Below are 272,308 nucleotides of genomic sequence, written 5' to 3'. Positions count from 1 at the left end.
ATTTTGATATTTCCACTGTAAGAAAGTGGTTGTTTGCGATGGTTTGACTTGAAGAACATCTTGAACTTCAAAGACAAAGCTGACGGTTTGCTAAAAATTGTATATGAAGACATAGAACTCTTCGAGCCAAAACCTTCACAAAAGTTACTGATGGTTTGATAAAATAGTCTGTAAATAATATTAATATTTAATTATATATACACACACATAAATTGAAATCTAATATAAATATGATATATATACTGAAATAAATTGCGGCACAGAGAAGCGGGAGTGACAATCTGGAGGAGCAGCGGCGCGGCGGTGGGAGGAAGAATGACGGCCGGGAGTGAAAATGGAGGTTGAAAATACAATGGAAATGAAATGAACATGCTCATCGATATTTAAATCAAAAGTTGTGAGAGAGTTTTGTTAAAAAATGTTGTTAATTCTGCGATTTTTATGATAAACTTTCGTTGTTCTTATAAACCTTATCTAAATAGATCGGTTATATTCTATGATGATCTGGATGATGTAGATACCGATGGTATTTATATAATAAATCGTCGGTAATTGGCTTAGCTACAATTTTTAGTGAACTTTCTCTATATTTTGTGATGGTTTTAAAAATCGACAAAAAATTTAGAGTTGGTTTTCTAAAAACCGAAATTCAAAGACGGTTTTTAAAAATGTAGTAGAAGTGTATTGGCAAAAGTTGTATTAAAGGTGGTATTATTCTAAATGTCACTAAATGTAGAAAATCATCACAAAATTTAGAGACAGTTTTCTAAAAACCGTCGACGAAGTGTGCCGGGAAAATTCACGTTAAAGGTAATGACGGTCTTCTTCTAACTGTTTCTAAATTTTGCGATGATTTTTACAAATAATCTGTAAAGCTTCCACAATTTTAATTATTTTTTATTCATAATATAATTACTGATTCGTATTTTTTCTATGTTTGAAGTAACATGGTAATTAGTTTAGTATGTATGTATGTGGGAATTTATAATTTTCAAATAAATTATGCATATAAAATAAAATCAGTCGTGTCCACTGCAAACTTGATTCATAATTGAATCATGTAAACATAAAAATAAAAGATTGTTCGGAAATTTTCCACATATTTTATTTTGAGCATCGTGGAGTTTTAAGTAAATCAATAAAATAACAATTTCATTGTGTTGAGTTAATTGTGTATATGTGAGAGAAATATTTGGCTGAGTGATCTCATTGACGACTCACATAATACGTCAAATTGTTGATGTTATACTATAAGATCGGGTTGGTTTGGTGATCAGTAAAAATAAAGACAACAAATCATGATTATTAAGACTTATATCCGTCACAGGTAACTTTCCACATAAATGAAATGATAAAATTGATATGTAATGTGATATGAAACAACATCAATAATACTACGCGCCTCTCCCTGGACTTATCGATCTTATATTCTGACTCATTATCATTCTACTTCTTATATCATCATTCATCCACCAGTCATGTAGCATGAAATTTTGCGTAACCACAAATATAAGAAAATAAAGTTAATATCTATCAATGAATATAACATTTGATCTAACGATTATATCTTGATTCTAACATATCAAAACATCGATTTATTGAAATACCTAAAATTATAATATAGAGAGTGGCCATATTTAATAACCAAGATGTTAAACCAAATAATTAAGTGATCGTTACGAAGACACTAGAAGTAGGCTTAGAAAGATGTGTGAGTAAATTAGATTTAAGGGGAAAAAACGATATAAAATTATCTTTATTTTGACACAAAAACAATAAGAAAAATAAATTTAAAACAAACGCATATATAGAATTATAGAAATGATATAAAATAATCTTTATTTTTTTATTTTTTTATAAGTATACTAATACATTATAGAAATTATATAAAACTACTTTTAGAAAGAAAAAAACAAACCAAAACTACTTAAGATGCTAAAAATATCATTTTCGAATTAATTATATATTTACAATTTACAGTAACAATAATTTATAAGTATTTTTATGTGCAAACTGTAGTTCAAAACAAAACGATGGTATTAATTTATAAATAACAGTATCTATTAAATACAAAAAAAATTAAATTAAATAGATATGCATACAAATATTTATATTGGAAGTAGAAGCAAAATATTATTTTCCATTTCATTTAAAATTTTCTCTCCGTGTAGAAATAAAAACAAGAAAATTAATATATGAAAACTGTTGTGAAAAAGTAAAAATTTACGGTAAAAAGTAAAAATCTCAAACTCTTTGTGTTGTGAAAAAGTAAAAATTTACGGTAAAAAGTAAAAATCTCAAACTCTCAAAATTATCAAACTACACACTTTATAATATTTTTCTCTCAACTCAATTGTTATTTCATTCACAAATGAGTGCTCTATTTATAGAGTTTCATATACAAATATTCCAAAATAAATTACCTCATTACATACATCATCACACACTAATTTTCAATATTCAACACATAATTTTACCTAATTTTCAACATTCAACACATAATTTTACCTAATTTTCAACATTCAACATTCAACATACATATTTTAATATTATATTTTCAACACTCCCCCTTGTGATGATGATCATAATGATTGTCTTCATTACGTGTTTTTATACTGCCTCGTTAAAAACCTTACTTGGAAAAACCCATTGGGATAAAAACCATAGTAAGGGAAAAAGAGTGCAGTCACGTAAACTCCCCCTGATGTTGACATGAACAGTTCTTCACAAATTTCGTAGATTGCGCATCCCAATATTATATATGTGCTTTCTGAATATTGACGTAGGAAGTGCCTTTGTGAAGAGATCTGATGAGTTTTCACTTGATCGAATGTGACGAACATCAATACATTTATTCTTCTCAAGCTCCTTGGTGAATGCGAAGAACTTAGGAGGAATATGTTTAGTTCTGTCGCTTTTTATGTATCCTTCTTTCATTTGAGCAACACATGCAGCATTATCTTCATATAGTATCACAGGTTTCTCGTCGAATGATAATCCGCATGAGATTTGAATATGTTGGGTCATTGATTTTAACCACACACATTCACGGCTTGCTTCATGTAGTGCAATAATCTAGGCATGATTTGATGAAGTTGTTACTAGTGTTTGTTTCTGCGAACGCCAAGAAATTGCAGTGCCTCCACGAGTAAATACATATCCAGTTTGAGAACGTGCCTTGTGTGGATCAGATAAGTATCCAGCATCAGCATAACCAATTATACTTGGATTAGCATCTTTTGAATACAAAAGTCCCAAGTCTGTCGTTCCTCGTAGATAACGGAATATATGTTTAATTCCGTTCCAGTGTCTCTTTGTTGGATATGTGCTAAATCTTTCCAACAGATTCACGGCAAAAGATATATCAGGCCTTGTACAATTTGTAAGGTACATAAGGGCACCGATGGCACTTAGATATGGTACTTCTGGACCAAGAATATCTTCATCATCTTCACATGGACGGAATGGATCCTTTTCTATGTTTAATGATCTAACAACCATTGGAGTACTTAAAGGATTTGATTTATCCATATTAAAACGTTTAAGGATCTTTTCTGTATAATTTGTCTGGTGAACAAACATTCCACATTCTTTTTGTTCAATTTGCAAACCCAGACAATACTTGGTTTTTCCAAGATCCTTCATTTCAAATTCTTCCTTCAAGTATGACACAACTTCTTGAATTTCCTTACTCGTTCCAGTGATGTTTAAATCGTCAACATATACAGCAATAATTACGCATCCGGATGTTGTTTTCTTAATGAAAACACAAGGGCATATTGAATTATTTACATATCCCTTCTTCATCAAGTGATCACTTAGCCGATTATACCACATTCGGCCGGATTGCTTTAACCCATATAATGATCTTTGTAATTTCACAGAATAACATTCTCTGGGTTTTGAACTTTGTGCTTCAGGCATCTTAAATCCTTCAGGGATTTTCATATATATATTACTATCAAGTGATCCATATAAGTAAGCTGTAACAACATCCTTAAGACGCATTTCTAAATTTTCAGATACCGCCAAACTAATCAAATACCGAAACGTAATTGCATCCATCACAGGAGAATACGTTTCTTCATAATCAATTCCAGGCCTTTGAGAAAAACCTTGTGCAACAAGTCGAGCTTTATATCTTACTATTTCATTTTTCTCATTTCGCTTTCGAATAAAAACCCATTTGTATCCAACAGGTTTTACACCTTCAGGTGTAAGGACTATAGGTCCAAAAACATTACGTTTATTTAGCGAATCTAATTCAACCTGGATGGCATCTTTCCATTTTATCCAATCCTGCCGATTTTTACATTCACCAAAAGATTTTGGTTCATGATCTTCGTTATCATTTATGATGTCGATTGCCACATTATAAGAAAATATATCATCAATTTCATCTATATCTTTTCGGTTCCATATTTTTCCAGTATTAATGTAATTGATAGAGATTTCATGATTCTCGTCAGTTTGTGGTTCTGACAGAACATTTTCATCATCATGTGTTTCTTCAGGAACACCATTCTCTATTTTGTGATCATCATGTGTTTCTTCAGAAACATCATTCTTTATTTTGTGATCATCGTGTTTCTCTATGAATTTTCTTTTTCGAGGATTTTTATCCTTGGAACCGACTGGCCTTCCACGCTTCAGGCGTTTAATGACATCATGAGTATCTTCCATTTGTTTCTTTGGAATTTCAATTCGAGCAGGGGCATTTGCAGCATGTATATATGATTTAGTTACCCCTTTTGTGTCTGCAAATGCATCTGGTATTTGATTTGCTATTCTTTGCAAGTGCACAATCTGCTGTACATCTTTTTCACATTGTTTTGTTCTTGGATCCATATGTAACAATGATGATACATACCACGTAATTTCCTTTTCGGTATATTTCTGTTCTCCCCCTAACATTGGGAAGATTTCCTCATTAAAATGACAATCAGCAAAACGTGCTGTGAACACGTCTCCTGTCTGAGGTTCAAGATATCGAATGATTGATGGACTATCATAACCGATATAAATTCCAACCTTTCTTTGAGGTCCCATTTTCTTTCGTTGCGGTGGTGCAATAGGCACATACACCATACATCCAAAAATTCTCAGATGAGAAATGTCTGGTTCTTTACCAAATGCAAGCTGTATTGGGGAGTATTTATGATATGCACTTGGTCTGATGCGAATTAATGCAGCGGCATGTAAAATTGCATGTCCCCATATAGAAATAGGGAGTTTTGTTTTCATAATCATTGGTCTAGCAATCATTTGCAGACGTTTAATCAATGATTCAGCCAATCCATTCTGTGTATGTACATGAGCAACAGGATGCTCAACAATGATTCCCATAGACATACAATAATCATTGAAAGTTTGGGAAGTAAATTCACCAGCATTATCAAGTCTAATTTTCTTGATTGTATAATCGGGAAATTGATTTCTCAATTTTATTATTTGAGCAAGTAATCTTGCAAATGCAACATTTCGAGTTGATAATAAACATACATGTGACCATCTGCTGGAGGCATCAATCAATACCATAAAGTATCTGAATGGTCCACATGGTGGATGGATTGGTCCACAAATATCACCCTGAATACGTTCAAGAAACATTGGTGATTCAGTTTGGATTTTGCCTGGTGATGGTCTTATAATAAGTTTTCCGAGAGAACAAGCTTTACATTGAAACTTATTATTCTGAAAGATCTTCTGGTCTTTCAACGGATGACCATGTGTATTTTCTATAATTCTTCGCATCATTGTTGAACCAGGATGTCCCAATCGATCATGCCAATTGGTTAATATCGAAGAATTATCAACTACCATGTTTGATTCAATGGGACTTATATGTGTATAATGCAATCCAGTAGGGAGCATTGGTAATTTTTCAATCACATATTTCTTTCCTGATTTATATGTGATAAGACACATATATTTCTCATTCCCTTCATTCATTGTTTGAGTATCATACCCATGGGAATATATATCATTAAAACTCAACAAATTTCTTTTCGATTGTGGTGAATATAAAGCATCATTGATCAAAAATTTTGTACCATTAGGTAACAAAAATTGTGCTTTACCACATCCTTTAATCAAGTCTACAGGACCTGATATTGTATTCACCGTTGTTTTTGTTGGTTTTAGTTCCAAGAAATATCTTTTATCTCGGAGGATAGTGTGCGTTGTACCACTATCGGGTATGCAAACTTCAGTTTTGCTCATTGCATTTTCCATATTTGAACTTCAAAAAAAATATGCAATGAAATAAATTACGGGCAATATATATTTAAATATAACACATATCATAATTATACAATAAAACATTATTTTATGAATACATGAAAAACAAATTATTGTACATTTATATTCTACCACTATATTGTTCATTTTCAGAAAAATCATTGAGAAAATCTGCAGCATCAAAATTGTTCATTTCTATCCCACCAACATGTTGATCATTTCCAGAGAAATCATTCATAAAATCACCATCATCAAGATGAGTTGAATCACTCAAACGGTCACTGCGTTCAGTGAAGTTGGTCTCCTTTTCTTTCCCCTTTAATGATTCTTTATAAAGTTTACAAAGGTGCTCAGGGGCTCGACAAACTTTGGACCAATGTCCTGGAGTACCACATCTGTAACAAGAACTTTCATATCTTTTTGAGTGATTTTCATTAACACTTGTATTCTCATGATGCCTTTTCTGTGGATGGTTTGGGACGCTCTTTTGAGATGAGTTATAAAATAACTATCTCTATTATTTTCAAAACCACGGCCTCGACCACGACCACGGCCAAATCCACGTCCACGTCCACGTCCACGACCTCGACCTCGACCTCGACCAAAATCTTGTCTTTGAATTTGATTTTGGTTCCGAGGTTTAAATTCATTTTTATTTACAGCATTTACTTCGGGAAATGCTGTTGATCCAGTGGGTCGGGACTGATGATTTTTCAGTAGAAGCTCGTTGTTCTTTTCCGCCACAAGAAGACAGGCGATGAGTTCAGAATATCTGGCAAATCCACGTACTCTATATTGTTGCTGTAGAGTAATATTTGATGCATGAAATGTGAAAAATGTTTTTTCAAGCATCTCAGATTCAGTAATCTCATGGCCACAAAATTTCAATTGCGAGATTATTCTATACATCGCCGAATTGTAATCACTGACTTTTTTAAAGTCTTGGAATCTTAATGTATTCCATTCATCCCGGGCGGTCGGAAGTATAACTTCTCTTATATGTTCAAATATTTCTTTTAATCCCTTCCACAAAGCCATGTGATTTTTTTCAGTCAGATATTCACATTTCAATCCATCGTCGAGATGTCGACGTAAAAATATTATGGCTCTTGCCTTTTCTTGTGACGTGCATATGCCATTTTCTTTAATGGTCTCGCTTAGACCCAATGACTCAAGATGCATTTCTACATCTAGAGTCCATGGCATATAATTTTTCCCAGTAATGTCAAGAGCGATGAATTCGAGCTTTGTCAAGTTTGCCATGGTGGTACTAAAAATCACGATGCATTTTATTAGTTAATGAATATTGCAATACAAAGTAATGGATAAACAACAAGTACAAGTATTCGTAAAAATAAAGAAAACACACGAGGAGGATATTCTCCGATAAATACAAGACTCGTGAGTATGATAACTAAAATAATTAAAAATAACCTTGCGAAAGCCATCTTCTTTTTTCTCCGAAAATTTGATGAAGAATAATTTTTAGAGAAGAGGAGAAAGTTGAGGTGATTGAATGAGTTTGAGAGATCATATTTATAGGGCAAAAACTAGCCGTTTTGTTACCGTTTATGATCGTTGGTGAATAAAAGAATAAATGTATGTATTTGTATAATTTTATGGTAATAATATGGTATATATAATATTAGACATGTTTAAATAATTATATATATATCATATCATAATATTATAACGACTGTCATAATTTATTTTGTTTAAAAACCTTATAGGCTTTTATACTTGTCATATCCCTTGCCGGGAGTGTGGGATGTCGTCTTAACATCCTCCCAGGATTTATAACAAGTTTATGAAAAATTTATTTTATTATTTCTAATAATAACATTATATTGTATATTAAATAAATACACAATAAATAAATAACAGTAAAATAAATATAATTACTTTTGTTACCTTTTTCTTCTGTTTGGAGCTTGGAAAAGTATGTAGGACTTTTAGAGCTTCGTGCTGATAACGTGTTGTGAAAAAGTAAAAATTTACGGTAAAAAGTAAAAATCTCAAACTCTTTGTGTTGTGAAAAAATAAAAATTTACGGTAAAAAGTAAAAATCTCAAACTCTCAAAATTATCAAACTACACACTTTATAATATTTTTCTCTCAACTCAATTGTTATTTCATTCACAAATGAGTGCTCTATTTATAGAGTTTCATATACAAATATTCCAAAATAAATTACCTCATTACATACATCATCACACACTAATTTTCAATATTCAACACCTAATTTTACCTAATTTTCAACATTCAACATTCAACATACATATTTTAATATTATATTTTCAACAAAAACAAGAATAAAAAAACAACCCATGTCATGTAGGCAGAGTTGATTGGAAAAAGTTTTTGGTGCCAAATAGGGGTATCTGTGACACCCTGACCCGTAACGATAAAAATACAGCGGAATTTAAAATTTTCTTTCAAATGGAAGGAGTTTCAAAATACATTTCATAAAATGTTTACAAAATAAATACATGATCATTCAAATGATATACAAAATGCAAAACAATCATTCCTATGATCATGTCCCAAATGATAACAAAAACATCATCCTTCCAATCTTCGTATGCATATGACCTCTGACCACAGTCAACGTCCTGGTCCGTCGCTCTTATCTGCATCACATGAAAATAACTGAAATGAGAATAAATCTCAGCAAGTGGAACTCTACATAGCAATGATACATAGTATACTCTGTAAAACATGACTTGAAATCATAAATACTATCAACTCTGAAACATGAATACTGTAGCAATAACTGTAGCAATAACATAGCAATAGATAGCAATACGATGGTATTTCTCTTTTCTCTGGTTGGATTGATATCAATAGTATCTCTGACTGTGGTTGCAAATATCCCATCGATATAAATCGATAACTGTGAGGGATAAAAGCCTATGGTTGTTGATCAACTAATTGCATGCAATGCTCTGACTATGATTCAATCAATCCAATAAAAACATTTGAATTCTCAATAGCATTTAAACAATCACTTTGGAAACTATATCTTTTCTCTTGTATTCCCTTTTTCAATAAATGAGACATACAATGCCTCCAATAGATAATCAATGGAATCAATACATAACAATGGATCAATTGAAGGGAATAACACTTTGAAACCTTTGAAATACAATACATATAACATCATGTGAGCACAAGAGATGAAATTCCACTTACAACCAATAGAACACCTCCAAACTATACTCTTGGTACACCACCTACAACAATAATCCATAAATAATACCAAAATCAACTCTATATCCAAAAATACAAGTCAAATAATCCATTAAACCAACCAATACATCAACCTATAGCATCTCATTACCAAAAACCATGATAGAACTCAACCAAAAACTTACCTAAGCTTCCTCTCACCACGTAAAAGCTCGATCTCAACTCAGAAATCCAACTAGATCCAAGAATCAAAGGTAGGAAATGAATGAAATGGTAGAAAACCCTAAGAAAATGAGAGGAAATCGAGAATGGAGGAAAAGGAAAGGTAGAAATGAAGCCAACCACTCCAAAAAGCAACTAAATATCTCGCCCATACCTCCACCGCGGGTGCGCTGCCACAAGCACCGCGGGTGCGCTAAGCTCACGGCAATCCAAACAATTCCCTGAACTCGATGACCGCGGGTGCGGTCCTGCAATTACCGCGGGTGCGGTCTCACCGCGGGTGCGGTGCTTGCACTGCCGCAGGTGCGGTGATGCCACGGCCTCCCAAATCCAAAATCATGAACAGTACACCGCGGGGGCACTCCTCTAAGAGCGCGGGTGCACTCTTGCTACGGCAATGAACAAAACCAACGCAACTAAAATCGATCCGAAACTCTGAAACAATCAACCAACAACAACTAACACCTCAAGAACAATAATAACCAATAATACTATGGCCCAAAACACAACTCTAAACATCTAATCATAAAACCCAAATAACATACGAAACTTAAATCGTACCGTACACCGGGCTCGGCTATTACAATCTCCCCTCCTTAGAGGAATTTCGTCCGCGAAATTGAAGTCACTGCACGAACAACTCAGGATAGTTCTCTCTCATCTCATCCTCTGGTTCCCACGTAGCCTCTTCGATCAAATGGTTCCTCCAAAGGACTTTAACAATGCCGATCTCTTTGTTCCTCAAAACTCTAACTGTGCGATCCAGAATCTGAATCGGAATCTCTTGGTACGTCAAACTCGGCGTCAAGTCCAATTGTTCATGGTGAAGAACATGGGAAGGATTCGCAACATACTTCCTGAGCATCGATACGTGAAACACATTGTGAACTCTGTCAAGATCAGGCGGTAGGGCTAATCTGTAGGCTCGATCACCAACTCTGTCCAAAATCTCAAATGGACCAATAAACCTCGGACTCAACTTGCCCTTCTTGCCAAATCTCATCACACTCTTGAGAGGTGCAATCTTCAGAAACACGTGATCGCCAACCTCGAACTGCAAAGGCCTACGACGAACATCTGCAAAGCTTTTCTGTCTCGATTGCGCAGTCTTCACCCTCTCTCTGATCACAGCAACAACATCGGCCGTCTGCTGGACCAACTCTGGTCCCAACATCTTCCTCTCACCAACCTCATACAAGGGCGATCTGCACTTCCTGCCATAAAGTGCCTCATACGGTGCCATGCCAATCGTCGCCTGGTAGCTATTGTTGTACGTGAACTCCACAAGTGGCAATTTAGAATCCCAGCTACCAGAATAATCAATAGTACAAGCTCTGAGCATATCCTCAAGAATCTGAATGACTCTCTCTGACTGATCGTCGCTCTGAAGGTGATAAGCTGTACTGAACGCTAACCGTGATCCCATAGCTCTGTGCAGACTCTTCCAAAACTCTGAAGTAAACCTAGGGTCACGATCAGACACAATCGACACAGGCACACCATGAAGTCTAACAATCTCTGCTATGTAATCCTTAGCATACTGATTCATAGAGTACGTCGTCTTGACTGGAAGTAAGTGCGCTGACTTGGTCAACCGATCAACAATAACCCAAATGGAATTATAACCTTTCTGCACTCTGGGAAGACCAGTCACGAAGTCCATCGTAATGTGCTCCCACTTCCACTGAGGAATCGGCAAATATAGCAATGTCCCAGCAGGTCTCTGATGCTCAATCTTCACCTGCTGACAAGTAAGGCACTGAGAAATAAACAAAGCAATATCTTTCTTCATACCTGGCCACCAGTAGAGTCGACGAAGATCCTGATACACCTTCGTACTGCCTGGATGAATCGAATATGGCGCGGTATGAGCCTCTGTCAGAATGTCTCGTCGAATATCATCGCCAATAGGAACACAAATACGGCCTCTGAAAGTCACCAAACCATCACCATTCGAACCAAACTCTGAGTTACCCCTCTCTACAGCTCTAGCTCTCAACTCTGACAACTGCAAATCAGTCGCCTGCTCTCTACTGATCCTGTCCGTCAAAGTAGTCCGAATGACCAACGCTGAAAGGCGAGCAATGGTTCCCGGAACTACCAAAGAAATATCCTCTCGCTGCAAATCCATCAACAATGGCCTCTGAATCAAAGAACTCAAAGAAGCACTCGATTTGCGACTCAACGCATCTGCCACAACGTTCGCCTTCCCTGGGTGGTAACTGATAGTCACATCATAATCTTTGACAAGCTCTAACCACCTCCTCTGACGCATATTGAGCTATTTCTGAGAGAACAGATACTTCAAACTCTTGTGGTCTGTGAAGATCTCACACTTTTCGCCATACAAGTAATGTCTCCAAATCTTCAGGGCGAAAACCACAGCTGCTAGCTCTAAATCGTGCGTCGGATAATTCTTCTCATAGTCTTTCAACTGGCGAGAAGCATAGGCAATAATCTTACCTCGCTGCATCAGCACTGCACCAAGGCCTCTCTTCGACGCATCGGTATAGACAACAAAATCCTCAGAACCACTGGGCAATGAAAGAACAGGAGCTGTCGTCAATCTATCCTTCAGCTCTTGGAATGCACTCTGGCAATCGATGGACCACTCGAACTTCAGAGTCTTCCTCGTCAGATTGGACAATGGCAGGGCAATCTTGGAAAAATCTGAAATGAAACGACGATAATAACCCGCCAAACCAAGGAAACTGCGTACCTCTGAAACAGTAGTAGGAATAGGCCAATTCTGAATCGCCTCTATCTTCAATGGATCAACAACAATGCCATCCCTCGAAACAACATGGCCTAGGAAAGAAATCTGATCCAGCCAAAACTCACACTTCTTCAGCTTGGCAAACAACCTCTTCTCTCGCAACAACTGAAGAACCACTCTGAGATGCTCTGCATGAAGCTCTCTGGTCTTGGAATAGATCATGATATCGTCGATGAAGACAATGACAAAGCTATCCAGATAAGGCTTGAACACACGGTTCATCAGATCCATGAAAACCGAAGGGGCATTGGTCAGACCAAAAGACATCACGAGAAACTCATAGTGACCGTACCTGGTCCGGAACGCTGTCTTAGGGATATCAGACTCCCTAACCTTCAACTGATAGTAGCCAGACCGAAGATCAATCTTCGAAAAGACAGTGGCACCATGGAGCTGGTCAAATAGGTCGTCAATCCGTGGCAACGGATACTTGTTCTTGACAGTCACTTTGTTGAGCTCTCTGTAGTCGATACACAGACGCAAAGAACCATCCTTCTTCTTGACAAAAAGGACCGGAGCTCCCCAAGGCGAAGAACTCGGTCGAATGAAACCCTTGTCCACTAGATCCTGCAATTGCGCCTTCAACTCCTTCATCTCGGTAGGGGCCATCCTGTACGGAGCCTTAGAAATAGGAACCGTACTTGGAGCTAAATCGATCGAAAACTCAACATCCCTATCCGGCGGCAAACCCGGAACATCATCCTCTAACACATCAGCAAACTCTCTCACAACATCAATATCATCAATATTCAACTTAATCAGTCTATCCACATCCACAATAGAAGCCATAAACACATCACAACCTCTACACATCAACTTCTCAGCCTCAAGACAAGAAATAAAAGGAAGGACCAGCGAAGTACCTGTGCTGGCGAGAACTCCTCCCTGGCCATCATCTGCAAAAGTCACCTTCTTAGCAACACAATCGATAACTGCACGGTAAGTCGAAAGCCAATCCATGCCAAGAATAACATCAAAGGCAACCATAGGGATAACAATCAAATCAGCGAAGACAACTCGTTCCTCAATACGAACAGGGCACGCAAACACAATAGATGTCGGGCACAACACGTCCCCCGAAGGCAAATCAACACTAAGCTGGAGGGAAAGAACAGAAGGAACTATACCCAAAGATCTCAAAAACAATTCAGACATAAAAGAATGAGTAGCACCAGTATCTATCAAAGTCGTAGCTACTCTGCCTGAAATCAAAATAGTACTAGAGATCAATGAAGAATCATGATTAATACATTCCTTGGTCATCGTAAAGATACGACCCTGCACCTTCCCTTGGCTAGCTCCTCGTGGACAATCTCTGGCAACGTGGCCTGCCGTGCCACAACGATAGCAAGAATGAGTGCCAAATCTGCACTCTCCTCGATGATGCTTGCCACAATTAGGACACAGTGGCTTCTCGGGATCAACTGGAACTGACGGTGGTCTAGGACTCGGCTCCATCTTACCCTTGCCCTTGAAACGATCCCTGCCCCTCTGATTCGAGGCTTGGCCTCTCTGAGCAACAGCTTGGTGCCTCTCCTGCCTCTCTCTAGTGATGTCCTTCTCGTCTTGCTCGGCCAACAAAGCTTTGGACACGATCTCCTTGAAAGTCACGGCCTTGGACATGTTGATATCACGACGAATCTCAGCTCTAAGGCCTCGAATGAAATGAGCGCCTTTGTCTTTGTCATTGGAAGCAATGTAAGGAGCAAACAAGCAACCCTCCTCAAACTTGAGAATATACTGACCGACATCCAAGCTCCCCTGTCGAAGCTCCAAGAACTCCGTAACCTTCCTCGTTCGAAGTGCGTCGGGAAAATACTTGTCATAGAACAAGTCTGTGAACTCTGACCACTTCAATGTCGCAACATCAACTCCAACTTTCGTCGCATTCCACCAAATGCGGGCAGCCTTAACCAACATGAAAACGGCACAGCTGATCCTGTCTTTGTCCTCGTACTGGAGGTGATCGAAGATCGCCTCTAAAGCCTTGACCCACTCGACAGAAACTAAAGGATCGGTGCTACCTGCGAATTCCGGTGGATCCATTCTCTTGAAAGCAGAAAAGACGGCATCAGTGCCAACAGCCTGAGCAACTGGAACTCTACCTTGGCCTCTACCCTGTCCTGTTCCTTGCAATCGAAGCAGCTGCTGAATCTGCTCACTATGGACCTTGGCCTGCTCCTTAAGCAACTTTCCGAATTCATCGACAACTCTAGAGGAAGAACTATCCTCACCCTCTACTGCTTTCCTCTTAGGTGGCATACTCTACAAATGCTCACAAGACACCAATCAATAGATAACAATGAATAAAGAGATGCAAAGAAAACATACCCGGACAGTTGAAAGTAGACGAAGTCATATGCATTGGTCCGAAGAAGACCGCTCTGATACCACTAAATGTGACACCCTGACCCGTAACGATAAAAATACAGCGGAATTTAAAATTTTCTTTCAAATGGAAGGAGTTTCAAAATACATTTCATAAAATGTTTACAAAATAAATACATGATCATTCAAATGATATACAAAATGCAAAACAATCATTCCTATGATCATGTCCCAAATGATAACAAAAACATCATCCTTCCAATCTTCGTATGCATATGACCTCTGACCACAGTCAACGTCCTGGTCCGTCGCTCTTATCTGCATCACATGAAAATAACTGAAATGAGAATAAATCTCAGCAAGTGGAACTCTACATAGCAATGATACATAGTATACTCTGTAAAACATGACTTGAAATCATAAATACCATCAACTCTGAAACATGAATACTGTAGCAATAACTGTAGCAATAACATAGCAATAGATAGCAATACGATGGTATTTCTCTTTTCTCTGGTTGGATTGATATCAATAGTATCTCTGACTGTGGTTGCAAATATCCCATCGATATAAATCGATAACTGTGAGGGATAAAAGCCTATGGTTGTTGATCAATTAATTGCATGCAATGCTCTGACTATGATTCAATCAATCCAATAAAAACATTTGAATTCTCAATAGCATTTAAACAATCACTTTGGAAACTATATCTTTTCTCTTGTATTCCCTTTTTCAATAAATGAGACATACAATGCCTCCAATAGATAATCAATGGAATCAATACATAACAATGGATCAATTGAAGGGAATAACACTTTGAAACCTTTGAAATACAATACATATAACATCATGTGAGCACAAGGGATGAAATTCCACTTACAACCAATAGAACACCTCCAAACTATACTCTTGGTACACCACCTACAACAATAATCCATAAATAATACCAAAATCAACTCTATATCCAAAAATACAAGTCAAATAATCCATTAAACCAACCAATACATCAACCTATAGCATCTCATTACCAAAAACCATGATAGAACTCAACCAAAAACTTACCTAAGCTTCCTCTCACCACGTAAAAGCTCGATCTCAACTCGGAAATCCAACTAGATCCAAGAATCAAAGGTAGGAAATGAATGAAATGGTAGAAAACCCTAAGAAAATGAGAGGAAATTGAGAATGGAGGAAAAGGAAAGGTAGAAATGAAGCCAACCACTCCAAAAAGCAACTAAATATCTCGCCCATACCTCCACCGCGGGTGCGCTGCCACAAGCACCGCGGGTGCGCTAAGCTCACGGCAATCCAAACAATTCCCTGAACTCGATGACCGCGGGTGCGGTCCTGCAATTACCGCGGGTGCGGTCTCACCGCGGGTGCGGTGCTTGCACTGCCGCGGGTGCGGTGATGCCACGGCCTCCCAAATCCAAAATCATGAACAGTACACCGCGGGGGCACTCCTCTAAGAGCGCGGGTGCACTCTTGCTACGGCAATGAACAAAACCAACGCAACTAAAATCGATCCGAAACTCTGAAACAATCAACCAACAACAACTAACACCTCAAGAACAATAATAACCAATAATACTATGGCCCAAAACACAACTGTAAACATCTAATCATAAAACCCAAATAACATACGAAACTTAAATCGTACCGTACACCGGGCTCGGCTATTACAGTATCAATTCGGGTGGATTGGGTCGGATTGTGTAATAGTGATGTTCAAAAATTGCTCAACCCAAACCCAACTCGAAAACTCTCAACACGAACCCGAACCCGAACCCGAATCAATCCGATCAATCCTATTCACCCGATTTTGATTTTTTTAAAAGAAAATTAAATAAAATTCCAATAATAATAATAATAATATTTTAATTTAAACACATAATAACAAAATCTCTTTCATATACATAATTTAAATTTGAAAGTCTAATTGTAGAAAAGTAAAGTATATTTATTAAATCAAATAACAATTGTTTAAAAAATAAAAAAAAATTGTTCAAAATAAATATTAAATTATGAAAATTTATGATATAAATATACAATAAATTTTTTTGTTACATACAATATATAAAAATGTAGGCAATATTTATTAATTATAAATTTTTAAGGTCAACCCGAACCCGACCCAACCCGATCATTTTTTTCTGGTCATCTATTGGGTCCAACCCGATCTAACCTTAACCCGAAACCCAAGACTCAAACCTGATTTTTTTTCTGGTTGAACCGTGTCGGGTTAATGAGTCATGTTTGATTTTGACACCCCTAATGTCAAGTGAGTCTAATACATTGGGCAGGCTATTTCTATATCAAAGTTGGGTTCGGTTGGATTCCGCGGTTTTTTTTTTTTAACGAACAATGTATTTTGCAATACCGATGATCAAAATCTCAAATATATAAAAATATTGATCAAATATAATTTGTGATAAAATGATAAATATTATATCTATTGTTGTTATCAGAAAATTTTAATATAGAGTTATCCGTGTATAATTAAGTTTTTATGTACAATACCTTATGATATCAATTAATTTTTAAAAAAACATTAAAGAGATTATATTAAAATTAAGAATTTACAAAAAAGATTATTAATAATATATATTTATTAATTATCTAAGTTTCATGATACGTTTATCAATTTGATCTAAAAATTCACTACATTAGTTTGAGCTGTTTCAACACTATCATATAAAGTTATTCGCTGATCGATAATAATTTCATAGTTAGTTAATTCAATCATGAAACTTCATGCCTATCAAGAAACCTCAAATCAATCCTAACATATTGTTTATTTTAAATAATTCTCAATTTTATTATTGTAAAATATGAGATGAAAATTAAAAATAATAGAAGTATTTTATGTAAAAAAAAAAAAGAAAGAAAAAAGAAGCTTCATCGTCCACTCAAAATCAACTAGTTTGAGGTCTCTCGTGTATGATGTGATGTTGACTAAGGGTATGTATAGTGACACTTGTAATCAAATGCATTGACTAGGAACAAAATACGTAGCCATTTTTGACAATATCAACAGTCTCTCTGTCGTGCCATTTGAAATTGAAGCGACGTTTCCTTCAATTTAAATATGGCAAAACTTGATACCACTAAATGAGTCTCTCACATGCAAAAATTTCAACTCTAAAAATAGGTAAGTCCATTTGTTGCAAACCACCATTAGGCGGGACGGGGTGGGCTGTCCGCCATTTTGGCTGGCTTCTAAATGGTCAACCCAGTCCAATCCATCTTGTTATTTTTTTAAGAAAAAATTATACACATCATCACAGTAAATATAGAAGAAATATATATTTCAGTCAGATAGTTTCATAAAATACTTAAAAACATTGAAATAAGAACTTAAGAAAGCATACAAGTAAAGTGCTTAAACCAAACATTAAGAAATTTAAAAAATACTATAAAGTCAATCCTCATTAAATTCTATTCAATCTTGATCTTCTACATTAGCATAGAGATTCGGATTTTACCAGAGTGAGTGATGGAGGTGAGATGCATAAAAAAATAAGTAAGAAATAAGATAAGAGAGTCATAGAGGCGCATGTGACTTATTCCGATTTTCATATAAACCTTAAAAATATAAAACTCTACCATAATTTGGCGGGCCAAGACAGGGCAACCCAAACGGGCTGGCCCGTCTTTAAACAGTCTACTATTTTATCAACTCAACCCGCTCAATTTTTATAACGGGACGGGCCGACTCGATGAGCCTGACCTAATTTGACAAGTCTATCTAAAAATGGTATATAAGTTGAAACTGCTAAAATTATTTGTTGGATAATCAACTCAATTTATTTATTTTTTTACGACGTGGAAACTCACAATCGCTATCACTGGGTTGCACGCTGCCTGAATTCCCAAGATTATTAACTATAATTGCTTCGTTATTTTGTAAAAAAATCACATTTTCTTACTAACAAATTACAATTTAATCACAAATATTTCCAATATAATTGTTGATAATTTTAAATAAAAAAATCAACTTAACTAAAAAATTATCGCCCAAAAAAAAAAATCTGGGCACTGAACATGTGTAGCTAGTACAAATAAAATGTTTGCTTAGAGAAATTTGAAAGCAAGCAAAGAAATACTTTCAAGTCCAATTTAGACCATCTCTAACCCAAAATTCTATTTTAAAGCAACTCTACTTTAAAATAGTATAATTTTTGCACCAAATATAATATTCATCTCTAACTCATCTACTTCAAATCTTAGTCTAAAATAGAATATTCTCGAAATATGTTTATAAATTTATATAATTAAATATTTTAATTTTTATGATTAAATATCTAATTATTAAAATAATAGAATAATTATTATTTAAATATATATAAATATTAAATTAATATAATAATAATATCATATTATTATATAAATAATATTTATAATTTTTAATATAAATTTTTATAATTTAAAAACAAAAAATAAAAAAAAAAAATTAACTTTCCCTGCGCCAATTCCGTGCCATATTTGGCGCAGAGAGAATGAGAGTTGCTCTATTCTGGAAATAGCGCAGCTCCCATTGGAGAAGGCCTCTGCGCCATATTTTTCGGTTTTATCCGTAATTTGAACACTCCTAGAAAATACCCTTAGTCAACTAACATTTCCCAATCAGGATGGAACAACTCGATATAAAGTCAAATTTGAAGTGAAATATAACAATTAGGATTGCAATTGACCCAATTAGCACAAAATAATCAAGCACAATTATGTGTGTATAAGTCGAGACAATGTACTTAAAAAAATCGTAAAAATTTGAAATGATTCTACGAGGGGAAAAAAAATCGTCGGAAATAATATAATTTATTTTAAATAAAAATACATGCTTACAAGAATAATAAAAAGTACATTATTTTAAATACAAAATTGGATAAAATTCTATATTCATTTTTTTAAAAAACATTTGCAAAAAAAGCAAAAAATACGAAATAAGCAACAAAAAAAAAAAAAAAACAAAACAAACTAGAAACAATAATCACCAAACTCTTCGAAATTACAAACCAAGTTCACCGTGACCACGCAGATTTTCAAACTCAAAAACATGTTTGAAAATGATGAGGAAATATCTCCTTTGGCACTATATAGCTTGGGATGTCTTGAATAATAATAATTTTTATACCGGGAGGATGATTGTTATAATTGAGTATTAAACTTGAACTTTTGTATGTGAAATCCTATGGATGAGTCCACTATCTTTGGCCAATCCCTAATCCAAATGGAAGACAATCTCATAAGCCTATCAAAGGCCTATGTATTCTCTATAAATATCAAGTTTGAGTGTTCAGTTAATTCATTCAATATATTGTTTTCAGCAACACCCTTAGCTGTCCCCCCATATATCCTCAGTCACTGACTTGAGCGTCGGAGGGGCTACGCCAGGACACTCTCATGCCCCCTTCTAACGGTCTTCTTCGTGATTTCAGACTCATGATAATTTCAAAACCCTGCGTTTGTACAAGCGACACTTATCGGAATCGGACTCTAAATTTCCCGTGAGTATCCGTATGATTGTTACAATTTATGAGTTTTAAACTTGAAATTTCGTTTCAAACTCAATATCTTGATGAAAGACGAGCAACAAGTCATCGACAATATTCATTGAATCTATGTCGTATTGTTTTAAAAAATTAGTTAAAATTATAATTACACACTGCGATTTCACACACACATAAAATATATAGCGTCTCATGGTATACATGACAAGTGTGGTTCATGTAAAACATTAGAGAATGAAGGAATTTTTTAAAATTTTAAGACTAAAGTTATTAATTTTTAAAATTGAAATGGCATGATAAAATCTTAAATGTAAAAAAAAAATGGTATATATAATTAGATGGAGTTACATGGTGTTTTGGGATTATAACAAAACTTCACCGTCAAACCAAAACTAGTTAGTAAATATGTATTTAAATGTGAAGTCTTTCCATTTTTTTTTAAAAATAAATTCAGATTTAAATCTAACGTCTTTTAAAAATATAAGTTACATTTAAATGTCTGTATTTATTATATCATTTAATTTAATTTTAGTTATGATTTTGAATTTTGTGTGATAAGATCGGTTGAGAGATAATAATTGAACTACATTAGCTTGGTTTTTTAAATATTGAATATTGATAAATTAAATCGATTTTAGTTATCAAACAAAGTGAAAGACACTCAAAATAATCTTTCATAAAAAACGTTTAAATAATTTGGTAAATCATTTGATAGATATACTCTGGCGTGTTTAAAAATATTTTTAGTTAAAATGAAGATCCGATACCCGATCCGAATAGAAGAGGGCATGGAGGGATTTTTAGACCCGATTAAATAATTGGGTAATCGAGTATAGGGATTTTCGGGTTTGGGTATGGAGGCGAGTTTGATATAATCCGACCCACACCCGACCCGAATACCCGTTTAAATTAAATATAAATATATATGTGTGTGTGTATATATATATGTATATATAGTAATTATATTTATTTATATTAAAGATTCATATTCTCAAATTCAACTAAATCATACATATATAGTAATTATATGTATTTATATTAAAGATTCATCTTCTCAAATTCAAGTAAATCGATACCTTTTCTTTTCTCTTCTCTTTCGCTTCACTTTTACGTTTCAAGGTTTTACCGCTCTTTTATTTTTCATTCAATTTTTCATCGTCTCCATTGGTAAGTTTATTCCATGTTTGACTTCAAAAATTGAAAAATATTTTATTTTTGTTGAATTGTGTACTTTTATTCAATTAATATAAACTATTTTTAATATTTTGTTATTTTTTCTATAAAGTTTATTTTACAAATTTTTATCATTAATAATTTTACATATTGTTCATTTAAATAATTTTTTAAATATTCATAACTTAATCGAAACAATTTAAATTTGAAAAAATCAATTGTATATGATAATAAGGTATTTGGGTAGGGTATGAGTATCCGATAATCCAATGAGTATGTGGATGTTGATGAAATTCAATATCCGATAGGTATGAGGATGTGTATGGGGATTAATTTAATAAATGGGTATGAGCATGGGTGTATGAAATCCGATCCATACCTTACTCATTGCTATCCCTAACCATGATAAGGAAATGACGGAGAAAAATGAGTTCTGTTTTCGATTTGTGTGGCCATTTTACACTAAATCTCTTGTGCCATGATAAGGAAATGACGGAGAAAAATGAGTTCGGCACTATGTGAAGCGCGCGTGCACATGAAGTCTGTGGGCATTGTTAACTAAACAAGGCGTCGAATTATTTGTGGGAACGCGAGTTGTGCTGCTTTTTTTTTTTGGGTTCACATTTGAATAAATAAATTATAAATTGTATTTCCCTTAATAAATACAATATAATTTTATGTTCGCAAATAATAGAAAATGCACAATTTTTAAAAGAGAGATTGACATTAAGCCATCAAGATCCAAGTTTAAGATAAGTTCTCGGGTTTGAAATTCGATCGTAACATATGTAAACTAAAAAAAAAGAGTGAGTCTCACGGATCTTAATCTGTGAGACGGATCAATCCTACCTATATTTACAATAAAAAATAATACTCTTAGGCCCCGTTTGGTGTGTAGGATTAAGGTTGGATAAATTACTAATACTTTGTTTGGTTTCCTTTTTAAATTCGGGATTGATTGTTTAATGGACACCTTTCACTATTCCCGAAGGAGAATGAATCCAGCCATAAAAGAAGGATACCAATTATCCTACTACACCATAAACGTGTAATGACCTAAATACCCCCCATTTTACCAATCAAATTTGCAGATTTCTCTTCTTCACGTCATTCTCGTATCTTCTCCCGAGGACTCTGTCGGTTCACCAAAGATGAAGAACATCGTGTTCGAAACGGGAGTACAGAAACCTAAATTATGTTACAGATCTGAAGAAATTTGAGGCTTCATCGAAGGTAAGCTTCATGTTGGATCTGTTAAATGACGCCTTTGACAATTTTTTCGTATCCTTTTTTTTTTTCGTGTTTTTGCTTTCTGGTAAGAATTTGTTGTACCAAAGATTAATGTTATGTTTTGGGGTTTATGGGTTGTGAGCAACCTCTGTTTATGCGTGAGCAATTTGCAGATTTGTCATTGGAATTTTCTGAGCAATACATGTTTTGTCGTTGCCATTCTGTCTTCGGTCGTTGTTTTGAAATAATTTTTTTTGGTAACATGCTGAACAGTTGTTTAAATGTAATGATTTAGTACAACATTTTCTGTTGATTAACAATATTTGTCCGATTGGTTTACGTATGCATTCGGTTGATCTAACCTTTTTTCGTATTTGGTAAGTAAGTGTGCGAAATGGACCGTAGACGTTATAAGATTAGAATTTTCCTGCTGCTACACCAACTGATGATCCGTACAATTTTTATGGTGTGTCTTTTAACACGACATCGCACGAGATTACTCGCCGAACGACGTCGTGAAGAACGTAGAACTGCAGCTTCGTACAACATGACTGGAAGATTGAATGCTCAAATTAACCATTTAAGAAGAATTATTGATACCGGAGATGTTCAATGTGTGGTTAATTTGAGGATGAACAGAAATTCTTTTGCACAACTTTGTTACTTGTTAACTCATGTCGGCGGGCTGGATCATTCTAGATATGTTAGGATTGAAGAAAAGGTGGCTATGTTTTTGTCCATTTTGGCTCATCATAAGAAAAACCGAGTGATTGGTCATGATTATGTACGAAGTGGTCAAACAATCAGCACACATTTTCATGAAGTCTTGGGGTCAGTACTGAAGCTACATACTATACTGCTTGTGAAGCCTTCTCCTGTCGATGAAACTTGTAGCGACGAGACGTGGAAATGGTTCAAGGTAAGATGAACATTTGTTGAATAATGATTATTATAAATTGTTTTTATAATGTTATACGTAAAATACCTTGTAGTAGACATCAGGTTACATATTTTTCATGATTCTTTAACTTATTTTGCAGGGTTGTCTTGGTGCTTTGGATGGTACATATGTAAATGTGAATGTGCCTATTTCAGAGAAGGGAAAGTACAGAACAAGAAAAGGAACCATAGCAGTGAATGTTTTGGGAGTGTGCAACCGAGATATGAACTTCATTTATGCACTTTCTGGGTGGGAAGGATCGGCAGCGGATGCTCGAGTTCTTCGTGATGCATTATCACGTGATGACGGACTTAAAGTTGAAAGAGGTTAAAATATTGTTTCATACAATCATATTACCTTTCGTTCACCATTCTCTTTTATAGGTTACCTTTCGCATACTTTTTTAAAATTCAAATTTATTAACGAACCGTATGACTTCGATGGTAGGTGGTTACTATTTGTGCGACAATGGATATGCGAATGTCCAGGGATTCTTGACTCCATACCGAAGAGTACCATACCATAGGGATGCTTGGGGCAATCGCACAACTGCTCCACAAAATTATAAAGAACTGTTCAATTGGAGGCACAGCAAAGCTAGGAATGTGATAGAAAGAGCTTTCGGATTGCTTAAGAAAAGATGGGCTATTTTGCGAAGTCCTTCTTTCTACCCACTAAAAACTCAAAACAGAATCATAATGGCTTGCATTTTGTTACACAACTTCATCCGATCTCAAATGCCGGATAATCTTGTCGATGAGATTGAAGAGGAGACATTAAGCCCAACGCCATTAACTGAGAATTATTTCATTGAGGATTTTAATTCCTCCGATGTATGGGATATGTGGAGAGATAACTTTGCAATGTCGATGTACCACAACTAAGACAAATGTTTTATGTCATTGTATTAGGATTGCAAAATTCATTCTGTTTGGTATTTACCTAGTACTTATCTATGTCATGGTCCTTGTTTTTTACAAATATGTATTGGATTGCGTGTGGTATTTTCAAATACATTCCCAAATTCGTTGTACGTTATTTCAATAGGGCATTGGCCTAACTCATTCTAACTTCTGACATTGTTTTGTAACAGGTTAATATTGCAAACACATTCGAATGAATGGATAGCACTAGTGTGAATTCGAAAGGTAAAAAAGCAGATAAGTTGCGCCGTACGTGGACAGCCCCTGAGGAAGAGGTTTTAATTGTGGCATTGAAAGATATAATAAGCAAAGGATATAAAACTGAGAACGGCTTCCGTAATGGCTATTTACCTTTATTGGAATCTGCAATTCAAAATGCTTTCAAAGACTCAGATTTACGTGGTCATCCCCATATAACTTCGAAAATACATGTCTGGAAGAAACATTATGGTTGTTTGACAACAATGCTAGCAAAAAGTGGGATTGGTTGGAATGACACAGAAAACATGATAGACGCTACGAACGAGGCATGGGATGCGATACTCAAGGTTATCAATTTTAGTTAAATTTCGAAGTTTGTTATATTCAATGTATTCCTCGTTAAAACGAAGATTTTTCAGGTCGACAATACTGCTCGAGTCATGCGTTACAAGCGGTGGCCACACTATAAAGATTGGTGCGAAATCTTTGGCTACGATAGGGCAACAGGTGATCGAGTGGAGACCTTTTCAGCGGTTGTTCATGATGTCTTGAATATGACCGAGAATGAACCCATTGACATGGAATTTGGGTTGGATGACTTTTACCGCCCTGTGGAAGGAGATGGTGAATCAATATCTGTAGCTCAGACTGTCCATTCAAACCCAAAAGGAGTCGCAAAGTTGAGGTCAAAGAAACGCAAGCAATTAGACGAGGTTGACAACCAAATTGTTGCTGCAATCAATAATTTAGCTGACATCACAAGGGAGACAATTTCAAACCTCATAAAAGAAATGTCATCTGACTCGAAAATGGATGATGCTATGGATCATGTGTTGGACACCTTAGGAAACATTCCGGGAATAACTTCAGACGAGATAGTGCGTGTGGCGGAGCTGCTGGTGGATAACCCGAACAAACTAGCTTTGTTCTTGCGGCTAAACCAAGAAGGGAAGATCAGTTTAATTAAACGGCTACTACACCCATAAGCTAACATTATATGTTGTACATGAACTTGATGGTTTTGTTGTTTTGGTAATGGACCGAAGTATTGTGTGTGTGGATGTTACCACTTTCGTATGATTATGTACTAGGTATAATATTTTGGCACAATATTGTAGTACCTGTGTTATGTTGTATGAATTTCTGCGGGTGTACGTACATTTCCTGGTTTTATGTACCATCAATGGTGTTTCGGTTGGCAATTGTTCCGGTGTTTATGTATGTAAATTTGCTGCTGCTATTTGTCTCCTCTACTTCGTTTGCTCATATAGGAATTTGCTGCTGCTATTTGGTATCACACTCGTGGTTTGAGGCAGAAAATGTAAGAGCTTTGACTGCCATTTTTGTTCAACGGTTACATTGTCACACTTTGAGGGTGTTCGGAAGGTTTGCTGAAAAATTGGCCGAGAGGGGCTTCACAGTGGGTCGTGTCATAACACTTCACCTGTATCTTACATGTTTGTGTCTTTATTTTACAGCATTTGACGTGTTTTTCGGGTTATTTAGTACGCATCTTTCACACCTACTTAATTAAGAAGAGATATATGAATCTTAATTGGGGCCAATGGTGAAATAATTTTTATGTCCATATTCATTCCAGTTACTTTGCATGGTTTGAACATTATACATTTTACCAAATTGACAAGCGAAGCAACAAATTGTAATTCTAAACAAAGTGGACGTAAAATTATAAAACAAGCACCAAAACATGTCTTCTTCGGTCAAATTAATATAGGACAACACTATAAGAAAGAAACAAACTTAAATGGTAGGAAGCAACGTAAGAATAGATTGGAGTTGTAAGATTTAGTCACAAATAGTCAATTTGTCATTACTGAGACAACCACATTTACAATGGCATCCTTCTCCACGTGATGCTTTAACATCCAAAAACAAAAGTTGACACAAACACAACGACATACGTCTCGCAAAGCAAACACCACATGCGATCCTACGTTTCAGACAAAATATGGATGCATCAAACACAACTTGCACGACGTTTCATGTCGAGGGCCCTGAGTCATCCGAGCTGCTGATTAACACATATCCATCTGTTTGACGTTGCCATACGGTTTTCTTGGAAGGACGACCAGTTGGATGCTCGTTGGAACGTTTGTTGCATGACTTGTAAGGTAGCATGTTCGTATTGTAGTAGTCATCCGCTGACTTCTTGCAGGGAAGTTTGTTGTTAGTGCTTACTTTTGGTAGATTCGGAAGCTTGATTGAAACCGGCTGGACTTCCTTGCGCACAGCAGTATTTGCACCTTCTTCATTCACGTCTTCATCATCTGAGATGATAATCACATCCACTTTGTACTTGCTAGTTACACTCACTTCCGAAGACGATTTGTAGGTGACAGACATTGTGGGTTTGCTCTGTAGAATGGCCAAAAGTTTAGAAAAAAAAACGAGCATATATTTGTGGTGTGGACCATGAATGGTGCTTATTTAAGTACCACAACCACATTAACCATTGTTTACCAACCAAAGAGTGAATGCTTGTCAAATCCTACCGTATGTCAACATCGACTGTCATAATTATTTTGGGTACTCATCAGGTGTAAACAGGTGTATGTGCAATTATTATGTGCAGCTAGACGCCTCATAAGTAAGGGGTTTGTGGTGCTCAAGTGTAAACAGTCATAATATGTGAAACAACTCATAAATAATAAATGCCAAATCTGAATAAATCTGAGTACATGGCGAGCATGTACACCATGTGGCAATAAAAGAAGTAATATGTCAAATTGAGTAACAGTCAAATCAGAATTACAAGAACTTTACTTACCCGTCAACATTCGTAAGGTTCACTGCTTTAATTTGTATGTTTCAATGCTCTAATGACTTCGGTTGTATAGATGATTGAGCTAATACAGTTGATCATCTTGCCGAACAAAAAACTCAAGAGTAGATAAAAATGAGACAATTGTTCATAACTAACTCAGAATACTGTACAAAGGCAAATAAATAACTACACATAAAACGTGTTCATACACCTTTTACACAACACATATGGGTCATAAGTCAAAAGTTATGGAAGTACATGTCATAAAATTGGAGAGAACAATTTGAAGAGAACAATACATACAACAAAATGCAATGTATCAGAATCTGCACAGAAGGATAATAATGACAAGGATAAGAAGGCATAACAACGCACACATGAACCCAAAGCAACAACAAACATGATCACGTGAATAAGGTGTGCTCTTGAATCCATGATTCGGTAACTCATATCTTGTACTTGACATCCCACGTTCCCTTTCATAATATTGGTTCCTGGCATGTGGCTGAGCTTCCTTCGACCCACGAGCGTATGGCCCGGAGGATGAGTTCATTGACTCCTTGTTACCAAACATTGGTGTACTAGTATGACATGAATGATCTTCAAAATTAGTTGAGTGGTTTTCAGATTTATACGACTGTTCGTCGCTGGGTGTTACATTTCTTCCATGGTACTCAAGGTACCAATAAAAACTTTTACGATGTCGCAGACCCGCTGGACATATATAGTAATAGTGTCCAGGACGAGTCGCGTAATCCCCAGCTTTACGTAGTATCATTTCCCCGTTTCCACAATCGCACTGTGGTGCTATCTTCATTTCCATGATACCTAAAAATGAGTACCTAATTTTGTAAAGCCTCGTACAAAGATTCATAAAAACGAATTATGTTGGATTAGGTATTCAAGTATAAAGTTTATGTACACCTATGTTGTCAACGATGTTTGAACAAATTAATGGATTTCAGAACATAGTACGTCAAATTTCGGCGTCAAAACACTGGAGTTTATGTATTTTCGTAATAGCATTCAGACCCTTACAACTTCGATGAGTGGAAAATGACACAGACAAGAACCAGACAGGATACGAAACTAATGTTAAGAAGCACAAAAACATGTAAAATAACTAACAACTACTTCGAAAATTACTTGAAATTAATTTTTTTCACACAGCTCTGTTGCCCTCCTCCTCTGGATCGAACGATTTCTGTACAATAATATCGAATCTCACCTGTAAAAAAAGAAATTTTTACTCACAAAAACATGCTCAAGGTGTTTGTTGCCTACTCGCTTCGGATCGTTCACAGATCTGGCTTCAGCTTCCAATCTTCAACTCCGAAGAAAAGTGAGGGTTTACTTGGGTGTGCGCTTTCTCGTGTAAGAGCCTGTTTATGTGGGGAAGCGAATAATAAGCGAAATAAATTAAATATTAAAAGTGAAGGGTATTTTGGTCCTCAAAGCATTAATCAGTATTTTATCCATCTCACAAATTTGACACCACACATGATATTATATATCTACCAAATAATATATCCTATCATATCAACCATTTATCAATCAAATTATTAATCATTCTATTATCACATCCTACACACCAAGCGGACCCTTAGAATACAAAATAATAATTTTTTATCGATAACCCAAATAAGAGATCCGTCTCACAAATACGACCCGTGAGACCGTCTCACACAAGTTTTTGCCAAAAAATAAACGCACAATTTTTAAAAGAGAGATTGAAATCAAGGTATCAAGATCCAAGTTTAAGATAAGTTATCGGGTTTGAAATTCAATCGTAACATATGTAAATTTAAAAAAATATCCAAGCCAAAGATGATTATTTATTTATTTATTTAGTTTGAATGTTGTAATAAATCAAATTTATTTATTTATTTGTTTTTGTCTTTTGAAAATGGTGACGTAGACAATTTGTGTGTGTTAGTTATGCCTCCCTTTGCCAACTTTATTCCATTATTTCCATTGATTATATCAATATATTATGGACCGGTGAATTCGCAGTTTTAATAGTTTCATTTTTACGTCCTATTTTCGATAATCGGGGACCATAAATTCTCTAAAGATTCGCATTTACCGGAACAGACCGCTTTCAAACCCGTCGAAGGTACGGAATGCGCTTAATTTGAGTGATTTTTGCTGGATGATTTTGCTTGGAACTTCAGATCTTCTTGTTATGAGTCCATGCTGTTTTATTCGGTTCATGTTTCGTGCAAAATGACTGGGAATCTTTTTTGGAAACGTGGATTTTCTGTTTTTGAAATCTGGAATCGGATTGAAGGATGTTCATTTGTTATTAGTTTTTTGGATTGTTCTATGATTTGTGGAGAGGTTGGAATTTGATTTTTTTTTTTGTGGTTTTAAATTGTTGGTGAGCAGGCGTAAAAATGGGGAGTTTGCTTGCGATTTGGCAGCATCCAGACGATTTATATCCGTTGGTGAAGCTGAAGTTGGCGGCGAGGAATGCGGAGAGGCAGATTCCGTCGGAGCCACACTGGGGATTTTGCTACTCTATGCTTCACAAAGTTTCGAGAAGTTTTGCTCTTGTTATTCAGCAGCTCGATACCGATCTTCGTGATGCAGTAAGTTTATTTGATTTATCTTTTCCCGGGTTGTTATTTTGGTACAAAATTTGCCAGCTGTTGATATCTTTGTAGATTTTTTTGTTGAGAAGGCTTCGAGTAAGTTTTTAGTCTGATCATTCTATATTTGTGTGAATGCGTTGAATACAATTTTTCCAAAAGTTCGATTTTATAATAGCCCGTCTAACAATAATGCAAGCCGAAACCCGTAAAAATATGAATGAAATTAATATCTAAGGTGGATACTGATGTTTGGGGGATTGTGGGTAATAAAGATTCAAAATTATTGTCAAAACCAACTTAATCAAAATTAAGTCATCATTTTTTAAATCTAACTTGTGATGTCTTCATTAGAAACAACATTTTCCAAAAGCTTGCGCCCATGGGTGGTAGCATGGCAAAAGATTTTTCTATAATAGGCTGTCACTAAACTATGAGGAGAAGCTAATACCAGGTAGAAGCATCTAAAGATTTGATTTCTTGATTCCTAACACTAAGGAGCAAGTTGGTAACAAAAGTAATAACTAGATTAAATGAAGTGTGATCAGAATGAATGGGCTGGTATTTTTTTTTTGTATTTTGTTTTTGTTCACTAGTTATTTTTATAAGTCAATTGGCTCATCAAGCAAATTATATGGAATTTTGCAGATATGCATCTTCTATTTGGTTCTCCGAGCTCTTGATACTGTCGGTAAGATTTCCTGTTGGCACCACATTTTTTTTCAGTTTTCATGCTAATGCTGGTAGAACAGATTACATTTTAAATTAGCGTTATCTGGAATTACATGAATATCAATACTGGAAGTGATTAATCCTGTTTAGGGTTCCATAGTACTAAATTTTTAAATTTGTCTAGCTGATGATAGGATTGAGGCATGAAGGTATTTTACTAAGATACCATGCCTATAATCTTGTTGACCTACCGTGTGTATGCTTCCGTTAATTTAATGAATTTTCACATCTTTAGATGCCTAGATGTAGCGAAAGTGTAAAATAAAATGGATTAACTTGTATATTCACACAGAATAGCTAGGAAAATCTCAGAAATATAGTAAAACATTAGGATAATCCCACCGATTTACACAGAATAGACATGAAAATCTTGAAAATATAGTAAAACACTCAAAATAATTGTATTCCTCCATCAACTTCCCTCTTGTTAATGAAACTGTGTCATATTTATAGACGGATTTACAATAATTAATTTCCGGAAATATTTTGAAAATGGAAAGTGTAATTATCGCAATGAAAAGAATTATCAGTCCATTAAAATTATATTAGAATCGAATTCTGACTGTTCTTAGCTTATTTATGGAGTGTTTGCAATAGATCATTTTAAAGAAGTGATTAAATTTATAGATTATGAAGAAGTGTAAAAAAATCAAATGAGTAGTGTTTGAAAACAAAAATAAAAAGCTAAAAATGAGATTGGTAATATTTGATAAATAACTGATTTTAGTACTAACTAATTAATGGAATCACTTTATAAAATCAGAATCACCACCCCACAGCTTTTAGACTTCAATTAAATTAATTAGAAGCTAACGCAGAATCTAAGTTTAAGAAACACACAAAAGTGATTTTTAAGCCAGAATTCAATAATTATTTTTTTGAATGACTGCAAACACTCCCTTATAACCTAAACAAAATTTTACCAGAAAAGGAAAAACACCCAAAATCCTGCCAATTTGGATACCTGCCTTAGGGTGATTCCAATATGCCAAAAAGGAGTTTTGCATCGCATCACTGGACAACTTTTTCATGAACGTAAGCCTGAGATGGTCCAATTTTCAGACATTTGAGCCTCCTTAATTTTACATTGTTTAACCCTGTCTTGAGTAGGAGCCAATCCTCGATTCTCAGAATGCAGAAACTGTACCTTTACATGAAAAAGGGAAAAAAAATCATTTAGTCTCTTTGAAGTCATTACCCTTGGGGACAAATTAATCCAGGAACTAATAATCTGGTGTTGATTATAAAATATTTCATTTTAAATTTTTAGATTTCCAAATAACCATTTTAATGATTATTTCGATTGATATGACAGAGGATGATACAAGCATAGCAACAGAGGTTAAAGTACCGATTTTGATTGCTTTTCACCGTCACATATATGACCGTGATTGGCATTTTTCATGTGAGTTTTCAAGGTTCTGCTATTTGATCTTGTTCACATAATTTATATCAAGAGCTCTCATTTCATTCTTTTAGGACAGTGTTGGGATCATTTTAGTTTGTATCCGCTCCTTGTTATTAATATGAATATGCTATAGTTTAGGTCTGACAAGGCTTCACCTCTTGTTGGTCACTTTGACAAACTTTGTTATAATCCATGACCCTCAATTCATCTGTTATATATCCTCATCCGAGCATGTCATGAAGGAAATAAAAACTTGATATGCTGACATCCACTATCCTTTTATAGTAGACCAAATGCTGTTAAAAGAATGAGCATGTGGTCTGAATATAGTTGTTACAGCACCTGCTGAGGCATTTTGGTCATAATACTTGACACTGTAAACTAATGTAGGCTCTGAGTTTTTCTAGGGACACATTACCTGCTTTGATTGGTAAACAGGACACCTAAATCTGTTGTTTACCTTATATTATTTTCTGTTATCACTACGTTAAAGTCGAAGGAGATACCATCATTCTTGTACCAATCTCCCACTTTATGACTACAATAGTTCTGTCTTTTATTTTAATCTTCATAAAAATGAGTCATATAGAATCCTTTATCAAACATCAAGTGTCCTAGTCACGACAAACTAGTAAAAGAGATGATCAAAATTAACGGGGCAGGAGTAAGCAGTATTTTTTCTAGCTGCTGCTATTGTAGTACGAAGCACAAGACAGGTAAAAAAAATATTTTAAGAGTAGGTCTCTTGTGAGACGGTCTCACGAATCTTTATCTGTGAGATGAGTCAACCCTATCGATATTCACAATAAAAAATAATACTCTTAACATAAAAGTAATAGTTTTTGATGGAAGACCCAAATAGGAGATCTGTCTCACAAAATACGACCCATGAGATCGTCTCACACAAGTTTTTATCTTATATTAATTCCCACATTTTTCAACTTACTCATGCAGGGGTTGGTTACTCTTTAAATGATGTCGGGTCTCATTTGTTTGATAGACACTTCTATTTCCGCTGACTGCTGTTCTCACTTTCATTATTTCGAACATGAGGGAAATCCTGATGAAATTTTATCTGTTATCTAAACTCCACTGAATTCAGCAAATTTCTAAGCCATCCTTGTTATGTCCTTGCAGGTGGGACTAAGGACTACAAGGTTCTCATGGATGAGTTCCGTCATCTGTCGACGGCTTTTTTGGAGCTTGGAAGCAGGTAAACCTTTTTACTGACAATCATTGCTCATGTAGTAGTATATCTATGTTTTCTTGCGATGTGTGTAGAATTTATTTGACATTTGATGGATTGAGCTGGGGAACTAGATTAATGTTAATACTATATGCCTTTGTCTGAACAATATTTCTACTAGTGGACGAGATTGTGTAAGGCATTACACTTCAATTAGATTGTGGAGGGAGAACCTGGAAGCAAAATAATTAAAATTAGCCAGGAAATTGGAATCTGTGCACCAGTTTGACCGAATGTAGAGATTGGAATTAATCTGAATTCTGCTGGTGATGATAGATAATTTTCAATTCCACAATCTCCTCATAAAATCATGCTTTATTTCTTCTGTGACGATACACTCCTGATTACTGATGCTTGGCACAACTAGTTCAACGTGTAAAATGAAACTCTTTGTGAATGAAAAGTTTTGTTCTCTTTTGCAGTTATCAAGATGCTATTGAGGATATTACCATGAGAATGGGCGCAGGAATGGCAAAATTTATATGCAAGGAGGTAGCTAGCTATTCACACTCGTGTTGGTTGTATTAATGCTTTGGAAGTTCGGATCACTTGTTGTTTGGCTTCTTCAATAGAATCTAGAATATACTAATATAATATTTGATTGCTTCTGAACTCGATAACATTTTCAAATCTGTTACCTACGAGGAAAAAGGTGATGTCGTGGAATCTAGAATGTCATTTATCAGCTTTGCTAGCTCATGTGATCGACATTGTTTTCAAAACTATTATTCATCAGGAACGTAGTGATGTCAGCTTATGGATTCTATATCTCTTAGCAACAGTATTATCTACTTATTGCTTTTTGTATTTCATTAGTTTATGACCAAGTCAATCATTTTAATATGCCATTGATGAATTAAGAAATAAAAAATATTGTGGAGTCCTATGCGTGGAACGGCAAGCATCAAATTGCATTCATAACCATTTTTTACTCTTCCCAGGTAGAAACAATAGATGATTATAATGAATATTGTCACTACGTGGCTGGACTTGTCGGATTAGGATTGTCAAAGCTTTTCCATGCGTCGGGAAAAGAAGATCTTGCTTCAGCTGCTCTCTCGAATTCGATGGGTTTGTTTCTTCAGGTACTGTTAGCAAAATCAATGTTTTACTTTTTCTCTCCCATTTGAAACTCATGATACTTGCCTTGTTTCTTTGCGGTAAGTATAGAAAACAAATATTATCAGGGATTATCTGGAGGATATCAATGAGATTCCCAAATCAAGAATGTTTTGGCCTCGCCAAATTTGGAATAAATATGTTGACAAACTCGAGGTACTTTTTTTCCTTTGCTTCATGCCTTCATCTCAATACTATACTTCCTTTCAGAAGTTAAGTTGTTTCACAGTTGTGGATTTAGTTGTAACTCAATAAAATAAAATCCAGTATTTGCTGTTGGGATTTCCTGCAGGACTTAAAATATGAAGACAATTCAGTTAAGGCAGTGCAGTGCCTGAATGACATGGTCACAAATGCTTTATCGCATGCTGAAGACTGCCTGAAATACATGTCTGCTTTGCGGGATCCAGCAATCTTTCGATTTTGTGCAATTCCACAGGTATACATGTTATTGCATCATTTTAAATATCTTCTCAATTAAACCACGGTTATGTTGTCTAGAACATTAAAAAATATAACTTCCTACGAATGACTTGCATGGTTAATGTCATCACCACATCCATGAGTGGTTCTGGCTTGCATTCAAATTTCTATTGTAAAGAATCAGAAGGTACATTTGATTTGGCTTTATTAATATCCACAGATAATGGCAATAGGTACTCTAGCTTTGTGCTACAACAACATTCAAGTATTCAGAGGTGTTGTGAAAATGAGACGAGGTAAGATAAATTCTCTCAATTAGATCTTTTTTCACGACAACATGTTTTGTGTTTATTTCTTGTTTCCTTTCATGTCTGCGTAATGCACTCGTGAGATTGAGAAACCGAATTTGCTGAAGCGGAGGGTGATATATAATAGGCAAAGTGGAAAAATCAATAATTGGGCCATGAAAGATTTACATCAATCTATACCTGAAAGTGCTTTGTGTTGGCCTGCTGTTAATCTGTCATACTAATGATTGGTCTCTTTACTGCTTCTGAATTTTCTTTTCACTGTTCTTAACCTTGAAAAGAGCTCACAAGCTGAAAAGCTCCCTAAATTTTTGAACAAATTATTATTAACCAGCCACACAGAATTTAACTGAAGTGCAACATGTGAATTTATGCCATATCAAAATGTGGCTGATTCTGACAAAATAACTTGAACCAAAGTTCGGGTTGCATTTAGCTTTACTTTATATTTCTGCCAGACTTCTTGAAATTACGTGCTGTTTTCATGTTAATTCTGTTTTAAACCAACAAAAGATACTATGTTTTTTTTTCCTTCTTGTTCTTGCCCTAGGTCTTACTGCCAAAGTTATTGACCGAACTAAGGCCATGCCAGATGTGTATGGAGCCTTTTATGATTTCTCTCGTATGCTAAAATTCAAGGTATGAAACTTCATCTATACGAGTATAAAACTCCCAATTGGAGGGAGGTATGCAAAAGGTTTCACAAGAATTCAAGCATAATGTTACTCTAAACGGGCATCAATCAATTTACCTACAAATATTTCTGCATAAAATTGAGTAGATGAAGGTTTTGAAACATTCAAAATTTCATTACCAAGTTCTGTTCAGATTTTTATGTTCATGGTCAATCTGTCATATGCTATATCATTTCCCTTCATACATTAAAAACGGGCTGTTTTCTGAAATTTCTAGATTGATGACAATGATCCTAATGCTAGAAAGACAAAAGACAACTTAGAAGTGATCTTGAAGATTTGCAGGGACTCGGGAACCATAAACGAAAGGTTGTTTTGCTTTTTCAGTTCTTTTGTTCCAGAATTTTATTGTTGACTTCAAACAACGCTTCTTGTTTTTGCACCAGGAAATCTTACGTGATCCAGAGCAAGCCCCAATATAATACTGCTACGGTTAGCATCAAATTCCATTTTCTTCACATTCGGTCGAAACAGATGTCTGCCCATCATATATATAATTTTCTAATTATGACTGTTTCTTGCAGTTTGTTATCATCTTTATCATAATTGCCATTCTCGTATCATACTTATCTGCTACTCGAGCTACTACCGTCTGTAAGTGTTTCCATCCTAGATATAGTAGTTTTTAGTCGTTGCATTAGAAATTGGTTTCCAATTCACATCGCGCTCTTCATAAAATGCAGGAACCTCTTGTTATAAGTAAGTTGTAGAATGAAACTTATCTTTTGTCCTGAAGACCAGGATGCTATTTGAAGTTCATCACTTGTGCTATTGATGAACCAATTGTACCTGCTGTTATTTGTATCTTACTCGAATAACTTAGCGATCGAGTCGCATAAGTTTTGTGCTGTGTAATGCTTTCTGGTAAGCCAAGAAAGCTGCTAAATATGTTTGCTGTAAATCCCTATGGTGAGTATTAGTGTTTGGTATTTGTCATATCAAGCAATTTTCATGTCCATGTATTATTATGTGATTTTTTAGGATAATGATCGAATGAATTGTTAAATGCAATGAATTTAGCTTTAAAATTTGAAAAATCTGAAATAATCTTCTAAAAAGCTTGCTAAAGACGATTAATCTAACTTAAGCTTTAATATGCTCAAGCCAGATTATGCAGCCTCTTTCTAGAAAACTAGATTTTCAATATACTAATATTAGTTATTATAATTTTAATATTTTTATGTTATTTAGAATTTGAAAATTTATTCATGGATTATATCATTTTATTTACTTTTAGACTTAAAATAATCAAAATAACAATAAAAACTGAAAACTTTTTTTTTATCATTAACTTCGTCTTAATCTTGCTTAAATTGTTTGAAGGACGACCTTCACGTTTCGACGCATGCATTCTTTTTTTAGAACCGTATTGAAACTAAACGAAGCTCTCCAAATATTTATAGTAAACCTTTTCTTAAATATGGATGTTAAATAATAAAATAAATTAGTAATTTAATTATGAATAAAAAGATAAACCATGACGTCAATAAAGAGTGTCAAGTTTGATAAGAAAAAAAAACTAGTGTCTTTTGGTACGTAATGCATGTATATATATTAAATTCTTTTGATGTTAAATAATTATTTTGTGAAAATCTAGATATTATATTGAGATTTAAAATTTTGACAATAGTTTTTGTAATAATTTTTTTATTTTATATACAATACGGTTATTTAAAAATTCAAATGTATAAAAAATTTGTCATTTGAGAAGATATAATATTATAAAAAATATACAATGATCCTAAAGTTAGATACTTCAAGCACCTCAACCTTAATAATATAATATAGACTCTACTATATAAACACATCAAAACGTTCCTTGACTTCTCGAAATACATATTATGATGAATCATTCATTACTCACTAATAAATTATTGTAGATAGTATAATTCCCCAGAATTGATCCTTTTATTTCTTTTGTGAAAAATGTAAGTGGGTAATTACTTTGTCCAATAAAAAAATGATGAAAAAGATATGCGCACGCGCGCACGCACACACACACACATATATAAAAAGATATGCGCACGCGCGCGCGCACACACACACACACACACACACACATATATATATATATATATATATGTATATATATATATATATATATATGTATATATATATATATATATATATATATATATATATATATATATATATACCTTCCATTTTTTCCACTTTGATCACCACCAAGTCATCCCATAATACAATTATGGACATCTTAAAAGGGATAGAACATATGAATTTTTGTGAAAATGATAATCGCATGAAAATTATCATTTTCACTACAAACTAACATCGGATTTATCTATATTTTTCCAGAGTAAATAAATCTTCTTCTTACATTCTTATATACGATCCAAAATCCAAATCATTTTCTATTCATCATGTAATGTTTTTTTTCCTCAATAAGTCTCATGTGAAATGGTTTCATGAATCTATATTCGTGAGACTGGTCGATTAAGTTAATATTTATTCATCGATTAAGTTAATATTTAGTTGATTAATAATATATGAAAATAACATAAACAAAGCAACTGAAAAAAAATATCACTAGATCTTCATGGAAAGTAACACTTGGCTATTCTTTCACTTTAGATGAAACAGTGGAAGTCGATCGACTTCTCTTTCACAAGGCATTAAATATCCCCCCCAAAAAAAAAAGTAAAGAAGAAAGTGACTCATGCACTTAGTGAAAATGACGTCACCATCTCCACTCCAACTGAAAATCCCATTTCCAAGTATTCCATGAAAAACATGAAGTGGCTAACGTTAGGCAGTCTTCTCACTTGTCAGTAATATAATGGCCAACCCACTCTTGGTGATGTCCCAACACTATCTGTTTGGTTTCCAAGCATTAACTTTCACCACATATGCTAGATATACATACATACATATACATACATAATGACGGACTTAGTCGTCCGTGTGGATTTTGACCTAATTGTAACACGATTAGAAGTTGATACCTATCTGATTTGTTATTTGATATAGTTGAGTCTCGAACTTATGGACAACCTTAGACACACCAAAAACATCAAACATTGAATTTCTCAATATCTCTCATATTCTTGACAAATGAGTTCTTGTGTTGTGGAATTATAATGAGTGTTTTAGTAATACTCACAAGTATGTTTCGTTCGAGATCGAGATATCATTGGAATATCAATCAGGGTTCGGTCACATAAGATTTATTCGTGATTATATATAAAGTTTTAATTTTCTTTAAAAAAAATAGAAGTGACCGGTTTACTCAACTTCATGCACTTTTTTTTTCTTTTTTCTTTGTTGAAGTGACCTCATATTTATTGACAAACATTAATTTTATTCTCCATGATACCTAAGATATGATTGGTGAAAAAATTTTGTGGGTTTTGAACATGGAATCTGTCAAATAAATGTACATATATAAGTTGTAGGATATAATTCATCGAGAGTGATATCTAACAATTTTGAAAATCTGGATTCATCAGTTCTTCAGACGATTACAGATATGAATTGGTTGCTCTAACATAGGCCATCATGTAGATTTTCTTGCATGACAATGTTGTAATTCGAGGTCGAAGATTGAGAATTTCCTTGGTTGCTTATGTCTAGGTTCTCATTTTGTTGAAAATTCTCACCATGAGCTTCTCTCGGGCATTCTTGAAACGTTTCCTCCAATGTCGCAATCTTTTCTTCTAGAGGGCCAAGTTCTAGAGTGGTCTGCTGCTCAAGCAGCTCAACCATGCGATGACACCCTGAAAAACAAACTTTCTCAGTTTCAATCCAAATTCGAATCGGAAACTTCCATGCCCTTGTGGCTCTTGTTAAGCATATCCATCCTAAATGGAGTCCTGATGCAATTAATTGATCTTCCCTCATCACAACAGGAAAAGGAAATAGAATTAAAGCAAGAATCACTACTTTGATTGTTATGTAGAGGCCATATGATGATTTAATGGTCAAATTGTCATATACTTGTTTATCTTGTGCATTTTCTTACACGAAAAGATCAGTGATTTAGGCCTTTTAGACTGAGTTTTTTGTATGAAATATATCAAATATGTTTTTTTTTCTAGTTCTTTCTTTACTAATTCTTGAATGAACTTATGTGATTTTTGCCATTTTTCTGCGCATGTATATAGCCTTGTCAACTGACGAATATGGCCAGCCAGCGGTTGCAGAAGGATCTCCATACAAACAAGCTGGCCCCTTCGATTAGGGTGGTGGTCTTATCGATCCTATTGATCATCCCGGTCTAATATATGACACAGACATGGATGATCACACTCGGTTCCTATGTGCCATGGGCTATAATATAATGCCTCATCAATCACCTTACTCACCAGAACAAAAACTGATTACCCGAAAACGACGAACTTCCTGACAGACTTTAATCTGCCTTCTATCACCATTCCTGAGTTGAAAAGGGGTGTCACTGAATCCAGAACCATGGCGAATGTCTGCCGGTCTTCAGTTTACTTTGCTAGGATTAAGGCTAGCTCCTCCTGGTATACATGTTAAAGTGGAACCCGGGATTCTTGCTTTTAGTTCAACAAAGAAGAAGATAAAGTTTAAGGTGACATTTTGGTGTAATTTGAGAGTTCCGGGAGCCGACTCGTTTGGAAGTTTGGTTTGGGATGATGGATCCGATCATGTTAGGATTCCCTTCATTGTTTCTATCTGTTCTTGAAGAATGTTAATTTATGTTATTTTGCCAACTCAAATATATGTCCAATAAAATTCTATTGAAAATATATCAATTTTTTTCCCAAAATGCTCATTTATATAAATCAAACTCTTTAGTGAATACTTCTTAGTTATAAAAATAGATGACGTAGGAGTTGTTAATATCCGAATAACCATAAATAAATTTGTGTCTATTTATTTATTACATTTAATTATTCCTACTGTTTTTAAAATATATTGTTGAAGTATTTTATGTGTCAAATACCCAAAATATTGCATATTAAATTTTGATAAAATACTTCAACCAAAAACGTTTTTACACATTCAACTTCCAATCTTTTAAATAATTTTCAAAATGTTTAATCGATTTTTGCGATAGATTATTTTGAGCATCTCCCGTTTGGTTTGAAAATCAAAATCGATTTAATTTTTCGATATTCAATATTTCAAGAACCGAACTATTATAGCTCAACGATTATCTTCCGATCGATCCTATCAAAATTATTTTTATTAAGAAACATACAAATTCCAGTCCAAAATAAGACCTGGGCTACAACTCCTTGAATCAGTGAGGGGATAGGTAAAAAAAAATTCACAAGATTTGAGGTATATTAATTATAGTTTTGAAGTGTGAATAATACATTATTCTTATTTTTAAGTTTCTTTAAATTTACAAACGATTAAGTTTATTCTATCGACACCAAATAAACAAACAAATCCAATGATTAATATTATATATTGTATATCTCAAGCGCAAATTAATGCTCAAATCTCTGAAAATATCTACTTAATAAATTAAAACTTTAACAAATAATTTTATAAATTATTTTTGAATTATTGGCTTTCAGATTAAATCATTTCATCAATAAAAAAATTTATTTTTGAATATTTCTTCCAAGCACACCCTTTGTTTTTTTGCTATCAATCAAAAATAATTTAAAAATAAAATAAAATTCCCGTACGTTATTATCTTCCAAAAAAAGAAGAAGAAGAAGATCCATTATTGCAATCAATCATACGTTTTGCTATTTAAATTAGACCTCCAAATTATCGCATCCGTACAAGCACAAGACCACATTCATTGTACAGTTTTTAAAATTTTACTTCCATTTTCTATATTTTTCCATATACATTACATAATTAAATCCAATAAATAATATATATATATATATATATATATATATATATATATATATATATATATATTCGGGTGATGTAATTTTTATTATGAAATTATTGAATAATTTTAAATAATAATATAAATATATATATATACATATTGTTCGTTTTCATGTTAATTTTTCGGTTTATTCTAAGGCTCCACTTTCTTTTTATCGAATCTTTGGATGGTTAATGTAATTCGTATGATTTATGAAATTCATTTTAATTTTTCTTTTATGAAAGTAACTTACGTAATTAGAGTAGGTTTTTTGTAAGACGATTTTACGTATCTTATAAGAGTTTTTGCGACGTATTTAATGAATATGTCTATATTAATAGAAGAACATAGAGAATAATATTATATATAAAATGTTATATTTTTATTTAAGATGGATAGAATGATAATATATATATATATATATATATATATATAAATATAAAGAATAACGTAGAAATAAAGGTTGGTAATTGATAATTAAGACAAGAAACGCGGTTAAGGCAATTGTACGTTTACCAGTCAATCAATCTCGGAGAAACATTCTCAAAACATCTGTCCATTCTAGCCAGCCAATTAAAAATCTCGTGAATACACACTGTGCGAGCGTAACACCACCCCCCCCCCCCCCCCCCCTCCCCACCTTAAATTCACTCACTTATTGTACAATTAAATACCATTTCCCTCTGTTCTTCTTCATATTCCTTCCCTTTTTGTTCGTTTAATTCACTGGAAGAATCTTTTCTTGATTTATAGTTTTGCTTGCTGGTTGATTTTGTTTCTGGGTTTCTAATTTTAGCATGGAGTGCATTGAAGCAAGAGCTTTGAAATCGAGTTTCTTCTCTCAAATGGGTGTGAAGACCACCAGTTCCCTGCAGGTCGATGATGTGTGGGGTTTGGCTGCTATCAGCAGCGTTGCGTCCGATGATTTCCCCGTTGAAGACCTCCTTAACCTTGATTTCTCCGAGAAAGAGCTGCAGGAGGGATGTTTTTTAATGCGAGATGATGAGGAAAAAACCTCGCAGGAGACGAATTCGAATGATTTTTCCTCCATTTTTTCTGGTGCTGACGAATTTGATAGCTTCTCCGCTGGAGAAATCTCTGTTCCGGTAATCATTCAAGCTTCCCCATGCACCTATATATATATATATATTATATATATATTGAAGGGAAAAAAAGATTTTTTTTTTAAAATCTTATGTTTGTTGCAGGTTGAGGATTTGGAGAACCTGGAGTGGTTGTCGCAATTTGTGGATGATTCCGCAACTGGGCTCTCACTGATATGTCCCGACGAGAGTTTCATGGCGAAAACCGGCGCAGCCAGCGCGGCAAACCGGGTGGAGAAGCTGAGCAAACCGGTTCAGAAAACCAGGAACCCGTGTTTTCCCGACGAAGGTGTCTAGAAAGCCGAGGAGCAAACGGTCCAAGGAAAACGGGCGGCCCTGGTCCTTGGCCTCGCCGGCGCTTAGCTCCGACGAGTCTTCTTCGGTATCGTCCTGCTCTTCCGGTTCAACAACCGTGTCTCCTTTTGTATTCACGAACCCGGTTCAGGACATGGAATTGTTGTCCTCCGTGGAAAAACCTCCGGTGAAGAAGAAGATGAAACAGGAAACTGCCGGGGGTTTTGTTTCCGGCCGGCGGTGTACACACTGCCTGGTGCAGAAGACCCCTCAGTGGCGAGCCGGACCGTTGGGCCCGAAAACGCTGTGCAATGCTTGTGGTGTCCGGTTCAAGTCTGGCAGGCTTTTTCCAGAGTACAGGCCCGCTTGTAGCCCGACTTTCTCGCAGGAAATTCACTCCAACAGTCACCGGAAAGTTTTGGAAATGCGGCGGAAAAGGGACGTGCTTGCGGCGGTGGAACTTGAGTTGACAGGGACTGTTTGACTTGGCAAATTTTGTTCTAATTTTGAACCGGTTTCGGGTAAACCGGCGGTGGTCCAAACGCGCAATTTTGGTGGTGGAAAGAAGGTAGGCTTAGGATTGAATTATTTAGGGGGGATTTATGATTTTAGGTTTTTATTTAATTTTAGATATATATATTTTTTTGCATTTATTTGCAGTTTTAAATATAATTAAATAATTAACGTTTAAAAAAGGTAATAATTAATTAATTATTTACTATTAAAAACTCACAAGGGGAGGAAGATTAGGGTTAGCTTGTAATTTTTTAATTTGAATAACAAATTTACTTTCTTAAAATTTAAAATTTAATCGTTATGGATAACAAATATTTTCTTACACTATTTTTCATTTCAGAACAAAAAAAATAAAATAAAATTGAATTTAAATTACTATAAAATATAAGAGTTGACAATTTTTTCATTCACAATTAACTCATACACATTAAGTATGTCATTTAAGTAGAGAGAAAAAAATATACTTCTTGTTTTATTCAAGAGGAAGTCTTCGCATATCTATATTGTTAAATGAGTCGATCCAATAAATATTAATATTTTAGCATAAAGAAGTAATATTTTCATAGAACAGATTGGCTCGGATATAAGATTTATCCTATAAAATTGAAATATGAAACAATCTCATTGATTATTATTTAATAAAAATTATCTTAAAATATACTTTGGCAGATTATTAATCCACATATATAATTATTGCTCCAACATCATCACTTCCTCACTTTTAAAAAAAACATAATCATTTTCTCAATTATTTATAAAATATCAGCATAATTTTCTATAATTATCTATATTTCTAATTTACAAAATAGAAAATAAAGAATATAAATTTTAATTGTAATCAATAATTAATTTTTGACAAATTTATTAGATCGTAAAATCTACGCCGCTAATGGTGGTATATTGACTATTTTATTTTATTTTATTTTTTTCTTTCACTTTGAAAAATCCTTTGTTGAAGATTAACACAAAGGACACTTGGCCCATCTTGCCATTAGCTGGTGGATTGGAGCCCACTATTGTTGAGATTTGAATTGAGTGGTCTTCTCCACTTGTAAAATTTCCATGTTAAATCTAAAATATCAAAACATATGTCTATGCAATTTTATCTGTTTATTCTGACTTGAACATCGGAGAAGTTCGGCGAAGTTCGTCAACTTTCCAACACCTCACGTAGGTCCATGGTATTTTAAAATATAACGACGATATTTTTTATTATATTTCGATTCGATACATTTTAACTCTTTTTCAGTGGGTGATGACTCGGAACAACTAACCATTTCTCCCATGGAATGGAATGACATTTCAAGATTCAATAATTTAAGAATGGGATGCAGTGAATACTTTAGAATAATGGTCACTCTTATGTATTTGAAATATACATCAATAAAAATAAATTGTTGGCATTTAAGATATAGGGTAGGGTAGGGTAGGGTGGGCTGGGGGGGGTTCAACTGTTTGTGGCAAATTGAATTAACTAGATGCAAGTGTCCCTGCTACTCAAATTAAAAATTAGATCAATTATTGGTGGTACGTAAAGTTGAAATGAGGTGTGGCATGTGGGAGTGGATGGGAATAGTTGAATAGGTGAAAATCGATATATAATTTTGTTACGATGTTCATTAATCGTGTTTGTTTATATGTTTATAGGTGATGTTATACTCATTTATTTGATATACAATTTCGATATATTTTATCACATCCGATAGGTGAATGCACATAAATAGAGTAGGTATCTTGTCGAGACCGAATCTTTATCTATGAGGCGGGTTAAAAGATGACAGAAAGAGATTAGTTATGTTGTGTGTATTTTTGGTGTTAAAAAAAGATTAAAAAAAAGTGAGTTCTATATATGCATCATATCATGAAGACAATACTCACATGGGTAGGATGAAATAAACCACCTTCGGAGAAACTAAAGTAAATCTTTTCATGTGAGGAGCAAATTGTTCGTGGAATTTGCAAATTGCTCTATCATGTCAAAACGGATTGGAAAAATCTCAACCCACCATGAATGGCAGGTAACTGACGGACCAACTCAACCGACCCCAACCTGCCCTACTAAATCATAACCCAAATGAGCTAACCCGTTTTGACCCGCCTTCAAATGAGTTACTAAAATCTTAACTCAACCCACTGTCTTAAAAAGCGAGTTGAGTTGGTCCAACAGGTCCAACCCAAATCAATATATCATATCTCAATAGTCACATTACACATATTTTGAGAAGTAATACTTTTGCAGACAAGATGGTATGTGAAACTCGTCACATAGAACTCCTGAGGCTTTAATGTACCTAAGTAGATCTTAAGTTGTGTCAAACCAGACAGGACTTATTTAACTAGCTGGAGATGTAAAAGAAGAGAGAATATGTTTGCAAGGAACGAGAGAAAATAATTATTGGTTTTATTTTATGAAAATGAAAAGGGGGCCTTACGTTTAGCAAAATGACATGCACTGTCATAATTTCTTTCCGTGGAACTATCATGTTACTGTAATCCACATTTCCACTTGCCCACATGCAAGCTCGATTAGTCGAACGCAATTTCTGATGGTAAAAAGTATGTGCTCCATGCAAGCAAAGTGATTTCGAGAGCATGCAAGGAAAAAAACCTGACAAGTTCAGTGGAGCATGATTGCATGTAAAAAAAACAGTCATGAATTGCAAAATGTTTCCAGTTACAAAAGGCCTACGGTGGCTATGGCAAAGATAAATTATAATAAATAAACTATACAAAAATCATAACAAGTACCATAGGCTTTGGATGCTTAAGTCAGACGTGAAGATAATCGCAATGGGCTCCCTTCCTACATCGCCCATACGCGTTGTATGGACACAAGACATCTCGCTTGTTAAAGTGTTGATTACCTCCCCGTCCTCCACCAAACGTTGGCTGCCTGTTCCAAGGCCTACTACCACCACCAAAAACAGAATCTCGACCCTGACCATTCATTTGGCCTGAAAACTGCCCTTCATTGTGATTTTGTTCGCCACCCCATGCACCATGGTTCCCTTGTGGCACACCCCATCCTTGGTTTGAAGTTCCTTGAGCTGAAACTTCCACAGGAGGCCGAGATCCAGATGGGCCCCACCTGTTCCCAGAAACGGGCCTTTCAACCGGTGGACCACCCCAACCTTGGGTTGGAGTCCAACCCGAATTTACATTTCCGGGCATGGGACCCTGAGTGTTAGCTCCTGCATTTGTGGTGGGAGCAACCCAACTGGAATTTGCATTCCCTCTGGGTGGCGCTTGCACAGGATGTCCCCTGTTTGTGTTTGTATTTCCGGCTGAAGGATTCCCCAATCCCATGTTCGGGTTGGCCTGCTGCATGCCCCAGCCAGTGTTAAGTATTTCAGGTCTCACCCCCGAGGGAGCATTGTTCTCTGCCGGCGCAATTCCCCAACTTGCATTTGGTGTAGCATGAGGGTATATATTTGGTTGACTACCCTGATTAGGTCTCCAAAATTCAGATTGAGGCCCAGCGGTAGTGTTTTGGTTAACTAAACTCGGAGTAGAATTCTGAACTGGTGCAGTCCAACCATATTCGTGGGGCTGCCCAGACTGTGCAGTGCTACTCCAACCCTGAGTTTCAGCTAGAGGACTCTGACTAGAAACCTGCTGAACTGACTGGACCATGATGGGAGGATGTAGATTCATCTGTACAGCATGTGGTTCACTTGAAATGGTTGGCTGAAGATGCAGAGAATCTGCTGAGTCCACCAGTATTCCTTGTTGAGGCATAGGCAGGGTTGGGTTAAAATTAGAGCTACACTTAACAGCGGAATGATGCTCCATATCTCGTAAAATTGCAGTAGGAGATGTAACTACTCCCTTGACACCAGGGGATTGAATTGCTCCAGAGGGAAGATCACCTTCTCCTTCGGTCCAACTTGCATTACCCAGTGCAGACCTAGGAATTGGAATGTTTGTAACAGCATTCCCAGTCCGTTTTTCAGTAGAAAATTTAGCAATAGATCTGGAATTTTGATCGACAGTGGGCATCACCTGGCCATGGTTTAAGGAAGTTGTGTGGAGGGTGTCAATTGGGGGAATCGTATGGTCAACAGCTGGCAACTCTGCTTGAAATTTACCAGCCAATGCATTAGATATAAGTATCGAGTGATCTTGCTCCTCTGTGGTTCTCCAGATCCTTAAATCAGATGGGAAGTAACCAGCGTTGTTCCATTTTCGCAATCGTGCCATAGAAAAAGGTCCTTGAACTTTTCCTGAAGGATCCTGATAATGCCAAATCTTTTTTCTGTCGTTAACCTTGATATTGATTTCTGCTACCCCAGCTGGGAGAGATGCTTGAGATGTTAATGATGAAACACCAGAAAGCGAATCAGCTTCAGACGCACCATTCATCGTCCTATCAGCAGACACGGAATTAGCAGAACTGACCTTCTCTAAATTGTTGGATTTCTGTGGCTCTCGGTCAGTTTCTGAATTAATACAATTTTCATTTACCATCTCACCAACACAGGTAGCATTGGCAGAAAAATCATTACCAGACACGCTTCTACTCAATTCAGCAGACATGGAATTAGCAGAACTGAGCTTCTCTAAATGGTTAGATTTCAGTGGCTCTCTGTCAGTTTCTAAATTACGACAATTTTCATTTACCATCTCACCGCCACAGGGAGCATTGGCAGAAAAATCATTGCCAGACACGCTTCTACTCAATTCAGCAGACATGGGATTAGCAGAACCGAGCTTCTCTAAATTGTCAGATTTCTGATGACAATTTTCATTTACCATCTCACAACCACAGGGAGCATTGGCAGAAAAATCATTACCACACACGCTTCTTCTCAATTCAGAAGACATGGGATTAGCAGAACTGAGCTTCTCTAAATTGTTGGCTTTATGTGGCTCTCGGTCAGTTTCTGAATTACGACAATTTTCATTTACCATCTCACCACCACAGGGAGCATTGGCAGAAAAATCATTACCAGACACACTTCTACTCAATTCCAATTTTTTGGGGGCAATTTTTACTGGCGAACCCCAAGAATCATTTACAGGATCATCGCCTTCAGGAGAGATCAGGTCTTTCACTCTCCTGCCAACAGAAGAACCTCTAGATCTCCAGAAATCATCTGTACAAAACAAATAATTGTACGCGTATTAGACCACGGATATATTATATACTATAGACATCACCATGTATACAAAATGATAATGAAGAAAACCTTGTCTACTATCTTCAATTTCATGATTGCTGTCGTCAGATTCATAACTCGGATCCATCTTTGGATCAGAATGTATTTCTGGAATTTCCTTGAGTCTGCGGTCACGGTCTTCAGGGGTCTTCAAAATCTGTAACTTCTCCACACACTCTTTGAGCGTGAAAGTTGGTCAAGGATAGCATCTCATTTACACAAGTGACATAGGTAGTTATGAAATCCACATGCTTAGGACTAAATGATCAAACCACATATATAACCACAAATACTGGGATAGAATGATTCTTTTAAAATGATTTCATGAATCAGAGAACATATGCCTCACATTTTGATGAACTTTAATGTTGTATATATTGATCAATTCAGCAGAAAAAATAGTAACATTTAGTACAAGTGTACAATAAATTTCAGACGTAACAAAAGGCAAGAATAAAGAAAGACCAATCTATTATACAGATGGGGTACACAAAAATTGCACGGTGTGATCAGATACACTTTATTCGTTAAGTGATTCACAATGTGGACATATTTGTTGCATATGTCAATTCAACCACAACTCCACAAGAAATTTTTAACAATTCTGCAGGCCAGTGATTTCAAAAATTGCATGGTGTGATCAGATACACTTTATACGTTAAGTGATTCACAATGTGGAAATATTTGTTGCATATGTCAATTCAACCACATTTCCACAAGAAATATTTTAACAATTCTGCAGGCCAGTGATTTAACACTACAGTCTACATGTAACAAAAAATTAGCAAAAAATATAGTTGATCAAATCAAAAAAAAAGAAAAAACAGGATATTCCTTTTGATGTCCTAAATCACTTGCTCGATCACGAAGATGACTAAGCCGCACAATCTCTGATTCGAGCCACTGCATGTAACAAGTGGAAAGGACAAAGAAAACTCCAATGAATCAAAATAAAAATGAGTCTGTTAGCCACATTTTTTAACAGTTGTCAGTCGCATTGGTTAAGCCTTGAGAAAAACAAAATCTTACGCATAAAACATCTACAAAGTTTCAAAATATGGCCGACATGATGGAATAGCAGCACTGAGCAGCCTCATTCATGGTAGAGGGGTCAAAACTCAAAACTGTGCTCTTTCTCTCCAATTTTGCTAACTATATATTCGTTTGACTACTCATAGGCAAGTTATCCACATCTTAAGTTGAATATAGCATATAATCTTAGGCGATACATATTACAAAGTTCTGGTGGTGTCTGGAAACTATATAATGGTAAATGTTCTCTAAAATAAATTAGATTCACTTCCAACAAACCACACTCCTTAGAGCATGGAAATGCCCACATGATATCAAGTAACTAGCAAAGATCAATCGTAGGTCACCCGCACCATTATTCATTCCAAAAAGAAGCTTAAAATAACACATAACATTCATTCAAGCTTTAATAAGTGGAATATACTTTTAATGATTGCAGTGAACAATAAACATACATCATTAACTTTAACCGCCTGGATTTCCATTGTCTTGTCAAGAATCTCACCCTACAAAAAGACATTTCTTTATTTAAAACAATGTCCTTTTGCTAGCCTAAAATTGCAAAAGATAAAAAACAAAAGCCAGATGTAGGTGTATAATTACCACAGTCAGCCGACTGATAAGTCCACACTTGATACTCTGACGTAGACGCTTGCATTCCTCCTGAAAAAGTAGGATAAAAATATAATGAATACTGGTTCTAAAAACTGCATTAATTTCAGGCATTTTGAAACATACGTGTAATCTTCCAATGTGTCTTAATTTAATATAAAGCCTAATAATATCTAGCAGTTAGGCACTGCATATAAGATGCGCATTCCAATGTATCGACCAAGAATTTTGTTAAATCTTGAAGTGTGTAGACCCAAAAAGCAATATTGACATCGAAAGCAAGCCATTCAAGAAAAACAAAGCTAACTTTGTCTCCTAAGCCATATAAGATGCCTGGCATCCAGCTGATGTAGGAAATTTCCTGTAAAAGAAAGACACTACCCAATCACCTCAGTGAACTCTTGATTTGAGATTGTATCAACAGATATGACTTCAATCTTGTCTAGGTTTAATATCTCAACCAGAGTGTCAGTAGTCCTTTTGCCAATTTTATATGGCTCCTCTGCCTTGCTCGTGCCTGCATACAAATACCAAGAAAAACAAATTTTTATTTCTTTATTTTATTTCGTTCATTAAGTGGTTCAGTGGAGGAAGGGCGGGAAGGTCTCCAGGGGTGATCATGACAAAACAGAAGGAAAAAGCTCATTGAGTGAGATTGGTTATACAATTTAAAAAAGATCTTATTTCAATTACCGAAAGAAACTTCTTACCAACAACTTGCACCAGTCTATACATGTCCTGCTTTTGAATACTACCAGAAATTCGTATTCTCACAAACACCCCTATTACTTTATCATGAAAAGTTTGATCATCTTCAAGGAGATCTTCCATCAACTTTCTATGCAGGTATATCAAGCTAATGTTGTGAATGTCAATTGCTGCATAATCATTGAGATTAGACTGAGGCCCCCAAATGCCTTTTTTGCGTATTTTTCTTCTCCCATCTTTCCCACCCTTGGTCAGGTGGTCAGCATTGCCATCAGCATCTAGCTGGTTATTTTCAATGTAAATAGCACTTTCTTGAACATCTTCATTTTGCTCATCTCTGATAAGAAAATGAGAGTCAAGAAGTTTTAACATTTCAAAATGCCCAACTCGAGGTTTCCCAAATATTATTTCAAGTCTTGCATCACATACAATTTGACTCTTCCGACGTGGATCACGAAGTTTGTTTCTTTTAATATACTCAAGCAAAAGATCTTGCACATCAAACTGAGAGAGTTTAGATATGTCACCATTTTTCATGTGAGAAACAAATTCAAGTAGCTCCTTGGAAGCCCACTCAGAGCTTCCAGCTGATGAAAGAACTTTGTCTCCAGTAACATCACCTGCACTCACCAATTCCTTCTCTTTGGTGAGCGACTTTGGTTTCTTCTCCAACTTTCTTCTTTTAGCTTTGATTGCATTTAAGTTCTCAATAGAAATGTCTGAACCAGACCCTTCGTCATTCTCGTCAGCTTGTGCTTCAGATGATCCTTGTTTACTTAGACTAGAAAACGCGTTTGATCCTTTCCACGGATTTTTAGCCTCTGCCACTTCTACTGATGAAAGTGACAGCTTAGATTTTAATTGGATATAGTAATGCTTGAAAAGATACTCCCATCCACCCCTGTCGTCGAAATCTATTTGGTTTTGAATCTGTCAAGAAGGGTCATAGCAACGCGATAAGAATATAATCCAACAACATATTACAAAGTTCAAAGCAAGCCATTACCATCACATGACTAACTTTTTAAAATCAGAAGAAGAAAATCTTCCAGATACCAAATTGGCATCACATGTAACACTCACACATTCACAATTGATTGAGTAGAAAGAGAAAAATATTATTCACACACTCGTAAGTGTAACCCATCTCATACTTGCATGTATGACTATGATATAAAATTACCAAATGCTTCTAGCCAAACGAGCAGGAAAAAAATATAACTGAAAGCTAAGTAACTTCAGAAATCTTACAAAGTAAAATTCAAAGCCAAAAGGAAAAAAAACACGTGTCAAATAAATGTGCAGTTTGTCCAGAACTTGCAATTCAATCCACACTTAGAATTTGTATAATTTGATAAACCTTTAACAGAACTTTGAATGGTATAGATAGGCTGCAAATAAATACCAAAAATGAACGACCAATGGTTTAGAAAATTTGTGACTTATAAAGGCTAATATGTCGATCGTGAGTCAATGCATCATTGAAATAAAACCATGAGAAGAAATAGAAAGGGTGAAGAGAGAACAAAGAAGCACATACGTCCGTCTTTCCCTGTTCATGATTTTCAATTAGCATCACAGTTCTCTTGCAGATCTCACAAAAGCCTTTATTTCCTCGAACACATGAGATAATCACATCTTTACTGCATCTCTTGCACAAGGAGAATGTACATGTGTAACACATAAAAACAGCATTCTTCTCACAAATGCTACACATATGCCAACCTTGGAACAAGTAAAAAAAATAAAGCAGTTATATAAGAGGGGGAAATAATATTAGACATAATTGACGTTAGAACCAGCTAAGGAACAGTATTAACTGTAGCGTCATCGCACCTTCTAACGTACTTAATTTACTTGTTCACCTGATTAGCATTTGGTTTTTGTGAAACTCATGTTTTTTAACGTATTTAATTTACGCAGTAAATTTCCTTATTGTTTAGATCAAATGCAGATGTATTAGAAATATTTGATGCTGGCATAAAACTTAGATTTAAATCTTTAATGCATGATCTACTAATTGTTCATGTATTCAAGCCACAATTCTCAAATAGTTAACACCATATATCTCCACTCTCATGGCCGCTCTTAACCACCATGTTAAACACCATCCAGCTAGTAGTGTGAAAATAACACCACCACTACCACCACTAACGATCCAAGTAAATAAAACAGAGTTTGAGTTATTATTTGCATATCGTGAATATGCTGTGTGTCCCGGTTGTATGGGTGATTGCAAATTTGACATGGGATGCACACAAAAGAAATGTAGAGAGAGATTTCACTTGTGTGGATCTAAAAAGAAAGACAAATGAAAGAACTATAAATATTACTCTTTCAGGGTACAAGGATTGGTGTCTGTTGAGAAAAAAAGAAAAACCATCAGCATTATAACTCTTAGTCAAATTTAACATATGATAGTCCGGATCAAAATTGAACTTCTCGTATTTATTCAATCTGTGTAGTGAAACATCTAAAGCCAAGAATCCGCTTCAATATTATATCTCCATTTCATCTGGAATTCATCGCCAATTCCCATTATGTAAACTAAAAAAATTGGTTATTAGACGTATGTCCATTCAGAGCAGCTGAGAACAGGTTAAAATGGAAAAATTAACAGCCCATGCTTACATGGAAACTCGTTATTTGTGAGAATCAAAATCAAAATCAAAATCATAATCATTTACATCAATAACATCATTAATGTGGATTTAACAGCATGGCTGATTACGCAATAATCAGGTGAAATGGTCTAAAGCATCCATCAACAGGTACAGTAACTTATGAATGTGTTTTGTATCGATATGAAGAAATTCATACCACAGTTCCACCGACCCTTAGCCCTGAAAAATGCCTCGTCTCGATTAACACAGGATGGATGATAGGCCTTTGGGCAACCTCTGGGAATTAAAGGAAGAAACTTCATCGGTTAGCAGCATGAAAACATATGAAACCGAGCATATTCTGAAAATAAAGAACACACACTATCTTGTTCCTAGTTAAGTTTGAAAAGATCACATCCCAACTCTCAGAAACTTACCTACGGCCACATAGCACCAGCTCCCCGCTATCAAAGCAAATGAAGCAAACATCCTCCCCTACCTTCTTCCTAGACGAAGCTTTTGTTGCGACCTTAGAAATTGATGAACTCCTTAAAAACTTCCCTCTCTTCCGCTTCCCTTCAGATGCTATCCTTGATTCAGCCACTTCTGTTTCAGTCTCTATTTCAGTTGCCTCCTCGTCCATGATTTTTTCATCTTCCTTATCTTGTACAGCAGCAGGTGAATCATCCATTTCCTGATCAGGATCAGTCACAACTGTTATTGTGTTATCGCTACGAATTTTATCAGTCACCGCCAAGCTTGTTGTCCAAGTTTCCACTTCAGCACCCTCCAATTGAGCCTCCATGGACACGTCGTTCCAGAACACATCTGATTCCACTCTCTCATCTATTTCCATTCCATTATTTCCTGAAGGAAACTCCTCAACCGCAACAGCCACGTCCCTGTTTTCTGCAGCAATGACAGACTCAACTAGCTTGAAATCCTTTACACTATCCACACAAATGCAATTTTCCTCCACCATCTTCGTTTCAGACATTAATTTTTCCTCAGCAGATACTTCTTCATTACCCGCAAGCTTATCTGTCAGATCAGCACCAATGGATTCAAGAACCTGCTCATCTTCACGGAAATTAACCAAACTCGTGCCCACTTCAGTTATTAGCTCCAACTCTACATTAACATCAGTGATGGATCTCTCCTTAGTTATAAAGAGGTCGACTTTTTCCTCTTTAACGCCAGAGGATTTCTCAGCTATCCCAGCTTCTAAATAGTTTTCAATAAAGTCAACCTTATCCTCGCGATCCTCGCCACCCACCACCACCACCTCTAAATCATTTTCGAAATCCCCACACTGAGCAAAATCAACCTGAGCTCCCACTTCCTCAACCTTCTCTTCCTCGCTGATCACACTCTCCATCACCAACTCGGCTCTATTATTAAGAAACTCCATTCCCTCACTAGCTTCCAGAAATTCATCACCTCTAACGTATTCGGGCGACCCAGAAAATGCCGGTGCTTCATCTTCGTCAGCGACCACCGCCTCGACCTCGGAATTAGCTATGGTCATAAATTCTTCCTCTGTTGCCATTCCAAGATTTGGTTCCACCGAAATTTCATCCTCTCTTGCATCAACTTTCGGCTCAGAAAACAACACCGAATTCCCTGCATCAGACACCGCCGATGCCACCTTGGAATCATCCAATAGCCCAGATCCTTCATCGAGTTTTCTTTTCAGTTGAGGGTCCTCAACATCAGAAATCATCACTTCTCCGCCACCTTCCTCCGTCAACTCTTCCACCGGCACAACCGACATCACCACCCGGGACTCTGCAGCGACATTATCCTCCAAACCAGCCTTTCCTCCAACTTCATCAGCCACCGCCTCTGACGAGAACATCTCATTCCATTCACCCGATTCCAGTAGAAACTCGCATTCCTCAGCCATATTTGCATCACCGGTTTCTAAAGTTTCCCTTTCCAAATCCGATTCAGGAGTTTTTTGCAAGTTCGAAAAAGCGTCCTCATCGTCCTCCATGGGAATCCAGCCCTCTCTTTCCCTCACAGAACCCTATGCGAGAAATCTTTGATGGGGTTTCTGGAGACACTGTAGAACAAGGAATCTATCGTCATATTAAACATTGAGAAGCTTACTTTGTTTTTTATGCGAAACGGGCTTCCAACTGGTTGGCCCAATATAAACGGGCCTACAAATTAGGGTAGATATTTTCATTGGCCCAACTTGTGTTGATTAAAATCTCAAATCAGAAGTCCCGAGTGTATATTTTTTTTACTTCTTTTTGTTTAAAATTACAAGTTTACATTTATATCTTTACAATATTTATCATATTACATTTGTATTAATACGAATTTTGCCATTTTTTATATTTATATTTTTATTTTTATTAATCTTATATATTTTTTCAAGCATTCATGTTATAAAAATTAAATTAATTTTGATAAAATATTCATGATTTAATAATAATAATTATATAAACACATTATTGATGGTGTGAGTATCAAATTTTAGATAATTAAAATATATTTATTTTATATAGTTTTTTAATATTTATTTTATATAGTTTAAGGATATGATTGTCATTTAACTAAAACTTAAGTTTGAATAATCATTCTCCAAACACTCAAACTTTATTTTATATTGACTTTAGACTTCTATTTCTGAACTCTCTCTACTTTAACTTCTTACCAATTTGAAAATAATATGTAGAATAATCATTTTAAAATAAGCAAAAACTCTCCAAACCACTCCGCAAAATAATATTAATAAATTTGTCCAATTAGGTTATAAATATAATTATTTCATGAAGATGCGGCCATAAATATTTAATTTATAATCAAATCAACAAGAATTCTCACGGGAGTGATCATAAACTTATAATAGATAATCGCTCCTCTCAAATAAAATTTATATTTTGTATTTGTTATTTAATTATACCCGACATCGCTTCACTTACCAATTGATGATTTTGAATAGCTTTATCAAGATCTAAGCAAATTGCGCCAGGCTCCTAGTTCTGCAAATTGTGCTTTTCAATTTTTGATACCCATGAGAACCCGGTCATGGATGACCTGATACATGAATTGGATAGCCCAAATCATAGTCAATATGCATAGTATTTTCCTCAGCAGCCGGGCATGGAGGTGTTCGGGACATTCTCTTCCCGGGCAATCAAGAGTCTGGGCTCTCATGCAAGTTCTCGAGAACTCACCACACTCGAGTGTATTGATATGTGCAATCTTATATGTCAGAACAACATGTTTTTGACGTGTTATATAAGTCATCAGAAAGTATGTGCAGCCGACTTGCCATACTTAGCTGGTAGGCATGGAAAACAAGGTACCTATCACATTTCCTCCTATAAATAACATGTACATTTCTCATTTACAGATTCTAAAAAAGTTGAACTCAAGCACTCACATATATCGCTTGTATTCTTCGTCTTCAACCTGATGACTTAAGCATCGGAGTGGACACGTCGGACATCCTTCTGGCGCCCATTCACGAGTTTTTTTCTTGTTTGCAGGTCTCGACTGAAGCCATTATCCTTACTCATATTCCTTAAACACAAAATTATCTTCATTATCCGGTGGATTGCCCACTTATGTCTTATCCGATTCACCCGGAGATCATCAATTTTAATTTACCAACTACTTGCTTCATGTGTTTAATTTGAGTTGCAGACCCTATTCTGGAAATGAAGATACCCACGTTAATATCAGGTCTTACTCCAACATTGAATAGATCGTCAGACAAAAATATTTGTCTATCAGTAATGGAAATTGCATTAGTAAAAATATATGCCAAAACATCCCATGATTGAATTTCAACTAATGAGTTGAGATAAGATATACCATATGTATATGATATTTTTTGAAATCAAGTAACAAGGTTGTGAAAACAGAAACGTTTTATAACTCACATCAAATAGTGCTAGAATTATTCAAACCTTTTCAGTTTTCAATCACTTGTGCAAATAAAATAAAATAGAAAAAATATGCCATCCACGTGGCGACCAGTGATTGGTCCATTAAGGACGACCTCAAAGAAGACATCTTTTGGCACATACACCCTCTTTACATAGCAGAGTGTGTGTGTGTGTGTGTGTGTGGCAAAGAGAGAGAGTGAAAGTGGGATAAGATTTTAAATAAACGTTCGCCTTAGCTTCTTATAAGAATGAAATAGTGACACAAAAACTTAACCAAAAATACACTCATTCACACACCAAAAAAAAAAAAAAAAATACACATAGCAATGGCCTCTGCATCATTCCTAAAGTCATCTCCAATCTTGGATAAGTCTGAATTTGTTAAGGGCCGCCCTCTTCTCCGGCAGTCGTCGTCCTCGGCGGTTCGGTTGTGCCACACAAGAGTCGCCGCCGCGTCACCTCTCGCAATTCGAGCTTCTTCCTATGCTGATGAGCTTGTCAAGACCGCAGTACGTTTTAAATTTCAAATTTTTTGAACTTTGGGATAAAGCGTGGCTTGGAACAAGGTGTATTTGGAAATGCTAGTGAATGTCGATGAATATGCTATTGTTAACATGTATCAAATAGTTATATTTAATGTAACTTCTTAAGAGAAGAAAAACCAACTATACAATGCAAGTTAGATAAATGAAATATAATCTCAATATCTCAGTGATAATGTTGTTTATGGGTATGGATTTTAACCAATGGGTAATTTGACAATGTCCTAAAACCATGTTGGTGTAGAAAACTATTGCATCACCAGGGCGTGGAATCCTAGCCATGGACGAGTCAAATGCCACATGCGGTAAGCGTTTGGCGTCAATCGGGCTCGAGAACACCGAGGCTAACCGCCAAGCCTACCGCACCCTCCTTGTCTCCGCCCCTGGCCTAGGCCAATACATCTCCGGTGCCATCCTCTTCGAGGAGACTCTATACCAATCCACAGTCGAGGGCAAGAAAATGGTCGACGTTCTTGTCGAGCAGAACATTGTCCCTGGGATCAAAGTCGACAAGGTAACTAATAAAACTCGTGAATCCATGCGAATTAATCGATTCTTGAATATTGATAATAGCTAAAACACGCGAAGCTATGAAGTTTTGATGACTAACAATATTAAGGCATGTAAAATTTTACCTGTTCCTGGTTGGTAGTTTAATTCTAAACAAAAATTAGATCTTATACGATGTAATATATAGTTTATGGATGTTAGTATAAGTGATTCTTGAAAGTTGATGGAAAATGGATTGGAATGAGGCAGGGTTTGGTACCGCTAGCTGGTTCAAATGACGAGTCATGGTGCCAAGGTCTTGATGGCCTTGCTTCTCGCACTGCTGCTTACTATCAGCAGGGCGCTCGTTTTGCCAAATGGTGAGTACTAGTATCATATGAATTAGAATGAATCACTTTTGTGTTTATGATGTAAAACATATCGTTTTTGCTGTTTCTTGAATCAGGCGTACTGTTGTGAGCATTCCCAATGGTCCATCTGCCTTGGCTGTGAAGGAGGCTGCCTGGGGCCTGGCACGTTATGCTGCTATTTCTCAGGTATCATATTGTATGGTTTGGTTCATCTTGAATCAGAGAAGTAATCTCAAATACGTAGTGGATTTTAAAACTAAAATTCATGGAAAGTAGCTTATATCTCACCATGTTTGTTGTGGACGGATCACATGTCTTGTCCTGTGTTAGGCTGCATCTGCAGACTTTTGTCAATACATAAACCGTCAGTGTCTGATCCACCAATCAAAATTACTTACCTCAGTTAGTACCCACTAAATATTTAAGGGTATCTATTACCATCAAACAACAATCATAACAGTGTAAAGAATAATTTAATTAGCATGAAAATCGAGACAAACTCGTCGAAGCTGTTACCAGAAACACAAGCCGGAAAATGGCACTTTGCACATGAGAAGAGCTGCGGCTTTGAGATAATTCTAGAGCTATAATATTTTACATGAAAATTTTGTGATGAAAACCGATGCTTATTTAATTTCGATGGTTGAACTCGTTAGGACTCAGGATTGGTCCCAATAGTGGAGCCAGAAATCTTGCTAGATGGAGAGCATGGAATTGAGAGGACTTTTGAGGTTGCACTTAAAGTTTGGGCAGAGGTGTTTTTCTACTTAGCAGAGAACAATGTTTTGTTTGAGGGAATCCTCCTTAAACCAAGCATGGTGACTCCTGGTGCTGAATGCAAAGTCAAGGCCACACCTGAGAAAGTTGCAGACTACACTCTTAAGCTCCTCCGCAAGAGAATCCCCCCTTCCGTCCCTGGAATCATGGCAAGTATTCAAGCTCATATCAATTATTGTATATGTTTTACATGGTATAATGCATTGATTCCCTTTTCATTTGGTTGTCCTTCAACGCCCCTTCTTTTTTAAAGATTTGAGTTTGGTGTCACTAAAATAGCTAGACATTGTTTAATGACAGACACTCGATTCTACACTGTTGTAAGGGTTTTAACTAGATTGCATCAACTTAAAGATATGGTCTTTGAGAGTATCAAGCTAATGTGTTTTTTTGTCTTGATATCTTGGGCAGTTTTTGTCAGGCGGGCAATCTGAGGTAGAAGCAACCTTGAACTTGAATGCAATGAACCAAGCTCCGAACCCATGGCATGTATCATTCTCTTACGCCAGGGCCCTCCAAAACACATGCCTCAAGACATGGAGAGGACTCCCAGAGAATGTGAAGGCAGCTCAGGATGTTCTGCTCGTGAGAGCCAAGGCTAACTCTTTGGCTCAGCTCGGAAAATACACCGGGGAGGGTGAATCGGAGGAAGCCAAGCAAGGAATGTTTGTCAAGGGGTATAGCTACTAAGCACACTGCACTGTCAAAGAAAATGGTCTATAGATTAATGGGGAAAATGTTATTGTTTAGTTCATTATAAAATTATGCTCTTGAGAACTAGTTAGCTTCCTGGATTAAAAGGATGGTGAAATTTTATTTTTTTGGGGTCAAAACTGTGGTCTGGATATTTTTGAAAGTGTTGAGTATTTGTACTTTGAAGAATTGGTATCCTTTCAAAGTGATGGAAAGCATACAACATGTTCAGTTATCGGTTGGAACTTTTGCATCTTAATCGATTATGAGAAATTTAATTTCAGGATTCTATCATTCAAACAAATCAATTTATGCACCTGTATCGTTCAGATTCTTGATTTCAGTTGACTTTTAGGTATGAATGAGAACGAGTCAATAAAATGTGGCATAGTCTTTAAGAATTGAAATACTTTGGGATGCAATATTGTATTTATTTACAATATTATTTTTCACTTAGGACCCGATATCAATATTGACCATTAGGGCCAATAGTTGAGTTGAGTGTTCAAATATTTATTCGATACACAAATGATACCACATCTGATTTTTCATGTTGTTGCATAGCTCCATATGTAAAATCAAATGTGGCTTAGTGTATGTCAACAGTCAATTGGCCTAAAAGTAGGACCGAACTAACTGTGTTTAAAATAGACTATAGACTTTTCCACTTCTTCAAACAGCAAATCAATATCCAGCAATTTGTCATAGAAAAGCCCAAATATAAAATCAAAAGAGAGTAACTCTACGAAAATAAGAGAATTTATCCGAGAAGCTTTATTGGTATCTGTAATGTTTCTGATGTCTTATAAGTAACAGCAGATAAAAATGGCACAAACTTCTTCACTAGTAACTGCAGAATGCTAGGAGTTGCAGAAAATGCACTTCACATTGTTTCCCAGTGTATGTAGCTGACTGCAGTTTTCAACGTGTTTAACCATGAAAAATGGACATGTGGACCATTTTTTTAATTCTGATGCTAATTCCACCTCAAGCAGAGTGCGTCAAACTGTACATAGATGCAAGAAAAGGGGAAAAGATATGAAAAATTTAACTGGACAAAACAAGTATAAATCAAGTGTCGTTTTAGCAACAGCAGTTTACATTAGACATGCAGATCGTGTTTCGATAGTCGATATTTTTTCACAACAAGAACTCGAATGACCAATCTCGCAAAAGTTACAAAGCATCACAGTATGACTGATATATATTGACTTGCATTCAGTATACCTTCATTATTCTCGGGATCCCTATTGAATGCTCCATCTACAATATTTTCTGGTTCATGGTGATTGTTAAACAAATTATTCATTTGTTCCTGAGAAATAAATCGAAAAGGAAGATAATTTACATATTAATTCACTACACTTTAGAGTCATTAAACCATGCTGCTTGAATTATAGTTTCTGAGAAACAATAAAAGTTCTGGTTAAAAATCAAAACCTGGTTAGTTGAAGCTCTTCCGTGCACCCTTTGAGGCCAGGCATTGAGATCAATAAATCTGTTCTCCATTTTTCCATTACAATCAATGTAGTTAACCATTATAGGATTAGGAGAAACGTGGGTAGTCTCTTTCTTAGCTTGAACAGAATTTACTCTAACCGATCCCGGCCCGTCTAAACTTTCTGGCTTATCCCCCGGAAACTGCAAAGAGCATAGACGTAGAAGCAAATGTAATTAGTCATTACTCATGTTCGACTGCCACAAAAATGAGAAAAAAATCCTCTAGGTGAATTGCATTTGACCCCATGTGATATTCTAAATTAGCTAAAAAAAACCTAAGCTCGAGTTGTCGAGAGGGCGAGAGACGCAAAAAAATGTAGAAACAGAAATATCATTCAAGCACAGAAAATTTTCTGAAACATATTAAAATCAGAACTTATACGTTTTTTTCCAGAGTTTTTGCTATTTTGAATATCATAGAGGGGCCAGATGCATTTTACCCAGGGTCCTCAACCACAGCCACAAACCTCAGCTCTCTGTCTCAGGAGGAGATATCTTTCATGGGTTCTTTTACCACCGACATGGACAATCATATCACATTGCAGACAAAGGGAACTTCCATCGACCTCACAATAGAAAAAAGCTACATACAGAGGCTCAGGCAGTACTCTTCAAAACAGGATGCCACCTATAAAAAATGAAGGTGAAAGAGAAAGATATGAACCGGCATACCAGGTGCATTTTCACATATGTCACAACGTGGGACTTCACTGGGCTCAGCAAGACCAACTCGTACATGTCTACTTGCAAGCTTGTTACACATATGGACCTGCCAGACAACGTTAGTACAATAGATTCGGGCCATTTTTATCTTCACTTGAGTTTTTACTTTTTATTAACACTGGAAAGTACTTAGACAGTAGATCCAATGAGCAAATTCATAATATGAACTAACATAGATCAAGGAACACAAGAAAGAAGAAAATACAATCTTTTCCCCCATATTGTCACTGATGATCTTTTGCTACGAGTAGATTGGACTATTGAGAGCCTAAGCTTAAACAAGCACTTTATTCCACTCTAGAGCCAAGGCCATCATGAGAAGTAACTAAAGAAACCAATACCATCGTCCAATATTAAAATTAGAAATGATCACATAACTCAAAATTTGTAATGAAACAAAAGCATGCAGTATAGCTTTTGACATTTCATGAATCAAAACAAGATTTAAAGATAGAATGATACACAAACACGTATCAAGCAATTCCATAAAGAAGTATCATAATCTCACCACAGATAAAAACATAATAGCATAAAATTTCAGTCTCATCAAAGTTTTAAATATTCAAATTTTAGAAGCATCACGAAAGTATTTCAGAAACAGCTGCAAATCTCCCAATTTTCGATCTTCAAATCAAAGAAACAACAAAAAACAGTTCACCGGCGAAATAAATAGAACAGGCGCAATACCTTATCGTCACAAGAACGACAAAGTGCCGCTTCATCCGCCGAACAGAATAGAATCGCCGCCGCACTCTCACACACGTCGCACAGTGTTCTCATTTCCAATACACGCACCTCTTCTTCTCTATTGCTTTAAAAACTTTTCAACAGTCTTTCAGTTTACAGCACTCCGCTACACATGAAATGCATACAGAGAGTATATAGATACGCAAAGCCATTAATCAAAGATACAAGCAAATTCAAGCAGAAAAACACGCAGTACAATTGATTGTGCACGAAGAATAATACTTACGATAAATATATACGTAAGCAGAGTTACTCCGTCCGTGCTTTTATAAGATGCGGCGGGCGACGCACGGCTGTGGGGTGCGTCGGAGATCGAATGAAAACGGAGTTGGGGGCTATTATATGCTAGCATGCTGGTGCACAGTAACATGATTGTGTGACTCGAAGCGTGTGAAATTTGGAGCAGTGTTCCTAAACTGCCCCTCGCCCCTAGTTTTTTTTTTTTTTATATATTTATTTTTAAATCTAGTGCTCTTCCCTTGTACATGGTTAAGGGATCACCGGTTCTGGTAACGGATCCATTCTGCCGGAACCGAACCTGTTCAAAATCGGTTCCGATTCCAAGATAATAACTTTGGAATCAATCGAATCTACTACTGGGTCGAAGCGGTTTCGGGCTTGTGTTGATGACCAAATTGAAGCAACACTGTAAAAATTACTTTTAGATATTAGAAAAAACATTCTTTTTATTTTGTATGTATTTTGAGTTGAGAAAATATGTAATGCAAAAAGATAAATATAAAATATAATATTGAAGTCTACATTAAACAGTTAAACTTCATCACAATTTAATAAATTATATTTGGAAAACTTTGGATCTTCCTCAAAACTCGAGCTTGCAAATGTGTTTATCGCCCTCGCGGTTCTATTCTTTTTTTTTTTTCTGTCGCAAACTAATTTTTAAAACATGACAATAGTTCTTTGTTCATCAATGATTCTGTAATATGTTGAAAATGCTGATTCGGAAGCACCACTTGAACATTGAACTGCTAGGATATCTGTTGTATTGCCCCTAAGACTGGTTAAAATTGCAAATTTACTATCCATTATTCTAAAACATCGAAATTTTATGGAGTTTGAAAATATTAGTTCAAATAAATATGTATCTCATTGGACTATATTGTTGTAACCGATTCTTCTTTTAATTTTTGTTGTTTCAAATTTTGGAAGAAGTTAATTGCTCTCATTCGGCTTTTTCTCCGACTCTAACTCCGCCTTCGGTTGGTTACTCGCTCCACCATGTTTCTTAGAGTATAAATCAAATTATTCTTGAAAAGAAAGCATGATTGACTTATTTTGATTGCCAACATTCTTCTTAAGAAAGTTAGCATAATATTCAAAAAAAATTCTAAGCCACATTGATTTTGACTAAGGTTAAGCAAGGTTACTAAGCCCTGAACAATCACGATAGTCTCCCAATATTTTAAAATTTTATTTTTTATACTTGAAACAAAATCACCTGTAACAACATGGTACGATATTTAATAAATTTACAAACATACTGAAAAACATAGGTAGAAACATGGTTGCAGTATTGTAGTTAATTGACATAAAATTTTCCAGTTGTCTCTTTAAAATAATTCAACAAAGAAACATAGTTACTCAAAGTATCTCAATCAAAGTTGGTCAGTATTGAAGTTATGTCGCAACATCGTTGTCATGTGGATTGCGGTGTAAGTAATTCATTAAAACGTAACAAAGTACTAAGCAAGTGATACATCGAATTCCATCGAGTATCAATGGAAAGAGGAAATTTATTACATCTAATTATGTTAGCAATTACCGGTGCTTTCCAATCACGACCATATCATTTTTCACGTAATAATATACCACATACTTTAAGTTTTTCTATCGTAGTCCATGTATTCATCAAATGTACATTTAACACATAAACTGATAATATGACATGTAGGTCGAACATGAAGAAAATTACCTTCTAAAATTGGCCTTAATAATCTTTAAAATATTTAATCTTAACATTATCGGTACTCGCATTATCCATTGTGATTGACATTATTTTTCTTTGTATGTCATAAAATTTTGCAACATTTAAAACATATTTAGCTATAATATATATATATAAATAAAATTAAACTTTTTTTTTGCATAGTCCAACTTCTATCAATTCAATGACATGTAACAACAAGATAATATTTCATTTTTATATCAGTCAAAATATCATTCGGTTTTTCCTCCGACTTCGACTCTGACTCCGATTGGTTACTCGCTCCACCATGTTTCTTAGAGTGTAAATCGAATTATTCTTGAAAAGAAATCATGATTGACTTCTTTTAATTGTCAACATTCTTCTTAAGAAAGTTAGCATAATATTCAAAAAAACATTCTAAGCCACATTAACCTTGACTATGGTCAAGCAAGGTGATTAAGCCATGAACAATCTCGATAGTGTCCCAATATTTTAAAATTTTATTTTTTATAGTTGAAACAAAATCACCTGTAACAACATGGTACAATATTCAATAAATGTAAAAACATATCGAAAAACATAGGTAGAAACATGGTTGCAGTAGGGTAGTTAATGACATAAAAATTTTCAGTTCTCTTTAAAAAAATTCAACAAAGAAACATAGTTATTCAAAATATCTCAATCAAAGTCAGTCAATATTGAAGTTATGTCGCAACATCGTTGTCATGCGGTGTAAGTAATTCTTTAAAACGAAGCAAAGTACTAAGCAAGTGATACATCGAATTCCATCGAGTATAATTCGATGTATCAACAGAAAGAGGAAATTTCTTTCATCTAACTATGTAAGCAATTACTAGTGCTTTCCAATCACGACCATATCATCTTTCACGTAATAATATACAACATACTTTAAGTTTTTTATCGCAGTGTCCATACGTTCATCAAAGGTAGATTTAACACATAAACTGATAACATGACTTGTATATCTAACATGAAGAAAATTAGCTTCTAAAATTGGTCTTAATAATCTTTAAGATATTTAATCTTAACATTATCGTCACTCACATTATCCAAAGTGATTGACATTATTTTTCTTTGTATGTCAAAACTTTTGCAACATTTAAAACATATCTAGCTATAATATATATCATGTGTGCGACGATTCTAATTTATCTAAAGATTAAATTACTTTTTTGCAATCCAAACTGGTTCCGTTATATCGCATCCGAACTGGAATCAGAATTTTAAAAACCGGTTCACTCCATTTACAAAAACATTCGGGGTGATTCTGGAACTAATACGGGCGAACTGGTTTTGGTTCCAGGCTTAACGAGTCGGTTCTGATCCCGATCCGGGTCGAATCGACCTGTTAAGTATGCCTACCTTGCCTCATGCTTTAGGACCTTACCATCTTGTTATTGGACCTATAATTTTTTTTAAAAACATTAGTCTTCGACGCATACGTATTACATGTGTAACGTAATATATGAAGCATATCGATCGATGTGCAGTGTAATATATGAGTGAAACGATGACATATCTGATCTCCACCGATGTTTCATCTACTAAAAACATTATAACATACTCTCCATACATACACATTATAAAAAATTTATCGACAAACTAATCTACTAACAACATTAGTAAATAAATTTTGACATAATTTTGAGTATTATTTTTCCTAAGCTCGTTTTCACGTCCAGAAACAAATATAACATAAATTTTGAGACAAAAGGGTTTATAAGTACATTAATCCAATAATCTACGACAACAAAAAACATCAATAGCAACATCAACAATGACAGAAAGGCGTATATATCGATCTTATTGTTATTATGCATTGATCTAAATGTTACTTGAAATGCATGAGCAAATCTAGATTGCTTGAGATTATCTGCCATATAATAAGTTTATTTGTCAATTAAATTTTTATTTTCTATAAATAAGTTTGATTAAAACAAAATTCAAAATTTCAAATATTGACAATATAAAGATTTGTAAGTTTTTTTTGTTATTCTGTTCTTGTCATACAAGGTATCTAGTCTCAACTCTATAAATATCAGGCATTCTTCATTGTTACAGACATTCACATACTTCTATCACTAGCATTACTATAATCACATAGTAAATTCTCATTATTCTCTGGCATATTAAATAACTATAGATTTTTATATATAATTGTTTGCACAATATTTGGTGTTGCGGGCGTGCCAGGTGCGAAGTGCACCAATTTGCGTAAAAACAACGAAAATCTAACTTCTAAAAACTTGACGATTATGGATACTAAATTCGACCGTCGGTTCTAATCTCCTAAAATGACTACGACGCCAAAATAAAGAAAACTACTGGAATTTGGGGAATAAACTCCTGACATCATTTATATTTTCAACAAACAGTAGGAATTTACAAAATATGGAAATATAACACAAATAAATGCTGAAATCTAGAACTAGAAGACGCTAGAAATGTACTGGAAATACTTGAAAACTAGTGCAATGAAAGATTGAATTTTGCATAGAGTATTTGCAGATTTTTGTCTGTAGAGTTGAGTTTTTTTTGTGTAGTCGTTCTCAGTGTTTGCCGATCCCTTCTTTTTCTTCGCTTTGAAAGGTAGTTTCTTCCACTCCCCCATGAGCCCATGATTTTTCCCACTACCTTCGCACGATTTCCATTTCTTTCCTCCCACGTTGTACTCGGTTTAATTCGATAAGAATTGAATTGATCTGTTATGGGCTTTTATAATTTAATTGGGCTTAACATTAAATTGGGCTTTCATAATTAATTATTTTTAGCCCAAACAATTGCCCCCCGCAAGCATTGGCCCGTGGGCCAAAATGCTTGTATGTAGCCCAATTCCAACTTGTTTGTCGGAGCGGCCCGTAAACATTTTCTCTTGTCATGGGCTTGTGATTTTGGATTGGGCCCAATTCACACTTGGGTTTTTAACAGCAGACTCCTTTTCAAATTCAAAATCTGTAATCCGCTTTCTTCACTTCTTCCTTCTCGCTGCCCTCATCCGATTACTCCCCGCTGCCACTGTGGAAGCCCGTCGCTCCGCCAATCCTACACCTCAACCGTGGCGGCTCTCAAGCTCTTTCCAGCCGTTCTTTGCTGTCGATTGTTCTCTACTGCTGCCCACAGTCGTTTTATGGCTCACGATCCACCTCCGGCGAATCCTTCCGCATCCATCGCTGCGGGCGCCATTTCTGCTCCGGCCACTGTTTCTGTCTCGTTGCCCATTGCGTTCGCCGGCTCCGCCACTGGTCTTAATCCCTTCCTCGCCATCTCTGGGTCGTCGATTTCCCATTCGGTAGCCAAGTCAACTAATACTTAATTTGATCATCATCACGTCTTAATGGTGTTTGTGAATTTGCCCAAATGAAAACCACAAGCATTTCCTTGTATTGCATGTCTGCTTCTTTAGTTTCCATTCCTTCTTGGATTTGGGATTCATTCAACTCCTTACTCTTTCTTGGGCATCAACTCCCCACTCTCATTTTCTTTTTTTAATAGTGTTGGCATGTTTACTCATAACAGGTATCACTGGATTGAGATTGGCCATGGGTTGGCCTCAGCTCCCTGGTGCATTTGACACTTAAGCATTTGTGTCATTTGAGGTTTCTTGACACAGGTATTTCTCGACTATTATGTGCTCTTATATGCTCTTATGTGTTGCATCCACTCAAGATGATTCCCTCGCTCCTAACATTATGCATTGCACTTCAGTCGGATCCCTTTCCCGCATACACGTATATGCATTTGCACTTCAGTTGGACCCCTTTCCCGCATACACGTATTTGCACTTCAGTTGGACCCCTTTCCCGCATACACGTTTACTTACTGTTCTTGCATGCGGTGGCTCCGCTTCTTATCTGTTGATTGTTGGTTTGGTGTTGTGGTCATTGGGTGTTGGATGTGGAATGAGGATGGGTTTAATGTAATGTTGTGTATCGGATGTTGGGAAGGAGTTTATATTCGTTCTTAATTCCCTCAATCCAATTCATTCCAACAGTTTCAATCAAAATCATAAGTTCGCTTAAGACTCCCCACTCGAGGGTATCCTCCTCTTTGATTTTCTATCAAAACACAATGAATCCAATATGATAAAAGTGGCCTCCTGGACAACTTAATGATCATCTTTATTTATGAACCATAACAAATATTTACACTAGTGGCCCTAAGGCCTACTTCAAACAAAACCCCACAACATGAAGCTAAAAATATGCAAAAATGGCTGATTAGCCTATTTTTCTTCCAAAATCAATTTCTGGGTCTTCTTGGGGTTTGCATATCACCTTTGTTCTCTTCAGTTCTTCTTTTATTACTCGTCGTCTGCCCAGTAAGCTCAACTCCCCGCTGGCTGTGTGCCTTTCCTCCCACATTCTAAGTGGCCTCAAGGCCTACTTCATGAATCTGTCACTGCACATGCAAACAATCAATTTATAATGATAGAACGGTCTATTCCACCATGATTTTTGGTACCATAAAAGAAAAATTGGAAATAAGTGGCCATAAGGCCGACTCCCTAGTGAAATAATGGACCTTCAACATAAAGAATGGAAGTGGCTTACTGTCCCACTCTCCCCGATCGATTTTATTGTTGAATCTTAAACAAAATATATTTATTTAAGTGGCCCTAAGGCCTACATCACATGACACCTTGAAATCAGGAACTTAATATATACACAAGTGGCCCCGAAGGCCAACTCCCCACTGAAAAATGCCAACTCCCCACTGAAGATTAGCCTTTGAGATTGCTTTACTCGCAAGCTCTTCCTACTTCTTCCCTCATACTCGGAAAATAGGGCTTGAGATACTTGCCGTTTATGCATCTTTTGTGTGGATGGCCATCTATGCTTGATAGCCAATATGCATTTCCGTCTAACACCTTATGTACCTTGAATGGTCCCTCCCAGTTGGGAGACCATTTGCCCAGCTCCCTATCCTTTGTTCCTAGTGGTAGTATGGTCTTCCACACTATTTCTCCTTCATGGAAACTTTTCTTGTTAACTCTTTTGTTGTAGAGTCTTGCCACTTTCTGTTTCTGTAACAGCAAAGCATTGTACGCTTGGATTCTCAACTCATCTAGTTCTTCTAGTTCCATGATCATTGCTTCATTATAATGCTCAAGGGAAAGTTCATTTTGCTTTGCCACTCGCATTGATGGCACCATAATCTCCAATGGGAGCACTGCATCATGGCCAAAGGTAAGGGAAAAAGGGCTCACTCCAGTGGCAGTCCTCTTGGATGTCCTGTATGCCCACAAAGTTTCTGATAATAGCCTTGGCCAATCCCTAGGATTCTCTTCCATCATCTTTTGTAGAATCTTTATCAACACTTTATTTGACGCTTCGGCTTGCCCGTTGGACTGTGGGTAATGAGGGGATGAGTTTATCAATTTAATTCCATAGTCTTCTGCAAACTCCCTCATATCTGAGCCTGTGAACATAGTTCCCTGATCTGTGGTCAATGACTCTGGAATTCCAAATCTATGAATAATATTCTCTTTCACAAAGTTAATAACATCCCCTTGCTCCGCTTTCTTCAAGGGCACTGCTTCTACCCATTTGGTGAAAAAATCTGTAGCCACAAGGATGAACGAGTGGCCTTTAGATGATGAAGGGTAGATTTTCCCTATTAAGTCCATGGCCCAGCCTTTGAATGGCCATGGTTTGACAACGCTGTGAAGTTCATCCGCTGGAATTCTTTGGATGTTCCCGTGTCTCTGACATGGCTGGCATCCCTTAGCATATTTGATGCAATCTTTCAGGATGGATGGCCAATAGTAGCCATACCTCCTTATCAACCATCTCATCTTTATTCCAGATTGATGCGCTCCACACACTCCCTCATGAACTTGCTTCATGATCTCCAAAGCCTCTGGGAAGCCTATGCATCTGAGAAGCAGACCATCTAGCCCTTTCCTGTACAAATCACCCTCCACTAAAACGTAATTAAGAGCTCTCATTTTTAAACCACGTGGAATATCTCTCCCGGTTGATTCTAGCACCTGTTTTATGTCATCCCTCCAGTCACCAGCTAAGTTTATATCCAAGTTGAGCGTATCTACCTGAATCCCTCTTTGCTGAATTGAAGGGTGGTTTCTCTTTTGAATCAACACCAGCCTGTGTGTAAGTTCCGGAGACATCTTCAATCCCGAAGCAACCTGTGCCAACTCGTCTGCCTCCCAATTTTCTTGTCTTGGGACGTGTACTAATGACACTTCCTCGAAATCATCTAGCAGTTGGGATGCAGCGGTATAGTAAGGAGCTAAGGACAAACTTGTGCATTTGAACTCCCCTGACAGCTGTTTGAGTACCAGCTGAGAATCCCCTGATATCAATAACTCTCTTGCACCTAAGTCTTTCAGAATTTCCAATCCAATGACCAGCGCTTCGTATTCCGCTTGATTGTTGGTGCATGGGAAATTCAAATTAAAGGATAGAGCGGTTTTCACACCTCTTGGGGAGGTGATCACAATACCAGCTCCAGCTGCTGTTTCTGTACTTGATCCATCGAACTTCAACTCCCAGGGTTGAACTCCCACTCCACAAACTGGAAATCCAACCTGTTCTCCAATAAACTCATCAAGTGAAGGGTGATCAGCTAAAAAATCGGCGATAGCTTGGCCTTTTACTGATTTTTGGGGATAATATGTCAATGTAAACTCGGCCAATGCTAAAGACCATTTGCCAATTCTCCCAGAGAGGATGGGTCTATTAAGCATGTATTTAATCAAATCGGTTTTAGCCACCACAAACACTCTTGATTGAATTAAATAATGTCTTAACTTAGTACATGCATAATACAGTGTTAAGCATAGCTTTTCAATCACAGAGTATTTCACCTCTACTGGAGTAAGGAATCTACTCAAATAATAGATGGCTTGTTCATTTCTTTCATGATTATTTTGAACTAATAGGCATCCAATTGACTCATGAGCAGCAGAGATGTATAATTTAAGGGGCATTCCATACCTGGGAGGCATCAGAACAGGTGGGTTAGATAGATAACTCTTGATCACATCAAAAGCTTTCTGATGCGACTCCTCCCATTTGAACTCCCCGCTGTCTTTGAGCTTCAACAGCTGTGAAAACTCCTTTGTCTTCCCTGCAAGGTTAGAGATAAAACGCCTCAGGTAATTCACTTGCCCAAGGAAGCGTTGCAACTCTTTCTTGTTTCTAGGCGGATTTGCTTCCATAATGGCTTTGGCTTTGTTTTTATCCACTTCAACTCCCCTCTGGTGCACAAGAAATCCCAGAAAGTTTCCTGCCTTCACGCCAAATGCACATTTCAATGGATTTAACTTCAAATCATATTGCCTCATTCTTTGGAAACTCTTCCTCAAGTGCTCAATGTGATCAGTAGCTTGTTTAGACTTTACCACGATATCATCTATATATACTTCAATATGATGTCCTATCATGTCATGAAAGATGGAGTTCATGGCTCTTTGATACGTGGCTCCTGCGTTCTTTAGCCCGAATGGCATAACAAGTCATTCAAACGTACCAACAGCTCCCGGGCATCTGAATGCAGTTTTGTGAGTGTCACTGTCTGCTATTTTGATCTGGTTGTAGCCAGAGAATCCATCCATGAAAGATAACATCTCATGTCTAGCCACTGAATCAATCAACATATCAGGTATCGACATTACATACACATCCTTGGGAGTTGCACAGTTCAAGTCTCGGAAGTCGATGCATATTCTGACCTTGCCATTCTTTTTCATTACTGGCACAATGTTTGAAAGCCATTCGGTATATCGGATTGGCTTTATAAACTTGGCCTTTAACAACTTCTCCACTTCCTCTTTTACTTTCAATTCAACTTCTTTTGACATGCGACGAGATGGCTGTTGAAATGGTTTGAAACCTTCTTTGAGTGGAAGTCGGTGTTCGACCAATTTTCGGTCCAACCCTGGCATGTCATCATAACACCATGCAAAACAATCTTTGTATTCCTTCAACATGCTTATCAAGTCTTGCTTCAACTGCTCTTCCAGTAGCTTACTCACATATACCACTTTTGGATTCTCAAGCTCCCCCAAGTTAATCTCTTCCAATGGGTCTTGAACTTCGTGTTGGCCATCTTCCATTTGAGATGGCGCCATCAACAACTCATCGACTTGAAGCTCATCATCTTCGTATTCTTCTTCTTGGACAACTTCAGTTCCATAAGTGTCCCATGCTTCCTCTTCCCTTAGTTTGTCCAGTACTCGCTGCACATGTGCCTTCCATATAGAGGTTGCAGCTACCTCCTTTTCTTTTTGATTCGAATCAATCATCAATCTCCTCAATCAGTGGCTGAATTATCGGCCTCGACGGCACGATAACAGTAGGTTTGAGGATTCTTTCCAACACCGAGCTTGGAGTTGGTGTTTGCATGTACAGTGGATTTTCTTTCTTGCTATTGCTACGGATTTTGATGGGCCCAAAATCCCCATTGTAATATCTGGCTTCTACTGCACTTGCACTTGTTTGGAACGGTTGTCCATCCGCTTCTACGACCTCCACGTCATCCCCCTTCCAAAATAACAACAGTTGGTGCATTGAGGATGGTATGCACTGGTTTGCATGGATCCAATCTCTGCCTAACAACGCTTGGAAGTTGGCGGAGGAGTTTACCACGAAGAATGCACATAAAGATGACATACTCCCCACAGTAACATCAGCGGGGAATACCCCAATGGTCTTGGTAGTTTCCCCTGTAAATGCAGCAACCGAAACTTCTGAAGGAATCAAGTCTTCCTCATTTTTGCCCAGACTTTTCAACATTCTTACTGGGAGAACGTTTACCGCTGAGCCATTGTCAATCAACACTCTAGACACTGGCTTTCCATTCAAGTGGGCTTTGATGTACAACGGCCTTATGTGCTTGGTCATGGCCGGTGTAGGCTTTTCAAGTATCACCTGCTGAGGCTTGTTTCGGTGACCCTCCTTGATAATCACTTTTGAACTCCCTTCAGGGAGTTTACTTGCCTGATCTTCTTTTTGCGACGATTCATGGGGTATCAACTCCCCGTTCCCTTCTTCTACCATTTTAAATCTCTCGGGTAGTATCACCACTCCAGTGGCACAATCCACAGTGATGTGAAATTCCCCAACGCGAAAATTAATTGATTTCCTCGCTTGATCATCCTCTTCGCTTAATAAATCATCATCGTCTTCAACAAACTTGTCCTCAGTAGCCGATCTTCCAAACTTTGATTTACTCCCCACTGGCTCATTGGAGACTGGAACATCAATTTTGGATTCATTCCTCAGCTTAGCGGACTCCTCTCTTCTTGCAATAGCTCTTTCTCTCAACAGTCGTCTCTTTTGTGTCCTAGTCGGTGGCCTAGGGAACTTTTTGTGTTGGGCCACTCTCCAAGACTCACTGAACTCCCCTCTGGCTGGAAGGACGTATCTCGGCTTTACTCCACTGTTCTCAATCATTTTTCCTTTTGTGATTTCGTATGAACGCCGTTCTCTGCCTTGATCAGCTGATAATTTTCTAGTTTCCACCATTCGTGACTCAAATGCATATGCATTTCCCCTGTCTGAATACCTTTGACGATGATTGCAAGATGACTCCCCTCTAAACCATTGTTTCTCCACCACTGGTCTTTCAGGGAAATGTTGATTCCTCGGCCTAAAGGCCGCGGATTCACCAACATTTCTGGGGAAACGTGGTTGAATTGTGCGCATTCGATCGGCACTATGCCTTCCAGATGCTTCAAACATTTGACCCTTTGGAATCCAGTATTTCTTGATTACTCGGTCTTTCACTGCAAAGGATCGGCTTCTTTTCTCATTGAGAAGATCCCTCAAATCTGTCACATTCACGTTAACCAAAGCTACCGGGGGGAAAGGATCATCATCCACCGCCATAGACTCTTGTTTGTTGGGGAATTTCACAACTCCCTTGTTAATCCTATCTTGCAAAATGTTCTTGAACGCCCAACAAGATTTGGTGGCATGATTATAGGAGTTGTGGTATTTACAATACTCTCGTCCCTTCAGCTCTTCTGTAGGTGGCATCTTGTGATCAGGCGGGAACGTGATGAACTTTTCTTTCACCAAGAAGTCGAAAACTTCTTCGGTCTTTGATACATCGAATGTATACTGCATGTCTTTGGGGAGTTGGGAGTTGTTCTTCTCTGTTGGCTTCTTTTTTAGCAGCGGAACTGTGCAAGACCCGGCCGATTGCATCTCTGCCAATGCCACCTCTTCCACCTCCTGATAATAAGACCCCATAGTAGTTTTCTTCTTGTACGACTCTCCCGCAAGAGTTCTTCGTATTCAGCCACTTTGGCGGCTAGCTCGAAGAAATCCCTGAACTCCATTCCCTGGAATTTCTTCCTTAGTTCAAAATCCAGCCCTTTTTGTGCCATTTTCACGAACTCTGTCTCCGGTAAGAACACCTTGCATCTATTCTTCATCTTTTTGAATCTGTCGATAAAATATTCCACAGACTCTCCTTTCTTTTGAGTGACTCTCGATAAGTCGGCAATGCACACTTCTGGTTCTGTTCTGTAGAATTGAATGTGAAATTGTCTTTCCATTTCTTGCCAACTCATCACGGAATTTCTGGGGAGTGAGGCATACCAAGCGAATGCGGTTCCAGTGAGGGAATTTGGGAATAGCCGCAACTTTAGATTGTTGAAGTTCTCCAAGTTGGCTAACTCCCCGCATTGAATGGTGAATCTGGCTATGTGTTCCATGCTGGACTGGCCATCTTCCCCGGAGAACAAACTGAAATCATGAACTCTATAACCCCTTGGGTACGGGTTATTCACGTCAATGTAGTCTGGATAGGGTTTGTGGAACTCTGGGCGGCCAATTTGTTTCAAGGCCGGCCCATATAACTCTTGAACAGCTTCTCTCACCATTTCTGGATCAATCCCGTGCATGTTCCGAGCGGGGAGTTGGTGATGGTAGTAATTTGCCCCCCGAGCTTGGAACCCTGCATTTAAACCAAAATTACCTCCTGGTACGCCCCCATCCACTCCTTGATGATCCATGTGGGACATGTCATCATAAGCTCCCGGTTGGTACAGAGGATTGGTCACACTGTACACTTGAGTAATTGGTTGTTTCGAGCTCCCCACTCCGTGAGTACGTGGATATGGCTGTGATCTTCCACCTAAAGTTTCTTCTCTCTTGTGAGGTGGTGTGTACCTTCTCTCTGGATGATTTGGGAGAGTGAACTCCGGGCGGCGAGGATCGCCAGCCCTTGAGTTTCCAACTCCCTGGTCGAATTCCTGGACTTGGTTGCTTCTTTGGCCAGTCTCTTTGACAGTGGTATTTTGCTCCCCTCGGGTAGACTGGTTCGGTTTACTCAGTAGAGTCTTTAAACAATCAGACATGGCTTTAGATAATGCCACTGAGATCTCTTCAATCTTTATGGCGGTCAACTCTTCCACCACTTTGTCTGAAACTTGATCATATGTAATAGGAATCTGCAGCAGATCTACTTCTTCAGCCTGTGGTTCGACAGTAGGTTGCTCTGGCTGTGGAACCTGAGACGTTCCCTCTTGATTAGCCAGAGACTCCCCGCTCTCCTGACTGACGTTTTCTTTTCTTCTTGGCGGCATAGTGCGGTCCCACCGGGCGTGCCAAAAATATGTTTGCACAATATTTGGTGTTGCGGGCGTGCCAGGTGCGAAGTGCACCAATTTGCGTAAAAACAACGAAAATCTAACTTCTAAAAACTTGACGATTATGGATACTAAATTCGACCGTCGGTTCTAATCTCCTAAAATGACTACGACGCCAAAATAAAGAAAACTACTGGAATTTGGGGAATAAACTCCTGACATCATTTATATTTTCAACAAACAGTAGGAATTTACAAAATATGGAAATATAACACAAATAAATGCTGAAATCTAGAACTAGAAGACGCTAGAAATGTACTGGAAATACTTGAAAACTAGTGCAATGAAAGATTGAATTTTGCAGAGAGTATTTGCAGATTTTTGTCTGTAGAGTTGAGTTTTTTTTGTGTAGTCGTTCTCAGTGTTTGCCGATCCCTTCTTTTTCTTCGCTTTGAAAGGTAGTTTCTTCCACTCCCCCATGAGCCCATGATTTTTCCCACTACCTTCGCACGATTTCCATTTCTTTCCTCCCACGTTGTACTCGGTTTAATTCGATAAGAATTGAATTGATCTGTTATGGGCTTTTATAATTTAATTGGGCTTAACATTAAATTGGACTTTCATAATTAATTATTTTTAGCCCAAACAATAATATCATAATTTTCAATTTTTTAGAAGAGTGTCGACGTAAATTTTTGATATATTGATTGTGCATAATTTTTTTATTATTATTATCTTACTTAGAACTTTAAAATAAATATTTTAACCATATTTTCAAAAATAATTAAATTTTTAATCAAAATGTATTTATATAATAAATGAAAAAAATATGAATTTTGAAAAATATTTATTTATACTTTAAAATTTTGAATTATAAAATAATATATGATTTTTAATTTTTTTTTTCTTTTCTATTAGTAACAGTTTCACTCCGCTAAGATAAAGAAGTCAATTTAATTTCAAACAAAATATTATTATCTTCATTTGATTATTATCTCAAATAACATAAACTTTTTTATATAATAATATTTTAAATATGTTCATTTTATTATCAATAATTTTAAATAATTATTCAAACGATAATATCTATTAATTTTAATTATGAATTGCATAAAATAACACTACGTACGTTGCACAAATAAAATACGAATTAAATTAAAAAAAAAAAAGTTGTTTGTTTGACTTCTTACGACATACTTTACAAAAAAATTGATCGCCGAAATTTGTTTTATATATTTTATTTAATATATATATATATATATATATATATATATATATATATATATATATATATATATATATATATATATATATATATTTGATTAAACATTTGAAAGGGAAAAATATCATCTCATCGTTTATCCGATCTTTATATTCTGTGTAATTCAGTATTACTTTTAATTTTTTTACTATGTTTATAAAATATAATATAATATGACAAAAATGCTACGTGTTGATCGACCAAATTACTGATCTACCCCTCAAATTCATATTTATGCATTCAGCAACAAAAGTCGCCTACAAACGAGTTCATTATATAAGATGAACATATAAGTTAATCGGATTATGACATTTGAAAGAGAACACACCAGTCGATTATTCCTCTTTATATCAAACAAATAATTCGAAATTTGTTCCAATATTTTTAAGAGTATGTCTCTTGTGAGATGATCTCACGAATTTTTATCTGTGGGACGGTCAATCTTACCGATATTCACAATAAGAAAATAGTATTCTTAACATAAAAAATAATATTTTTTCATGGATGACCCAAATAAAAGACCAGTCTCACAAAAGTTTTTACTTTTGATCATATTCTAATTTTACTACAAGAAAATGTATCCTTTAGTCATTTATATAATTTTTGAAAAAAAAAAAACTAGTCTCAACCATCAAATAGTTCTATCTTGATTTATACGATTATCGTATGTGTCACGATTGCTAGTATATAGTCAGAGCGGGAGCAACAAGAGTTTGAGCGATGGATAAAAGAGCAGTTTAAAGTTGACAAAAACTTGTGTGAGACGGTCTCACGAGTCATATTTTGTGAGATAGATATCTTATTTTTTGTCATCCATGAAAAATTATTACTTTTTATGTTAAGAATATTACTTTTTATTGTGAATATTTATAGAGATGATCCATCTCACAAATAAAAATTCGTGAAACTGTCCAAAAAAAATACTCTTCAAATGTTTGGGAAAATTAGAAAGATAGGTTGGGTATATAAAACAGACAACAGCTGGATGTGTATAATATAATAGCCCAAATCTATTAATACAACAAAAACATGATTTTTTTATAGAGATTATTGACAGCCACATATTTGAAAAGCTACTGGTGTAGCATGAAAGCAACCCTCCAACCATTTTCGTCCACAAACTTTATTTTATTTCATCTCCACCAATTTTTTTTTTTAAATCTCGATGGGTCTTCGCTTTTGTCCTTTCGACCAAACATTAAACAAACAAAATTTTCATGGATTTTAGATGCCTCTCTAGTACGAGTGAAGTAGCTGGTCTAGTCACATATATTACAAGAATCTTGAGTTTGATTCGAATGTATATAATTTCGTTTAAATTCGAAAATTTTCGCGATGATCGAGAAGTGGATCATATTTTTTTCTAAAGTTATCACATAAAATCTTCTCTTATTGTGTTCATGTCAGTCTTGTTTCACAAAAACTTATATGAGATGGTCTAACATGATATTCCATTTAAGTCACATTTGAAAAAATACCGAAAATATTATTTTTTATTAAAAATATGGACATAATTGACATTTCTCACAGATAAATATTTGTCAAACCATCTCATAATAATTATATTTTTCTTATTTTATCTTATTTGGATGGCTAGAAATAAGATTCTTCTTTGTATGTTTTGAAAGGGAACTGCTATATCTAGATCATAACTTTTTTTTTTATCCACAATAAATCCATAAAAAATTATTACATGTGAGTGTTATTTTGCTAAGACCCTAGCGTAGCGTATAAAACAGGGCCTTCGAGTATTGAATCATGTTAGGTTGAATTATTGAAGCCCGATATTGCACATAATTTGATAAATGCTATTTGCTATGGTCTCCCATCAAGCTTAAAATGGTATCATTGTGGATCTAAGATTACAAAATAATATAAGGAATTAAGATTACGCTTAGATAGAAGAATTTCAGATGTATTTTTTATTTAGAAAAATAAGATCATAAACTTCAAATTAATCATTTATATATTTATATATTATTTCTTTTTACTTGAGATGAATTTCAAATTCACTCTGTAATAATTTTATTTAAAATTCAGTTATACTTTATATATTATTTCCAAGATTCTCCATTGAGAGAGGTACTAACTATAGCAAAGTGTTTAGAATCAGGAGGAGAGGACACACAACCTTGTGTCCCTAGAATCCAACGCTCTCCAAAAGTTGGTATTTTTGAGCCATCTCTCACTTTCCAACACAACCCTTTTTCCAGAAATGGCCAAATGTAAGAAGGATTACTTCCAAGGGAAGCATTCATAATATCTTACTGACGAAAATACATTGCATTCAAGACTCGTGCAACCAAAGAACTTGGCTCAGTAATAACGCACCAAACCTGCTTAGCCATCAACGCTCTATCGAATGTCTCAAGATGGCGAAAACCCAACCCGCCCTCACACTTTGGCTTGCAAAGATCTCTCCATGTTTTCCAGTGAAGGCACCTCCTCCCTTCCTCCTTACCCCACCAGAAGTCAGCACATTCTCACTCAATCTCCTCGCATATAGATTTTGGAATTCGAAAACATGACATAGCATATGCGGGAATGGCCTGAATGACATATTTAATCAGAGTTTTATTGCCTCCCACATTTAAAAAAAAACTTATTACCCCATTCTTGAATTCTATTCACAACCCTTTCAACCAAATAACGAAATTGTAGCTTTTTGCTTCTACATGTGGCGACAGGAAGGCCTAAATGCACATCATGTCCCTGCACCACTGGAATAGCCAGAGTAGATATTATTTGATCACACACCTGTTCATTAGTGTTAGGACTGAACGACAAGGAGGATTTCTCAAAATTGATAAATTTTCCCGAGGCCCTTTCCTATAACTCAAGATAATTACAAACCACCATGCAATCCTCCAATGCCGCCATGACGAATATAACACTGTTATCAGCAAAAAACAAGTGGGAGATAGACGGGAAGATGGAACAATCTGCACCCCAAATAAGAGCCGACGATTTTATAGAGACAGGAGAACCGAGGACAGGCCATGTGCACATAAGACAAAAATGTAAGGAGATAGCGGCTCTCCTTGTCTCAACCCTCTGCTAGGAGAAATATTCCCAACTAGCTCTCCATTCAAAGGGAAAGAGTATCTAACAGAGATCACACACCGCATAATCTTCTCATCTCAAGCTGGAGCGAATCCCAGCCAAATCATCATTTCTTCAAGAAATCACCATTCAACTCGGTCATAAGATTTGCTCATGTCAAGCTTTAACGCTGCATACACTTTCTGTCCCTTTTTTCGGTTTGTGATCCAGTGCAATATCTCATAACTCAGGATGATATTATCAAAGATGAGTCGTCCCAGTATGAACGAACTTTGGAACTCATTCACGGTCTGTTGAAGAATATGATTGAGTATGTTCATCAGTGCTCTGACAATAATTTTGTAACAGACATTACAAAGACTGATAGACGTGAAATCTTTCAAAATCATAGGATTTTATATTTTCGGAATAAGGGCAACAACAGTAGCATTCCACTCATCAATGCAACCCCTTTTGTTTAGAACACTAAGAACAGCTACTGTTTCACATCCCAAAATTTCTGAAAGAAGAAGACCTGCATCCTATCTAGGCCCGAGACTTTGTCTGGGTGAATGTCAAAATGCACCTTCCGGACTTCAAGAGCTAAGAAAGGCCCAAATAAAGTCGAATTAAGATGTCCATCGATTTTTGGCATCACACAATCTAGGAACAGCATCCATGCATCCGCTGAGGGATTATTTGTCGAGAATAGATTCCGAAAATATGGATCAATAATTTTGGCTATACCACTTTGCTCAATGCAATGGTCACCATGCGATGAAACCAAGCCCTTAATGTGGTTCGTTGCTCGGCGGTTCGAGGCTCGGGCATGAAAGAACTTGGAATTGCGATTTCCATGTGCTAGTCAATTAACTCGACTTCGCTATCGCAAATATACCTCTTCTTTATATGCGAGATGATCGACCTCGTTCTCAAAGACCACATAGCTACCTAAATGTCATACCGATGCGCAAGCCGAGAAGCAGTCAGCCTGATCAAATAGTTGAAAAATAACCCGAAGTTTCATGTGCAGTTTTCTCCTATCTAGTAAAAGATGCTCGTTCTGTCTCATCATTCCCGAGTGTCATTTCTAATTTGATTCTTTAAAGTTTCTTCTTTATATTCTTTTTAACATAGAATGCTTGGTTGCTAGAGTTCATGTTCCCGATTCCAAGTAAGTAATGTCTCCTCTCTTTCTAATCACAACTGTAGAAAGGATCGTTCATGTATATTATCTTCATTTACATTTGTTTTATAAATTAGTGCTCTTTTTTCGTTATTGGGCTGTATTTTTTTTGCATAAATGGTTGAAAACTCATGGCCTGAAGTTGAATTCTGTATAGTTTCTAAACCTATTTTCCGTTCCCAAAATAGTATAAACAATATTGTCACTTCTTTTTGTCTTTGGGTTAGTTAGTGCATGCTACATTGAAATTGTTTGTCTTTCACATTTTTATGAAAATTGACATATACGTTAATTGATCCAAAAACTAATATTTAACTACATCTTTACGATAGTCATACACATAAATTTCAACTCAAATATTGATAATAATTACCAAGAAAAATCTTATGTTATTTGACAAAGACAGTAACAAAAATATTTTACCAGGAATTAATATCAAAGATAACTTCTACTCTCCCAGACCATTTCTAAAAAGTTGTCCTAAAAAATGTCATGGCCAATCTTTTACCTTAGCCATTTGTTCATATTCACCGTTTTCCAAATGTTTCCTCAAATTCAAATCATTTAATCAAAATGCAACGTGAGGGTGTTATCGAGATAATTGAAATCATGGATTTATACTTAATATCTACCAAATCAAATTCATTCATCTAAATCAATTCATTTCATTGATATGCCCCCAAGAATTTTACAACTCAGCTTTCAGCAATCACCTCAACTCCGAAACACATCGAAATGGTACCAGTCGTACTTAATAATAGAAGGATTTGGCAGAAATATGTAAAATTGTCATGCCAGAATTGAAAAAAAAGGCTCATATATAGAGTTTATAGGAGAGCTGCAAGCAAATAGCTAATTTTTGACACATTTTCTCAGGTCATTCGTGAGAGCAGGTTTAAGGAATGATATCAGAAATCGAGAAGCTTCATCAGCCTAATCTTGCTTCTCTCCGTAGCACCTAAAAAGGAAGAAAAACGAAGAATTTGAGAAAAGTTTAAAGAAGCTAAGGTGCAACTGGCAATGAATTATGTATGTGCACAAATATGAAAGTAAAGTGGTTACTAGTATCGGGCCATCTACCATATGCAAGCATATGATTTTTTCTCGTTCTTCAGATAAAAATCGAAACAGAGAACTTTTAGTTAGATAGAATCTTTACTGTAGAAAATAATTGTTCATTTTCAATTTTTTATCAATATCCAACTAATGAACAAAAGCACAACTTTAAGATTGGTTCAGCTGGAGTCGTGGACGAAAATATTCTAACCAGTAAAGTTTGTTGAAACACCAAAGGTAGAACGATGGATGCATAACCACTACAATGATACACTACATGAATACAAGATTGTGCAGTCAAAAATACCTCTTCGGCAAATTTAATCAAAATGGTTGTTCTATGCCGTTGTTGACCATCTACAGGTACGAAATGAGCAGTGACTACAGCTGGAAAACCTGCATTGTCGAGTACTCCCTTCAAGATGGAAAATGCAAGCTATTAGAGCTTCTGCCCTAAAAAATCCAAACTTAATTAATCAATGCAGTAAGTACCCTCACTATCCCAGCAACAAAGGCACCACAGTTAAACGCTCCCATATCTTTGGGTATTGAAATAAATCTACATCATAAATATTATGTCAGCGAGAAATGTAAACGATTATAAAAACTAAGATGATAAGAAAATGAAGCTAAACACAAACAAATATAACCTGTTAACAAGAAGTTCCTTCTCACTTATCATGTACTCATCTTCATGCTCCGTGCCTTTTTCCAAAGAATCGGCCACCTGATACTCAGGTAAATAAAAACAGATATTCACGAGATGAGTAGTTCTTATTGTTAAACTCTGGATTATAATTGCCACGGGTAGAGAATGAGGAGAACAAATTCAATGTTTAGTTTTTATAGATAAAATTTTAACGGCGTGGCTTGAACCTTAGAATCAAATTATAGGATTGGCCCCAAATCTAATTATTTGTTAAATTTTATGGTGTTCATCCACAAGATATGCAGGACTATAGTAACACTAAAGGAAGAGTAATATGTGTGCACCAGAGAGAGGTATAATTAGAAGAGAATAAATTGTAACCTTTCCAAACAAGACCTTCCACACTGTACTGTGTATGAAGGACAAGATACCCAATAGTCGTGTTTCCCTTCTGTTAGCCTACAGAGACACAAAAATATCACACAATTGTACCCAAAAATATAAATTCATATCAATGATCTAGAAGGCACAGCAAAGATTGGATGTGGTGCGAATCATTTAATGTTGTCATTTCAAATATAAACCTTTCATGGGCAAATGAATGCTCATTTTCAAGCTAATGAAAAAATTGGACAACCTGCAGGATGCAATTTTATCACAAATAAATCAAATCAAACTTAAAAATCGCATATCCTAAACGCTTCATCAAAATTATTCTTCCTCGAGATTGGACTTTAAAAACTGTGTGGTGGCACGAAAAGGATGCAGAAGAAGAACAAAATTATTTGCAAATATTTTCCACACATATCAAACAAAAAATGCCATAACAGCAAGTCCTGTATAGTGCACAAGCTGAATATATTGACAAATTCAAAATCTCCAAGAAAACAGCTTATTCCAATTTAAAACAAAAATCACACATACATCTGCCTGAGCGCCTTCTAATTCAGGTTTTTTCATTTACAAAATCCTGCAGCTGCAATTGTCTTAAGTAGAAGAAGGGTTACATATGAAGAGCCAATATGCAGACATGGACCAGGAATATCTCAAGAATAGCACTATACGGGTTATGTGCATACAAAGGCAACCTATCTTTCCAGAACGGAATTGTAACAAATCAGAGGTTGTGATAAAGTTCACCACCTTCTCCCTGTGACAGAAAAGTTCCAGGACCCTGGTTCCAACAGCATAGCCAGCATCCTCTAACCTGATACAGGAGACACATCAATAATACCGTCAACCATAAACAGATAACATAATAAACATTAAAGAAAATATTCCAAATTAAACTTTCAACAAAAAGGATCACCACCTTAAGCCATTAACCATCAAAAGATAATGTCAATTGACCAATTCCAATGCTAAATTATAATTCCTCATTCATGAACCCTAAGAAGCACTCACAGCAAGCGCCAAGAGGCAAGGGGCAACCGTAAAGCTAACACCCTGGTGCAATTTTAAGGCACGAGAAGCGAGCTTTAAACATGGGGAATGCAATGCAATGTAATGTGAAATGTTATGGAGTTTTTATCCGTGTTTGGTTGTATAGTTGAATAATAATAAATATTTTTATATTATTATCGTTCAATAGTAGATAAAATATATCTTATGCTATTTAAATGATGCTTTAGTAACTTTTACTTTGATAAAGTATAGTTTTTCCTTGAGACATACAATAACTCTAATAGGTCAAAGATTATTTCTTATTTTTGGCATTGTAAACACTCTCCATACTTCAATGATAAACATAGCAATGTCCAAGTAAATATTTCACTTAAGTTTGAACTATACAAAGATAGCGTAAACCAAAATCTATACAATATATTGACCAGAAGTCACCTTCGTTCCAATTCTGCTATGTTGTCTACTTGAGTCTGATTGTACTGAACAAGCTCCGAAAACAAGAATGCAAATGCACTCAGACTAACCTGCAAAAGAATCCTCTAGTCATTATTATTATCATCAACATTGATGCAATCAGATAATTAGACCCATTGTCGGCAACATAACCACATGAATCTCATTCATTGTCAGCAAAGTCGCCACTTAAATCTAATCTCGAATCGGTGCAGTTTCATCAAATTAGCTGTAAAACCATCTCACTATAATCCAAACTACAACAAAATGAATGGGCTCTAGAAATGTAACCCTTCAATCCTCATTCCCAAAAAAAAATGCAAGTGTGTTAAAATGGGTGCATCGATTTTTCCTAAGAAACTTTAAGAAAAGACCCTTTATCACAATATCCACACTTAACTGAATAAGATGGTCATCGGGAAGTAAACAAAAAGAAGATCTGAATAATTTTTAAAAAGAAAAACCTCTTGTTTGCCTTTGCTGAGTGGTCGATCGAGTACGTTGGAATATTGCTTCATTTTCCCAGTTCCTATCATCTCCCTGACTATGTATGCAGATTATGGTACACAGTACCGGGAATTTTAGTAATCCCGATTCTGGGCTTCGGCTTGCGGTCGGAATCGAGTAACTTCTGTTCCTGAAGCGTACGGCTTAATAAATAAAAGCGGCCGGATCAGCCGATCGGGACCCCGGCTCCTGAAATTATAACTAAGTTGTGCATCGATATCGATACCGTGTTATGTGTTTGTATAATATTTTTTATAATTTATTTGATTTATATTTAAATGAGGATTAATATATAATTATAAAAAATAATGAGGAACTATACTATAATTTTAATATATATATTAAAAAATAAATTGAAAAATAAAAATAAAAAATGATCTCAGTGAAAATTTAACTTATAATCTAAATCTCAAGAAATAATGATTCTATCCGCTAAAATACATATAAATTACATTAAAACTTTAACATTTTATTAATATATATACTTATTAAAACAACTATGACACCAAAATTAGTTATTCTAAGTATCTCAAATTAATATAATAGTATAAATAAGTATTTTTATTTTAAAAAAAAAAAACTTAATGGGCCGAGGTTGCTCATGGGCTTGTCAAAACCGGTTAATAGGAAGACAGTTTATGGATCGGCCTGATTGGTCTATTCAATTTGACGAGTGAGAAAATTATCACTTCCACTCATCGGTTTTATATGATTACAAATTACAAACAATTAAAAAATACAATTGCACGTAACTAAAATTTAAATCACAGTTAAAAACACAAATAATATAAAAAATAAAAATAAAAATAATTAAAGAATTATATATGTATAAAAAAATGGAGGAATACGTAGACAAAAAACCAAGAGATGTGCTGAAATCACTTGCAGCACGTACGTCAGACGTTTGGTCTTCTGTTAGCTAAATTCAACTATGGTGTCCCGGGTACTTGTATTAAGGATATCGTTTCTTTATTCAATCTATTTACTCTTAGAGACGGAACGAGCTAGAAAAATAAAGTCAGGGAGTCGAAAAAATATATTAAAGATTCAGGGTGGTGCGTGAAAATTGTAAAGGAAGAAAGTGAAGTAAAATAATTATATCCAACACTCTACTTATATAAAAATAAAAAATCGAGGGCACGACTACACCGACCACCTCCTTGGCTCCTTCTCTGCTCACTCTTGGTGCCGAAATCAATTAGCAGGTCTCTTGTGACGCGGTCTCACGAATCTTTATCTGTTAAACTGGTCAACCCTACTAGGGGCGGAGCTACAAGTAAAGCCCGAGTGGTCCGATTTTTTTTAAACAAATTTATATGTAAATTTTGTATAAATTTTGGAATAATATGATATTAACCCGGGAATGTTAAACCACTAACTGCCATTGGTGGGAAAAGGAGAAAAATGTTGAATTGAATTGGAAAAAACACTGTGTACAAGTTCAAGCTCCTATATAGAAGCTGGAATAAGCGTGTCAAATCCCTAAGCTAAAATGCGACTTTCATAAACCGATACATGGACCTACTATACAGGCCCATTACATTGGGCCAACACTATCATACTAATAATACTAACACGCCCCCTTCAAGCTTGGAACAGATTCTGGACAACAAGCTTGGACAATAGAAAATGATGTTGATCAGTGCCCAATCCTTTGGTGAAGAGGTCAGCAAGTTGATTCGAGGAGGAGATATATGCAGTCTCAAAATGACCAGCTTTGATCTTGTCTCGGATAAGGTGTCAATCAATGTCGATGTGTTTCGTTCGTTCATGAAACATAGGATTTGCAGCGATGTGTAAGGCGGCATGATTATCACAATATAACTTGGTAGGCGCTACAAACAACACTCCCATATCAGATAACAATCCCTGTATCCAAACTATCTCACATGAAGTGGCTGCCATGGCACGATATTCTGCCTCGGCTGAAGAGCGTGAGACGGTGCCTTGTTTCTTTGTACGCCACGATACCAGTGAATCACCCAGTTTAATGCAGAAGCCTGTGAGAGATCGACATGTCATAGGGCAGGAAGCCCAATCCGAATCACAATAAGCAGACAAATGTAGAGCATTCTGAGCAGAAAGAAACACGCCCATGCCAGGAGAGCCCTTGAGGTACTTGACAACCCGCATGGCGGAATGCATATGAGAGTGTTTAGGAGAATGCATAAATTGACTCAAACGTTGCACGGCATAGCATATATCGGGTCTAGTGATGGTGAGATATATCAAGCGTCCAACCAATCGTTTATAGGAGTCTGGATGTAGTAGCCCGAATTCCAAATTGGGTAATTAACGGAGTAATGGTGATTAAGAAGGTTTAAGGTGTAATTTTGGCTATGGTCATGATCGGACGGACCGAAGAGGGTTCGGAAGCACCGAAGAGTTCGGACGATCCGAAGTGTAGTTCGGTGAATCCGATCATAGGTGTCAAGTGTTGATCGACACGTCATTTTCCATGCATGTTCGGACGGTCCGAAGTGTATGATCGGAGGATCCGATCATGAGCTGTCAAGAGCCAATGGACACGTAGCGTTCGGACGTTCCGAAGTGTTGTTCGGAGGATCCGAACATGGCCTATAAATAGTGCTCGGATTTCCTCATTTTGACTTGCCAATTTCTTGAGTTTTCTCTCATTTTGGAGAGTTTGGAAGGTTTCTAGGGTTAGTTGTTGGTCGAGCGATAGCCAAGAGCTGCCAGGAGTAGTAGCGTAGCGGCGCCTGAGTTTCAAGGCAATCGACATCAAAGGGCTGTCGACGGACGAAGGTAAACCCTAAACCTTTGGTAGTACTAGGGAGTACTGGTTTTGCTAGTCGAGCATGGTAGTATTGATTGAGTATGCTTTTGATGCGTAGGCTTGTGCTAAACCTGATTAGCGGTGTTGCGTAAGGCTAGGATTGCTGTGATAGAGGTACGAAAGTACTATCCGAGATATCCTGGTTGAGTATACATTCATATATGTGTTGCATGAGTATTTGCTGCATTGTTATATGTCATATGATGCATGCTATTATGTCACGAGTTATGATGCATATTGCATATCATGTTGAGCCGTATCTCCTTCGAGATAGCCTTTACTGTTGAGCTGTATCTCTTTCGAGATAAGCTATATCTTGGGGCCGCTCAGCCCTGTCTTGTGGACGCATGGACACCGAGAGTACACAGTGGCCGACGGGTCGGGAGGGCTTCGGTGGTCCGGGACATTTTAGGTCCACGTCTGTCTTGTAGTGGATGCAGTGACCCAGAGGTTGGACCGCGCGGCACTATCCACTTGGCGCCTCTAGACTGAGCATTTTGAGATCCTTTGTGATTCCTGTTTCTTGACTACCCTGGTATCATATCATAGCATGTGCATTTCATATAGGTTTGTATACTCATACTTTTGTACTGGGCGTTCTTATCGCTCACGTCCTCGGTTTTATTTATTCTTGGACACCCCATTCCCACGGGGCAGGCCTCAGGTTGGATGGCTCAGGAGGAGCAGGAGGAGGACGTTGAGTAGCTGGTTGGTTTAGTTTTCAGTGTTTTCCATTTGATTCGATATGGTTGTACTGGATATTTCATTTTGAGTTAGTCTAGACTTCGATTTCGATTGGGTTGTATAACTATTGTTGTTGGCCATATTTCCGCTGTTATCTCTGATTATAATTAATTAAGTTAGTTGCATGCTTAGTTCTTGACTAGTAGGTGATTCTGGAACGGGTCACTACATTTATGGTATCAGAGCATGCGTATGATTTTGGGATATAGATTCTGTTTTGGGATTTCCGTTGACCATTTTACCATTTTCCCTATTCTATCTTGTAGCGATGGCTGACCATTTTGATGACGGGAGTAGTCAGGGGAGTGTAGGTCGATGGGGTGACCAGGACGATCATAGACGTCATCGTGAGCATCGTCATCGTCGGGATGGTCCTAGGCGTTTCGATATGCATCGTTTCATGCAGATGGGGCCTAAGCCTTTAGTTGGCGGTGAGACTCCCGATGATGCGGAGGATTGGTTAGAGCGCATGGAGAGTTGTTTCCGCGCATTCCAGTGCACCGATGAGCAGAAGATGGAGACCCTTAGTTTTCTTCTCGAGGGCCGTGCTCGCAGGTGGTGGCGATCGACTTCTGCGCCGATAGTTCAGTCGCAGGGTAGAGCGACTTGGGTCGATTTCCGTGCAGCGTTCATGCAGCTGTACTTTCCTCCAGCCCTTCGCCAGGCCAAGACGATTGAGCTCCTGAACCTTAAGCAGGGGAGTATGTCTGTTGATGAGTATCAGCAGAAATTCTTTGAGTTGTTACCCTTCGCTCCTCATATCAGTGGCAGTTCTGAGGCCAAGTATGATCATTTCCTCCAGGGCCTTAATCAGGAGATCTTTGATCGAGTCACTGTCTGTGATAATCCTACTTCTTATGATGGGTTAGTGAACCGGTGTCGCCAGGCAGAGATCAGTCTCCAGCGTGGTAGGGCTATTCTTTCTTCTTCTAGACCTCCGAGTACTTTGAGGCCTCGATCTCAGTCATTCAAGAAATCTGGTTCATCTTCTTCTGGATCTGGATCTCGATCTAGTGGTGTTTTCCGCTTTGGTAAGAAGAAGGAGTCTTGTGCGCATTGTGGGAAGAACCATCCATCGGAGCAATGCCGAGTAGCCGCAGGAGCTTGTTATCAGTGCGGAGAGATGGGGCATATTAAGAAGAATTGTCCTCAGTTGCGAGGTGGAGCAGGATCCGGTTCTGGATCTCAGACGACTGTTCAGCAGAGGAGGCAGGGTCAGGCAGTGGGTAGTTCGAATCTTCGACCTCGTGCCCAAGGTCAGGTTTTTGCGCTGAACCAGGATCAGGCTGCAGATGAAACGGAGAGAGTCATAGCAGGTACTTTTCATTTATGCGGTATTCCTGCTTTTGTTCTTATTGATACAGGAGCCTCTCATTCCTTCATTTCTGCACGATTTGTTAAGCGTCATAGGTTACCCTATGTTTCTCTAGACGTCATTCTTTCTGTTTCTACTCCGATGGGTCATTCGGTGTTAGCGAAGCGTCTAGTGATGGGTTGTCCCTTAGATTTTGAGGGTAACGAGTTGACTGCGAATCTTATGATCCTAGAGATGGAAGATTTTGATTGTATCTTGGGTATAGACTTATTGACTACCTACCGAGCTACTGTGGATTGTTACCAGAAGCTTGTTCAGTTTCGTACGACTGAAAGCTCTAGTTGGTTTTTCTATGGTGAGGGAGCGCGACCTCCGATGCCAGTGGTATCTGCTCTGAAAGCCTGTCGTGCTTTAGAGTCGGGCGGGGAAGGCTACCTCATCTATGCGATTGATTCATCCACAGGTAGTGTTGGTCTAGAGGATATTCCAGTGGTTTGTGAATTTCCTGATGTTTTCCCAGATGAGATTCCTGGTTTTCCTCCGGTTAGAGAGGTGGAATTTGGCATAGATTTAATGCCAGGGACTGCACCGATTTCTCGTGCCCCCTATCGTCTTGCTCCGTCAGAGATGAGAGAGCTGAAGCAGCAATTGCAGGATCTTCTTGATAAGGGTTATATTCGCCCGAGTGTTTCGCCTTGGGGAGCTCCAGTCTTGTTTGTCAAGAAGAAGGATGGATCGATGCGGTTGTGCATTGATTATCGCCAGCTGAATCGGGTGACGATCAAAAACAAGTACCCTTTACCCCGTATTGATGACTTGTTCGATCAGCTTCAGGGTACTTCTGTTTACTCCAAGATCGACTTGCGATCGGGTTATCATCAGATGAGAGTCAGAGATGATGATATTTCCAAGACTGCATTTCGTACTCGTTATGGGCATTACGAGTTTCTAGTTATGCCATTCGGATTGACGAATGCGCCAGCGGTGTTCATGGATCTGATGAACCGAGTCTTCCGAGATTTTCTGGATCAGTTTGTGGTGGTTTTCATTGACGATATCTTGATCTATTCCCACAGTGTGGAAGAGCATGCCCAACACTTGAGGATTGTGTTGCAGATTCTTCGCGAGAAGCAATTGTATGCTAAGCTGAGTAAGTGCGAGTTCTGGATTGATCATGTGGTATTCCTTGGTCATGTGATTTCCAAGGAAGGAGTTTCTGTGGATCCCAGCAAGATTGAAGCAGTGCTGAATTGGTCACGTCCGACGACGGTGGCTGAGATCCGTAGTTTTCTAGGTCTGGCAGGGTATTATCGTCGCTTCATCGTGAATTTCTCTCAGATAGCCAGACCATTGACGCAACTTACTCGGAAGGATGTTCCATTTGAGTGGTCATCCGAGTGCGAAGATAGTTTCAGAGAGCTTCGTCGACTTCTGACTTCCGCACCTGTTTTGGCGTTACCGTCAGGATCTGATGGTTTCAGTGTTTACACCGATGCCTCCACTCAAGGCTTAGGGTGTGTGTTGACGCAAAACGGTCATGTGATTGCTTATGCTTCCAGACAGCTGAAATCTCACGAGGAGAAGTATCCCACTCATGATCTGGAATTGGCATCTATTGTGTTTGCGCTGAAGATTTGGCGTCATTATTTGTACGGTGTTCAGTTTGAAATCTTTACTGATCATAAGAGTCTGAAATATCTGTTCACTCAGGCTGAGTTGAACATGAGGCAACGTCGTTGGATGGATTTGCTGAAGGATTATGATTGCGAGATCAAGTACCATCCAGGTTCTGCGAATCTCACAGCTGATGCGCTTAGTCGCAAGGTGAGAGCCTCTGCACTTCAGACTTGTGCTATGACTAGTGCCATCCAGGATAGTTGCTCGTTGGGGTTTAACTTCAAGCATCGGAAAGGTATGGAGAGCATTCGTGTTGCTACCATTTTATCTGAGCCCAATTTGTTCACTCGGATTCGAGAAGCTCAGATGTCTGATCTCAAGACTCAGAGATTAGCTCGGTTAGTTGGTGGTGATAGTAATTTCCATTATCAGTCCGATGGTCTTCTGTGCTTATCTAATCGGGTTGTAGTACCAGAGGATGACACTTTGAGGGACGAGATATTGTCTCAGGCGCATCGAAGCAAGTTAAGTGTTCATCCAGGAAGCAACAAGATGTATAGAGACTTGAGGCTGCGGTTTTGGTGGAAAGGGATGAAGCGCAGCGTGTATCAGTTTGTCTCCAAGTGTCTAGTTTGCCAGCAGGTTAAGGCAGAGCACCGTCGACCGGGAGGATTGTTGTTGAACTTACCTATTCCAGAATGGAAGTGGGAGCATATTACGATGGATTTCATTACTCACTTGCCATTATCTTCGAGGAACAGCGATGCTATCTGGGTAGTGGTGGATCGACTCACCAAGTCTGCTCATTTTCTGCCGTATAATCGTGATTTCACTTTCGATCGTATGGCTCGATTGTACATTCAGGAGATTGTACGTTTGCATGGAGTGCCTGTCAGTATTGTTAGTGACAGAGATCCTCGTTTTACCTCACGGTTTTGGGGTAGTTTCCAGTCAGCTTTGGGTACTACACTGAGTCTGAGTACTGCTTATCATCCGGAGACTGACGGTCAATCAGAGAGGACTATCCGTACGCTTGAGGATATGTTGCGAGCCTGTGTTATGGATTTCGGACCCGCTTGGCAGGATCATTTGCCTTTGATTGAGTTCGCGTACAACAACAGCTATCATCGTAGTATTGGTATGGCACCATTTGAGGCGTTGTACGGGCGACGTTGTCGTACTCCATTATTCTGGGATGAAGTCGGGGAACGACAGGTAGAGGGACCGGAGTTAGTCCAGCAGGCTATAGATAAGGTTGCAGTAATCAAGAAGCGGATTAAGACTGCTCAGGATCGACAGGCTAGTTATGCGAACACAAAGCGTCGACCTCTTCATTTTCAACCAGGTGAGAAGGTGTTTCTCCGAGTTTCGCCTTTTCGCAGGATTTTGAGATTTGGTCTCAAGGGTAAGCTGTCTCCGAGATTTATTGGTCCATTCGAGATACTGGAATGTGTGGGAGATTTAGCTTACAGACTTGCGTTGCCGCCGTACCTATCAAGTATTCATGATGTGTTCCACGTATCCTTGTTGAGACGTTATGTAGCAGATGAGTTGCACATCTTACATCCATCTGAAGTTCAACTTGATACGGATTTGTCTTACGTGGAGCGACCAGTTCAGATTCTAGATCGCAAAGATAAGGTGTTGCGGAATAAGATCATTCCTCTTGTCTTAGTGCAGTGGCAGCGTCGAGGCACTGAAGAAGCCACTTGGGAGTTAGAGAGTCGTATGCGTTCGGAGCATCCAGAGCTCTTTTGAGTTGTGCTTTGTATAAGTTTGTGTTTTCAGTTGTAATCATAGTATCAGTTGTATTCAACAACAATTGAGATGTATTAATGATGTTGTTATTTCGTTTTGTTCATTCTCTAAGCCTGATTTCGAGGACGAAATCTTTTAAGGGGGGGAGAATGTAGTAGCCCGAATTCCAAATTGGGTAATTAACGGAGTAATGGTGATTAAGAAGGTTTAAGGTGTAATTTTGGCTATGGTCATGATCGGACGGACCGAAGAGGGTTCGGAAGCACCGAAGAGTTCGGACGATCCGAAGTGTAGTTCGGTGAATCCGATCATAGGTGTCAAGTGTTGATCGACACGTCATTTTCCATGCATGTTCGGACGGTCCGAAGTGTATGATCGGAGGATCCGATCATGAGCTGTCAAGAGCCAATGGACACGTAGCGTTCGGACGTTCCGAAGTGTTGTTCGGAGGATCCGAACATGGCCTATAAATAGTGCTCGGATTTCCTCATTTTGACTTGCCAATTTCTTGAGTTTTCTCTCATTTTGGAGAGTTTGGAAGGTTTCTAGGGTTAGTTGTTGGTCGAGCGATAGCCAAGAGCTGCCAGGAGTAGTAGCGTAGCGGCGCCTGAGTTTCAAGGCAATCGACATCAAAGGGCTGTCGACGGACGAAGGTAAACCCTAAACCTTTGGTAGTACTAGGGAGTACTGGTTTTGCTAGTCGAGCATGGTAGTATTGATTGAGTATGCTTTTGATGCGTAGGCTTGTGCTAAACCTGATTAGCGGTGTTGCGTAAGGCTAGGATTGCTGTGATAGAGGTACGAAAGTACTATCCGAGATATCCTGGTTGAGTATACATTCATATATGTGTTGCATGAGTATTTGCTGCATTGTTATATGTCATATGATGCATGCTATTATGTCACGAGTTATGATGCATATTGCATATCATGTTGAGCCGTATCTCCTTCGAGATAGCCTTTACTGTTGAGCTGTATCTCTTTCGAGATAAGCTATATCTTGGGGCCGCTCAGCCCTGTCTTGTGGACGCATGGACACCGAGAGTACACAGTGGCCGACGGGTCGGGAGGGCTTCGGTGGTCCGGGACATTTTAGGTCCACGTCTGTCTTGTAGTGGATGCAGTGACCCAGAGGTTGGACCGCGCGGCACTATCCACTTGGCGCCTCTAGACTGAGCATTTTGAGATCCTTTGTGATTCCTGTTTCTTGACTACCCTGGTATCATATCATAGCATGTGCATTTCATATAGGTTTGTATACTCATACTTTTGTACTGGGCGTTCTTATCGCTCACGTCCTCGGTTTTATTTATTCTTGGACACCCCATTCCCACGGGGCAGGCCTCAGGTTGGATGGCTCAGGAGGAGCAGGAGGAGGACGTTGAGTAGCTGGTTGGTTTAGTTTTCAGTGTTTTCCATTTGATTCGATATGGTTGTACTGGATATTTCATTTTGAGTTAGTCTAGACTTCGATTTCGATTGGGTTGTATAACTATTGTTGTTGGCCATATTTCCGCTGTTATCTCTGATTATAATTAATTAAGTTAGTTGCATGCTTAGTTCTTGACTAGTAGGTGATTCTGGAACGGGTCACTACACTGGATCAGCTAGCAAAGTATCCGATGCACAGGCTGATGAAAGGGGAAGCAAGAGATCAAATTCATGGGAAGTGAGCTTTTGATGTTGCTCGGTTGGGGTGTCAAATGGCTTGGCTCCCAGAATCCCTGCATCAGCAATAAGATCCAACGCATATTTTCGTTGATTTAAAAGGATACCACTGGTGGAACGGGTTATCTCAATCCCCAAGAAATACTTTAAAAGACCAAGATCACGAAGTTCAAGTTTTGAGTGTAGGAACTTCTTCAAGGTAGCAATGGCATCCAGATTATTACAGGTAATCATAATATCGTCAACATAGACCACTAAAAGAGTAGTGGTATGAGCATCATGATGAATGAATAAAGAATGATCATGATGAGATTGTGAGAAGCCTGCTTCAATCATCACAACAACAAATTTTTGATTCCATTGTCTGGAAGCCTGTTTGAGTCCATACAATGATTTGCGGAGGCGAAGCACTTTATTCTGCCCCTGGATGTGATAACCGAGAGGCAAACGCATAAATATCTCCTCATCTAAGTCTCCTTGAAGAAAAGCATTGGCAACATCCAATTGAAACAAACTCCAACCCCGAATAGCGGCTATGCTGAAGAAACAACGTATGGTGGTGATCTTTGCTGTAGGAGAGAATGTGTCATGAAAATCAACCCCAGCTTGTTGTGTATAGCCCTTAGCGACTAACCGTGCTTTGAATTTATCAACAATTCCATTGGGCAAAAATTTCAGTTTATACACCCATCGACAGCCTATTGGCTTTGCATAAAGGGGCATGTCAACAGTATCCCATGTATGGTTAGAATCCAAAGCTGCTAGTTTGAGATCCATTGAACGCTTCCACCTAGGATCCGTGATTGCCTCATGGTAAAAACGTGGTTCGGTGGTAGAGGAAATAGCAGTTAAAAAACTTTGATGGGAAGGAGAAAAGGTTGAGTAATTGATATGATTCGAAATGGGATATCGGCAATGTGCAATGGAGGAATGAGGTAAAGTGGGACAAGAAAAATCCTTAGTCCAAGTGGCTGGTTTGGCAACTCGAGATGATCTTCGCAAAGGAATGGGAGGTGTGGAAACTGGAATTAATGGTAATTCATCAGTGTTGTTTACTGTAATAGATGAAATGTCATGATCAGCTGACAAGTCACGATCTTCCAGTGGGGAAGAATCAAATAATGAGTTGGATTTAGGAAAAATAGGGCTGGTCTGAGACTTAGCAGCAAATGGAAAGTGGGATTCGTGGAAAACAACATCTCTTGAAACAAAGAAACGTTTGGTATCAAGGTCCATTACTTTGTAACCCTTTTGAAGAACGGAGTATCCCAAAAACACACAAGTGTTGGCTCTAGGAGAGAATTTGTGAGAGACATGCAAGGAAGTAGCATAACATAGGCAACCAAAAACTTTCAAATGATCATAGGATGGTGTCTTGGCAAAGATGACTTCAAAAGGCATTTTGTTATCAAGAAGGGGACTGGGAGTTCGATTTATAAGGTATACGGAGATAAGAACACAATCTCCCCAAAATTGGAGAGGGACGGAAGATTGGAAGTGCAAGGCTCGGGCCAAATCTAGGATGTGGCGATGTTTCCTTTCAACCACTCCATTTTGCTGAGGAGTATATGGACAGGAACTCTGATGTAAGATCCCAAGAGACAACAACAATGAGCTACACTCAAGTTTAAAAAAATCAGATGCATTATCAGTTCGAACGGTTTTGACCTTCGAAGAAAATTGAGTTGCAACCATGACAAAAAACTGATTTAGAATTCGAAGAATGTCCAATTTGGAATGCATAAGATATGTCCATATCCCTCTAGAAAAATCATCTATAATTGTCAAGAAGTATTTCTCTCCATTATAGGTTGGTGTTCGAAAAGACCCCCAAATGTCCATATGTACCAGTTCAAACAAAAAAGAAGTTTTGGACAAACTCACTTTAGGGAAACTCAACCTTGTTTGTTTGGATTTAGGACAAATTTCACAATGAGATATATCAATGTTCTTTGACAAAAAAAGTAATAAATGCATTCTAGAGAGGGACATGTGCCCTAGTCTTTGATGCCAAAAATCATGAGGGACAGTTGTATAAGAAACGAAGGTGTTACATTGAGGTATACTAGAGAGTGTATGGTGTACAACTTGGGCTTCAAAAGAATGGGAGTGTGCTGTTGACAAATGATAAAGTCCCTGTCGTGCCTTACCAATCCAAATTATCTTCCCACTTTTGCGGTCCTGAAATGTACAACAATGAGGATAGAATGTGACACAAAAGTTATGAGATTTAGTGAATTTGGAAACAGACAAGAGGTTGAAATGAAAGTTGGGAACATATAGCACATCGTGAAGAAGTATGTCTTTTAGAACAGCTACTGATCTTTTATCACTAACTAAGAATTGAGTACCATTTGGAAACCTCACGGAACTAGGGGAAGAACACAAAGAAGTAGTGCCACGCAGCAATGAAAAATTACCAGTCATATGCTCATTGGCCCCGGTATCAATGATCCAATCTGATTGAGCATTTTCATGGAACTGTCCTGCCATGTTCACTACATTGGTGTCTGTCCCCTGCATAGGCTTAGTAGCTGCATTAGTACTTGATGAAAGTAAGGTAGTACCTTCCAGTAATTGCAATATTTCCGCATATTGAGCCGGAGTGAAGCTTGATCCTCCCCTTGCAGCAATCTTTGGTGATGATTCAGTAGCATCTCCAGTAACATTGTGAGCCACTGTCCTGAGCTTGGGCTTTTCATATTCCCGACCAAATCGTGTGGGATTTCCTCTGCTCTGCTGTGGTTCATGCAGCTTGTGACCCGGAGGATAACCGATCAATTTAAAACAATGGGCCTTGATATGGCCATTCCAACCACAATGATCATAGGTAAGCACATACTTTCTTAGCTCATCAGTTCGTCCTTGTCTCGCGTAAAAAACAGAAGCTGGTTGTTCAACCGAGGACAACATGCGATCAGATTCCTCTTGAGACAGTAATGAAAATGCTTGGCTAACTGTTGGTAGAGGCATCATCATCAGAATTTGGCTTCGAATATACTTATAGCTATCATTAAGTCTCATCAGAAACTGTAATAAACAATGTTGTTGGTCATGCTCAACATACTTTCGAGCCGCAGCACACTCACACGATGGCAGGATGACTAATGAACTATATTCATCCCACAACTGCTTCAGTCGACAAAAATATACTGAAATTGTGTCGTTTCCTTGAGTCAATCTCCCAATTTCTTTGTGAATAGAAAAGATTCTCGAGCCATTCACCTTATCAAATTGATCTTTCAAATCCTTCCATACCACGGATGCATCACTAGAATATACAATCCCACCAAAAATGTTTTTTGAAACGGAATTCATAATCCAAGACAAAACGAGTGCATTACATCTCTCCCACTGATTCGAAGTAATGCTTCCTGTAGCTGGTCGCGCACACGTCCCATCGATGAATGCTGTCTTATTTTTAGCACGAAGGGCGATCAACATAGCGCGACTCCAAATGCTATAATTCTCAGCTCCTGTCAATTGTTTACTAACAATAGTCATACCTGGAGCATCAGACGGGTGTAAGAACAAGGGATCATTGAAATTAGTGTTGTTTGCCATGGATCTACCGACGTGAAGATGAGAATAAATGAAATCTCAGTATAAATTGAAATGGTCAACGATCTCAATCGATAGAGCTCAATACCAGCTGCGATGCTCAATACCAGCTGCGATGTACCTCGTTCAGCGACTGGAGAGAAAAACGCAATTCCACTGGCTCTGATACCATGTTAAACCACTAACTGTCATTGGTGGGAAAAAGGAGAAAAGTGTTGAATTGAATTGAAAAAAACATTGGGTACAAGTTCAAGCTCCTATATAGAAGCTGGAATAAGCGTGTCAAATCCCTAAGATAAAATGCGACTTTCATAAACCGATACATGGACCTACTATATAGGCCCATTACATTGGGCCAACACTATCATACTAATAATACTAACAGGGCAGATCAATTTAAATATTAGAAGATTCTAGAATTTAAAATTCTAACCCGGACAGAGCCATATTTCTGGCTCCACCACTGAACCCTACCGATATTCACAATAAAAAAATACTTTTTCATGGATAACTCAAATAAGAGACCTGTATCATAAAATACGACCCGTGAGATCGTCTCACACAAGTTTTTTCCGAAATCAATAACCTCGACCATCCAATTTATTTAACATTAATTGGCTCTAGAAATTATTACTCGAGTTCGGTGGCTGAAATAATTCAACATATTATAGTACGGATACATTTATTTTCCATATATGTAGGCAATTGACTAAAAGACTAGAGCCAACACACCCATGCAATCGGAGGATCAACACACATATCAATTAGATCTATATATTTATGAGAGATTTACTTAAATAGACTTTACACAATTGCTATAAGCAATGTTAGTCTTCATTTAAATTAATTTACCAAAATAATTTTTTTATCATATCAAATTACAAAGATATCTCCTATCTTTTAAATCTTATTTACTATCTATTCATCTCAAACTCTTTATTTTATTATCTAATCAATTTCGTGCGTATAGAGGCGACCGTGAAATACATCAATCCTATTTTTTTTAAACAAATATGAATTTTTTTTTCCACTTAACTTTTACGTAAAAAAATTGATTTTATATTGATATTACTGTGTGAGTAGGTATATGGATTATGACAAAATCAGTTTGTTATTAATTTTGTTTATGTCACATCATAGAATATATTGCCTAGAATTGATTTCTGTAATTTTGATTTTAATTTTTTTTTTAATATTTGACTTGATTATTTTCATGAGCAACAATCGTAATTAAAATATTATAACTTTGGTGTTTTCGTATGCACTAATTCAAATTAACCATTCATAATTTTATTAAAATATGTTTATTGATATAAGTAAGTAGTATTAAAAAAAATATCTTATAAATTAAATAAAACAGAACAAATGTTAAATAAACTCTTTAAAAAAATAGATAATTAAATAAATGAATCAAAAAAATGAAACATGTGTGGTCATAGAAAAATGGTATTTTAGGATTTTTAAATTATATAAGACATAATGCAAATTATGTAATAAAGAAGGTCATTTTTAAAATTATGACTATGAAATAGACTAAAGTAATCAATTTCCCTATATTTATTTAAAAATAAATATAACGTTCAAATTTTTAATTAAAAATAAACAAATTTTTTTATTAGGTCGATATCAAAGTATTGAGTTTGAGAGATGACTCATATTCAACGTCAAGATAAATCTATCGAATGAGACTCTGCGAGACGGATCGACTCGAATTACAATGAAAAATAATATTTTTGACATAAAAAATAATATTTTTCGTGAGTTATGTCGACTCGGAGATCTGTATCACAAAATTGACTTGCGAGACGTTCTTTCGAGAGTTTTTATGATCAGGGGTGGAGCTACATGCCGGATGGTCCATTTTTTTTAAAAAAATGTATATGTAAATTTGGTATAATTTTGAAATAATATGATATTGACCCAGGTAGTTCAATTTAAAATATTAAAACATTCTAGAGTTTAAAATTTCAGCTCGGGCAGAACCATATTTTTGGTTCCGCCAATGTCTATGATAACGATGATAGCTATATATATAGAGGTGAGCAAGATTTCGGTTAAACCGAATTAATCGACCGAACCGAGTCAATTCGGAAATTCGGTTCGGTTATTTCGAAAATTCGATTTTCAAATTAAAAAAATTCGGTTATATCGGTTAACTCGGTTCGGTTACGGTTTTCAAAATTTTGAAATCGGTTAACCGAATTAACCGATATAATAAATATTATTATTTAATAAATTTTTTATTTATCAATTTTTATAAATATTTTAATTTTTAATTTTAAAATCGATATAATATGTATTAATTGTGTTCAAATAAAACTTATACATTTGTGATGTGTGTGATATTATGTTTTTATGCATTTGTGTAAATTGTAAGTGTTAAAAAAATTACATATATAATTAAAATTAAATCACAATTTTTTTAAACTAATCGATTAATTCGGTCACCGACCGAATTAACCGATTTTAATTCGGTTCGGTTTTCATCGGTTATGAAAATTAATTCGGTCGGTTCGGTTATGGCTGATTCGATTCGGTTATGACTGATTCGATTCGGTCAGTAACCGAATTAACCGAATGTTTACCCCAATATATATACCCTACATAATAATTAACGCTATATTATAATTTATTTTTCCTTATTTGTCTTTTAAAAATACTTTTTTTATCGTGTAGGTCGCCGTTGTCGATTTAAATAAATAATTAAAAATAATTATAATAAACCAAACGAAGGGCAAAATATGAGCATCAAATTTGGTGCAATACTGAATCTTCAAAATAGGACGGCGCCAAATTGAATACGCTATCCAAACACAAGCATAAGTAAAAGCCAATCGAGGTTCACGAGCGCAGACAGAGCTATATTGCGCCACAGGCACACTGCAGACCAACCCGATAATTCAGCACATTTTTAGCATTCTCGTTTCTCACTAACGTGCGCAGGCACACTGCAGACCAACCCGATAATTCAGCACATTTTTAGCATTCTCGTTTCTCACTAACGTGCGCGCTGAGCCAACTGCATCCTCCTCACCATGGCGATCTCTATGCAGTTCTCTCGTATCTCCTCTCGTGCCGACCTAATCTCGCCGGATACCAGGATATTACGGCAAAGTAAGCCGGCATTCGTCCGGTGCACAGCTGCCGGGGAAGCTGCTCCGTCGTCTTCCGCCTCGGTGGAATCGGAGTTTGATGCGAAGGTTTTCCGCCACAACTTGACTAGGAGCAAGAATTACAATCGCAAGGGTTTTGGGCATAAAGAGGAGACTCTCGAGCGAATGGGTCAAGAATATACCAGTATGTAGCGTTGAAATTTCCTTTGTTTTGCGTTAATGATGCTCTTACTGTTTCTGATGAAAGATGGCAGGAATTGTTTTTTTTTTTTTAATTTATTAATTTTCTGATTCGCTTCAGCTCCATTGGTTAATTTACCTAGATTTCGAACTTATTCCTGCTTTTGGAGTATTTCAGGCGACACCATAAAAAAATTGAGGGAGAATGGGTACCAGTACACCTGGGGGAATGTTACCGTGAAGCTTGCAGAAGCCTATGGATTTTGCTGGGGAGTTGAGCGAGCTGTACAGATTGCGTACGAAGCTAGAAAGCAGTTCCCCGACGAGAAGATCTGGATCACTAACGAAATTATTCACAACCCCACTGTTAATCAGGTTTCTTTTTCTTGAATTCTTAATTGCAGAATGGATTTTGGTACAAAATTTTGTGTCATTTGATATGGATGAATGATTGAAAGGAAATATTCCCAAATTTGTACTTCTTAAGACCAACTTTTATGAATCACTATTTCCCCCCTCGATTTCTAGGAAAAAGCAATCAATTACTGGTTATGATTTTTTCCTTCGAGATTGCTTAATGGCAAATTGGCAATCACGTTTAACCAACAAAGTAAATGTCGAGGAATATTTTTGGGTGCTTGAATCGTTCAAGATTATTGTTTGTGTTTGATGGGTTGTAATATGTGACATTGGTCTTAAAATATTAAGGGTATGCTCTACTTTTTTTTTTCAAATGTTAAATCATCTGTAGAAAGAAATAAAACTCAGTAACTGTCAAAGAGAAAAATTATAATTGCTGGATCACATCTCCTATACTCTGGTTTTTTGAAATTTGTTGCTTGCATGGTACCAAAATAGAAATATGGATTCAAAATCCTTGTTACGCAAATTCCATGTATTTCATTAAGTTAGTCTGAGCTTAGCTAGCTTATGTTGCCTAGTGCTCGGCCGAGTAACACGGGTGTCCTTAAATTTAAATCCAGATTCCAGAATATATTCCCTGATTCTTGGCTTACACATGAGTTGCATTATTTTTGGGTCACCTCCTATGAACTAATTTGTTTTTGGAAAATTGATTTATAATAATCAGTAATTGACTATTTGACTTTCTATCACCAGAAACTTGAAGAGATGGAGGTGAAAAATATTCCTGTCAACAATGGAAAGAAACAATTCGACGTTGTTCACAAGGAGGATGTTGTTGTTCTTCCTGCTTTTGGAGCTGCTGTAGATGAGATGATGGTTTTGAGTGAAAAAAATGTGCAAATAGTGGATACCACTTGCCCATGGGTGTCAAAGGTATTTTTTTACTATAATATATTTTTTTCAATTTATTATCTTTTTATATGTTCTATCCGAAACGAACTCTGTATCTCACTCCCTAGTTCTAAATTTTTGTTTTTTATAGGTTTGGACTTCGGTCGAAAAGCACAAGAAGGGAGAGTATACATCAATTATCCACGGTAAATACTCTCACGAAGAGACTATTGCAACTGCTTCTTTTGCTGGAAAGTATGTCATTGTAAAGAATATGGCAGAGGTAAACTTAATTTTAACTATATTGTTTTTTGATCGACCACTGATGTTGTTTTAAATAAAGAAAAAGATTGGTGTAGAAGTAGTTTACACGTGGTTTTGACATTAGAAATTCTGTAATGATCACAGGCAACGTATGTATGTGATTATATTTTGAACGGTGAGCTTGATGGATCCTCCTCATCCAAGGATGCATTTCTTGAGGTAAGCTCAGCATCTTATGCTCCTGAAGTCGAACTTTATTTTCAATATTCAGATTTGAAGCGATTGTTTCCTTTGCAGAAATTTAAATATGCTGTGTCCAAGGGTTTTGATCCAGACATAGACCTCGTAAAAGTTGGTGTTGCTAATCAAACAACGATGTTGAAGGGTGAAACAGAGGAGATTGGTTAGTTACAAACCAGTGTCATAGTTTCTCAAACACATCTGTATTATGCGGCATGTGAATTGATGTTTGTCCTTTATCCTACAGGAAAGTTAGCCGAGAGAACAGTGATGCGCAAGTTTGGAGTGGAAAATCTGAACGACCATTTCATAAGTTTCAATACTATTTGTGATGCAACTCAAGTAAATTCTTTATCTCCCTTTTCTAAATATATCATATCTACTTTTTGTCCTTGATATGATTTTGAAGAACATGAATTTTTGTATCTAGCGACTCTGTTTTGGTGACTTGATTTATGAATGTGTGTGTGTATTTCGTACAAGACACGGTACAAAATGCTTGCTATTGTCCTTAACCATTCAGTTCAGTATATCTTGTCTCACATTTAACCGTTGTTTTAATTAGGAGCGGCAAGATGCGATGTTCAAACTGGTTGATGAGCAGTTGGATCTTATTCTAGTCGTCGGTGGTTGGAACTCTAGCAACACTTCGCATCTACAAGAAATTGCAGAGGAACGTGGAATCCCGTCTTACTGGGTTGACAGCGAGAAAAGGATAGGTCCCGGAAACAAAATAAGTTACAAGTTAAATGTATACTTCTACAAACCATTCTATCTTGTTATCATATATTTGGTGCACAGACATTCTTTGATGTTTTATGTTCGAATTTAGTGAGAGAAATAACTTAAGGTTTATTCAAAGCCTAAACCCATGACAAAATGTACAAAGGGTTAAATTTTTTATCGATGTGCCTTAATTTAGATCACAATCATCACCTATTTATGTAGGTGAAAATGTTGACAGACTATATTCGTTTATTTCTAACTTTTTAAGGTGCATTTGACAGCATGGTGAGTTGGTCGAGAAAGAGAACTGGCTACCAGATGGTCCTATCACAATAGGCGTTACCTCTGGTGCATCGACACCCGATAAGGTAACCTAAGTCTGCTTAACTATCGAGGGAAATTTGAAAGATTGTGGGCTGCAGCTGATCTATTTTCCGTGGGCATTATTTTTGTCTAGGCTGTTGAAGATGTTCTGGCCAAAATTTTTGAGATAAAGCGTGAGGAATTGCTGCAATTAGCATAGACCGTGCTATAACCAGTATTGTGTTGGAAATCCACCCGAAACGGCTTATATTTTGGCTAGCAGAGGCATGGAGGAATGAGTTATTGTCCAACTTTTTGTAATGGTATGAAAACAATTATATTTATGTGTATATATGTGTATGTGTAGTTATATTCGCTGACATAGAAAACATAAAAACATTTACGAGACGGTTTCATAAGTCGATTTTGCGAGACATATTTCAGACTTGGTCTAACTTAAAAAAATATATTATTTTTACGTCAAAACATATTACTTTTCATTGTAAATATGAATTGGATCGACCCGTATCACGAATATAGATTTGTGAGACCGTCTTATGACAAAAATAAAAGAATTATACTATCCTATGAAATTTGTAAATGTGAAGAAAAAAAAAATTGGTAAAATTCAGTCTAAATTACAACTCTCGTCAATATAATGTTTCTATTACAATTCTTTGATTGTAATATGTTACTATTTTTAAGTTTAAGCACAGAATCATGCTTTGTCCCTACCTAATTTAAGTTTTTTTACTTTTTTTTATTTAGTTTTTTGTTTTTTTTTTTCACTTCTATAATGATGATAAGAAGTATTCCGTCGAGTGTTGTGTATTTGTAAACTAAATATATTTATACAGACGAAAACTCATATGACATGATATTATCTCACAGTTCAATTTTGAGAGACAAATCTTTGACTCAATTTAACTCATGAAAAATATTATTCACGTGAGTGTTTATCTGCATAACATCAGCTCTCCAATTATAGAATCTTTTTCCCTTAAATGATGATCTATCGTTAGATACAAATAATTTTATCTTTTTAGCTTGTGAATTTTTTTTTAGACATCTGCTTATGAAAATTTTCGAGTCAAATAAAACAGGTTCAAAATATAATATAAATTATTAAAGTCATGAAGAAGATACAGGTTGCCAAAATTGAAGGCCAAGTTTGGCATTGTTCCAAAATTAATTATTACTGCTGTTTTTTGGAGATTGGACAACCCGGCAAGAAATTTTGATTAATTAATTTGTTCTTTTGATGTTTAAGTAATAAACTTAATTAATTATGAAACGTAGTTAAGTAGCCGACTCTTGTATTCCATTCTGGACTTAGAATTTGGGCAAAACAAAAATATTCTTATATATATATATATAAAACTAAATATTCTACTATTGATGATATTCATTTTCAACAAAGATTGGGTGTCATGTGAGACTGTTTCACGGATCTTAATCTATGAGACAGGTCAACATTATTCATATTCACAATAAAAAGTAATACTCTTAACATAAAAAGTAATACTTTTTTATGGATGACCCAAATAAGAGATCCGTCTCACAAATACGATCCGTGATACAATCTCACACAAGTTTTTGCCTTCGACAAATCTATTGTAAGATTATCTTATCGATTTTACGAGACATATCTGATATCCGATATATGAAAAATTATTATTATTTATATAAAAAATATTATTTTTCATTCTAAATATATAAGTAACTAGTCAACGTGTTTAATGAATAATAGTTATTTTGCACACACGATACGTGCGTGTACAATCTTTTTTATCATTATCGATGAGCTAAAGTGAAATTTGACTAATTATAGATAGACTAATTTGATATTTGAATTGTTGAAATAAAAAAAAAGTGTGTTGAAATTTAAAACAAAATACAAAAATAAAAGTGTAATATTAGTATCATATAAGGGTAAAATTGGAAGACAAAATCGATATCTTTCTTAAGTGATTACTATCATGTCACCTTAATAAAATAGAATAAATAGATACGCGAGACTTTGAATTTGTGATTTACTATATAAGGGTATCGCTATAATCTTAATAAATAATTTCGTATGCAAGGTGGTTATGGGCCGATTAATATACCTCCAATTCTTAATGGACTCATTTGAGAAATCGGATTGGGCCATTGATTACATTTGGAAATTACCTCGACGAAGAAAGACGGATGCGTCGAAGCCTGAGAAACACGACGTCGTTCCGGCCACTGTTTCCCCCTCCTCGACCGCTATTACTGGCCAGCTGCGCCATTCCATGTATCTTCTTAAGAATTGTTTCAAATAAATATTTGTTCTTAACTGAGTATTCTTGTTGTCTTTGAATAAAAAATTGAAGTTTAGGGACCATAGATTCGCTGACGAACAGAGCATTACGAGTGGTTCAAAGACTATTCTCATTTCCGGGATCTTATTCTTCGAGAAATCGAGCCCAATGCTTCGGTGAATCTCTCGTTTTTTTTTTTTTAATATCACTAGCTTATTTCTGGAAAAAGAAACGATTTAATGTTTGATTAAATAGATACTGGAGGTTGGTTGTGGGCATTCTCAGCTGTGTGAAGAATTGTACAGAGATGGAATTACTGAGCTGACCTGCATTGATTCGTCTCCAGTTGCTGAGGAGAAGATGAAGCAACGATTATCTTCAAAGGGCTTTAAAGGTGTGCTGATTTCTTGATTTTGGATTCATTTCTTAAATATTTTCAACTAAGTAGAGGGTATAGAGCTTAAACCAATTCTTGATTTTGTGTTCTGATCATGTTTTATTGTTTATGATGAGTTTATTTTTTTTTTTTGTATATCAATCTGGGCCATCACAAGAATTTAGTTCCTAATCGCTGATTCGATTTAATTATCAAGTTGTAGCATTTTGGTTTGTGGTGTTGTGATCAGAAATTGAAGTACTGGAAGCTGACATGTTAGAGCTTTCCATTTGAATATGAATGTTTTGATGTGGTTATAGAGAAGGGAACCATGGTAAGGTTGCATTATTAGACATCTTTATTCTAAATAAGAACATCCTTTCTTTCTCAGACTGGTTTGGTTGGGAAGAGATGACGTATCAAGCAAGTTGCACTATGTGGAACTAGACCGTGAACACGATACGTTTTTTCAGGATTCTATCGATAAAAGCATCTGCGTCCTTCTTTTCTTATCAACAGTTCATTCTACGCTATAAAGACGATTATAAGGGAGGGGTAGTTTGGTTCATGAGATGTATGTGATAAGCGAAACATGTAGAATCAAACTGTAAAATATCTTATTTTATCAGCTTTAGATCATCTCATTCATATGCCTAGCCTCTAAATATTTTATTTTTAGGGGAGTTTTTATGAGTGTGTTTTTTATATCTTATTTTTAATTTTTTTTTCTGAACCTGTATTAATTTTAATTTTTGGTTGCATAGGATGTATTGTTTGTTGATTCGGGTGATCCATTGAACCCAGAACCTCTAACAAAAGAAGTAATGACAATGCTCCAAGGTGTTCATCGAGTTCTGAAACCCAACGGCATTTTCATTTCCATCACATTTGGCCAGGTAGAAATTAAGTAAATAACTCAAGACTCCCGCTATTTCCCAACATTACAATTATTCGAATGACACTTTTATTCTTTGTTTTTAGCCTCACGTCAGGCGTCCTTTCTTTAATGCTCCCACATTTACGTGGTTTTCTGGTGAGAGGAAGAATTGAAAGTCATCTGTGATGCAAACGTACCTTATCATTATTCTGTCCAATGACCCAGCAGTTACAGACATTCCATTTACACTCAAATTCTATACAGTTGTCAAAGCTAAAATTCAGAAACATGACCTTCAGTGCCAACAGTTGACTGCATGCCAGCTGGCGCCGCAGCTTCCACCAAGCACATTCCACGTTCTCCGTCGGTGTCATCACAGTTGGACCGTTCGATCTGCGGGAAGCTCGCTCCCTTCTGATCGTACGGTAGATAAGGAGTATGCATATGCGGAAACGCCGCAGAGATACCATGGATCACGATCCTGCTATTGTGCATCAGATCAATCGTTTTAATCTTCACGTAGTTGATCCTCATCGGCGCCAGGGAACCACCTCCGCCGGCGGTGGTTACCACCAGGTTGTTTCCAACGTCCATAGTCGGCAATACCGTGGTTGTAGGCAAGCTCACCAGCTCCGCCCCAGTCAGTCGTCTGTTTGGAACCACATGATACCTGAAGTTATACAAATAGGAGGTTCCTTCGCCGGAGAAGATGGAGACATCGTCGAGTGCAAAAATCGTAATCGATTTCAACTCCGAGAGGTGCACAAACTTCACACGTATTGCGAGGGAGGCGATGCTGTATCCTGTGGCTCGAAGGCGGAGGATAGCGTCCTTCAACATCAGGCGCATGATAGAGAGCGACGGAGACGGAACGATCCGTGATGAGAGAGACTGAGTAGGGAAGGACAGTGACGACATGCGCTCGACGTCGCACGAGACAGGAGAGAGATGCGAGACAAATCCCTGGAGACCATGAATGACAACCAGACCATTATTGAAGAGATCAGGATGCGAGATCTCCACTCCGTTCACGAAAACCTTATCCTTGTCATTGTTCGTGACGGTGAGGCAACGGTTGGGGGCTAGGGTTTCTATTTTGGTGCCGAATATTAGTGTTTGCAGGAAATGCAATGGATAGAGACCTGGGAGAGAGAGCTCCTGCAGTAGTAGAGGAAGCGAGCACGAAGGACATGTGAGTAGCGAGGCTGCGGAGGGAGCGAACACGGTTATCGGAGTTGTGGTGGAGAGGTTAGCGGCGACGGCTGCAGTGGATAACTCCTGGAATCCGAGAGTAGACAGAATGGTGGAGATGAGAGCTGGATTGAATGGGTGGGAGTTCGGCTGGAACGCTGCGGATGACGGAGGGGGTGAAGGGGAGGTGCTGCTGCCGTTGGTTTCCGTTGCGGCGGCGGCGTCGGCGGCGGAGATGATCAGAAGCAGGAGAAGGAATCGCAGATCCATTGAATCTGTGGAGTGTGAAAGTGAGAGTAAACGATCGAGTGATCGGGTTTTTATTAACCAACTTTAATGGCGGGAGAATGATTCGGTTAGTCAGCGAATTGACGAATTTGTCCTTCCGGTTTCTGTTAATTTTCTCAGCCGCGCCATTGCCCTTGGTAACCGTTTGTTGTTAGCTAGTCTTCTCCAGAACTATTGGGCTTTGAAGTTTTGGTCCAATAAATATGGGCTTTATATTATATTCCGGACCAGAGGTTTGTTTGTTTATTGGGCCTTCGTATGCAAACAAAGGCATTGGAAAGTTCGTAGCAATGTCTTCTTATGGGATTATTTATTATTTATTTATTAAAATTACATTTAACAATAAATTAATTATTATTATTAATCTAATTTAATATTCAAACATTTGTTCTTTAATCTTGTCTAGGGCGTACGAATATTCTAATTAGCTGATTTTTCTTACTTAAAAAAGATTTGATGTGGTAATTAGTAATTACTTAATTTTTTGTGGAGTAAAACTCTCGTGAAACGGTCTCACTAATCTTTATCTGTGAGACGTGTCAATCCTAAAAATATTCACAATAAAAAGTAATACTCTCAGTATAAAAATTAATACTTTTTCATGGATTATCAAAATAAGATATCCGTCTCACAAAATCCGACCCGTGAGACCGTCTTACACAAGTTTTTACTTTTTTTGTGATGAAATCATAATTTTATATAAATAAATTTGAATACATTTATATATTATTAACTTCAACGTGTATTTGACCTATAGCTTTCCAATGATTATTTTAAGATTGTGCAATAATCAGTACAACATTAAATGAAATCTGCGAGACAATAATCAAACAATGATATATTTCAAGAATCTATAAAAATAACATAAACTAAATCTTCTGCACACCGATTTCAACGACTTGGAGTTTGAAAAATATATATAAATAATCGATGCAGTCAGTGCATTCTTCTTCTGTCTGTGTATTAAAATTAGCATGTCTGTAAGAGATTCTTTGGAAAACTGATGATTGACTTGCAAGAAAATTGCAGCTAAACAAATGGAGATAATTGGAAACAACACCATAAAATAACAGTTGATTTTGGACCAATCCAGCAAAGACAAAAATTGCACCAATTTCTTAAAGATGGACAGACTTCAAGATCTATAAGTCAACAATGTTATGGATTTTAGAGACTGAAATATATGTTTTTATAATATTTGCTTGATTAATAATTTTTTTTACATATTTATTTATTTGTATTGCGTGTGGAGCTGGAAGTTTGTGCTAAGGTCAAACTAAAAGTTCGGAAAATTTTAAGAAATGAAAATGAAATAGTATTTTTATGGATATATCGCATAAATAAAGTAAAAACTGAAAGGGAATTATCTATGCTCTATTTCTAGGAAAAACATTGATTTGTCCTTCCTCTATATTCGATGTTTACAATTGTTGTTTGTTATCTTACAAGAATTGAGTTTAATTTAGTCCTATTTTTTAAAAAATTTTAATAATTTGTTTCGCAATTTTAGTCATTTTTAAAGAAAGTGTTGCGTGCTATTCGATGTATCAACGTCGTATAAAAAAATAAAATTATAAAAAAATGGTAATTATAATTATAACAAAATAAAATTGAAATTTTATAATATAGATTATGAAACAAAAGTAATTTTAAATATAAATAATAAGACTCAATTTAACATTTTTCTTGCTTTAACAATAAAACCCGAAGGATTGTACAACCGAACCGAAATAACTTATTTGAAAATATCATCACTAATTCTGTACATGATAATATATTTTTTCCACTAAGCAAATGACCCCAATATGAAAAGGTGAATTCTCTTTGTCAAAGACCAGGATTTTAGCTGCCATTTGCATTCTTTTTTGTTTTTGTGACTCAAGAGAACTGACCAGACCATGCAAAACAATGCCAAAAATCACCATATTTCTCGAAGCTTTCCTTTATACTTTTTGTTTTGATATTTAAACTTTTTTTTCACTTCTTTTGAGGTCAAAAAGCTTATCTCATGTAAAAGCTAAATTGGGTCACCTGACGATCATCTCCCTTTAATTTTTAAATTTTATTGACTAAGAATCCAAAAACAATTATATATTTATTTCATTTTTCTCCCTGATATTTGCTCTTTCCCATTCTATTTTTTTTAAAAAAAATTTGTCTCCCAACCTCCATTTTCTGGCTCTGTCTGACCCGTGATAATGTCAAATTAATCTAAAATCCCGAAGGGATGGTTTTACAACCGACCGAAATAAATGATCCTGATAATACCATCACTAATTTTGTACATTATCATATCTTTTGTCCACCAAGCAAATGACACCAATATGAAAAAGTGAATTCTTTGTCAAAGTCCAAGATTTGTGAGTTGTGATTTGCATCCTTTTTTGTTTTGTTGTTGTGACTCAAGAGAACTGACTAGTCCATGCAAAACAATACCAAAAAATCATCATATTTCTCCAAGCTTTTCTTTATACCTTTTATTTTGATATTTAATTTTTTTTTTTCACTTCTTTTGATGTCCAAGAGCTTTATCTTATGTAAAAGCCTCTTCCTCTACTTTTTAGCTTTTCTCTTATCTAATGTGATTCAATGCATATCCTCGAATTGTTTATTCGTGAGGAAGAACTGTTAATCCTAACACATTATACAAACAGTGACGGAGCCAGAAAAATTAGGTCAACCACCTATCGTCTCTCCTCATTTTTTAATTTTATTGACTAGGAGCCTAAAAATAATTTTTTTTTCAACTTTCCTCCCTAATATTTGCTCTTCCGGTCTTCCCCCAACTATTTTTTTTTTAAAAAAAAATTTGGGTCTTCCAACCTCCATTTTCTGGTTATGTCTTACCCATGTTAATATCAAATTAATTTAAATTTTTAAAATTAATATATACAAAATTTAGAGCCACCCGCGCACATATATAGCTCCGCCTTTGCATCCAAACATACAGAGACAAATTTGTATATGCTACACATAATGAAAATCGTGAGTATGAGAATATCAGTCTTAACATTGCATATTGTCGGTTTATTTCATCCTACTCATGTGGGCATTGTCTCCGTGATAGGATGAATGGTCAAGATTTGCCCATGTATATATAGGACCCACTTTTTTTGAAATTGTATGTGTGACAAGATCTTACCCATTGAAATGAAGTGAATATAATACTCACATAGGTAGGATCTCGTTAACCCATATTGTCTCCTATGTAATGGTCTATATTTCGATACTTTTGAAATTATATTATATAGTTGAAGCATTAAATGTAGGAGCCATATAACTTTGATAATGCTTCCAAATGATTTACTTCTTTTAATGCAACACACGCAGGCCATGCAAAAGGTTGCGAAGGTGGGCTGCCTTATACAATGACAATTAAGTGACAAGTCGAGTAAAACCAAGAACAAATCGAAATACCAAATAAATATTAAAATCCAAGAAAGGGATTAATTTTCCTTTTATTTTTTTTAAACATGCTAGGAATGTAAAAATCGGTGTTCTAAAAAGCTCGCTTAAGCATACTTAAGTTTGAAACTCGACAAAAACGTCCCAGAGAAAAACGGAAAAAATCGGTCAAACTGTAGTTTGACCGAATTAAACGTAAGTGAGGAGGTATTTAATTAAGTGTGTCTAAGCATAATTAATCGCATCTATTTATTTTAAAAATTTTATCTTGAAGGTATGTCTTTTTATTTTAAAATAATAAATTAGGTTTATAATTTAGATGTTTATTTTTAAATTTTAATTATGATTAAGAATGTGTGATAATGATTTGACAAATATTCAACATTTTTTAATGCGGTCTAGTTGCAAAAACAAATAAAGATTGTAATTTTAATATTTTTATGCTTTTATAAATATGAGAATTAATGTATAAGACTTAAATTTATTATATTTATGTATTATTTTATTTATTTATTGGTTTGAGATAATTATAATTATATAAAGATAAAAAACGTTTTTTCAAACATATGCTAATCTCGTTTAAATTTGAAAAGCTTATAACTCGACGTCGTCCAGAACCGCTTAAAAACAATACATCCATTGGGTTGGGTTTACTGGTACGATCATTGCATTGCCACTCCAATGTCATGATCCACGACATAAGTTTCTGGATTTGATTCGAGAGATGATCAGATTTAAGAACCTAATTTTGTCATCGCAACACATCAGCTTTGACTTACGTTTTCAAGATTTTCTTTGAATAGAATATGTGTGATTGAGCAGTCTCTCTCTCTCTCTGTGTTCCTGCATCAAACCCTTTTGCTGAGGTCTCTTGTTTTCACAAAATTTATGTTTCTTGGAGCTTTCTTACATCGTATATCGTTTCCGTTTAAGCACTTGTCACTCTCTGTCGGAATATCTGCTTCCTGCATTTAATGCTGTATCGGCAGTAGTCTGAATTTGGTTCCACTCTGGAGGATTTTATACTTCAAATAATCTGCATTTAATGCTTCGATGAATCTAAATCAGATTGAAATTAAATGCAGGTTGAATTTGGTAGGTTTTATGTTCTGAGAGGTATTATTGATTTTTTCCCTTTTCTTTTTCTTACGCATTCTTGTTTCCATTAGCTGCTTGTTCTTGTTATGAAGGTAGGTAAAAAGTTTTATTAATGGGATTGTTTTCTAAAATGGGAAAGTGGGTCGAAGTATTTATAATCAAGAATGTAATTTCGGAGACTATTAAGGCGTGAAATTTGAGATTTTGTTTTTTGTATTTAGGACCACTTTTGGCAAATCTGTTGATATTGCATATAGATAAATAAGAGCAAGACTTCCACATCTTTGCAAGGTTTAATACTTCGATTATGGGAAATCTGAAGAACTTTGAACACAAGAAGAGGCAGTTGTCTCCAGGGGAGACCCAAAATCTGCTGATAGAAGAGGTAAATTTCCATCGGCGGATCATGTTTGTTTGCTATTTTCCCCTTTGATCTTTCAAGCCATTTCGACATGAATGATTTATGTTTTGAGAAAAAACAATGTTGAAATGAAATCTAAATTAAAGTGCCCACGAGAAATCAACTTATTAAGCCACGGAAAAAAAATGAAAAAACGTGAGTTTTGACATCTGTTTTGGTTTTTTTGGGGGGGTAGATTTTACAACTTCAGAAACAATTAGAAAGCCAAACTGCGGTTCGATCTGCACTTGAGAAGGCTATGAATTGCCAGCCTCTGTTAGATGATCCTGCATATAAATCACTTTCCCAGGTTCTGTTCTTGTTTTTTTACCATTGAAGATGATTATGTTTTCTATCAAATCCTCAAAAGATCCCATCGTTTTTAATGTCCAGCCAGCTGAGAATCTCATTAAAGAAATCGCCCTTTTGGAAATGGAAGTGGTGTACTTGGAGAAGTATCTTCTAGCTATGTATAGGCGAAATTTCGCCAAAAGGCTATCTTCCTTACCTACGGTGGACGAACATCAGAAAGCTGATTCAAGAACAGTTGGTTCTTTGGTTCTTGAAGTGCCAAGAACTAATTTAGGATCGGCGAGTGAAGATTCATTCATAAAATGCAGCAAATCTGTGAAAGACGGCAATCGAGGAGGCCATTTACGTTGGAAATGTGATGATATTTGGGGAGCAGAGAGTCTTGTTGATAGTGGCATTGACAGAAGCCATTCTTCATTGTCTCAGTATTCAGCTTCTTCCTTTAGAACCTCACCTCCATTCGAAGCTGTTGCCGAAGCTGTTGACTCTTATCATTCCTTGCCTCTGTCGATGCTAGAGGTAATTAATCTTTGATTCTTAGGAAAAATTGGTTATGATCTTACTTATTCTTAGTGCTCACTTAGGCAATATTTCTAAGCAAATTTTGATTCATATGGGCATGAATACAATGTTCTTGTGTCATTACACCAGCGGGCACGAGACTCCACTTCCAATGCTAATTTGGCAGAGTTTCTTGGCTCAAGGCTTCCCAATCGTGTTCGCGAAACGCCCAACTGGATTTCCGAGGAGATGATCAAGTGCATCTCAACAATATACTGTCACCTTTCTGATCCTCCTTTGTTCAGTCACGGTTCAAATTCCAGCCCACATACATCGCCACTGAGTAAATTTTCTTCACAAGGACAACATGAGTTGAGCAGCTTATCTTGTGAAGAAAATTCATCTTCTAGTTCGTGGATGAACAATCCTTTCCATGTTGAAACTTCCAAAGATTTTAGCGGATCTTTCCGCTCCGTAATCGAGGTACACGGCGTTGTTCAAGAGCCCCAGAGGCTAAATGATCAGGTGGAAGTCTTGCTGCAAAAATTTAGGTACCTCAAATCCTTTAGCTTTTGATTCCTTTTTTGGAGTCGCAAGCAGTCAATGTTGGCTATTGAATATTTGCATGAGTTGTACTGATAGGCGACAACCATTCAATCTTACACAATCCTTGTTTTACTTCTTAATGTTTTTAGTTTTTTACTACTCTTTTCAGGTTTCTCATTTCTAGGTTGGCGACAGTCGATCCCGGAAAACTAAAACATGAAGAGAAATTAGCGTTCTGGATCAACGTTCACAACGCCTTAGTAATGCATGTAAGGATTTAATAACCGAAGGGCTGACTGAAAATTCAATCGAGTGGACAAATGTTCTTATTTGTTCTTGCTTATAATATTGTCCTGATACCATTAAGTTTCAGTTGTTTTAGATATTACAATGTCTGAATCTTGGGCAACCCATGTAAAATGATGCAGGCATTCTTGGTTCATGGGATTCCAAGAGGAAATCAAAAGAGGACCTCTGTAGCTCTCAAGGTAGTGAATTCTATTGTCACATTCCTTAATCTCCAATTCTTTGATTTTTATTTTATTTTTTGAAAGGTTTTATAAATATTCTGATTGATTCAGGCTGCGTATAACATAGGAGGCCACACCATTAGCGTCGACACTATTCAAAGCTCGATACTGGGATGTCGTTTGCCGCGTCCTCCTTCTCAGGTATTATTTGATTTTGTATGCAAAAAATGATCAAACTAGCGCCGAACTTTGAGCATGTCAAAATTTTTTGTTCCATACAGACCGAGTCGTCATCGAGCTTCAAAATATTTATTAATATTTTGCCAAACATTCAACTTCATGGCCTAATGGAACTCGATCCCTTTCTTACAGTGGCTTCACTCATGGTTCTTCCCCAAGACAAAGTTTAAATCTGGAGAAACTCGAAAATCGTTCGCAATAAAGCATCCAGAGCCTCTGTTACATTTTGCGCTTTCCTCAGGATGCCAATCGGATCCATTGGTAAGCTGCCAATTTACTTTCACTTCATTAAGTTTAATAATTTCTGTGTTTTGGGAATACATTAATTCGGTCTATAACTTCCTCCAGGTTCGTTTATATAGGCCAAAGAATATTTTCCAGGACCTAGAAATAGCGAAAGAAGAGTACATTCAAATGAACATCAGGATACATAAAGATCAAAGACTGCACATACCGAAAAACGTGGAGTTTTTTGTAAAGGAAATGGGGTTATCTCCATCTGGGGTGACAGAGATGCTCGAGCTTTCGATGCCGGATTCTTTGAGAAAGAATTTTCAGCAAGGAAAATACTGCAAAAAGATCGATTGGATTCCTCTCAACTTCGCCTTCCGTTTCCTGATATCAAACGAGTTAGTCAAGTGAGATATGTTCGGATACTTGCTAAGAGCTATTAGGGAAGTGATTGTTTTGTGTGAAAATTATAGAACTGCATGAATGACATGTTTGAATGATGGATGAATCATGAGTCATAGCCGAGTGCCTCGGAATCCGAAAAATCGCAGTTCAAGAACATCTAAGATTGGTGCATGAAGACGTTAGCTGTGTCACCACGGATTTGTGGGATGAATATCATCTGAGGTGTTTTCATTTCATGGCTTTAGAGTGATTCATCCGTCATTCCCAAAATGGTTCACATTTCTTGTTCCTTCTCCATGAATTATCAAGACTTTGATTTAACTTAGTTGACAAAAATTCCCGAACCAAAATTCGTCTCTATGAAGTAAAACTCAATACACGAAGAAATTTTCAAATTATAGTACATGAAAAACAAATAAACTTTTTATTTTCTTCTAATGTTTATATATAAAAAATTTGCATGATAAATATAAGATAAATATAAGCGAATGATATTAAATTTATGGTCATTTAACTTACATATTTTTCATTTTTTGTCGTACTCTCAATCCATCCTTCTAATGAATTTTTTTTTCTTCAATTTATTACTTTTTCATTGAAATGATGATATGACGTTATACAAGGAGTAGCATGTCACCAAAAATTATTGACCTGTTGTTGCTAGACTTGGCTTAGCCGATGCCACGTTAACCCTTTGAAAAATTGCCAAAAATTGAAAACAAATGTGAATTAGCGAACTAAATTATAAATCGATCGATAACAAAAATATATATAAATCACATAATAAAAATATAATTTTCAATATTTTATCGTAAATTGTCTACGACGGATAAAAAAAAATGGCCCACTAATTATTGGATCACACTACTTATTGAGGCTTCTCGGAGTACTCCTGAGTCCTGGAAATAAAAATATGTTCCAAAGCTTCTTCAAAAATAAAATATGGGCCTGATTAAATTTTTTTACCTTTTTTTCTTCTTCTTTTTTTAGTGAATAATCCCGTGAAAAGTTTATAAAATCTTGGTTTGGGCAAAAAATGACCATCATATTTTTAAAACAACTGGAATGGGAGCAAAAGTGACACCAAAGTACGGCCAATTAACTCAATAAATAATCAAAACTCAGAACTCAACAATCTTACCGATATTCACGGTAAAAAATAATACACTTAGCATAATGTGGGGACCCGGGCTCTAACTCAGTTTTTTTCGGGATTAATCGGATCATTGTTAAAAAAATTACGGGTCAAAATTTTGCTTTTTAACATTAAGTCTAATGCATATAAACAAGCATAGGATCTTTATTTATTCTACAACATACAAACATGTTGTGTTCTAGTCCATTCATCCAACTAGTGTTTAATACAAAGTATAGTCTACAAATAGTACAAGTCTAGTACAAGAAACCACTAGTCATCTGTTGCGCCCGAAGTCACCACACTATCTCGATCTCATCTCTGTCGTGACCCAGATCATGCCCCACCTGTTGTTATGCACACATACAGACATAACAACAGCCGGAAACTCCGGTGAGAATAAATCCCAGTATAAACATGTATACATGCATATAAACAATTTAAATCATGAAACATACTATCATGCAATTCAATCAAATCATGTCTTGATTCGACTCAACTCTAACTCTAGGGATCCCGGTGTGAATAAGACGTCAATGGCTGTCACCTACCCTCCCAATCGGGGTGACTGTACGTCTTATTCCTAGACTTCGGCCTGATCTGTATCAACATCTACAATAGGAGAATGATCTTCACCTAAGATGCGATATCACCGAACGTCTAGAAGTCTGACTGTTCTGTCAAGACTCTCCTATCTTAAATGCAATGAATAACGATCTGTAAACAAAGTATAATCATCTTAAGAGATTTGAATACAAGTCTATAAACAAATCATAATCATATTACAAGATAAACAATAAATCTAGTATGTGATTTTGGTTGGGAAACTCAAATTTGAGTCATGTCTCCCCAAACAAAACATGCATTATACATTTGTCTTCCTGGTCTGACGAAGAAGAAGTTTGGTATTCCAATCTGTCCATACCCAGTCTGGCAATAACAATCATATGAATACAATATCAGTATCTGACACTCAATTCAAAACCTGTTATGATCAGTACCCAAACCAAAATTACAATTTGATTAATATCAACGACATAATAGTACAATCTCAATCAATACTGAATCTGATCAATATAAATCAACTGATGTTTCAACGGTATCACAATACAGTCTCTATGATATCAATTTTGTACAATTTCTGTCATATCGCTTCAGAAATTCATAACAATTGTATAAACAGTCCGTTCTTCAATCTGACTTCAAATATATACTGTTTAGTATATCCAGATCACATAATAATAATCAACCCCCAATTCATAGTCAACATGTATACGAATCAATAATCAATCTTGATACGATTCGACGACCTATCGGCGTTATTTCTCGATACTGGTCAATTCAAACAATAATACTCAACAACAATAAATCATAATCCTCAACAACCTCAAATTACAAGGATCACAATCTGTATAATTCAACTCAAACATGCTGGAAGTTCATAATAATCGCATAATGTGTCCATTTCTCGATCCGGTTGCAAATAAACGTTGCTTATAATCACAAGAACATATAATCTCAATCATATCCAATTTCCTCCAACATCTAGTCTTCAAAACATACTGAAATATGAGGATACTTACATCCTTTCGAAGCTCTTGTAAAGAGGATCAAGAATCTATGCTCTGTTCAAGAATCGGTCGGTTGGATCTCATGAAACCAACAATTCAAGTTAGGAAGAACTTGGGGAAATTCTTAAGCTTTTGCTGGTTCTTTTCTCGAAATCTCCAGCCAAAATGAAGACTCAACACCTAAAATTGCATGCAAGGGACACATGGTTCATTTTTCCATTCTGCACGTTGCACCGCGGGTGCGTTATACTGGAGACCGCGGGTGCGCTAAGCTCACGGCCTACGTTCCAAAATTCCAGAACAGCGACCGCGGGTGCGGTATCATTTTTACCGCGGGTGCGGTATACCACCGCGGGTGCGGTTTCGTTACCGTAAAAACATCCCACCCTACTGCCACTCCACCGCGGGTGCGGTATATTTCTTGGCGCGGGTGCGGTGTCACCTTTTCAAAATATTCAATTTTGCAACATCGTTTCTCCCCGTCTGTTCTTGCGTTCCTTGTTATTAATATAATTCAATTCAAAAGTATCAAACTCAAATCTCGGGCCTTACACATAAAAAGTAATATTTTTTCATGGATGACCCAAATAAGTTACCCGTCTCAACAAATACAACTCGTGAGACATTCTCACACAAATTTTTGCCATCAAGATACTCATTCAAACTCTACCCAAAAATCAAAACATAACACTACACCCAAACTCGACTTACATAAACTACCCAAACCCTAAACCCGAAAACACAACCAGAGCTCTACCAAACAATCGACCTAAATGTTAAAAACTCTATTCAAATGTTAAAAATTCAACCTACATAAAAATTTATTTATTTTTATATATATAAATATTCAATGAAATATGTCAAGAGAACTGCGATGTTATTTTTTTATTTTATTTTGAGAAAAATGTCAAAGCCAATATATTATCCTTAAATTACTTCCTTTGAACAAAAAAAAAAAAAAATAACACTCTATACCAAGTTACACACTTACACTCCTAACTAATCCTTTATATTTTTTTATTAACCCTTAGCCAAAGAACAAAGTTTTTATTTTAAAAAGATTGGTATTTTTAAAATATATTTTTTTATAGATATTTTATATTCTAATAGAATGATATTTTTTAAAATATTATTATTATTATATAAATAATTAGGTATATTCGTTTTTCAAATCGGTTTCTCTCTTTATATTCGAATAGAGTGATATTTTTTAAAATATTATTATTATTATTATTAATTATGGCAAAAATTTGTGTGAGACGGTCTCACGAGTCAAATTTTGTGAGACGGATCTTTATTTGGGTAATCCATGAAATAGTATTGCTTTTTATGCTAAAAGTACTACTTTTTATGGTGAATATGGGTAGAGTTGACCCGTCTCACATATTGAGATCCGTGAGACGGTCTCACATGAGACCTACTCTATTATTATTATTATTATTATTATTATTATTATATAAATAGTTAGGTATGTTCGTTTTTCCAATTGGTTTCTCTCTTTACTGGCTCACTGTTGCCAGGTGTACTTTTGTTTGATTTGACATTCTAAAATCCATAAAACTTGAGCAACCGACCGTCCCGTTTAGCCATGTGAATATTAAATGGGCTGGGGCTCACAATATTACAACGTCGATTGTATCTTTACCCTACCAAGGTCTAGGACCGCACTTTTTACCAGGTCAAGGAGGTTATCATTTTAAGATTTTGTTTTTGAAAACGTCTAATCTATGTATACAATTTTGATATCCTGCACACCTACCGTGCACAATTTTGTGAGCACCGATGAGGTGTCACTCACCTATTGAATGCACAATTTTTTTATATTTCATCACATCCAATAGATGAGTGACACTTCATCGGTGCTCACAAAAGTGTGCACGGTAAGTATGCAGGATATCAAAACTGTCTATATATATATATATATTGAGTTGATAATCTATTAAAATAATTTTTTGCCTAATATTAAATAAAAAAAGAGTAATTTGAATTTTTTTATTTATAATTGATCAAACTCGACTTTTTCTTCAAGTTCCATTTGAACAATTTAAACAATATATTTATGTATTATATATTGTATTTATTATTAATTAACTGAATTTTAGCATTATTTATAACAACAAGAGAACCGATTTTAAAATTTTCGGTTCAGACCCCATCAAATACAGATACAACCAAGGCCTAATATGCAAATTTGAAGGCCCGACTATTTAATTAATTTACATTTTTTTTAAAAAAAAAGAAACAATATTATCATTAACTGTGCAACAAGTCACGAGTTACAATATATTTGAGGAAAAGCTCGAGAGCCACGGTATTCGCGTCAAGCTTGCAATGATGGATGATACTTTGGGATATAGGTTCAACCCACTCTCGACAGCCGCCTAATATCCAGGTTGCATTGGAGGTCATCTCATCCACTTAGATCCATCATGTCATTTAGGGACTCACTTTGGGCTCAATTTACCCTTATTCGTTGGGAGATCATCCTGGAGATCAATTCAACGACCTCTCATACATCCATAATTTTATCGATGAGCAAGGCATTGCCGACCTCCCAGCGAGGTCTTATCCGACTTCCAATATATATTATCACACTGATTGAGAAAGTCTTAGCCAACCTCCCGAGCCGAACTCCTATAAAATGCTTGGATTGGCTCACTACACGTCACACGAGCTCATGCCTAAAATGAGCTCCTACTCAGATACATCGATATGTAATCCATATTAATAAGGTTCATAGAGATTAATCTAATCTTATCTAGGATTATGAGAAACCGGAGTCCGGTAAGGGAATGATTCCAAAAGATTTAAAATCTTTCAAAGACTAGAGTTTTAGTCGTCAAAAAAACTCTACTAACATAGTAACTCTTCTTCTGTAAATATCATGTTAAGATGATTGTATATACATCGGGAAATTGGCCTTCAGTCCCTAGCCGTCGTTTTTTTTTGTGTTCAGTCCCTAGGTACTTTTTTAGTACCACATTTCCACATGAAGTGTACCACATTTTCACATGAAGTGTACCACATTTTGTATGACATAGTATTACAATTTTGTGGGTAGGGAGTGAACCCAAAGATATATTATGATTGGGGATTTTCACCAACTTCCCCTATATACATCCATATATTCACTCATATTTAGCACATACAATACTCTTTATATTTTTATATCACACAATATTCTTTATATTTTTATATCATTACTTGAGCGTCGCATGGCTACGCTAGAACAATTTTTTGGCCATTTTCTAACGTTTCTGTTCATGTTTTCAATTCCTACAGTTCGACCCGAGCCTCCAAAACGAGATCCTATCTCTCGACGGGTCACTCACCAACTAGATCTGATCTCCCATCAAGTATCACAATTTTCACCAACATCAATAGAAATAGATGTGAGCAACATCACACAATAACAACAACATTTTTCTCCATAGAGAAGGGAGTTGGATTCTTGATCGCGTTAACCGCCTCTAGTGCGTATGTTACTACAATCCAATTCCTCAGACCAAGATTTATATCGCTTGCACGGTCCGAGAAACACTTTGCATTGGCAAGTAAAATGAGAGTCCCTGCCCAAGAGTCCTAAAGATCCCTGCTTAATTATGGGGTGTTACACTTCTTTGGGTTTTCACCGGGCACTAAAATTAATTAATTTTTCCCCTCGTCCTACTACAATGTATTCATAATTTGAAATAAATATTTCAGATCAGGTAAAAACTTGTGTGAGACGGATATTTTATTTGGGTCATCCATGAAAAAATATTACTTTTTATGCTAAGAGTATTATTTTTTATTGTGAATATCGATAGGGTTACCCGTCTTGCAGATAAAAATTCGTGAAACCGTCTCACAAAAAACTCACCTTTTAGATTATTAGTCATACTTGATCATAGATCACATAATTTCATTTAAAAAAAGATGGTTTCCCAATAGTCAACGAACCATAATGGGCTCAAAAAATTTCAGATATCTCCAAAAATGATTGTCCATGTCCCAACCCAGTAATAGAAGTTCCACAGCTATGCAAATTGTTATGTGGCAGAACCATTTAATTTGCAATTATTGGTACCTTTAAAATTGAACACTTGTATTGCACAAAATGGCGACACTTGCACGGTTTGGTATTAAACTAAAGCAACGGCTCGAATCTATAAACCGTTGACAAATTGAAAGTGACAAATTTCTCAAATTTAATTTTAAAATAATTAGTGTACTAAAATGTGATTGACCTAGATGATTTTTTAATTAAATATCTAATTTTTTTCTGTTGATCTTCGTGTTTCTCTAATAATTTAGCTATATTGTATTCAACCTAAAAATTAATGGTTTGTCTTCGACTCTTCATCTTTATTCGATACAAATTCATTTAAAAATATGTCAAACAATATTTTTCATAAAGTATAAAAAAATTTATACATTACATTACACGGCTGTCTAGAAAGATCTAAAAATTGAGGTGGTGGGCGACCGCCCAGCACCTAGACAATTTTTGGGGACGCTTTTTAGAATATTGATTATAATATAAGAAGCTGATAATTTACAAATAATTCTAATTATAAATTTTCATCGAAATTAACGACTAGATACATGGATTTAGTTATTAATCATGTTTCAGGAACTATTAATTACATGGGTTCTTTATTGATGCTTACATAATAGATACAAACAAAACATAATAATATTCTGATAAGGGATTTTCAATTTATTAGATCCATTATTCAAAAAATTTCAAATAAAAACTTGTAAAAAAGAAGAAGAAGCTTTGTTTCATTTATTTAAGAATAATAAGATCCTTGAGCCCATCAATCATATCAATTTTTGTGTCTACGCAACTCGTACATACATTATCATGTTAAGAAAAATACCATATAATAGGATATTGTATTCGAATTTTAAGGCAAAAACTTGTATGAGACGGTATCACGGGTCGTATTTTGTGAGACGGATCTCTTATTTGGGTTATCCATGAAAAAGTATTACTTTTTATGCTAAGAATAATACTTTTTATTGTGAATATGAGTAAAGTTGACCTGTCTCACAAATAAAGATTCGTGAGATCGTCTCACAAGCAACCTACTCGAATTTTAATTCGCTTTTCCAGTGCTACATTATCTTATAAAATAAATTAATCTCCACAATCAATTTTATAATATGGCTTATTATTTATCACCATTCATTCTTAAATCTGGCAGCAACGTGCTTAATCCATCGATTAATGAATCATGATAAACTAATAAATCGTATACATATATATATACACACACGTTTGTTAATCATTTTATATGATTATGTTCATACAAAAAAAACTCATATGAGATCGTTTTACAGTTAAATTTTGGGAGATATCTAAACCATGACAAAATATTATTTTTTTAATTATCGTTCATAAGACAAAAAATTGTGTAAGACTGATCACAAGAGTCGTATTTTGTGATACATATCTCTTATTTGAGTCATCAATTAAAAAGTATTACTTTTTATGCAAAGAGTGTTATTTTTTATTATGAATATCGGTAAGGTTAATCCGTCTCATAGATAAAGATTCGTGAGACCGTCTCACAAGAGACCTACTCCGTTCATAATTAGTAGCTAAATATAATGTTTAGTGATTACTTAAGTTGGTTATCAGCTTGGGTACGTAGCTATTATAGCATTAATTATTATTGTATTATCGTGTCAAAAGCCTTCGCTAACACGTTAGCTTCAACCTTTTGCAGCCACTATTAGGTGCAATGCATTTAGGAATTCTAGTATTTGATAACTTAATATTGAACACGTATGACATTTATTTCATACCTCGTAACTATAATCATTAATACCTTTTGAAAAATAAACCCAACAAATGTAAAAGGTTTGTTTGCATTCACAAGAGACCTTCTAAAAAAATATATATTGAGATCTTAGAAATCTAATCCGACCCGACTCGACTCGACTCGGGGTACATATGAACTCATCTATAAAAATAAGGTTCCGAAGAACAATGAGGTCAAGCCCAAAACGTCCAACACTATGCTCGGAAGTCGAACCATCCTTTACTCAGTAATCGATTCTCTGAAGGATATTGATCGAGTGGATGAACTCAGTGGTTACTGACTCAAGATTAAATAAATATGAAGATGAATAATTTTTTTTCTGAATAGAACTTTTAAATAAATCTGATATCTTGAGAAACTTATCATACCATAGTCATTTATCATACAAGGTATTTGGACTCAAATCTATAAATATAAAGTTGTGTCTAAAATTTTATTCGTTCACTCATTTCTTACACAAATGATACTATTTTCGCGTACTTTAACTGACTTCAGTATCAGAAGAGCTGTGCCAGAAACACTTCAGACACCCTCTAACATTTGTACGTCCGTGTAGATTCAACTCGGTTTGCAGCCGATCAGCGAGGCTATTATTGGCTCACTACATATCAGACAACAACAATTGATTATTTTAACTTATTATGTCGAACCCTAGCAAGTTATTTTTATGTCAAACAGTATTACTTCTGCAGTCACTATTAAGTGCAAATTAAGCATTTAGGACTTCTGGTATTTGATAACTTAATTTTGAACACGTATTACATTTATTTCATACCTCCTAACTATATGTAGTTATTAATATCTTTTGGAAAAAAAAAACCCAACAAATGTGAAAAGGCTTGTTTGCATTTATTCATTTTATTGAAAATGAATTCTGATAAATTAGCAATAACATATTATATGAAATTTATGTGTTTGTCACAAGTTATTTGATATAATCAAGGATGAAACAATGGCTAATTTTAAAATTTTACACTTTCGAATTTCAAAAAATATCATACTCATCGTCTCGAAATGAATTTTCAAGCTGCTCATGCAATTCAAATAATAATTCTTTTACTATAGTGTCCAGCAAAAACATCTCTTTGTAAATCATTCGGTTGCGTACTCGATAAATTATCGAGTTAATGTAGTAGCCTCAACCCCATATTAGTCATGAAAACCGAACTCAGGCAAGCCTTGTAGGACAGGGTCATCCGATAAAATTTTGATACAAAAATCGAACATATGATTATTGATCAAATATTCATCTATTCTTTCCACGGTACAACCCCGTGGACATTAGTTCGTGGACATTAGTTACGAAATCTCTGAATGACTAAGTAGCTAGTGTCATGGTATATTTTTTAAATATAAACAACATAATCTAGTTTTCAAGTTTTCTGTTTAATTTATACTGGGATATTTCCAAATTTTATTGCATATTAATATAGGGATACAAATAATCAAGCTTATAATTAATTTATATAATAACAATAAATTAATATGAACAATAAATTAATATGATAATTTATTTTTTTAATATATATATATATATTATTTATTTGTTTATTTATAAATAGGCCACATTTTAACTACTTTTTGGGACACGTAGAAAGCCAATGCGCACAATCAGGTATTTCTACTTAGTCAATGATAATTAAATGCTGCCCAATAAGACGACAAAATATCACTAAAATTGCCGATACCTGACAAATTTGGCCTCATTTTCAGAATACAAAATCCAAATATTAATATATAATAATGTAAAAAATACATAGCATAATGACAATTTGACAGTTGGATGTTATTTATAAAGTACGGGACAAGTTTTTCGATAGAATAATGATATATCAATCCATTATGCGGTCCGAATTCTAAGTCGATGGACCCTTTGAAAGTCAATAGATATGTTTTAGATTTCAAAATCCAACTTATTAGAATATCCACATAAATTGTTAGTTTGATAGTTTTATAAATTAATTTTATAAGATATATATTTTATTCGATTCAAAAAATAATTTTTTTTTATTATTTTTTAAAAATATTGCATTACATGATAGATCTAGGAAGACGAATCGACGTATCTCATGAATATAAACTTATGAAACGGTCGATCTAACAGTATAGGTATGATTGGTCATGCAATAATTATAAGATGACTGCAAATTTTTTAAATTATTATTGTATATTTGTCATTTATAATATACTAATAATTTTCTATGTAAGAATCATTCATTCATTTATATATAGAGTGGGTCTCATGTCAGACCGTCTTACAGATCTTAATCTGTGAGACGGATCAACCCTACCCATATTCACAATAAAAAGTAATACTCTTAGCATAAAAAGTAATACTTTTTCATAGATGACCCAAATAAGAGATCCGTCTCACAAATATGATCCGTGATACCGTCTCACACAAGTTTTTGTCGTATATATAATACAAGTCTTCGAACATCAAAGTACAAATCATAGTCTCGTAAAAAAAAAGTACAAATCATAGTGTGTTATACATAATTAGATTTTTAATTTTTATTACCATTCGTGTTATATATTTTTCATTTATCTCATCAACAAATCGAACGGTATCTTATATTATAGATATCTGGAATTGCAGTCTTTGTTGTTATTAGTGCTAGACTTTACAAATATATTAAGACAAAAACTTGTGTGAGACAGTCTTACGAGTCGTATTTGTGATACCAGTGTTTTTATAACCGGACCGTTAATCGAACCGGTCAAGCCTTAAAAAATGGTTCAACCGGTTCAACCGGTTCGACCGGAAAGGTCGAACCGGATCAATAAAATTAATATTTTATTTATTTTATATAATAAATAAAATAGTAAAATATTGATTATTTATATTTTTATAGTTTTTATTTAATTTTTAAGATGAAAATTACAACAAATATCAAAATAAACATCACTTTTCAAATTCAAAAATCCAAATTACACATAACATGTAACCAAATAGTGATGATCAAGTTTAAGTGCCCAAGTAAACATCAAGATTAATTATAAAAAAAAGTAGTAAACATCAAGTTTCTTATTAAAAAAAGTAACCAAATAGTGATGACCAAGTTTAAATGTCCAAGTAAACATCAAGATTAATTATAAAAAAAGTAGTAAACATCAAGGTTCTTATAAAAAAAAAAAGTGTCTAGTTGCAAAAACCGTCGCTATTTAGCGACGGTTTGAAAAAACCGTCGCTACAGAGCGACGGTTATTCTTAACCGTCGCTATATAGCGACGGATTTTGAAATAACCGTCGCCGATCTCTGGGCAATTTTTTTTATAATTTCACAGACCCGGCCGGTTCCTGAAGACCGGCCGGTTTCCGGTTTTCCCGGTTGAACCGGGTTTTAACCGGTTTTTTCCGGTTAAACCTGTTTTCCGGGTTTTTATTTATGTCCGGACCGGTCTGGAGACCGGTTCGCGGTTGAACCGGTCCAACCGGCCGGTCCGGTCCGGTTTTGAAAACATTGTGTGATACATGTCTCTTATTTGGGTCATCTATGAAACAATATTATTTTTTATTTTCAAAATATTACTTTTTATCCAATCTCACAAATTAAGATCCATGAGACGGTCTCATATGAGATCCACTCATATATTAAAGTGTCCATAGCTGATAGTAGCGTTTTGTTTTAATTTTGTAAAATTGTATCATATATATCTGATTTTTAAAAATTAATTTTTTAAAAAACCCCATTATTTAGGTAATAGATGTAATTTTCAAAATTTGCATTAGCTTAGAGACTTGCATATACGGAACCACGCTTACCGTGGGACCATGTTGGGTGGGGCATTTCCTCGCGGCTTAGCCTAATTTGGGTTGTCGTATTCTTATGAAATGATTGAGTCCTGATTATATAATTTGTAGGAAAAAGAAAATGAAAAAGTTTTGATAGATTGTGTCTCTTTTTAAATTCGTTATAATTATGATTATATGTGGAATGACCTAATAAGTTAATTCAAATAATCAAATAAATTTGAAATTCATGACTTCAAATATCTCGATATTAACATACCAATATAACTTTTTGTGAACTTCCGAAACCAAATCAACAGACAATGACCGGGATTTTGATAATTATACCTATTAATAAATGTTCAAATTTAATTTAAGTTACATGTAATTCATTGTATAGAGTCTATATGTTTCTTAGGCATTAAATTATATATTTAATTCTTGCTGGGTCGTTTTTTATTCCTTTCTTTTTATATTTATTTTTTAATTTATATATCAAAATTATACTGTAGTCTCTCCCTATTTCTTAGAATTATATTTTGATCCTCATTTAAATAAAAATCAAATGAATTATAAAAATATTATACAAGCAAAGAACACGTGTGTCGGTGTACTATTGTATATACATGTGTTTGTTCAGGGATCCAGCTAGCTGTGAGTTTACAACTTCACGTGATTCAGAACAACATTTGTCCTTATTTGAGCTTACTATAGCCTCATTCTTTTCATCAACCTCATTATCAAGAAGTCAGAACTCAAGTCTGATTGCACCCATCAGATTATGATAAGAGCGTCTACTAGCATCGTCTCATGATTTATTAGGTATTAGTGATAGTGTCTGCAAGAACCTTAAGTTATTGTTAGCGTACAATACAGTCTCTTTAACTCATATATCATGATTGAATATGCAACCATTGGTATATCGAGATTTGCAAATGAATTTGATAACGATTTGTTGTATTTTTGAGTAATAATGATGACATGATATGTATAACTGATGAAACCTTTTTCCAAAACGCATGTCTTACTATGACCTGAGATTCTTTACACTATTAAATCATCAGATCACATAAGGTATCTTCACCCGTGACACAGCGGTGAATCTCGACTACAATACAATGAGTCTTACGTATTTCTAAAATACGCCAAATCACTCCACCTGAATACCTCCAATGGAGTCGATGAACGAACCAAATTGCATGCTCCTACGTAGAGCTTCCATGTTATCATGGGTCAAATGACTAATGATGTACAACCATAACCGCGAATTTTTTCACTCGATAAATGACAATAACTTGGAAAGTCTATGAGAAGATTGTTCAGTGCATCATCAAATGATCACCCATCTGCATGAATGGACATCTCCATACTCTTACCAATCAAACACCATGTTTACATCATAGATGTTATTTTCAAGCTCGATCGATCTTTATCCTTATTTTAGGCAGCTGAATCGATTGATAACCAATTTATAATATACAGTACACTTCCTGATGAGTTTTATGATTTTATGATGATAGACAGACTCATGATAACTATAGTTTATTCAAGGATTTTATCTATATATTATAAAGTAAATCTCATAATTTGATAGAATCTTAAAATATTATTAAACTAAATATTATTTTTATATAAAAATTAATAAAGATCAAGTCATGATTTTTTTTTTCACGTGTAATGCAATATTATTTCTAGAAGAGATTTAATAAAAAATTAATATTTCATTTTACGCGACATTGTCATGACGTGTTGATCAGGAAACAGAAGTCAAAGGTTGAGCGGTCAATTAACATTCAGATCCCAACATTTGAATAATTTTATATGGTCTAATTCACGCCACACGAAAACAAAAGGCATGCGCAGCTTTAATCAATAATGTATATATAGACACACTATATATATATATATATATATATATTTATATATATATATATATATATATTGTATTTAGCCTAATTAAATTAGAATGCTGATTTTGAGGGGAGAAATTTTTTTAATAATATGTTATTGTGTTAAATATGCATGTGTGATAATAATATTGAGATGAACAATTTTTTTGGAAGTTTCCGTGGGACAACTTGCTGACGTTACGTCACATGATTTGGTTGGCTAGGTGAGTCGTAAAAGAGCGACGCTACATCTTAACGAGTAGTATTGTCTCTGTTAGGAACATGGCCAATGGTGATAAATAATAAAACTGATCTCTAAGAGATATGAGACAACAACAACAGATAAACACGCATCTCTCTTGTCTCATGAGTCTAACAATACGATGTATTAGCATCTAAGTAGACCACTCTACGTTTCGACAAGTATAAGGAAATAAAGTTGTCATTTGTATTAATATTTATAATTTTAAGTCTAATGATAAACGTTTCATCATAACATATGTGATAAAAAAAAGTCATATTATTAACATTATAAAGATTAACATATATATTTCTTCGAAAAGCCTATGCTGATATTGTGTAAAGATGCAAGCTAGTCGTGTGATAAATGGCTTTGGTAGAATTGAGTTTTAAAAAAAAAATTATAAAAAATTAATATATCAATCAATGTACTAAATATTCATGACACTGCTTCAATTAAACAACGAATTTATATGAACAAATAATTCAGATCATTCCAAAAGCTGCAATCGGTAGATGCGATCTTACCTATGTGAGCACTACCCTCACTTTATTTCAACTGATAAGATCTTATCACACATATAATTTCAAAAAAAAAATGGGTCCTATATATAACTCAATCTACACAATTACACGGAAATTCTTCCATATTTTTCACATTACGAAAACAACCCTCCGTACGACGAAAAAGTCGCATGGAATGTGAAAACTATTTGCAACCAACCTTGTATGAAATTGGAGAAGAGAGACATCATAGGAAATAATTTCAATTTTAATCACGTATTTTTCCGATTTTCTTCGTAATTTTGGTCCCATGAGTTCAGACGTGATAAACATCAATTTTACGTGAGTATTACATCAACGTCACGTAAAAAAATTTATTAAATTATATAAAAAAAAATCAAATCAAGATATAAAAAACTAAATTCTTATTTGAGCATAGAAAATTCCTTCCATGGTTTTCGTTTTTCACATGAACCCATTGAATATCCGTAAGCTTTACGTAATAATCAACACGTGTCCCTGTACCCTATCCTTATTTTCAACAACATTAGCCTCCACCTCTCATTATATATACTCCTAATCTATTTCCACCTTAAACAATTCAATCAAAATTTCATATTCAAACCAATATTGTTGATTTTTCTTCATCAAAAAACAAAGATTATTGTAAACTGTCACGCCATTGTATATTAATTTTCAGTATTATGTGATATGGCGATCAATGATATCAATGGAGCTGAGACCTCTGCTTGTCAGAAAAGCGATCTCCGGCGAGGAAAGCTCGGAGCCATCATGTCTTCTGATCCATTTTTCGCTCAAGATAATGAGTTTAATATCCATTCGTCACGCCGGAGTAGTAACGTCTCCTCTTCAAGCCCGCCTTCCGACTCAACCATGTATTTTTCCGAGCGAAATAGCGTTGATTCGTCTCCGTGGAGCCAACCTTCGCCTTATGTGAAATCTCCATGGATCCTGTACCAGTTTTCTGGAGACGAAGAGAAAAATGAGGTGGATGCTCAAAAGTCGGGCTCGTATGTACTTGTAGGAAGCCTTTCCCGTGAAGAAGGTCATATTTATTCCCTGGCAGCTTCGGGGGATTTGCTGTACACGGGATCAGAAAGCAAGAACGTGAGGGTATGGAAAGATTGTCAAGATTTTTCCGGGTTTAAATCCAGCAGTGGTTTGGTGAAAGCCATTGTTGTATATGGAGATAGGATTTATACAGGGCATCAAGATGGGAAAATCAGGGTTTGGAGATTTTCTGGGGATAAAAGAAGCACGCATAAGCGCGTTGGGAATTTGCCGACGACCCGAGATTTGCTGAGGAAATCGATAAATCCGAGAAACTATGTTGAAGTGAGGAGGAATCGTACAGTTCCATGGATAAAACATTACGACGCGGTTTCTTGCATGAGCGTCGATACCGATCAGGGGCTGTTGTATTCAGGTTCGTGGGATAGAACTTTCAAGGTGTGGAGAATCTCGGATTCTAAGTGTTTGGAATCTGTACGCGCGCATGACGATGCTGTCAATTCGGTGGAGGTTGGGTTTTGCGGCTTGTTCTTTACCGGTTCCGCCGACGGTACGGTGAAGGCATGGAGGAGAGAGCTGGTGGGAAAGTACACGGAGCATGTCCTGGTGGAGACGTTGCTGAACGAAGACCACGCGGTGACGTCGCTGGCGGTGAACCGTGCCGCCGGGGCTCTGTACGCCGGGTCTTCCGACGGTCTGGTGAGATTTTGGGAGCGGGGGAAGCACTTCATGTCGTTCAGCGGCGTTTTGAGGGGACACAAGATGGCGGTTCTGTGTCTGGCTGCGATGGGGAATTTGGTACTAAGTGGATCGGCGGATAGCAATATATGCGTGTGGCGGAGGGATGTTGGTGGAGTTCACACATGCATGGCCGTGTTGACGGGGCATGGCGGGCCTGTGAAGTGCCTCGCCGTGAAGAATGACACGGCGGAGACCGCTGAAGAGGATGACGGCAAGTCGTGGGTTGTGTACAGTGGGAGCTTAGACAAGAGTGTGAAGGTTTGGAGAGTTACCGAACATGCCTCGGTTAGCTTGACGGAAAGGCAAGAAGAATAAGGGAAGCGAGTCTAACCAACGCGCCACCTTCAAAGGCGGTGCTGGAGATATATTTTGAGTGGAAGGCAAGGCATGGAAGATGGGGTGGCGGCGGAGATTTGAGCACGCGGGTTCACAACTAATACGAATTCGGGAGTTAATGACCGTCCGTCCAATTGAGAGTTTCGAAATATTTGAATGGTACTTGAAAATCTTGAGATTCAAATAAAAATTAGGAAGCTGTTGTTAAAAAAAGTCAATATTTTTAAAGCATGTTAAATTAATTTGTAATTATAATTTTGAAAATTTAGGAGAAGAATTATATAATATAGTTTTAATTAATTACAATCGTTATTTAATGTGAATATTTCAACAAGCATAGAAGTGGGTCGGTTTGATTGGTCGGTGGTATCGAATTTGTCATTTTATTATTTCTATATGTATTTAATGTTGCCATAATTTCCACTATATAATATATGAATGATAGATTTATTTGAGAGAATGTATGAGTTGATGGAACATGTTAGCACTTGACTAATGACCATTATACACTAAAGATTAACGATGACAAGTTTCATCGTCATGAAAAAATTATAATAATTTACAGTTCGAGTAATTAGTAACATGAAATAATCTATGACCAACAACATTGACAAAAGTAAAAGTACACTATGAAACTCGTTATTTAAAATAGTATCATTTTTGCTCGATATAATTGCTTCCACTTAATTTTTTTTTTTACGGTAATAACTCGTAATTTTATTGATTAAAATCATTTATTACAAGCCTAACCAACCATGATGATAATTCACCGTTCACCCAAACAAAAGATGAGAGGTAAGAAAAAGCAAAACGAGCAATATTGTGAGCAACTTTATTCGCCGAGCTATGAACATGAATAAGCTCAGTGATCATAGGTTTCGTCATATGTTTCTTAATGTCTGCTGCACAAAGTCCAGTTCAAAATTTTATTCTACTTCAAAATGTGGATGCACTTTGATGCATTAAATAAAACCATATCAAATAATATATCATGGGATATAATTGATATATCTAATCTCTTAATCATGGTTTATCTAAAATACCAAATATATATATATAAAAGATTATGTAAATATCTAATAAATAGAGTTAATGATTTTTGACAAATTGCTTTGGACAATAATCTACTATTCTACTATTTGGCAAAAACTTGTGTGAGACGGTCTCACGGGTCGTATTTATGAGACGGATCTCTTATTTGGGTCACCTATGAAAAAGTATTACTTTTTATGCTAAGAGTATTACTTTTTATTGTAAATATGGGTAGGGTTGACCCGTCTCACAGATTGAGATCCGTGAGACGGTCTCACATGAGACCTACTCCTACTATTTATATTATAAATATATGATTTTCATTTGTGAGTTTACTTTTTACTCTTTCATTTGTTTTACAATTTGTCTGTCATATTCATGAAGTTCAAAATCATTTTCTATGTTAGTTTAATATGATCGTTAATAGTGTACCTAACTCAATCAAGATAATTATTATTTTTATTTTACTTTTACATTTAATTAAATTACTTAATTTTATATATTTCCATCAAATTCATGGAAAATCCATATCATAATGTTATACATTTTAAAAAAGAGTGAGTCTTATGTGAAACCGTCTCACGGATCATAATCTGTGAGACGGGTCAACACTATCCATATTCACAATAAAAAGTAATACTTTTAGCATAAAAAATAATACTTTTTCATGGGTGACCCAAATAAGATATCCGTCTCATAAATACGACCCATGAGACCGTCTCACACAAGTTTTTGCCTTTAAAAAATTGTTAATATTAATAACATCTATTTTACTATTATAAATATATGACTTTTATTTGTAAATCTAATAAATAGAGTAATCAATTCGTTGGTGCAATACAATTTAATTACTAATAGTAATAGTATAAAATAATATATTATGATATATTATTTTTGATATATCTAAAACATAAAATACATAATAGATCACAATAATTAATATCCAATAAACAAAGTTAAGGAGTTTTTACAAATTGCATTTGATCATGATATATATTGCACCCAATTAAAGCTCTAATTTAATAGTTTTTCATTTTATGCATATAAAATTCCATAACAAGAATATTAATTTTCCTTTATTTACTTTTTTCTCAATTTATAATCATTAAAATGTTTTTCTAAACATCCTAACCTTTAAATGTAGAGCACAAATAATTATTACAACACGTGATAGATAATATATTCAATTTTAATTTTTATAATAGTTTTTCCAATATAAAATAGTGTAATTAACACGAGCCAATTGGATTTCTAGTTTACAAGCCTAGACAGTGCAAAAAAATAATTCCAAAATTGAAAAACCCAAAATAGATGGGCCTCAACCTCATTCTTCTTTTTCTTTCAAACCACCCTAGCTAGTTCTTTTCCCCCCTCTGTTCTCGGTTCTCTGCGCCATAGCGCACCGGTCACCAGCCGCTGCCCTGCCGCTTAAGCCGCCGGAGAGTTCATCACGGTGGTATGTACACTGTCAGTCTGTCTCTATTTTCAAATATACACACATTAGTTACTCTTTTTTATGCTCTTAATAAAACTCATTACTTATTAGGGCACAAAATTATAAAGTATCCACTTTGAGATTTCGTGAGAATGGTGGATCCACGGCTGCCAGAGGATGTATTAATCGAAATTTTGATACGTCTCCCGGTGAAATCTATAGTAAAACTCAGGTGCGTTTCAAGAACATGGCGTGATTTGATTAGAAGTCCTATTTTCATCAACAGATACCAAAACCGTGAGAGAAAACAGAGTGTGTTGCTTGTGAAACGCTATACGAAACGACAAACTGAAGACGAGGCGATACTCTCTTTTCACAATCCAGATTTCCCCGAATTATTGGTATCACCCTATCTATCCATTCCCGTTTTGAATGATCTAGACTTCCCTACACGCATTTGTTCCAATTTCCGAGGATATTTCCATGTCCCAATATACGGTCCTTGCAATGGGCTCGTTTGCATCCCAGTTGACAATATCATTTTCTTATGCAATCCGGCATTGCGAGAATTCAAGCCGCTTCCCCCTCCGAGCATTCCCTGTCCGAAGGGTTATGAAATATGGGCTTTTGAATTTGGATTTGGGTTTGACCCAAACACTGGCGCTTACAAGGTAATTCAAATTTCGCGAATCGGTGCAGACAACTACGAAGATTTCTATCTCAATCGGGATCATTACGAGAGGTTAGATTTATACGATTCAGCCTCCAATTCATGGAAGCATATAGATGAAAAACTGCCTAAGATTACTTGTATGACTTCTTTTCAAACTTTCTTTGGTGGGGCTTTTCACTGGTACGCATCGAAAGATATTAATGATTATCCATACATTCTTTGCTTTGACATAAGAACGGAGGCTTTTCAATTGTTAGACTTTCCTGATGATTTCCCCAAAGCAGAAGGCCTCTCGAGCCTGACGGTGTTAAATGAGAATCTGGCAATGATTGGATTTCCACGATGGAGAGGAGAACCCGAACCAAGTCAGATAATAGAGATTTGGGTGATGAAGCAATACGGGGTGAAAGAATCATGGACGAAGCAGTTTGTGATCGGCCCTTACATGGTTTTTTGCCCTTTATTGCTTTTGAATGATGAGTGGTTGCTGGTTGAATCCGACAACGGCCAATTGGGCCTTTGTGCACTTCATGAAAACAAGTTCAAGGGATTGCCATTCTACGGATTTCATTTGTCCTTAAGTGCTGTGGTTTATGAGGAGAGTCTGATTAGTTTAAATGACATCATATCAAGTGATTGTGAAAACGAGTAAGATTTATTATATTTTAGGATCTTCAACATGTATTTTTTTTTTGTATTATCGTTTGTGAATGAATGTGTGAACTCGCAGTCCTTGCTGCTAAATCTTATGTGACAATTTTTTTAGAAGACTAGAAGATGGCTTCCAGTGTCTTGTCATGTTTATGTTGTTAAAATCTAATGCACTGTTTATATTTTGTATTTTTGTGCCTGATTTCGAAAAATAAAATTTTTCCACAAATCATTAATTTTATAGTGGTTATTGTTGAAAAATAAGAGTTGAAATATACGAATGTTGGAAAATAGGAGTTGAAATATACGAATGTTGGAAATAAGAGTTGTAAATATTGAAAATTAATGTGTTATGATGTATGTAATGATGTATTTATTTTTGGATTATTTTCAAATACATTCTATAAATAGGTTTCTCAATTTGTGAAGAGAAACACAATTGAGTGGAGAGAATTTTATAAAGGATGTAGAATAATATATTTTGTGATTTGAGATTTTTATTTTTTATCGTAAATTTTTACTTTTAACACGTTATCATCACGATACTCAAAGGCTTGGTTCTCCGTATTTTTTCAAGCTCAAAAACACAAGGAAAAGGTAACAATATTCAAAAGTAAGAACATATATTTTACTGTTTATTTATTTTTATTGTGTATATATTTAATATATAATATCATATTATTTTTATATAAAAGGAGTATATGACACCTCATCAACTGTAATGTACCGTATTTTTGAACATACTTAAAATTTGCGGAAAAATAAAAATTTTCTTAAATAAGTAATCATCTTTCGAAATGCAATACAAATAAAATGTTTGACAAAATAATTGGAATGTAACGAGCTTGCAAAATTACTTACTTTAAGCAACATGAAATAATTTCCTTAAAAATTTAAAAATCAGAGTAAATGAAATAACATGCATAAAAATCCTTGAAAACTAAGTTGTCCTCGGGTTAGTCCATCGCACAGTTCGAGCCAGCTCACTGATCCCCGCCTCTTGTCTCCTCAAATTCGTCATCACCTGCATTGATCGAGTCTAGTGAGTCTAAATACTCAACATGTATAAACTGAGAATAGAAAGTAATACATAATAAAGCCACATGCGTTTTAAAGTAGCACATACATAATTAAAACTTTAAACATAATTACAAAAACATAGACGTGTCATCGATTCATGTACTCATATGATAATGTTTTATTGTACAATTATGATATATGTTATATTTTTCAATAAATTTATTGTCAGTAATTTTTTCATTGCATATTTTTTTTTGAAGTTCAAATATGAAAAAAAGATATGAAAAAAGCTAAACAACGAACTAATCTCATGGAAGTTTGCATACCTGATAGTGGTACAATGCACACTATTCTTCGAGATAAAAGATATTTTTTGAAATTAAAACCAACAAAAACGATGATGAATACAATATAAGGTTGTGTAGACTTGATAAAAGGTTGTGGTAAACATGGGCATATCTAGGATTTTGGCATTGGGGGGGCCACCTTTGCGACGGTTTTCTCTAAAACCGTCGCAATATGGCGACGGTTACAATAAACCGTCGCGGAATTTGCGACGGTTTTTGTAAAACTGTCGCTAAACCGCGACAGTTTCTATATAACCGTCGTTAAAATTTTTTTTTTAAATATTTGGGGGGGCCGTGGCCGCCATATAGCGACGGTTGTTGATAAAACCGTCGCGCATTTTGCGACGGTTTCCGTCACAACCGTCGCTAAAAAAATTTTTTTAAATTTTTTTGGGGGGGGCCGTGGCCCCCGTTCGCCCTACACTAAATCCGCCCCTGGTGGTAAATCACATTTTTTTGTTACCTAATGGTACAAAATTTCTGATAGATGATGCTTTGTATTCACCATAATCGAAAAGAAATTTGTTGAGTTTTAACACCCATTATACACTAAAGATTAACGGTTGTAAGTTTAATCGTCACTAAAAACTATAATAATTTACTGTTCGAGTCTTTTGTAAAATTTGAGACAAATGTTAGATAAGATAATGTCGTGTAATCAGTTAATGTCTTTTCCTTTGCTACATTATCTATTAGATAATATAAATAATTTTTTTTGCAATTTTGTAAAAATAAACTCATAATCATATTTTTTTTTAAGTATTTACAAACAATACTATTTATATACGTGGGATATGTAATTGTAAATACTATTTATATACGTGGGATATGTAACAAAATAGGACATCAAATGCAACACTCGTTAATTCGATAAGTATATAAATAAAATATGTGAAATATATCAGAATCTTTACTTTTCAGTTTTCATAGTTCAGAATTTCAAGTCAGATATTTGGACTATTGACTTGGAATTGGGCAGGTCAAGTCCAAAAAATATATAATATATTTCAATATAAAACATCATTATAATAATTAACCAGACAAGACCAAAATATATTAACTTGTCAATTACGCGATAACTAGTGCCGGTAAAAAAAAAACAATTAAAAAAATCATTCTTTTTCTTCTATAAATAATAATATTATAAAAATACAAAAAAATTTCATGAAATTGTCCATGTCAGTGAAATCTTCGACCCAACTCAACTAATAAAAATCATTACTTTTTATCCAAAAAATATTATTTTTCATAATAGATATAGATCAAATTGATCTATTTCACAAATGTAAAACTATAAGATCGTTTGACAAAAAAACAAACTCTTAACATTTCGTTTATCATTTAACAAAGTTCTTTAAAAAGGTTGAGAAAAAGTGGACAATAATCTTTTAAAAACAAAAGACTACCCCTTGGATAAGCCATATGAAGCAAGAACATGAACTGCTTCATTAGTTGATCTTCGACAATAATTAATGGATTAAAATTGATGATATCAAAATTTTATTTTGGATTCAGTTTGGGGAGCGGGTTTTCAAATCTTTCCAGTTTTTTGGGATCGGGTCGGTGCTAAGGGGTCTGCACAGACAAAAATAAGGTTATGGTGCAGGGATGTTTTCTTCGTGAGTCCTTCGACGCTTAAGTCAGTGTCTTGATTATGAACGGAAAGAGCAAAGTACAATATATTAGTGTTGAGTGAGCGAAAGAGTGTGAATAGTGTAAAACCATGACCAATGCCTAGTATTTATAAAACTAGAAGATGCTAGCCACCTTGTTGAACTATGATTCTTGTTAGGATATAATCCTACCTGAGATAGAAAACATTAGATGGCAAGACTGTCTAACCATGGAGGCTAGGACTCTTAATGGTGACTAGGACCCTCGCCCTATCTTCATGAGATTCAATCATGTCACATATTTATCGTGGTTTTTATCTATTGACGAAGATGTCTTCATATTACCTAACTACTCTTAGGCTTAGATTTCTCAGCCACACCAATGGGCTTGGACCATTAGAGAATGGTCTGTGGGCTCGATCTTGCAAGAATTTTCATGAGTTTACCTCATTTGATATGTTCTCGAGCTTGGTCTTTTTTGGAAGAGACTATGGTAGATTCGATTTGAGAGGACTTAAACTTATATCCTTCAAAATGTGACACTTTTAGGGGCATCAATAAGCCATATGAAACAAGAACATTGACTGCTTCATTAGTTTATCTTCGAGAATAATTAATGGATCGAAATATTACATGCATTAGTTTCCAGTATGTGACATTTGGCCCCATGTAATGTGAAGCCAATAAAATTCCTTTCCTAATAATCAATAATTCTGCCATATGAGCTGTGAGGACAGGTTCCATGTTAAGTGCATTCTGACATTATTTATATTTTTAATAAACGGTAGGAATTTATAAGACACAAAAATATAATAAAGAAAGATACTGAAATCTGAAAAAGAAAGACTTGAACTACAGAAATTTTGAATGAAAAATATGAAAAAAATACTTGAACCATGACTAAGATTTCTGCAGGGAGTAACCAGAATTTGCGTGGAATGTGTGTTGTCTGTGTTCAACCGATGAATTCCTTTTTCCTAACATAACTGAACTTTTAAATTTTAAATATCAAATATTTGATAATATATAATATTTAAACAAAAATACCCTAAATACATGGAAATGTTCTTTTATGGTTATTCTTGGTTGTAAAAAAGTTCTAAAATTTATATATTTACTAAATTTTGTATGTTTATGTGTTTTTTTAATCTGTCAATTTGACTTTTTATAACTAAAATTATTGTAAAAGTTTTCATGCTTAATCTCTTGCTAAATTTACTTGTAAAGTTTAAAGTTTGACCTTGATATTTTGTTAGGTATCACACTTTTTTAAAATCTTGAGAAATATTAATGTCCGTGCTGAATTAAAAGCTATAGGAACTGATAGAATCTATTATTAAAACTTAATGTAAATAATGTGTTAAATACATGACACTAAAGTGTAATATGTTTTAGCATGTATATAGCTTATTTGAATTTCGGACATATCAATTAAGAAATTAAACAATTAATAACGTCAAATGATACCTTCTTCTCATCCAAAATTAAATTATTCATTTGCTATATTACAAAAGTCAAGATATTATTTATCTTTATTATAAGCATAATTTTTATTTAGCATAGGGTAGTCAACTTGCCCAGATTGTACCTCATGTATAGGGATGTAAATGAATCAAACCGTTTGCGAGCTATTCGAAGCTCGCCTCGATAAAAAGTTCGTTTGAGTTCGTTTGTTAATCATATCAAGCCAAACTCAAACTCGATCTCAAGCTCGGAAATTTAATCAAACCAAGCTCAAGCCTAAGGATATTCGGCTCGTGAGCTCGCAAACATGTTTTATAATAGGTTCGCAAATATGTTTGATTATAGGCTCGTGAGCTCGAGCTCAAGCTCGGCTTGTTTAGGTGGCTCGTAAGCTCAAGCTCGAGCTTGACTCGTTTAGGTGGCTCGTAAGCTCGAATTTGGCTCATTTGTTGAGTTGACAAATAAAAATATTAGTACTAATGTCAATTGAAGGAATTGAATACAAAACATAGTGGAAAAAAAAGATAATTTACTCCATATAGTCACACTTACATTTTTTATCTTACTTGCATATCATTATACTAAAATGTTCTTTAAAACATAGTAAATTAACAGAAATACATCAACTTATTCTTTTTTCCCCAAAAAATTCACATCACCAAGTCCTATACACGTTGAGTAATTTTACCAATTATTATCCTAGAATATTATATTAAATAGAATATAATGAATTTATATTAATTAAAAAATAAAATTTATTTGGAACACATCGAATGAAGTATTAAAGGAGTGAAATTATTGCAATGTTATTTATATGGTGATATCAGTGTATGACGAATATTTGTTATCTGGATACTGGATATATTATTTTGGGATGTTCAATAATATAATGAGTTTATATTTTTTTTAGTTTTTATTTTTATCGTTTTTTATTTATAAATGAATTTATATTTTTATGTCTGATTTAAAATAAATTTATAGATAGATTTAATTTTTAACAAGATCAAACTCGAGCTCAATTCTAAGCTTTGCGAGCTCGAAAATGAGCTGATCTCAAGCCAGGCTTGTTAAACATGATAAACGAGCTATTAATGAATCAAGCTCAAGCTTGGTTTGATTAACATGATAAACGAGCTTTTAACAAGCCGAACTCAAGCCAGGCTTGTTAAACATGATAAACGAGCTATTAATGAATCAAGATCAAGCCCGACTTGATAAATATGATAAACGAGCTTTTAACGAGCCGAGCTCGAGCTTTTTTCGAGCTTAGTACCTTCAATAAAAACCGAGCTTGAATCTTATAATAGAAGCTCGAATCGAGCTCGAGCTCGAACTCGAGCATCAAACTATCTTAAACGAACCAAGCTCAAGCCTGATACTGTTTTGTTTGGTTTGAATCGTTTACATCCCTACTCATGTGGATATGTAGGAAGTGTTCAGATTTTGTGAGTCTATCTACGATTACCTATATTTTATCACACGACTCTGTCTAGCCTTTGGTAATCTCACTACCAAGTCCAAGACAATGGAAATATATTCTCATTTTCGTTATGGGATACTTCAATACAGTCCAAATAATGAACATGGTGGCTATCCCAACAAGATTATGAATCTGGTAAGGGTCTGATATCACTTAAATGTCACGTCTCAGGGTCGAGATGAGTCATAGTAATCAAAATTATCAGTCTATTTCATAATTGCCTTTACAATGATACATAAATTAAATAAAAACTAGTGCGGAAGTGGATTACAATCAAAATAAAACAAATTAAAATATAACTTCGGTAGTTATCACCATCCCCAATATATCCCTTGTTTAATATATTTTGAGAAATATTCAGTAAATGAGGGTCGATTGATCATAATCAATAACAAATATACATATACTTATACGATTCGAAAAATAACACGTCAAAATCAAAACTGAACAAAACAAATTACACTGAAAATCATATTATTTTTCATGATTTACTGATCAGTCCCTAATTTTTAATCTTCTAAAGGACAAGACCATGTTATCGATTATTATATCCTACCGCATCAGGGTCATAACAAATCAAATATCAAAGGACGAAAATTATTTTACCATTTCAAAAATTGGTCAACGTCCACAATCACTTAAATTCTCAGCTAGCAAGCTTAAATTCTCAGCTATCAGGTCTTTTCAGGTCTTGTGTTCAAATCATCTTGCCTGTGCCTTCTCAGTTAAGCCTGTTGCACATGTTTCCAAAGTGTAATTTATCTGATCAACGTGTTTTACAGACTACTACATTGACTTGTGGATTTACCATAACGACAAAAAAATAGTGGTTGTAATTCTCTTGATTGAAAAAACATAAAAGAGTTATATTAATTTTTTTATCATATCAGGTTTGATTTTAATTTATAATAATTGAATTTAGCAAAATCATGATGTTATCATTGCCAAACGATCTCTACACTCGACATAATGGATTGCTTATTTTATGTATATAACGAATAATTATAATTTTTTTAAAAAAATTGATAATTCATAAAAGAATGACAATTCTCAAGCAGCTTAGGCCATCTCCAACCCATATCCTCTATTTTTCATCCTCTATCCTCTAAAATAGAGATTCACGATCTCTATTTTCAAAAACCTTCTCCAACCCATATCCTCTAAATATTACCAAATACTCTATTTCTTTAATTTATTTCATTTTCAACCCATTTCCTTTAAATATTAAAAATTACTCTATTTTTTTAATTTATTTCATTTTCAACCCATATCTTTTAAATCTTACCAAATATTTCATTCGACTCGTTTATTATTTAACTAAACTTAATTAATTCGCTAAATATAACACAACTACATGTGTATTCGACTCGTTTATTTAGAACAATACATTTATTTTGTCATCAAATTGCAAACAAAGGACAACATTCATCAAACAGACATAAAATATAAATCAAGACAAACATAAACGACACAATATTTAAAGAACAACACACAAATTGACCATTAAAAATACTAATATTCCGAATTACTGTACTCCTCCCACAAATGGTCAATAAGAGCATCTCGGAGTGCATAGTGAGCCGATTTATCTTTTATTTTACGATGGACGTGCAAGAAACTCTTGAAATCGGACATGCTCATCACGTGCCATTTCAACATCTGGGATGGGTGCCTCGCGATAATCTGTGACTGGCACATTCAATTCTCTTTCGTCTTCAATAATCATATTATGCATTATAATGCATGCTGTCATGATATCATGCAGCACTTGTTTGCTCCAAACTCGTGCAGGTCCAGTGATTATCGCCCACTTTGATTGCAATACTCCAAATGCTCGTTCAACATCTTTTCTACAACTTTCTTATCGTGCTGCAAAATATTTCTTCTTTGGACCTTGTGGATTGTGGATTGTTTGCACTAGAGTAGCCCACTTTGGATATATACCATCTGCTAGGTAGTATCCCATGGTATATTCTTTTCCTTGTATGACATAGTTAGCAGGGGGAGCTACACCATTGGCCAAATTAACAAAAAGATGAGATTTTGATAACACATTAATGTCATTATTTGAACCTGGCAAACCAAAGTATGCATGCCATATCCACAACTCGTAATCTGCTACGGCCTCCAAAATGATGGTTGGTTTTCCGCTACGACCAGCATATTGTCCAGCCCAACCTGTTGGACAGTTTTTCCATTTCCAATGCATACAATCTAGGCTTCCTAGCATCCCCGGGAATCCACGTTGTTTTCCAATAAGGAGAATCCTTTCAATGTCCTCAGCATTTGGAGACCGAAGATACCAGTCACCAAAAACCTCCACCACAGCCCGACAAAATCTTTTTAAACTTTCAATCGCAGTAGACTCCCCGATTTTAATATACTCATCCGTTGAATCTGCCGCTATACCATATGCTAAGATACGCATTGCAGCTGTTATCTTCTGGTATGGGGACAACCCGGGCCTCCCCAATGCATCTACTTTCTGTACGAAGTAATTGTCATGTTGTTGAACTGATTCCATAATTCGCAAGAATAATCGACGAGACATTCGAAAACGTCTCTTGAACATTGATTCATTGTACATTGAAGACTCAGAAAAATAGTCATTGTACAAGCGTTGTTCGGCAGCTAATCTGTCTCGATTAATCACAACATGGCCAGTGATCGAGCCTCGACGTTGCAAATTATCACTTTCTTCGAAGTAATTGGAGACAACGGTAGCACTGTTTATGAGTTGGCTTAAAATCATTTGTTGTTCGTCAATGCGATTCAACTCATTTTGTATGTTGGCACTAGGTTGATCTTCGTCGTCAGATGACGACGAGGACGCATAGAAAGAAAAACTTGAAGGACCTCCTTCATGAAAATTCATTTTTGAGCAAGTTGTGTAAATTATCAAGAAGTCACTGGTCTTTAAATAAGTGGTGACACTTATTAGTTTAGTTATGTTAGATATTTTAATTTAATTTTAATATTATATAGAGTAAAAGCCAACTCATTTTTTTTGTCACGGATTGTGTATTTCAATAAAGCCAACTGAGATGCATTTCAAATAAAGGCAATGTGATGGGTTGTCTAGTGGTGTCTAATCAGAATCAGAGCCATGTGATGGGTTGTCTAGTTGCTATCATCTAATAAAGAAACTGAGATGCATTTCAAATAAAGCCAACGGGTTGTGCATTTCAAATCAAAGCCATGTGATGGGTTGTCTAGTTGCTGTCATCTAATAAAAAAACTCTATAGTATGTCCGAGATGCATTGTACATTTAAAATAAAGTTCTTTCAATACACACCTTTAGATCAGATTTAATTTTATTTGAGACCGTTGATCCAGATTTTTTATCAAAATGTTTTGGCTATAAATTGAAGCATCATATGAAGCCTTGAGACAACTCATACAAATTGAATAATTATTTACAATCAAATGACTTCATCTAAACGTGGTGCTGCCTTCTCAATCGAGGAGGACAAACTACTCGTGATGGCTTATCTTGATGTCTCCCAAAATCCAATAATTGGTATAAACCAATCACGCGATAGGTTATGGTCACGAGTGGCAGCTACATACAACGAACAACTCGCTGGTAACTCAACAGAGCCTCGAACTACTAAGGCCCTCCAATGTCGCTGGTTCAACATAAACAAGATTGTCCAAAACTTTAGTTCATGTGTTAGCCAGGTGGAACTTAGTCGTCCAAGTGGTGCTTCTGAGAAAGATATTGTGAGTAATTAATTTTTTTTTTCATATTTATGTGAAACTATATTTTTTTACTTTATGTGACTAAGATACAATTCATACCGTATTATAGTTGGATCAAGCAAAAGCCTTATTTAAGCAATCAGCTAGGTCGACTTGGCGGTTGGATCATGTATGGTCTTTGCTTAAGGACCAAGAGAAGTTTAGGTCATCAAACGCTATTTTACCGAATTTCATACCAAACCGCAGGAATATCGACTCATCCCAATCTGACTATTCTCCCAACATAGAATCACCAACACCCGATTCTGGAGGGCTATCTGAGTTTGCTATAAACCTGGATGAAGATAATCCATCAGGAGGGAGTTCTCAGCGTCCAATTGGCATAAAAAAGGCCAAAGCCAAAAGAAAAGCCACTGAAGAACACTTGAAGGACATTTCTACCATGGCCAAATGTACTGAGAAAATGGTGGCTGTTATGTAGAATGCTGAGGTACATCGACAACAACTCATTGCTGTTGAGAAACAAAGGAATGCGATAATGGCTTTTAAAGAAGAAAACAAAATACTAAGGATGAACCCTATGTGCGTTGATGAATCAGTCCGTGCATACTTGATCAAAGAACAACAAAAATTTGGCAAAAAAGAATGGAGACGGGGGATGGCTCCGACGGAACTTCTACACCATTTGGACAGTTCTTCGGAGGAACTTCACCATCCGGGTCCGACCTTCCACCATACTAGTGTTCTCTCATGATTGCAATGAAATAAGAATGTGTTTATCTTTATTGTTGTGTGTGTTTTTATTTTTATTTTTGGTGATATGTTTATCTTTATTGCTGTGTGTGTTTCTTTATTGTCTACTTTATTAGGCCATCCACAATAATAAAGATATTTCGTACACATATTTGTGGACCCCTAATCCACATCATCAATCAAATATTTCTCTATTCAAATATCTCATATTTCACAATAAAATATCTCACACCAACCAAATATTTATGGGTCCTACTATTACTTTAATTAATATTTTATTTTCATTTAAATAAAATTATTTTACCACTTTAATTATTTTTATCTATTATTTAGTATTATATTTTTTTATTAAAATGTAAAATTAAAAAGTTTAATAATTATGTATAATTAAATAAATATTAAATAAAAATGAAAAAAAAATAAAAAAAAATACCCTACTCGACCCAAGCTATCTTGGGTCGAGCAAACTGAGCAAACTCTTCACTTTGCTTGGGTCTCGCCTGGGTCGTGCTTGGGTCGTGCTCAACCAAAAAAAAAAAAACACTACACTCGACCCATCTCGACCCACCACGACCCAAAAAATAAAATTTAAAAAAAATAGCAATATCCGGTTACAAATTTGTAACTGGATATTGTCGTGGCACATCATGATGTGCAGTGGTGAATATTTAGATGCAAAGGATATTTGAATGACGTGGATTGAATTAAAAAATTGGCCAAAAAATTTGATAAAACTACAAAGGTTATATTGCAATTTTCATTATGGCAATTTTGTAATTAAGCAATCCTCCATTTGCCTCCTCTATTTGAACAAGTTATACTCCATTTTTAGAGGATTACTATTCCTTCCTCTAAAATGGAGTAGAGGAATGAAGATGTGTTGGAGGAGAATTGATGCTCTATAATGAAGGAATACTCCATTTTGGAGTTGGGTTGGAGATGCTCTTACAAAGTCAACTCAGTCAAGAATTTATTGTTCGTAATTTCCACGTCTTTTATAAAATGATATTGATTTTTTTTAAGGGGGAATTGGTGGTCAGTCCCCAATTGAAACTAATTTTAAGCCTAGCTCCCTGGAGAGAGAAAAGACTTTTATATACCAAATTTACCCTTTTATTCTATATGAATTTTTGATTGATTAATTGATTCCCACGCCTCCCAAAATGGTATCAGAGCCTAAGGTTGATTTATTTCAAAGACAAATTTTATTATTACTAGTGACTAATTGTATGAGAAGGAGAATTTTGAAAAAATTATGAATCCGAACTACGGTTCGAGAAAAATAATTTACAAGGGATATTCCAATATTTTGGAATATAAACAAGATTATCTAACTATTGTTAGATATCAGAAACAGAAAGGGAAGCTACTGCACCCTCAGGTAAAAGCTCAGGTAAACTTATGATTCAAAATAATAAGTTTCTGGAGATAGTTCCAGACTCCTCTAAGCTCTCTTCAGATCTTAGAGAAATTCAGAAGACAGTACAAAATTATGGCAATATGCTATATTTTGTACCACAACGAGTTGAGAAAATCCTTGAAACCCAGGAAGAAATTCTTGGAATATTAAAGGATATTCAAACAAGAATTCAGAAACTGGAACAACAACCCAGTTCTGGTAGACGAACTTCAGGAGGTTGGTTACCACCATCCTTTGGTACTGAACCTTTGTTACATCAACAAGGGAAGGCCAGAGTGGTGTTAAAACCTTTGACTGAAGAAGAAAAGATGATCAATCTAATCAAGTCTGTCTCAGAAAAGAAATTTATCTGATGACAACTTTAGAAAGGATTGGTTTAGAGGATCTACAAGAGCTTGCGGAATCTTTCGCAAATCTCAAAGTAGTAGATCTAAAGATGAACACAGCAGTAGGTGAAACACCACCTGCTATAACCTGGTCATCGACACAAGAACCACCAAGGGAAAGTGTGGGATCTCAGAATGTAAACATGAGAGAATCTCAATCTGATTTCCATACTGGTGGAGGATCACACCCAGCAGGGACAAGGGCAAGGAGAAATCAAATTCCTTTGCACCAAACACCCTATGGAAAAACTGTTTTGGATCATATACATCCTTATGGGGATCAAAAACAGAGAAGATCTCATAGATGATTGGACATCTGCTATGAGAATTGCAGCAGGAACACTCGATCTTAATAAAGAAGGATTCATTAAACTGTTGGAAATGAGTCTGATGAGATCAGTGAAAATTGCTTGGGAAATGACTTCATTAGACATGAAGGAGTCAGTCCTAGCTGGAGAATCTCTTAGTGAGATCGCTGGAAAAATGGCTACCCTATTTAAAGCACATTTTATAGGGGTAGACTATTTCAATAGTCAAGATACAGAGAAGAAGAAGAAATACACTCAAGCTCTGTATAGTCTTGAACTACATGATATATGTTTAGTAGATGAATACATTATGTTATTCACTAAATATAGATGGAGTTCAGGAGTCGAAGAAGATATAGCTATGCAACTTTTCTTCGCAAAAATGCCAAGCCCTTGGAGAGAAATGCTCATAAGGGATAGGGATGGCAATGGGCCGGGGCGGGGGCGGGTTTGCCATTCCCATCCCCATCCCCGAATGCCATCCCCACCCCCATCCCCGCCCCCATCCCCGTTTTTTCGGGTTCGGGGAATCCCCAAACCCGAAACTTCGGGGATCAACTTACCATCCCCGTCCCCATCCCCATTTCAAAAATAATAATATGGTAAGACGATGACGGATTCAGATATTTTCTCAAACCAAAACTTATTATTATATATTATTATTTGATATAATTTTAATATTAATATTAATATCAATATCAACAATAATAATATTATTAATATTTTAAAAATTATATTATTAATACTAATAATACTATTATTTTATTATTGATAATATATTTTCGGGGCGGGTTCGGAGATTTCGGGGATGGGGATAGTAATCCCATACCCGCCCCGAACTACATCGGGGATTTAAAAAAATCCCCGAACCCGAACCCAAACCCGAAAAAATCGAGGATCCCTATCCCCGTTTCGGGTTTTCCCCGTGGGGCCCCAAACCCGCGGGGGAAATTGCCATCCCTAATAAGGGAATACGTACCTGGTAATCCAGATACGTTGGCAAGAAGAGCCTCTTTCCTTAAAGGAAAATTGGCAGAATGGTGCCATATGGCAGCATTACAAAAGAATTACAAACGCTTAAGGGGTATCAACAAAATAAATCCTTTGTGTTGTAAAGAAAATGATCTTCCAACAATTATTGGAAGTAAACCACAGAAGCATAAAAGGAAAAGTTTTAGAACTCATCCTTATGCACGAAGTGGAAGAAGTTCTTGGAAACCAAGAACTATATGGTCTAGACAGAAAGCCAGATCTTATAAAGCTGGACAAAGAAGCGGACCATCAAGGAGTAGGATATCATCCCAAGCATCGAATACATCTCGAAGCACAGGAAGAACACCTACGAAGAAAACTTTCAGAAGAGCTCATACTCGAGCCAATGAAAGTTTCAAGGATTGCAATTGCTGGACATGTGGAGCAAGAGGTCATATCTCGACCAACTGTCCAGAAAATGAAAAAAGAGGTATTAAACGCTTCGATCCTACCCCGAATATTGAAGAAGCAGTTTACTACCAAGATCTTATTCAAGTATACCGATTTGAGGACATCGCCTCAGATGAAAGTATATATGAAGAAGAAGAAGTCTTAAGTCAGGAAGAATCTGATGGAACAGAATCGGAATCTGACTGAAGACGAGGTGTTTCGACACGAAACACATGAAGATCTGTCTGGGTTTTTCAGCCAGACAACAATATCTCATAACATAGTTCAAAGAATCATGAGAGAAAATCCAAGTCTACAGAGATATCAAGGTTTCTCTGCAGGGCAGGTAGAGAAGTTCTTAGGAAGTCTTGGCCTAAGAAACAGAAAGCATCATCTAATCTATAAAGTGTCTAGAAGGGAAATGACAATCACAATGGAACTTACAGGAAATAGAATGGAGATGCAGTTAATTCCTTCCGAAGAAATCAAGGAGGAATTACAAAAACTCAAGATAGAAGTAGCAATGACTATGTCCTGGATTCATATCGGAGCAATCCAAATTATGATAAAGGCTACTTTCAAAGAAGGGATAGATTCACCTATTGATATTGCTATTTGCGATAAAAGAATGGGGAATCTACAAGATTCAGTACTGGGAACAATATCAGGAAATCTCTGTGCAGGAAAGATTGTAGGAGTAATCTATCCAAGGATAGCCTACAACCTGGCAGATCGAGATTTTAGCCGAGCCTTGACATTGCATCAAAACTTCAAGGAAAAAAGGCTGATGAAAGAAGGTAATAGGCCATATTCTATTACCTATCAAATTTCATATGCTCTATCTAATACACATCATTCTGAATTGTTTATTAGAAATGAGTTTATGGAGATTCCTGAGATATTCGGAAAAGTTGCTCAGGCAATTTATCCAGAAAGAGTCGAGTTTCCCTTAATACAGGAAACAGATATCCAGATCCAAGACAAACCGATTCTACAAGGAAATCAAAGTCTTAGATTGGAATCAAGAAGACTATCTTTTCAAGGAGATAGAATTACAAGCTATAGATGGGATAAAAAGCCTATCCTAGAAACCCAACAGGAGTTGAAAAGTTTTTCTACAATATGAAAGCTTAGATGCCCAGAAGGGTGGAAGGAGGTAGAAATAGTATTTGACATTACAAAGCAAAGGAATCAATTTCCTTGTAATTCAATATACTATTTGGAACAACCTACGATAGGAACTTACCAAGGACTGATTAATATCGGAGAATTGGAAGTCCATATTCAAGGAATTCCAGGAAAAGAATCAGATCGACTGATTCTTGGACTAGAGTTTCTCGAGGAACACAAACCTTGGAAACGTCTAGAGTATGGAATGGAGTTTATGGCAGAGGATAAAATGTGGAAAATCCAATGACCACAAGTCCATTCTCCATATACATTCCAGTAGGAATGTTGTATGAACAATATAAGGCAGAATACTTTGCTGCATATATTGATTCAGGTGCTGGAATATGTACAGCAAAACGAGGAGTTTTTCCAAATAATTTGGAAGAAGAGTTATCCAAGATTGCTGGAAGAGATTTTTCCAGAAGAATCTTAATCTTATGTAAAGGGATTAAGATGACTGAAATTATGATTGGAGGTGCTGGACAAACACCTTGGTACAAGGTAAAGACACCACCAATTTATTTTCATGATACATGAGCTGACATATTATTAGGAAATAATTTCCTACAAATGTTCAAGTCCTATACACAAGAAAATGAGACTAGAAGATTAGTGTTCACAACACCATGTGCTCACAAAATCATAGTCCAGAGACTTCGAGAGGCATTTTACAGAAAATTACCGATCCAGTTTCGCAGCAAGCGTGGTGATTCAGGAAAACTTCTGAACCCAAAAATGAAGGATTCAAGACGGTTTGGAGAAACAATGCTCCAGTTGAGAGCAGATAAAGAACTCCAACCAGAAGATATAGAATGCCTTAAGATAACTCTACATACAAATGAAGTAGAGTTCGAATCTAAGGTATCATTGGAAGATGTCAAGAAGAGGATCAAAGAAAATTACAATGAAGATCCCTTGGCATGGTGGGACAGAAATCAACTCAAGGCTTGCCTTAAGATCAAAGAAGGCAAAGAGTATGAATTTGTCCGTTGTAAACCTATCCCAATGAACATCATTGATCAAAGGGATATGCAGATTATAATCAAGGAACATTTGGACCTTGGTTTAATCAAAGCAGGTATGTCACCATATAGCAGTCCAGGTTTTCTGGTAAGAAATCATGGTGAGATTAAACGAGGAAAACCCAGATTGGTTATTAATTACCTAGAAATTAATAAAATTCTGGAGTTTGATGGGTATTTTATACCTAGTAGAGAACACTTGATAAGTTGCATTCGCAATGCCAAGATATTCTCTAAATTCGATTGCAAGTCCGGATTCTATCAGATTCGGATGCAGGAAAAAAACAAGAAATTCACAGCTTTCTCTACACCTCAAGGACATTATATCTGGGAGATATTACCAATGGGATTGGCTAATTCACCACATATATTTCAAAGGAAAATGGATAATCTTTTCAAAGATTATTTTAAGTTTATGTTTGTTTGTATTGATGATGTTTTAATAGCATCCAAAGATATGAATGAACATGTCAAGCATTTGGAGATATTCTCCAATATTTGCAAGAAAGAAAGACTGGTTTTATCTGAAAAGAAAGCAGTCATTGCTACAAGAAAGATTGAATTCCTTGGAATTGAAATCGATGAGTCAGGAATAATTCTGCAAGACCACATAGTCGAAAAAGTGCGGAATTTTCCAGAAAGTCTCAAAGACAAGAAACAACTTCAAAGTTTTTTGGGAGTTGTTAATTTTGCTGGGATGTTTATCAAAAACCTAGTAAAACACAGGAAAGTGTTCAGTCCATTGTTGAAAAAAGAGGCTAAATTTATATGGACAGACAAATACACAAAAGGACTTATCCATTTAAAGGAGGTTTGCAAAAATCTTCCGAAAATGGCTATTCCTCAAGATGAAGATGATCTGGTATTGTATACCGATACTAGTGATCATTGGTGGGCAGCAGTTCTTACTAAGCTCACACCAGAAGGAGAACAACCATGCAGATATTGTAGTGAGTTATTCTCAGATGCAGAAGCCATAAGATGACATATCAACGAAAAGGAATTTTATGCAGTAAAGAGGGCTTTTGAAAAATGGCCATTATTTCTACTTGCAAAGAAATTCACTTTGAAAGTTGATAACACACAAGTTAAAGCTTTTTTAAGGAATAGAATTGAGTCTAAACCTGAGAAGGCTAGATTATTACGATGGCAAGCACTATGTCAAAATTATATTTTTGATATTGTGATAATTAAATCTCATGAAAATATTCTTGCAGATAACAAGAGATGGACAGCATTGACATAGATGCTATTATCAAGATGCAGAGGCATTTGAGGGAACACCTTGAAATGCTTCAAACCGAGTTTAACAAGTTGGCCGTTAACGCAGGAATTGCGGGAAGGCTACAACAAGCTAATAAGAGAATTGTCTCTGATCGAATTACAAGATGTTTACAGGCATATACTCAGTTATGGTCTGTAATGCAAAGGCCTATCCTCCAAGGCATTGAGAAGCCATTGGTTTCCCAAATGGAGAGTTTTCGAGTACAGGACTCTATACCTGTAGCGGAGGATTCAAATACCCCTTGCACAAGTGTTAAGTCGGGATCATCACGAGATGAGTCGGCTGAAACAAAAATTGAGACTCCTGATCCTTATCTTGAGTCATCAAGTCAACCCTTCACCTCGGGGATTGAAGAGGGAGAGATCAACATTAGGCCTCGTATTGACAAAGGCAAATCTAAGGTTGGTACTAACGAATCAACAATTTCTCTATTTCAGGTCTACCAACAGAACTGGGAGAAATTAAAAACAAGAATTGGCATTAACCCAGCTACAAATAGGGTTGATGTTTCAGGAAAATATCCAAGGGTATGGATGAAACAAAATTCATATCCAAAGGAGGTCAAAGCATGGTATGAATTCGGGGCTCTTGCCTCAGTTTATACTACATCACCCAGCTTTCCGGAAATATAATGTTTACCAAAGTGGATCCAGAAAGCTGTTCACGAAACTTGGGCGAATAATGATTATTTGTCCAGAGGAGATGTTTTGGAGCTATACTTCTTTAGTGCAGCACCAGAACCTGCAGGAAAAGGCTCCCATGAAGCCTTTCATTTCATTAAGTTAAGGAGGCCGGATACAAATGTTCAAAAATTTATCAAGGACCCTCCAACAGAAGAAACACCCCTGGTTGCTTCAATTTCTGAAGATGATATGTCTACCAGAAGAGCTTGGGATTTATGGGTCTGTCTCACTGAGATGGACAAAGTAAAGTTTCCGTTCAAATTCTATAATCATTCAGTGAACGGATCATTCCTGTTAAATACCATGACAGGAAAAACAACAAGTTTTGCAGAAGATTTATTCGAGAAAAAGAGAAATATTTTGTGGAACAGCAAGCTGCCGGTAAGTAAAGAAACTCGTCGGAAATTCTGTAATATGGAACATGTAGGAAGATGGTCTGAAAACATCTGTCCAGAATGCCAAAACCAGAAGGAACCAGAATTCGGTAAAGGATTCAAGCCGAGATCTGATCGGAAACACTTTACCGATAGAAGTACTAGTGGAGATGGACTACATTCACGTTTTCCTCGAGGAAACCGAAAGCCAAAGATTCCTCGACAAAGTTAAAGGGAACATGTGAGCATCCAACTAAGAAAAGCAGGACCACCATGTGAAAATTCATGTGAGTGGAAAAACAAGGACCACCAATAATAAGTGGTAGGTGACTCGTTAACCACTAATAATAAAGTGGAAAAGACAAGAGAACATTGGATACCAAAACTAAAAGGAATCCAATAAAGAAAAACAGGACAACTGGACCCAAATTACAAATATAAATAAAGGACGAATTGGAACCAGTTAAAAAACCAGAATCAAAACTTGAAAATGTATCGTGCATATTTGAAAGTTTTGAAAAGGAGATTAACACACAAGAGGAAACAAGCTGAAGCTCTGAAATCTATAATTCAAATGAACCAAGAAGATGGAAAAGAGATCTCAGCTGATATTTTCCAAACTCATCGCCAATGGTATCTTCAAGAGATAAAAGAAGATGAGAAACTGATGTCTAGATTAATAATCTAGAAAAAGACAAGTCATGAAGGGACCACTCAACCACTATATGGTCCCCAAGCAAGCTGTAAAGGCTAATGAAGATTTGAAGTTTGAGTTTCAAATCCGAAGGAGCCTTCTATAAATAAGGATGCAGAAGGAAGATGAAGGCATCCTCTTCATTTTTCTTCAAACCATTTGTAATATTTTCAAGTTTATGTGTGTAGTAGTTTCAGCTACTATTAGTAGCTAAACAAGTTTCTCCTCCTCTACAGGAGGTTACTATGTATTAATAAATGTTCTGTGTTTGAATAAAGAGATCTTTTGCTCTTAGCCCCTCTCATGTATTATTTTCAAAATTTTATTTTATACTGTACACCTTAAGGTAGGAAACGAATTAAGGTTGTGCCAAGTGCTGCTGAAAGAATCTGCGTCAGTAACCATCGGTTGCGATCGCGTGGTTAGGCTGTGAGGAGCAGTCTGTAAAATACGGTGGATATAACCCGGTGGTACTCCGGTCAAAAAGGTATAAGATTTAATTTAATTTACGGAAGCATGATGGACCATTATTTTAAAAGAAAAATCAATTCTTCAAAAATATAGTTGAGGGGTAATTTGGGGAATTGAAACATAGGAGGTAGTTGAAGGAAAGAAAAGGGTCAAACGGGTACTGAAAGAAAATTCTCCCTTTTTTTAACTATTAAGACCATAAACTGAATGTCGCCTCTTTCTCATTAGGCAAAAACTTGTGTGAGACGGTCTCACGGGTCGTATTTGTGATACAGATCTCTTATTTGGGAATATGAGTATGGTTGACCCGTCTCACAAATTATGATCCGTGAGACGGTCTCACATGAAATTCACTCTTCCCATTATTAGTGCAGTCTTTCTTCTTCCAATGGCAAAATAGTGCAGCTCCACTCCTCTGCGTCAAATTAGGGGAGAACTCTGCCCCAATTTGACGTAGAGGTTTGTTTCTTTTTTTTTTATTTGCATTTATTATAAATATTTGTATTAAAAATTATAAATATTATAGTATAATATTTATTTTATTATTTTAATAATTAGATATTTAATCATATAAATTTAAAAATAATAATTGTTGATTTTTAAAATATTTATTTATTATTTTAATTATTAATAATTAAAGAATAATTTGATTTAATGATTTATAATTAATATAATTTTAATACAAATTCAAAAAATTTAATATAACAATATAATTCATAAATAAATTTTAAAAAATAACTGAAATACAAATAAAACTTGAAACACATAATTCAAATATAAATGTAAATACAAATACTTGACGTAAATGAGTTGGAGATAAAAAAATATTTCGAGAATATTTTTTTTGGTGTAGGATTTGAAATAAATAACTTGAGATGAATGTTGTCATTGGGTAGAAATCGCACTATTTTAATATAAAATTTATATCAAAATAAATTTTTTGGACGGAGATGGCATTTCACGTCAAATTTGTATCAGGCGCGTTGATCAAGACTAACAGTGGAGTCTTTGAGAATTTGATCAAAGAAAGAATTGGTCGTTCAAGTCTTCAGCGGTGAATCCCGAAGGTGTAAAAAGTCTCCTTCTTGTTATCAGACCACCTGTATTTCCAAGAACTTCAACACCATCTTAATAACAGTATTCGAGATTTTGTTTTCAGCTATCCATTTCATGAAAAGTGATTTAACGATAAATAGTTCGTTTTTATTTTCATTGTTTGTACCCATTATACGTAAAAAGGGGTTTCTTTAAATGGCCCAGGTGTTGAAACCCATGATTTGTTTCTTGATTTGAGGTCAAGAATATAAGGAATAAACAATTTTGAAGATTAGGGATAATTTTAGTTAAGATCATGACGAGTGTTTTAAGGAGAATTTTGCCCGGTTCATCAACAACAAAAAGTGAGGATCATGATGATGAGTATAGTGTGGAATACTCCTTTGCCATGGAGTACACTGGTCCTCCAATCAGCCATGAAATTCCCCGCGTAGTTCCAGTCGACATTCATCAGATTCCGACTGCTTCCGTGGCTGCTAAGGCTGTGATATTTAGTAATTTGTCCTTACCAGTAATTCAACCAATAGTTAGAAGTGGGAAGAAATCATCACATGACTTGAAATCAGGTCTTGAAGTTGGAACCAATGGCTCGGTGTTAGTTACTAGTGAAATCTTGAGTCCTGATGAAGTTTATACGAGAAAATCGGAGGATGGTTCTTGCAGAGAAGATGCGTTAGGTGTTAGTCCACCCACACCTGATGTTTTGTATAGAGATCCTAGTGCAAGTACTTCGGGTACCACGGGATTTTTGGATGGCCATGATGATTCGAATATGTTTTCGGGAGATTCTGATGTTGAAGACTTCTATGATGATAGTTGGGCCAGTATATCACATGAGAATTGTTTGCACCCTACCATTCCTGATTCAAGGAGATTGACATCGAAGTCGCAAGAACTTTCATCAGAAGCTGAATCTTGTGAAGGCGAGGAAGATTGTGTGGATGAAACCACTGGACAAGGGAATAGGACAACGGTAGTCACTTTTCGTGATTTATCATCAAGTGATGTTGCAACTGAAGAGAGCGATCATGATGAATTCGTAAAGTTCCCAGAGAAGCCAGTTATTTCAGATGATGGGCCGAAAGGGTTGTGTCATCGGTGTCATAAAAGGAACCGTTTTGCAGAGAAAGAAGTTTGCATCGTTTGTGGCTCGAAGTATTGTAGCAAGTGTGTGATTAGAGCAATGGGATCTATGCCTGAGGGAAGAAAATGTGTATCTTGTATCGGTTATCGTATCGATGAGTCAAAACGCAATTCACTCGGGAAATGCTCGAGAATGCTGAAAAGCATTCTAACAAATGATGCTCTTAAGCAAATTATGAGTTCTGAGAAAGCATGTGAGGTGAATCAGCTTCCATCACATCTTATTTGTGTAAATGAAAAACATCTATCTATGGAAGAGTTGGTTCTGTTGCAGAACTGCCCGAATCCTCCAAAGAATCTTAGACCAGGAAAATATTGGTATGATAGAGTGTCTGGATTCTGGGGAAGGGTGAGTACTAATCTTCATAGACAAGATTCTGATACTTATATCCCGTTTTTAGTGTAAGTACTTAAAGTTTTGTTTCAATCAAAAAGGAAGGAGAGCAACCATGCCAGATTATCAGCGCCGAACTGGAGGTTGGTTATCAAATTAGGAGAACTGCTAGCGACGGGAATACAAACGTGCTGATAAATAATAGAGAGGTCACAAAAGCAGAGATCTGGATGTTGAAGGTTGCTCTGCTTAAAATTCCTGTTTATATACTTGTATGCATGAATATAAGGAAGAAAACTAAAATTCTCGAATGTTTGCAGGCCGCTGGAATCAGATGTGACATGAACACTAACTTTTGGGTTGCACCAGATGGGTTGTGTCAGCTCGAAGGCATGAACAATGTGGTGGGAAATTTGTGGAAGAAGGTAAACTGTAATATTTGGTCGTAAATTCTCTGTCTGTTTATTTTACTCTCCATCTTAGCCCCTTGCTAATTAATATGTTGCGAAATTTTCTTGTTCAGAGAAGAGTTAAGATCGTATGTTCGGCTCTCTCTTTGCCATTTCCTTCGGATTCTTCAAAACCTGGTGGTAGTGGTGGTGTAACCAAAGAAACAGATAAAGTGAACTCAAAGAACTTGGAACCCAAAATGATGAATAAACTTCTACTTGTTGGTTGTGATCAATCAGGAGCGAGTACCATATTCAAACAAGTATGTATCTGTTTCTTGAGTTTAGACTTTATTGTTTAAAACAAGTGTGTGTATGTTTCTTGACTTTAGACTTTATCGTTCTATGAGAGGTGAAACGATTATTACTGGTCATCTCGATTTTGTTTAGCATTCTGTTCAATTCATTATTCTTTAACTAATAATGAACAACAAATGATTGAGCATGCTTGCTTATTTGTTTCTCCAGGCGAAAATTGTGTATAAAGTGCATTTCTCAGAAGATGAGAGGAAAGATATGAAGTTTGTGATCCAGAGAAACTTGTACCATTATTTAGCTATTCTGCTCGAGGGCAATGAAACTTTTGAAGAAGAATATTCAATCCAAGCAAAGAAACAACGTGCTAGTGATCCTGGTCCTTCGGGTATGTGAAAATATACTTCCTTCATGCATTCTCATTGTACATTTATTTAATAAATTGTTGGATGCCTGTAGTAGTCACTGTTGTCCTGTATGGCTGCTTGTATGACACATTAATTGATACGCAGTACGATTTAAAATATCTTATTTGCATCGTTACCATTGACTATAACTTTCTTTTTTTGAAATAACAGTAAGTATTTCTTTCTAAGCTTGGTATAACTTAAAAAGATTGAAACATGGATGGTTGTATTTGGCTTCAGTTTCTGAAAATAATTTATCTGTGACAGAGATCTCAGACAAGGTTGTTGGAAAAAACATTTATTCACTTAGTCCGAAACTGAAGGGGTTTGCAAGTTGGCTGCTCAAAGTTGTGATGGCGGGCAACTTGGAGGTCATATTCCCAGCTGCTACTCGAGAGTATTCTCCCTTAGTTGCAGAGTTGTGGAAGGATAAAGCATTTCAAGCAACTTATAGGCGAAAAAATGAACTTCATATGCTGCCCACAGTGGCTAATTATTTCTTAGATCGGGTAAATATAACTGCTTGAACTTTTGCTACGAGGTGGTGTCATTTGCATATATTCAATTCTTGAGAATAGTTTTTCTTTTCCTTCAAAAAAGGCTGTGGAATTTTCACGAGTTGACTACGAGCCTTCCGAAATGGATATGTTGCACGCGGAAGGCATCACTGCTTCTAATGGGGTCGTGTCCATGGAATTTTCATTTCCAAAGTCGTCCCAAGACGAGTACATGGAAACTTTAGATCAGAACGATCCCTGCACGAGGTCAGTTCTCTAATCTTGGACCGTTAGTTCTCCTTTAAACTATGGTTTCTGATAAAATGTTAGAAGTTTGGTCTTACACTTGATATGACAACCAACATTGTATTTTTTTTAGAATGTTTAAAAGATTTAAATTATACAGTTATTGACAATTATAGTTTTTCATACAACAACAAACACTCAGATTATAAAGAACTTCCACATATAACTAAATGTTCGTGTTGTTGTTCATCTTTTATTCGTGCAGCTACCAACTAATTCGAGTTCATGCAAGTAACCTCGGGGAAAACTGCAAATGGCTAGAGATGTTTGAAGACATAGACCTTGTAATCTACTGTGTTTCCTTGACAGACTACGCTGAATATTCTGAAGACATGAGTGGCACTCGCAAAAACAAGATGTTGGTGACCAAGAACCACTTTGAGACCATTGTCACTCACCCTACACATGCTGACAAAAATTTTCTTCTCATTCTCACTAAATTCGATCTCTTAGAGGAAAAGATGGAACAGGTTCCTCTGACAAACTGTGAATGGTTTCAAGATTTTAACCCCGTTATCAGTCTTCATCCTCACAGCCTCACCAGCAACAACAATCCGCCATTGCCTCAACGGGCTTTCCATTACACAGCCATGAAGTTCAAAAGGCTGTTCAATTCTCTAACAGGGAAAAAGCTGTTTGTTTCAAGGGTGACAGGAGTAGAGCCTCAGAGTGTTGATAAAGCTCTTAGGTATAGTAAGGAGATTTTGAAGTGGCGAGATGAGATTAATAATATCGCTGGCAGTGGCAGCGAATTGTCCTCAGAGAGCGTGGAACCTAGCTCATCTATGTAGATATCCTTGCTTGTACAACTAGAGTGAATAAAATCTGTCGAAAGTCGCATATTGAAGCTCATGCAATGGCTTCTGTAAAATATTACACATGGAGTTAAAATGGCATCTTTGAGGAGTTGCATCCTTCTGTTTAAATTATTACTTTTCGTTTAATTTACTGATAAATTATACTTGTAGAATTTGCTTTTATCCATCCATTCATTCAAATAACTGCAGAATAATAAGATGGCATTTATTCAAAAACATGGAAAAATGCTTAATTTACATCCCCGTTTTACTTCATCATATGAAAACTTAACTTCGCCTTAAAGTCACGCACTACAAGCATACTGACTATGACAAAGATACCAAATTTCCTCGTTCAAGCACTAAAGCTGTCGACAAGCATAGAGACCGAATCCTCCGAGCAATTCCAGGCCGGCAACTTCTTCACTTGTAGGGCTTGAGCCAAGATGTTTAGCCAAGATGCCGAGCTGCCGTGAGCTACCGCTGGCTCAGGGGCAGCCTCATGGCTAGTTGGAGCCGAGCTACTCGAGGAATCGAGTTGACTCTTGTTCCTCAGCTTTGCTAGCTCACTAGTCCACATATCCACTATCCCAGACATTGGAGTTATCTATCAAATTTTCGATTTCCACTTGAGTATTTGTATTCTTGATGATACTTTGTTTTTGAGATACACATTTATATATTGGAAAGATTTTGATGAAAGTTTGATTGTGGATAAGCTTTGGGTGTGCAGTTGTTTGATTTGAGAGTTGGATAGATTTCTTGAAATATCTGTGGGCGGGTTTAACTTTCTGTTAGAACATGGTTACCAAAATAGTGTGATTTAGTATATTAATATTCTATTATGACCGTCTCTTATAAGTTTTTGTCTTTTATATTTATGTGCAATATTAATATTGGCAAAAACTTATGTGAGACGGTGTCACGGGTCGTATTTTGTGATACATATCTTTTATTTGGGTCATCCATGAAAAGTATTACTTTTTATGCTAAGATTATTATTTTTTATTGTATATCGGTAAGGTTGATCTGTCTCATAATAAAAATTCGTGAGGTCATCTCACAAGAGATCTAACACCACTCACAGATAAAGATTTGTAAGATCGTCACACAAAAGACCTATTTATTGATATTATATATATTTTGAAAGGAATATTAATATTATATTAATGATTAAATATTGTAGGCGTTGGTTTGAGAAACCTTGTTCCATCCAACCTCGGCCTTTCGCAGGTGGTATAAATCCTGGCCACCTGTGTTATATGCCGATGTTTCGGGAACACGCGCTATATGCATTTGTCATATTTTTGTGTTATATGGTAAATATTTGTTTATACAAGTAACTACATATTTAAAAACTAAATATTTTTTTATTTAGTTTTTAGTGTTTACAATTTTTGTTAACCAAGTTATTTTGTAAATTTGTGTATGTATTTATTTTATTTATTTTTCAAAAGGTGACGAGTTTTTTGATTTGAGGAAGTGTTATGTGTTTTTTGGGATAAAGTTTACAATATTTATTTTGGACAAAAACTTGTGTGAGACGGTCTCACGGATCGTATTTATGAGACAGATATCTTAGTTGGGTCACCCATGAAAAAGTATTACTTTTTATGCTAAGAATATTACTTTTTATTGTGAATATGGTTAGTGTTGACCCGTCTCACAGATTATGATCCGTGAGACGGTCTCACATGAGACCCACTCTTTATTTTGTGGTTTATTGTGGTTTATTGTTTTATTTATTTATTTTAAAGTTTATTTAAAAATAAGAATAATAAAATATAAGCTTTGGAAAATATTAAGTTAATCAAATCATATTTAAAAAATTAATTAGTTTAATTCTTTTGTGTTTTGGTTACATTTTTGGTATGTTTTGTTAATAATTAATGTGTCATAATCAACCGAAATCGAGTTAATATATAAGGCTTCTATGGCCATTTTCCAATAGTACAGGGGGGTAACTGCGATTTCTTCAATCTCCCTGCTCTTATCTGCTCATCTTCCTCCCGCGCGATTCCAAGCGATGTTCGTACGAAGGTGTGGGGATTCGAGGGACATGGAATGGAACAAGGAGCTTCGGGAATCTACTCAAATCACAAGGTGGAGTTATGAATCGGGGAGGAAGATTTCCAGGACTCCGAGAAAAGAATCGATCCGGTAGCTCGAAATTCTGCGAGTATCAAGATCACCGAGTGGGATTAACTTGAGGTACTTTACTTGAGATGCCTATCTCTTGATTTTAATGGAGTCCGACCCATGGTTTAGTTCTTTTTTGTGGGACAATTGCCCCCTACTTGTTCCACCCCTAGTTAATATATGGCAATTTTGATCTGGATATGAGAAGAAATCGCAAAATGAATCGAAGCTGAGGATTGAAAGGATTATTCCTTTCTAACATTGACGATAAATTAAATGATAAATTAAAATCAAACAGCTAATGACGCATGGAAATTGAAGCTATGACTTCTCTTGTTATTCATGAGTTGATTGGTTAGATATTAATGTTAGCACCAACAACTGCTGAAATATTTTCAAGTATATGTTTTTTACCAACATATTCCGAGTAATTTTTTTGCCAGGGATGCAAGCTCCAACCTTTCAGAGGTTTAATTTGAGTACTATGGACAGTTTTGTCAAATCTGAGGTATTGCGGTATCTATAGAAGGTAATATTCCCAGAAATCTTATAACTTCCTGCCAATGTGTTTATAAATATGAGTCGATTTACTGTGCTAATGGATGTTTTTATTCTTCTCATCAACGTTTCCATGATATTGTGTCAATTATGTGCTGCTGATGTTGTATTATTTACTTTAATATTATAATGACGGCTTTTCGACTCATTTGTGCTAGACTTGAGCCTCAAGAAGCTGGTTCTGATACAATGATTCAATTTCCTCTTAGTTATGCCATCTTGCTATCTTCTTTTGTTGCTTAGTGGTCCATTGTAATATCTGTTTCTCTTATTTTTGCCCCCATTAATGGTGCAAGTGTCGGCGTCTCTTTTATTTTACTCAAGGACATTTACATGTATGATGATCTCATTTTCTATAAATGCATGGGTAGAGTCGTTATTCATCGTATGGAAAGATCATTTTTAATCTTTATAGTGTGTGGAAACACATACACCATGCACCGAATAACTGATCAGACATCAGCTAGACAGCTACTGTAGATTCTTTTTAGTCTCATGTTCATGTATTTATGTTCGCTATCAGAACTCAGTGAAGATTATCCTAAACCTTTGAGAAACTTCAATGGGAACTTTTCTTGGACACCTCGTGCCAGGTCTGGCCCTCATCTTCCTTGGTTGGTGGCATATGATCAACACTGTTCACCTATACTATCTTAAAGGCTCAACCAAGTTTATGCGACGGTTTTGGTACCCATTGAAGAGTCCTTGGCATAAACTAGAACGCATTGAACTGATTATTGTCATGTCATTTTCTATCCTTGCAATTCTGATCCAGGTTTTTGACCTCCAAAGCCTATGCTTCTCTTTCAAGCTTGACAATATTGAGCACTCTACCACGTTCCTCCTTTTGCTGATATTCGAAGGTTTCACTCTTATTAGCGAAATGAATGGTCTATCTGAAATCATGTTGGGCGTCTCAGGAATCCTTGTTGCATCTGTTTTCGGAATGGAGCTTTTCCTACTTCATTTCCACTCGACTGATTATATTGGACTCGAAGGCCATTACCACTGGCTAATGCAGCTCATAGTTTGCGTATCTTTCTTTGCATCTCTATCTGCTACTACTTTCCCAACCAGCTTTCCCATGGCATTGATTCTTTCGGTATCAGTAGTATTCCAAGGATGCTGGTTTATAAACATGGGATTCATGTTATGGGTTCCTAAGTTTATCTCTCGAGGATGCTCCATGGAGCCATTGGATCCTGTCAATGGCATCATTCGTGGAGCAGTTGTGTGTGAAACCAACATGGCTGATTCGAGGGCCAGGGCATTGGCGAACTTGCAATTTTGTTGGATATTTGCTGCTATCTTGATCTTCAAGGCATGTATCTGCATTTATTTTGGTAGGCAGTGTAAACCCGCGGGTAGGCAGGGACTCGAATATGAGCAACTTTCTAGTGGAGCTGCACATGAGCATCTTGCTACTTTTGGATTTAAACAGGTCCAATTGCAAAACATCACTTGTCCTGGAGTAAGTCTGCAGTCCAATCACAGATATGATATCCGTGTCGAACCATACCCATATTTCTTCTACCGAGTTTCAATTTCATAAATTTGGTCTTGAGAAGTTCTGCACTAAGCGGAATTAATCTTGAATTTTGTCTGTTCTTCTAAAGATTTTGGCTTTTGACGCAGGAAAGAGGCACTTTCTGAGTTGGTTGAAGTGCGATTCGAAGTGGAGGCCAATTTTCTGAGTGGGCATGTAATAAAACATTGTAGGAAAGTAAATGTACGAGGATATATATAAACATACAATTCCAAAAAGGAGTTGCAACTCATGCCGAAATTGCACAAGTTTCGTGCTTTGAATTTACTTTTTGTAATTTTATGTTATATCCTCATCTATTTATAATAAAAGGGATCTTGAGTGCATTTAAACTAGTGGTACAATCAAATTAAATGTCATTTATATCTTTATGTTCGGGATCCAGTATTTGAATTTTATAAAATCTATTAGAAACTGATCAAAAAATAAACTGCATTGGGTTCGAGTTTCAATTTTAATAGTTTAATCATATTCGAGCTTGAGACCGAGCTTCATAAAACAAAAAATCGAATCTCAGTTAACTCGGACTTAATTTTATTTTACGTGATCAATATTTGGGAAGAATGAAGCCTCACCCAGCATAATTGACAAGAAACCCCATTGCTCCTCTCCGACAATAATTATTCAAACAAACATGTTGCCGAATTGAATCCTCACTCGCAAGGGGTTGGTTTTAGTTGAAATGGACAAACCAATCAGGGACTTATTTTTGGCATGGTGATTATAAAGATGGTTTGACTTACTGTGACCAAGAAACGGGGAGAGCCAGTGTTGAATTCATCTGTGTTGCCTGTTATCCTTCCAGGAATTTGTGGGACTGGAAGTATGACAGAATCGCACTTGCTGCTGAAGAAAACAAGACGCGTGATCTGCATAAAATGAATGTGCTGGAAAGGCCTAGAGTTATTTTCAACGACGAGACTCAGAAGTATGTAATGTGGATGCATATAGATGATTACTCGGTTTGGTGTGGCCGTAAGCGATTTCCCATCCGGTCCTTTTAGGTATCTTGCAAGCAAGAGGCTTAATGGATTTGATAGTCAGGATTTGACAGTTTTTGAAGATGATAATGGGATGGCATATCTGATCTATTCTTCAGTCAAGAACAAGGAGATTCACATCAGCCCTTTGAATCAAGATTTTCTTGATGTTACCAATGAGACGACGTCGGATTTTACAGGGAAGCTCCGCCTGTATTTATGCATCAAGGTGTCTATTACATGATTACATCAGGAGCAGGTGGAGGAGCACCTAATGAGGCACTGGTGTATGAGGCTTTATCGATTTTGGGGCCTTGGGAAAGTTTAGGGAACCCTTGCAGGTACAACCAAAGTTTTCCGAGTTGCAGCATTCTTTTGTCGAAGTACATTCGTGCTCCCCATGCCTGGCTCGGATTCTTAAAATTCAGTTATATTTACAGTATCTCGAACTTCTTAAAACTAGTTTGTTAAGCACAAGCATGCCCACTAGGTGTCAAGGGAAGATCCAAGAATTCGGAGGGAGACAGGATTGATTGAGATGACTAAATATATCTGGGGGACGATGTAACTTTCAATAAGAAAAATTTACACCAAACATTTAATAATTTATGCGATTAAAAGAGAAATGATCCAAGTATGGAACACATTCACCGCTTCATTTATGTAGTAAAATGAATTCAATATTCGATTCCACAAAGAAAGATAATTTCCCTTTTGGATTAAGAAACAATACTTAAACCACCCCAAGAAACCAAACTTCTCATTCTTCCTCCACGAGTGCTTCAATTCGAAGAAGCACGAATCCAACAGCAACCCCGATAAGAACCAATGCATTCATAATGGCAGCAATCCTGAAAATCTCTTCCGCAGCATTGCAGGTGGAAGTTAAAGCACCACCACCCCTGCCTCGCGAGGATTTCTTCTTCAAGGAACTAACAATCTTCGCAAAAGACTGTTCAGTGCCAATTGGTAGGCCTAATGAAGCCACATTGTTATGTGCCTTCAGCCCACCAAACGAGTTCAATCCATTGATAAACTTGACTCTTGTTCTCCTCTGGGCTGATGCGGCCGGGAACGTCACCGGAGATATTGTAGCCGATATCGTTGCCATTTGTCAAGAACACAACCTACACAGAGAAAACGATGCAAGAATCATGTTATTTAAGCAGTGTACCTTCAAGTTATATGATGCCCACTAAGATATTGGTAGAAAGAATTTATTTTACCTGTTTCTGTTGGATTTCTTGATCTAAGATTCTTGATGAAATAGAGGGATTGAACGAGTGGAGTTTGTGTGGGGGAGAATTGGAAATTTAAAGTATTTGGATAAGGTTACAGTTAATATGGTTGGCTGACATGAAGATGAGATGAGGTTTATTTTCGTGAGTGAATTCTAGCTTTTAATAGTAGCCAGAAAAAAGATTGGAGTAATAATAGAAAATTGCATTTTGAGAAACAGTATATTCGATTATTTTATTTATATACAATATGATTTATTTAATCACACTTGGACTTAGATTATATAATATATATACCTCGGTTGTGTTATAATAAATGAATTTTAATCAGAATCAGAATCGGAATAAGAAATGAATCAATGGTTATTTTTTATATTTTGAGAAACCGTATGTTAAAAAATTACAATTTTAATTATTTATAATAATCTATTTTTTTTTTCATTTTAATAGTATGTATATTGTAAGTAATAACTTTTTTTTTATAATTTAATTTAGATTGTGAAAACTAAAATATGAATTTATATCGTATCCACCATTTTGCGTATCAACCGTATGTTAAAAAATACAAGTTATATATTAAATCAGCATATCAACTATTTTGATTTTAAATATATTACATATGCATCGCCACACAATAATCAAATTAAAACCATATAAAAAATACCATAAGATATAAGAACGGTAGATTTAATTCGTAAAAGCTATCCAAAATTTGCTCTCAAACCCATCACGATGCCACATTAACCTTTTGCAGCATAAACTAACTAAATCAATTAAATAATTTCTAAATTTTACCAAAAGAATGTTACTGCTGACAAGTAAATTATACACAAAAATGAAAAGAACTATATTTTGGCTTTCCCCGAGAGATGTTCAAGATGCAGTCATTAGAACCCCTCCTTTGGGGGTACACGTGACCAAATGTCCGTCTTGAATGCAAATTTACATGATCCAAAAATAATATACAGATGGGTGTATATCAACAGAAGTGTTGGGAGGAAACCATGAATCCGTGCTTCTATTTCTTCTGAGAATTTAGATCTTTACCAACCTATAGATCGGAAGTCGAGATGGAACCAACTTGACGCTGTGAGAAGAGATGATGTAAAATTCAATACTACTCAGGCTGAACTCGCATCTTTTCGTGTATGTCCGTTACAATATCACGCAGTTCGGGGAAAACAGAGATGAGAACAAGTTCCAGTATTCCATATCCAAGTTGCTTTAAACAGACTGTAGACTGCAGTAAATAAAAGGAAAAAGAAAGCTTTCTTAGATCATCACAAAGGGCAAATGAAAGAAATTACAGTCGGGTTCTGGGAAAATGTTTTCAGCAATGACACGATGTCTCAAGGTTTAGGCTGTAGTAAAGTTTTAAGTGTGGAGCGGAGGGAGAGAGGGAAGGGTAGCTGCTTTTTGTTACCTGAAGAAAGTAGTATACGTCCCTTGCACTACGTCTATACTGCTTATGCCCGATCAAGCTGACCAGAGTGGTCGGAGCGCCATCTGCCATGAGGGAGACAATTAAATTTTGGTATTGATGAGAAGAAGAACCACCAATCAAGGCTATCAAACTAGAAGGAGCAACATAAGGTTCCCCTCTGATCCTCTGTTTCTTTACCAATATGAAAAAAAATATGTAGCAATTAGATAGCAATACTCACCAAATATCATTTTTTTCAAATCACTAGCCCTTCGAGCAGCTTCAAGCTGTTCCTCAAAAGACCCTGGTTGAGCGACCCTTCTACCACTTTGTTTTCTAGTATTTTGCCAATATCCCTGGTTAGTTTGACTATCATTTCGAAGATTTTGAGCTCGCAGTCTCAAAAAGAAAGTTCCATTGGGCCAGAGAACCTATTCAGAAGATAATAGTCAGGAAAAGGAAGGACAACACCACCAAAGAAGTCAATATACGCAAGAGATTCTCAGATGTCCCAAAGAATAATAAATGTTAAGTTACAGAGGAAGAGAATCTTTGCTGGCCTACATACCAACCATAGTTTTAAAAATCGAATCATTCATAGCAGATCAAATTATCAGGCAATAAATACAGAAAATAAAATATCAAAACACTTAATTATATCAGGAAAAAAAAATATTGAAAATAAAACATCAAAACACTTAATTATGTCATTAAAACGCATCTTTACTAGGTTATCAACCCTCCATGACATTAATGGCAGTGAGATCAAAACCTACAAACAAAATCACAGTACAGGTTTGAGTGAAAAATCCCCCCTCAGAGTAAACATTATCAGCCAGATGCCTATTTTGCCGCCAAAACAAAAGGCATGGATCTAGATAAATGGGACTGACTTTGTTGGGTGTTTCTACTTTACAAGGTAGATGATCCTACTATTGAGGAGAACAGATGTATTGGCGGAAGAATGGTCGAAGATCCTACTATCGAAGACGAACAAATGTATTGGTGGAAGAGCAGAACAAGAACCAAACTCAACTCTTAGCCTTGAGGATGATGCTAATCTTAAGGAAGGGGGTATTGTTACAGGCCTGGGTAATCGAAGGATCAAGAAATAGGGAGAGGAAGAGATGGTCAGGTACGTGGGGAAAAATAGAACGTGGGAAAATCTGCGGAGAAACGCATTTTTCATGACAACTGTTCTGTTGCTTTTTGGCTAGCTTTGAGCAAGAAAGCAAGCAGGAATACTGATATCCCACCTTCATTACTGTTTCATATAGAGTATTCCTTTCAAGAATTGAATATATCATCAACTTACTCTTAGATTCAGGTTTATTTGTGTTTGCGTGTGTTTAAGCATGGTGGTTGCAACAAAGTAGCAGTCGAACAATCTTCAGGTTAATATACTACTCCCTGACCATCGGTCCTATATATTTAGGATTATTTGTGCTTTCACACCAACTAAGAAAATTATTGAAAAAACAAGTTTTACGGGGAAATTCTCGTTTTAACCTTGTTTAATGAGTGCTTTAATATGATACAAAAACTTATTGGAAATAACAAATGTATTTAATGAACAATGGTAGATTAGTAAAAAATAGATAAAATAATACTGAATATAGATATTTAACTAAATATTTGAGACGGATGAAAAAGAAAATGTAGCCTTGCAACGGAGGGACTATTAGATAAGAAGACTCATAACTCACATTGTGAACCCATCGAATTCCTTGAGCAATAACTTCCTCTCTGCGGAGCCACTGTATTTGCCTTAAGAGCCAGTCATCAATGGCATCCTCCATGAATAACTGCAATATTTGCTTGGATATCCAAAAAACCTGTCTCCTACAATTATAAAATAAAAAAGTATGTGGTCAAGGTATGATCAGCATATCAAGGTATGCTCTTTACTGTAAAATCTCAAGTAAATTAACAATTTTGTCAGTTACAAGAAAAATATCTTCAGACAGAGAGAAATCAACAAGGAACAGTATCACTTTGTTTGAAATGATGGAAGAATGCCCCAACTGCAAGAGAGAATATTGACTAATTTGCTTTTAAACTATATATTTGAAATATTCACGAGGTTTGGAGAATTCAAGAAATTTGGCTCAGCGAATGCGTCACTATCAAGTAAGGCTGAAGAGGCACAGTGATCAGTCTATCCCCACCATTCAAACTTGATGGGCTTCCAGTTCTTCAGAAGCTCACTTTTTCTAGACTATATTTCATTAACAAAATTCATTTCTGGGCAAGAAATTTGAATACTTTGCAGAAGGAGGACAAATCATCTACTGATCCATTAAGCTTGGTTAAACTCTCTGATGCATTAAGGTCAACCATCTGCTTAAACAAATATAAGTCCATCCATTTCATCAGTTCGAAACCTCATCTAACTGGATATAAAGTTGGCGATGAAAAACAACAAGGAGAGTTAAATAGAGTGAAAATGTCTATGATCATGTTATTAAAACAAGTTGGTTAAGTTACAAGTAAAATCCCGAAAGAAAATGAATAAAAAGAAAAGGGGTGAAATAAGTTTAGTGGGTAATTGAGAAAGCTTTCATCTGTCAATAAAAAGGACAGACAACATTCAAGAGCTGCATCGCAGTGGAAGGCCAAAGGCTTATTATATACATAATTTTTTTCATCAAGCGTAATACCTGCAAAGTATTCATGTGAACAAATGATAACACAAATACCATAGTATGAGAAAAGTAATTTCGCATTTAATTGGAAGACGCAAAGCAAGTTCATGATTTAAAAGTATGAACATGATCACCTTAGCCAGCCTCTTCTCTTGAGCTGAAATATGTTATCGACTAAATTCAGAACTGGCACACTTAAATTTGGTGGTGTCCACTGCAATACAAATATAGCTTCAATCAGAGAATTCATAAGAACATGTACTAAAAATGTGTGTGGAGAAATACAAAGAGGCAATAGGTGCCAATAAAACAGCGGAAGCAAAAATTCAAACAGGTGAGTTTCAGCCAAATGAACTAGTGATAAAAGGATGATAAGTGCCAAGGATTGATGAACCAAGAGGAATAAGAGGGAAGAAAAGTAGACTTCTAAACACTCAATACCTCAGGATGCACTGTTGTTGGATCATCCAGGGGAAAAGACATTAAGGCTGAACTTGATTCCTGAAATTTGCTCTCACAGCTTGTTGCAGGTGTCATCTTTCGACCATGGATTTCCTCAAAATTCAATAAACTGACCTCTTCACCGCATTTAACAACCCTTGGTGGAAAACCCTGTGAATTAAATTCATTGTCTGCATGCCACCCATTAGATTGGGCGGTAGATTCTAATTCCCGCTGTCCCTGGTTTGCATTATAACCATCCTCATTATCAGAAAAACTGTTAATAGATTCAGAGGTACTTTCCCTCATAGCCAATTTATTTAAATCATCAGTATTCCAGGACAAGTTTCTGCTTGTAACAGAAGAAGATGGTTCATGAAAAGAGGAAGGTGAGCCAACAACTTTCCTCATCAGGCCATCAGAAACCCCTTTGAATTGGCGTACAATATCATCCACAGCATCATCCACATTAACTGTTTTTGACAAGGGATATTTCATATTGATAAGTCCTTTCCAGATAAATCAAGCTATTTTAAAAATAGAAGGGTCATAAGAAAGAGCTTAGGCTCTCTAGAAAATATTAGAGCCTGATTGTTTTAAATCACCAGATAACCTTCTACTATATAATTTTTTTTAAGGGTGGTGAAATTTAAATCCACGGTGACACCTGAATTACAACTTCCAGGACCAAAACTCTGCAGATTAAGAAGTATATGGGCCAATAGTTAATAAGGCAGGAGGATTTGTGACACTTGAACCTTCCACCCATCTTCAAAATCTCCTGTTTATTCACCAAGAATAAAGCCAACATAAAGGTTGGCCAGCAATCACAAAAAAAAGGTAACAAAATGTACAACAAGACTCAAGAAAGAAGGCCTACGAAGGAAAAAAGATTGTGAATCATAAATCAAACTTGGAATCTACATAGAAAGGAAATAATATAAAAATGTTATTAATTTTCTAACTGGTTTCATATAACCAGGCTTTCGTAGTAATATGCAATTGAGGAATATATTGTAATCAAACATCTAGGTTGCTGATGGTCATGACTCTAGCATCAATAACAAAGTTGAAGTGTCATATCAAGACAAACAAACCAAGGTACCACACATCTGCATGTTGAAGTGATTCAAACGAACAAAAGTAGAAAAAAAATGACAATCGAGAAGAGAAGATGCATACCTGCAAGAGTCCTCATTGTAGAAGATGATTTTCCAAATGGATAATTCTTCAGAGACAAAAGGAACCACAAATTAATCAAGACAAAAAGGTACATATTTACTTAACAAAAAGCAAATGCACACCTTAGAGGAAGCGCTTAAAAAATCCCACACTTCATGTTGCTCGGCAACATTGGCAATTGACAGGAGATCCTGGTAAAGAGTTAAGAATTAAAACAGTGACAAACATGAACTAATAGAAAAAGGCACCCAACAAAGTGTTGGGGCAATCATACTTGAAGATACTTGTCAAGCTGAATGCAGCGCTGATGAACAAAAGAATCCTCCGTGCTTGAAGAAAATATCCTTTTGGGAGGTAAATGCAACGTATAATTAGGAATGTCCTTAAGATGTCTGTGCAATCTTTCAAAATTCCGATATCTGCAAACAGCAACACAAAATAAGTATCAAGTGAACAATTATATAAAGAATCGAGTAATCCAGATCTAATAAGAAACTCTCCTCAGTGGAATGATAGAAGATCAACAAGTTGAAAAGTATTTCGGGTAAACAATATCTTTTATTCAACTGGATGAACAACCTTCTTTTCACAAACCAAGTATTGTTGTCAGCATCAGTTACAGCAATTGAGTAAACTGCGAAGGATGTTGAGCCAAGATTCTCAAAGTATGCTCCAACAACCTGCAGAATAGAATTAAGGTTTGTTGATCAACTTAAGGCACTATAAATCATCAGATGACACTAATCAAAGGTATCCATAAATTGTAAGACTTCAAACTGGAGCTTCATTTGAAGTAGCTCATAGTGCATATGCAGGCAAACAAAAAAAGCCATCCACATTATGCATCTTGTCAGTAAAATTCTAGTAAATTATTCAAACATGTTTACACGTGAGAGATAAAAGAAATAGTAAAACCCAGTTTTCTTACTCGACATTTTAGCCTGGGAACACGCAGCCCTTCACTACGAATTACGACATCTGAAATACTCATCCTGTTGTGTATACTAAGCTTCTTAGCATCTGCACTGTAGTATTCTGAAATGACGGATGCAGTACCTACACTAGTAAGTGTATCTTCAAGTCTAGGATGAATGTGTAAATCAGAAGTGCTGTTTGATCTTTTAAGTTTATTTATATTTTCATGGGAAGCGACAACAGCAGCAGTTTCTTCGAGCTCCTCAATGGTAGATCCTTCCTTTATAAAAACTTCCTGATCAAGATCTTTTGAACTGCCAAAGGCAGCAATGCTAGAATTGGTAGGTTGATTATCATGTTGAGGCCTGGTAGGTAGTTTCCCATAAGTCTTATCTTCTTCTTCGATTGATGTTTTGGGCTTCTGTACTGGTATGTGCACAGACAATTGTTTTTGTGGCACTATCATGCTTAATGAGCCAGTAACTTTAGAAGCCTGAGGTTGTGGAGCAGCCTTTTTTTGGAGTTTCTTTTTATAGTTTCTTCCAATGGCCCACATGTTTTCAAGATTTTCAGGCATAAGGACATCTGTTCTTCTCCGGTTTGCTGCATCAAATGCTTTTGCCCATTCAGCAGGCCGTGGATGTAAAGGCTTATCCTGAATGTTATCAGCGAAGATATTTCCTGAGGTAATGGATTTTAGCGCCTTCTTATTATCAAATCGAGACAAAGACAAATCAGTTCCTTCAATGCCAGAAGGAACACTTCTTTTCACATCGGATTCACTGCTTTGGCAATGTTCTCTGGCAACAACTTGATCGCAGTTATGACTCTCAACCTTAGATGATTGATCAGCAACAATATCCTCATCATTATAGGCAAGTATAATATACTCAAACAACTCATTAATATACCTGGATAAAAGATTAGGAATAATAAGATTCCATAATGGTGATGCTCCAGCGACAACAATATGAAATGCCATATAAAATGATTAATTAGAGAAGAAGATTTCCGTAAGCATTCACAAAAAACTTCGATGCACACCATCACAATAAGTAAATTATTAAAAACAGAGTGTCTGTGACTAAAATAAGACATAAATTAGGAGTAAAAGAATTTTTAATCATGAAACCCCCTCTTATGGTACATATTACACGAGGAAGCAAGATCAAACTTGTTATGATGTCCAACCAAACCCCACATTTTCTTGAATTTCCTTGAATAAGCATTCAAGGCCATCAAATTGGTCAATAATTAGTCTTGCCACCAGATACTTAGGTAACGATTGATTAACAAGAACATATGCAACATCAAGTGTCCATCTGATCCCGCATATTGCAAACCATGATCCAACAAAAAAAAATGGAAAAAGGAACTTCTTAAAGAGAATAAAATAACTAGTTTAGAATTAAAAAAGCAAAATTACTGGCATCTCACCCGGGGCTTGCAAAATCCATGATAGGTTGTACAACCAAACAAGTCAAAAGCTCACGAGCAATGCACCGAACTAAAGGACACTGTGCTTCCCTTGGTCTTAGCACAACAGCTAAAAGGCCTCCCACGAGTCGCTGAAGAACCTATATATAAATAGAAGCAATAAATCTCATGAACATCAATCCGAAGAAGAAAAAAAGAGATTAAACAAACAATTTGTTTCTGAATCAGAACACTTCTACACCTTGTACTCACACTCTGGAGATACCAAAGCAGGATGAAGTTCCTTAGATGAGAGAAGATGGTGTTTCAACCTCTCATCCCGTTCTTCAGAGGACAATGTTCCCATAACATCCACACCAATACAAGCTTGGTTTCTTCTAAAAATATCGAGGTGATCTCCAACCAGATCTACCACATCCCTGTGAGAAAGGAGAAACAAGGTTCAATTGCTAGAACGCGTTTGCAATAGTACAAAAACACAGTAAAATATACCTCGTTAACAGGTCAACAAGGTTTACTTCTTTGATTCTTCCAGATATTTCACCAATAACATCCATTATTATCTCACGGATAAGCTCTGGTGCTTCTTTGTCAGGTGTAATATCAGAATACCACAAATCTATCACAAAATCACGCAAAATTTGGTTGATAAAATCTTCAATAGCAGCCTCTACAACAGGAGAATCTATTTTTCTCTTCCATTTTTGAGTAGGGCGGAGGGTACTTAGGCGGGAATCATTCACAGACAGCTGCTTTTTTTCTAAGTGCAATAAATAGGACAATGGTCTTGTGTTGTGAACCTTCCATCGGAATTCCACCTCATTAAGTAATAATCGTAATCCAGAAACCAAGAGTACGGCTATTGGAATATTCATCAACATCGATTTGCTAGTATCTGCAATAAAAAGCATAAAATTTAGCATACTGACTGGTATTAGAGAAAAAAAACAAATCGAAAAATAGAAGACTTGCAGAAAGAAATTCCACGGGAAACAAATATTTTTTAAAAAACTTTGCAAAGCTGAAATCTAGTCCCTAAAATAACTGTGGTTCAGTTAGATTAAAAGTAGCAGTCCCATTTGCTTTGATCTAACTATTTCAGCTAAATTAGCATAAACACACTGCGATCAACAAGCCTTCCTAATAAGGCAAGGTACCACAAAACCAAAACCTTCCAATAAGGCGCTGTGCCATAGCTGAATCAGTAGAAAGGGACTGGTGTGATGGACTAATTACACTCATCTTTTGTCACATAACAAAAAATGCAGTATAACCACCAGTAGCACGACACAGTTTAGGTACATATAGAATGCTAAAGATTATACCCATGGTAATCCTCCCTTCACTTCACCTCTCTAGCGTCTGGTATAGCCGAATTTACAGTACCTTCAAACAGTTTCTTCAACGTACCATAGCACCACAAACAATCCATTCTTTTTTATTTTTCTTTTGAGTTATAATCCCCTAATTCTGTGCACATGCATAATCCTAGGATCAGCATTATACCACATAAAGCAAGACTAAAGTTAAAACCCAAAATAGAAGTACAAAGTAAATCTCATTCTTTAAACAATAGATTATCTTCATACTCAATTAAGAAACTAAAACAAGAAACAGAAAAGGGAAATTGAGAGTTACGTGTCAAGAAGTAAGTTACTCCAAATATACAGAGAATCCACCACACAGCTCGAAGCTTAGCTTCTTCGATCAGATCCTGTACACTCTCCATTGCCTTCTTCATCATTAACGAATACCTCGTCGAAAATTTCTTAGAACTAAAAAACCTGATCAAATATAGGAGAATTGACAATTCGTAAAAGGAATCAAATTCAACCTTCACCACTACAAAATCAAATCTGATTGAAAACACAAATAAAATCTAAACAGAATCGGCGCTCTTCCGTTGGATTTGGATAAAAAATCAACTCTTTCAACAAAAAAAAATATTCACAAAATTCTGATCGTGTCTCAGTTCGAATTTCTGGGTTTTTTGGGTGAATAAAGCGCTGCAATTTTCCTGAGGAGGCATAACTTAAAGCGTTGGAGTTCATACGTCACCATTATCTCCGGACAAAATTACCCCCAGACGGTTTTTTTTTTAAATAAATAATAAATTTCATTTACTTATAAAATAGCAGCAAACACAAAAAATATATTATATTTTTGAGTATTTTTTATATATAAAAAATATGTAAAAAGATTTAAAAGAATGTGTTAAATAAAAGTGTTCTAATATCGGAAAAAATGATTGTAATTTCAGATATTAAAAAAAATCTCATTCTTATTCAAATTAAATTTGTTCTAATCTTATAATAAAAGTATAAATGGACAAATCACTCTCGACACCAAAAATTACTATAAAATGCCATAAATTTAAAAATATTTAAATTATCGTATATAAAAATTATCATATATATCCACAAACAAAAAATCTAGTCTACAGATCTCCAACTGAGCTCGATTCATAAAAAAATAAGGTAAAAATTTATGTGAAACGGTCTCACAGGTCTTATTTTGTGAGACGTATATCTTATTTGTGTCATCCATAAAAAAATATTACTTTTTATGCTGAGAGTATTATTTTTTATTGTGAATATCGGTAGGATTGATATGTCTAAAAAGATTCGTGAAACTGTCTCACAAGAGACTACTCAATATATATATATATATATATATATATATATATATATATATAATTTTGATATCCTGCATATCTATCGTGCACACCTTTATGAGCATTTTATTTAAGACGCTGAAGTGTTGCTATGATATGGAATTGTACGTTATGAACTATAACGTGCTTTCGGTATTTGTTTTTTCCGGCTTGAGAAGGAAATATTTATCCATGCATAATTTAGTAAAATAGTCATTAATTATAAATAATATACATGTAAGTTCAAGTATATTGCACAGTAGCTCTTTCCTAGCAAATCATTGGCATATATTCATATTTTTGTTTTGTTTTTTAGATTGATGTGAAATATTTTATTCCCATATTTTCTCATAACCAATGCCCCAAAAGTAATCTCAGAACCTCTATTCTTAGTGTTCTTCTCATAATCCATTCAGAAAAACATGGAGAAATATAAGCAAATCCTACTAAATTCAGCCCACAGAATTTCATACATACCTCCAAAATCCTGAGGTGAAAATGCTCCAAAAAATATGCTTCACCAGCCTCATGCATCATCCCTCGCACCTTCCATATATTCATCCTTGTTTCTTCTTGTTTACGTCTTTACGGTTAGCGGCCTTGGGCTAGTCCTAGGGGGTAGGCAATGGAGAACCCTCGGAAAACAATGGCTTTCGGCTGCTTTCTCTATGTCTTTTCTCTTGTCTCCTCTTCGTTCTCTTATGCATTGACAGATATTGAAACAGCACATATTGCTCGTCGCCAGCTTTTACATATGGCGAAAGGGGACGATCTTCTTCTTGCGTATGAATTTCCTGTTGATACAGGCGCCACCTTCCCTAACTCTAGGCTAAAAAGGGCTTATGTAGCCCTTCAGGAATGGAAGAAGGCCATCTATTCTGACCCATTCAACTTTACGTGTAATTGGGAGGGAGCGGATGTGTGTGCATACAAGGGTGTCTTTTGTGAGCAGGCGTTGGACGACTCTAACGACACTGTGGTTGCTGGGGTCGACTTGAACCATGCAGATATCGCAGGGCATCTTCCTGAAGCTCTTGGGTACTTATCAGATATTAGTCTTCTGCATATAAACTCAAACCGGTTCTGTGGGATCGTGCCGCCGGCAATCAAGCAGATGAAGCTTCTCCACGAGCTCGATTTGAGCAATAATAGGTTTGTGGGACCTTTTCCGGATGTTGTATTGGAACTTCCCAACCTCAAGTACCTTGATCTAAGGTTCAATGATTTTGAAGGGGAATTGCCAAAAGAATTATTCGATAAGGACCTCGATGCCATTTTCTTGAACAACAACCGGTTTCGTTCCAACATCCCCGAGAATCTAGGCAACTCCCCTGCTTCTGTGGTGGTGATCTCCAATAACAAGTTGAAGGGATGTATCCCACAAAGCATTGGAAACATGGCAGGCATGTTGGACGAGTTCATCGCATCAAAAAATGATCTGTCTGGATGTTTGCCGGAAGAAATCACCCTTTTGAACACAACCACAGTTTTTGACATTAGTGGTAACAAGTTTGTGGGCGACCTTCCGCAAGGCATGGAATACATGCAAGGCCTCGAAATTTTGGACATTGAAAAGAACTCGCTTAGGGGTAGGGTGCCTGAAAGTATCTGCACCTTGCCAAGTTTGAAGAATTTTACATTCTCTTCGAACTACTTTGATACAAAGGATCCACAATGCTATCCAAATGTCATACCCGAGCTTGTGGTGAATGGGAAAAAAAATTGTTTTGCTGGAGAACTGCAACAAAGATCAGAATATGATTGCTACAAAGCTTTGAAAGAAGAGGTGGACTGCAGCTCTACAGGATGCAGGCCTTCTAATGATGGTCAAGGGGCAAAGCCGAAGATCCCGAAAAATCATGGCCCTTCAAAATCAAGCCCCGAGAAGGGAACTCCTACGAAGGCCAAGGAAAATCCACCAACGGCGAAGCCTGGTTCCAACCCATCTGTACCAAAATCACAGCCAACAAGTCCTAAACCAATCCCACCAACATCCACGCCGAAGTCTTCTCCACAAAAGGCTTTTCAGTCACCACCGATTCCACATAGTCATAAACCATGGCACTCAAGCCCACCAAAGGCTTCGATTCCACCTCCCACAATGAGACCACCTAAGGTTAATGTTCAACCTCCCACTCCGAAGCATACGCAAATTCCAATTGCTCCTAAACCAGACAAACCGATTCCACATACAATAGGTGGATCCTACACATCACCCCCACCACCTATCTTCTCACCTCCACCGCCTGTTCAATCACCACCTCCACCACCAGTCTTCTCACCCCCACCGCCTGCTCCATCACCTCCTCCACCACTTGTCTTCTCATCCCCAACACCTCCGGTTTTCTCACATCCGGCAGCCCATGTGAACTCGTCACCGCCTCCTGTTTTCTCCCCTCCACCTCCAGTACACTCATCACCACCACCACTTCCAGTCGTCTCCCCTCCACCTCCAGTACACTCACCACCACCTCCACCTCCGGTTGTCTCTCCTCCACCTCCCGTGTATTCACCACCACCTCCACCTCCACCTCCGCCTGTCTCTCCTCCACCTCCTGTGTACTCACCACCACCACCACCTCCGGTTGTTTCTCCTCCACCTCCAGCGTACTCGCCACCGCCTCCTGTTTTCTCGCATCCACCTCCAGTACACTCACCACCCCCACCACCTCCGGTTGTCTCTCCTCCACCTCCCGTGTATTCACCACCACCTCCACCTCCGGCTGTCTCTCCTCCACCTCCTGTGTACTCACCACCACCACCACCACCTCCAGTTGTTTCTCCTCCACCTCCAATGTACTCACCACCGCCACCGCCTGTTCACTCCCCACCCCCACCCCCTCTTTTCTCTCCACCACCACCTGTCCATTCACCACCTCCACCAGTTTTCTCTCCCCCACCTCCTCTCCAATCACCACCACCACCACCTCCACCTCCACCATTGCTCTCTCCACCCCCACCGCCTGTCAACCCACCACCACCGCCACCAGCGCCTCAACCATCACCACCTCCTCCAGTTTTCAAACCAATTATCCTCCCACCACACTTGGGGGCAAGCTATGCATCCCCACCACCACCAGTCATCCAAGGATATTAAGGAGTAGTATATATACATCAATCATGTTTGATCCACACACATCAACAATCCAAAAACATCTTTTCAAACTATCACTTTGTAAGATTTGTTTTGCAGTTTTTTCAATTGCAAATCAGTTGGATCATTCTTATGTAGCAATAATTTACATGCACCTAGTTCAATAATTCGCCATTCATCAGTAATTTGCATTGCAGTTTGTTAAATTGCCTAGTTATCATGGAACTCGTTAGAATTTGTACATCAACTAGCTTTTTCTTGCAGACAAAAAAAATCTTGTAATAAAAATAGTAATCTTAAAGTTCAAATATCGTTTTCCTATGTTTTTTTCGCCAACAAAATGTCGAACATTCATAGTATTTTATAAGAATGAACTCCCAATTAATTTTTTGCGTTTAATTCGAAATAATTTTTACATGTCTATTTGATTGAGATTTAACTGAGAAAGAGACATTGAATTTGTTTTTGCAAGTAAACCGACATTTTTTGAAACATGGGAGAACAATTTTATTTGAAATAAATTTAGTTAAGCCACAAGAATGAAAGTAAATTTTCTTAAAACGAAACAAAATTAACAATTGTATTAAAAAATTTGGTAAATAACTCATATTGTAATTTATGTTGGACATAATAAAGTAGAATATTCAAATTGTTGTTAGAAAATTATAAGAGGAATTTTCTAAAATGGCTTTCCAAAATAATAATGATTCTTTTTAAATTTATTTTTAAAAGTAGGTTAAGTTCCAAGAATACCCTGTAAAATAATTTTTCTTTTAATTTAGCTTTCCTTTGAACCCACTTTCCAAGTGAACGCAAAAAAATAAATATATTGCAAGTGTACTAGTTCATTATTAAAATTTTAATTTTATCTAGAAAGTAATTTTCCGTCAAAATTAATAACCAAATAAAAGATAAGTTGGTAGCTTATTTTTTCAGGAGAAAGAAATAATGAAATAAGAACAAATCTCATTTTGCAACAAGGGATAGTTAGTGGCTTAGTGCAGAGTCAAACTTCCTTGTTCTTTCTCTTTTATTTTTAAATTTTTATACAGAAAATAAATAATAATAATAATATTTAATCAAAAAACAATAAAAACCTGAGTTAAAATAAATAATAAAAATAATGATTAAAAATAAGAATACTAGCGATAGCTCTCGTTGTTGTTATTATCACTATAATGATTTTATTATTTTAAATTTTTTTATATTAAATTGACCAAATATTACATTAATTCATACTAAACAGACATTATTTATTATTATTACAGACATAACTAAATATTTATCAAAATAAAATCAAATTGCAAAAATAATCTAATGAAAAATATTTATAATTTTAATAATTATACTAAATTTGCTTTTTTTATATATATATATTTAAGATTGTTAAAACAAACTTGCACGTCAATACCAAAATTAAAATATATAGATTTTAGAGAAATGATGAAATGAAGAACACCAAACTGTATTATAAAATTTTAAGAAAGGCTATTTTTTAAAATAGAAGTTTTTACTGGGTCGGTACAACTAAACTCTCCACATAAATTAATGGCATTTTTGGAATTTTAAACTTTAAAAACTAAAATTCCATATCACATAATATTTAGAGTAGAAGGCTATTTTTAAAAATATATATTATAATATGGGTAATTTCCTTACATCAAACATTGTCTGTTTTCATATAGATAGAATAATAATAGATTATACATGAAATTTGAATTTTTTCAAAGGTACAGCGCCTACTCGCTCCACCTTGGGTGTGCTCATCCAAGAAACCTGCCAAAACCAAGATAAATAATGACTTTTTAACATTTTTGATGGATCACTTTCAGCTGACCAATACTCTAAAATCTTTAAAGCTTCATCTATTGTAGCGGATTTGGATCCCCTGTTGATCATCTTGTATAAAAAATGTATATCACACGATGTTATATTTTACCAACCAACTAAATCGTGAAAAATTGAATAAAACAGAAATTATTCTGAGCAAACATCGAATTGTCCACAGTGTATAGTCAAAATGGCACAAACTAAACAACATTCAAAATCGGTTATTTCGGTAAATAATCAAATTAACTGATTTTTTTCTGTTTATTTTGCTCCTATTGTATTTTGGCCATGTTGGGTTTACAGGAAGTTTGGATCCCACATGGAAAAAAGGATATGAGCCCTCGGACATTCTTTGTAAGAGGAGTGTTCTTAGGTAGCTCATGGGGTGGTGAGAGTTCATGGATTTTAGGTAGGGATGACAACTTTTTCCATGGATTTGGAGCTTCGCGGGGAAAACATGATACATGGATGGGGATCTCCGATTTTTTCGGGTTTGGTTCGGGTTTGGAGATTTTTTTAAATCCCAAATGTAATTCGGGACGGATATATGATTACTATCTTCATCTCCGAACCCGTCCCGAAAATAATATCAATAATAAAATAATAATATTATTTAGTATTAATAATATAATAATATATTATTTTTTAAAATATTAATAATAATATTATTAATATTGATATTAATATTATTATTAATATTATCATTAATAATTAATAGATAATAATAAGTTTTAGTTTGAAAAAATTTCCGTATTCGTCATCATCTTACCATGTTATTATTTTTGAAACGGGGATGTGGCGGGGATGAGAAGTTGATCTCCGAAGTTTCGGGTTTGGGGATTCCTCGAACTCGAAAAAACGGAGATCGGGACGAATATGAGAGTGGTGATGGAATTCGAGGACATGGATGGGGATGGCAAACTCGCCCCCGCCCCGTCCCACTGTCATCCCTAATTTTAGGGCATGCAATGTCTAGTTTTAGTAAAATTGTACATATATTTTTTATCTGACTACGGTCGGTTTGCCCTTGTCTTCTGCTAACCTACATGGGGAGATTTTATGCTACACCGGGAGCCCTGATGTATTTGTACGAGATGTCCGGACGAATATCTAACTTGAAATAAAAAAAGAAAATGATGGCCTCACATGCATGTTTTCAATTGAGATGTTCACCCGAACATCTTGTACATAAAATACATCAAGAGCTTTTCTTCCGATGTGATGGACTAGATCAAAAACTCAATAATTGTAGGCTTTGGTAGAGACTAGAGAGTCATACCTGATTATATTTCTTCCTAAATTTGGAAAGAGATGTCGGCCAAAGTCCCAACACAAGAGGCAGAACATCCCACTCCAACCTGTAAAACGTTGCGTCCGAAGGATCACAAGAAAGAACCTCCAGATAAGCAGATGAAATCTCACATGACATCAATTCCCCATCACATTTCAAGAAAATCATATCAGAATTCAAAGGATGGAAGGCCACCAAATGGAAGTACTTATCCGTGTTTGGTGATGCCAGAGATCGATTCAAATATTCATCACCCGACCACAGGTCACCATATAGGATACTATGCTTTAATGTCCAATCTCCACCATCGAAATCCATCAACATCCATACTCTTACAATGGGATTCTCTTCCAAAGGACCATAGCTACTCACCTCATAGTAATGTAGGTTACCGCAAGAAACTCCGAGCCTTCCCATTTTGTTATTCGGCAAGTCAATAACACGGCACCTACCACCATCATTTTTCGGATCAAATGCGAGCAAACCAACATCCACCATCCACATTATCATTCCGCGGCAAACCATAGTTGCCTTTGCCCTGAATAATCCGAAGGGACGAGTATTCAACACTTCTTTGATGCACCATTTACCCTTTGCTGAATGAAAAACGAGGAAACTAAGTAAAGGAGTAGACCAGCGTGGAATAATCTGCACAACCCAAAAAGTACCATCCTCTTCCACCATGAAGCCAGCTGCTGGACATCTTATTCTATATCCTTTGACTCGTGGGAGAGTGAGCCATTCGAAGGTCAATGGGTTGCAAAGACAGTAAGTATTCTCTTTAGATGAGTTACTCGACCCAGAAAACAGCAGCAAATCGCGATCAGATCCTATCAATTGCAAAGGAAATGTTTCTCTCTGTCTTTGTTGTAGCTTAGTTTTGAAAATGTTGACAGCGAAATTCATCGAATTAGATCCAAAGTAAGGGCAGTAAGGGCCTATTTCACAAGGTCGCTCTGGTTTTAGAACAGAACTGATGTAGAATAGGGCCAACGGTTGGGGAATAGATGGTTTCCGAGAGGCATAGGAGCGAGCGAACATAGGATCAGAGATGAGGGAGAGCCAATTCTTGGAAACACATTTTGATACGAAAACCGAATCCAAAGGTAGTCTCTGAATGATATCAATCAAGAGGAAGTCAGGCAAATTATCAATTGAGTTCACAAATTTCGGCCTTTTATCTTCCTCCATCATGCTTTCTATCGGCACTGTAAAGAATTCAATTCATCAAGGATTTGTCCTTTATCAAAATGGCATAATCTTTCACAGGGACCACCAAGATCAAAAAGCCATCAACTAACCAGAGCAGAGAACTTAAAAATTTTCCTATAAATAAATTACCTAGTATAATCAAACTTAATGCACCTACATGAATGATTTCTACTGGATTTTCTAACTGAATATCTTACCCCACACACACATTCGCTTACCGGAATTGTGGGAAACGGCAGAAGTCCTGCAGGCCCAGGAAGGAGTCAGACACACAAGAATAGCGCGAAAAACGTCTGCCATATTACCGGTCGAGGTGGCCAGAGCAGAGGCGGAGCTCAACTTCCAGCAGCCACCGAAACGCGGTTCTTCCGTTCTTGATTTCATTTCGTAGGAATCTAAAATAAAAACATGAATGGAGGGCAACCAGTGCCAAGTTTTTAACACTTCTCATCGACGCAAATTCCAAGTTTCTTTCTCTTTTGTTGTTCAAATCTTAGGTACCAACGTTGGCCATTTTTAACTTTTCTGGTGCTAAATTTTTTTGCATTAATTCATTGACTTGAAATATTGTGAAAATGATATACTAGGTAAAAAAACAAAAACAAAAGGCCAAAAACTTTTGCATTGTTCCTATGTTGTTATCTTGTCCCATCCATCCTTCTCGTTTTGAGTACACGAGAGTGTGCATACTACACGATTGAATCCTGAAGTTCAGATATTCCATTTAAGATGAAATCTTGCACAAGCCCGGAATGGACAATGAGAATCTAGTTATTTTCCAAAATCCCCATTTTCATCTATTTCCAGAAAACGAAATTCAAGATTCTCCCGCAACCGTGATGACTGATAAACATCGGAGCACAAACATATTTGCCTTGCAATCCAAATGTCACTTCACTTCACTACCATAAGGTAGTATCCTAATACTAAATCCAATTATAGAAAACTAATCTATATTATCATAAATCTCAGAATAAATAATTTAAACAACCAACACAGAGTTTATAATTTGTACTAAATATATACGGAAGAATGATATTTTTTTCTTTCCTTTTCCTTTTTTCAAAATCAACAATCCACATAAAATGATAAAATAAAACCACCAAATAAACTAATATTTACCCGAAAGGAATAAAAACATGCATAAAATAAATAATATTTTTTAACATATTAGTTTGCAAAATAATCGAATTTTCTTCCTTTTAAAGTGGGACGTACCTGGCCAACAAAGTACAGTTCAAAGAGACTGCTTTACGCTTTTGGACAGAGGAAGGGAGAAATTTACGATAAGTTTTCATATTTCCTTTGGTAATCTATCTAATTATAATTTTTAAAGAAAAGCAATATTTAATCAACACATTACATAGACCATGACAGTTTTTTTAGGGTGTTTAGGAAAGTAGTAAGGATAATTAATAAGAACTTTATTTTCAAACATGAAAAAATTCTGATACAACTCAGGTTTTATTTCCCCCCTTAAATTAGATGTTTATGTGTCCAAATCTATATTAATTTATTTTGAAGAACATGCGTACAACATAACTCTTGAAAACTAAGTCTTTAGCCTGTCAATTACACGAGTTTTGTTAGTTCTCAGGATTTTTTTCCCAAGAATACTAGAGGGAAGACGAGGAGCAATGTTCACATTGTAGACGAGACCAGTTCTGCGACAGAAATAGCTCTTGACCTTTGTAAATTAGAACGGCCTTCATACCAGCTGCAGCATGAGCAATCCATGAGCAACCCATGGAGCCGTTGCCCTATAAGCTCGATTTTCCGGTTAATTTCATACCTCTCCTACCCGCCACACCTTCGTCCACAGAGAATGGTACCAGATATATCAGATAAAAAAATTTTATCATGTGGGTTGCTTTGCTCATGAAAAGCAATACATTCAACTTTATCCATCTTCTTGAATTCCAGGGACACGTCCAACCTTGCTACTATGAGTTACTTCTTTAGACTTGGACATTAGCATTACACTTCATGTCTAAAAGGCGAAGTTTCGTCTAAGTTGGTGCTTATGTCCTGCATTCAAAATTTCAAATAACAAACCGGTTCTGACACCTGATGCAACAGGCACAATTATTTGATGAGGTGTTCAACCCGTTGACTCACTGAGTCATAATTCATCATATATTCTGATGAATCTAGACCTCCGATGATGCCAACTTGGTACCAGGCAAGTCTACAACTCCATTTTCACTGATATCAGCTGATCTTTCAGTGAAAGTAGTATTTGAATTAACTGCCTCGGACAAAAGTGTGGAGCTTTTTTCTGTCTCACCTCCAACACCCGCTACAGTAGAAAAAATTTCTGCACCTTTACCACTTTTAGATCCAATGATCTGAAGTTCTGCATGTGAATCTAAAGGATTGACCATGAGTGAAGGGTCATTACGAGGTTGTGGCTCTACATCAACCATACTTGCATTATGGTTTTTCTCAAAATTTTCTTGGCCACCCGGACTCTTGAATTCAATATCAGTAGAAGAGAGTTTCTCGGTTGTGTCTGCGCCAGTATCTGCCTGGAGTTCTCCATTCTCAACGATTGAGAAGGGAGCAGACGATGCGCTTCTATCTCCAGAGGAAAGCTGAGGTGCCAAAGTACGCATGGATGATGAATCAACTGCCACCTCATCACCAAAAATCCCAAATTGAGCCCCGGTATCATTGTCATTTTCAGTGATCATCAGATGATTTGGATTATCATCTAAATCCATTGCTTCACTGCTTGTATGTTGGGGTTTCACAGTTGAACCATTTTCAATCTGAGATGAATCTACAGTATGTCCTTTGTCCCGGCTGCTCTCTGGGCGAATTTGTGCGTTCAGCTGCATCCGTACGGATATTGCTAATGAAACAGCATGGTCACGAACCAAAGAATCAAAAGGTGGACAGTGAAGTATATTAATCAAGGCCTGGCTGTACTTGTACATACTCATAGATGGAGTGGTGGAACCCATGGCACGACATAATTTCATTGTTTTGAAAATATGCTCGCATAAGTTTCCCATTTTTGCCCAACTACAATCACAGATTGCATACTCTGAACCAGGGTTCAACACTCTATGAACTGTATCTTGATCATCAACAACTTTAGCACATTTACCTTCCATGACTATATGAGCATCTGGAATACTTAATGATTTCCTCCAAGCTGTTGGAGCACTCATCCATTCATCCTTCCAATATCTTGCAAAATCCTCCTTCCCTGAATACTCATCGAGCCAGAAGTAAGAATGGACTTTAGTGTCAAGCTTATTTACAAGCCAATCAGCACGTTCGTATACACTTTGTTCTTTCTCATTTAATAACCTAAGCTTCAACTGGTTGTGATAGAACTCCATTGCTGCACAGGTCTCTTGGCTTGCGAGAGGAAGAGCTTTAAGTGCACGTGCCCAAATACCTGATCAGAAGAGTCCTATCATATCAAGCAAAATTAAGATAATTTTCTATTCTGGAAAAGAAATACACATTTAACAAGGGAAACCCTCCAAAAGCACGCTTCAACAAAGGGTAGACAGTAGTCCATTTGTTTAGTTACTGAACATGCGCGGGACTTGGACATCATGTGTTATTTCACCAATTCTATTAAAGCAAATTACCTAGCCTTGGATACCAAATTGCCTTGAAATAGTCCATAAACTCTGCGGCATCAACAAAATCTTCCATGAAAGCTTCGAAAACATTAGCAGTGCCGGTCCCTTTGCAGATTTCATTAACTGCCTGTCCAAGCTCTTTTGCTATTTCAGCGCGCATCTCCATCTTTAAGCATCTCTTCACCAAATTTTTATGCCATGCATGACGAACATGCCAAAAGCATATAAATATTGAGCATTGAAACACTTCCCTATAGCCACACAGAAAGAATATCCCTCACTATCAAGCAACCACAAGGAATCAAATTAACAAAAAGAAGAGACATTGAATGTATCTTTAATTGATACAATCCTAACAAAGGGTACACGATTGGTTAAACTGAAACAGTCTACAACCACTCTTATCCTTAATGAAACAAAAACTAAGATGCAAGAGACGTTTGCAGCCCTCCATTATCTTGTTTGTTACCCCAAAATTAGCTAATTCATTTGGATAATTAAGCGAGAAAAAAACCAACAAAATTCGAACATTGGTTGGAAATAATATTCAATCATTAATTGATTTATGCAGGCAAGACAAAGGTGTTCAATATGGAGTAACTGTGAGATAATAACTATTGTTCAACAAATATTCAGTTTCTCAAGTAAACTCAATATTTCACAATTACTATGAAGTTGGAATCATCTGGTCAGATCATGTTTTGAATCTTCTGAGTTCTGATGTATTCTATGAACGTGCAGATACCATAAGCAATACAATGCAACAGTTTGAAATTTGAATCAATCAAGATCGCTGTTGTAGCAACAGCGAAAACTGACTTAAAACGTGAATGCAATCAAGACAAACCTGATAGCTACGATATCAGCCGAAGGATCATCCACAATGAAACCAGCCAACTTCCACGTGGGATCTTTTGCATGAACTCGGTTGCATAGGGCCCGCATCCATCTATATGTATCACTGCTTGAAAATCTAGGAGCAATAATCCAAGCAACTGGTATAGCCTTGTTGTCTGAGTTGAACACCACAAGACTTTGAATAGGATACTGGACACATTTGGATTACAAAACAAAGTAAGCCATACTAAATTCAGTGTGCAAGACAAGAGGACCGCTCAATTGAAAATGATAAACATAACAGACCTTCAGCTTATTCCAACCAAAATTTGAATGTGAAGCCAATAGGCGGCAACTTCCAAAATGAATCATTTGTTGCAATTGCCACTCTGTTTGAATCCCCAGGACCAAAGGATCTGAATCAGAGAAATCTTGATAAAAGAAAACATTACTTTGGTGGCTCTCAACCCACATGCTAGTGCTGACAGTGTCGTCTTCGTCAAGTTCATAAGTGGATCTCCGGATACTCCTCTCTTGTCGGCGAACATAGCGATGGGTCAAAAGGTCATCTCTATTACAAGGACCTCCTTGTTTCTCAACTGATTCATTGTGTCTCTGCATTATGGTTTCAACCGAGACCCCAACATGAAGAAGGGACAAGACACGGAGGCGGAGTTCATCTGATATGTATGGAGCATACATAGCACGAGTCCCAACAGCCTTTTTATCCTGTGGACCATGGCATGGCGATCCTTTTTTATCCACATGCTTATCTTGATTGTATATAATAAGTGCCACTGAAGGCTCTGCAATTAAGCGTTTCACAATAAAATGGCATGTGCAACCCCTCTTTGTATTTGGCCGACCAGCTGATTTGTTCTTTGAAACATAAGTGGTCCTACTAGGCCGTACAATACCACCTTTTCTATGATCATCTGGACCAAAGGAGCACCAGTACCTAGAATGTTGATATGATCAATTTACAGGGGTGCTCAAAAGGATGCAAAAAAAAAATATATTTGAGGCGCAGTTACACTAACAAGGAAACTGATCCAAACATACAAAATATACTCAAGAATTCCATCAACTTTAGGCTTGTAAGACATCTGCGGAGTTCGCCGCCTTCTTGCTTCGACATGGAATCTTGTTGGGCACTCTTTATTGTTTGATTCCCCCCTAACAAAATCATCCACTCTGGAGAAAGGGATCAGAGCAAGTCTATCTATATTATCACGCCAACCTTCCACCTTGGACCACACAACATCATCCGAAGAAAACTCCAAGGTTGGAGGGTTCTGTACAGGAAGGGAGAGAATCTCATCCCATCTAGCCATCTGCAATATAGGAAGCACAAAGAGACTGGTTTCACACAGTTATCACGCCGCGTATCAAAAAATTTAGCCCAAATTCCATGGAGATACAAGTGACTTTCAAGAAGTATGCATACATAAAGCACCTAACATATAAAACCTTTAACCTTAACCTAAAAAATATATTTATTAAATAATACGGAGATTACGAAACACGCTAAACAAAAAAAGCCAGCGGTAAACTCAAACTCTAGTCTCTAGCACATGTAATCTAATCAATTACTCGAGGTATCATGCTCAAATTAAAATTACTGACACTGGGGCATTTAACTAAGATGACCCCGTGTTTTATTCATTGAATGAAACATAATATACAAAAAAAATTCCTAGCATCCTAACATCCTAAGCCTGAAGCCTTTACTAACCGTCGGTTGCTTAATTGGTGGCCCTTCTCTGGACTAGTGAAAGCGTACGAATAAAAATACAATCAGCAAGCAAACGAACATAATTAACCCAGCCTCAACATATTTCGGCCATGTAACCAAAATATACTGCAGCATGAAAAATCCAGGCCACCACAACTAAATTTCATGCCTACGGCCGATTAAAAAATTTTAAATCATTAGAACATACAACTAATCCAAATTCACAACAAATACACAACATTTAGTCTTGAAATCCAGATAAAATAAAAGACAAAGCAGAATGATGATCAAAATGAACTGATGTGACAGAAAAATTGAATTTTTACTAACCTGGAACTAAACAGCTACATTTCATCACACATATCTACTAGAGAAAGAAATTGAAGAGGAAAAAGAAAACAAAAATGCAAAGGGAGAGTCAAATTTTACGTACCTCCTTGAAACCTAAATGAATTTGAGAAGTTAAATGTGGAGTAGCGTGAAAAAACCCTGATTCTAATCAAGATTCCGAGCGGTCTAATGTATAGTTAGCGAGCTTATCATGCAACGGCCCTGTTTTAGTGCATTCAACGGAAAGCCCGATACTGATAGTGGGCCTTAGATAACAAAGCCCGATAAAGATTTTTTCTTTTCAGCCTGTCGCACTATTTTTTTTATTTAATTTTAAATGTGTATACAAAATATTTTAAATAAAGAAGAAAATTTAAAAAAAAAACAAATTCAGTTCTTTTACATAATTGGTTGATTTTTGGATATACTTTTAAGCCATATGAATCCCTGAAAAAATCGGAATTTTATCTTTTTTATTTTTATTTTTCTTGTAATTCACACTTTAGTTTTTTTAGAAAAGTATTTATAATTATTCTAAAGTATGATGTGGGTTGTAAATGAACCAAATCAAGGTAATGAGTAGGTCTCTTGTGAGACGGTCTCACAAATCTTTATCTCTGAAATTTACAATAAAAACTAATATTTTTAGCATAAAAAGTAATATTTTTTTATGGATGAACCAACTATGACTCGTGAGACAGTCTCACATAAGTTTTTGCCCGAGACAAATATGAAAAAAGTTTTGATGCTCGAATTATTTGAGTGGTGATTATCCGTGTCACTCCCAAATTATTTTAATTCAAATCAAATAAACAAATATGTAGTAGCATGAGTAGATATCTTGAGTATATCTTTTGTTAGACGATCTCACAAATCTTTATCTGTGAGACGGGTCAACCCTACCGATATTCACAATAAAAAGTAATATCCTTAGCATAAAAAGCAATATTTTTTCATGGATGACCCAGATAAGATATATGTCTCACAAAATACGACATGTGAGATCGTCTCACACAAGTTTTTGTCAGATATCATTTCCACACGGAGGTGTGAATTTAATTTTGCAGAAAATAAAATAAAAAATTCAAATTAAATACTGAAACAAATAAATGTAATTCTACCAAAAACTAATCATCGTGCAATGAAATCAAACTAATTAAATAAAAAAAAAAAGATTAACATTGGTTTCGGTCGATTTCGTTGTTGAAATTTATTGACTTGATCATCGAAGCAAAAATATCAATTTATATTCAAATATTCACAATTAGAAATTCAATTCCTATCATGATGATAAATATCTAATTCAATGGTAACATTAAAAACTAGCTAGTAAGAATAATGAAGCTAAATAATATAAACACAAGATATTGCATTTAATCTAGTAAATTATTTTTCCTAAAAAATTAACAAATTCAAAAGCAAAAAAATTATTAATTGCAGTTGTTTTACAAAGTAAACGGGTCAAACAATTATTGATATCTAATTCAGAAGTAGATTATACAAATAAAAACTAGTTGATCAATCTAGTAATCAAACAAACAAATCAATTATCATGAAATTTTCAAAAAATTGACACTCAAATATAAATCAACCAAAATTAAACGTGATCCTCAAATCCTACGAATTAATAAAATTATGAATATGTTTATTGTGAGAGATTCTCACGGATCTATATCTGAGATATGAGTCGACTCATAAAAATAATAATTTTCATGATTCAGTTTAATTAAGAGATGTCTCACGAAATTGACACATGAAATCATCTTATAAAATTTTTTTTTTAATGAAATTATAAGGTATCGTCTTCTTCGAATAAAAATCAGGTCCAAAGTAGGTGGAATCCTTGTGGAGTTTCTTTCCTTAGCGGAGTCTTACTTTTCAGACTATTCAGTTTTCAATTACTTCTTTGTAATATTGCACGCCAGTGCCGTAACGATAAAAATTTGTGTGAGACGATTTCACGAGTCGTATTTTTTGAGACGAATATCTTATTTGGATCATCCATAAAAAAATATTACTTTTTATACTAAGAATATTACTTTTTATTGTGAATATCGGTAGGATTGACCTGTCTCAAAGATAAATATTCATAAGACCGTCTCACAAGAGACCTACTCATCACTAACATATCACCAAATACATGATTTTTTTTTTTCCTTTCTTAAAATATTAAATTAATTGTCATAAGATACCAATATCCAAATTCATCTTTACTTTCAATACCTATGTCAGCATAAATTTGCAAAAGTGATTTTTATTCAACCAATCACTATATACCCACCATCTTTTATAGAAGCTCAAGACCCAATTGTAATGTAAAAACCGACCAACTAAGTGGGTCTTTCTGCGGAAAATTGTAAGCAATAATCAACGAAAATAGAATATCAATTGCCCTCTTAATGTTTATTAATTTTGGGTTTACCATTTCGATTTCGCCAATGATTTGGATTTAAGTCAAGTTTCATTTGGTTTCTTCATCAAATGTGTTCTTATGTAGATGCTTTCTTTCTTGATTTATTGACCTTTGAAATTGGGGGATTTTGATAATTTTTTGAGTATGATTGTAAAAAAAGTGAGTTTTTTTTTTTTTTTTTTTTTGTCTTATAACTCAAAATCTTATTTTTGGGTTCTGTTTTTGCTTAAGTTTGTGGAGAAATCTTTAAACCCGATGAAGAATGTTGAAAATACTAGATTGAACAATGTTTTGTCATATTATCTTTTGACACAAAAATTCATGTGAGACGGCCTCACGGGTCAAGTTTGTGAGACAGATATTCTGTTTGGGTCACTCATAAAAAAATATTATTTTTTTTATTGTAAACATGAGCATGGTTAATCAGTCTCACGAATAAATATATGCGAGATCGTCTTAGAGACCTACTTATCTTCTCTTTTGATGTTTCTGAAAGAAAAAATATTATGATATTTGTAATGTTCAAAACATATTTATTTAATGCATGTTTATCTTATAACTCGAATTCGGCTTAAAAAGGATTCGAACACGTTCGAGTTCGACAGTTCAAGATCTGGTATATTTATAAAATGTTCAACCACTATAGAACAAATTTTAATTAAATCAAAGTAATCAACCAATCTGATTTAATCATACTAGAGCGTCCTAAGCTTATAAGCCGTCAAAAATTTGGTTTAATAGAAAATAGATAAGAATATTCTTCTTCCATGCATGTCTCAATTTTATTTTGAGTTAATATTAAAATGGTAGCAAATGACACAATGAACAAGAGTAGATCTCTTGTGAGACGGTCAGAGACGGATTTATTCTAGGGCTGTACTGGGCTGTAGCCCAGCCCAATTTTTTTTTAGCGACGGTTTTTCAGCAACCATCGCTAATATTTGCGACGGTTTTAGCTAAAACCGTCGCCGATGTGGATCGACCACGGTTTTAATTCAAACAGTCGCTATTAGCGACTGTTTTTTGAAAAACCGTGGCTAATAGCGACGGTTGTTTCAAAAACCGTCGTACATCAATGTCTTAGTCCAATCAAGTCCCGTCCATTTACAAGGATGAGACTAAATTCATCCCATATCCTCTGATCCGCCCCACCTCAATTCTACAAAATTTCTCTCCCAAGTCCCAAGCCCTTTAGCGACAGAATAGAATTGCGGACTCCCGAAGAAATCGAATTGCTCATCGGCAAGGCAACAATCCAGGTAAGAATCGGCTATACATTTTTTAGTTTGTTTTTTATAGCTTCTCTGTGCGTGATTTGTGGTTTCTTGATTGTTTGTTGTTGAGTTGTTGATTGACTATTACTTGTTTATTTGTTTAATAATTATTTTATTCTTGTTTAGAATTATAACTTGAACTATTTCAAAATGGAACATCAATAGAACATCATTACCACTTTGATGTTTTTAATGCAGCAATAGATTTCATTTTGATGGAGTTAAATACTCGGTTCAATGAGTCATCGGTGGAACTTCTTTCTCTTAGTACAGCTTTAGATCCTAAAAATTCATTTGACTCATTTAGCATTGATGATATTTGCAAGCTTGCGAAGAAGTTTTATCCTGGAGATTTCACAGCTCAAGAAATTGTTGCTTTGGAGTATGAATTGATACATTATAAACTTGATGTGATGCAGAATTTAAAGGTTTCTACACTTGTTGAGTTGTGTCAGCAATTGACCGAGAGTGGACGGTCAAGTGTTTATGTTATGTTGACTAGATTGATTTATCTTGTTTTGACATTACCTGTGTCTACTGCCACTACTGAGCGGGCTTTTTCAGCAATTAAGCATGTGAAGACGGCGCTTCGCAATAAAATGGAGGATGACTTTCTTGCCGATTGTTTGACACTCTATATTGAACGAGATTTAGCTAAACATATTGATGTAAAATCTATTATTGATAATTTTATGTTTTAAATTCTCGTAGGGCACAACTTCGTTGAACGATATAATGTAATTTTTTTTAATAATATATAACTTATCATATTGAGTTCAAGCCCCCCCAACTTTTATTCCTGGATCCGTCTCTGAAGACGGTCTCACGAATTTTTTCCTGTGAGACGGGTCAACTATACCGATATTCACAATAAAAATTAATACTCTTAGCATAAAAAATAATATTTTTTCATGGATGACTCAAATAAGTGATCCGTCTCATAAAATATGACTCGTAGACCGTCTCACACAAGTTTTTTGCTAATGAACAAATAAATCTAGTTAATTATCGTGCAATGGCATTTTTTTGTCATAGCATACATGTCCGATAGTAAGAAAAGATACTTTACCATTGAACATATAAAAAGACAACTCGGATGATTAAGAATTTGATTATAAATTAATTACAAAAATAATTATTTCAAATTACAAAAATAATTTATGTCATTCGTGACATAATTATTTTTGTAATTTTCGATAAGTTATTATATATAAATTTTAAATTTTTATTTAATACTTGAGGTGAGAAACACGATGGCGGAACCAAAAAAGTTGCGTATGGAATAACGTGGGTATGGGAAATCACAAACTTTTGGTTAGAAAAAACAAAATGTTGCATTATATATACACTAAATCAGCAAATTGAAACAACAAACTCTTGATATAATTCACAAGCCATTTCCAGGACTTTGATCCATGGGAGAAGTCGATCCTGATTTCATCCAATCCCTGGAACACAGGCCTAAACCACGCACCATCGAGCCCGAAAACATCCCACTGATCGATCTCTCTCCGCTAAAATCTTCGTACGACGTCAATGATTTAGCCAGTTTGGCATCAGAAATAGGCGATGCATGTGAGAAGTGGGGTTTTTTCCAAGTGATCAACCATGGGGTGCCTTTGAAATGCCGCGAAAAGATTGAATCCGCGTCGAGGAAGTTTTTCGCCCTTCCGAGGGAGGAGAAGAGAAAAGTGAGCAGAGATGAGGTGAACCCTTTTGGATACTACGATACCGAGCACACCAAGAATGTAAGAGATTGGAAAGAAGTAATGGATATCACGGTGCAGACTCCGACGACTATTCCGGTTTCTCATGAACCTGATGACAGGAGGCTCATAGAGTTGATCAATCAGTGGCCTAAAGATCCCCCGGAGTTGAGGTAAGTGGCTATGTTAACATTAACAAAAGTAATTATTAAATGTGAAGAAAAGAGATATCAAGTAAATTTATTCAGCTAAAAGAGAAAGATAATGACCATTGGATCTGTAATTTGGGAAATACCAGATCTCAAAAGAGAAAGAAAGAGAGCTAGATTATAGTTGTTATAGTCATGTGAGTTGATATATTTTGGATTTAGTAGTATATTCAGTTGAATTTGGTCTTCATAAATTAAATTTTAACTTTTTATGTGTCACAAATTCAAATTAACATAGACAAATATTACGAAAAACATCGTCGTCCTCGTATAATAATAATAATAATATCGACGACGAGTTTTTTTGGTCATATATACCTTGGAAAAATTATATCAAAGTTAGCCTTTATATATCAATTAGCTCACCAAAACAATTTATTTTAAGTTTTTTAACTCATTCATGACAAGTTTAAATATATAGCTTGATACTTCACAAAGGATAGAACAAAAACATTTATCTTATTGGTATATATTATAGACAGAATATTTATATATTTTCCAGGGAGGCATGTGAAGAACATGCAAAAGAAATGGAAAAACTAGCTTTCAAGTTGCTGGAACTCATAGCCTTGAGCTTAGGCTTGAAAAGAGATCGGCTACACGGATTTTTCGAGGACCAGACCAGCCGGATAAGACTCAACTACTATCCACCCTGCCCGGTTCCACACCTGACTCTTGGCGTAGGACGACACAAAGATGCTGGTGTCTTGACTGTTCTTGCTCAAGACGATGTTGGCGGGCTCGAAGTGAAGCGAAAATCCGATGGAGAATGGATTTTTGTTAAGCCTATTCAGAATGCATATATCATCAATGTCGGCGACATAATCCAGGTGAAATCGATGCAACATGAATCTAGATAACAAAAGAAATTCCAATTTTGTTGCTCTATATATATTTCTTGTTGACGAACTCCGTGGCGAATATTTTTACAGGTTTGGAGCAATGAGAAGTATGAGAGCGTAGAACATAGAGCAATGGTGAATTCTGAGAAGGCAAGGTTCTCAATTCCCTTCTTTTTTAACCCTGCGCATTATACTTGGGTTGAGCCTCTCCAGGAGCTTATACACGACCAAAATCAGCCCAAATACAAAGGATACAACTGGGGCAAATTTCTTACCACAAGAAACCTCGGTAATTTCAAGAAGCTTGCTGTTGAAAACATTCAGATAGCACATTTCAAGACCCAAAATTGAAGGAAATATATATATATATATATATATATATATATATATATATATATACACTAGAAAGTGGCACGCTGCGTTGTCTTTTGTATATATTATCTCTTTTTTTTTTTTTTATCTTTGTTGGTAAGAATATATGCTGGATCGCGTACTTCTTCTCTCTTTTCTATTATATAATAATATATAATTATCCCCTTGTTCACTACATTTCTCGTACTTTTCGCAGCTTTTCTTTTGTTGTTTTTTTCCTCAATTGTTCAGCTGGTTTTTGGACTACGTCGAATTTGAACAAGGACTTGTAGTCATCTTTTTTCAGATCAATTAACGGATCATTACTTTGTGTAATAGGTGCAAATTCCTTCACAGGAAAAAGAAATAATATTTTTTGATACAGCGAAGATGACTTATTAAGATGGAGCATAACACATGATATATATATCATCCTATCATTTTTTCCATAGGCGACTGCAATTCAAAGTTGGGGAAAAAAATCAACACCACATAAAAAAATATTAGAGTGACAAATCATATTAACGATATTTTACAACGAATAGAAATGACAAAAATGTAAAGCAACATCCCTGAAGAAAAGCAAAAGCAAAGAATTTCACCAGCAACAACACGAGAAAAAGAAGAAACATTTGTATCACGTCAATGACTACATCACCAGAGGCAAGATCTCTGCAATTTTTAGGGATATGTTCATGCCAACAACTATCGTCGTAGGGGTAAAACAACGGATAGTGCAACCGATCATAGAATCCAAATAATGTTCTTTATTTGATGCATCAACCCATCTCCATGCATAATGATATCTCGTTCATAAGAAATATTAACAATATCAGTACCTTCTAGCCAAATTGTTGGAACATTTCATGTTCTCAATCTTGATTTTGATGTTAACAAAACTTGTTATTATGTTTCTGACAATTTACGTGAGCGCGCAGAACTGAAACTGATCAGGCGTAAGTGCGCAAAGTTGAAATTGATCAGAATTAAAACTGATCTGAGCTAAACTGAATCGGAACTGATCCAAACAGGAACTAATCCAAGAAAAGCTGAAGAGTTCAAGACGCAAACTGAAAGTGCCAACAGCTTGCAAAACTGAACCAGTTCTACTGATATGCAAAGACCAGTTCAACTAATTGTTCAGCTGACAGGTGGTTCACCAGAAGACCTTCAGAAGTCCGGCCAGCTGATGAAGAGTTCAATTGATGAAGAGTCTAGCTGACCAGTTCAGCTGAAACAGTGAAATCAGTTCAACTGACGAGCCAACTGATTTCACCAGTCCAGTCGAAGACCAGTTGAGCAGACCAGAACTGAACTAGTTGATCATCTGACCAGTTAAGAGCACCAATTCGACATCAACCAGTTCGAACTTATCCACATCATCAGTTTACGGGCCAAATGACATCAGTTCAAAAACAGTGCAAAAGATCTGTAACAGTCATATATTTGAGTCCAACAACTATATCAGTTTCGAGGCCTATAAATACAAGATCTTGGAGATCAGTCGAGGGATTTTTCAAGAGGTTAAAAATAGCTTTGGCAGGAGATTCAAAGCATGGGCAGTTAGCATGAAGAAACCAGCTAGTTGAGAGCACAAGTCCTTGTGTAAGAACACATTTGAGATGTACACTGTAAATGATAGATTTCTCATACACAATCACTCACACATATATGAGAGTTAAGCTGTAATAGATCAGATGAATGATGTCTTAACACACAGACGTAAAACAATATGTTTGTAGTCTTTGCATAAGAAACATTAAAAAATATACTGATTGTGAGATGCTGCCTGCAATCTTGAGTGCTAGAAGTTCTAGTTGGGTGCTTCCCTTCAGGATCGGATTTGTACAAGGAGTTGTATGAATCAAAGTCTTCTAGTGATATCCTTCCCAAGGAGAAGTAGGAGGACGTAGGAGCATTTGAAGTTTTCGAACATTCAGAAACAAATTTTTATCTATTTATTTATTGCATTTACTTCTCATCTTATTGTTTTAAAGATGCAATGTTGAAGTATTTATGTGTTCTTCATATATCAAAATATTCCTTACCAAAGGTTTGATAAAATGCTTCAACCAAAATGTTTTTCACTCTTTCAACTTGCATATATTTTAAATTGATTTACAAAATACTTAATCGGTTTCTACGAAAGATTATTTCGAGTATTTTTCGTCTGGTTTAAACCAAACTCGATTTAATTCATCAGTGTTCAATATTTCAAAAACCAAGCTATTGTAGCTCAACCGATTCCCCCCAAACTGATCCTAACACAAATAGCTGCAACCTTATCTGTATATGGATAATTATCACACCTATAATTAACATGTTCATTATTACAATATGCAACCTTAGGCCTTTAATCAGTAGGATATTGATAATTATAACACATGATATAATCAACAAGTTCATTCCAGTTTGTGATCTTTTTCTAGCCTTTAATGTATCCATGAAAAACAACATGCATGACACCATCATCGACATCTGAATCATCAATTATAGACATTCTTTAAAACCGTCACAATTTTTTAAATAGTGTTGTAATTAACGATGGTTTTTTACAACACTATTTAAAAAATTGCGACGGTTTTAATAAAATCGTCGCTAAATATATCGACATGGATACAATTTAATCAAAATCATCGTTAAATATAGCAACAATTTAACCAAACCGTTGTTATTTGTCCAAAAAACACGCTAATCCACAACGATTTTCTAAAACCATTGTCGTTTGTCCAAAAAACACGCTAATAGACAACGGTTTACATGACCCCCAAAAAAACGCTCAACCGTCGCAAATTGTCTATAAATATTCGCGTTTTCGGTCCATTTTCCTTCACACATCTTTACAACACTTAAAATTTTTCTCTCTTAGACGATTTTAGTTTCGATTTAGGTAAGTTTTTTCGCTTAAATTCTTGGTAAATTTTTAAGTGTTAGTTAAGATCATAAATATTGTTAGCTAAGTCAGATTGTAAGGCTTTTTTGTAGATTTATTAAATTATAAAAGTAATTTTTTTTATTTTACTAAAAATATTAGCGACGGATTATGTCTAAAACCGTCGCTAATAAACGACGATTTTTCTCTAAAACGTCGCTAATTAGCGACGAAGTTATAAAAACCTGTCGTTACTTTTCCACAAATCGTCGCTAATTTTAGCGACGGTATATTTTAAACTGTCGCTAATGAGCGACGACTTATTCACCACCCGTCACTAATTTTAGCGACGGTATATCATAAATCGTCGCTAATTAGAGCTACGACATCAGTTTAAATCCGTTGTCGTTGAACGCACTCAACAACACTGTCAGTTACAACAGTTTTTTGGCGGCAATGACAACTGATAATATCCATTGTCGTTTTGCGTTTTTGTTGTAGTGGACACCATCGAATATCTGAGCTCTGCGCTTGGCGTTCAGTGGTGTGGGTAAGGATGGTTCTTTCCTTCCAAATCTCCGAAGCACACATGGACATCTTCTCAAACTCGCTTCTATGTAGCTCATTCATCAGCTAGTGGCAAAAATCCCATGACTCCTGATTCTGAATTCAGTTAATGAGGTGATCTCTGTTTGCTTCCATCTACCTCTCCTGAATGTGCAAGTAAAGAGTGCATGACCCGTGGTATCCTCCCCGCAATTGCATAAGGGACAATGACTAGATACCAGGTATTCCATCAACTTTATGCTTCTAAGACAGCTATGGAGTATGTCAACTTTAGACTTCTAAGACATCTATGGATATCCTATGTGATCTGATGAGTTAATAGTACAATGAATCTCTAGCCAGAGTAAGACACGTGCATTATGAAAATGTGTTTTCCTAATTACATATATCATGCACTATTATTTCTCAAAGATACATCATATCATTATCGAATTCATTTGCAACTCTAGATGTACCAATGATTGCAGATTTAATTTAGATATATGAGTTAAATGGACCGTATATTACGCTAACCAAATCTTACTGGTTCTTTTAGGCACTTTCAGTGGTACCTAGGAGATAATGGGGCGATGCTATTATATGCTCCTATCATGATCCGACGATACAATCAGACTCAAGTTTTGACGTTCTTGATTAAGGGGTTGATGAAAAAAATGAGGCTAATTACTGTAAGCCCGAATAAAAATAAATGTTTTTTCTAAATCACAGGAAGTTGTGAACCCATCGCTAGCTGTATCCCTGAACTAACGAAGAACACACAAGTATTTGATTCTTTGCTATCGTTGAGATAGTTAAATTAAAGGAGTTGAATTTGGCGAATTTAGTTTGTGTGAGGATTTAATTGGATATGAGTGAGAATCTCAAATATGATATGTTTATGACCCTTATATGGTGTGATTATATGATTAAAAATTAGGGACCGCTATCAGTAAATTATGAAAAGTACAGGAATCTGAGTGCCTAGGTCAAGATATGCTAATGTTCATGATGATGGTTTGTTTGTACAATATATGTTATGCATGTTATGTCATGTTCGAAAATCATGTGTATTTGTTATGTATATGCTCGAACGGTCTTCGCTTACTGAGTGACGACCATATCACTTATCTCTTACTCTACACTATCCAAATAAGTTAGAATAGGAAATCAAGGAAGAAGATCAAGATCAGTTTTGGGCTGGTGAATTCGGTTTTTAATTCAAGTTGTAAACGTTTTCGTAGATTTTTATCGTTTTTAGAGTTTATATTGTAAAGACGATTATATTCTATGGTATTTATGAAATAAAATGGTTTAGTTTATAAACGAGGCTTATTGTTTGGCGACTATGTGATTGTTGAACAATGTCGGTGTCGACTAACCCGATCTCGAGGGCGTGACACTCAAAACTGAGACGAAATCATCTGCTACATTTGGTGCTCCAACCCGTGCTACACTTTGCTCAATCAAGTCTCGTTTGCACATATAATTAAAAAGTAAATACACTAAACACCATACATGAAGAAAATAGAATAAATCACTGACAAAAAATTTCGATTCATCTTTTTTTTAATAATTAAAGCAATATCGATATATTGTTTTAATCATTTAAAGTTCTTGAGATACAATTTATTGTCGATTTCTTTTTTTAAAAAATAGATCAATCGAATGTTCATCAATGATTAATTGTATTTTTTTTCATACATGATTTTTAGTGATTTTAATTTTTAATAATTTGTGCAAACGTGGCTAGTTTGAGCAAAGTCTAATACAGTTTAAAGCACCAAGTGTAGCAAATACTTTCGTCCCACAACCAATTAAAGCTATAATTTAATAGTTTTTCATATTATACATATAAAATTCCATAATATGAATATTTTTTTTTTACTTTATTTACTTTTTTCTCAATTTAGTATCATTAAAAAGTTTTTCTAAACATCCTAACCTTTAAATGCAGAGTCCGTATAATTATGATAACACATGATAATATATTCAATTTTATTTTTTGTAACAAAATTTTCAACATAAAATAGTGCAATTAAAACTTACTCTATTTTTGATTAGTTTTTTTTCCCCATAATTTATGTACTTTTTAGTAATTCTACAATCATTTTTCATGAACTTAATCAAAATTTGATAGATAAAAAGATATTAAATAAATTTGTAAATTGGAAACTTTTTTCGGGCTTTTTGTACAGATATTTGATTTGGTTGATAATTAATATATTTGCTATGGTAAAAAAAACTTATTTTGCGACTTATAAGTTAAGTTAAATGTATATACTAAAAATAAAGAAAAAAAGACTTCAATGTAATTTAATTTGAGACTAAACCGGAAAATATCCCAAACAAATGGAATTAAACCGAAAATTTTACTAGTAGATCACGTGTCTTAATTTTGGATCTTTATTCCACAATATAACCAATTTAATAGCATAGATTTAGAGTTTTCGATTAGGGTTGAGCTCGTCCCGCCAAATAATTTAAGTGGATTGGATTGAGATTTTGCAACTCATTCAAAAATGGGCTTAAACTGACCGGTCTATGCAGGCAGGGGCGAAGGTAGAGCCTTTTGTACTCGGGCTTTAACTCGGGTGGTCCAAATTTTTTTAAAAAAATATATGTATATTTGTGTATAATTTTGAATAAATTTGATATTAGCTTGGGTAGATCAATTTAAAATATTAAAAGATGTTAGAGTTTAAAATTCTAGTTCGAGTAACGCCATATTCCTGGCTCCGTCACAGTATGCATGTTCCGGGGCTAGGAAGGGCGGGACGCGGTTGACTCGGGTTGGCCGTGGGTTGAGAAGCAAAAAAGAATTCCAAAATGGAAAAATCCAAAATAGATGGCCTTGACCTAATTCTTCTTCTTTCAAACAGCTAGTTCTTTTTTCTCCCCTCTTCTCTCGGTTCTCAGCGCCGTCACGCACTAGTCACTCGCCGCCGCCCCCACAGCCCACCACTCCGCCCCTGCCGCTTAACCTATCGGAGAGTTCATCACGGCGGTATGTCTCTATTTTCAAATCAACACGCGTTGTGTGCCTTTTTCTTCCATATTCTACAAACATTTTTTAGGGATATTTTGCTAAAATCAGGTTAGAAATTGAAATAAACGTATCTAACCATGAATTTCGGATTGTCATGGAAATGCGTATATGAAATGTTGATTTTATTTAACATTTTTAATGAAAAACGTACATTGGTGTGACTTTGATTTTCAAAACTTTGAAGGATACTGAAACAAGAAGAGATGAAGAAATAGTGCTTCCATTTCGAGATTGCGTGAGAATGGCTGATCCACAGCTACCGGAGGATGTACTCATTGAAATTTTGATACGTCTCCCGGTGAAATTTATAGTAAAACTCAGGTGCGTTTCAAGAACATGGCGTGATTTGATTGGGAGTCCTATATTCATCCACAGATACCAAAACCGCGAGAGAAAACAGAGTGTGTTGCTTGTGAAACGCTATTTGATGCAGAACAATGGACTCGAACCGATGATCTCTTTTCACCATCCAGATTTCCCCGAATTATTGGTATCCCCCAATCTATCCCTTCCAGTTTTGCCTGATCTAGACTTCCGTTTCCCTCCTCGCATTTATTCAGATGTCCAAATGTATGGTCCTTGCAATGGGCTTGTTTGCATCCCATTCGTTGATATCATTTTCTTATGCAATCCGGCATTGCGAGAATTCAAGCCGCTTCCCCCTCTAAACATTCCCTGTCCAAAGGGTTATGGTGTCTTTCCTTATGAATTTGGATTTGGGTTTGACCCAAACACTGGCGCTTACAAGGTAATCCAGATTTCTCAAATCGCTTCAGATAACTGGGACGATTTTGTACGCAAACAAGATCATTACAGCAGGATTGATTTATACAATTCAGCCTCCAATTCATGGAAGCGTATTGATGCAAAACTGCCTGAGATGGTTTATGCGCGTTCTTTTCAAATTTTCTTTAGTGGGGTTCTTCACTGGTTTGCGTGGATAGATAGTTCAGAAAACCATCCATGCATTCTTTGCTTTGACATAAGAACGGAGGCTTTTCTGCTGTTAGCGTTTCCTGCAGATTTCCCCAAATCAGAAGACGACATCTCCAGCCTGATGGTGTTAAATGAGAGTTTGGCAATGGTTCGATATCCACAGTGGAGCGAAGAATCCGGACCGACAGAGATAGAGATTTGGGTGATGAAGCAATACGGGGAGAAAGATTCATGGACGAAGCAGTTTGTGATCGGCCCTTACATGGTTGTTTGCCCTTTATTGTTTTTGAATGATGAGTGGTTGCTGGTTGAATCCGAAAACGGCCAATTGGCTGTTTGTGCACTTGAAGGAAACCAGTTCGTGGGATTACAATTCTACGGAATTGGTTTTAAGTGGAGTGCTGTGGTTTATGAGGAGAGTTTGATAAGTTTAAATCACATAATATCAGGTGATCCTGAAAAGGAGTAAAGATTATTATATTTTAGGATCTTCAACATGCGTTGTGTTCTTATCATCTTGTTATTGTCTGTCAATGAATGTGTGAACTCGCGGCCGTTATTTTTGGTTGGTTAATTCATGTGACGTTTCTTTAGAAGACTAGATTATGGTTTGTTGTGTCTTGAGAAAAAGATTTATTAAAATCTATTCAAGTGTTTATAATTTCATATTTTGAAAAATAATTGTTACTTAAGTTAATTGTCATTATAAACCTTAATATTTTATTTAATTGTTACAAGATTTTGCTATTTTTAGACTTCAAGGAATTATTACTAGTTTAGTTTACATGATGATGATGATGATGATGAAGCAAAATATATAGATTTTTCGTTGAATGCCGGCTTATTTGTAATATATTTTTTACCATAATATTTTTAGTTCATAATATTTTATAGTGGAATGAGAGGTACACTCCAAATGTTGTTAATCACCATCCGTCCTATTGTTTTAATATATAAAGTGGCCGTAATATCTTTTATTACTCTTTTTAACCTTTTGAATTATAAAATTCATATTCTTTTTGTTTATAATATTCTTTTTCCAACATAATTTTTCATTTTATGCATATAAAATTCCAAAACATGAATATTCTTATTCCTTTATTTACTATTTTCTCGATTTAGTATTATTAAAAAGTTTTTCTAAACATCCTAACCTTTAAATGCAGAGTACGTGTAATTTTTATACAACATGATGATATATTAAATTTTATTTGTTTATAATATTCTTTTTCCAATATAAATTAATGCAATTAAAACTTGGAAAAATTAGAGATAAATCCCCAAACTCAAACTTAAATTTATCTTAACTCTTTACACCTAAAAAACTTTGCCCAAAATTCCTAAAAAGATAAAAGTGACAAAAAAGCCTTTATATTTGTTAATTTTAATGATTGATTTTACGGGTTTATTTTAAAAGTAATTTAAATTTTAAAATTTATTTCAAAAATAAATTAAAAAAATAACTCAATTCGTGCTTAGCAGCATCCGTGCTCTGCAAGAGCGGACGGTGTTTGCGACGGAATTTAGCGACGGCATATATAACAAATCGTCGCTAAAATTGAATTAGCGACCGTTTTCATATACCGTCGCTAAAATTGGATCAGCGACGGTTTTATTGGCGACGGTTTTTCCGTCGCTATGCCAAAATTTTGCTATTTTCATTGCACGCTAATAATAGCATATACATGTACGCCGTGGATAATCTTGAACTTTCAACGGCTTTCATCTTTGCAGCATGCAATGTGCGCTGCGAAAAACCATTTTTGTTGTAGTGAAGATATTGAAAAAAAAACAGACAAAAATTCATCACGAAATAAGTTTTTTCAGGAACCTCTACTATTCAAACCTGGTTTTTTCAGTGAGTCAGAGATGACTGACTTTGATTTGTTTGGCCAGCAGGATTTTCGACGATTTTCGACCAAGACGGAGTCTGAAAATCTTGTTGACTTAAAAATTATAGTCTATTGTTTTAATATATAAAGTGGCCGTAATATCTTTTATTACTCTTTTTAATTTTATGCATATAAAATTCCAAAACATGAATATTCTTTTTCCTTTATTTACTATTTTCTCGATTTAGAATTATTAAAAAGTTTTTGTAAACATCCTAATCTTTAAATGCAGAGTACGTGTAATTTTTATACGAAATGATAATATATTAAATTTTATTTGTTTATAATATTCTTTTTCCAACATAAATTAATGCAATTAAAACTTGGGAAAATTAGAGATAAATCTACAAACTCAAACTTAAATTTATTTTAACTCTTTACACCTAAAAAATGTAACCTCCCGAAAAATTTAAAAGTCCACGTGAGCCACATACATACAAATTATTAAATTTCTTTGGTATTTTATTAAATTCTTTTAAAGCATAAAAATGCATAATTATTTTATAAATTATGTGTTTAATTATTTTTATGCATTTTATACATAATTCATGCATGATAGAATTTATTTCACGAAACTTTAAAGGTTTATGCATTAAAGATTTTTAAGTTTCATTTCGCGCTTGAACGAGGATCGGAGACCGGAGAATTTTCAGGGAAATTATTTTTATTACATGATTTGTTTTTAAATATTAATTTAAGATGTTTTAAAGGTATTTTTCAAGAATTGAGATTTATTGGGTATTTTTAACCGCAAGATTTTAATTTTTATCGGTACGTAAATTTTATCGAATCGAGAGACTTTTTGAGGGTTCGGCTAATATTTTCAAAAGCTTTCCAACACGAGTGTGTTAGGATGTAATGAACTTATTTTTTTTAGCTTATTGGACTTAAAACTCTTATATATATTTTTTTAGAAATTAAAGCCGCTAGCTAAATTATTTTATACCATTACTTCCTTGACCAAACCTTAACCCCACCACTAGGGGTGGGCATAAAATCCGAAAAACCGAAAAAACCGACCGAACCGAATAATTCGGTTTAAATGGTTCGGTTTTATCGGTTTTTCGGTCGGTTATGGTTTTAAAATTTATGAAATTCGGTTTTTCGGTTCGGTTTTCGGTTTTCATCCCCGAAAAAACCGAAAAACCGAACCGGCCATATTATTGTTAAGTATAAGGTTTTTATGTATAATGGGTCATATTATTGTCTAGTATAAGACTTTTTATGTATAATGGGCCTATTAAGATTTAAGAACTTAGTATCATTAGCTCTCAATTTTCAATCCGATTGTTTTTTCTTCTTTCTCACCACTCACCAGTCGATGTTTTCTTTTCTTTTCTGTATATATTTCTTTAATTTTTTATATAAAAAATTAAGTCCCACAAATTAAATGTTTGAAAAATACTATGATTTATATTTTAAAGACATAAAGTGACGTATAATTTTATTTCGTAACAAATTTTAGCTAACCGTATATAACTGGCCGTGTAAACCGAACCGAAATACAAAAAAACCGAACCGAACCGTAATAAAATGGTTCGGTTTTGGACTAGAGATATTCAAAACCGAAAACCGAAAAACCGAACCATTGTAGAGTAAAATCGGACCGAACCGGCCGTTGCCCACCCCTACCCACCACCTTCACACCAACCGACACCCCTCACTTTCAGAATTGTGCCTTCTCGGTTATATTAATACACCAGCTGTGAGACCTTAGTTTACACTTGTTATTGCAAAGAACAACATCCGAGGCTTTTCCGATTGCTCTTCTCTTCAACATTCTCGCATAAAAGATCAACAGGCATGCTTTGTAACACCTTTGCTGCATCATTCATGCAATATATATCTGATGTGTGTGAATTATTCATGAATTATTCTCGATATAACCGAAAGCATGGAGGATCTTCATTTTTGTTCATGGCATGCATTTCTTTCAATATTGATCACGTTTTTTTTTATTCTGAAATTTTGAGTGCAAGGGGCTGCTGGGAGGTGTTTTTAGGAGTCTGTTATTGGTGTCATGTGGTGTTTATGGGAGAAATCCCAACCGTGGTTGCTGGGAGAGCAAGGGCCGAGAGGTAAAGGATTTTGGCTCGGTGGGGCTGTGACTCGCATGGGGTGAGAAGGGTGGTGCAAGGGCTGAAACAGGGCTTGGACCAGACCCAGGTGGGTCTGAGTCACGACTCAAGGAGGCCCAACAGCTGCTGGAATCACCTGAAGCGCTGCTGCAGGCAATCGAGAAGGGTAGCTCGGGTTGGGCGCTGGTGAGTGTTAGCGATTGTGGTTATCGTGTAGGCTTGTATGGGAGGTTAACCGTGGGTTCAGCACGTCCAGGGGGAGCCTAGGGTGGTCCAGGTGTGTTCGGGTAGGGACTGGTTCCATTGGACAGACTTGGAGCGAAATTAAGGGAAGTGGATGAACTAGAGTTTAAACTTGTGCATGATCTAAGAATCTAGCAGCTTTATGCGTCGTTTAGTCTTGGTTAAGAGTTCATTAAGGTCTTAATGGTGACCTTTAATGGCTGAACATGTGAGGATAGGAGTGGACCGAAACATTTAAGAGGTGGGAGAGGTGTTTGGTAAATAAGTGAATTTTTAGGAAGATGAGGGTGCTAGAGTGCAAATAAGGAAGGGGCCAAACTTTAGGTGAGTTTCTGAAATTTTCAGCCGAGGGATTGGGGGCCTCAAGTTAATGTTTTAGAATCATTACAGTGTTTTTAAGGTATAGTAAAAAGTTGGAAAGTATTCGGTTAAGTTTCGAGTCGATTTGGGTTAAAACCGGGACTCCGGTACAAGTTTTAAAATAATTCGGTTAAGTTACGAAATGAGCTCGAGTTTACGTCTAGGAATACTTTTAAATATGTTTTGGGACAATTTTAGGAGTTTGGTAAGTTTTGGATCAAAATAATGAGTTTTGGAATTTTTCGGGATTTAATCGCCGCACGAAACGCTAATTAAAGAATTAATTGAAACGCCTAGATTTAAGTTTAATAAAATTATGGGAAATTATATTTAAGCTCAAATAATTATTAGAAGTCTAAGTTTTTTTTAATTTGGGAATTTTATGCTAAGGTTTGGTTTAATTCGGGAATTAAAATGCATTAATATGTTGTATTTAGAGATTAATGTAAAAGTCATCGATTTAAGCCAAATATAAATATGAGAAAATTCATGTAGGCTTAAATAATTATTTGGGACATTTTAGAATCAATGGAATTAATAAAATGTCAAAACGTGAAATTTTACGTCTAGGGGCAAAACGGTCATTTTGGGTTTTTCAGGGGCAAAATGGACATTTTGCACCCCGGGTGATATTTTGGTCCTAGCAGCGCCCTGAGCACAAATCATAATATTTTTAAATGTTCATGCATCACGTTTACGCTTTTTACGCTATTATAATAATTATGGTGCATTCTTGGTTTAAAAGAATTAAGAGAGAAAAAGTAAAAAAATGAAGAGCACTCCGTCTCCGCCGCGCCGCATCGTTATTTCGTTTGTTTTCTGTCAAAACAAACCAAGACATGTATATACTTTTTCTAAACCTCAATCAAGTCATATAGGTATTTTTAAATATCGCAAGTACATGATTTTAATTGTTCATATTTAATTATGTTGGTTAATTATATTACGTGCATAGAAAATATTTATTTTTGAGATTTATGCGATATGGCTTGTGGTTCATTCACTATGTGGGAGGGTTATTTTATACGGTCGCCAGTGACCGATCAGTTCAGTATGGTACCACCCGGTCGCCAGTGATCGGACAGCTCAGTTCAGTTTCAGCCTCCCCGATAGCCAGTTACCGATCAGTTTCAGCTTAGTGCAGTGGCCACAGGCGTAAAACATAATCTCAACAGAAAATTTTACCAGTTATTTCAGTACAGGGCTCCAAGGAGCAAATGTTTTTACTGTGATTATCAGTTCAGTTATGCACGTATTATAATTGCTCAGTACAGATTATTTTCAGCATCAGTACAGATTATTTTCAGCATGAGTACAGATTATTTTCAGCATCAGTACAGATTACTTTCAGCACGCCTCATGACATGATATTTTATCCCATGCATATTTTACTTCAGATTTTACTCGTTACCTGCGATATATGCATGCTGAGTCTTTAGGCTCACTAGACTTGATTGTTGTAGGTACTTATGAGGTCAGGGCCGAGGACGTGGACCAGTGAGTCAGCTTGGGCCGGCAGTAGTGGCACCCGAGGACCTCAGTGCAGCAGTGTTTATTTTATTCCGCAACCAAATATTTATCAGTCATTGGACATTTTTAAATTGTTATTGTGGGAAAACAATTATTTTATTCCGCTGCTTTTATTTTAAACATTGAATTTTATTCACCAATGATTTTATGAATGAGGCCATTTAAGTTCTTTTAAAAAAAAGAAAATTTTAAATTTTCCACAAATTTTCAAAGCGAGGATTTTCGGGCCTTCACAAAAAACTTTGTCCAAACTCCTTAAAAAGATAAAAGTGACAAAAAGGCCCTTATATTTGTTAATTTTAATGATTGATTTTACTTGACCTTAAAATAGTATCAGAGACATGTAAAATTTATTTCAAACATTCAAATTTATTATTACGGTGTTATGAAATGTTTGAGGAAGAGAATATTTTCAAATAACATGAATTCAAAATCAGGTTCGAGATTAATTATTTACAAGATTTATTCCAGAACTCTGGAATAATTGAAACAAGAAGCTCTAACCAAGGTTAGATATCTAGGAGAAAGTGGAACTTATCAGAATTCTAGGTAAACATATGATTCAAAATAATAGATTCCTAGAAATAGTACCAGATTCTTCTAAACTCTCCGGAAATCTTAGAGAAATATAGAAGACAATTCAAAATTATGGCAATATGATGTATTATGTACCGAAAATGTGGAGAAATCCTTGAAAACCAGGAAGAAATTCTTGGAATATTAAAGGATTTTCAAACAAGAATTCAAAACCTAGAACATAGACCAAATTCTAGTAAAAAGACTTCAGAATGAAGGTTACCACTACTCTTTGATACCGAACCCTTATTACATCAAAGAGGGAAGGCCAAAGTGATACAATAACCTTTAGCTGAATAAGAAAAGATGATCAATCTAATTAAAACAGTCTCTGAAATGAAATTAATTTGATGACAAATTTAGAAAAAATTGCTCTCGAGGATCTCCAAGGCCTTGCAGAATCTTTTACAAATCTCAAGGTTGTTGATCTAAAGATGAACACAACTGGGGATGAACAACCCACCATAACCTGGTCATCGTCTCAGGAACCACCGAGATAAAGTGTGGGATCTCAGAATATAAATATGAGATAATCCCAACCAGACTTTCATACTGGCAGAGATTATTCTTAACCTAGATGTATTAGACTTCAAAAACAGAGAAGATATCATAGATTATTATACATCTGCTATGAGAATTACAACAGACACACTTGATTTCAATAGAGAAAGATTCATTAAATTATTAGAAATGAGTCTTATGAGATCAGTTAAAATTGCTTGGGACATGATTTCGGTACAAACCAAAGAATCAGTTCTAGCTGGAGAATCTCTCAGCGAGATAGCCGGAATAATGGTTATAAGGGTAAACTATTTTAATAGTCAAGATACAAATAAGAAAAAGAAATACGCTCAAGCTATGTATAGTCTTGAATTACATGATATATATTTTGTAGTAGCCCGAATTCCAAATTGGGTAATTACGGAGTAATGGTGATTAAGAAGGTTTAATGTGTAATTTTGACCGAGTCATGATCGGACGGACCGAAGATGGTTCGGAAGCACCGAAGAGTTCGGAAGGTCCGAAGTGGGTTCGGTGGATCCGATCATGAGGTGTCAAGAGCAGCTGGACACGTGCATGTTCGGACGGTCCGAAGTGTATGATCGGAGGATCCGATCATGAGCTGTCAAGAGCTGATGGACACGTAGGAGTTCGGACGTTCCGAAGAGGGTTCGGTGGATCCGAACATGGCCTATAAATAGTGCTCGGATTTCCTCATTTTGACTTGCCAATTTCTTGAGTTTTCTCTCATTTTGGAGAGTTTGGAAGGTTTCTAGGGTTAGTTGTTGGTCGAGCGATAGCCAAGAGCTGCCAGGAGTAGTAGCGTAGCGGCGCCTGAGTTTCAAGGCAATCGACATCAAAGGGCTGTCGACGGACGAAGGTAAACCCTAAACCTTTGGTAGTACTAGGGAGTACTGGTTTTGCTAGTTGAGCATGGTAGTATTGATTGAGTATGCTTTTGATGCGTAGGCTTGTGCTAGACTTGATTAGCGGTGTTGCGTAAGGCTAGGCTTGCTGTGATAGAGGTACGAAAGTACTATCCGAGATATCCTGGTTGAGTATACATTCATATATGTGTTGCATGAGTATTTGCTGCATTGTTATATGTCATATGCTGCATGTTATTATGTCACGAGTTATGATGCATATTGCATATCACGTTGAGCCGTATCTTCTTTGAGATAGCCTTTACTGTTGAGCTGTATCTCTTTCGAGATAAGCTATATCTTGGGGCCGCTCAGCCCTGTCTTGTGGACGCATGGACACCGAGAGTACACAGTGGCCGACGGGTCGGGAGGGCTTCGGTGGTCCGGGACATTTCAGGTCCACGTCTGTCTTGTAGTGGATGCAGTGACCCAGAGGTTGGACCGCGCGGCACTATCCACTTGGCGCCTCTAGACTGAGCATTTTGAGATCCTTTGTGATTCCTGTTTCTTGACTACCTGGTATCATATCATAGCATGTGCATTTCATATAGGTTTGTATACTCATACTTTTGTACTGGGCGTTCTTATCGCTCACGTCCTCGGTTTTGTTTATTCTTGGACACCCCATTCCCACGGGGCAGGCCTCAGGTTGGGCAGCTCAGGAGGAGCAGGAGGAGGACGTTGAGTAGCTGGTTGGTTTAGTTTTCAGTACTTTTCTATTCGATATGGTTGTACCGTTTATTTCAGTTTAAGTTGAGTTGTTCTAGACTTCGATTGGGTTGTATAACTATCATTTGTTGATTTATTTCCGCTGTTATCTCTGATTGTTATTAATTAGGTTAATTGCATGCTTAGTTTTTGATTAGTAGGTGATTCTGGAACGGGTCACTACATTTATGGTATCAGAGCATGCGTATGATTTTGGGATATAGATTCTGTTTTGGGATTTCCGTTGACCATTTTACCATTTTCCCTATTCTATCTTGTAGAGCGATGGCTGACCATTTTGATGACGGGAGTAGTCAGGGGAGTGTAGGTCGATGGGGTGACCAGGACGATCTTAGACGTCATCGTGAGCATCGTCATCGTCGGGATGGTCCTAGGCGTTTCGATATGCATCGTTTCATGCAGATGGGGCCTAAGCCTTTAGTTGGCGGTGAGACTCCCGATGATGCGGAGGATTGGTTAGAGCGCATGGAGAGTTGTTTCCGCGCATTCCAGTGCACCGATGAGCAGAAGATGGAGACCCTTAGTTTTCTTCTCGAGGGCCGTGCTCGCAGGTGGTGGCGATCGACTTCTGCGCCGATAGTTCAGTCGCAGGGTAGAGCGACTTGGGTCGATTTCCGTGCAGCGTTCATGCAGCTGTACTTTCCTCCAGCCCTTCGCCAGGCCAAGACGATTGAGCTCCTGAACCTTAAGCAGGGGAGTATGTCTGTTGATGAGTATCAGCAGAAATTCTTCGAGTTGTTACCCTTCGCTCCTCATATCAGTGGCAGTTCTGAGGCCAAGTACGATCATTTCCTTCAGGGCCTTAATCAGGAGATCTTTGATCGAGTCACTGTCTGTGATAATCCTACTTCGTACGATGGGTTGGTGAACCGGTGTCGTCAAGCAGAGATCAGTCTCCAGCGTGGTAGGGCTATTCTTTCTTCTAGACCTCCGAGTGTTTTGAGCCCTCGACCTCAGTCTTTCAAGAAATCTGGTTCTTCTTCTTCTGAATCTGGATCACGGTCTAGCGGTGTTTTCCGCTTTGGTGATAAGAAGGATGCTTGTGTGCATTGTGGGAAGAACCATCCCTCGGAGCAATGCCGATCAGTCGCGGGAGCTTGTTTTCAGTGCGGAGAGATGGGTCATCTCAAGAAGAATTGTCCTCAGCTGCGAGGTGGAGCAGGATCTGGTTCTGGATCCCAGACAACTGTTCAGCAGAGGAGACAGGGTCAGGCAGTGGGTAGTTCGAATCTTCGACCTCGTGCCCAAGGTCAGGTTTTTGCGCTGAACCAGGATCAGCCTGGGATGTAATTGTTATACAGTTGTAATCATAGTATCAGTTGTATTCAACAACAATCGAGATATATTAATGATGTTGTTATTTCGTTTTGTTCATTCTCTAAGCCTGATTTCGAGGACGAAATCTTTTAAGGGGGGGAGAATGTAGTAGCCCGAATTCCAAATTGGGTAATTACGGAGTAATGGTGATTAAGAAGGTTTAATGTGTAATTTTGACCGAGTCATGATCGGACGGACCGAAGATGGTTCGGAAGCACCGAAGAGTTCGGAAGGTCCGAAGTGGGTTCGGTGGATCCGATCATGAGGTGTCAAGAGCAGCTGGACACGTGCATGTTCGGACGGTCCGAAGTGTATGATCGGAGGATCCGATCATGAGCTGTCAAGAGCTGATGGACACGTAGGAGTTCGGACGTTCCGAAGAGGGTTCGGTGGATCCGAACATGGCCTATAAATAGTGCTCGGATTTCCTCATTTTGACTTGCCAATTTCTTGAGTTTTCTCTCATTTTGGAGAGTTTGGAAGGTTTCTAGGGTTAGTTGTTGGTCGAGCGATAGCCAAGAGCTGCCAGGAGTAGTAGCGTAGCGGCGCCTGAGTTTCAAGGCAATCGACATCAAAGGGCTGTCGACGGACGAAGGTAAACCCTAAACCTTTGGTAGTACTAGGGAGTACTGGTTTTGCTAGTTGAGCATGGTAGTATTGATTGAGTATGCTTTTGATGCGTAGGCTTGTGCTAGACTTGATTAGCGGTGTTGCGTAAGGCTAGGCTTGCTGTGATAGAGGTACGAAAGTACTATCCGAGATATCCTGTTGAGTATACATTCATATATGTGTTGCATGAGTATTTGCTGCATTGTTATATGTCATATGCTGCATGTTATTATGTCACGAGTTATGATGCATATTGCATATCACGTTGAGCCGTATCTTCTTCGAGATAGCCTTTACTGTTGAGCTGTATCTCTTTCGAGATAAGCTATATCTTGGGGCCGCTCAGCCCTGTCTTGTGGACGCATGGACACCGAGAGTACACAGTGGCCGACGGGTCGGGAGGGCTTCGGTGGTCCGGGACATTTCAGGTCCACGTCTGTCTTGTAGTGGATGCAGTGACCCAGAGGTTGGACCGCGCGGCACTATCCACTTGGCGCCTCTAGACTGAGCATTTTGAGATCCTTTGTGATTCCTGTTTCTTGACTACCTGGTATCATATCATAGCATGTGCATTTCATATAGGTTTGTATACTCATACTTTTGTACTGGGCGTTCTTATCGCTCACGTCCTCGGTTTTGTTTATTCTTGGACACCCCATTCCCACGGGGCAGGCCTCAGGTTGGGCAGCTCAGGAGGAGCAGGAGGAGGACGTTGAGTAGCTGGTTGGTTTAGTTTTCAGTACTTTTCTATTCGATATGGTTGTACCGTTTATTTCAGTTTAAGTTGAGTTGTTCTAGACTTCGATTGGGTTGTATAACTATCATTTGTTGATTTATTTCCGCTGTTATCTCTGATTGTTATTAATTAGGTTAATTGCATGCTTAGTTTTTGATTAGTAGGTGATTCTGGAACGGGTCACTACATATTTAGTGGACGAATATATTATGTTGTTCACCAAAAACTCAAGATAGAAGTAGCATGAACCATGTCTCAGATTCATATCGGAGCAATTCAGATTATGATAAAAACTACTTTTAAAGAAGAAATATATTCACCTATTGATATGCTATATGCGATAAAATAATGAGTAACCTTCAAAATTCAGTACTGGGAACAATCTCAAGAAATCTCTATGCAAGGAAAGTTGCAGGAGTAATTTATCCAAGAATGTCCTACAACCTGACAGATCGAGATTTTAACCGAGCTTTGGCATTGCATCATAACTTCAAAGAAAAAAGCTGATGAAAGAGGGTAATAGACCGTATTCTATTATCTATCAAATCTCATATACTCTATATAATACACATCATTCAAATTTTTTTTTATCAGAAATGGGTTCATTTAAATATCTGAAATATTTGTTTTATTATAATAATTACAAATTTGTTCATTTTATCTGTTTGACAGTGCATGCGAAGATCACAAAACCCTGACTTGCTTATCTTTGATCCAGAGATCTAAAGAACTGCACGAAGATTAAGAAAAGCAAGAAGAGAAAAATTTCAAACAATGGCCGAAAACATAGAGAATGACAGACATAACCTGCCAGAGGCTATACCTATCAGAGATCACTTCCGACCAGTTATCAACACTCATTATTCTGGCGTTGCTCGAGGGAACATAAACGCCAACAATTTCAAGCTGAAGCCTGCTCTGATAAATATGGTTTAGCAGAACCAGTTTACGGGAACTATCACTTCTGATCCCCACGTTCATTTCAGGACCTTCTTGGAGTTCACGGATGCGGTAAAAATTAATAATATTTCTGAAGATATTATTAGATTGATTTTGTTTACAATAAAATAATTTTTTGTTTTATTATAATAATTACAAATTTGTTCATTTTATCTGTTTGACAGTGCATGCGAAGATCGCACATGTTGAGAGTGCGTTTTATCTTGAATTCTCTCTTGGTGTACTTATATTCAAGAGCATGTGTTCTGAGAAAGAAGAGAGTGCATGTTGAGAGTGAATTCTGTAGGAGTGCTTGTTGTTTTTCTTTGTAATTCAAACTCAAATGTCCCATTCAACTATAGTCGAAGAAAGTGGATCCCGATGTCAAATCAAACAAAAAATAGGGTGGAACGACCCTCATCGATTGGGAAATCAAAAGAAATACATGTCCAACATGATATGCATGCAACATAAAAATGTGACATAATACACACACATAAAATATTTCAAGTAATATGCAACACAGAGAAATGTGTACTTAATCCTATGTATCTTAGCAATACTTATGTACCTCAAAAATTGTTCTAGGAGCACATGGGTGTAAAGTCCAAGCCTACAATTCCAGTGAGTACCAGATCACTATTTCTAATCCAAAATGCTTGACTAATCTAATATCTACTCCCAATAATTATTAAGGATTCAAGTCTATTACCTTCGTCCGTCTTCATCCTGCTAATGTCAAGAGCCCACAAATGGAGCACAGCTTGTCTACGAGCCCGGTAGTCTCTTGCTAGTGCCCGAGCCTCAATAATATGGCTAGAAACACTCGATATAAGCAGGGACGGATCCAGGAATATTATTAAAAAAAAATTTACATTATATCGTTCAACGAAGTTGTGTCCTACAACGATTTTCTGAAAACGACGATTCTGGCTTCCAAATTTTGTACCTGGATACTCCAACATTTCTCGTTGATAATGCCCCATATTTAGATATGAACGTCTTATCTCATCTCGTACATTAACATGATATTCACATATCTGTTTTCTTTTTCCCGGATCTCGTTCAATAAAAGTAGACGAAGACTGATGATCGTCTCTAGGAGAGGAACATGAAGGAATTTGGATATTGGGAAATAGAAGACTTTCACTGGATTGTTGTTGCATTGTAAGGACCGTACGAATTGAAGTATCTTCACTAGCTTGACGATCTCTCTTCTTAAAGAAAGATGATATCAATGTTCTTCATTTATTTGCCGCAGATTGATGTTCCATTTTGAAATAGTTCAAGTTATACTCCTAAGCAAGAATAAAATAATTATTAAAAAAATAAACAAATAATAGTCAATCAACAACTCAACAACAAACAATCAAGAAACCACAAATCACGCACAGAGAAGCTATAAAAAACAAAATAAAAAATGTATAGCCGATTCTTACATGGATTGTTGCCTTGCCGATGAGCAATTCGATTTCTTCGGGAGTCCACAATTCTATTCTGTCGCTAAAGAGCTTGGGACTTGGGAGAGAAATTTTGTAGAATTGAGGTAGAGCGGATCAGAGGATATGGAATGAATTTGGTCTCATCCTTGTAAATGGACGGGACTTGATTGGACTAAGACATTGATGTACGACGGTTTTTGAAACATCCGTCGCTATTAGCAACTGTTTGAATAAACCGTCGCTAATAGCGACGGTGTAATTAAAACCGTCGCCGATCCACATCGGCGACGGTTGTACTAAACCGTCGCAAATATTAGCGACGATTGTTGAAAAATCGTCGCTAAATTAAAAAGTGGGCTGGGCTACAGCCTAGTACAGCCCTAGAGTAAATCCGTCTCTGGATATAAGACTGGATGGCTCGAGGATCTTTCGATTTTGTGCTTAAAAATGTAATATTCCATAAGTTATATATATTCCAGAAATTTTGTGAAAATAAGTTGTGATGATATTTTCGTAAAATAAATTATTATAATATTGATCAAAACTGAAAAGTCGGTAAAACTCAAAAACTACCATTATTATTAATGTTATTATTATTATTATTATTATTATTATTATTACTATTAATATATAATCTAACATTCATTGTGAATCGTCAATTTTTTCCATAATATGTTATAATTTCATTCAAAAAGTTACTGAAAAATAAGTGGATATATTTTTGTAAAAGAAATTATTATGATATAGTCAAAAATGAAAAAAAAAAGTCTGTAAAACCCCCGTTAAAAGATGATTTTCGATAAAACTCTTACACTACAATAATAATAATTATTATTAAAATTAATAATTTATCTATAAATGTACACATGATACGGTGTGAAGTATAAGAAAATACCGAAGGATACTTCAAGATTTAGAGCACAAAATCAACAAAGATTAAAATTTGAAAAAATTGTCAAAACACACCATAAATATAATCTTTTGTATGTTATATTGCTAAATACATAAAATATTATGAAATTGTGTTATATATGAGACATTTAAATAACAAAAAATATGTATTTTTATCATTTAACATTCTGACTTTGTATGGATTATTATTGCTATGATAATTTAAATTAGAAATTAGAAATATATTATTATTTTTTATTAATGTTAGATAGAGGTTATGCAATACATATACATAAACATAATATATAAAAGTGTGACGAGACATAAATTTTTCATTATGAATATGAAAATATTGAAAATTAATATATGTTTTGTGTGTGTGTGTGTTTCAGAAAATACTGAAAATTAATATGGATATTTTTTTAAAAAAATTAATTATTGGTAAAAAAATAGAAAATTGTAATATTTTTTGTTGGATATAACGAGAGATATTTGAAAATATTTTTTAGTTGATGAATTTATTTTAAATATATTAATTATAAAAAATATTAATTTGAAAATATTTTTTAGTTGATGAATTTATTTTAAATATATTAATTAGAAAAAATATTAATTAGGAGACGAATATTCTGACGATGCTCCAAAAACTACCAGAAAAAGAATGTTTAGTTGTGTGTATTGCGTACATATCTTGTATGGCCTAACCAAAATTTTATTCTACTTCAAAATGTGGATGCACTTTGATATATTAAATAAAACCATAACAAATAATATATTATGGTATATTATTATTGATATGTCTAATCTCTTAATCATGGTTTATCTAAAATACCAAATATATAAAAGATTACGATAATATCTAATAAATAGAGTTAATGATTTTTGACAAATTGCATTTGATCACAGTAATATACTATTCTATTATTTCTATTATAAATATATGACTTTCATTTGTGAGCTTACTTTTTTACTCTTTCATTTGTTTTACAATTTTTCATGTTCATAAGGTTTTTAAATCAATTTCTATGTTAGTTTAATATGATCGTTAATAGTGTACCTAACTCAATCAAGATAATTATTATTTTTATATTACTTTTAAATTTAATTTAATTATTTAATTTTATATATTTCCATCAAATTCATGGAAAATATCTACCATAATGTTATACATTTAAAAAATTGCTAATATTAATAAAATCTATTTTTGTAACGTCCCGAAAATTTGAAGATCCACGTGAACCACATGCATGCAAGTTATTAAATTTCTTATGTATTTTAATTAAATGGTTTAATTGCATGAATTAAATATGGTGTGCATGTCTACACATTTAAAATGTAATTTTCTACATGAATGCATACAACTTGTTTTAAATGTTATTCGAGATGCGATCGAGGACGGAGACCGATGACTATAAAAGAAAAAACATTTTATTAAATAAGTATTTTTAATTGTTTAATGTGTGATGTATTTTAAATGCAATTTTCGAAAATGAGGTGTTTTGAGGTGATTTTATACGCCGAGTCGTATTTTTAACGGTATATGATTTTCGACGAAAATATGAACTTTTCGAGAACTTGGTTAATATTTTCACGAACTTTCCTAAATGAATTATTTTAAATATGCATTAGTGGGCTTAGTGGGCCTATTGTACTATGCTAATCGGTCTAGGCTTATACACTCACCAATTAGCAATTATTTAAAGCCCATAAACCCTCCCCATTATTTTCATATGCACGCCCCCATCCCCTACACACCAAGGACTCTCCCCTCCCCTCAAAACACACGCACACACGAGTAATTTTGCAAGAGGAGCATCGGTTTTCTTAAGGATTTCAGCCTAGAGATTTCTTCGCCGTCGTTCTTCGCATCGTCGATTTGTTTTCGTGTGTAAATTACGCAAAGGCATGCCTTGTGGGGACCCGGACGCTAATTCCAATTTTAATCATTCTTAGGAATTAGTTAATCAATTATAATAAACATGGTCTAATTTTTTTAAAAAAATACAAAGCAGAAACGTAATGTAATTTAATTCCAATTACATATTAAACATAAACATACAAATCTTGTAGTATTCACAAGAATTCAACTAGGTTCAACTATATGTCAATGCTGAATCCTAAGTTGCTTCGGAGCCCGGATCTCCACGCTATCTAGTCCAGCCTCGTTTTCTTCTTGACCCTGATCCCATCCCACCTGTTGCCATGCACGCATACAAACAAGACAACAGCCGGATAACTCCGGTGAGAATTACATTCTCAGTATAAATCAATGAAACATGCAATCATATGATAAACATAACATGTATCCAAATCAGAACATAATCCATATCAAGAATAAAATCCTATTCTAAACATGTACCATCATCAGGAACAAAAATCAATATAAACTGTCAATTAGACTCGTGACTCCACGACTCAGACTAGACTCAATCCTAGCCTAGGGATCCCGGTTTCCAGACGTTGGCATTCCATATCGACCAACAGTAATAGAAGAAAGTCCGATTCTATCCACGTCGATATGGTATCGATCACCAGTAATAGAAGAAAGTCCGATTATATCCACATCGATAGCCAATCATCCGGTGACAGACTTTGGCACTACCGCCAATACACTATCTTGTGACATCCTGCAATGTGCCCGTGGCTACCCCGCCACTATCGGGTACTTCTGTCAATACCATAATTCTGATATCAAATCGGTATAATTACAATCGAATAAACTCTGAAAATTCATAACAATTTCATACGGTATCTGTTCTTCAATCCGGTTTCGATTATATAATGTATGATATCGCAAGAACATCATATATGAATTTATTCAATTCCGACAATACCATAATTTCAAAGCATGTCAAAACGTAACGAAATTTACGTCCAGTTGTAGTTGTTGTCGCTAGGAACACGGTGTTGTGCTCAGATTACAAATCAGATGACCAAATCGTAGATTAGAACCTGAGCTTTCCTCGGCTGCTCGTGCTCTTCCTCCTTTCTTTTTCCATCTACAGATTGATATGTATATATAGATATCGAAAACAATTATCAATATAATTAGACTCTAATGGTTCATGCCATTTTAATTTTGAATTATGTATTTAATGGGTCATACTTAAAAAGGGAGATAGGGCCGAGCAATCTGAAAACAATATTAAAATTTTCACGATTAAGTTTGAAATTTCTTGTGAACAATAAATTAATTGTTTCTCAAATTATTTAATTAATTCAAAGAGCTTATTTTATATATAAGTTAATATAAGTACTGTAAACATATATTGGACCGTGTTAGTAAAGTGAAGTTGGTGAGGGTTGGATTAATAGTAAGTGCTTATACATTATCGAACGTTCGATTCTTCGTATCAATATTTTCGTATGTTGCACAAAGTTTGTGAAATGCTGACAACCATATTAGTTCAAGGATTTTGCGTACGGAAATTTAACGATCACGTATCGATAACACAATCATTCACGTACATACCAAGGCATTCTTGCACAGAAATTAAGTATATACTACAATGTTCGAGTTGATAGAGTAAATGAGCGTTTTCCATGATCAGAAGTTCGATTTTCTTTACCAACAATTTCTCGAGCGAGCATGTGGGGCTCTCGAGTACTCTCGCTGGTAATTATATTGCGATATTTAATTTAATATCTGTTTAGCTCAGCAGTGGAAATGTGATTTGAAAAATGATGACGAAGCGGGCCCAAAAATAAAATTGTTTCAAAAAAAATAATTGATATTAAATTTATATAATATCAAAATAAAATACCAAATAATTTATAGTAGTCGAGACACCACCATCATATGACTTTACCCATCGAAATTTTAAATATTTTACAAATATAATTTAACTACATATAATTTTAAATATTTTACAAATATAATTTTACTAAAGGAGCTTTATTATAAGCATGTTATGAACATCGACACGTATTTTCTTTTGTGGGTCATGTGGATTTTAATCGCAACTACCTATACATACATATTTAATTAGCAAAATGGTAATGTGTGTGTATAGATAGGAAATGAAGCAATGTACCAAAAGTGTAAATAACAAATAAATAAGCAAAACACTCCTCTTTTACATAATTTATTTTACTAACCTATTGTCCAAAAGATACGTATCAAATTTTCATGATATTCGTTATCCTTTTTAAGGGATTTAACTACATGAAGAAAATTAGAGAAAATCAAGATTGGTAGAAATTACAAGTTATATTGATAATATAGAAGGTTTAACTAACTCACCAAATATGTAATATTAAATTTTAACTTTAGTATAGTACTTAGCCGTCAATACACACACATTAATGCATGAGAATAATAGTATATATACATAAAATAATATAATTTTTTTTAAAAATAATTGTGTATAATTAATTTAATTTGAAACGAAAGAAAATTTATATAAATATATCTTATGAAGTATTAATATAATAGTATTGGCAGTCGAAATTTTAAATATTTTACAAAAATAATTTTACTAAATTTTTTTAAAGGATTTGATACCAGAAAAATTTTATCCATAATATTAACACACACACACACACACACACACACATATATATATATATATATATATATATATATATATATATATATATATGTGTGTGTGTGTGTGTGTATGTATATCAAGGAATTAATATCAAAGGGGGATTTGCTGCGTACCAAAAACACTTCCTCATTATTAATTAATAACCGAATAATGAAGCAATGTACCAAAAGTGTAAATAACAAATAAATAAGCAAAACACAATTCTTTTTAACAAACCTACTGTCCAAAAGATACGTATCAAATTTTCATGATATTCGTTATCCTTTTTTTTAAAGGATTTAACTATATGAAGAAAATTAGATGGTGTATTGTTCTTATGAGGTGTGTGTGCTTAGGGACCTCAATCGTTGCTATTTATAGGTATCTCATACCATCAACGAGAAATTTGGGAGCATTATTTTCAAAGGAATAATTGTGTACGCATCTCAGTTTCTGAAGTTGAGTCGGCGTACGCAACTTTTCGTCAAAAGTTGTAGGCTTCTTGGCCGTCGCCAACTCCTACACGGTACGTCTTCCTTTAACATGTGTCAAATTTCTTACACGAAGCAGTTTGTGATCGGCCCTTATGTGGTTTTTTGCCCTTTTTTGCTTTTGAACGATGAGTGGTTGCTGGTGCCTGGTTGAACTTGAATCCGACAACGGCCAATTGGGACTTTGTGCACTTCATGAAAACAAGTTCAAGGGATTGCCATTCTACGGATTTCGTTCGTCCTTCCGTGCTGTGGTTTATGAGGAGAGTCTGATTAGTTTACATGACATCATATCAAGTGATTGTGAAAACGAGTAAGATTTATTATATTTTAGGATCTTCACCATGTATTTTTATTTAATTATCGTCATGTTATCATTTTTGAATGAATGTGTGAACTCGCGGTCGTTACTGCTAAATCTTATGTGACGTTTTTTTTAGAAGACTAGAAGATGGCTTCAAGTGTCTCATCATGTTTATGTTAAAATCTAATGCACTGTGTATAGTTTTTATATTTTGAAGAAGATTGTTATATAAGTTTGTAATTATAAACCTTTTACTGATTTATTTAATTGTTACAAGATTTTTGCTATGCTAAGACTTCTTATCGAAATTACTACTAGTTTAGCTAAAACAAAATAAATAGAATTTTGTTGTAAATACAAATTTATTAGTCACAGTTAGGTTTAAACATAGATTTTTGTGCATGATTTTGAAAAATAAAAGGTTTCAACAAATCATTAATTTTATATTAGTGGTCATGTGTTTTTTGGTGTTTTTACTCGCACCGAAATGTTATTTGTCATGTGGGTTTCATATTTTTTTCATTGTAAAAATAATTTTGTATACGTAAATGTAATATTGGATTACTGTCCTTTAGTAACATGAAATAATCTTTGACCAATAACATCGACAAAAGTAAAGTACACTATGAAACTCGTTATTTAACCGAGTCTTATCATTTTTGCTCGATACAATTGCTTCCACTTATTCCGAAATAAATTCAGAATACCAAAACATTGACAAGATGAAGATGTGAATTCATGGTTCTCTCTCTATAGATATGTATCTTTTTTATATGTTGTGTACGATCGGTACTCACTTGTTGAATGTTTCCTCAAATACTCAAACATTACTCTTCCTCCCCAGATAAGAATGAAGAGCAATTAGATGAGAATGAGCAACCATGTTTTGGGGATGGTGATGAAGAACTAGTTCGAGATCAAGCATAGTTAATAATTCGATTTTGTTAAGTTTATAATTTGCTTCCGCGTTTTATTTTGAATCATATAGTAAAGACTTTTATCTATTTTTATGAAATAGACTAGTTTGGATATTTGATTATTACAAGGCGTGTTGTTTACATATTATGCGATTGACAAACAACGCCGGTATGGAATAATCTCGGTTTCGGGGCGTGACATCAAATCTTCTATAAACAATTATTGCATTCCAAGAATCTACTTATCAATAATTTCACTCCTTGAGTTCAATGTAATTGAACCCGTGATCTAGACAACTCTGATATCAATATTATGAACGAACGTTTGTCGCTTTACCAAAAACTGTCATTGATAGTAACGATGCAAATAAAATATTTTGAACGGTACAACATTTCGAACGTCACGTTTTGATTGCTTTAATCAACAGAGACGGTTATTACACCTCAATATTTTATATTATATTAAAAATATGCTTCAAATGTCGACCATTAAATATAAAATAATTTTATTTTGTCTTTAGGGTTTGCATTATTTGTTTTTCTTAAAATAAAAAATGTATTATATTATTACTATTAAATTAAATTATTTGAATCATATAAAATAATTATATTTTTGTATAACTCATTGAAACAAAACTTTCACAAATGTATGCATTCTAAATTCAAATATAAAATATTTGAATTTAGAATGACGATTATGATTATGATTGGCGTCCGAGTCCCCACATATGACCTAACCAAAATTTTATTCTACTTCAAAATGTAGATGCACTTTGATATATTAAATAAAACTATATCAAATAATATATTATGGATATTATTATTGATATCTAATCTCTTAATCATGGTTTATCTAAAATACGAAATATATATAAAAGATTACGATAATATCTAAAATAGTATAATTAAAACGAGCCAATTGGATTTCTATGTTAAAAGCCTGTCTAAAAGAATTCCAAAATTGAAAAACCCAAAATAGATGGGCCTCAACCTCATTCTTCTTTTTCTCTCAAACCCTAGTTCTTTTTCCCCCTCTTTTCTCGGTTCTCTGCGCCATAGCGCACCAGTCACCAGCCGCTGCCCTGCCGCTTAAGCCGCCGGAGAGTTCATCACGGCGGTATGTACACCGTCATCCTTTGAAAACTCATTACTTATTAGGGCACAAAATTATAAAGTATCCACTTTGAGATTTCGTGAGAATGGTGAATCCACAGCTGCCAGAGGATGTAATCATCGAAATTTTGATACGTCTCCCGGTGAAATCAATAGTAAAACTCAGGTGCGTTTCAAGAACATGGCGTGATTTGATTAGAAGTCCTATATTCATCCACAGATACCAAAACCGTGAGAGAAAACAGAGTGTGTTGCTTGTGAAACGCTATACGACACGACAATATGAAGACGAGGCCATACTCTCTTTTCACAATCCAGATTTCCCCGAATTATTGGTATCATCCTATCTATCCATTCCCGTTTTGAATGATCTAAACCTCCCTACAGCCATTTATTCCGGTGTCCGAATATATGGTCCTTGCAATGGGCTCGTTTGCATCCCAGTTGATAATATCATTTTCTTATGCAATCCGGCATTGCGAGAATTCAAGCCGCTTCCCCCTCCGAGCATTACCTGTCCAATGGGTTATCTAATATCGGCTTTTGAATTTGGATTTGGGTTTGACCCAAACACTGGCGCTTACAAGGTAATGCAAATTTCGCAAATCCGTGAAGATTTCTACGAAGGTTTACGTCTCTCTCTGGAGCACGATCACAACGACAAAGATTTCCGTCTCAATCTGGATGATTACGAGAGGTTTGATTTATACGATTCAGCCTCCAACTCATGGAAGCATATAGATGAAGAACTGCCTAAGATTAATTCTATTCCTTATCTTCAAACTTTCTTTGGTGGGGCTTTTCACTGGTACGCAGGGAGTGATATTAATGATGTATGCATTCTTTGCTTTGACATAAGAACGGAGACTTTTCAATTGTTAAGACTTTCCTGATGATTTCCCCAAAGCAGAAAACCTCGCGAGCCTGACTGTGTTAAATGAGAATCTGGCATTGATTGGATTTCCACCATGGAGAGAAGAACCCGAACCAAGTCAGGTAATAGAGATTTGGGTGATGAAGCAGTACGGGGTGAAAGAATCATGGACGAAGCAGTTTGTGATCGGCCCTTACGAGGTTTTTTGCTCTTTTTTGATTTTGAACGATGAGTGGTTGCTGGTTGAATCCGACAACGGCCAATTGGGCCTTTGTGCACTTCATGAAAACAAGTTCAAGGGATTGCCATTCTACGGATTTCCTTTGTCCTTAAGTGCTGTGGTTTATGAGGAGAGTCTGATTAGTGTAAATGACATCATATCAAGTGATTGTGAAAACGGGTAAGATTTATTATGTTTTAGGATCTAACTAAAACATAGTAAATTATCGTCCATGAATGTGTGAACTCACAGTCGTTGTTGCTAAATCTTATGTGACGTCTGTTTTTAGAAGACTAGAAGGTGGCTTCAAGTGTCTTATCATGTTTATGTTGTTAAAATCTAATGCACTATTTATAGTTTTTATTTATATTTTGAAGAAGTTTGTAATTATAAAAGTTTGTAATTATAAACCTTACTGATTTATTTAATTGTTACAAGATTTTTGCTATGCTAAGACTTGATATAGAGAGATTACTACGACATTAGCTAAAACAAAATAACTAGAATTTTGTTGTAAATACAGATTTTTGTGCATGATTTTGAAAAATAAAAGGTTTCAACAAATCATTAATTTTACATTTGGTGTTTTTACTGGCAACGAAATGTTATTTGTCATGTGGGGTCTATATTTTTTTCATTGTAAAAATAATTTTGAATACATAAATGTAATATTGGATTACTGTCCTTTAGTAACATGAAATAATCTATGACCAATAACATTGGCAAAAGTGAAGTACACTATGAAAAACTTCTTATTTAACATTCTTATCATTTTTGCTCGATATAATTGCTTCCACTTATTCCCAAATAAATTCAGAACTCCAAAACATTGACAAGAGGAAGATGTGAATTCATGATTCTCTCTCTCTCTCTCTATATATGTATCTTTTTTATTTGTTGTGCACGATCGACCTTAATTTGTTGAATGTTTCCCCAAATACTCAAACTTTAATCTTCTTCCCCTGATAAGAATGAAGAGCAATTAGATGAGAATGAGCAACCATGTTTTGGGGATGGTGATGAAGAACTAGTTCGAGATCAAGCATAGTTAATAATTCGATTTTGTTAAGTTTATAATTCGTTTCCGCGTTTTATTTTGAATCACATTGTAAAGACGTTTATCTATTTTTATGAAATAGACTGGTTTGGATATTTGATTATTACAAGGCTTGTTGTTTACATATTATGTGATTGATAAACAACGGCGGTATCGAATAATCTTGGTTTCGGGGCGTGACATCAAATCTTCTATAAACAATTATTGCATTCCAACAATCTAGTTATCAATAATTTCACTCCTTGAGTTCAATGTAATTGAACCCGTGACCTAGACGACTCTGATATCAATTTTAGGACTGAACGTTTGTCGCTTTACCAAAAACTGTCATCGGTAGTAACGATGTAAATCAAATATTTTAAACGGTACAACATTTCAAATGTTACGTTTTGATTGCTTTAATCAACAGAGACAATTATTACACCTCAATATTTTATATTATACTAAAAATATGCTTCAAATGTCGACCATTAAATATAAAATAATTTTATTTTGTCTTTAGGTTTTCCATTATTTGTTTTTTTAAAATAAAATTTTTTTATTATAATATTACCCAATCACTTGATAATAAATTTTTAAAAATCTTTTGATAATAAATATTCATCATTTATTTTTTAAATAATCATATATAGTAAATAAAATCGGTAAAAGATTTATAATTTATAATATATAAAACCTTTCTCATTTTTCTGATACCAATAATAAGAATGAAATAGATTTATTATTTCATTCTCATTCTTATTCTCGTTCTCATTCTATTCCAAAATTCATTATATTTCTATCTTATTTGATTCTGTAAGGCCCAAGAATTTAATTATCGTAATCTGAAAGAATTTGAGTACAATTACCGCAATTTAAGATTAATCTGGAAAGATTTATTGATCAATCGACATGATTGGGGTTATAGGAGCTCAAGTGACGAAGCCGGGCGTTGGTGTATTTTACACCAAGATGTTCGACCGAACATCTCGAGATGTTCGACCGAACATCTCGCGCCCGAGCGGTAGAAAAGAACCGCCCGAGCGTCAATTTTATTTTCTTGGACAGAATGTTTGGCGCCCGAGCGGTAGAATATTACCGCCCGAGCGCCAGGAGATGTTCGGCTGAACATCTCGACAGAAACTTCCGCGCCCGAGCGGTAATTTTTAACCGCTCGAGCGCGAGTCATGCAGAACGGAAAAGTGCCACTTGCCTTGCATGCGTGTGTGTATATATATATATATATATATATATATATATATATATATATATATATATATATATATATATATATACAAAAGCAGTTCTTCTTCAGAATTAAAAAGGAGAAATTGAGGGAGAAGCTCGAGGAAAGAAGAATTGAGAAAGGGCCGAGGAAAGTTACGAAAAATCCTTACGCCTTTTGTGGGAAATCCGCCCGTCTGATTTTGAATCTGACTTCGTTACTGAGTTCCTATCGACGTAGACTACAACTGGACGTAAGTTTTACTACGTTTAGATATGTGTTGAAATTATGATGTTGTTGGAATTGAATACACGTCATATATGATGTTCTTGACATGTTAGACAGCATAGAATCGAAGTCAGATTAAGAAACAGACTGATTATGGAATTGTTATGAATTTTGGAGTTGAATTGATATCAGAATTGTATTATATCGAGTATGAGATGTTAGAATTGATATCTGATTGATATGATATTACTGGATATATTGAGATAATGACGTTATGCTGTTGAAACAGAATTTGATTGAATTCTGATTATATCCAGTACTGATTGAGTGGTGTATTGATACCGTACCCTCGATATTGTTATTGTCAGATTGAGTATTGACAGGCTTTGAGTTCAAGACTTCGACAGAGTCAGAATATCAGAAAGAAAGGTATAAATTAATGTTGAGTTGTGATTGCACAACTCGAGTAAGGTTTGACTCGAGTTTCTCTAAATCACATACTTAGTTTATTACATTGATATTTGTAATTGATGAGATTGATGTTTGTTGTCTATTGATTTATAGCCACCTGCATGTATTGACTACTGAGTCGTTTAGTCATTGGCTGATTCGCCTAGTCACCGGCTGATTCGTCTGGTTATTGGCTGATTCGTCTAGTTATTGACTGATTCGTCTAAACATTGGCTGATTCGCTTAATTACTGGCTGATTCGTTTAGTTATTGGCTGATTCGCTTAATTCTTAACTGATTCGTCAATTCTGAGGCTGTTTCGCCCAGACACTGGATATATGAATTATATTGATGCCGTGTAGGGATTGATTCATTCCTATCGACTGAGATTCAATATAATTAGCAATATCCAGATATCGAGATCCCTATGTTAGAGTTGAGTCGAGTTTGAGACGACGCGTTATTTGAGTCGAGTCTGAGTCTGAGTATGATTCATTGTTTGATATTGATTTATGTTCTGATTTGAGACATGTTATGAATATTTATTATATGCTTCTGTATATGCTTTTATATGATGCATGTATACATTGTTTTATACTGGGATGTATTTCTCATCGGAGTTATCCGGCTGTTGTCTTGTTTTGTATGTGTGCATGACAACAGGTGGGGCTGGATCAGGGTCAAGAAGAGAATGAGAGAAGATAGATAGCGTGGAGATCCGGGCTTAGAAGCAACTTAGGATTCAGCACTGATATATAGCTGAACCTAGTCGAATTCTTGTAAATAATACAAGATTTGTATGTTTAATATGTAATTTGAGTAAATTACATTACGTTTCCGCTTTGTATTTTAAAAGAAAAAAAAATTAGACCCTGTTTATTATAATTGATTAATTAGTCCCAATGACGATTAAGAATTTGATTAGCGTCCGGGTCCCCACAGATTCCATCATACCAAACATTATCTTATGGTAGCATTTAATAGTCTCCTATAAAATCAGAATTAGGAAATGAGAATTTTGACCACATGCATAATACAACAAAATAATTTGTGGAAAGTGTCTTTCCCCGTAATTTTGATTATATCAAAGTGTCAAGTGCTAGGAGTTTCATAGGCAAAGTTAAGTCTTACTGAAATGAATTTGTATTTATATTGTATATCGATCAATCAAAGTCTTCTAGTGATAATTTATAGAAACAAAAGAAATAGAGACGTAAAAGGGAGGGTCCTTCAAACTTTCAGAAACAAGCTTTGTGTTCTTTATTTTGTTATTTTCATTGCTTCTGTTTCATTGAGTGCTATAAACGGTTTCATTGCTACTTCAATATTTAACTGTCCTCAGAAAGATCGATATTAGATCTTAATTGCTAAACACAGTTGAGAACAACTATTATTTTAAGAGAAAAAAAAATTCAGTGGTGTTTTTGTTCACCCCACTCAAAATACCCCAACAATCCTAACATAATTGTTCCCACTTATTCCCAAAAACAATTTGGACCAAAACAATGATAAGATGAAGATGTGAACCCAAAGGTCATTTAATTACAAATATTATTACTATATTTTTGTATCACTCATTGAAACAAAACTTTCACAAATGTAAAATATTTAATTTAATGTGAATATAAGAGTGTTTTGCCTTGATTTTTGTTTCCTTCCACTATGTTCTAATGGAGGTACAGATATCGGTTGTCTATATAATAACTAGTCATCAGTATATATATCGTGCATGAACCTTTAAATCTAAATTAATGGTAGACTTCATATAAGAATATTTGAGTTAATTTTGTTCATGATTCAAATTATTTTATGATGTCAAATAGAAACTTAACGAGATTTTTCCCCTTATGATCCTCCAAATTATTACGTATGCATACATGTATGTATATGTGTGTGTGTCTATATATATATATATATATATATATATATATTAGACTATATTTGCATCCAATTGCTATTAATTAGATTTTTTTAATGATCGAATATGGGCCGTTAGATTTTGATTATTTATAAAAATGAATTCACGGAATTCTTTTTGGAGCATGGAAAAGAAGATAATAAAATTGTTGTGAAATAATTACAGTACATGATTTAAAAATTCTCATTTGTCATTATATCTTTATGTCAAAATTTTAAAACGAAATTTATTTTAACCCCTCTTAATTTATTTTGACGGAAAACTAGAAAATAAAATAATTTTGAATATATCTAAACATGCAAATTCATTCCAATAGAATTAATGACAACACTCATTTAAAGACAGCACACATGCCACAATATAATAGATAGAACAGATAATTTGGTACGTAATAACTGGATCAAAACACTGCCGTAGTGTTGACATTTCAAGCACATTTTTTTTATTCAAACCATTTTTTTTAAAGGTTGGTTCAAAGTTGGCTACCAAACTTTGAACACACATCCTCCATTCACACTTCACCAACCCCAAAAATTTTTCCTATAAATACCATGCATTTGCATCCATTCAATCCATCCCAAAAACATCCCAAAAGCACAAGCATTTGAGTGTTGTGTAGCCTAGTCATTTAGATAAATTTTAGTATGCTCTGTGGTTGCGGCAATGTCCGATCTTCCACATCAGAAAGAATTTTCTATGTGATTAGAGTTGTGTTAGTTCCACTTTGAAAGTGAGATTGTGTGTGTTTCATCCAAGAATAATTATTCTTGAAGTTCTTGGTGTCCCCTAAGTTGTTCTAGGGAGAGTTGTTGTTATCTCCTATTGTTGTAGGAACGATTTGTACCCATTATTGATATAGTGGAGATTTCTTTTGTTGGACTTCGGTCTCGTGGTTTTTCCCTAATTTGGGTTTTCCACGTAAAAATCCTTGTGTCGTTTTCTTCATAATTATTATCATTGTTGATATCGTGGAAATACTTTGATCTGATATTATCGCTAAAGGGAAAAGATTCAACACTTCCGCTGTACGAAAAGTTATTTAATTTGGCTATCTTTCCCAACAAGTGGTATCAGAGCCGTGTTAGGATACATGGAAGAATCCATTGGAGGAATGTTTAAACTCAACGGATCAAATTATTCCATATGGAAGGCAAGCATGTTGGACCTGCTATATTGCAAAGATCTGTATTTGCCATTGAGTGGAGATAGTGCCAAGCCAGAAAACATATCAAACGAAGAATGGACTATACTGCATCGAAAAGCTGTCGGTTTCATACGACGTTTTATCGAACACAGTATATTTCATCACTTCGCGAACGAGAATAAAGCTGATGCTCTGTGGACCAAAATTGAAGCTATGTTTGAGAGAAAGAATGCCTTGAACAAAGCTTCGATTATCAGAAATCTTGCACGACTGAGATACAAAGAAAATGCAAATATGACAGAGCATCTGAATGCTTACCAGGGTCTAATCAACCAATCTATCACCATGAAGATTACCCTGGATGACGAAGTTACGGCACTATTATTACTGAGCTCCTTGCCAGATAGTTGGGATACTCTTGTGGTGTCGCTCAGTAATTCTGCTCCTGATGGAAAACTGACATTACAAACAGTCAAAGATTGTCTTCTAAATGAAGAGTCCAGAAGAAAGGAGCAAGTAGCCAACTCTGAAACTAAGGCATTAGTTACAGAAATAGCTGATAATCGAGGAAGAAATTACACCAGAGGACCTCATAAAGGAAGAGACAAATCCAGAGGAAAGTCCAAAACCAGAAAAGAATTCAAGTGTCATTATTGTGGAGGTCCAAATCACTATGAAAGAGAATGCAGAAAAAAGAAGAGAGATCAAAGGAATGGGACAAAGTCGGAAGAGAAAGACACGACTGCAGTTACATCCGATGGAGATATTATCATCCTTGGTGATGATGCATGTGTTAGTATATCATACCAGCAAACTGATTGGATGATTGACTCGGGAGCTTCATATCATATTACTCCACACAGAGATATGTTTGCGTCCTACTCAAGTGGAAACTTTGGCAAAGTTAGAATGGCCAATCAAGGTTTGACTAAGGTCGTTGGTATGGGGAGCATTGTCTTGGAGACAGATACAGGGTGTCATCTCGTTCTCAAAGATGTTCGACATGTTCCAGATATTCGATTTAACATCATCTCTACAGGCAAGCTTGATGATGATGGTTGTTCCAGTCACTTTGGTGGAGGAAAATGGAAACTCACCAAAGGATCTCTTATTATTGCTAGAGGTATGAAGCAAAATTCTCTTTACCTCATGCAAGCAAAAATATCAAATGGAGAGGTTCATGCATCTACAAAAACCTCATCCATTGAGTTGTGGCACAAGAGACTTGGACATATTAGCCAGAAGGGAATGGAAACTTTGGCTAAGAGAAAACTCCTTCCTGAAGTATCAAGTATGCATTTGGAAACTTGTGTTGATTGTTTGGCCGGAAAACAACACAGAGTTGCATTTCAAAGTTTTTCTTCATCAAGAAAAACTCAACGCTTGGAGTTAGTACACACAGATTTGTGTTACATGAAAGACAGAACTCTCGGTGGTGCGCTGTATTTTGTGACCTTTATTGATGATTTCTCACGAAAGGTCTGGTGCTTTGCGTTGAAATCTAAAGATCGTGTCCTTGAGGTCTTTAAGCATTTTCACGCAAAAGTTGAAAGAGAAACAGGAAAGAAACTGAAGTGTATTCGTTCTGACAATGGTGGTGAATACAGGGGTCCGTTTGAGCAATACTGTATAACTCATGGTATCAGGCTTGAGAAAAGTGTTCCAAAAACCCCTCAGCACAATGGTCTAGCTGAAAGAATGAACAGGACAATTTGTGAAAGGATAAAGTGTATGTTATCACACTCCAAATTGCCCAATTCCTTTTGGGGCGAAGCTATGAGAACTGCAATTGATTTGATCAACCTTTCTCCATCAGCTGCGTTAGATGGTGATGTTCCTAACAAAGTTTGGACAGGGAAAGATGTCTCATACAAACACTTGAGAGTGTTTGGTTGCAAAGCTTTTGTTCATATACCAAAAGATGAAAGATCCAAGCTTGATGACAATTCCAAAAAGTGCATATTTTTGGGTTATGGCCATGAAGAGTTCGGATACAGATTATGGGATCCATTAAATCAAAAGATTGTTAGAAGCCGAGATGTTGTATTCCTCGAAGATGAAGTTGGTTCTGATGCGGAACACAACAAACAATCACAATCATCCAATTCAGAATTTCCTGTAAATTTAGATCCAGTTTATTTCCCCACAATTCAGGATCACGGGGGAGAAAGACAAACTGAGCATGATGAGATAATTGAGCCAATAGATGCTCAAGACAACTCTTCAACTCCACCTTCAGAAACAGAGATCAGAAGGTCCACCAGACAAAGAGTACCTTCTACGAGATACAACCCACATGAGTATGTGATGATCACTGATGGCGGAGAACCAGAGAGTTTCAAAGAAGCTGTATCAAGTACCCAAAAAGATAAATGGATCGAAGCAATGAAAGAAGAGATGCAATCGCTTCATGAAAATCACACCTACAACTTAGTAAAGCTACCAAAAAGTAAGAAATCACTCAAAAATAAATGGGTTTACAGGTTGAAGACTGAAGAAAATAAATCACGGCTAAGGTACAAAGCGAGGTTAGTTGTGAAAGGTTTCAGCCAGAAGAAAGGTGTTGATTTTGATGAAATTTTCTCACCAGTGGTGAAGATGTCCTCTATCAGAGTTGTTCTGGGACTTGCAGCTAGTATGGATCTGGAAATAGAACAACTCGATGTTAAGACTGCATTTCTTCATGGTGATCTAGATGAAGAAATATATATGGACCAACCTGAAGGATTCATAGTTAAAGGCAAAGAGGATATGGTGTGTCGACTAAACAAAAGTTTGTATGGGTTGAAACAAGCTCCAAGACAGTGGTACAAGAAGTTTGATACATTCATGATGAATCATGGGTACAGCAGAACCAATTCTGATCATTGTGTATTTGTTAAGAGATATGATCAGAATGATATCATCATATTATTGTTATATGTTGATGATATGTTGATCATTGGTCATGATCCAAGCAAGATAGAAAAGCTTAAGGGGGAGCTTAACAAGTCTTTTGCAATGAAAGACTTAGGATCAGCAAAACAGATTCTTGGAATGAAGATCTCTAGGGATATGGCCAATAAGAAACTATGGTTATCTCAAGAACAATACATTGAGAAAGTTCTTGAAAGATTCAAAATGGATAAAGCAAAGGCTGTTGGTACTCCACTTGCAGGTCATTTCAAATTAAGTTCCATTCAATGTCCCACAAGTGAAGAAGAAAAGAAAGAAATGGAGAGGGTTCCTTATGCTTCAGCAGTCGGCAGTTTGATGTATGCAATGGTATGTACGAGACCTGACATTGCTCACGCAGTTGGCATGGTAAGTCGATTTCTCTCGAATCCTGGCAAAGATCACTGGTCAGCAGTGAAATGGATATTCCGATATCTGAGAGGTACTTCTAAGCTTTGTTTGAGATTCGGAACTAGTCAAACTGTGTTAGAAGGTTATACTGATGCAGATATGGCTGGTGATGTTGATTCTAGAAAGTCCACATCCGGATACTTGATGACATTTGCAGGGGGAGCAGTATCATGGCAATCAAAACTTCAAAAGTGTGTGGCATTGTCTACAACAGAAGCCGAGTATATAGCCACAACTGAAGCATGTAAAGAACTACTATGGTTGAAGAAGTTTCTACAAGAGTTAGGTTTGAGACAAGACAAATTTACGCTCTACTGTGATAGTCAGAGTGCAATTCATTTGAGTAAGAACTCTAGTTTACACTCAAGGTCAAAGCATATCGATGTAAGGTATCATTGGATTCGGGATGCGTTGAACGAGAAATTGTTACATCTTGAGAAGATACATACCGATGATAATGGTTCCGATATGTTTACGAAGTCATTGTCCAAAGAAAAGCTGGAAAACTGTAGAAATATTGCAGGTCTGTTTGAATCTACAAAATGAAGCTTGAGGGGGAGAATTGTTGACATTTCAAGCACATTTTTTTTATTCAAACCATTTTTTTTAAAGGTTGGTTCAAAGTTGGCTACCAAACTTTGAACACACATCCTCCATTCACACTTCACCAACCCCAAAAATTTTTCCTATAAATACCATGCATTTGCATCCATTCAATCCATCCCAAAAACATCCCAAAAGCACAAGCATTTGAGTGTTGTGTAGCCTAGTCATTTAGATAAATTTTAGTATGCTCTGTGGTTGCGGCAATGTCCGATCTTCCACATCAGAAAGAATTTTCTATGTGATTAGAGTTGTGTTAGTTCCACTTTGAAAGTGAGATTGTGTGTGTTTCATCCAAGAATAATTATTCTTGAAGTTCTTGGTGTCCCCTAAGTTGTTCTAGGGAGAGTTGTTGTTATCTCCTATTGTTGTAGGAACGATTTGTACCCATTATTGATATAGTGGAGATTTCTTTTGTTGGACTTCGGTCTCGTGGTTTTTCCCTAATTTGGGTTTTCCACGTAAAAATCCTTGTGTCGTTTTCTTCATAATTATTATCATTGTTGATATCGTGGAAATACTTTGATCTGATATTATCGCTAAAGGGAAAAGATTCAACACTTCCGCTGTACGAAAAGTTATTTAATTTGGCTATCTTTCCCAACACGTAGGCCCACAACTTGGTGTTGGAGGCTGTGGACATGGATCCACCGAATCCCCCAAAGGATTGAAGCAAATAACTATTTCGATTAACCAACCCCTCTTGCATTTGATTATAGGCATCTGACCAGTAGCTCCAAACACCGAACCGTTAACTTGGCTTATTGAAACGGTGGATTTTCCCGTAGGAAATACGCCATGGCTGGCAAGTATAGCCAAAACATCGAATTTGTTTTTCAACTCCAAAGCCTTTTCAAAGTATGCATCCTGTTGGTAGAGATTTAGACTACAGGTACCATGCTTGTCCCACTGCCGTTTCCAAAAAGCTTGATTCTGACTTGGGTTAATTAAGTTTGGCCATTCGCTGGAGAGCCTTGTCAGCAAGCCTGCGTCCCGTGTAAATAAATGCATTTAAAATAAAGAAATATATTTTCTAGAGTAATATCATGGGCGGATCGGATAAAAAAAAACAGTAGTACCACAATTGTAGAGAAAGCAGTCGCCGGAGTGCAGAAGGTCAATGACCTAGAGTAATCGTCCGGCCACAACCCGTGGATCGTGAATTTATTTGGCACATGGCCCTTTTGACATGGAAGAAATTGGCAAAATGAATTAGGCCATTGAAGAACCAGCTTGAAGTAATCAAATGGTTGAACCAGAGTTAAATTACTTGCACAGAAAAGTAAAAAGGTTAGCAAGAAAACATTTGCCGTAGCCATTGAGTGATACATTTTCACTCAAAGAACTCCCTATTTATAATGGTGTAACATAACATAGAATTAGACACAATATTCTGTCACCCCAAAGCTTTTACTCGAGAAGGAAGATAATATAAATATAGGGATTCCAGGTATATTTTTCGTAACCAAAAGCAGCGCTAATTTCAAGAATCTGGCAAGAAATAGATATTCAAGTTTTATGAAATTTTACCTTAATTAATTTTTTTAATCCATTAAGAGGAAACTTGGAAGACTTTGGTGAGGCTTTACAAAACTAATGTATCATTATACATTCCCTTTTATATATTCAAACGAATTAATGATATTAAAAAATATACACACAAAAACGTTATATATGTATGTCGATCGAGTGTGGTGCAACTTGTATGTGGCTTATTGTAAACCCGCAAATTTTAAACTTGGGATATTATTTTTAATTTTGTATTTGAAATTTGTACTAAGTTGTCTACCATTTTAAAAGATATCGAAAACAATTATCAATATAATTAGACTCTAATGGTTCATACCATTTTAATTTTGAGTTATGTATTTAATGGGTCATACTTAAAAAGGGAGATAGCTAGGGCCGAGCATTCCCAAAACAATATTAAAATTTTCACGATTAAGTTTCAAAAAAATACTTGACGATCACGTATCGATAACATAATCATTCACGTACATACCCAGGCATTCTTGCAAAGAAATTAAGTATATACTACAGTGTTCGAGTTGATAGAGTAAATGATCGTTTTCCAAGATCAGAAGTTCGATAAAAAAAAATAATTGATATTAAATTTATATAATATCAAAATAAAATACCAAATAATTTATAGTAGTCGAGACACCACAATCATATGACTTTACCCATCGAAATTTTAAATATTTTACAAATATAATTTAACTAAATATAATTTTAAATATTTTACAAATATAATTTTACTAAAGGAGCTTTATTATAAGCATGTTATGAACATCGACACGTATTTTCTTTTGTGGGTCATGTGGATTTTAATCGCAACAACCTATATATATATATATATATATATATATATATATATATATATATATATATATATATATATAAAATAGCAAAAAGAGTGGCCATTTTCGAATTCTTTGCAGCCATACGTAAATGCCAAAATGGTAATATGTGTGTATAGATAGTAAATGCATGCATGCTAACAATTTGTAATGTTGTAATAATTGTCAGGCCATCGCTAGCTTTTGCAATTCTCGTGGTCTGGCCACTGTAGTCTGTGTGTGTGTATATATATATATATCAATTAGGAATTAATATCAAAGGGGAATTTGCTGAATATTGATAAATGGCAAAAACACTTGATCATTATTAATTAATAGCCGGATAATGAAGCAATGTACAAAAGTGTAAATAACAAATAAATAAGCAAAACACAATTCTTTTTAACAAACCTACTGTCCAAAAATATTCATTATCCTTTTTTTTAAGGGATTTAACTATATGAAGAAAATTAGAGAAAATCAAGATTGGTAGAAATTATAAGTTATATGGATAATATAGAAGGTTTAACAAACTCACCAAATATGTAATATCTTGGACCACATCGACTAGAGAAACTAGGGCCAGTATGATAAAACTAGCTAGGGCCTGACCTTTTATATCTGGAAGCCTAATCACATCCTCACCTGATCACCAACAACACATATAAGGTAACCACCCTGAAGAGGTAAGCAATAGCACATGGTATGATCGTACCGAAAGAAAAACAACATGCATGCACTGTATTAATGATTGATAACACTAGTATAATTTTTTGTTTTTACTTCGCCACTGGTTACTTCAGCGATTATTAATTATGAAGTATTATATATCAATCAACTTCGGTAATAACACTGACGAAGTAAAACATTATTTTTTACTAGTAAAATTGTCTCTTAATTTAATGATGAAGTAATAAAATACAAAATAACATGTTATATTAATTACTTCACTACAATAAAAAAAATGAAGTCTTTTAAATCTACTACCAAATTAAATGATGAATTAATAAAATACAAAATAACTCGTCATATTAAAATTGTGTCGAAGTTAAAGAAAGATTTTACTTCACTACAATCACTACAAAAGAAACGGAGATTTGTAACCGTATTAGAGACCGCCAAAAATTTCGGTGTCTAATTTGAGACCGAAATTGTTATATCGGTCACTAAATATATTTTTGTCACGTTTTTTATTTAATATTATTTTGTACCTCGATTTTTTATTCTACTCACAAATTGAAGACCGAATTTTTATTTAGGTCTCTAATTGGAGACCGATATATATCCTCGGTCTCTAATTTGCAACCGATATATTGAGATGGCCCTAATTTGAGACCGATATATTGAGGCCGTCACTAATTTGAGACTGAAATATTAAGGTGGTCTCTAATAAAACCCAAATATTTTTAAACTCTCCGCGTTCCTCTCGCTCCAGTCATCTCTCAAACCCTAAAAAACTTGCGCTTTCTATTCTTCCAACACCATCGCCGCTTGTCGCCACCTACTGCCGCCGCCGACTACAAGGTATCTTCCATAGCTCCTCCATATTCTGATTCGAGCAAATTTTCTAAATGTTAAGTTTTTTTTCCTACCTCTTTTGAGTTCTTTTGGGAGAAATTGAAACACAAATTCTTTTGTTGAAAATCCCAAAACAGCGAACATATATGATCCAAATTGTAATTTTCGGTATAAATTATAAAAGATGAAAAAAAGATGCATTTATGGACTTGGCTCCCAAGCAAAAGTTGTCTTTCCTCATGCGACGTCTGCTTCTACAGGAAGGGTTCGTCCAAGTAGCTCATGTGTTGAGATACAAGAGTTGAGGGCAGAGAATGCAGATTTGAAGACTCGAGTTATTGAATTGGAGGAAAAGATGCGTGAATTCATGGCTCGTTTTGTGCTTTCGCAAACACTAGTACCTCCTTCTGCTTTTCCAGACTTTTCTTTACCTATTATAGATTCTGATGAGACTCAAGCTCCTTAGACACCGTCCTAGTAGTTAAAGTTTGAGTTTCGATTAGATTGACATATAAATGTTTGGAAGTGGTTGAACATTTTGTAGAATGAATTGACATATGTTTTGGATATTTGACACTTGAATAGTTGGTATAAATATTTGTATTGATTTTGGTGTTGATAAGTTGTGGTTTGGAATAGTTGTATTGATGTTAATACTGAGTTGTGTTTTTTGGATGGTTATATTGATTGATTATGCATATTGCGTTGTGTTTGGATTGGGGTAAATAACAGAGGCTTGAGGGGGAAAACAATATCTAATTTAGAGACCGATTTCTTACATTCAGTCTCTAACTTAGAGACTGATTATGTTGTGTTGGTCTCTAATATAGCGACTGAATAATAATTCGGTCTCTATATTAGAGACTGCGTGTACGTAGTCGGTATCTAAAGTAGAAACCGCATATATAATATCGGTCTCTATTTTAGAGACCGAACATGTAAATGTGGTCTCTAATTTAGAGACCGCTTAATTGTATCGGTCTCTCAAAATTAGCGACTAAGGGTATTGATACCAACAAAATCGGTCGCTAATCGGTCTCTATTGTGATGTAGAGACCGATTTGTCGGTCTCTAATCCGTGTTTTTCTTGTAGTGAATTCAATAATTGTGAAGTAGTTCTTTATTAATTACATCATTACAATACAAAATAATAAAGTTTTTTAAATCTACTAATTTGTCATAATTAAAGGTAAATTATAAAGCAATAAACGATCTTTGTGATGATTTTTAACAAATCGATTCGAATATTTGCGACAATTTTCACAATAGGCTAATCTCAAAATTGGCGACGGTCTGATAGTTTAAAATGGTGTAAAAAAGCCTATTAGCGACGGTTTGCAAGAACCTTCGCTACGTAGCGACAACTTGGTATTGGAGGTTGGGGACATGGATCCACCGAATCCCCTGAAGGATTGAAGCAAATGATGATTTCGGTTAAATAACCGTTGGCGTTGCATTTGATTATAGGCATCTGACCAGTAGCTCCAAACACCGAACCGTTAACTTGGCTTATTGAAACAACGGATTTTCCCGTAGGAAATACGCCATGGCTGGCAAGTATAGCCAAAACATCGAATTTGTTTTTCAACTCCAAAGCCTTTTCAAAGTATGCATCCTGTTGGTAGAGATTTAGACTACATGTACCATGCTTGTCCCACTGGCGTTTCCAAAAACCTTGATTCCGACTTGCATGAATTAAGTTTGGCCATTCGCTGGAAAGCCTTGTCAGCAAGTATGCGTCCTGTGTAAATAAATGCATTTAAAATAAAGAAATATATTTTCTAGAGTAATATCATGGGCGGATCGGATAAAAAAAAACAGTAGTACCACAATCGTAGAGAAAGCAGTCGCCGGAGTGCAGAAGAGCAATGACCTAGAGTAATTGTCCGGCCACAACCCGTGGATGGTGAATTTATTTGGCACAGGGCTTTGACATCGACGAAATGTGCAAAATGAATTAGGCCATTGAAGAACCAGCTTGAAGTAATCAAAAGGTTGAACCAAAGTTAAATTGCTTGCACAGAAAATTAAAAATGTTAGTAAGAAAACATTTGCCGTAGCCATTGAGTGATAAATTTTCACTCTAATAACTCTCTATTTATAATGGTGTAACATAACATAGAATTAGACACAATATTCCGTCACCCTAAAGCTTTTACTCGAGAAGGAAGATAATATAAATATAGGGATTCCAGGTATATTTTTCGTAACCAAAAGCAGCGCTAATTTCAAGAATCTGGCAAGAAATAGATATTCTCAAGTTTTATGAAATTTTACCTTAATTAATTTTTTTGATCCATTAAGAGGAAACTTGGAGGACTTTGGTGAGGCTTTACAAAACTAATGTATCATTATACATTCCTTTTTATATATTCAAACGAATTAATGATATTAAAAAATATACACACAAAAACGTTATATATGTATGTCGAGTGTGGTGCAACTTGTATGTGGCTTATAGCAAACCCGCAAATTTTAAACTTGGGATATTATTTTGTATTTGAAATTTGTACTAAGTTTTCTAACATTTTAAAAGATATCGAAAACAATTAGCAATATAATTAGACTCTAATGGTTCATACCATTTTAATTTTGAATTATGTATTTAATGGGTCATACTTAAAAAGGGAGATAGGGCCGAGCATTCCCAAAACAATATTAAAATTTTCACGATTAAGTTTCAAAAAAATACTTGACGATCACGTATCGATAACATAATGATCATTCACGTACATACCCAGGCATTCTTGCAAAGAAATTAAGTATATACTACAGTGTTCGAGTTCATAGAGTAAATGAGCGTTTTCCATGATCAGAAGTTCGATTTTCATTACCAACATTTTCTCGAGCGAGCATGTGGGGCTCTCGACTCTCGCTGGTAATTATATTGTGATATTAATTAATTTAATTTCTGTTTAGCTCAGCAGCGGAAATGTGATTTGAAAAATGACGACGAAGAGGGCCCCAAAAGGGTTTTGTTCGCGGAGGCCGCAAAAGATTGTTGGACTTCCTCTTCCACGTTCTTTCTCTACCCTTAGGCACCATCATTCGTCTACTTCGAGGCCAAGACATTGTGGGTTGTATGTGCAGTCTGTACAAAAGCTTCAAGGATCTGGACGAGAGTTACATGCAACCAGGGCAGAGCAAAAAGGGGAATATTTTTTTTATGTTGGGATCCGTAGGTTGAGATAAGATAAGAGTAGATAATGAATTGATACATTAGTTTTTTTACCAACCTATCCATTTGTGCAATAGGTAACTCTCGTATCAAAGTCTAACTTAGATTGGGATCCGTAGGTTGAGATAAGATAAGAGTAGATAATGAATCACTAATTCATGTAGTCAGATTAGATACATGTTTTGATGTTGTTATGCTTATATATATGTTTTATATGATTGCATAATTACATTGTTTATACTGGGATTTATTCTCACTGGAGTTATCCGCCTGTTGTCGTGTTTGTATGTGTGCATGGCAACAGGTGGGACAGGTTCAGGGTCACAGAGGTGAAGACAGACCGAGATTAGAGTGGAGACTACGGACTTGGACTAGAGATAGGGTTTAAACACTTGATAGTTAGTTGTTTAACCTGAGATGTAAATGAATTGTATGTTGTATCAGATTTATACTTTTATACTGATATGTATAGGAGTGTGTTTCCATTACGTTCCGCATTTTAAAAAAAAAAATTTAGACCATGTTTATTATAATTGTTTTTAATTAGTCCCAATGACGATTAAGAAGATGATTAGCGTCCGGGTCCCCACAAATCGTGAAGTCGTTCTCTATTAATTACTTCACTAGAATACAAAAAATTGAAGTCTTTTAAATCTACTACTTCGTCATTAAATGTAAATTGTGAAGTAACTCGTCATATTAATTATTTCAGTACAATACAAAATAATGAAGTCTTTTAAATCTACTACTAATTAAAAGATGGGATAATTAATGTAAGGCCCGAGATTATATCACTTTAATCCGAGATTATTTAATTTACGAATTTTGGAATGATGAATTAAATTCCACGATTTTATAATTAAGTAAGATTGAAATTGAATTAAAAATAGTTATTGAGGGTTGAATTGCAAATAGTGAAGAATCCAGGGACTAAAGTGCAATTACTTGGACTTGAGTGGACACTTGTCATGCACTTGGATATATATTTGTAATTCCTCCAGTATACCAAGGAAAGAATCGAGAAAGCCATAGCCAAAATCCTCTAAACTTCAATTTATTTTCAAAATTTGATTTTGCGAGTACCGGTGATCCGATTTTTAATCCGAGCACAGTTTTGAGATCCCCTCATCAAGAGCTACACAAGGATGTAAGTTTTATTAAGTTTTATCTTGATTCAAAAATATGATGTTGGAGAAATTGTGATTTGATCATTATTATGTGTTTTGGGAATACTAGACATCATAGAATCGAAGTCGGATTAAGAAACGGACTGATTATGGAATTATTATGAATTTTTAGGGTATATTGAGTTATACCGGACAGATTTGGATTATGAATGAATTACAAACTGTAATGGATATGAGTTATGATTTGTAATTGATGTCTGTTGATGTGGTATTGACGGGGATATTGAGTTTGTACCGTTATGCCGTTGGTTTTGAATTAAATCAAGATTGATCAGATTGTTATTGATTGGAAAGGTATATTGACATAAGATTATTGATATTGTCATTGCCAGACAGACTGTGAACTCATGACTTCGACTGAGCCAGAAACCGACGAACGAAAGGTATAAGTCAATGTGGTATTGGGAGATCGACTTGAGTCGGTTTAGACTTGAGTTTCCCTAAATCACATACTTTACTTTATTGCATTGATATTTGCATTGATTTGACTGATATACTTGTTCTCTTGAGTTATAGATAGCAGGTATTAAACGAGTAATCTTGTGACAGAAGTGCCTGATAGTGGTGGGATCGCCACGGGCACATTGCACGATGTCACAAGATAGTGTAGAAATCTTGGGACGGAAGTGCCTGACAGTGGCGGGATCGCCACGGGCACATTGCACGATGTCTCAAGATGGAATATTAGCGATAGAGCTACAGTCCATGACGGTTAGGTCAGGACACCGGATGTTTGGTTATATCGAGTAATAGGATTGGAATTCTTCTATTACGGAATTCGATATAGGAACACCATATTTGGTTATATCGAGTAATAGGAACAGAGTTCCTTCTATTACGGAATTCGATATAGGAATACCACATTTGGAAACCGGGATCCCTAGACTAGGATGGAGTCTAGTCTGGAACGTGGAGTCACGTATATGTTTGACAGTCTACGATTGTTTATGTTTCAGATTTTGATACATATATTTGTTACCTGATTACATGCTGTATATTTGTTTATATGATTGCATGTTTCGTTGATTTATACTGGGATTATATTCTCACCGGAATTATCCGGCTGTTGTCTTGTCTGTATGTGTACATGACAACAGGTGAGACAGGATCAGGGTCCAGGAGATGAGGAGAGATCGTGATAGAGTGGAGACTACGGACTTTGATTATGATGTATAATATGGTTGAACACTTGACATTAGTTGTTAAACCTTAGTTAGTTTGAATGCATGCAGTACAGGACTTGTATTGTATTTTATACTGATATGTATAATAGTTGATTTCACTACGTTCCGCAATTTTAAAAAAAAATTTAGACCCTGTTTTTAATTGATTAATTAGTCCCAATGATGATTAAGAACTTGATTAGCGTCCGGGTCCCCACAACAGGTGGTATCAGAGCGATAGATCCTTTAGACTGAGATAGAAGAGAATGAGCGGGGTAGATAGATTAAGTTTTCTTTCCTTGCATGCGATTGCTAGCATGAGATTTATTTTAACATTGATTGAAATTGTGTATGCTAGCATTAGATTATGCTTTACTGCTTTTAAATACATGTTATCTAATTATCTGATTTGAATTGATAATATGTATTATTGAGTATGAATCAGATTTGATTCTTGATCAGCAGTAAGATGATCAGAGAAAGATTGGAACAGATTTGTAGTATTTGAGTACTACTGTTTTGATAAGCAGATATACCTCCACGGAGAATTCCAGTAAGGGGTAGTACTTCGACTGAACAGATAGATGTATTAGAAATTCAGATAGAAATGCAGTTGAAAGAGTTTCAGTTATTTCAGCCGCCGATTCTGAGTGGTATCGAGACGTCTGAAGATTGTGAGAACTGGTTTGATGACATAGAACTACTGTTCGATTTACTTGATTGTACAGATGAACAGAAAGTTAAACTAGTATTCCATCAGTTACGAGAGGCCGCCAGGAGTTGGTGGATTACCACCAAAGGAATATTAGAACTGAGAGGTACAGTGATTTCGTGGGAAATATTCAGAACTGAATTTTATCGAAGATTTTTCTCAGTTTCGTACCGAGAGGACAAGAAAGCAGAATTTGAGAATTTGAGGCAAGGTCAACTGAATATTGAAGGGTATGTTGCTAAATTCTCTACTTCAATGCGTTTTGCTCCTCAGGTAGCTGGGAATGATGAAGCTGTAGCGGATCAATTCATCAGAGGATTGAACTCAGAGATAGTTGCATTGATGAACATACAGCGACCTCACCATTTTGCTGATGTCTTGAGTAGAGCGAAGAGAGCGGATGCGAGTTTGATTAGACAATTAACAAGGTTGTGTGTGAAGCAACCCCAAACACAGCAATCCCCTCTTCGAGTTGATCGTGGCAACACGAGTGGAAAGCAAGATCTGCTGATCTGCTGAAAGCTCAAAAGAAGCCATTCAAGAAGTTAGGGAGTGGTTCATCTAGTTCTAGTTATTCTAGTTCGAGTTACACTGGAGTGTACTGCAGAACTTGCGGAGGAAGACATCCCACAGGACATTGCCAAGGAGTGCTTGGTCGTTGCAATATCTGTAAACAACCAGGGCATTTAGCTAAGGTTTGTCCACAGAGAGGTCCCCGAAGATCTTAGAGGGCTAGACCATTTGGATATGTGATTGAGGAACAGACCCAGGGCATACTTGATGACATAGTGGCAGGTACTATTCTTTATGAGTTATTGCATATGTATTGATATATACTAATGCATTTGTTAAGAATATCTTTGACGGAGTTGCATGGAAATATGCTGTATCTGTTGGGTTTGTATGTACTGTAGTATTGATGTCCTTGCTTGTTGAGGAAATGTTGATATAAGAGATTTCTATATATATTGTATACTACAGTAAGATGAGAATGAAATAGAAATAGGGTATGATGTACTTGTGTTTTCTGATTTGAACGCATTATTGATATGTATATGCTGAACAAGTACAGACATATTGTAGAATTGTTCCAGAAATGGTAAGAGTCAGACCAGAGATGACTGATCAGTGGAGATACCACGATAAGGATTCTAGATTTAGAATTCCTTTGATATTATCGTATATGACTCGATTAATACAGAAAGGAGCAGATTGCACCCCTATGTATTCAGTAGACCTACTGAAATCGAGCCTAGCATTGGCAGATTTGCCAGTGATATATGAGTTGGCTGATGTTTGCCTAGATAAGATTTTAGATTTGTTTATATCAGAAAGATAGAATTCAGAATTGAATTCAGATCAGATATTGAATGCTGTTTTAGAATTCAGCACAGAATAACTTTGAATGTACAGAAGGATACAGAATAAATTGAAAGATCAGTAGAAGAGTACCGACCAGGAGTACATCTGATTTAGTGATACTCTTTGGCATGTTTCAGTATATTCAGAGATGTTATGATGATTCTATACTTGTTATATCTACGAGATTCTGATATAATTGCAGCATCTGATTGATGGAATAGAATATCTGAAGATTGTATTGAATATTCTGAGAACTGTAATGATTGTATACAGAAATTGTTCAGATAAGAATCTTTCTTGAAACAGATTGTATTCATAATATGCGTTAGCTGAAGTTAGTACACAGATTGATTGTGTTACAGTTGAGATTGCAATCAGGGATTGATAAGATACCGATATCAGAAAGATCAGAAAGTTCAGGAATGTCAGAATTGTCAGAAATGTATTTTGTCTGATTTGGCAGATTATTTTATTCGACTGTTGCTTTATGTCTGATGAATATTATTATTGTTCTAAATCAGTATTGAGACATCTTATATTGTTTGGGGAGCATATTTTATTTGCAGATGAGATATAGCAGTTGATCAGAATGACATGAAGATATTTACCTGAAATCATTGTTTTATGAGTTCACTGAACTCACTAGATCTGTATAGGTTACTGATATTTTGTATCTGATTTGATATTACTGTTGTTTGAATCCGTATATGATACAGATTGTTGTGAACCGTTGAGAATATGTACAGTTCAATTGTATCAGAGTTGAATTCGAGAGTTACAGTAATTCAGGAATGTGATCAGAATGTTCAGAACTAGATTTCAGTAATCAGAGTCGAGTAACAGATATGTGATTTTGCGTTTTGTATAAGACTGATTATCTTGTGATGTCAGATGTGTCAGAATTGTACAGCAAAGCTTGATATCGATAGTCAGAGCCGAATACCAGGTACGTATATTTTCTTTCATTTATGTTATTAACTGATTTTTTATACCGAATAGTTCGAATCTGAAATCACAGATAGGGTCAGAAATGTACCGTAGTGGATTCAGTATTCAATTTGATGATTGAGAATGTATGGTATTCGAACAGATAGAGGTGATATAGACAGATTAGATCAGCTATGACAGAATTTGTATTGAAATGTTGACAGAAATTGTATTGATATGTCTGAATCGCTAACAGAAAAGACAGAAAGATAGAAATCAGAAGATTTATTACAGAAATTGTATAGTTCTGACGAGAAATGGGGAGTATAATTCGATGAATTTCATAATGAGATTACTTCAATACTTTCCAGATATGATTATGATTGACAGATTGTTCAATCTATATCTATTAGTTTGTACCAGATAACGTATAAACATGACCAACTGACACAGATCGATGTCAGAAAAGTGGTCAGAAAGATCAGAATGCCACAGTAGATTATATCAGATTGTGACTTTTGATTGATTTGGTACTTGTAATAGAGTATATCATGAGCTTTCTTTTAGATTGTTTTACAGATTGACAGACAGTCAGAATGTACTAGCCAGATATTGGAAGATTTTGGTACAGCTTTGTGCTGGATATTAGCACTGTACAGCTTTAGTGCTGGATGTTAGCACTAGTTGTTATGAATTATTGTCACTGTATGAATTCCTGTATGACAATAATTATTAAGACAGTTCAGAATGGACAGATTTAAGAAACCAACGTCGGATGATGACGATTGGTATTTGAAGCTGAAGACAGTATATTTCCTTGATTGAGATAAACAGATTTGATAATAGCTGATGGTCCTGATATGTGATGAGCTGTAGATTGGTTTATACGGACGTTGTATAGCTAGTAATACGAGATTGATTCTGTCAGAAGGATTGGAGAAGTATTATGACATTGTACTTAGTGAATTCTTTTTCCAGATTGGAATCAGAATCAGTAGAAGTAAGAGAATTCAGAATGAAGATTATCCTGTTGTTGAAAACACAGTAAGATTGTCAGTAGGTCAATGAGAATATCTGAAAGACAGAATCTGATATGAGATTGAAATTTCAGAATTGATTCATTGAGATAAGTTTTCTGATTTACCTCTTGTATACGTTTCGTGTTGATATCTGACTTGATTACCTGTGAGTTCGAAGACGAACTCCTATCTAAGAGGGGGAGAATTGTAAGGCCCGAGATTATTTAATTTACGAATTTTGGAATGATGAATTAAATTCCACGATTTTATAATTAAGTAGGATTGAAATTGAATTAAAAATAGTTATTGAGGGCTGAATTGCAAATAGTGAAGAATCCAGGGACTAAAGTGCAATTACTTGGACTTGAGTGGGACACTTGTCATGCACTTGGATATATATTTGTAATTCCTCCAGTATACCAAGGAAAGAATCGAGAAAGCCATAGCCAAAATCCTCTAAACTTCAATTTATTTTCAAAATTTGATTTTGCGAGTACCGGTGATCCGATTTTTAATCCGAGCACAGTTTTGAGATCCCCTCATCAAGAGCTACACAAGGACGTAAGTTTTATTAAGTTTTATCTTGATTCAAAAATATGATGTTGGAGAAATTGTGATTTGATCATTATTATGTGTTTTGGGAATACTAGACATCATAGAATCGAAGTCGGATTAAGAAACGGACTGATTATGGAATTGTTATGAATTTTTAGGGTATATTGAGTTATACCGGACAGATTTGGATTATGAATGAATTACAAACTGTAATGGATATGAGTTATGATTTGTAATTGATGTCTGTTGATGTGGTATTGACGGGGATACTGAGTTTGTACCGTTATGCCGTTGATTTTGAATTAAATCAAGATTGATCAGATTGTTATTGATTGGAAAGGTATATTGACATAAGATTATTGATATTGTCATTGCCAGACAGACTGTGAACTCAGGACTTCGACTGAGCCAGAAACCGACGAACGAAAGGTATAAGTCAATGTGGTATTGGGAGATCGACTTGAGTCGGTTTAGACTTGAGTTTCCCTAAATCACATACTTTACTTTATTGCATTGATATTTGCATTGATTTGACTGATATACTTGTTCTCTTGAGTTATAGATAGCAGGTATTAGACGAGTAATCTTGTGACAGAAGTGCCTGATAGTGGTGGGATCGCCACGGGCACATTGCACGATGTCTCAAGATGGAATATTAGCGATAGAGCTACAGTCCATGACGGTTAGGTCAGGACACCGGATGTTTGGTTATATCGAGTAATAGGATTGGAATTCTTCTATTACGGAATTCGATATAGGAACACCATATTTGGTTATATCGAGTAATAGGAACAGAGTTCCTTCTATTACGGAATTCGATATAGGAATACCACATTTGGAAACCGGGATCCCTAGACTAGGATGGAGTCTAGTCTGAAACGTGGAGTCACGTATATGTTTGACAGTCTACGATTGTTTATGTTTCAGATTTTGATACATATATTTGTTACCTGATTACATGCTGTATATTTGTTTATATGATTGCATGTTTCGTTGATTTATACTGGGATTATATTCTCACCGGAATTATCCGGCTGTTGTCTTGTCTGTATGTGTACATGACAACAGGTGGGACATGATCAGGGTCCAGGAGATGAGGAGAGATCGTGATAGAGTGGAGACTACGGAGTTTGATTATGATGTATAATAGGGTTGAACACTTGACATTAGTTGTTAAACCTTAGTTAGTTTGAATGTATGCAGTACAGGACTTGTATTGTATTTTATACTGATATGTATAATAGTTGATTTCACTACGTTCCGCAATTTTAAAAAAAAATTTAGACCCTGTTTTTAATTGATTAATTAGTCCCAATGATGATTAAGAACTTGATTAGCGTCCGGGTCCCCACAATAAAATACAAAATAACTCGTCGTATTAAAATTGTGTCGAAGTTAAAGAAAGATTTTACTTCACTACAACTCAATAATTGTGAAGTCGTTCTTTATTAATTACTTCATTACAATACAAAAAAATAATGTTTTTTAAATCTACTAATTCGTCATTAAAGGTAAATTATAAATTAATAAACGATCTTTGTGATGATTTTTAAAAAATTGATTCAAATATTTGGGACAATTTTCACAATAGGCTAATCTAAAAATTGGCAATGGTCTGATAATTTAAAATCGTTTACAAAAGCCTATTATCGACGGTTTTCAAGAACCATCGCTCTGTAGCGACGGTCTATTTCGAATCGGCGACGGTTTTACTAACTGTCGCTAATTTGCAACAGACGTCGCTAATTCCCGACGGCTTTACAGAAACCGTTAATTAATATTTTATATAAATATTAAATATATAACTCTATAAATATATCATATGAAGTATTAATTAATTTTTATATAAGAAGAGATTAAAAATAAAAAAAAACTTAGGGATATATATATGTATATATATATATATATATATATATATAAATATATATATATTGTTATTGGTTATATTTGAGCTTTTAGATTGATATATTTGGGCTTTTTTTTATAGATTATTTATGGAACATTTAGATTCACTAACGCACCGAATATTAAATATTTAACTTTAATATAATAGTATTGGCAGTCAATACATATACGTTGTGTGACATAATTGCAAATTATTCGATAAATCCTGCATCTAAAAATAATGGATGTGAAATCCAATCTAAAAAGAATAAAATAAAGTATATATCAATAGAGTTAATGATTTTTGACATATTGTGTCACGCTCCTAGACCAAGGTTAGTCGACATCGGCGACAGTAGACAACAAGACCGTCCCTAAGTAATTATGACGGAACTAATTAAAATTGTGTCTAATTAGCGACGGTTTAGCTAACAGAACCGTCGGTAGATAACAAGACCGTCGCTAGTTTTATTTATTTTTTAATAAAAGATTTATTTTATAATTTCATAAAAATATTTAGTTTTGTAAATATTTTTAAATAATTCCCTTCAATCGTCTAAATATCACATTTTTAAATTTATAAATAATCTATAAAAAAATTGTTTCAAAAAAAAAATCTATAAAATTATTTAACTTCGTGATAAATTGTACCGCCGATTTAGTTCGCGACGGTTTTAATGTCATCGTCGCAAATAGCAACTGTTTTCAAAAAACTGTCGCTAATATGCAAAAGCTTCGTACAACGGTCGCTATTAGCGACGGTTATTAAACTGTCGCCGATTTAAATAGCGACGGATAGAATATAACAGTTGCTATTATTGTAAACCGTTGCCGATATATTTAAAACCTCGATTTTTTAAAAACCGTTATCTTTTGTTACTCTACAATTTATTTTTAATGACGAAGTAGTAAATTTAAAAAACTTCATTTGTTTGTATTAAAATAAAGTAATTAATAGAAAACGACTTCACAATTATTGAATTGTCGTGAATAAATTCTTTTTTTAACTTCGACACAATTTTAATATGAAAAGTTATTTTGTATTTTATTACTTTATCATTTAATTTAGTGTTGAAGTAAATAATTATATTTTATTGCTACACAATTTTAATTTAACGAAGTAATTCTTGATCACTATCAGACTAATTTAATAAAGTAGTGAAGTAAAAACATAATTTTCATTTTATCAAAATAATTTAATTAATATACAATACTACCACTATGTACATACACACATATATAACTTGGCAAAAACTTGTGTGAGACGGTCTCACGGGTCGTATTTGTGAGACGGATCTCTTATTTGGATCATCCATGAAAAAGTATTATTTTTTATGCTAAGAGTATTACTTTTTATTGTGAATATGGGTAGGGTTGACCCGTCTCACAGATTAAGATCCGTGAGACGGTCTCACAGGAGACTCACTCATATAACTTAAAATATTTTCATTTGATTCATAAATTATCCATCTAAAAATAATGAAAATCCACGAGTCCACAAGTGTGTGTGTGTGTCTATATATATATATATATATATATATATATATATATATATATAACTTCGCAAATCTCAATTTTTTTAATGAGGATCTCGATGGATTAAGAAGAGATAATTTAAGGGAGATTAATTAAAATTGTGGTTCATTTTTTTACTTCACTAAGTATAAATTTTAAATTTTTTTTAAGTTTTTACTTCATCAAAACTACTCTGTCGAAGTAAAATGTTACATAAAATTAGAAGTGAAATCCGTGTTTTTTAAATTGTGAAGTAAAAAATAATTTTTTATTTCGCCGATGATATTACCGAAGTTGATTGGTATATATTATTTCATTATTAACAATCGCCGAAGTAACTAGTGGCGAAGTAAAAATAAAAAATTCTACTACTGAATCTATGATCAAAGTATGTCAACATGCATGAGTAATCAGAATAATGGAAGCTGCACAAACAGCTCGAGCAATAGACAAGACTTGACTACACTGTCGTAGCGACCGCTCCTTCGTGCCAGTCTACTATCGTGTGTCGGTTAGCTCGTCAGGGACTAAAGACATATTGCACCTTATCGGCCTACAACATCTTTCCAGATAATCCCAGCTCCGTACAATCTCGACAATCACCTCGATCGTACACACAATATCAATAGGGTCATCAATGAGATCAAGATTCAAAATGTAATGCAACGTCGTGTCATACATCAATGCTATATATATTCATAAAATATGTATGTGAAAATATATTTTATTTTCATGCATCGGTGTCTATGTGATAGGCTCGTAATATTTTATTTTTTTCCGTTCTTCAAGATTCAAGTTTCTTATTTCATAAGCAGAAATGAATTTTTTCAAAAGTTCATGATATCTGAACTTTACAAAAATGAAAACAAATATATTCAAGGCAGATGTATCAAGGCTTTGATACCAAATGTTAGAATTTTCTCAACAAAATCATGTTTCTACACATCTACGAGCATGATAAACAATATACGAGTGTTACCTCCGGCCATCGAATAATTTTTGAGTTTTCTATTTTTCTCCGATAGAAGTCTTCCAAGTACTCCAACTCTTACAATCTTTTCAACTTAGTAAATTTTAAAAATCGGAATCCATTAAATTTCGTCGTCAACACTTATTTTCCTAAATGTTCAAATTTATGTATCAAGATCAGCTGTAGGAATGATACCTAGCTCAACGTAAGTTCACCAACCTATTCATCCAAGATTTAGAACCACTTAATGTTCGTATATTAGTTCTCTATCAGAAAATTCCAACTTACTTGATTTACTAGAAAATAATTTCAATAAATAATTCAACAAGAACCTTTGATTCCCAATAGGTTCGATACTTAGTCCCAATATTACCCTAGTTTTCAATATCAAAATCACATAATTCTTATTGCAACTTAATAACATGCCTATCGAGGCTCCCAAAGTTCAAACACATTACCCTAACCTTATAGTGACAGTACATTTAAATTATTTAACTCATAATTAGGTGTAATTCAAATATTTATTCCTAAGGAAATTTCATTTATTACGAAACCCATGTGTTCAATTCGTTCCTTAAACAGTGGAAAACGTAGCATGCAATTTACATTCGAGACCTGTAACATCTGGTCTTAACTCAATAATTATCAGTCCCAAAGTTCAAAATATTCAATAAATCCCAAAATAAAACTCGTTAATGAAATCTTTTTTAACAAACCTACTGTCCAAAAGATACGTATCAAATTCAGTTGATATTCATAATCCTTTTTAAGGGATTTAACTCAAATTCATATGAAGAAAATTGGAGAAAGTCAAAGTGGTAGAAATTACAAGTTTTATGGATAAAATAGAAGGTTTAACTAACTCACCAAATATGTAATATTAAATTATAACTTTAGTATAGTACTTAGCCGTCAATACACACACATTAATGCATGAGAATAATAGTATATACATAAAATAATATAATATTTTTTAAATTGTGTATAATTAATTTAATTTGAAATGAAAGAAAATTTATATAAATATATAACTATATAAATATATTTTATGAAGTATTAATTAATTTTTATATAAGAAGAGATTAAAAATTAAAAATTAGGGATATATATATATATATATATATATATATATATATATATTGTTATTTGTTATGTTGTAATATATTTGAGCTTTTAGATTGATGTACTTGGGCTTTTTTATTTTATTTTCTTATACATTATTTATGGAACATTTAGATTCACTAACGCACCAAGTATTTAATAATTAACTTTAATATAATAGTATTGGCAGTCAATACATTTACGTTGCGTGGCATAATTGCAAATTATTGGATAAATCCTGCATCTAAAAATAATGGATGTGAAATCTATCGTCTAAAAAGAATAAAATAAAGTCTATATCAATAGAGTTAATGATATCATATCGCGTGCAAACAAAATATGGGTTCATCAGTATTTTTTTTTCTTTCTAGCGAGATACTCTGTCGATCATCTTATTCAAATACACCGAGAGTGTTTCTCCCAGCATAGCATAGAATCTCCCCATCTGGTTTTATATAACTCATGTCATTATTCATGAAAGTAAATTGATGTAAAATTTCCTATAATTAATATCTTGAAAGATGGCTTGTTGTTTTATCATGTTTTCAGTCTCAAGTATTTCTCGAGTGGGTTTTGGTTTTATTGTAGACATAGATATGGAAATGAAGATATCCTTTTTATTGGTACCAGGATTGCTTTGCCAAGACCTATATGTCCAGGAGGTCTTGGGTTCGAATCCTGTGAATGTAAAAGCTCCAGTGCCTGGGCTGGAGAAGTCCTGAAACATCTACTAATTTTAAAAGCGCGGAAATATATTTTTTTTAAAGCTCGCCATTACAAAATAACATTTAAAATAATTGTCTTTATTTGACAATAAAAATCTCACAGTTTAAAATGACCAACATCAAACATAAACGTAAATGAGTAAAAATCGTAATATCCTCAGCGTATATAAAATGTTCGTCTCCTTTCAAATCTCATAAAACATAATGCGGAAAGCATGTAGTCCTCGGGTCGTGTCGCCCACCAGGTCTGCCTACTCAGAGTTCGACACCTCCTGTCTCATCATCATTTAGCTCACCTGCATCACACACGCCTAGTGAGTCTAAAAGCCTCAACACACTTGTACCGTTAATAACAAATACATATACATAGCACACAGCAGTGAAAAATATCACACTCAACATATCTTTCATGAACTTAAAAGCATAACGTAAACGTGTCGTATAAAATCATGTCGTGTCAACTCATGTCATCTCATATCATCATATACATGTCAAAACAGCTCATCGTGTCCTCATAAATTTAAACATTTTCTTTTACTTGAATTCAGTTCAATAATTGTGACTTTCGTATCAGCTCTATCGTATCAGCTCTATTCGATGGATCCATCTATAAAACCGTGGTACCCGTCGGCAGGGGACATCAGCGACAATATTACCCGCCCACTGAGCCCGGGCCTATCATATCATCATATCATGTCAATGGAAATACGATCGTCGGGATCCCTCTGGGACCTTCTCCCGTAAACGGGCTCCCTCTGGGGCCTTTTCCCTCACGATATCTCCAATCATATCATCGTATACATATACATCGTCAGTCACAACCAATTCACATCCTTCAAAAATATCATCATTTTCATCACTTAATAAAACATGCATATGCGTAGCTTTCTTTTAAACCAAGCATGCACCGTATTTATCAAAATTGCGTAAAAATCATAAAAATGATGCATAAACATTTAAAATATCATGACTCTGTGCTCAGGGCACTGCCAGGACCAAAATCTCACCCCGGGTGCAAAATGACCATTTTGCCCCTGAGAACCCAAAAATTATCGTTTCAACCCTGAACATTTAAAATTGACCCGAAGCTTACCAAACACCTTAAAATATCCCAAAACATATTTATAATCATTGCTAGACGTAATCTCGAGTCCATTTTACAACCTAACTGATTCGTTTTAAAACTTGGACTGAAATCCCGGTTTTAACCCGATTCGTCTCGAAACTTCAACCAAATTTTCCTAACTTATTTTCATATCTTAAAACACTAAAATAGTCCTAACCTCTTACAATCGACCTATAATCTCACGGTTAACCTGAAACGTCTGCCCTTTTTATTGCTTTAAAAGTACTAGAAATTTTTTTTTTCTTTATCTAAAATTTTCGGCCTTCACTAAAATATTTTGCCCCTTAAAATAAAACATCAACCATCTAGCATTTAAAAATCAAGTGAAATAGTCATAAAGTAAAATTGTCTACTGTTGTTCCAAACCTAAGAAGCAATAATTTGAAAAGAATAGCCCATACTAAACCACTCAAAAATCTCTCAAAAGCATAAATAAATAGTTTTAAAATCTTTAACTTAAAATCATGAATCATAAACGTAAATGCGGAAAAGAAGAAGCGTTGGTCCTCGGGTTGTGTGCATGACAGTCCAGTAGAATCAGCCATCAAGGCCTCCCTCGGCCTCACCTGCATCTATCACACCTAGTGAGTCTAAAGACTCAACACACCATAATCTTTATAACAAATAATACTATATAAAATCGCATGCAACAGTAGGGGTGTGGGGACCCGGACGCTAATCAAGTTCTTAATCATCATTGGGACTAATTAATCAATTATAAAACAGGGTCTAATTTTTTTTTTAATGCGGAACGTATTGAAATCAAACTAATATACATATCAGTATAAAATACAATACAAGTCCTGTACTGCATGCATCCAAAATATACTAAGGTTCAACATCTAAATATCAAGTGTCAAAACCCTATATACATCCAAGTCTGAAGTCTCCACTCTATCACGATCTCTCCTCATCTCCTGGACCCTGATCCTGTCCCACCTGTTGTCATGTACACATACAGACAAGACAACAGTCGGATAACTCCGGTGAGAATAAATCCCAGTATAAATCAACGAAACATGCAATCATATAAACAAATATAAAGCATGTAATCAGGTAACCGTAATATGTATCAAAATCTGAAACATAATTACAATTCTACGATTCAGACTAGACTCCATCCTAGTCTAGGGATCCTGGTTTCCAGATGTGGTGTTCCTATATCGAATTCCGTAATAGAAGAAACTCTGTTCCTATTACTCGATATAACCAAATATGGTGTTCCTATATCGAATTCCGTAATAGAGAATTCCAATCCTAATTACTCGATATAACCAACATCCGGTGTCCTGACCTATCCGTCATGGACTGTAGCTCTATCGCTAATATCATTATCTTGAGACATCGTGCAATGTTCCCGTGGCGATTCCACCACTATCAGGAACTTCTGTCACAAGATTACTCATCTGATACCTGCTATCTATAATCCAAGAAAACAAGTACATCAATCAAATCAATGCAAATATCAATGCAATAAAGTAAAGTATGTGATTTAGGGAAACTCAAGTCTAATCCGACTCAAGTCGATCTCCCAATACCACATTGACTTATACATTTCGTTTGTAGTCACGATCTAAGAAATATCACTTCTGAACTCAAGGCTGTCTCTGTAAATCTGAAACGACATACCGGGAATACTAATATCAATATTCCATTCTCAATTCAATTCTGAATCTTGTTAATCTGGATTTAAATCAAAATCAACGGTATAACGGTACAATCTCGTTATCCCATCAATACAACATCACCAGATATTAATTACAAATCATAACCCATATTCGATACAATTTTGTACTCAGTCTATAATCCAAATCTATTCAATTCTCAATCAATATAATCAGAAAATCATAACAATTCCAGAATCAATCCGTTTTCTGATCTGACTTCGATTATGCAATGTCTAGTATTCCTAGAACACATCATAATGATCAAATCACAATTCCTCCAATACATGAATTTCAAATCATGCTAGAACATAATAAAACTTACGTCCTTGTGTAGTTCTTGATGAGAGGATCTCAGAACTGTGCTCGGATTGAAAATCGGACGAGCGGATCTTGTAAAATCAGATTTCTAGTCTTCGAAAGAAACTTGAAAATCTCCTATGGGTTTTCTCGATTCTTGCTGTTTCTTTATGAAGGAATGAAGTTTTATATATCCTAATGCATGACAAGTGTCCCACTTAATTCCAATATTTGCACTTTAGTCCCTCAAGTCTTCACTATTTGCAATTCAGTCCTCAAAACTCTTTTTAATTCCATTTCAATCCTAATTAATCACAAAATTTGTGGAATTTAATTCATCATTCCAAAATTCGTAAATTAAATAATCTCGGATTAAAATGATATAATCTCGGTTTAAAATAATATCATTTCTATAATCTCGGACCTTACAATTCTCCCCCTCTAAGATACGATTTCGTCCTCGAAATCACAGGTAATCAAGTCAGATATCAACACGAAACGTATACAAGAGGTAAATCAGAAAACTTATCTCAATGAATCAATTCTGAAATTTCGATCTCATATCAGATTCTGTCTTTCAGATATTCTCATTGACCTACTGAAAATCTTACTGTGTTTTCAACAACAGGATAATCTTCATTCTGAATTCTCTTACTTCTACTGGTTCTGATTCCAATCTGGAATAAGAATTCACTAAGTACAATGTCATAATACTTCTCCAATCCTTCTGACAGAATCAATCTCGTATTACTGGCTATACAACGTCCGTATAAACCAATCTACAGCTCATCATATATCAGGACCATCAGCTATTATCAAATTTGTTTATCTCAATCAAGGACATATACTGTCTTCAGCTTCAAATACCAATCGTCATCATCCGACGTTGGTTTCTTAAATCTGTCCATTCTGAACTGTCTTAATAATTATTGTCATACAGGAATTCATACAGTGACAATAATTCTTAACAACTAGTACTAACATCCAGCACTAAAGCTGTATAGTGCTAACATCCAGCACAAAGCTGTACCAAAATCTTCCAATATCTGGCTAGTACATTCTGACTGTCTGTCAATCTGTAAAACAATCTAAGAGAAAGCTCATGATATACTCTATTACAAGTACCAAATCAATCAAAAGTCACAATCTGATATAATCTACTGTGGCATTCTGATCTTTCTGACCACTTTTCTGACATCGATCTGTGTCAGTTGGTCATGTTTATACGTTATCTGGTACAAACTAATAGATATAGATTGAACAATCTGTCAATCATAATCATATCTGGAAAGTATTGAAGTAATCTCATTATGAAATTCATCGAATTATACTCCCCATTTCTCGTCAGAACTATACAATTTCTGTAATAAATCTTCTGATTTCTATCTTTCTGTCTTTTCTGTTAGCGATTCAGACATATCAATACAATTTCTGTCAACATTTCAATACAAATTCTGTCATAGCTGATCTAATCTGTCTATATCAACTCTATCTGTTCGAATACCATACATTCTCAATCATCAAATTGAAAACTGAATCCACTACGGAACATTTCTGACCCTATCTGTGATTTCAGATTCGAACTATTTGATACAAACAAATCAGTTAATAACATAAATGAAAGAAAATATACCTACCTGGTATTCGGCTCTGACTATCTATATCAAGCTTTACTGTACAATTCTGACACATCTGACATCACAAGATAATCAGTCTCATACAAAATACACAATCACATATCTGTTACATTCTGATCACATTCTGAACTGCTGTAACTCTCGAATTTAACTCTGATTCGGTTGGAACTGTATATACTCTCATTGATTCACAATAATCTGCAGCATATACGGATTCAAAAAACAGTAATATTACATCAGAGACGAAATATCAATATCCTATACAGATCTAGTGAGTTCAGAGAACTCATAATACAATGATTTCTGGTAAACATCTTCATGTCATTCTAATCAATTGTTATATCCCATCTGCAAATAAAATATGCTCCCAAAAAAATATAAGATGTCTCAAATACTGATTTAGAACAATAACAATATTCAGCAGATATAAAGCAACAGTCGAATAAAATAATCTGCCAAATCAGACAAAATACATTTCTGACAATTCTGACATTTCTGAAATTTCTGATCTTTCTGATATCAGTATCAATCAGTCACCGATCACAATCTCAACTGTATCAGAATCAATCGGTATACTAACTGCAGGTATCGCATATTCTGAATACAATCTGTTTCAAGCAGGATTCATATCTGAATAATTTCTGTATACAATAATCCTTATTCTCAGAATAATCAATATAGTCTTCCGATAGTCGATTCGATCAATCAAATGCTGCAATTATATCAAAATCTCATAGATGTAACAAGCATAGAATTATCAGAACATCTATGAAGATACTGACACATGCCAAAGAGAAACACTAAATCAGATGTAACTCCTGGTCAGTACTCTTCTACTGATCTTTCAATTTATTCTGTATCATTCTGTACATACAAAATTATTCTGTACTGAATTCTAAAACAACAATTAGTATCTGATCTGAATTCAATTCTGAAATCTATCTTTCTGATATAAAGCAAATCTAAAATCTTATCTAGGCAAACATCTGCCAACTCGTATATCACTGGCAAATCTGCCAATGTTAAGCTCGATTTCAGTACATCTACTGAGTACATAAGGATACCATCTGTTCCTTTCTATAACAATCGAGTCATATACGACAATATCAAAGGAATTCTAAATCTAGAATCCTTATTGCAAAATCTCTACTCATTAGCTATCTCTAATCTGAATCTTACAATGTCTGGAACAGATTCTACAATATTTCCGTCTTTCTGTACTTGATCATTATATCACCAATATCAGTAATGCAGTCAAATCAGACAATACAAGTACACCATACTCTGTCTCGATTCTCATTCTCATCTTACTGTAGTATACAATATATCACATAAATCTCTGAGATCAATCTTTCTTTCCCCAGAAGGTACAAAGATTAATACTACAGCAATACAGACCCAACAGATAATGCATATCTCCATGCGACTCATTCCAGGATAATCTTAAGAAATGCATTAGTATATATCAATACATATGCAACATAATCATAAAAGATCAGTACCTGTCACTATGTCATCAAGTGTGCCCTGGGTCTGTTCCTCAATCACATATCCAAATGGTCCAGCCCTCTAAGATCTTCGGGGACCTCTCTGTGGACAAACCTTAGCAAAATGCCCTGGTTGTTTACAGATATTGCAACGACCAAGCACTCCTTGGCAATGTCCTGTGGGATGTCTTCCTCCGCAAGTTTTGCAGTACACTCTAGTATAACTCGAACTAGAATCACTAGAACTAGATGAACCACTCCCTAACTTCTTGAATGACTTCTTTTGAGTTTTCAGCAGATCTTGCTTTCCACTCGTGTTGCCACGATCAACTCGAAGAGGGGATTGCTGTGTCTGGGGTTGCTTCACACACAACCTTGTTAATTGTCTAATCAAACTCGCCTCCGCTCTCTTCGCTCTACTCAAGACATCAGCAAAATGGTGAGGTCGTTGTATGTTCATCAATGCAACTATCTCTGAGTTCAATCCTCTGATGAATTGATCCGCTACAGTTTCATCATTTCCAGCTAAATGAGGAGCAAAACGCAGTAGAGTAGAGAATTTAGCCACATATCCTTCAATATTCAGTTGCCCTTGGCTCAAATTCTCAAATTCTGCTCTTTTGTCCTCCCGGTAGGAAACAGAAAAAAATCTTTGATAGAATTCAATTTTGAAAACTTCCCACGTGATCACAGTACCACGTTGTGCTAATACTCCTTTGATTGTAATCCACCAACTTCTGGCAGCCTCTCGTAACTGGTGAAATACCAATTTAACTCTCCGTTCATCTGTACAATCGAGTAAATCAAACAAAATTTCTATATCATCAAACCAGTTCTGACAATCTTCAGATGTCTCGGTACCACTCAGAATCGGCGGCTGTAATAACTGAAATTCTCTCATCTTAGCTTCTATCTGAGTTTCTGATGCATCTGTCTGTTCAGTCAAAGTACTACCCCTTTCTGGAATTCTCCGAGGCGGTATATCTGAATATCAAACAAATCAATACCCAATCTATATAATCTGTCTCAGCCCTCCTCTGATCATATACCTCTGGTTCAGACTCGGTTCTGATTCATTCTTGGTAATTACATGCTGTAATCAACTCAGATAACAAACAACATGTAATAGGGAAAGCAATAAATCATGCTAGCACACACAATGTAAGTCAACATTGAAATAATTCTCATGCTAGCAATCACATGCAAGGAAAGATAATTCCCTGCTCATTCTCTTCTATCTCAGTCTAAAGGATCTATCAGCTCTGACTATCTCAGCCTAAAGGATCTATCGCTCTGATACCACCTGTTGTGGGGACCCGGACGCTAATCAAGTTCTTAATCATCATTGGGACTAATTAATCAATTATAAAACAGGGTCTAATTTTTTTTTTAAAATGCGGAATGTAGTGAAATCAAACTAATATACATATCAGTATAAAATACAATACAAGTCCTGTACTGCATGCATCCAAAATATACTAAGGTTCAACATCTAAATATCAAGTGTCAAAACCCTATATACATCCAAGTCCGAAGTCTCCACTCTATCACGATCTCTCATCATCTCCTGGACCCTGATCCTGTCCCACCTGTTGTCATGTACACATACAGACAAGACAACAGCCGGATAACTCCGGTGAGAATAAATCCCAGTATAAATCAACGAAACATGCAATCATATAAACCAATATAAAGCATGTAATCAGGTAACCATAATATGTATCAAAATCTGAAGCATAATTACAATTCTACGATTCAGACTAGACTCCATCCTAGTCTAGGGATCCCGGTTTCCAGATGTGGTGTTCCTATATCGAATTCCGTAATAGAAGGAACTCTGTTCCTATTACTCGATATAACCAAATATGGTGTTCCTATATCGAATTCCGTAATAGAGAATTCCAATCCTAATTACTCGATATAACCAACATCCGGTGTCCTGACCTATCCGTCATTGACTGTAGCTCTATCGCTAATATCATTATCTTGAGACATCGTGCAATGTTCCCGTGGCAATTCCACCAATATCAGGAACTTCTGTCACAAGATTACTCATCTGATACCTGCTATCTATAATCCAAGAAAACAAGTACATCAATCAAATCAATGCAAATATCAATGCAATAAAGTAAAGTATGTGATTTAGGGAAACTCAAGTCTAATCCGACTCAAGTCGATCTCCCAATACCACATTGACTTATATCTTTCGTTTGTAGTCACGATCTAAAGCAATATCACTTCTGAACTCAAGGTTGTCTCTGTAAATCTGAAACGACATACCGGGAATACTAATATCAATATTCCATTCTCAATTCAATTCTGAATCTTGTTAATCTGGATTTAATTCAAAATCAACGGTATAACGGTACAATCTCGATATCCCGTCAATACAACATCACCAGATATTAATTACAAATCATAACCCATATTCGATACAATTTGTAATCAGTCTATAATCCAAATCTATTCAATTCTCAATCAATATAATCAGAAAATCATAACAATTCCAGAATCAATCCGTTTTCTGATCTGACTTCGATTATGCAATGTCTAGTATTCCTAGAACACATCATAATGATCAAATCACAATTCCTCCAATACATGAATTTCAAATCATGCTAGAACATAATAAAACTTACGTCCTTGTGTAGTTCTTGACGAGAGGATCTCAGAACTGTGCTCGGATTGAAAATCGGACGAGCGGATCTTGTAAAATCAGATTTCTATTCTTCGAAAGAAACTTGAAAATCTCCTATGGGTTTTCTCGATTCTTGCTGTTTCTTTATGAAGGAATGAAGTTTTGTATATCCTAATGCATGACAAGTGTCCCACTTAATTCCAATATTTGCACTTTAGTCCCTCAAGTCTTCACTATTTGCAATTCAGTCCTCAAAACTCTTTTTAATTCCATTTCAATCCTAATTAATCACAAAATTTGTGGAATTTAATTCATCATTCCAAAATTCGTAAATTAA

At 35.5% G+C, this 272,308-nt stretch overlaps 20 protein-coding genes, 1 long non-coding RNA gene and 3 pseudogenes across 36 annotated transcripts; 15 read left to right on the top strand and 9 right to left on the bottom strand.

Moving 5' to 3' along the window:
• The first annotated feature begins 29,468 nt into the window (after positions 1–29,468).
• On the top strand, positions 29,469–37,004 carry LOC140814519 (squalene synthase 2-like). The gene is made up of 15 exons (XM_073173537.1): positions 29,469–29,633; positions 29,906–30,108; positions 30,757–30,799; positions 32,156–32,245; positions 33,386–33,461; positions 33,917–33,986; positions 34,436–34,579; positions 34,665–34,769; positions 34,906–35,052; positions 35,257–35,332; positions 35,895–35,983; positions 36,257–36,348; positions 36,426–36,471; positions 36,564–36,633; positions 36,723–37,004. Coding segments are annotated over exons 2-15 (1,245 nt in total). The 5' UTR covers positions 29,469–29,633; positions 29,906–29,913; the 3' UTR covers positions 36,725–37,004.
• Positions 37,005–42,503: 5,499 nt separating this feature from the next.
• LOC140814633 (GATA transcription factor 7-like) lies at positions 42,504–43,999 on the top strand (annotated as a pseudogene).
• A 2,378-nt stretch (positions 44,000–46,377) lies between these two features.
• LOC140813630 (zinc finger CCCH domain-containing protein 19-like) lies at positions 46,378–55,975 on the bottom strand. Its single transcript, XM_073172229.1, has 10 exons — positions 54,328–55,975; positions 54,108–54,187; positions 52,828–53,012; positions 51,290–52,217; positions 50,969–51,096; positions 50,571–50,630; positions 50,423–50,473; positions 49,768–49,838; positions 48,966–49,120; positions 46,378–48,872 (listed from the first exon to the last, which is right to left on the bottom strand). The coding sequence occupies exons 1-10, from the start codon at positions 55,884–55,886 to the stop codon at positions 46,546–46,548; spliced, it is 5,544 nt and encodes a 1,847-aa protein (XP_073028330.1). The 5' UTR covers positions 55,887–55,975; the 3' UTR covers positions 46,378–46,545.
• Positions 55,976–57,971: 1,996 nt separating this feature from the next.
• On the top strand, positions 57,972–60,947 carry LOC140813649 (fructose-bisphosphate aldolase 1, chloroplastic-like). The gene is made up of 6 exons (XM_073172269.1): positions 57,972–58,304; positions 58,582–58,851; positions 59,097–59,206; positions 59,293–59,383; positions 59,854–60,123; positions 60,386–60,947. The coding sequence occupies exons 1-6, from the start codon at positions 58,122–58,124 to the stop codon at positions 60,662–60,664; spliced, it is 1,203 nt and encodes a 400-aa protein (XP_073028370.1). The 5' UTR covers positions 57,972–58,121; the 3' UTR covers positions 60,665–60,947.
• Positions 60,948–61,414: 467 nt separating this feature from the next.
• On the bottom strand, positions 61,415–64,024 carry LOC140813650 (B-box zinc finger protein 19-like). 2 transcript variants are annotated; one of them, XM_073172271.1, is made up of 7 exons: positions 63,891–64,024; positions 63,578–63,743; positions 62,840–62,936; positions 62,635–62,750; positions 62,108–62,308; positions 61,895–61,982; positions 61,415–61,673 (listed from the first exon to the last, which is right to left on the bottom strand). In XM_073172271.1, exons 2-7 carry the CDS (start codon positions 63,668–63,670, stop codon positions 61,669–61,671), a joined length of 600 nt encoding a protein of 199 aa, XP_073028372.1. In that variant the 5' UTR covers positions 63,671–63,743; positions 63,891–64,024; the 3' UTR covers positions 61,415–61,668. The 2 variants fall into 2 exon arrangements, with proteins under 2 accessions (XP_073028372.1, XP_073028371.1); XM_073172270.1 differs by having other exon boundaries at positions 63,864–64,018.
• Positions 64,025–83,279: 19,255 nt separating this feature from the next.
• On the bottom strand, positions 83,280–86,903 carry LOC140814988 (uncharacterized). Its single transcript, XM_073174081.1, has 8 exons — positions 86,661–86,903; positions 86,179–86,267; positions 85,483–85,546; positions 84,721–84,798; positions 84,341–84,417; positions 84,183–84,249; positions 83,998–84,105; positions 83,280–83,592 (listed from the first exon to the last, which is right to left on the bottom strand). Exons 1-8 carry the CDS (start codon positions 86,730–86,732, stop codon positions 83,563–83,565), a joined length of 585 nt encoding a protein of 194 aa, XP_073030182.1. The 5' UTR covers positions 86,733–86,903; the 3' UTR covers positions 83,280–83,562.
• Positions 86,904–103,092: 16,189 nt separating this feature from the next.
• On the top strand, positions 103,093–106,694 carry LOC140814637 (4-hydroxy-3-methylbut-2-enyl diphosphate reductase, chloroplastic-like). The gene is made up of 10 exons (XM_073173675.1): positions 103,093–103,460; positions 103,635–103,831; positions 104,576–104,755; positions 104,865–104,996; positions 105,122–105,196; positions 105,275–105,380; positions 105,465–105,559; positions 105,783–105,968; positions 106,225–106,311; positions 106,401–106,694. The coding sequence occupies exons 1-10, from the start codon at positions 103,199–103,201 to the stop codon at positions 106,464–106,466; spliced, it is 1,386 nt and encodes a 461-aa protein (XP_073029776.1). The 5' UTR covers positions 103,093–103,198; the 3' UTR covers positions 106,467–106,694.
• Positions 106,695–108,366: 1,672 nt separating this feature from the next.
• LOC140814388 (uncharacterized) lies at positions 108,367–110,016 on the top strand (annotated as a pseudogene).
• A 41-nt stretch (positions 110,017–110,057) lies between these two features.
• Positions 110,058–111,517, bottom strand: LOC140815345 (fasciclin-like arabinogalactan protein 21). Its single transcript, XM_073174471.1, has one exon. The coding sequence runs from the start codon at positions 111,243–111,245 to the stop codon at positions 110,058–110,060; it is 1,188 nt and encodes a 395-aa protein (XP_073030572.1). The 5' UTR covers positions 111,246–111,517.
• Positions 111,518–115,302: 3,785 nt separating this feature from the next.
• Positions 115,303–119,196, top strand: LOC140815078 (uncharacterized). Of its 5 annotated transcripts, XM_073174182.1 has the most exons (11): positions 115,303–115,534; positions 115,754–115,784; positions 115,988–116,151; positions 116,363–116,476; positions 116,560–116,997; positions 117,130–117,530; positions 117,695–117,794; positions 117,954–118,013; positions 118,107–118,196; positions 118,368–118,496; positions 118,584–119,195. In XM_073174182.1, the coding sequence occupies exons 3-11, from the start codon at positions 116,074–116,076 to the stop codon at positions 118,875–118,877; spliced, it is 1,704 nt and encodes a 567-aa protein (XP_073030283.1). In that variant the 5' UTR covers positions 115,303–115,534; positions 115,754–115,784; positions 115,988–116,073; the 3' UTR covers positions 118,878–119,195. The 5 variants fall into 5 exon arrangements, with proteins under 5 accessions (XP_073030283.1, XP_073030285.1, XP_073030282.1 ...); XM_073174184.1 differs by lacking the exon at positions 115,754–115,784; XM_073174181.1 differs by having other exon boundaries at positions 115,303–115,763.
• Positions 119,197–134,352: 15,156 nt separating this feature from the next.
• Positions 134,353–136,264, top strand: LOC140815077 (protein JINGUBANG-like). The gene has a single exon (XM_073174180.1). The coding sequence runs from the start codon at positions 134,468–134,470 to the stop codon at positions 135,842–135,844; it is 1,377 nt and encodes a 458-aa protein (XP_073030281.1). The 5' UTR covers positions 134,353–134,467; the 3' UTR covers positions 135,845–136,264.
• A 2,220-nt stretch (positions 136,265–138,484) lies between these two features.
• On the top strand, positions 138,485–139,849 carry LOC140815272 (F-box/kelch-repeat protein At3g06240-like). The gene has a single exon (XM_073174398.1). It carries the CDS (start codon positions 138,485–138,487, stop codon positions 139,655–139,657), a length of 1,173 nt encoding a protein of 390 aa, XP_073030499.1. The 3' UTR covers positions 139,658–139,849.
• Positions 139,850–146,643: 6,794 nt separating this feature from the next.
• LOC140814525 (protein ANTAGONIST OF LIKE HETEROCHROMATIN PROTEIN 1-like) lies at positions 146,644–149,386 on the bottom strand (annotated as a pseudogene).
• LOC140814385 (glutathione S-transferase T3-like) lies at positions 149,008–149,764 on the top strand. Its single transcript, XM_073173341.1, has 2 exons — positions 149,008–149,304; positions 149,393–149,764. Exons 1-2 carry the CDS (start codon positions 149,008–149,010, stop codon positions 149,762–149,764), a joined length of 669 nt encoding a protein of 222 aa, XP_073029442.1.
• Positions 149,765–160,231: 10,467 nt separating this feature from the next.
• Positions 160,232–165,294, top strand: LOC140814067 (extra-large guanine nucleotide-binding protein 1-like). The gene is made up of 8 exons (XM_073172926.1): positions 160,232–161,819; positions 161,906–162,043; positions 162,125–162,229; positions 162,328–162,516; positions 162,722–162,896; positions 163,183–163,424; positions 163,516–163,679; positions 163,924–165,294. The coding sequence occupies exons 1-8, from the start codon at positions 160,623–160,625 to the stop codon at positions 164,507–164,509; spliced, it is 2,796 nt and encodes a 931-aa protein (XP_073029027.1). The 5' UTR covers positions 160,232–160,622; the 3' UTR covers positions 164,510–165,294.
• A 1,149-nt stretch (positions 165,295–166,443) lies between these two features.
• Positions 166,444–170,736, top strand: LOC140813708 (uncharacterized). 7 transcript variants are annotated; one of them, XM_073172360.1, is made up of 3 exons: positions 166,444–166,726; positions 167,107–167,183; positions 167,736–170,736. In XM_073172360.1, exon 3 carries the CDS (start codon positions 167,775–167,777, stop codon positions 168,762–168,764), a length of 990 nt encoding a protein of 329 aa, XP_073028461.1. In that variant the 5' UTR covers positions 166,444–166,726; positions 167,107–167,183; positions 167,736–167,774; the 3' UTR covers positions 168,765–170,736. The 7 variants fall into 7 exon arrangements, with proteins under 7 accessions (XP_073028461.1, XP_073028463.1, XP_073028464.1 ...); XM_073172358.1 differs by having other exon boundaries at positions 166,445–166,726; positions 167,098–167,183; XM_073172362.1 differs by lacking the exon at positions 167,107–167,183.
• LOC140813709 (uncharacterized) lies at positions 170,353–171,123 on the bottom strand. The gene is made up of 2 exons (XM_073172364.1): positions 170,965–171,123; positions 170,353–170,865 (listed from the first exon to the last, which is right to left on the bottom strand). Exon 2 carries the CDS (start codon positions 170,847–170,849, stop codon positions 170,499–170,501), a length of 351 nt encoding a protein of 116 aa, XP_073028465.1. The 5' UTR covers positions 170,850–170,865; positions 170,965–171,123; the 3' UTR covers positions 170,353–170,498.
• A 524-nt stretch (positions 171,124–171,647) lies between these two features.
• On the bottom strand, positions 171,648–181,046 carry LOC140813486 (uncharacterized). 3 transcript variants are annotated; one of them, XR_012113960.1, is made up of 16 exons: positions 180,658–181,046; positions 179,512–179,914; positions 179,261–179,438; positions 179,020–179,159; positions 177,596–178,493; positions 177,247–177,347; positions 176,942–177,086; positions 176,790–176,858; positions 176,668–176,713; positions 175,486–175,958; positions 175,179–175,258; positions 174,106–174,241; positions 172,641–172,830; positions 172,400–172,482; positions 171,888–172,216; positions 171,648–171,832 (listed from the first exon to the last, which is right to left on the bottom strand). XR_012113960.1 is itself a non-coding variant. In XM_073171970.1 (15 exons), the coding sequence occupies exons 1-15, from the start codon at positions 180,761–180,763 to the stop codon at positions 172,094–172,096; spliced, it is 3,171 nt and encodes a 1,056-aa protein (XP_073028071.1). In that variant the 5' UTR covers positions 180,764–181,046; the 3' UTR covers positions 171,648–172,093. The 3 variants fall into 3 exon arrangements, 2 of the variants coding, with proteins under 2 accessions (XP_073028071.1, XP_073028072.1); XM_073171970.1 differs by having other exon boundaries at positions 171,648–172,216; XM_073171971.1 differs by lacking the exon at positions 180,658–181,046 and adding an exon at positions 180,345–180,473 and having other exon boundaries at positions 171,648–172,216.
• Positions 181,047–182,220: 1,174 nt separating this feature from the next.
• LOC140815347 (uncharacterized) lies at positions 182,221–184,804 on the top strand. The gene has a single exon (XM_073174473.1). The coding sequence runs from the start codon at positions 182,298–182,300 to the stop codon at positions 184,767–184,769; it is 2,472 nt and encodes an 823-aa protein (XP_073030574.1). The 5' UTR covers positions 182,221–182,297; the 3' UTR covers positions 184,770–184,804.
• Positions 184,805–186,467: 1,663 nt separating this feature from the next.
• Positions 186,468–189,539, bottom strand: LOC140814222 (putative F-box protein At3g28280). Its single transcript, XM_073173140.1, has 3 exons — positions 189,318–189,539; positions 187,876–189,095; positions 186,468–186,542 (listed from the first exon to the last, which is right to left on the bottom strand). Exons 1-3 carry the CDS (start codon positions 189,481–189,483, stop codon positions 186,468–186,470), a joined length of 1,461 nt encoding a protein of 486 aa, XP_073029241.1. The 5' UTR covers positions 189,484–189,539.
• A 1,002-nt stretch (positions 189,540–190,541) lies between these two features.
• Positions 190,542–195,794, bottom strand: LOC140813728 (uncharacterized). Of its 3 annotated transcripts, none has more exons than XM_073172390.1 (6): positions 195,707–195,794; positions 194,601–194,872; positions 193,845–194,496; positions 193,549–193,748; positions 192,708–192,952; positions 190,542–192,508 (listed from the first exon to the last, which is right to left on the bottom strand). In XM_073172390.1, exons 2-6 carry the CDS (start codon positions 194,870–194,872, stop codon positions 191,250–191,252), a joined length of 2,628 nt encoding a protein of 875 aa, XP_073028491.1. In that variant the 5' UTR covers positions 195,707–195,794; the 3' UTR covers positions 190,542–191,249. The 3 variants fall into 3 exon arrangements, with proteins under 3 accessions (XP_073028491.1, XP_073028490.1, XP_073028492.1); XM_073172389.1 differs by having other exon boundaries at positions 195,604–195,741; XM_073172391.1 differs by lacking the exon at positions 195,707–195,794 and having other exon boundaries at positions 194,579–194,707.
• A 4,840-nt stretch (positions 195,795–200,634) lies between these two features.
• LOC140814792 (protein LATERAL BRANCHING OXIDOREDUCTASE 1-like) lies at positions 200,635–202,628 on the top strand. The gene is made up of 3 exons (XM_073173889.1): positions 200,635–201,169; positions 201,708–202,035; positions 202,138–202,628. Exons 1-3 carry the CDS (start codon positions 200,706–200,708, stop codon positions 202,396–202,398), a joined length of 1,053 nt encoding a protein of 350 aa, XP_073029990.1. The 5' UTR covers positions 200,635–200,705; the 3' UTR covers positions 202,399–202,628.
• A 6,043-nt stretch (positions 202,629–208,671) lies between these two features.
• LOC140814793 (F-box/kelch-repeat protein At3g06240-like) lies at positions 208,672–210,427 on the top strand. Its single transcript, XM_073173890.1, has 2 exons — positions 208,672–208,820; positions 209,037–210,427. The coding sequence occupies exon 2, from the start codon at positions 209,104–209,106 to the stop codon at positions 210,265–210,267; it is 1,164 nt and encodes a 387-aa protein (XP_073029991.1). The 5' UTR covers positions 208,672–208,820; positions 209,037–209,103; the 3' UTR covers positions 210,268–210,427.
• Positions 210,428–232,813: 22,386 nt separating this feature from the next.
• Positions 232,814–234,167, top strand: LOC140814956 (uncharacterized). Its single transcript, XR_012114223.1, has 2 exons — positions 232,814–233,209; positions 233,995–234,167. It is a non-coding gene; the product is annotated as an uncharacterized lncRNA (long non-coding RNA).
• Positions 234,168–272,308: the final 38,141 nt, after the last annotated feature.

This window comes from Primulina eburnea, chromosome 15, assembly GCF_022965805.1.
Source record: "Primulina eburnea isolate SZY01 chromosome 15, ASM2296580v1, whole genome shotgun sequence".
Taxonomy (NCBI): domain Eukaryota; kingdom Viridiplantae; phylum Streptophyta; class Magnoliopsida; order Lamiales; family Gesneriaceae; genus Primulina; species Primulina eburnea.
Note: the sequence above shows the minus strand (reverse complement) of the source record. Positions and strands in the feature narration are given on the sequence as shown.

Excerpts from the sequence above, each read along its gene's own strand:
- LOC140814519 (XM_073173537.1), top strand. The coding sequence starts at position 29,914 with ATGGGGAGTTTGCTTGCGATTTGGCAGCATCCAGACGATTTATATCCG. Across the intron at positions 33,462-33,916 it reads TTTTTGGAGCTTGGAAGCAG|TTATCAAGATGCTATTGAGG; the intron begins GTAAACCTTTTT and ends TCTCTTTTGCAG. Across the intron at positions 36,349-36,425 it reads TCGGGAACCATAAACGAAAG|GAAATCTTACGTGATCCAGA; the intron begins GTTGTTTTGCTT and ends TTTTTGCACCAG.
- LOC140813630 (XM_073172229.1), bottom strand. The coding sequence starts at position 55,886 with ATGGAGGACGATGAGGACGCTTTTTCGAACTTGCAAAAAACTCCTGAA. Across the intron at positions 52,218-52,827 it reads ATGAACAGGGAAAGACGGAC|ATTCAAAACCAAATAGATTT; the intron begins GTATGTGCTTCT and ends CCTTCTTGACAG. Across the intron at positions 48,873-48,965 it reads AATTGAAGATAGTAGACAAG|ATGATTTCTGGAGATCTAGA; the intron begins GTTTTCTTCATT and ends TGTTTTGTACAG.
- LOC140813649 (XM_073172269.1), top strand. The coding sequence starts at position 58,122 with ATGGCCTCTGCATCATTCCTAAAGTCATCTCCAATCTTGGATAAGTCT. Across the intron at positions 58,305-58,581 it reads ATGAGCTTGTCAAGACCGCA|AAAACTATTGCATCACCAGG; the intron begins GTACGTTTTAAA and ends ATGTTGGTGTAG. Across the intron at positions 59,384-59,853 it reads GTTATGCTGCTATTTCTCAG|GACTCAGGATTGGTCCCAAT; the intron begins GTATCATATTGT and ends TGAACTCGTTAG.
- LOC140813650 (XM_073172271.1), bottom strand. The coding sequence starts at position 63,670 with ATGAGAACACTGTGCGACGTGTGTGAGAGTGCGGCGGCGATTCTATTC. Across the intron at positions 62,751-62,839 it reads CATATGTGAAAATGCACCTG|CTTTTTTCTATTGTGAGGTC; the intron begins GTATGCCGGTTC and ends CTCTGTATGTAG. Across the intron at positions 62,309-62,634 it reads TCCTGAGACAGAGAGCTGAG|TTTCCGGGGGATAAGCCAGA; the intron begins GTTTGTGGCTGT and ends TGCTCTTTGCAG.
- LOC140814988 (XM_073174081.1), bottom strand. The coding sequence starts at position 86,732 with ATGATAGGAACTGGGAAAATGAAGCAATATTCCAACGTACTCGATCGA. Across the intron at positions 84,106-84,182 it reads TTGTTGCTGGGATAGTGAGG|GGAGTACTCGACAATGCAGG; the intron begins GTACTTACTGCA and ends TCCATCTTGAAG. Across the intron at positions 83,593-83,997 it reads TGATTAAATTTGCCGAAGAG|GTGCTACGGAGAGAAGCAAG; the intron begins GTATTTTTGACT and ends CTTCCTTTTTAG.
- LOC140814637 (XM_073173675.1), top strand. The coding sequence starts at position 103,199 with ATGGCGATCTCTATGCAGTTCTCTCGTATCTCCTCTCGTGCCGACCTA. Across the intron at positions 105,381-105,464 it reads GGGTGAAACAGAGGAGATTG|GAAAGTTAGCCGAGAGAACA; the intron begins GTTAGTTACAAA and ends TTTATCCTACAG. Across the intron at positions 105,969-106,224 it reads AAATAAGTTACAAGTTAAAT|CATGGTGAGTTGGTCGAGAA; the intron begins GTATACTTCTAC and ends TGCATTTGACAG.
- LOC140815345 (XM_073174471.1), bottom strand. The coding sequence starts at position 111,245 with ATGGATCTGCGATTCCTTCTCCTGCTTCTGATCATCTCCGCCGCCGAC.
- LOC140815078 (XM_073174184.1), top strand. The coding sequence starts at position 116,074 with ATGGGAAATCTGAAGAACTTTGAACACAAGAAGAGGCAGTTGTCTCCA. Across the intron at positions 116,152-116,362 it reads AAAATCTGCTGATAGAAGAG|ATTTTACAACTTCAGAAACA; the intron begins GTAAATTTCCAT and ends TTGGGGGGGTAG. Across the intron at positions 118,497-118,583 it reads GATGCCAATCGGATCCATTG|GTTCGTTTATATAGGCCAAA; the intron begins GTAAGCTGCCAA and ends AACTTCCTCCAG.
- LOC140815077 (XM_073174180.1), top strand. The coding sequence starts at position 134,468 with ATGGCGATCAATGATATCAATGGAGCTGAGACCTCTGCTTGTCAGAAA.
- LOC140815272 (XM_073174398.1), top strand. The coding sequence starts at position 138,485 with ATGGTGGATCCACGGCTGCCAGAGGATGTATTAATCGAAATTTTGATA.
- LOC140814385 (XM_073173341.1), top strand. The coding sequence starts at position 149,008 with ATGACTTCATCTAAACGTGGTGCTGCCTTCTCAATCGAGGAGGACAAA. Across the intron at positions 149,305-149,392 it reads GTGCTTCTGAGAAAGATATT|TTGGATCAAGCAAAAGCCTT; the intron begins GTGAGTAATTAA and ends ACCGTATTATAG.
- LOC140814067 (XM_073172926.1), top strand. The coding sequence starts at position 160,623 with ATGACGAGTGTTTTAAGGAGAATTTTGCCCGGTTCATCAACAACAAAA. Across the intron at positions 161,820-161,905 it reads TGTCTGGATTCTGGGGAAGG|GAAGGAGAGCAACCATGCCA; the intron begins GTGAGTACTAAT and ends TCAATCAAAAAG. Across the intron at positions 163,425-163,515 it reads CTAATTATTTCTTAGATCGG|GCTGTGGAATTTTCACGAGT; the intron begins GTAAATATAACT and ends CCTTCAAAAAAG.
- LOC140813708 (XM_073172362.1), top strand. The coding sequence starts at position 167,775 with ATGGGAACTTTTCTTGGACACCTCGTGCCAGGTCTGGCCCTCATCTTC.
- LOC140813709 (XM_073172364.1), bottom strand. The coding sequence starts at position 170,849 with ATGGCAACGATATCGGCTACAATATCTCCGGTGACGTTCCCGGCCGCA.
- LOC140813486 (XM_073171970.1), bottom strand. The coding sequence starts at position 180,763 with ATGATGAAGAAGGCAATGGAGAGTGTACAGGATCTGATCGAAGAAGCT. Across the intron at positions 179,915-180,657 it reads AGTAACTTACTTCTTGACAC|ATACTAGCAAATCGATGTTG; the intron begins GTAACTCTCAAT and ends TTTTTATTGCAG. Across the intron at positions 177,348-177,595 it reads TTCCCAGGCTAAAATGTCGA|GTTGTTGGAGCATACTTTGA; the intron begins GTAAGAAAACTG and ends TCTATTCTGCAG.
- LOC140815347 (XM_073174473.1), top strand. The coding sequence starts at position 182,298 with ATGGAGAACCCTCGGAAAACAATGGCTTTCGGCTGCTTTCTCTATGTC.
- LOC140814222 (XM_073173140.1), bottom strand. The coding sequence starts at position 189,483 with ATGAAATCAAGAACGGAAGAACCGCGTTTCGGTGGCTGCTGGAAGTTG. Across the intron at positions 189,096-189,317 it reads TGCCGTTTCCCACAATTCCG|TGCCGATAGAAAGCATGATG; the intron begins GTAAGCGAATGT and ends AATTCTTTACAG. Across the intron at positions 186,543-187,875 it reads TTAGGAAGAAATATAATCAG|GTTTCTTGGATGAGCACACC; the intron begins GTATGACTCTCT and ends TGGTTTTGGCAG.
- LOC140813728 (XM_073172390.1), bottom strand. The coding sequence starts at position 194,872 with ATGGCTAGATGGGATGAGATTCTCTCCCTTCCTGTACAGAACCCTCCA. Across the intron at positions 193,749-193,844 it reads TTGGTTGGAATAAGCTGAAG|TATCCTATTCAAAGTCTTGT; the intron begins GTCTGTTATGTT and ends AAATGTGTCCAG. Across the intron at positions 192,509-192,707 it reads AATTTGGTATCCAAGGCTAG|GTATTTGGGCACGTGCACTT; the intron begins GTAATTTGCTTT and ends TCTTCTGATCAG.
- LOC140814792 (XM_073173889.1), top strand. The coding sequence starts at position 200,706 with ATGGGAGAAGTCGATCCTGATTTCATCCAATCCCTGGAACACAGGCCT. Across the intron at positions 201,170-201,707 it reads AAAGATCCCCCGGAGTTGAG|GGAGGCATGTGAAGAACATG; the intron begins GTAAGTGGCTAT and ends TATATTTTCCAG. Across the intron at positions 202,036-202,137 it reads ATGTCGGCGACATAATCCAG|GTTTGGAGCAATGAGAAGTA; the intron begins GTGAAATCGATG and ends ATATTTTTACAG.
- LOC140814793 (XM_073173890.1), top strand. The coding sequence starts at position 209,104 with ATGGCTGATCCACAGCTACCGGAGGATGTACTCATTGAAATTTTGATA.